At 46.0% G+C, this 288358-nt stretch overlaps 4 protein-coding genes across 5 annotated transcripts; 1 reads left to right on the top strand and 3 right to left on the bottom strand.

Moving 5' to 3' along the window:
* Positions 1-1139: 1139 nt before the first annotated feature.
* Positions 1140-147752, bottom strand: LOC141222891 (gastrula zinc finger protein XlCGF66.1-like). Of its 2 annotated transcripts, XM_073666725.1 has the most exons (7): positions 147668-147752; positions 3980-4177; positions 2402-2547; positions 2093-2272; positions 1886-2009; positions 1704-1801; positions 1140-1505 (listed from the first exon to the last, which is right to left on the bottom strand). In XM_073666725.1, the coding sequence occupies exons 3-7, from the start codon at positions 2477-2479 to the stop codon at positions 1407-1409; spliced, it is 579 nt and encodes a 192-aa protein (XP_073522826.1). In that variant the 5' UTR covers positions 2480-2547; positions 3980-4177; positions 147668-147752; the 3' UTR covers positions 1140-1406. The 2 variants fall into 2 exon arrangements, with proteins under 2 accessions (XP_073522826.1, XP_073522825.1); XM_073666724.1 differs by lacking the exon at positions 147668-147752 and having other exon boundaries at positions 3980-5692.
* On the top strand, positions 87621-91884 carry LOC141222899 (uncharacterized). The gene is made up of 6 exons (XM_073666733.1): positions 87621-88078; positions 88208-88387; positions 88471-88594; positions 88678-88775; positions 88960-89050; positions 91382-91884. The coding sequence occupies exons 1-6, from the start codon at positions 88001-88003 to the stop codon at positions 91798-91800; spliced, it is 990 nt and encodes a 329-aa protein (XP_073522834.1). The 5' UTR covers positions 87621-88000; the 3' UTR covers positions 91801-91884.
* LOC141222890 (uncharacterized) lies at positions 119900-128234 on the bottom strand. The gene is made up of 6 exons (XM_073666723.1): positions 128028-128234; positions 127719-127898; positions 127511-127634; positions 127330-127427; positions 127041-127131; positions 119900-121374 (listed from the first exon to the last, which is right to left on the bottom strand). The coding sequence occupies exons 1-6, from the start codon at positions 128103-128105 to the stop codon at positions 120020-120022; spliced, it is 1926 nt and encodes a 641-aa protein (XP_073522824.1). The 5' UTR covers positions 128106-128234; the 3' UTR covers positions 119900-120019.
* A 26886-nt stretch (positions 147753-174638) lies between the features above and the next one.
* Positions 174639-260548, bottom strand: LOC141222893 (uncharacterized). The gene is made up of 5 exons (XM_073666726.1): positions 260536-260548; positions 242661-242740; positions 242287-242559; positions 232342-232432; positions 174639-176107 (listed from the first exon to the last, which is right to left on the bottom strand). The coding sequence occupies exons 1-5, from the start codon at positions 260546-260548 to the stop codon at positions 175074-175076; spliced, it is 1491 nt and encodes a 496-aa protein (XP_073522827.1). The 3' UTR covers positions 174639-175073.
* Positions 260549-288358: the final 27810 nt, after the last annotated feature.

The following is a 288358-nucleotide window of genomic DNA, read 5'->3' on the forward strand; positions in this document are numbered from 1 at the left end:
GATAGATTGGCCACCATCATGCCAAAGCTAATATCACGCACACAGTCAGGTTTCATCAAGGGTAGACCGGCCACGATAAACATTAGAAAAGTACTATTGACACTTGACAAGATAAATTTTAACCCAAGGACGAGAGAAACACCAGCTTTACCTGCAATAGATGCTGAAAAAGCTTTTGACAATGTAAGATGGGATTGGATGTATATAGTGTTGAGAGGAATGTCTTTTGTAGGCCCCTTCTATGAATATATACGCACCATATACTCATCTCCGAAGGCACGGGTATACAGTACAGACCAAAAGTTTGGACACACCTTCTCTAAATTTAAACATTTTTCTGTATTTTCATGACTATGAAAATTGTACATTCACACTGAAGGCATCAAAACTATGAATTAACACATGTGGAATTATATACATAACAAAAAAGTGTGAAACAACTGAAAATATGTCTTATATTCTAGGTTCTTCAAAGTAGCCACCTTTTGCTTTGATGACTGCTTTGCACACTCTTGGCATTCTCTTGATGAGCTTCAAGAGGTAGTCACCGGAAATGGTTTTCACTTCACAGGTGTGCTCTGTCAGGTTTAATAAGTGAAATTTCTTACCTTATAAATGTGCTTGGGACCATCAGATGTGTTGTGCAGAAGTCTGGTAGATACACAGCTGATAGTCCTACTGAATTGACTGTTAGAATTTGTATTATGGCAAGAAAAAAGCAGCTAAGTAAAGAAAAACGAGTGGCCATCATTACTTTAAAAAACAAAGGTCAGTCAGTCTGAAAAATTTGGAAAACTTTGAAAGTGTCCCCAAGTGCAGTTGCAAAAACCATCAAGCGCTACAAAGAGACTGGCTCACATGAGGACCGCCCCAGGAAAGGAAGACCAAGAGTCACCTCTGCTTCTGAGGATAAGTTTATCCAAGTCACCAGCCTTGGAAATCGCAGGTTAACAGCAGCTCAGATTAGAGACCAGGTCAATGCCACACAGCGTTCTAGCAGCCGACACATCTCTTCAACAACTGTTAAGAGGAGACTTTGTGCAGCAGGCCTTCATGGTAAAATAGCTGCTAGGAAACCACTGCTAAGGACAAGCAACAAGCAGAAGAGACTTGTTTGGGCTAAAGAACACAAGGAATGGACATTAGACCAGTGGAAATCTGTGCTTTGGTCTAATGAGTCCAAATTTGAGATCCCAGGGGGAGGTGGATCTTCCTGGTTGCAAGTTCTATAGAAAAGGGTTTTCAATACCCAAAGTCATTTCAACAGTTTTGGGTGGAGGAGAATGTTGTGATCTAGAGGCAAAATGGAGATCACACGATTGTGATAAGGTCGGACTACACTACTGATAAAGCAACCACAGCCGGTGACTGAGAAGAATCAATGACTTCTCTGTATTTAGTGGTCACTACTCACCTGGCCAGCCATATGTAGGAATCTCCTCTTTACACCACTCAACACCCCTCACATATGTCTCTGTAGTATTAATATGGGTCAGATCTTCACCCTGAAACAAATATCGTAAAAGTCACAGACAGATGGAGAAGTCCCATCTATGATCAGCTCTAATCCTGCCATCTCCACCGTTCTCATTACACAAGTATAAAACATATAATACTGGTGGATAAAACAAGACTGAGCACAAGACCTTCACAGCCGTCTACACATCATAGGGGAAATCTCATGACACCTTCTCTCCATCTACCTGATGATCCTGAGGAGCATTGGGATCTTCTTGTTTACAGTCCTGTCGAAGAAGAGGACGGGGACATCTCTCTGGTGTTGTCCTCTTACTGGATAGAACTGGAGGAAAGAAAATTCATGGACTGAATTCGTTCTTTACATACAGATAATTATAGGCCGTGTGTATTTAGTCCTGTCTATTACCTGGTGATGTGAGGGGCTGGGGAACCTCCATCATGACGTCCTTGTACAGATCTTTGTGTCCTTCTAAATACTCCCACTCCTCCATGGAGAAATAGACAGCGACATCCTGACACCTTATAAGAACCTGACACATACAATGATACCATCATCCCCCCGATCCCTTCATAGCGTTACTGTATAATGTCCCAGCATTCCCAGCAGTGTCACCTCTCCAGTCAGCAGCTCAATCATCTTGTAGGCGAGTTCTAGGATCTTCTGGTCACTGATGTCCTCATGTATCAGGGGGTGAGGTGGAGGCCCTGTGATTGGGCTCAGGGGTCTTCCCCGTCCCTCAGACACAGGGGCCTGACAGCGCTCACTAGAGGTCTTCTTCACTACTGTGTAATCCTGGTTATGGAGAGACACATTAATACATCTCACTCTAGACATTTCCAGAGTCCTCACCTCTCCAGTTCTGTCCATCTGTTATTCCCATAGATAAGAATGATGTAATGTAACGTCATCAGAATCTCTCACCTCTCCAGTAAGCCGGAAGAGGATCTCTAGGGTGAGGTGTAACATCCTCTCCACCATCTTGTCTCTGTCCATTTCCATCCTTGATGGATAAAATCAGGAAAATTCTCTTATATAGAAGATCTTCACTGATCTGATATTGTAGAGACCTGAATGAGAAGATGAGCCGATGTAACATCATAAAAATCCTGTGTAATTGTAACATCCCTGGTGGCGTGCTTGCATAGTGCACCACCTCCCACTATGCAAGACCGCAATCTTACCCATCAGTCCAGCCTGCAAACCTTGCTCCAGTTCATGCTGTGTGCTTGTCCCTTGTCTGACTGCTTAGGGCGGCGGCCCGGTTGCTTCCTGATTCTTATAGCTGCTGTGGGCGCGCTCCTAATGCATCCCCAGCCTATTGCTGTGAGTCACTGGATATTTAAACCCCCTCCACCCTGAAGGTGGTGCCTGAGCAACACTAACAATCAGTGTGCTCCTTCGCCTCTGAGTTGCCAGGTCCTGTTCTCATCTTGTCTGTTTCCGCCATCCTGGGGGCTGTATTCCCAGGCCTGTTACCTGTGACTTCGTTCCAGTGTCAGTTCCTGTCTGAACTATCTCCTAGCCTGTTGTCTGTTTATTTCTATATCCGTACCTTCCCTTTTTCTGCAGTGTCTGAACCTGCACCTAGCTCCAACTCGTTGTCTCTCTACTTCTGTTTGTGACTTTAGAGTCCACTCGCTACTTCGTTGTAAGTACCTTGTGTGTATCTGGTTCTGCTTGTCCCTTTTCCCTTCCTCCATATCTACCTCCTGTGTTCTAACCGTCTTCCTGTATTTTCCTGTCTGTTCCATGTGAACAGAGCCCAGTCCTCTCTGCCTGCACCTTCAGCCCTGTCCTGCTCTGCTTGTCCACCGCTCCTGCGGTTTCGCTCTGCTCCCCCTTGTCCACCGCTCCGGTGGTTCTTCTCTGCTCTGCTTGTCCACCGCTCCGGCGGTTTCGCTCTGCTCTACCTTGTCCAGCGCACCTGCGGTTTCGCTCTGTCTGCTTGCTCACCGCACCAGCGGTTTCTCTCTGCTCTGCCTTGTCCACCGCTCCGGCGGTTTTGCTCTGCTCTACCTTGTCCACCGCACCTGCGGTTTCGCTCTGTCTGCTTGCTCACCGCACTAGTGGTTTCTTTCAGCTCTGCCTGGTCCACCACTCCGGCGGTTTCGCTCTGCTCTGCTTGCTCACCGAACCAGCGGTTCCTCTCTGCTCTGCTTTGTCCACCGCTCCGGCGGTTTCGCTCTGCTCTGCCTTGTCCTCCGCTCCGGCGGTTTCGCTTTACTCTGCTTGTCTACCGCATCTGCGGCTCTGTTCCTGTATCCCAGTCTGTACTGGACCCTATCCAGCCTGCGCTCCAACCTGCTAGTGCCTCCCTATCTGCACGCCAGCCGTGCCTGCCAGTACCTCCCTGTCGGCATACCAGCCGTGCTTACCAGTACCCACCTGTCTGCATACCAACTGTGCCTGCCAATACCCACCTGTCTGTATGCCAGCCTAACCTGCCTGTTCCTGCATTCCCCAGTTCCTGCATTCCAACAGCGATGTCCGGGGTCTGACCTGGAGTAGCACCTGGTCCTTCTGCTCGGTTCCTCCCTGGTGCACGGAGTCGACTGAGCTGCCATGCGACCTTGGTCGGATCGGGTTGATACTTAGTTACGCCCCTCCAGGCACTCCTCGGTTCATGGTACAGTGGGATCACTAATCAAGCACACCCCAGTCAGTCCGGGCGTGTGCATAACAGTAATAATACAATTACTGGAGATAATAAGGGGAAACATATGAGGAGATTTATTATTTTACAGTATTTAGTTTTCTTCTTTACATCTAGTAATAAAACCTATATACACTGCTCAAAAAAATAAAGGGAACACTCAAATAACACATCCTAGATCTGAATGAATGAAATATTCTCATTGAATACTTTGTTCTGTACAAAGTTGAATGTGCTGACAACAAAATCACACATAAATCATTAATGGAAATCAAATGTATTAACCAATGGAGGCCTGGATTTGGAGTCACCCCCAAAATTAAAGTGGAAAAACACACTACAGGCTGATCCAAGGTTAATGTAATGTCCTTAAAACAAGTCAAAATGAGGCTCAGTATTGTGTGTGGCCTCCACGTGCCTGTATGACCTCCCTACAATGCCTGGGCATGCTCCTGATGAGGTTGCGGATGGTCTCCTGTGGGATCTCCTCCCAGACCTGGACTAAAGCATCCGCCAACTCCTGGACAGTCTGTGCTGCAACGTGACGTTGGTGGATGGAACGAGACATGATGTCCCAGATGTGCTCAATCGGATTCAGGTCTAGGGAAAGGGCGGGCCAGTCCATAGCTTCAATGCCTTCATCTTGCAGGAACTGCTGACACACTCCAGCCACATGAGATCTGCCATTGTCCTGCATTAGGAGGAACCCAGGGCCAAGCGCACCAGCATATGGTCTCACAAGGGGTGTGAGGATCTCATCTCTGTACCTAATGGCAGTCAGGCTACCTCTGGCGAGCACATGGAGGGCTGTGCGGCCCTCCAAAGAAATGCCACCCCACACCATTACTGACCCACTGCCAAACCGTTCATGCTGAAGGATGTTGCAGGCTGCAGATCGCTCTCCACGGCGTCTCCAGACTCTGTCACATGTGCTCAGTGTGAACCTGCTTTCATGTGTGAAAAGCACAGGGCGCCAGTGGCGACTTTGCCAATCCTGGTGATCTGTGGCAAATGCCAAGCGTCCTGCATTGTGTTTGGCTGTGAGCACAACCCCCATATATGGACGACGGGCCCTCATTCCACCCTCATGGAGTTGGTTTCTAACCGTTTGTGCAGACACATGCACATTTGTGGCCTGCTGGAGGTCATTTTGCAGGGCTCTGGCAGTGCTCCTCCTGTTCCTCCTTGCACAAAGGAGGAGGTAACAGTTCTGCTGCTGGGTTGTTGCCCTCCTATGGCTCCCTCCACGTCTCCTGGTGTACTGGCCTGTCTCCTGGTAGCGCCTCCAGCCTCTGGACACTACGTTAACAGACACAGCAAACCTTCTATATAATTCTATGTAAATATATATTTATTTTTTATTTTAAATTCTTTTTTTTTTACAGGTACCATGGTACCTGGGTCTGGAGGTGAGAGTCTCCTCTTCTCCAGCCCCGGGTACCATCCACACATTGAACCGCATTAACATCCGCATGTATACATGTATACATACGGATGTTAAGCATTTCAATGCAAGTCAATGGCGGCAATTACGCTGCGTGTCCGCAAAAATAATGGACATGCTGCGTATTTTTCTGCAATGATAACCCGCATCGGAAATTTCCGCAGCATGTGCACAGCACATGCGGATTCTCATTGGGGACCATGGGGCATGTATTATCAAGCGTTTTCGCTGCGGAAATTCCGCGGCAAAAACGCTTGAAAAACGCATAGTGGGCACGCAGCCTTACAGCTGCTGGCAATGATTGAAGGAGGTCCCCCCTGCCAGCCTAACAGTGAGTAAATACAAATGGGGGGGCCTTTAGTCAGGGATGATAGAGGGGAAGGGGTTAAGTTACTTAAGGATGAATGGGGGCCATATTCCCTCATCGCCCCTTTCACAACTGACTGACTGCACGGTGCACCCCATTCCCTTATCCCCTCTGACTGAGGCTTTTCCCTCCATATCACCCCTGGCTGCACCCCCTCCCTGTATCACACCTGACTGCACCCCCTAACTGATCCTCATCCCCCGTATTACCCCTGACCTGAGCCCCCTCTCCCCTTATCACCCCTGACCTGAGCCCCCTCTCCTCGTATCACCCTGACTGCACCTTCTCTCCCTGTATCACCCCTGACCTGAGCCCCCTCTCCCTGTATCACCCCTGACTGCACCTCCTCTCCCTGTATCATCCCTGACCTGAGCCCCCTCTCCCTGTATCACCTCTGACTGCGACCCCTTTCCTGTATCAACCCATGTGAGCTCTCTCCCTTTATCACCTCAGACAGACTTAGCCCCCTCTCCCTGTATCACCCCTGACTGACTTAGCCCCTTCTCCCTGTATCACCCATGACTGACTTAGTCCCCTCTCCCTGTATCACCCCTGACTTACTAAAAGTCTTACTAAAAGTTACTAGCAAAGTGAGGCCCTTGATAAGAAGTTATGGCCTTAAATGTGGCAGAGAGATTTAAGTAAGGGAAAGCTCTTTTTTTATATCAGTAATAACGCCATACATAAGTGATTTAGGGCCCCCACCACTATTAGTGGATACATTCACATTATGCATTTGCTGCAGAATTTCTACAATGGAAAACCCATAGCAAATTAACAGCGGTAATATCCACACAGATATAGTGCAGATATTGTTGTCTTTACTGCTGGTTCACCTTTACCACTGAGGCTATGTTCCCACGTTCAGGATTCTCTGCGGTTTTGAAACTGTGTGTTTATGCAGTGTCAAAACTGCAGTGGCCAGATGTTAAAGCATAGTGGATGGGATTTCTAGAAATCCCATGTCCACTATGTGTGCATCTCAGGCTGCGGATCACCCGCGGATTCTGACAAGTGGCACGTCTTTCAGATCCACAGCATGTCAATTTCTCTTGCGGGTCCACATGTGGACTTTCCCAATAGACTAACATCTATTAGGAAAGTCCACAGGAGAAAAAAAAAATGGCGCTGCTCATTAGCATAATGAGGGCGGAAGTGCTGCGACTCTACTGCAGTGTCGGGGCCGCAGCGGCTTCACTCTGTGGGAATGTAGCCTGACTTGATCCTTTTGTATTGCAAAGGATGAAGTCGGTGGTGAATATCCGCAGCATCGGTTAATTCACGCTCTGGATTTTCTCAGCGTATGGATGAGATGTCATAAAATCCCATCCACTACGCTGGTGCTATAAAACATTGGTTTAGCTGTTATTACACATCAGGGGACATTTATCATTGAGTTTGCACCAAAATGTGGGCGCCATCTCTTTCTATAACAATAAGAAGTGTACTATCTTATATTATACCCTGATATTAGCGTGTTACCACACAATTGGAGGTCTTATATTTATTTCTATGTAGCTACGTAGTGGGCCCCAAGAATGATTTTCTCTGGTGGGCCCAATGTACTCCAGTCCGACGCTGTGTGAGCCTATAGTAACTCCACTAATATCAGGAATTTTATGTAATTCTACAGCTAAATGTTCCATCATCAATGTGTATAGCAGAGGTGATAAGGGACACGCTTGTCTCGTCCCCTTTTTAATAGAAAATGTGTCAGATAGAAGGCCGGTTACCCTATCACTTTAGGGTCAGTGAAGGATAGAATTTTAGATAACAAGAAAGAGCTCAACTCAATCTGTGGCAATATGCTCTTCAAGAAAGTCCAGTGCATTCTGTTGAACGCCTTTTCAGTGTTGACAAAAACAAGGCACATTGGGATCCCCTGGTTTTTTTTTGCATGTGAAATTAACAATGTTTTATCCGTATTATCACGAGCCTCTCTACCTTTAATGCAGCCAACCTGATCGCTGCTAACAATTGAGGGTAGGTAGTGGGAGAGCCATGGTGCAATTATTTTAGAGAATATTTTGACATCTACATTAATGAATGATATTGGATGAATATTAGGGCAGGCATTTGGTTCTTTTCCAGGCTTTGAGAAAAACCATTATATGACTCTTAACTGATTGGGGGCAAAGGAGGGGAGTCTTCTGAGATATTATTGAGCTCTTCGGCTAAAATGGTAATAACATGGGTACAAATATCTTATAAAATCTATTATTGAATCCATCTGGCCCAGGGCTCTTCCCGATAGGGAATGATTTATTGGCCTCTCCTATCTCTTGTTCAGTGAAAGCTTTGTCTAGTAAATCCTGCTCAGGGGTCTGTCTGGAAGGAAAAGCAGTGTCCATATTTTGTTTCAAGAATATTAGGTGGCATGTCGTGGTATTGTCCATGAATATTATACAGCGAGCTATAACAGCAACAAAATGCTTCAGCTATGTCAATGGGGTTATGAATTTCTGGCACAGGTGTCCTTTTATTTTGTATACATATGTCCTTTACATGCATGGATGTAACCTCCTTCCCAGTCGGAGACCACATTTATTTATGAATTTGTCCATACTTGTTGCTTGTGCTCTGAGGGCAGACAAGAATTATACACTCAGACACTGGCTGTGTGTTATTTCTCCAATGCATCGTATTTATTTCATTTGAACAAAAATGGCAGATTTAGAGATAATATATCTTAATCCAAATTAGCTCTTCTTGAAAGGGCTACCACGGCAACACACACACCAACATACATACAGAGTGGAAATTAAGTATTTGATACTCTGCGGATTTTGCAAGCTTTCCCACCTACAAAGAATGGAGAGGTCTGTAATTTTTATCGCAGGTAGACTTCAACTGTGAGAGGCAGAATCTTGAAAAAAAATCCAGAAAATCACATTGTATGGTTATTACATAATTAATTTGCATTTTATTGCATGAAATAAGAATTTGATAGAAAAGAAAAACCGAAATTAATATTTGGTACAGAAACCTTTGTTGACAATTAGAGTGGTTAGACGTTTCCTGTAGTTCTTGGCCAGCTTTGCACACACTGCAGCAGGGATTTTGGCCCACTCCTCCATACAGATCTGCTCCAGATCTTTCTGGTTTCGGGGCTGTCGATGCACAACATTTTCAGTTGCCTCCAAAGATTTTCTATTGGGTTCAGGTCTCGAGACTGGCTAGGCCAGTCCAGGACTTTGAAATGCTTCTTACGGAGCCACTCCTTAGTTGCCCTGTCTGTGTGTTTAAGGTCATTGTCATGCTGGAAGACCCAGCTATGACCCATCTTCAATACTCTTACTGAGGGAATTAGGTTGTTGGGCAAAATCTCGAGATACATGACCCCATCCTCCCTTTAATAAGGTGCAGTCTTCCTATCCTCTTTGCAGAAAAGCACCCGCAAAGTATGATGTTTCCCCCCACCATGCTTCACAGTTGCGACGGTATTCTTGGGGTTGTACTCATCCTTCTTCTTCCAAACACGGCGAGGGGAGTTGATTCCAAAAAGTTCTATTTTGGTCTCATCTGATACACATGACCTTCTCCCATGCCTCCTCTGGATCATCCAGATGGTCACTGCCGAACTTCAAACAGGCCTGGACATGTGCTGGTGTGAGCAGGGGAACCTTGGGTGCCCTGCAGGATTTTAATCCATGGCATCATGGTGTGTTACTAACGGTAATGTTTGTTACTGTGTTCCCAGCTCTCTTCAGATGACTGACCAGGTCCTACCATGTAGTTCTGGACGAATTCCAGACCTTTCTCAGAATCATCCTTACTGCACGAGGCGAAATGTAGCATGGAGCCTCAGGCTGAGGAAGATTGACAGTCATCTTGTATTTGTTCCATTTTCTGATAATAAATAATCTACATGCTAAAAAAATATGTTTGTTTCGCCGTGGCTGCATGTCTCATGGCTGTTAGACACCTACAACACATACAGGGATTGCCTAACAAACAGGCAATCCCTGCATATGTTTTGGATGTCTAACAGCCACGAGACATGAAGTCATGGTAATGCGAACATGTTTTTAGAGTACGCCAAAGATACTCAGTTAGCACCAAAGCATGCTTGGATAACCCCTTATCCGAGCACGTTCGCGCATCACTAATAATTGTGCCAACAATTGTTGCCCTCTCACCAAGCTGCTCGCAAATTGTCCTGTAGCCCATCTCAGCCTTGTGTAGGTCTACAATTTTGTCCCTGGTGTCCTTACACAGCTCTTTGGTCTTGGCCATGGGGGAGAGGTTGGAGTCTGATTTATTGAGTGTGTGGACAGGTGTCTTTTATACATGTAACAAAGGAGCAATTAATATAGGTAAGAAGAGAAGAGTAGGAGGGCTTCTTAAGGAAAAATTAACAGGTCTGTGAGAGCCAGAATTCTTGCAGGTTGGTACATGATCAATTACTTATTTCATGCAATAAAATGTAATTTAATTATTTAAAAATCATACAATGTGATATTCTGTTTTTTATTTTTAGATTCTTCCACAGTTGATGTGTACCTACAATAAATATTAGAGACCTCTCCATTCTTTGTAGGTGGGAAAACTGGCAAAATAGTCAGTATGTCAAATACTTATTTTCCACATTGTATATACAGTATATGTACACTTTGGGTCACTTCCATCTACAATAGCCCATAGTATATTCCTAAATGGTCAAATTTGACCACTAATACATAATTAGAGACACAAAAGGATCACCACACTTGTTAATTACTAAATAGTATATGTGGGAAATAACTGATAACACAATTCTGATATAGAAGCTCAGATTAGTGATGAGCGAGCATACTCGCAAGTACTCGGTACTCGCCCGAGCATCTCAGTACTCGAGATGCTTGGAGCTCGCTGAGTACTTGCGAGATGCTCGGGCGGATGCTCGGGTCCCCTCCCTGCATGTTTGGCTCTCTTTACAGAGCCAATGAACATGCAGGGATAGCTTATCACTCACTGTAATGCCGCAGCCATGTTGGTTGTGGCATTACAGTGATTGGCTGGCCGCACAGCGTCATCAGGTCTATATCAGACCTGGCGCCGCTGTACTCGTCAGTCTACTCCGCAATCAGGCAGAGTAGGGAGAGGTACTGCTGAGCTAGGGAGAGATTCGCTTGTTTATTAGGTAGTGTAGGTAGAACAGATCCAAACATATACATCTCAACAAACAGTCGTGAGGACTAATCCATCTTCAGAGATATCAGGCAGGCAGTGTACATAGGCAGGCAGGCAGTGTATATAGCAGACTGCAGTGCATATAGCACAAGAGGCTCCATTCCAATTCTGCCTTCTGCTGCTGTTAGATATTTCTAGACAAAGGCCCAGGTCTCAGGGGCCAGGAATAATTTTTTTTTGGATCTTAATCCTCATTATTTGCTTAAAAAGCAATCCAGAGAACACAGTTTTTCTGCGACATTTGCTTGTTGGCACTGCAGAATACAGCCAGGTCCTTTCAATAATACAGTGCTAAAAATCCAGCTATTTAAAACTGTATTTTCTCCGTCACACGGATCATATATACGTTTTCAGAAAATACTACCATTTCTGGCCTCCATTAAAAATTTGTTTCAGTGTGTCAGCGAAGTGTTTGACACCGGTTTGCTGTTTAAAATAGTTACCTACAGGCCAGGTATTTAAAACTGTGGTTTCTCCGTCACATAGATCACATATAACTTCGCTCCAAATTCAGCCATTTGTAGTGAGTGTGGAAGATATTGGCCTCCATTTAAAATGGGCAAGGCGCGTGGCAAGGGACGGGGAACTGGGCGTAATGGTGATGGTGCATGCAGAGGCCGAGGCCGTGGGCAAGCTGAAATTGTGCCACAACAAACACCCATATCTTCTCGCCTGACCTTCCTTACCAATGCCTAGGGGACCGCAGCACACCACTATTGAACCCAGAGCAGTGTCAAAAGGTTGTTGGTTGAATAGCAGATAATGCCGAGTGCCTGGAGACAACAGATCCCACACTTGGACACTCCGAAGAGCTGTTCACTTTTCCATTTATAGATTCGGGTCTCTTGCCCAGTCCACTTGAGAGGGGCAAGAGGAGATCACATGTAGCGATGCCCAAATATTTGAGCAGCCACGGTCACACGAAGGTGACAAGTGTCACAAGAGGTGGACGATGAGGAGACACAATTGCCAGAAATTCAAAAGGAGGACCAGGGTGCGGAAGTGGAAGAGCGAGGACAGCAGGACACAGGGGGAGGGAGGCAGAGCATGCCAACAGGCAGGAAGAAGTAGTGTGGTGGCCGCAGACAGAAGGCTGGCAAACGTTCACCGTAACACCAACACGAAGGAAGTTGCCAGTACAACTGTTAGGTCTTCCCGAGTCTGGTTGTTTTTTAAAGACTCTGCCGATAACCACACAAAGGCCATTTGCACCACCTACCAGGCCAGCATCAGCATCAGGGATGGCAAAACTACCAGCCTGACCACCACCACCATGATCAGGCACATGGCAGCAAAGCACCCGACTTTGTGGGCCGAACTCCAGGGTCCAGGAAGAGTGTTTGCGGGTGGCACCACCGCTTCTTCCACTGTTGTGCATGCAAGCCAATCACCTGTCCATGGTGCATGCGAAGATGCCTCCTGCCCTGCACCTGTAATTGCACACTCTCAAGTAGCAGGGTCAGGAAGCATGTCCACATCCTTGTACCAGCGCAGCGTTCAGTTGTGCATACCCCAGTCCTTAAAACGCAAGAGCAAATACGCAGCCAACGCCCCACAGGCCACTCTACTAAATTCCCACATTTCGTGACTGTTTGCGTTCGAAATGTTGCCTTTTAGGCTCATGGAGACAGAAGCATTCAGCAATCTGATGGCAGTGGCCGTCCCTAGGTCCCCAGCCGCCACTATTTCTCCCGGCGTGCTGTCCCCGCATTACACAAGCACGTGTCCCAAAACATTAGCCGTGCCCTCAATAATGCAGTTACCGTGAAAGTCCTCCTAACCAGGGACACATGGACAAGTGCTCGTGGGCAGGGAACGGTACATCTTGCTGACGGCACACTGGGTTAACATAGTGGAAGCCGGGACCCAGTCGGACCTTGGGATGGAACACGTCCTCCCGACGCCTAAGATTGCGGGCTTTAGGTCAATCAGGGTTGCCCCCACAGTCTACAGCTCCTGCATCTCAGCCTCCATTTCCGAAATGACCACATCAGTCACAAGCTGGAAGCACTGCCTCGGCCAAGCGGCAACAGGCTGTGCTGAAGCTAATATGCTTAGGTGACAAACAATGCTGAGTTGTGGACCGCTCTGAAAGAGCAGGCAGATCTTTGGCTCACACCGCTGAACCTACAGCCAGGCATAGTCGTGTGTGACAATGGCCGGAACCTAGTGGCGGCTCTGAGGCAAGGCAAACTCACACACGTACCATGCCTGGCCCATGTGCTTAACCTCGTGGTTCAGCGGTTTCTCAAATCATACCCGGAGCTCCCGGATCAGTTTTTAAAATACGCCGCCGGTGTGCCCATTTTAGAAAGTCACCTACAGCTTCCGCAGCCCTTGCCGTGTTTCAGCAGCGTTTGCAGCTTCCGGCTCACAGACTGGTGTGTGATGTCCCCACAGTGCAGATGCTGGGAAGGATTTGTGAGCAGAAGAGGGCAGTTGTTGAGAACCAGCATCAACAAGGCCGTCTATATTTAGTTCAGACTCCACACATAAGACCTCAGGAGTGGACATGGATGTCAGACATATGTACCATCCTCCAAAACTTTGATGACTCCAACAAGATGGTGAGCGGTGATGAAGCCATAATTAGCATCACCATCCTGCTTCTCTGTCTTCTGAAACGCTCTCTGCTCACAATCAAAGAGGATGCATTGCAAGTGGAGAACAATGAGATGGAGCAAGGAACCATACATGGTGATTACACACAGCCCAGCCTCATCTCATCCCAACGTGGATTGGGTGACAATGAGGAAGAGGAGTAGGAGGAGGAAGAACAGGTGCTAGTTTCCTGCGCTATAGACGGTACTACCTGCACAACTGTAATACCATCTGTTCAGCGTGGATGGCCTGAGGACAGAGAGGAGGAGGAGGTGGAGAGCATGGTCAGTCGTCCTCTTGGTGAGGACACGGAAGTCTTGCCTGTTAGCAGTCTGGCACGCATGGCTGAGTTTATGTTACGTTGCCTTTCCCATGACCCTCGCGTTCTCAAAATTTTGTGTGACAGTCATTACTGGTTGGTGACACTTCCAGACCCACGCTACAAGGAGAACTTTATATCTCTTATTCCTGAGGCGGACAGGTCTACAAAAATGTGGCAGTACCAGAAGGCCCTTGTTGCAGAACTATTAAAAAAATTCCCATCTGAAAACGATGACGGCAGAGGTCACAGTTCGTTGGACAACCAAGGACTACAGGTGAGAGAGACACAACTCCAATCCAGCAGAGGCAGGGGAACACTGTAAAAGTTCTGGGAAAATTTTCTCAGCCCATCCCATCGCACAGGCCCTGAGGCGCGGGGTACTTTCACAAGGGGTGCAAAGTTTGGGAAGATGCTGAGGGAGTACCTTGCCGACCGTACCAACGTCCTCTGTGATTCCTCTGTGCCTTATTATTATTGGGCATCCAAGCTGCATATGTGAAATGAAATGGCTCTCTTCGTCTTGGAGCTACAGTGGTGGCCAAAAGTATTGGCACCCCTTCAATTCTGTCAGATAATACTCAGTTTCTTCCTGAAAATGATTGCAATCACAAATTCTTTGGTCTTATTATCTTCATTTAATTTGCTTGCAAGGAAAAAACACAAAAGAGAATGAAGCAAAAATCAAATCATTGATCATTTCACACAAAACTCCAAAAATGGGCCAGACAAAAGTATTGGCACCCTCAGCCTAATACTTGGTTGCACAACCTTTAGCCAAAATAACTGCGAACAACCGCTTCCGGTAACCATCAATGAGTTTCTTACAATGCTCTGCTGGAATTGTAGACCATTCTTCTTTGGCAAACTGCTCCAGGTCCCTGATATTTGAAGGGTGCCTTCTCCAAACTGCCATTTTGAGATCTCTCCACAGGTGTTCTATGGGATTCAGGTCTGGACTCATTGCTGGCCACCTTAGAAGTCTCCAGTGCTTTCTCTCAAACCATTTTATAGTGCTTTTGGAAGTGTGTTTTGGGTCATTGTCCTGCTGGAAGACCCATGACCTCTGAGGGAGACCCAGCTTTCTCACACTGGGCCCTACATGCTGCAAAATATGTTGGTAGTCTTCAGAATTCATAATGCCATGCACACGGTCAAGCAGTCCAGTGCCAGAGGCAGCTAAGCAACCACAAAACATCAGGGAACCTCCGCCATTTTTGACTGTTAGGGACCGTGTTCTTTTCTTTGAATGCCTCTTATTTTTTCCTGTACACTCTATGTTGATTCTTTTTGCCAAAAAGCTCTACTTTTGTCTCATATGACCAGAGAAAATTCTTCCAAAACATTTTAGGCTTTCTCAGGTAAGTTTTGGCAAACTCCAGCCTGGCTTTTTTTATGTCTCGGGGTAAGAAGTGGGGTCTTCCTGGGTATCCTACCATACAGTCCCTTTTCATTCAGATGCCGACGGATAGTACGGGTTGACACTGTTGTACCCTCGGACTGCAGGGCAGCTTGAACTTGTTTGGATGTTAGTCGAGGTTCTTTATCCACCATCCGCACAATCTTGCGTTGAAATCTCTAGTCAATTTTTCTTTTCCGTCCACATCTAGGGAGGTTAGCCACAGTGCCATGGGCTTTAAACTTCTTGATGACACTGCACACGGAAGACACAGGAACATTCAGGTCTTTGGAGCCTTGAGATTGCTCATGCTTCCTCACAATTTGGTTTCTCAAGTCCTCAGACAGTACTTTGGTCTTCTTTCTTTTCTCCATGCTCAATGTGGTACACACAAGGACACAGGACAGAGGTTGAGTCAACTTTAATCCATGTTAACTGGCTGCAAGTGTGATTTAGTTATTGCCAACACCTGTTAGGTGCCACAGGTAAGTTACAGGTGCTGTTAATTACATGAATTAGAGAAGCATCACATGATTTTTCAAACAGTGCCAATACTTTTGTCCACCCCTTTTTTAGGTTTGGTGTGGAATTGTATCCAATTTGGCTTTAGGACAATTCTTTTTGTGTTTTTTCATTGAAGACAAATTAAATGAAGATAATAATACCAAAGAATGTGATTGCAATCATTTTCAGGAAGAAGCTGAGTATTATCTGACAGAATTGCAGGGGTGCCAATACTTTTGGCCACCACTGTAGCATTTTATCTGAGAGGGTTTTTAGTGCCTCTGGTGGAATTATAACTGATAAGCGCATCCGCCTGACAACTGAAAATGCTGACAGGCTGACTCTTATAAAAATGAACAAGGGCTGGATTGGGCCAGACTTCTCAACACCACCGAATGATAGCAGCGTAACATAAACTCAAATCCAGTGTCTTTTTTGGGAGATGCATTCCTATGCACCTCTTCACACCCACACATGGGTATACGCTTCCTGATTTGGGCTATTTGCTCTTGTCCTCCTCCTTATCCTCATCCTCCACCAACATATTACCAGGGTGAGCGTGGTCCGTTATGCAACACCCACATAATTTTGTTTGAAGGGTGTTTATGATGCCCGTAAAAAAATTTTTTTATACAGTATGTTCATGTAAACCCCCCAGGGATAAATGTTTGTCAGCCCATACACTTAGTACATGGGCATTACAAGTATAGGAGACCTGCTCCTTTCTAATGGGAACATTTTTTTATGAGGCCCTCCTCCACATCTCTTCCAAAGGGCATTGGAGTGCCTCCAAATTTTTGGCAACCCTTGCATTCACTGCATAGGCAAACGCAATGGAAGACCCACTTCCTAATAATGGGATCATTGTTTTCAGGAGGCCCTCTGACCTCCACATCTCTTCCAAGGGGCATTGGAGTGCCTCCAAATTTTTGGCAACCCTTGCATTCACTGCATGGGCAAACACAAGGGAAGACTCACTTTCTAATAATGGGAGCATTGTTTTCAGGAGGTCCTCTGACCTCCATGTCTCTTCCAAGGGGCATTGAAGTGCCTCCAAATTTTTGTCAACCCTTGCATTCACTGCATAGGCAAACACAATGGAAGACCCACTTCCTAATAATGGGAACATTGTTTTCAGGAGGCCCTCTGACCTCCACGTTTCTTCCAAGGGGCATTGGAGTGCCTCCAAATTTTTGGAAACCATTGCATTCACTGCATAGGCAAACACAATGGGAGACCAACTTTCTAATAATGGGAGCATTGTTTTCAGGAGGCCCTCCTCTAAGTCTCTTCAAAGGGGTATTGGGGTGCGTCCAAATTTTCAAAGGGATATTGGGGTGCGTCCAAATTTTGGGCAGCCCTGCCACTCACTGCATATGCAATAACAGTATAGGAGACCCACTCTTTAATAATGGGAACAACAAAGCATAGCCGGCTAATGGTTCTCTAAGAATAGTGAGGGCCGATTGCTGGCCCTTTAAGAATAGTAAAGGTCGCCTGATGGCCCTATAAAAATAGGCTTTGTGACTTTCAGAGTCCCTCCTTCATAAATGAAACAGGATGTGTCTGATCATGTCTCACACACCACATGGCCAGATAAGGTTGTAAAATGTTAAAATGACATTTCCTGGTGAAAGCATTTGTCACGATTCAAAAGCACTACGTGTGAAGATAGCCTATAAGGTGGAGGAGTATTTTTGTTTTTGGTTATTTATTTTGCCTTATATACAAGTCATTACCCTGGAAAGGATGTTCATTAACATAAATCCTTTGTTTTTGTATGTTTTATTGTGAGTCCGTAAAAGTGGCGTAATAACTCTGACAACATTGTTGACAGCAGTGACCTGGGTGTCAGAAATGCTTCCAGGGGTCTTCCCATGCCATTTGAGCACTGTTCGCATCGATTTGGGCAATTTTTAGTCCCTCTTGGGGAGACACTGGAAAAAAGCTCGAGTTTCCCATAGACTTACACCGCGTGCAGAATTATTAGGCAAATGAGTATTTTGATCACATGATACTTTTTATACATGTTGTCCTACTCTAAGCTGCATAGGCTTGAGAGCCAACTACCAATTAAGTAAATCTGGTGATGAGCATCTCTGTAATGAGGAGGGGTGTTGACTAATGACATCAACACTCTATATAAGGTGTGCTTAATTATTAGTTAACTTCCTTTCCGTTGGCAAAATGGGTCAGAAGAGAGATTTGACGGGCTCTGAAAAGTCCAAAATTGTGAGATGTCTTGCAGAGGGATGCAGTAGTCTTGAAATTTCCAAACTTTTGAAGCGTGATCAGAGAACAATCAAGCGTTTCATGGCAAATAGCCAACAGGGTCGCAAGAAGCGTGTTGCCAAAAAAGGCGCAAAATAACTGTCCATGAATTGAGGAAAATCAAGCGTGAAGCTGCCAAGATGCCATTCGCCACCAGTTTTGCCATATTTCAGAGCTGCAACGTTACTGGAGTATCAAAAAGCACAAGGTGTGCGATACTCAGGGACATGGCCAAGGTAAGGAAGGCTGAAAAACGACCACCTTTGAACAAGAAACATAAGATAAAACGTCAAGAATGGGTCAAGAAATATCTTAAGACTGATTTTTCAAAGGTTTTATGGACTGATGAAATGAGAGTGACTCTTGATGGGCCAGAGCCTGGATCAATAAAGGGCAGAGAGCTCCACTCCGACTCAGACGCCAGCAAGGTGGAGGTGGGGTACTGGTATGGGCTGGTATCATCAAAGATGAACTTGTGGGACCTTTTAGGGTTGAGGATGGAGTGAAGCTCAACTCCCAGACCTACTGCCAGTTTCTGGAAGACAACTTCTTCAAGCAGTGGTAAGTAAGAAGTCGGTATCGTTCAGGAAAAACATGATTTTCATGCAGGACAATGCTCCATCACATGCATCCAACTACTCCACAGCGTGGCTGGCCAGTAAAGGTCTAAAAGAAGAAAAAATAATGACATGGCTGCCTTGTTCACCTGATCTGAACGCCATAGAGAACCTGTGGTCCATCATAAAATGTGAGACCTACAGGAAGGGAAAACAGTACACCTCTCGGAACAGTGTCTGGGAGGCTGTGGTGACTGCTGCACGCAATGTTGATCGAAAACAGATCAAGCAACTGACAGAATCTATGAAAGGAAGGCTGTTGAGTGTCATCATAAAGAAAGGTTGCTATATTGATCACTAATTTTTTTGGTTTTTGTTTTTGCATGTCAGAAATGTTTATTTCTAAATTTTGTGCACTGATATTGGTTTACCTGGTGAAAATAAACAAGTGAGATGGGATTATATTTGGTTTTTATTAAGTTGCCTAATAATTCTGCACAGTAAGGCTGGGTGCCCACATAGCGTTTTTCAAGCGTTTATGCTGCGGAATTTCCGCAGCATAAATGCTTGTGAAACGCTAGGTAATCCGCACCCCATGGTCCCCAAGGGGATTCCGCATGTTCTATGCACATGCTGCGGATTTTTCCGCAGCGTTTATGCTGCGTACAAAAATCCGCAGCATGTCATTTAATTTTGCGGAAGCGCAGCGGAACTCCCGCCATTGACTTGCATTGAGACACATAGAAAACGCGACTGTACATTTGTACAAGCGGCTTCTATGCGTCTCTATGTGCGGATGGTACCCAGTTCTGGAGGAGAGACGACTCTCATCCAGACCTGGGTACCATTGTACCTGTGAAAAAGGAATAAAATAACAAATAAAGTTTATACTCACCTTTCCGAAGGCTTCTCTCTGAATGCCGGCATCGCTGAAGGACCTGCGGTGACGTCACAGTCATGTGACCGCAGGTCCTTCACCGCTCGCTCTGTCTCGCGATATGCCGGCATCCAGGAAGCAGACAGGAACGAGCGCTGCAGCCACGCCGGGGCCTCGGGGGTGAGTATAGTTTTATTTGTTTTAATTTTTACGGTTCACACTGTATAAATCCATGCTATTTGCATGGATTTATACAGTGTGACCTAGTTGTCAAGCACTTTCCAAGTGATGCTATCGCCTGGAAAGCGCTCGTCAATCTGCATGCGTTTTTTCTGCCAGGGAGATGCAGAAATGCTGCAGAAATTTTCTGCTTCATTTCTACATCGTGGGCACATAGCCTAATAGTTACCTGCATAAACAGATATCCTCCTAAAATAGCTAAATCTAAAAAAAAAACACTCCAACTTCCAAAAATATTAAGCTTGGATATTTATGCGTCTTTTCGGTTGATTGAGAACATAGTTGTTGATCAATAATAAAAATAATCCTCTAAAATACAACTTGCCTAATAATTCTGCACAGTGTACATTGGGCTCGTTGCTCAGGTCGGGCACCTGAGCATTCCAATGTGCTTGACCCGAGCATCGGGCACCCGAGCATTTTAGGGCTCGCCCATCACTAGCTCAGATATCTCGATGAAGTACAACTATATGTGAACCCCATTCACAGGGAACTGAGTAGCAATGGGTAGAGTATAAAATCCAAAAATGTAATCCAGAATGGGGCTGTATTCACACAAAACAGGCATAGGAAATTTTGCTTATTGAGTCCCTTAGGGGCTATTGGATTCAGTATGGAAATCCACTCATTTTCCTTTTTTGAGGATACATCTGTTGTGATCACTACCTCTCAAATTGGGCTTAAACACCTCAATGATACAAAAGAAGGTCTCCGGTTTCACCTCGATGTATACTGTTCAGGTGTCTCGCTAATGAGGTGTCCCAACCATTGCATATATATCGACCAAATGCTCCCCCACTCTCCTTCCAGACTCCCTCTAAGTCGTGCCTACATAATCTAGGGGGCAGGTGCATGTGGCCATATATATAAGTCCTGAAGTTTTACAGTTGCAATAATCCCTTAAAAAAGGTATTACCCATGGAGAAATTCAAGAAAGATTTACATGGTCTCATGCAATTACATGTGCAACATTCTCCACATCTAAAGAAACCGCAGACTCTTCTATCCAGCCAAGTCCACTTGAGTGCAGGTTTTTAGTAGAAACTATTCACTAAACGGCCCCTAATTGTACTGACCCTTTCTGGAAGTTATTGTGGGAGTAGATCACACAGCACCCTCAGGTCTGGGTCGGCCACAAGTATATCCCAGTGTTTTCTGAGGATATTAAAGAAGTGGTCACTCTTATTGTCATAACTTCCTATTACTCGTGTTATCCCATCTTTTTCTTGGTGTCTTGGTTAGGTATGGAGGAGTGTCTGTCTCTCCCGCTTTTCTGCAAACTATCATGAGGAATCCAAAATGTACCAGGAGTACCCTTTTCCCTGAATCTGGTGTTCATGTCTATTGCCTGTATATTAAAATCTGTGACATTAGAACAGTTCCTTCTCAACAATAAAAATTGGCTCTTGGGAATTCCTTTTTTTAGGAGGAGGGAGTGGTGGCTATCCCACTTTCATAGACCATAAATAGACCATTAATGCTTGAAGGTTTATGATATATGAGTGTCCCTAGGGTCCCATCCAGTTTTTTCTTCATTAGTACATCCAGGAAAGGCAAAGGGTTATAATTAACCTCCAATGTAAATCTCAGGCCGACTCTATTGATGAGTTCTCTGACAAATTCAATAAATTGTTCACTCGTCCCTGACCAGATGATAAAAATGTTGTCAATATATCTATACCATACCCCAATATATGGCTGCCATCACTTATGATCATCCCTGAATATTGTGGATTCCTCCCACCAGTCCAGGAATAATTTAGCATACGACGGGGCACAAGGGCTCCCCATCGCAGTACCCCTGAGCTGGTGGAAGTATTTCCTGTCAAAAAGAAAGAAGTTATGAGTAAGAGTCAATTTTAGAAGATCCTCCATGAAGTCATTAAGTCTGCTACACTCTATTGATCACAATTTCAAGAAATGTCTTACTCCTCTGATACCATCCTCATGTGGTATATTACTGTACAAAGCCTTGAAATCTAGTAATATGAATACAAAAAGAATAGTCGGCACTCCGTAATCCTCGTTAGTAGTAGTGGTGCACGTGGAGAGATTACAAGTAAAATGAAGAAAATCCCAGCACTCACATGTATACAATCTGTTCATTTATTCCACATGTAGGAAGGCTACAACAAGACGTTTCAGCCCCTCACAGGCTTTTTTCAATTGTGGATAACAAGGAAAACTTTCACATATATATAAAGGAATTCAAAGGAAATGACATCATAAGGAAGTTTTTACAAAAAAACAACAAAGGAATATACAATAGAATATAACACAAAATACAACATACAGAAGATGATAAAGTATCATAAAAAGCAAAATATAATAAAAAACAAGTAACATCTCCATGTTGATATAAAAAAATGAAAATTAAATGTCACATTTTAAATAATCTAATCCACCTAATCATGATATATAGATGAACAATCCACAGATTGCTATAAATAGTATAATTTTATAGAATATTTTTACACATCATTAATTATATATATTTTCTTTGTATTTCTGTTAATTTTATAATTTTTTTATGTATTTTATAATGCTCACCCTATCTAATTAGTGACCCCAATATATTATCACCAATCATTAAAATGTTACCAACATACAAGTCATGTCATATATAATGTAATATCACAACTGTAACGTCACAAAAAGCAATTATTACATAGAGAGTTCCCTATATAAACATCATATCAAAGAGAGATTTTTGCTGAAGAAATTTTAATTAATTTATTTACTATTATTATTCATCTCATAATGCTCTCAAGATTGAAAAGAAACTAATCTCTATGTGTATATGCTAAATAACTAGATCTTTCTATGTAGAATCAGATCACAATTATATCATCAAATATCGTGCTCATAATCATCCAACTATTAATCCTATTGTGAGGATAAATTAATTCCAGGTGATGGAAAGTCTCAAAAACATGAAATTTCATATCACAAATAATGTATTATTTGTGATATGAAATTTCATGTTTTTGAGACTTTCCATCACCTGGAATTAATTTATCCTCACAATAGGATTAATAGTTGGATGATTATGAGCACGATATTTGATGATATAATTGTGATCTGATTCTACATAGAAAGATCTAGTTATTTAGCATATACACATAGAGATTAGTTTCTTTTCAATCTTGAGAGCATTATGAGATGAATAATAATAGTAAATAAATTAATTAAAATTTCTTCAGCAAAAATCTCTCTTTGATATGATGTTTATATAGGGAACTCTCTATGTAATAATTGCTTTTTGTGACGTTACAGTTGTGATATTACATTATATATGACATGACTTGTATGTTGGTAACATTTTAATGATTGGTGATAATATATTGGGGTCACTAATTAGATAGGGTGAGCATTATAAAATACATAAAAAAATTATAAAATTAACAGAAATACAAAGAAAATATATATAATTAATGATGTGTAAAAATATTCTATAAAATTATACTATTTATAGCAATCTGTGGATTGTTCATCTATATATCATGATTAGGTGGATTAGATTATTTAAAATGTGACATTTAATTTTCATTTTTTTATATCAACATGGAGATGTTACTTGTTTTTTATTATATTTTGCTTTTTATGATACTTTATCATCTTCTGTATGTTGTATTTTGTGTTATATTCTATTGTATATTCCTTTGTTGTTTTTTTGTAAAAACTTCCTTATGATGTCATTTCCTTTGAATTCCTTTATATATATGTGAAAGTTTTCCTTGTTATCCACAATTGAAAAAAGCCTGTGAGGGGCTGAAACGTCTTGTTGTAGCCTTCCTACATGTGGAATAAATGAACAGATTGTATACATGTGAGTGCTGGGATTTTCTTCATTTTACTTGAAATCTAGTAAGGCCTGCTCCCCTACATGGATGTATACATGCTCGAGAGTCTACATGTAGGGGAGCAGGCAAAGGAAAAACCAATTCCAGAAGGATTATTCCAACTGTAAAACCTCAGGTGGTACTGGGGGAACATTACACTGTGTGGGGGCATCATACATACTGCATAAGGGGCATAATGGGGGCATTACACTGTGTGGGGGCATCATACATCCTGTATAAGGGGCATAATGGGGGCATTACACTGTGTGGGGCATCATACATACTGCATAAGGGGCATAATGGGAGCATTACACTGTGTGGGGGCATCATACATACTGCATAAGGGGCATAATGGGGGCATTACACTGTGTGGGGGCATCATACATCCTGCATAAGGGGCATAATGGGGGCATTACACTGTGTGGGGGCATCATACATCCTGCATAAGGGGCATAATGGGGGCATTACACTGTGTGGGGGCATCATACATACTGCATAAGGGGCATAATGGGGGCATTACACTGTGTGGGGGCATCATACATCCTGTATAAGGGACATAATGGGGGCATTACACTGTGTGGGAGCATCATACATACTGCATAAGGGGCATAATGGGGCATTACACTGTGTGGGGGCATCATACATCCTGCATAAGGGGCATAATGGGGGCATTACACTGTGTGGGGGGCATCATACATACTGCATAAGGGGCATAATGGGGCATTACACTGTGGGGGGCATCATACATACATCCTGCATAAGGGGCATAATGGGGGCATTACACTGTGTGGGGGCATCATACATCCTGCATAAGGGGCATAATGGGGGCATTACACTGTGTGGGGGCATCATAAATCATTGCATAAGGGGCATAATAGGGGCATTACACTGTGTGGGGGGATCATACATACATCCTGCATAAGGGGCATAATGGGGGCATTACACTGTGTGGGGGCATCTTACATACTGCATAAGGGGCATAATGGGGGCATTACACTGTGGGGGGCATCATACATACATCCTGCATAAGGGGCATAATGGGGGCATTACACTGTGGGGGCATCATACATATTGCATAAGGGGCATAATGGGGGCATTACACTGTGTGGGGCATCATACATCCTGCATAAGGGGCATAATGGGGGCATTACACTGTGTGGGTGCATCATACATCCTGCATAAGAGGCATAATGGGGGCATTACACTGTGGGGGCACGTGTGTACGAGGTGTACAGAGCAGAGCCGTGTGTGTACGAGGTGTACGGAGCAGAGCCGTGTGTGTACGAGGTGTACGGAGCGGAGCCGCGTGTGTACGAGGTGTATGGAGCAGAGCCGCATGTGTACGAGGTGTACGGAGCAGAGCCGCGTGTGTACGAGGTGTACGGAGCGGAGCCGCGTGTGTACGAGGTGTACGGAGCGGAGCTGCGCATGTGTACGAGGTGTACGGAGCGGAGCCACGCGTGTACGAGGTGTACGGAGCGGAGCCGCGTGTGTACGAGGTGTACGGAGCGGAGCCACGTGTGTACGAGGTGTACGGAGCAGAGCCGCGTGTGTACGAGGTGTACGGAGCGGAGCCGCGTGTGTACGAGGTGTACGGAGCGGAGCTGCGCGTGTACGAGGTGTACGGAGCGGAGCCACGCGTGTACGGAGCAGAGCCGTGTGTGTACGAGGTGTACGGAGCGGAGCAGCGTGTTTACGAGGTGTACGGAGCGGAGCAGAGTATGTACAAGGTGTACGGAGCAGAGCCGCGTGTGTCCGAGGTGTACGGAGCAGAGCCGCGTGTGTACGAGGTGTACGGAGCGGAGCCGTGTATACGAAGCAGAGCTGCGCGTGTACAAGGTGTACGGAGCGGAGCCACATGTGTACGAGGCTTACGGAGCAGAGCCGTGTGTACGAGGAGCACAGAGTGTGTACGCATAGCTCCCAACCGTCCCGTATTCTGCAGGACTGTCCTGTCACTACGGTTCTATTTATACTCACCTCTCTGGTGTTGGGGTGTAGCTCTTCCTCCTTGGGGGCAGGCCACTCACTGGTCAGTGAATAAATTACATTATATTACACTCCCCTCTTCCTTTGCCTGCTGTGGCCTCTGCTGGGACTCAGACCTACATCTCAGTAGTCAGAGGCTTTATCTCTAACCACTGAGCTACAGCTCTCAATGGTGAACAGAGGAGGATTTCGTTAACTTAACTCTAGATTGCAGGCAATGCATTGTAGAGTCAAAAAAGCACAGACAGTACAGAAGCTGAGTATGCATCTCCATGGAAATACATTGTATATAGCAATGTATTTTTATGGTGCCTGTATACTGAGGTGAAGAAAATGATTTTTTGACCCTCTAAACAAAAGTAGAAAATTTGTGAACAATTACAAAAATATATATTTTTCTGGGAGTCCCTGGGTCTTGAATCCACAACCTTAATACATTATAGCCACAGCGGCCCCTGCTGAGCCACCAGCTCTAATGAAATCATTGCGACTCCGCTTGTGAATGAGGGAACAAAAACTAATCCTCAGGTCCCAACGAGAGATGAGCAGGACGCACAGATGACGTTGCGCTGCCCTGAAAGATAAGAGACTCCCGGTCTCCCGTCCACAGGTAGCACTGACCTGGACACTGGACCAGAGACTCAGGAATCCATCCGCTCATCTCTAGTCCCAACTGTCCGGAATACAGTGGACAGTCCTGGATTTGGGTCTACACACTGCAGTCTCGGCCATCTGGCTGAATTTCCCTCGCTGTTAGCGCCCCTCTGACAACTGCTCCTGCCAGCGGAAAAAGATACTAGTAAATGGGTGTCGATTGGGTTGTGGCCAGAGGCGTGGCCAAAATTTTCCTGTTTCTGATCTTCACGAGTTGGGAGGTATGCCTGTACGAGGTGTTCGGAGCGGAGCCGCGTGTGTACGAGGTGTTCGGAGCGGAGCCGTGTATGTACGAGGTGTACGGAGCGGAGCCGCGCGTGTATGAGGTGAACGGAGCAGAGCCGTGTGTGTACGAGGTGTACGGAGCGGAGCCGCGTGTGTACGAGGTGTACGGAGCGGAGCTGCGCGTGTGTACGAGGTGTACGGAGCGGAGCCACGCGTGTACGAGGTGTACGGAGCGGAGCCGCGTGTGTACGAGGTGTACGGAGCGGAGCCACGTGTGTACGAGGTGTACGGAGCAGAGCCGCGTGTGTACGAGGTGTACGGAGCGGAGCCGCGTGTGTACGAGGTGTACGGAGCGGAGCTGCGCGTGTACGAGGTGTACGGAGCGGAGCCACGCGTGTACGGAGCAGAGCCGTGTGTGTACGAGGTGTACGGAGCGGAGCAGCGTGTGTACGAGGTGTTCGGAGCGGAGCCGTGTATGTACGAGGTGTACGGAGCGGAGCCGCGCGTGTATGAGGTGAACGGAGCAGAGCCGTGTGTGTACGAGGTGTACGGAGCGGAGCCGCGTGTGTACGAGGTGTTCGGAGCGGAACCGCGCGTGTACGAGGGGTACGGAGCGGAGCCGCGCGTGTACGAGGTGTACGAAGCAGGGCCGTGTATGTACGAGGTGTACGGAGCGGAGCCGCGCGTGTACGAGGTGTACGAAGCCGTTTGTGTACGAGGTGTACGGAGCGGAGCCGTGTGTGTACGAGGTATACGGAGCGGAGCCGCGTGTGTACGAGGTGTACGGAGCAGAGCCGTGTGTGTACGAGGTGTACGGAGCGGAGCCGTGTGTGTACGAGGTATACGGAGCGGAGCCGCGTGTGTACGAGGTGTACAGAGCAGAGCCGCGTGTGTACGAGGTGTACGGAGCAGAGCAGTGTGTGTACGAGGTGTACGGAGCAGAGCAGGAGGTGTACGGAGTGGAGCCGCGCGTGTACGAGGTGTACGGAGCCGTGTGTGTATGAGGTGTAGGGAGCGGAGCCAGGAAAAAGCCATTACTCCAAAAGAAACATAAAAAAGGCCAGATTAATGTTTGCAAATACACACAGGAACAAAGACCTAAAAGAAGTTGGCAAGTACTTTTTACTATGGCTCAAATGCCCCCCAATATAATTACCCTGTTCAGATAAGGGTTTTTGTAAATATCCTTTGTTGTCCTTCATAGGCCTTGTTGACCTCTCCACTGTTGACCGCTGATGTCACGTCAAGTTCCGGGCTTGACTCAGTTCTGCGCTCCACAGTGAGTGATGGGCTGTGGGCAGGGTTACCCAGTGTGTCACACCCAGCATCTACCGCATGATTTCCCTCTCCTCATTCATTGGGAAAGCGCGCGGTGGATGCTGGGTGTGACGTGTGGTGTAACCCTGCCCACAGCCCAGCATCCACTGCGGGGACCACGTCACTGATATCGCGCCTCACTTGATGTGACATCAGTGGAAGGAAGAGCCGGATGCAACCGGGGGTCACATGATGCCTGTGAGCAAAACCCTTACAAAAACCCTTATCTGAACAGGGTAAATACATTGCGGGATATTTGGGCCACAGTGAAAAGTGCTGGACAACTTTATTTTTTGGAGACATGTTCTGTGGTCTGATCAAACTAAAATAGAATTTTTGGGCATAACGACCTTCGTTACATTTGGAGGAAAAAGGGAGAAGCTTGGAAGCCTAAGAACACCATCCCAACTGTGAAACACGGAGGTGGCAGCATCATGCTGTGGGGTTATTTTGCTGCAGGAGGGACTGGTGCACTTCACAAAATAGATGATAGAATGAGAAAAGAAGAGTATGTGGCAATACTGAAGCAACATCTCAAGACATCAGCCAGGAAGTTAAAGCTTGAGCGTGAATGGGTCTTCCAAATAGACAATGACCCAAAGCCCTGATCTCAATCCTATTGAAAATTTATGGGCAAAGCTGAAAAGGCAGGTGCTAGTAAGGCGACCTACAAACCTGGATCAGTTACACCAGTTTTGTCAGGAGGAATGGGCCCAAATTCCAACCAGCTATTGTGAGAAGCTTGTGGAAGGATATCCCAAACGTTTGACCCAAGTCATTTAGTTTAAGGGCAATGGTACCAAATGCTAATTAGATGTGACTCGCCCCCTGGGCCGTGGGGTACTCGGAACCGGGCCTTCTAGTGTACGGTGCTGATGGGGGTAGTAGTGGCAACCCAGTCCCGTGGCTCAGGGTGGTCAGACCAGTGGCAGTCTTCTATATATTTTGTAATGTCCGACTATGCCACCCGTGGATTGCGGTCAGAGTGAACCGCCGCTGCAGAGCAGACCGCTGAGGCTGGTGTTGTGGGTGCAGCAGGGAATAGTTCAACTCCCCACGGGAGGAGTGTAGCCTCAGGGCAGTGAGCGTAGATGGTGGGGGTTGTGGTGGTGCAGGGCGTCCCTGTACCGTTAGTGCTGGCGAGGTAAGAAACACAAAGACAATGTGTTGCAGTCCAGGGTCTTTTACTCACAGTTCGTATACTCCAAGCCACTTCTGTACAGGTAGTGACCGCCCAAGCCGTGCTGCGTCCACCAGGTGAGGGGCTCGGTCAACCCCCAGGCAATTCAGGAGCATGGCACAGAACTCCCTTCTATCCTTTCTCTGGCCGTGCCCCACCAGTGACCAAACTTCTGTCCAGCTGCCTCCGGCCTTCTCTGGGAGAACTTGGCGCCAGCTTCCCTGGCCCTATGTGGTGCCTTCCTAGTAGGTTTAGCGAGGGGTCGCAGCATTAAATGATCACGACCTCCGATTCTTGGCTGAGGATTATTTGCCTCCACCAACTTGGGATCCGGTACCCTTTCCTTGCCTGACCCGTCACCCGTAATCTCCTGGGTCCTTAGGGTCCCTTCTACCTTCGTGTTTCTGGGCCTTTCTGTTCTGTTCCTTTTCTTTCTCTCCCTCTCGTGCCCTGCCCGTGTCCCTGGGCCTGGCTCTGGAGCAGAGCTCCTGCAGAGCCTCTGCTCCTTGTCTTCTCCTCACAGACTGAACTGAATTCCAAGATGGTGCCCACCTTTTATACCTCCTCCGTATCTGAGCTCAGGTGACCTGCATCCAATGAGCTCCTTCCTATGCCCAGAAACCAGCCCCTATCTGCTCCCACATCACTAGGGTTCCCCCCCTCCCCACTCCAGCCAGGGACATAGTCAGTCGTGCCTGCATACTAATGGGAGCACCGTAGAGCTGTCCCCCGGACATGAGGAGTGTATATGTGTGCAGCTAAATGAGCCCTGGTCCATACTCCATCCTTACCCAGGAGTGGAATACCACACCTCTGGTTGAGGTGCAATAGCCCTGTAGCGGCCGAACCCTCGGGGCGCTACAGATGCACAGGAGAAATCTTGCATGCAATTGTTGGGAAGAGGAGATAAGAGGGGAGTAGGGAAGGAGATCTTGTGAGGATCGGAGGTTGCGTGCAGGTAAGTACCAGGAGGCTAAGTCACAGAGTTTAGGATAGATTGGAGGGGCGCGAGAATGTTGGAAGGGAGGCTACAGAGCAGGAGGTTGCAGTAGTCAAGGCGGGAGATGATGAGGGCATGCACTAGTGTTTTTGCAGAGTGTTTGCTGAGGAATGCGCGGATGCGGGAGATAGTATCATTGGCATGTAGAAAAAATAAAAATATTGTGATACAAATACAGAATAAATATAAAAACGAACGATATACCATGTCGAAGCTGTAAACATAACTGTTATTAATATTGTAGTATTAGATCCTACCTGAGATTCAATCCAAAGGGTACTCGGGTTTCTAACATAAAAATTCAATATGATTCCCTATTTAGCAGTATGTGTCTATGGTCTCTACCCTCTAGCCATTGACTTTGATGGATAGGTCAGATGGGGGGTTGAGCGAGATGGTTGAAAGATGATGAATTTAGTTTTATCCATATTGAGTTTTAGGTATCTAGCAGAGAAGAAAGTTGAAATAGCAGACATCACATACCCTGGTGATTTTGGCCTGATAACATACACAGAATTTGACACAAATGGATTTGAATGGCTACTAAAGGTAACATCCTCACCTGTGACCTTTTTGCTTGTAATCAATGTGTGTGCATAAAAGCTGAGTGGGTATCTGGGATCCAGACAGATTCTTGCATCTTTCATCCAGCCACTGACGTTTCTGGATTGTGAGTCATGGGGAAGGCAAAAGAATTGTGAACAGATCTACGGGAAAAGGTAGTTGAACTGTATTACACAGGAAAGGGATACAAAAAGGTATCCAAGGAATTGATAATGCCAGTCAGCAGCGTTCAAAATGTGATTAACAAATGGAAAATCAGGGGCTCTGTAAAAACCAAATCACGGTCAGGTAGACCAACGAGAATTTCGGTCACAACTGCCGGGAAAATTGTTCTGGATGCAAAGAAAAACCCAGAAATAACATCAGCTGAAATTCAGGAGTCTCTGAAAACTAGCGCTGTGGCTGTTCCAAGATGCACAATCAGGAGGCACTTGAAGAAAAATGGGCTGCATGGTCGAGTTGCCAGGAGAAAGCCATTACTGCGCAAATGCAACAAAGTATCTCGCATACAATATGCCAAACCGCACAGAGACAAGTCTCAAAACTTCTGGAACAAGGTAATTTGGAGTGATGAGACCAAAATTGAACTTTTTGGTCACAACCATAAACGTTACATTTGGAGAGAGGTCAACAAGGCCTATGATGAAAGGAACACCATTCCTACAGTAAAGCACGGAGGTGGATCACATGTTTTGGGGATGTGTGAGCTACAAAGGCACAGGAACCTTGGTAAAAGTTGAAGGAAAGATGAATGCAGCACGTTATCAGCAAATACTGGAGGCAAATTTGCACTCATCAGCCCGGAAGCTGCGCATGGAACGTACTTGGACGTTCCAACATGACAACGACCCAAAACACAAGGCCAAGTCGACCTGTCATTGGCTACAGCAGAACAAATAGAAGGTTCTGGAGTGGCCATCTCAGTCTACTGACCTCAATATCATTGAGGGTTTCTGGGGAGATCTCAAGAGCGCAGTTCGTGCTAGACAGCCCAGGAATTTACAGGAACTGGAGGCTTTTAGCCAAGAAGAATGGGCAGCTTTACCATCTGAGAGAATAAAGAACCTCATCCACAACTACCACAAAAGACTTCATGATGTCATTAATGTTAGAGGGGACAATGCACTGTATTAAGAACTGGGGTATGTGAACTTTTTATCAGAGTCATTTGGATGTTTTTGGTTGTCTTTAAGATTTAAAAAGAGAAAACACAGTAGTTTGACAATAAATGGCTTCACCCAACCAATAACCATGAGTGGAGAAATTTTTTTTTTGTTATTCATATTCTCTGAAACAAGGCCAAGAAAGCAAAAATTCTACAGGGTATGTAAACTTTTGAGCACAACTGTATCTGTGTGAATAAAGTCCTCCTTATCTGTGTGAATAAAGTCCTCTGTATCTGTGTGAATAAAGTCCTCTGTATCTGTGTGAATAAAGTCATCTATATGTGTGTGAATAAAGTCTTCTGTATCTGTGTGAATACAGTCAGACATTGTTGGCAACTTTCCCTGGAGAGATGCTCCCGTTACTTGTTCTCTTTATCAGTGTTTAGCTGGTTGCCTGTACAAGTCCTTCATCCAGAACTACAGGATTCTGCTGCTCTTCCTCCTTCCATGTCACATCCTTCTAGAAGCAGATATGTCAGGTAAGGCCGGAGTCACACTACCGTATAACACATAAAACATCGCACAGCACTCGGCCCAGTGTTATTCTATGAGGCAGCTCAGATCACCGTTTTGTTTCTCAGGCGTATTCGGAGTGCGTGCTGTGATTGCAGGCGTATATCGCGCAAGACTCGCTAATACAAGCAGGGGTGGATTAAGAGTAGTAAGGGCCCCGGGCAGTTTAGAAGGCGCGGCCCCCCCCCCCAGACACCCCCCCCACCAACACACACACACACACCTGATTTATCACGTGACATGTCACATGATTCCCTGTGATAGTTCACGTGAAATTAATTTGGCACAATATTAATTATAATATTTTTTTTTTAGGCTGTGTGCCCACTATGCGTTTCTTAAGTGTTTCTGCAGCGGCAATTCCGCTGCGGAAATGCTTAAAAAACGCTTGGTAAAAGGTCTGCCATGTTCCCCAATGATAATCCCCATGTGCTGTGTACATGCTGCGGAAATTTCCGCTGCGGATTATCATTGCGGAAAAATCCGCAGCATTACCAATTATTTTGCGGAAGCGCTGCGTTCTCGCCGCCATTGACTTGCATTAGAACGCATGGAATCCGCATCACTGCATCTGTAGATGCGTAATCCATGCGTTTCAATGTGCGGATGGTACCCAGGTTTGGAGAAGAGGAGACTCTCCTCCGGACCCGGGTACCATAGAACCTGTAAAAAAAGAATAAAATAAAAAAAAAATATTCTACTTACCTTCTGATGGCCCCCGGTGTCTTTATCCCATGTGTCCTGGCTTGCCGGCAGCTCGCGATGGTCTGAAAAGGACCTGCTGTGACGTCATTTAGTCATGTGACGGGTCATGCGACCGCTGACGTCGGCAGGCCATCAGAAGGTAAGTATATATTTTTTATTTTTTACCATTCTTTTACGGTCACACTATATAAATCCATGCTGATTGCCAGTTGTCAAGCACTTTCCAAGTGATGCTAAAATCGCTTGTCAACCCGCATGCGGAAATGCATGTGAAGAACGCTTCACTTCCGCTTGTCCCTGGCAGGAAAAATGAATGTACAATCCGCATGTAAAATCCGCATGTACAATCCGCATGCGTTTTTTCTGCCAGGGAGATGCAGAAACGCTAAAAAAAATCCGGAACATTTCTGTATCGTGGGCACATAGCCTTACATTAATTGTATGACTCAATATTGAGCACATGTAGCCATCTATACACAGCGGGAGGCCGCACGGTGCCATCTATACACAGCGGGAGGCCGCACGGCGCCCCCCCCAGAGACAGCAGGAGACCGCACGGCGCCATCTATACTCAGCAGGAGGCCGCACGGCGCCCCCCCCAGAGACAGCAGGAGACCGCACGGTGCCACCTATACTCAGCAGGGAGCAGTACGGTGCCATCTATACACAGCGGGAGGCCGCACGGCGCCCCCCCCAGAGACAGCAGGAGACCGCACGGCACCATCTATACTCAGCAGGAGGCCGCACGGCGCCCCCCCAGAGACAGCAGGAGACCGCACGGCGCCATCTATACTCAGCAGGAGGCCGCACGTAGCCATCTATACACAGCAGGGGGCCGCACGGCACCATCTATACACAGCAGGGGGCCGCACGGCGCCATCTATACACAGCAGGGGGCCGTACGGCGCCATCTATACACAGCAGGGGTCCGCACGGCGCCATCTATACACAGCAGGGGGCCGCGCGGCGCCATCTATACACAGCGGGAGGCCGCACGGTGCCATCTATACACAGTGGGAGGCCACACGGCGCCCCCCCCACCCCAGAAACAGCAGGAGGCCGCACGGCGCCATCTATACTCAGCAGGAGGCCGCATGCAGTCGCACACACACACAAACATATACAGATATACATACACGAATAAACACATTTGAAACACATTTGAAACACAAAAATACATATAAACAAACATCACACAATGATATCTGCCTGCACACACACATACATACATATACACACACATACATACATACATATACACACACACACATACATATACACACTGTAATGCAGCAGCTTGCTAGCATTACTGTAAATGGTCCAGGATGTGTTTTACCTAACCATGTACCTTCCCCTTTAACTGACTGGTCACATGACTGTGACATAGCACAGGTCCTGCGTGCACAGAATGTCTGTCTGATCACATGACTGTGACATCAGCAAGGTCCTATCAGTGTGTGTGTGTGTGCACAGGATGCATATATAAACCCTGCTTAATTTGAGACAGGTGTTTGGTGTGAGGCGTGAGGCCTGTGCTCCGTGTGAGTGGGACACCGTTTGTGAGAGGCCTAGTGAGGCCGAGTGAAGCCTGGCAGCCTGAAAGGCAAAGACTGGATCCTGTGCGGATGCTAGTGGCCTTGGAAGGCAGCGGCTTTGGAGTGAAGCCTGGTACCTGGAAGGTCGAGCCTGGATCCTGTGTGGATGTCAGTGGCCTTTGAGGGAGAGCCGGCTTGAGTAAGAGTCCTGAAAGGCAGAGCCTGGATCCTGTGTGGATGTCAGTGGCCTTTGAGGGGACGACGGCTAGAGACCCCTACCTGGGAAGCCACAGTGGTGGCAAGTGTAATGGACTGAGACAGCTAAACCCGGCAAAGGCAATACCCCGTGCTATATGGACATTGTGATATTAACATTGCTATTTTTACCTTGCCGTAAGCTGTAACCTGGAGCAAGTGGGCCTGTGTGCCACTTGGCTCATGAACATTGTGTTAATGTGTGTCGGCGTGCCACGGAGTTGGACCCGGCGAACTGTGGCTTATGAAGTAATAAACTGCAGCATTGTGAGAAAATACGTAAAGACATTGCACGTGTGCATTGATTGACGCAGCGAAGCGAGTAACCCCAGTATGATGACTAGCGCTGCCTTACATATGGTTCGAGGATGCGGGCAACTGCAACCCGGTTGCTAGGGGCAACTGCAGCCCGGTTGCTAGGGGCAACGGCTCAGGACGAGTGTGGATTAAAGCATCTTGCGGCAACTCGGCGGGGTTGCGAAGATTGGCGTCGCACTCAAATCCGGTTTGCTGTAGCTCGGCGGGGCCACGAAGATTTTTTCCGGGGAGAGAGGTGTGTGAATAGTGTCCTGAGGAAATGCAGGAGCAGATAACAATGGCTGTGAAAGGAGCAGCAACTGGGTCTGAAGCTATTGAGCGATTAGAGCGATTAAAGTGCCTGTTAAAACCGGAGCAGGTATTTGAGAAACGTCTACTGGACATGAAACTGGACATGGTGCAGGAACCACAGGAGCTGTGGGCACCATATGGAATGGCGGCAGTGGACCATTCTATGAACTCTCCAGGGGCGCCATCGTTGTCGCAGAGTCCCCGGGGAGGTGGTAAGAGATGTTGTGAACTGAGTCCTAAGACTACTGCTGATTTTTTGTGTAAAAATTACCCTGCCGGTGTGGTTGTTAAAAAGGGGGCGGAGTCTAAAAAAGGGACGGATTTTCACAAGAGTGTGGAGTGTAGAAAACTGAAAATTGTTACTGGTTGTGGGTTGGTACCTCCTAAAAATGACAATGTGACCGTTGATAACGGGGTAACTCCAGTAGAAGGGGGTGACGTCAAAGTGGGAGGTGACCTGTTAGTCCACAACACCATGGGGAGTGACACAGGCCCCGTAGCTGACTGTGACACTATGAAAGTAAAAAGTGAGTTCAGTCAGGAGGGGCTAGACGAGGGGAGAGAGTCCCCCTCTCGTCGTCGACGGCGCAAGGGCCACAAAAAGGTTGCTCCGGTAGTCCTCGCTGAAAATGAAAATAAAGAGAATGTAGTACTGTGTGCCTTTGCTTCAAGTGTGGGTCCTCCTGTAGAGGTAGAAGAGGAGATGACGTTGCCAGTAGCAACCTCCGGTACGGTACTGAGACTGACGGATCAGGATCTGACCGCCCTGAAAGAGAAGGTGGCCAGTCATGACCAAGAGCTGGAGCCTATCAGGCAACAGTGTCAGAGTGACGTGCAGCAGTTATGTGAAAACCTGGAGAACGTGTCCGCAGACCAGCTGAACCTGGAGTCTGAACAGCAGAAAATATACCAGGCTATGAGGAACTGGCAGCGAGACGTGGAGGGAAGCAACGCGGAAATTAACCATTGGAAGGAAATGTTCTACGCAATTAAGGAGGACCGCCACAAAATCAAGGAAGAGGTTTTGCAGTTGAAGCTTGAGAAGGAGGCGCAGCAGGATGGTGTTTCTGGACGTGAACAAATCCTAGAACGACTGCACAAACAGCTCAACCAGGAGCTGTGTGACTCCAAGAAGGAGTGTGGTGAACGCAGTAGTGAACTGCAACAGAGTAAGAGAGATTATGAGGATCTCCTCAAGGTGAAGAAAAAACTAGAGGAGAATAAGGCGGGTGCAGAGCAAGTGCGCCAAGTGGTTGAGACCACTCTGCAAGACACCCGTGAGGAGAATGTTGGTCTCCTGGGAGAGACCCTAGATCTGGAAGCTCAGGTGAAGGAGCTACAGATGTCCTGTGATACTCTCCAGAAGGCGGAGACGTACCTTAAGGAAACAGTCAGCAAGATGGAAGCTGAGCGAGAGAGGATGGAGGAGTCCATCGGAAAAGCCACAGACCAGTGCCAGGAGTTGACCGCTGGTGATGGGAGGTATGAAGCAGATACCCCCTCGAGTGATGTGGGCTCGGAGGGTTCGGTGGATGTCGGAGCCGAGATCAAGCAGCTCAAGGAGTTGCTACAAACCCAGTGGACGCAAGAGAAGCGTGAGAGACTAGCTATTGAGAGCCGAGTGGGCGCATTGGAGACGGTGAGGTCTGAGAAAACTCTGCAGCTGGAAGAGCAGTTGAAGCAGGAAGAGCTTCAGAGACGGGCCGCTGAGAGGCGAGTGGCGGAGCTAGAGGAAGAAGTTTCCGGGCTCAAAAGTCGCCTGACAAAGTATCACTCAGTGAACAAGGCCTTCTTGGAGAAGGAAAAGGGCGAACACGTTGCACCCACTCCCTTATACCATGAGAAGGTGGACCTGAGGAGAGCTAAGAGAGTGTTAACCACAGATAAATATGAGATGGAAGTGGTCAAGACGAAAATTCGTGAATTTGTAGCTGTGAGTCAGCTCAGGAGAAGCATACAGGGTGAAGAAGCTGGAGGTCAGTTGTCCCTGAAACCTGAGCTGGTTGGTCATCTGGAAACCACTGGTGAGACCGAAACGTCTCGGTAAAAGTGCCTCGTAGATGTACCTGAGGATTTGAGGGAAGAATGCACCCGTGAGTCCGTGCATGAGGAGTTTAAGAAGGCCGTGGGAGCCTGTAAGGTGTACTTGACCTCAGAAGCTAAACAGCTGGTGGTCTTGTCCACGACCGTAGTCACAGTGAAGAGGGTGGCTATCCTAAGTGACATGCACTGGCGATGTATTCGCACGAAACGGTTTCTCCGGTTGAAGACGGAACAAGCCGTTAGACAACTGGAGTTGATGAGGAAAGCTCACAGTATGCGTGAAGAGGTCGTCCGGGTGCCGCATGTTTTGGTGAGGAAGCTCATTGGGAGAAATGGTCAAGCCATGCAGATGATGGTCAAGAAGTCTGGTGTGGTGAAAGTAAGCAGTCCACGTGATCGTCAGGACTGGAAACCAGACGAAGACGGCATGGTATCATTCTCCGCTGTAGGTACAGAAGAAAGCCTGGGATATATGCGCATGCTGTTGGAGTACCAAGTGACCTACCTGCGAGAGGTAGAACAGTTGAATCTCGCTAGACTGCGAGTGGATAGACAGCATCATCTGAGTAACAGAAGATGGCAGCCGTCTAGAAATTACGAGACCAGACAGAGAAAGGGCCCCCTAAATAACAGAACAGCTATAGCTGGAGTTAGGAACCTTTCAAGATGTCCTGAGAGTAGTGGGCGTGGGTTTAGAGGTAATGAGACCTCCAGTAACTCAGGTTTGAAAGGCCCATACAAATGACCCAATAGAGGACGGGACATTACGGACTCGAACCGGACCTTAGATACCAGGGCATGTGAGTCACACCGCTGTATGACTGACCGCTGGGAACGGGGGAGGTCTGACAAGATTATGACTGACCGCTGGGAGCGGGGAAGACCTGACAAGGTTACGACTGACCGCTGGGAGCGGGGGAGGTCTGACAAGATTATGACTCACCGCTGGGAGCGGGGAAGACCTGACAAGGTTACGACCCGGAAAGGTGACCTGACGAAGTCAGTGACAGTGACAAATGGTAGGTCCCTAAGGAATGGGCTAATGTCATTGACTAAGGTTCCAGAGGCTGAGTAGCACAATTGTAAAGTACATGGTCTCTATGTGAGCTGGGGGTTATAATGTTATTGTGTATATTATGTGTTCAACCCCACAAGTTTGAACAGAGGGGGGGGGGATATGTAATGCAGCAGCTTGCTAGCATTACTGTAAATGGTCCAGGATGTGTTTTACCTAACCATGTACCTTCCTCTTTAACTGACTGGTCACATGACTGTGACATAGCACAGGTCCTGCGTGCACAGAATGTCTGTCTGATCACATGACTGTGACATCAGCAAGGTCCTATCAGTGTGTGTGTGTGTGCACAGGATGCATATATAAACCCTGCTTAATTTGAGACAGGTGTTCGGTGTGAGGCGTGAGGCCTGTGCTCCTTGTGAGTGGGACACCGTTTGTGAGAGGCCTAGTGAGGCCGAGTGAAGCCTGGCAGACTGAAAGGCAAAGACTGGATCCTGTGCGGATGCTAGTGGCCTTGGAAGGCAGCGGCTTTGGAGTGAAGCCTGGCACCTGGAAGGTCGAGCCTGGATCCTGTGTGGATGTCAGTGGCCGTTGAGGGAGAGCCGGCTTGAGTAAGAGTCCTGAAAGGCAGAGCCTGGATCCTGTGTGGATGTCAGTGGCCTTTGAGGGGACGACGGCTAGAGACCCCTACCTGGGAAGCCACAAAGCCACAGTGGTGGCAAGCGTAATGGACTGAGACAGCTAAACCCGGCAAAGGTAATACCCCGTGCTATATGGACATTGTGATATGAACATTGCTATTTTTACCTTGCTGTAAGCTGTAACCTGGAGCAAGTGGGCCTGTGTGCCACTTGGCTCATGAACATTGTGTTAATGTGTGTCGGCGTGCCACGGAGTTGGACCGGGCGAACTGTGGCTTATGAAGTAATAAACTGCAGCATTGTGAGAAAATACGTAAAGACATTGCACGTGTGCATTGATTGACGCAGCGAAGCGAGTAACCCCAGTATGATGACTAGCGCTGCCTTACAACACACACACATACATACATACATACATAAACACACACACATACATACATACATACATACATATATACACACACACACACACACACATACATACATACACACACACACACACACACACACATATACATACATACATATATATGCACACACACACACACACACACACACCATCCCCAGGCTCGGATCCAGTTCTCCTGGCTCCAGCTCGGCTCCAGTCCTCCTGGCTCCTGCTCCTCTCCGGTGGTAAGTAGCAGTGCAGGCCGGGCGCACACCGTGTGACGTCACAGCTAGGAGACATGGCCGCGCACAGGGCCGTGTTTCCTAGCAGTGACGCGGCCGGGCCAGCACAGGGAAGTTAACTGCTGCAGTGCTGGCCCGGCCGATGAAGAAGTAGCGGCCGCGCGCCGCTGCTGGGGGAGTGGTCTGGCCCGGACACCCCCTCCTGCCACTGCTGCCGGTATGTGCCGCGGCGGTGGCCCGCACATATAATGAGGGCAATCCGGACATAGACACCCCGCCCGGAGCCGCGGGCCCTCTGGAGGCTCGGGGCCCCGGGCGGTCACCCGGATTGCCCTCATTATAATCCGCCTATGAATACAAGCCTATGGGTGCGAGAAACAATCGGACACCACACAGACCATCCATGTGGCATCCGATTTTTATGAACACATTATCATCATTCTGTAGCACAGAACACTGTAAATGGTCCTGTAAATGATTGGAGAATTAGTTGCAGAGAAAAAAAAGCGTTGCATACTGATGATGGGTGACAATCTATCACATTATTGCATTGCAATCGCATTACACATGGATTACCATACGAAGAACACTCGTGCGACTCTCATCAGTGAGGATTGGGACAATTTTGTCTCCGTGTAGTGTGACTCCGGCCTGAAGCTTCTGTTCTCAAGTGGGGTACCACAGGGCTCCATCCTGGGACCTGTACTGTTCAACATCTTTATCAATGATTTAGATGAAGGAATTGAGGGTAAGCTGATTAAATTTGCTGATGACACAAAGCTAGGAGGGATAGCTAATACTAGAGAAGAGAGGGAGAGGATTCAAAAAGACCTAAATAAACTGGAGCAGTGGGCAGCAACCAACAGAATGGTTTTTAACAGGGAAAAATGCAAAGTACTACATCTGGGCAATAAAAATGAAAAAAGCATATACAGAATGGGAGGAATAGAGCTAAACAACAGTACATGTGAAAAAGACTTAGGTATACTAATAGATCATAGACTGAACATGAGTCAACAGTGTGATGCAGCAGCAAAAAAGGCAAATACAATTCTGGGATGTATTAACAGAAGCATACAGTCTAGATCACGTGAAGTCATTATCGGTCTTTACCCCTCTTTGGTCAGACCTCATCTGGAATACTGTGTACAGTTTTGGGCACCACATTTTAAAAAAGACATAGACAAACTGGAGCAAGTTCAGAGAAGAGCGACCAGAATGGTGACCGGTCTGCAAACCATGTCCTATGAGAAACGGTTGCAGGATTTGGGAATGTTTAGCTTGCAAAAAAGAAGACTGAGAGGAGACTTAATAGCTGTCTACAAATATGTCAAGGGCTGTCACATTGTAGAAGGATCATCTTTATTCTCATTTGCACAAGGAAAGACTAGAAGCAATGGGATGAAACTAAATGGGAGGAGACACAGATTAGATATTAGAAAAAACTTTTTGACAGTTAGGGTGATTAATGAGTGGAACAGGCTGCCACGAGAGGTGGTGAGTTCCCCTTCAATGGACGTCTTCAAACAGAGGCTGGACAGACATCTGTCTGAGATGATCTAGTGAATCCTGCTTTGAGCAGGGGGTTGGACCAGATGACCCAGGAGGTCCCTTCCAACTCTACCATTCTATGATTCTATGATTCTGCTCCAATAGTCTCAGAGATTCAGAGATTAACAAGGACACACCCTTCACAATAAGACTTTATGCACACAACACTTGTTTTATTGTGGAAATTTATACCTCAAACTGTGTTTTCCTTTGAACTTTATGTCTATATCTATAGATGTACACTACCGTTCAAAAGTTTGGGGTCACCCAGTCAATTTTGTGTTTTCCATGAAAACTCATACTTTTATTTACCAAATGAGTTGAAAGCTCATCAAGAGAATGCCAAGAGTGTGCAAAGCAGTCATCAAAGCAAAAGGTGGCTACTTTGAAGAACCTAGAATATAAGACATATTTTCAGTTGTTTCACACTTTTTTGTTAAGTATATAATTCCACATGTGTTAATTCATAGTTTTGATGCCTTCAGTGTGAATGTACAATTTTCATAGTCATGAAAATATAGAAAAATCTTTAAATGAGAAGGTGTGTCCAAACTTTTGGTCTGTACTGTATAAGAACAGTTTTTCTCTTCAATGAAGCTTAACAAATCAGCATTATGGTCAAGACTTACAGATGAACATCTTCGTGCAACATTGCGATTGGCCGACACCCATGATTTCAAGCCCAATCTTGACATTCTCGTATCTGGCAAATGCTGCCAACTGAGCAGCCAGATTGAATTCTGCGACACTTGAAGTGGAAAACTGGATTGTTAAAATAAGCATGTGGAGTAAGCCGGCAAATTTCCGTTAAGTTTAAACCTAGCAGTATTATAGTAACGTAATGGAGAATTGTTATAGTAGATCAAATAGATAATTGTTTAACAATAATTTTGTACTGTATTAAATTTGAAAGGAATGCGGCCCGCCAGCTTACAATTTTTTTTAAGTGCGGCCCATTTACTCTATCGAGTTTGAGACCCATGTACTAGTGGAAGTCACGAGTGCAAGGGTTCATGGGCGCCAGTAGTGGAAGACATAGTGCGCGAAACCGAAGAACAAGTAAGCAGACCTGCTGATCAGCACTGCAGTGCTGAGGCCGAGTTATGGCGAAATAGGGAGCGACAGTGTGCCTCACCAGTCCTGGAGTATATTACACAGGAAGGATACTGTGTGCAAAATGCTTCATACTGTAAAGGAAACGTCCAGAACACTTTGTGCCCCCCGATATCCCTTGTATGCCGGGACGTTGCTAGGGTCCTAAAAGATCAGGGGCCAAAGCCCCAAAGTAGGTGTTTCCCCATACAACCTCCCCGCCACTTAAAAGAGGACCTATACATATATAATTACAGTACACCATTGATGCTAACCTAAAATACACAACTGAAAGACCAATATTCCCAAAATTAATTCTACACAATGCAATAATAATCCCGCTACACAATGCCCTCTACCATCAACACTACACAGTGAGTACATAGTATTATGATATGACCATTGCCTCTACATAAAAAGCACCCTGTACAAAGACCATCTGACTTCTCACATTTCCAGCACCGTCCCCATCTATTCCCACCCTGCACAACCTCCCCATGCTGCCTGCTCTTCCCACGTGGAATAGGAACCTCAATACTTCAAAAATTATGTCATTACTATGATTACCCTCCACCAATTAATGCTACAAAGACTGTGTGCCAGATAGAGGGGACCTATAAAAATAATAGCGTCCCATAGAAAGTAGTAAAGACCCCACTGTGCTACCTAGCAAGTAATAATGCCAGATATGCTCTTATGAAAGTTTCAATATCTGAAGTGTTCCCTCCAAGCAACAAATACCGTTGAGTATCCCCTTTAAGTAATAATGCCCCCTTAAATCCACAATCAAACTACACCCAACTACAAAGTTCTTCTTCAAGTCTATGGAAGATGATTTCTGGGAGGTGAAAGAAGAAATTTCTGATGATGCACCCATTTAAAAGAAATAATGTCCTTAGTGCCCCCATAGCACCCTGTATATTGTATGATAGTCCAACAGCTCACTACACACTGTATGATGGTCCCCACAGCTCCCTATGCACTGTATGATGGTCCCCACAGCTCCCTACGCACTGTATGATGGTCCCAACAGCTCCGTATGCACTGCATAATGGTCCCCACAGCTCCGTATGCACTGCATAATGGTCCCCACAGCTCCCTATGCCCTGTATGATGGTACCCACAGTTCCATATGCACTGTATCATGGTCCCCACAGCTCCCTATACCCTGTATGATGGTCCCCACAGCTCCGTATGCACTGCATAATGGTCCCCACAGCTCCCTATGCCCTGTATGATGGTACCCACAGTTCCATATGCACTGTATCATGGTCCCCACAGCTCCCTACGCTCTGTATGATGGTCCCCACAGCTCCCTATACACTGTATGATGGTCCCCACAGCTCCCTATGCACTGTATGATGGTACCCACAGCTCCATATGCACTGGTATCATGGTCCCCACAGCTCCCTATGCTCTGTATGATGGTCCCCACAGCTCCCTATACACTGTATGATGGTCCCCACAGCTCCCTAGACACTGTATGATGGTCCCCACAGCTCCTTAGACACTGTACGATGGTCCCCACAGCTCCCTAGACACTGTACGATGATCCCCACAGCTCCCCCATGCACTGTATGATGGTCCCCACAGCTCCCTATGCATTGCATAATGGTCCCCACAGCTCTCTATGCTCTGTATGAGGGTCCCCACAGCTCCCTATGCTCTGTATGATGGAACCCACAGCTCCCTATGCACTGTATGATGGTCCCCACAGCTATCTAAGCTCTGTATTATGGAACCCACAGCTCCCTATGCACTGTATGATGGTCCCCACAGCTATCTACGCTCTGTATGATGGTCCCCACAGCTCACTATGCACTGTATGATGGTCCCCACAGCTCCTTGCTCCTTAGATACTGTATGATGGTCCTCATACTTCCCTATACACTGTATGATGGTCCCCACAGCTCCCTACACACTGTATGATGGTCCCCACAGCTCCTTAGATACTGTATGAGTGTCCCCACAGCTCCCTAGACACTGTATGATGGTCCCCACAGCTCCCTATGCTCTGTATGATGGTCCCCACAGCTCCCTATGCTCTGTATGATGGTCCCCACAGTGCCCTATGCACTGTATGATGGTCTTCACAGCTCCCTATGCATTGTATGATGGTCTCCACAGCTCCCTATGCATTGTATGATTGTCCTCATAGCTCTCTACGCACTGTATGATGGTCCCCGCAGCTCCTCATGCACTGAATGATGGTCCCCATGGCTCCTTATACACTGTATGATGGTCCCCATGGCTCCTTATGTACTGTATGATGGTCCCCGCAGCTCCCTACGCTCGGTATGATGGTCCCCACATCTCCCTATGCACTGTATGATGGTCCCCACAGCTCCTCAGGCACTGTATGATGGTTTCCACAGCTCCCTATGCATTTTCTGATGGTCCCCACAGCTCTTTACGCATTGTATGATGGTCCCTGCAGCTCCTTATGCACTGTATGATGGTCCTCACGGCTCCTTATACACTGTATGATGGTCCCCACGGCTCCTTATACACTGTATGATGGTCCCCACGGCTCCTTATACACTGTATGATGGTCCCCACGGCTCCTTAAGTACTGTATGATACTCCCCACAGCTCCCTACGCTCTGTATGATGGTCCCTACAACTCCCTATGCACTGCATAATGGTCCCCACAGCTCCATATGCACTGCATAATGGTCCCCACAGCTGCCTACGCACTGCATAATGGTCCCCACAGCTCCCTATGCACTGCATAATGGTCCCCACAGCATCCTATGCACTGCATAATGGTCCCCACAGCTCCCTTTGCCCTGTATAAAGGTCCCCACATCTCCCTATGCACTGCATAATGGTCCCCACGCTCCCTATGCACTGCATAATGGTCCCCAAAGCTCCCTATGCACTGTATGATGGTCTCCACAGCTCCCTATGCATTGTCTGATGGTCCCCACAGCTCCCTATGCACTGTATGATGGTCTCTATAACTCCTTATAACTGGCATGATTGTCCCTACAACTACCTATATCCTGTATAATGGCCCTCACAGCCCCATATATACAGTACTGTATGATGACCCCCGCAGCCCAATATATACTGTATGATGGCCCCCACACCCACTTGTACACTATATTATGGCCCTTACAGCTCCCTTTATACTGTATGATGGCCCCACGGCCCCTTATAAACTGTATTCTGGCACCCACTCCCCATTTTCTATAATATGATGGCCCCACTGCCCCTTATATATAGCATGATGACTCTCATAGCCCCTTATAGTATGATGGCACCCACACCCCTTATATATACAGGTGCATCTCACTAAATTACAATATCATTAAAAAGTTTATTTATTTTAGTTCTTCAATGGTGAAAATGAAACTCATATATTCTATAAAGTCATTACAATCAAAGTGATCGATTTCAAGTGTTTATTTCTGTTAATGTTGATGATTATGGCCAGGGGCGCACATAGAAATCATGAGGCCCCATAGCAGAAGCTCTAATTGGACCCCCCACCAAAAAAATAAAGAAATATTTGTCTGTGTCACAGAAGAGCCGATCTCACAACTTTCCAGCCTTTACTTCGTTTTTCTAATTTTCCTCCTACTGAAGTCCTAGATCCCTCTTTCATTGCCCCCATGAAGTATGATGCCAATAAAAGTGCCCCCCAAACACAGTATGATACCCCATGGTGCATTCCTCCACATTAGCCTCTACATGAACAGTATAATGACCTTATTGTACCCCACTTCAACTCCCAAGGCAAAGTATGGTGACCCTAACACTGTATGATTCCCCCAACTGTGACTCCCACACAGCCCTCCATACAGTATAATGGGCCTACATATAGTATAATGGCCCACACTAGCCCTCCAAACAGTATAATGGGCCTACATACAGTATAATGGCCCACACTAGCCCTCCAAACAGTATAATGGCCCCACACAGCCCTCCAAACAGTATGATGGACCCCACACAAACCTTCACACCGTATAATTGCTTTCATACAGTATAACGGCCCCCCACATAGCCCTCAAAATATCATAATGACCCCACATAGACTTCCATATAGTATAATATGCCACCCATAATCCTCCATATAGTATAATGCACCCTCCAAAATCCTCCATATAGTATAATGCACCCCCCATAATCCTCCATATAGTATAATGCACTCCCCATAGTCCTCCATACAGTATATTTCACACCCCAAAGGGTAAAATGCAGCCCCCATATAGTATAATGCACCCCACACTCCTGCAGTATTATGGGCACCACATACTCACTGATTTTAAAATACCATATGTTTTAAATAAGACGACCCGAGTATAAGCTGAGGCCCCTAATTTTACCACAAAAAAACTGGGAAAACGTATTGAGTTGAGTATAAGCCTAGGGTAGGAAATGCAGCAGCTACTGTAAAATGTCACCATCCTGGTATGTATGGCTCCATCATCACCAATCCTGGTATGTATGGCACCCCTCATCCCTCAATCCTGGTACATATGGTACCCCTCATCCCCCAATCCTGTTATGTGTGGCCCCCTCATCCCCCAATCCTGGTATGTATGGCTCCCTCATCACCAATCCTGGTGTGTATGGCACCCCTCATCCCCCAATCCTGGTACATATGGCACCCCTCATTCCTGAAAACCCCTTTAATCTGACTTTATAGAAAAAGTCTATATCCGGCTACTGTCCTCCCCTCATGAATCACAAAATATGCCAAGTGTGAACAACTTCTGTCCCCAAATGAGGACTTGCAGGCGATCAGTTGATAGTCGGGGATCTGGCAGTGAACACCCTCAGGCCACACCACTGCTATGTAGCACGTGAGCCTCGGGGGAGCGAGGAGGATAGGTGAGTATTGGGGGGTGGGAGGTTGCGGCGGCGGAGGAGCGGGCACACTCAGTAGCGGCTGCTGTAGCTACCACGTGTGCCCGCTGCTAAAGGGACATGAATATTACCTCTTCTCCACTTCCATGGGCGTGGAGAAGAGGGAATATTCATTCTCTTTAGTAGCGGGCACGGAGGAGCGCTGAGCCGTGGCTCCTGCTTACAGTGCCTGCTACTAAAGAGAATGCATATTCACGCTTGTCAATGCTCATAGTTCCGGCGTGGAGAGGAGTGAATATGCCAACAGGTGAACGGCTCAGCGCTCCTCTGTGCCCGCTACTAAAGAGAATGAATATTCCCTCTTCTCCACGCCCATGGAAGTGGAGAAGAGGTAATATTCATGTCCCTTTAGCAGCGGGCACACGTGGTAGCTACAGCAGCCGCTACTGAGTGTGCCTGCTCCTCCGCCGCCGGAACCTCCCACCCCCCAATACTCACCTATCCTCCTCGCTCCCCCGAGGCTCACGGGCCCCATAGCAGTGGTGTGGCCTGCCACCATTGGCGGTACGCCACTCATTATGGCTTATAGCCAATGAAATCACAAAAGTCATTATCTCAGTAAATTAAAATACTTTATAACATCAGCTTGAAAAATGTTTTTAAAATCCGAAATGTTGGCCTACTGAAATGTGTGTTCAGTAAATGCACTCAATACTTGGTCAGGGCTCCTTTTGTATCAATTACTGCATCAATGCGGCGTGGCATGGAGGCGATCAGCCTGTGGCACTGCTGAGGTGTTATGGAAGCCCAGGTGGCTTTGATAGCAGCCTTCAGCTCATCTGCATTGTTGGGTTTGGTGTCTCTTATCTTCCTCTTGACAATACCCCATAGATTCTCTATAATAGATTCTCTATGGGGTTAAGGTCATGTGAGTTTGCTGACCAATCAAGCACAGTGATACTGTTGTGTAAACCAGGTATTGGTACTTTTGGCAGTGTGGACAGGTGCCAAGTCCTGCTGGAGAATGAAATTTCCATCTACAAAAAGCTTGTCAGCAGAGGGAAGCATGAAGTGCTGTAAAATTTCCTGGTAGACAGCTGCGCTGACTTTGGTGTTGATAAAACACAGTGGACCTCCACCAGCAGATGACATGGCTCCCCAAACCATCACTGATTGTGGAGACTTCACACTAGACCTCAAGCAGCTTAGATTGTGGCCTCTCCACTCTTCCTCCAGACTCTGGGACCTTGATTTCCAAAGGAAAATTGGAACTCTGGGACCTTGTGGATGGTGTCAATGACTGCCTTCTTGGCATTTGTCAAGTCAGCAGTTTTCCCCATGATTGTGGAGCCTACTGAAACAGACTATGGGACATTTTTAAACACTTAGGAAGCCGTTGCAGGTGTTTTATGTTAATTATTCTAATTTACTGAGATAATGACTTTTGTGTTTTCATTGGCTGTAAGCCATAATCGTCAACATTAAAAGAAATAAACACTTGAAATAGATCTCTCTGTCTGTAACGACTCTATATAATATAGGAGTTTCACTTTTTGTATTGAAGAACTGAAATAAATTAACTTTTTGATGATATTCTAATTTAGTGAGATGCACCTGCATATGATGACTGTTGCCCCCAGTGGAATATGTGCGGTGTCTATTTTGGGATATTTTAGTATACCCATGATGATACTATAGACAGCCATTATACCTGGAATGGCCCCTTCCTTGCGTGCCTGGCTTTTTTTTGCTTACATGTCTAACAATCACATATGTGTTGTGTCCCTTCCCCCATCATCCTATTCTTCTATTGCTGAATAGATATGATAGATTTTATACTCCCTGGACTCCTTTGATGGTCTTTTACCCTGCGGGGTTTTCTTTCATATATGGACTCACTGTGTGGTGGTGATGGTAGAGGACATTGTGTAGCAGGATCATTTTGGCCTTGTATAGTAGTAATTTTGGTAATATTGGTCTTTGTATAGTGTATTTTAGATTAGTAACAGTGGTATACTGTAAATATATACGTATAAATCCTCTTTTAAGTGGCAGGGAGGTTATATGGGGAAACATGTACTTTGGGGCTGGGGTCCCTGATCTCTTAGGACCCCAGCAACGCTCCTGCACTGGGGAAAAGCAGGGTCTGGAGGCCACTTTAATATCATCATTTTATGGATATGACGCCAAAGAAACTAATGAAGTGCTTTGCAAAGTGCCATAATTAAAAAAATAAAATGGCGCAATTTTACAAGACCCGTAGCGTCTCCATTTTTCGGGATCTGGGACCGGGTTTATTTTTTGCGTACCGAGCTGAAGTTTTTATTGATACCATTTTGGGGTAGATCCGATGTTTTGATCACCCGTTATTGCATTTTATTGCAATGTTGCGGCGACCAAAAAACATAATTCTGGCGTTTAGAATTTTTTTCTCGTTACGCCGTTTACCGATCGGATTAATTCTTTTTTATATTGATAGATCGGGCGATTCTGAGCACGGCAATAGCAAATATGTGTATGCGGGTGGTATTTTTAGAATTTTATTTTGAATGGGAGGAAAGGGGGGTGATTTAAACTTTTATATATTTTTTATTTTTTTTTAATATTTTCAAAAACATTTTTTTTGTACACTTTTTGCTTGCTTCTATAGTCTCATTAGGAGACTAGAAGCAGCAACTGTCCAATCACCTATGCTACATAGAGGGGATGAGCAGGTCAGCTCTATGTAGCAGAAATGCTCCTGTGCTATGAGCGCCGACCACTAGGTGGCGCTCATAGAGTCAGTACATGACAATCACTGGGGTCTGCTGCAGACCCAGAGTTGTCATGCCCACCCATCAGTGACCCGCGATTACGTGACGGGGTCACCGATGGGCGGGGTAAGTGATGCGCTTCCGGCGCAGCGCTGTTAAATGCCGCTGTCAGAGATTGACAGCGGCATTTAACATGTTAACAGCCGCGGGTGGATTGCGATTCCACCCGCGGCTGTTGGGGGCACATGTCAGCTGTATAAATCAGCCGACATGTGCCCGGTTCAGTGGGGGCTCAGCGCCGGAGCCCTCACTGAACCAGGGGTGATAGCCTAGTGCGTACTATTACGCCCCATGCTTTAAAGGGGTTAAATGGAGTATAATATTTGACAGTTCCCAAAAATTTCAGGATGTTTACGGCAGTAATATGGGATCACGTCTGATGACCACGGTTTTAGGCACTGGCCTTGTAGTGTGGTATTGGTCTGCGACCAAGTGTGAATAGATTCAAGAAAACACAGCTGGCAGACTTTAAATGGAGGGTAATATTTGGCACGCTCCACAAAATGTCACGGTTATTAGGTAAGGTGTGTATAGGAAAATGTTATTTAAGGAAATAAAATGTACATTTTATTGGGGATTCCACCGCAGTCAGTGATTTTAGTCCAGTGTTTTCCTGTAACTCACATAGCAGTAGAAGACAAAGACAGAAACACAATACACAAATCCCCTGCAGTAAAATAAACCGCAATAGTGCATGAAAATAACAAAGGGGACTTAGTTAACAGAATTGTGATCAAAATAATGTGAAAGCCATCGGTAAAGTTTTAAATATTAGAGTTAGGACTGTCCCATAACGGTCGCCGTGACGAGGCGGGATGGCTTTCGCATTATTTCAATCAAAATTATGTTAACTAAGTACGCTTTATTATTTTCATGCACTATTGCGATTTATTTATTTACTGCAGGGTGTTTGTGTATTGTATTTCTGTCTTCGTTTTTTTTCTGGCTAGTGGCCATGTGTGAACATGCTCTTACATGCTGCATGCACGACAATTAAAATTCCAGTTCAGGTCTCGAGTGTTTTTCATATAGCAGTAGATTATATGGATTAAAATAAAGGTTCATTTAAATAGCTGTCATGAATTATAACATGGGGCTGTGGGATATTTGCAGTCTGTGACTTTTTTATTAAGTAATTTATTTCCTGAAGTGTAAACTTGATACATAAAACAGCAGTGTCCGTTATGATGACATCACAAAGCACATGACAGCACCGAGAACATGACATCATAGACCTCACATGACATAACTGCTACAGAATGTACAAAGTTCTTCTATTCCTGAGCCATCTTGTGTCACAGCTTGAAGAGGACCAGTCCAGGTAAGTAGCTCATCACTGAACGCTGGGGATCGGGTCACATCGGAAAGGGAGGAGGACTGGCTGCACAGCATTGTGTCACAGCACAAACAGCAGAGTAGGATCAGGAAGAGATCTGCAGTGTGTGCTGTATGGACTGTGTCCTCATCCCCATGATATTTCCAGATGATTATTAGCTGCATTGTTTTCTTTCTTCCTGACCTTCCTCAAGGCTGTTCTGAGATCTGTGGAGTAACTATCATACGTCTGGCAATTATCAAGTGAGTAGACTTTTTGGGATTCAGCAAGAAGGTAGGTGTGCGTGCATGTGACTGTGTGTGTAGGCACAGCATTGAAGGTTTGTGTGACCCCAGATCTAAAGGGAAGTGTGTCTGTGACCCCAGCACTAAAAGGATGTGTGTCTGTGACCCCACCAATAAAGGCATGTGTGTCTGTGACCCCAGCACTAAAAGGATGTGTGTCTGTGATCCCACCAAAAAAGGGATGTGTGTCTCTGACCCCACCAATAAAGGGATGTGTGCCTATGACCCCACCAATAAAGGGGTGGCTGTGTGATGGTTTGTGTGTCCCTGCACTAATGGGGTGTGTGTTTGTGTCCTCAACACTGCAGCACTGAAGGGGTGTGTGCACGTGTGTTTGGCACATGTGTACATGTCCCTGAAATGCAGCACTGAAGGGATGTGTGTGTGGCCCCAGCACTGAAGGTGTGTGTCTGTGTCTGTTTGTGTGACCTCAGCACCAAAGGGATGTGTCTCTGTGACCCCATCAATAAAGGGGTGCATGTGTGATGGTTTGTGTGTCCCTGCACTAATGGGGTGTGTGCTTGTTTTCTCAACACCGCAGCACTAAAGGGGTGTGTGCACGTGTGTTTGGCACATGTGTACATGTCCCTGAAATGCAGCACTGAAGGGATGTGTGTGTGGCCCCAGCACTGAAGGTGTGTGACTGTGTCTGTTTGTGTGACCTCAGCACCAAAGGGATGTGTGTCTGTGACCCCAGCAATAAAGATGTGTGTCTCTATGGCCCCATCAATAACGGGGAGGCTGTGTGATGGTTTGCGTGTCCCTGCACTAATGGGGTGTGTGCTTGTATCCTCAACACTGCAGCACTGAAGGGGTGTGTGCACGTGTGTTTGGCACACGTGTATATTTCCCCTGAAATGCAGCACTGAAGGGCTGTGTGGGTGGCCCCAGCACTGAAGGTGTGTGTCTGTTTGTGTGACCTCAGCACCAAAGGGATGTGTGTCTGTGACCCCAGCAATGAAGGGGTTGTGTCTCTATGGCCCCATTAATAAAGGGGTGGCTGTGTGATGGTTTGTGTGTCCCTGCACTAATGGGGTGTGTGTTTGTGTCCTCAACACTGCAGCACTGAAGGGGTGTGTGCACGTGTGTTTGGCACATGTGTACATGTCCCCTGAAATGCAGCACTGAAGGGCTGTGTGTGTGGCCCAGCACTGAAGGTGTGTGTCTGTTTGTTTGACCTCAGCACTAAAGGGATGTGTGTCTGTGACCCCAGCAATAAAGATGTGTGTCTCTAGGGCCCCATCAATAACGGGGAGGCTGTGTGATGGTTTGCGTGTCCCTGCACTAATGGGGTGTGTGCTTGTTTCCTCAACACTGCAACACTGAAGGGGTGTGTGCACGTGTGTTTGGCACACGTGTACATCTCCCCTGAAATGCAGCACTGAAGGGCTGTGTGTGTGGCTCCAGCACTGAAGGTGTGTGTCTGTGTCTGTTTGTGTGACCTCAGCACCAAAGGGATGTGTGTCTGTGACCCCAGCAATGAAGGGCTGTGTCTCTATGGCCGCATTAATAAAGGGGTGGCTGTGTGATGGTTTGTGTGTCCCTGCACTAATGGGGTGTGTGTTTGTGTCCTCAACACTGCAGCACTGAAGGGGAGTGTGCACGTGTGTTTGGCACACATGTACATGTCTCCAGAAATGCAGCACTGAAGGGCTGTGTGTGTGGCCCCAGCACTGAAGGTGTGTGTCTGTGTCTGTTTGTGTGACCTCAGCACCAAAGGGATGTGTGTCTGTGACCCCAGAAATGAAGGGGTGTCTCTGTGACCCCATCAATAAAGGGGTGCATGTGTGATGGTTTGTGTGTCCCTGCACTAATGGGGTGTGTGTTTGTGTCCTCAACACTGCAACACTGAAGGGGTGTGTGCAAGTGTGTTTGGCACACGTGTACATCTCCCCTGAAATGCAGCACTGAAGGGCTGTGTGTGTGGCTCCAGCACTGAAGGTGTGTGTCTGTGTCTGTTTGTGTGACCTCAGCACCAAAGGGATGTGTGTCTGTGACCCCAGCAATGAAGGGCTGTGTCTCTATGGCCCCATTGATAAAGGGGTGGCTGTGTGATGGTTTGTGTGTCCCTGCACTAATGGGGTGTGTGTTTGTGTCCTCAACACTGCAGCACTGAAGGGGAGTGTGCACGTGTGTTTGGCACACATGTACATGTCTCCAGAAATGTAGCACTGAAGGGCTGTGTGTGTGGCCCCAGCACTGAAGGTGTGTGTCTGTGTCTGTTTGTGTGACCTCAGCACCAAAGGGATGTGTGTCTGTGACCCCAGCAATAAAGATGTGTGTCTCTATGGCCCCATCAATAACGGGGAGGCTGTGTGATGGTTTGCGTGTCCCTGCACTAATGGGGTGTGTGCTTGTTTCCTCAACACTGCAGCACTGAAGGGGTGTGTGCACGTGTCTTTGGCACACGTGTATATTTCCCCTGAAATGCAGCACTGAAGGGCTGTGTGGGTGGCCCCAGCACTGAAGGTGTGTGTCTGTTTGTGTGACCTCAGCACCAAAGGGATGTGTGTCTGTGACCCCAGCAATGAAGGGGTTGTGTCTCTATGGCCCCATCAATAAAGGGGTGGCTGTGTGATGGTTTGTGTGTCCCTGCACTAATGGGGTGTTTGTTTGTGTCCTCAACACTGCAGCACTGAAGGGGTGTGTGCACGTGTGTTTGGCACATGTGTACATGTCCCCTGAAATGCAGCACTGAAGGGCTGTGTGTGTGGCCCAGCACTGAAGGTGTGTGTCTGTGTCTGTTTGTTTGACCTCAGCACTAAAGGGATGTGTGTCTGTGACCCCAGCAATAAAGATGTGCGTCTCTATGGCCCCATCAATAACGGGGAGGCTGTGTGATGGTTTGCGTGTCCCTGCACTAATGGGGTGTGTGGTTGTTTCCTCAACACTGCAACACTGAAGGGGTGTGTGCACGTGTGTTTGGCACACGTGTACATCTCCCCTGAAATGCAGCACTGAAGGGCTGTGTGTGTGGCTCCAGCACTGAAGGTGTGTGTCTGTGTCTGTTTGTGTGACCTCAGCACCAAAGGGATGTGTGTCTGTGACCCCAGCAATGAAGGGCTGAGTCTCTATGGCCCCATTAATAAAGGGGTGGCTGTGTGATGGTTTGTGTGTCCCTGCACTAATGGGGTGCGTGTTTGTGTCCTCAACACTGCAGCACTGAAGGGGAATGTGCACGTGTGTTTGGCACACATGTACATGTCTCCAGAAATGCAGCACTGAAGGGCTGTGTGTGTGGCCCCAGCACTGAAGGTGTGTGTCTGTGTCTGTTTGTGTGACCTCAGCACCAAAGGGATGTGTGTCTGTGACCCCAGAAATGAAGGGGTGTCTCTGTGATCCCATCAATAAAGGGGTGCATATGTGATGGTTTGTGTGTCCCTGCACTAATGGGGTGTGTGTTTGTGTCCTCAACACTGCAACACTGAAGGGGGGTGTGCACGTGTGTTTGGAACACGTGTACATATCCCCTGAAATGCAGCACTGAAGGACTGTGTGTGTGGCCCCAGCACTGAAGGTGTGTGTCTGTTTGTGTGACCTCAGCACCAAAGGGATGTGTGTCTGTGACCCCAGCAATAAAGATGTGTGTCTCTATGGCCCCATCAATAACGGGGTGGCTGTGTGATGGTTTGTGTGTCCCCGCACTAATGGGGTGTGTGCTTGTTTCCTCATCACTGCAACAAGGGGTGTGTGCACATGTGTTTGGCACACGTGTACATGTTACCTGAAATGCAGCACTGAAGGGCTGTGTGTGTGGCCCCAGCACTGAAGGTGTGTGTCTGTGTCTGTTTGTGTGACCTCAACACCAAAGGGATGTGTGTCTGTGACCCCAGAAATGAAGGGGTGTCTCTGTGACCCCATCAATAAAGGGGTGCATGTGTGATGGTTTGTGTGTCCCTGCACTAATGGGGTGTGTGTTTGTGTCCTCAACACTGCAGCACTGAAAGGGAGTGTGCACGTGTGTTTGGCACACATGTACATGTCTCCAGAAATGTAGCACTGAAGGGCTGTGTGTGTGGCCCCAGCACTGATGGTGTTTGTCTGTTTGTGTGACCTCAGCACCAAAGGGATGTGTGTCTGTGACCCCAGCAATAAAGATGTGTGTCTCTATGGCCCCATCAATAACGGGGAGGCTGTGTGATGGTTTGCGTGTCCCTGCACTAATGAGGTGTGTCCTTGTTTCCTCAACAGCGCAGCACTAAAGGGGTGTGTGCACTTGTGTTTGGCACACGTGTACATATCCCCTGAAATGCAGCACTGAAGGACTGTGTGGGTGGCCCCAGCACTGAAGGTGTGTGTCTGTTTGTGTGACCTCCGCACCAAAGGGATGTGTGTCTGTGACCCCAGCAATGGAGGGGTTGTGTCTCTATGGCCCCATCAATAAAGGGATGGCTGTGTGATGGTTTGTGTGTCCCTGCACTAATGGGGTGTGTGTTTGTGTCCTCAGCACTGCAGCACTGAAGGGGTGTGTGCACGTGTGTTTGGCACACATGTATATGTCTCCAGAAATGTAGCACTGAAGGGCTGTGTGTGTGGCCCCAGCACTGAAGGTGTGTGTTTGTGTCTGTTTGTGTGACCTCAGCACCAAAGGGATATGTGTCTGTGACCCCAGAAATGAAGGGGTGTCTCTGTGACCCCATCAATAAAGGGGTGGATGTGTGATGGTTTGTGTGTCCCTGCACTAATGGGGTGTGTGTTTGTGTACTCAACACTGCAGCACTGAAGGGGTGTGTGCACGTGTGTTTGGCACACGTGTACATGTTCCCTGAAATGCAGCACTGAAGGGCTGTGCATGTGGCCCCAGCACTGAAGGTGTGTGTTTGTGTCTGTTTGTGTGACCTCAGCACCAAAGGGATGTGTGTCTGTGACCCCAGCAATAAAGATGTGTGTCTCTATAGCCCCATCAATAACGGGGAGGCTGTGTGATGGTTTGCGTGTCCCTGCACTAAGGAGGTGTGTGCTTGTTTCCTCAACACCGCAGCACTAAAAGGGTGTGTGCACGTTTGTTTGGCACACGTGTACATCTCCCCTGAAATGCAGCACTGAAGGACTGTGTGGGTGGCCCCAGCACTGAAGGTGTGTGTCTGTTTGTGTGACCTCAGCACCAAAGGGATGTGTGTCTGTGACCCCAGCAATGAAGGGGTTGTGTCTCTATGGCCCCATCAATAAAGGGGTGGCTGTGTGATGGTTTGTGTGTCCCTGCACTAATGGGGTGTGTGTTTGTGTCCTCAACACTGCAGCACTGAAGGGGTGTGTGCATGTGTGTTTGGCACACATGTACATGTCTCTAGAAATGCGGCACTTAAGGGCTGTGTGTGTGGCCCCAGCACTGAAAGTGCGTGTCTGTTTGTGTGACCTCAGCACCAAAGGGATGTGTGTCTGTGACCCCAGCAATAAAGATGTGTGTCTCTATGACCCCATCAATAACGGGGTGGCTGTGCGATGGTTTGTGTGTCCCTGCACTAATGGGGTGTGTGCTTGTTTCCTCATCACTGCAACACTGAAGGGGTGTGTGCACGTGTGTTTGGCACACGTGTACATGTTCCCTGAAATTCAGTACTGAAGGGCTGTGTGTGTGGCCCCAGCACTGAAGGTGTGTGTCTGTGTCTGTTTGTGTGACCTCAGCACCAAAGGGATGTGTGTCTGTGACCCCAGCAATGAAGGGGTTGTGTCTCTATGGCCCCATCAATAAAGGGGTGGCTGTGTGATGGTTTGTGTGTCCCTGCACTAATGGGGTGTGTGTTTGTGTCCTCAACACTGCAGCACTGAAGGGGTGTGTGCACGTGTGTTTGGCACACATGTACATGTCTCCAGAAATACAGCACTGAAGGGCTGTGTGTGTGGCCCCAGCACTGAAGGTGTGTGTCTGTGTCTGTTTGTGTGACCTCAGCACCAAAGGGATGTGTGTCTGTGACCCCAGCAATGAAGGGCTGTGTCTCTATGGCCCCATTAATAAAGGGGTGGCTGTGTGATGGTTTGTGTGTCCCTGCACTAATGGGGTGTGTGTTTGTGCCCTCAACACTGCAGCACTGAAGGGGAGTGTGCACGTGTGTTTGGCACACATGTACATGTCTCCAGAAATGTAGCACTGAAGGGCTGTGTGTGTGGCCCCAGCACTGAAGGTGTGTGTCTGTGTCTGTTTGTGTGACCTCAGCACCAAAGGGATGTGTGTCTGTGACCCCAGAAATGAAGGGGTGTCTCTGTGACCCCATCAATAAAGGGGTGGATGTGTGATGGTTTGTGTGTCCCTGCACTAATGGGGTGTGTGCTTGTGTCCTCAACACTGCAGCACTGAAGGGGTGTGTGCACGTGTGTTTGGCACACGTGTATATGTCCCCTGAAATGCAGCACTGAAGGGCTGTGTATGTGGCCCCAGCACTGAAGGTGTGTGTCTGTCTGTTTGTGTGACCTCAGCACCAAAGGGATGTGTGTCTGTGACCCCAGCAATAAAGATGTGTGTCTCTATGGCCCCATCAATAACGGGGAGGCTGTGTGATGGTTTGCGTGTCCCTGCACTAATGAGGTGTGTGCTTGTTTCCTCAACACCGCAGCACTAAAGGGGTGTGTGCACGTGTGTTTGGCACACGTGTACATGTCCCCTGAAATGCAGCACTGAAGGGCTGTGTATGTGGCCCCAGCACTGAAGGTGTGTGTCTGTGTCTGTTTGTGTGACCTCAGCACCAAAGGGATGTGTGTCTGTGACCCCAGCAATAAAGATGTGTGTCTCTATGGCCCCATCAATAACGGGGAGGCTATGTGATGGTTTGCGTATCCCTGCACTAATGAGGTGTGTGCTTGTTTCCTCAACACCGCAGCACTAAAGGGGTGTGTGCACGTGTGTTTGGCACACGTGTACATGTCCCCTGAAATGCAGCACTGAAGGACTGTGTGGGTGGCCCCAGCACTGAAGGTGTGTGTCTGTTTGTGTGACCTCAGCACCAAAGGGATGTGTGTCTGCGACCCCTGCAATGAAGGGGTTGTGTCTCTATGGCCCCATCAATAAAGGGGTGGCTGTGTGATGGTTTGTGTGTCCCTGCACTAATGGGGTGTGTGTTTGTGTCCTCAACACTGCAGCACTGAAGGGGTATGTGCACGTGTGTTTGGCACACATGTACATGTCTCCAGAAATGCAGCACTTAAGGGCTGTGTGTGTGGCCCCAGCACTGAAAGTGTGCGTCTGTGTCTGTTTGTGTGACATCAGCACCAAAGGGATGTGTGTCTGTGACCCCAGCAATAAAGATGTGTGTCTCTATGGCCCCATCAATAACGGGGTGGCTGTGTGATGGTTTATGTGTCCCTGCACTAATGGGGTGTGTGCTTGTTTCCTCATCACTGCAACACTGAAGGGGTGTGTGCACGTGTGTTTGGCACACGTGTACATGTTCCCTGAAATGCAGAACTGAAGGGCTGTGTGTGTGGCCCCAGCACTGAAGGTGTGTGTCTGTGTCTGTTTGTGTGACCTCAGCACCAAAGGGATGTGTGTCTGTGACCCCAGCAATGAAGGGCTGTGTCTCTATAGCCCCATTAATAAAGGGGTGGCTGTGTGATGGTTTGTGTGTCCCTGCACTAATGGGGTGTGTATTGTGTCCTCAACACTGCAGCAACTGAAGGGTTGTGTGCACGTGTGTTTGGCACACATGTACATGTCTCCAGAAATGCAGCACTGAAGGGCTGTGTGTGTGGCCCCAGCACGGAAGGTGTGTGTCTGTTTGTGTGACCTCAGCACCAAAAGGATGTGTGTCTGTGACCCCAGAAATGAAGGGGTGTCTCTGTGACCCCATCAATAAAGGGGTGGATATGTGATGGTTTGTGTGTCCCTGCACTAATGGGGTGTGTGTTTGTGTCCTCAAAACTGCAGCACTGAAGGGGTGTACGCACGTGTGTTTGGCACACGTGTACATGTCCCCTGAAATGCAGCACTGAAGGTGTGTGTTGGTGTCTGTTTGTGTGACCTCAGTACCAAAGGGATGTGTGTCTGTGACCCCAGCACTGAAGGGGTGTGTATCTGTGACCCCTTCAATAAAGGGGTGGCTGTGTGATGGTTTGTGTGTCCCTGGACTAACGGTCTGTGTGTTTATGTACTGAGCACTGCAGCACTGAAGGGGTGTGTGCACGTGTGTTTATTGTATGTGTATAGAGGTGAGTGTGTATTTGTGTCTGTGTGTTTGTGTGTGTATGTATGTGTGTGTTGAAGTGAGTGTGTATGTGTGTGAATGTTCATGTATGTATTAAAGGTAACCCATCACTTCATTTCAGGCCCCTAAACCACCACCATTGTGAAATACCACTGTGTAATGAGTTTATAAAGATGCCCCTGTATAAATCATTCATTTCTACATTGTGTAGAAAACGAGCTTATAATGAACCAACAGTTTATACAAGGACATATTTATTATTCTGTTGGTGCCTTGGTGGTGATTTCATTCCTAGTCCCCTTAAAGGGTTATTTGGAACTTAAGAATTGATGACCTATCTGTAAGATAGCTGATCAGTATGAGATCGGAGGGTCTGACCCCTGGCACCCCCACGATCAGCTGAAATCTGCTCCGGCAGGTGCCAGACACATGATAAGCATACTTGATAGGACGCTGCTTCTGGTCTATAGGACGCACACAATACTGAGCAAGATTTTTTGTTGTTAAAAAGTGCGTCATATAGTCTAGAAAATACAGTTAATGACGGTCACTCTTTAACTAAGAAATGCATCTTAACTTATGAAGGACTATATCCGTCATAATTCAGCTCCCCGCATTTCTTGCAGGCTCACACGCCGAGTCTGCATCTTTCTCGGCAGATGATGGCTGTGTTATTCAGCAATCATATGCCTCTAACAGTCGCAGGTTGAGCAGAGCTCTGCCCACGACAGTTAGCCTATTAAATCTTGATATCAGTGTGTGACAGCGGCATTTAATGTGCGCCAGCAGGGGGTGCACCATTCCATCTCTTCATTGGCGCACCCGTGACTTGATCACTGAAGATCCCTGTGTCTGTCATCACTGGATTCCTGTGACAGCCAGCCTGTTGCTAGTGTTCATAGGAGACCGTGATTTCTGCTATATATAGCAATGCTGTATATAGCACAAGCAATCAGATGATCGCAGGTTCAAGCCCCCTAAAGAGACGAACAAATACAGTGAAAAGTAACAAAAATTTAAAAAGTATAAAAGTTCAAACCATCCCAGTTTTCCCCCCATTAAAAATTAAGAAATATAAAACATTTAAACAATACACATATTTGGTATCGCTGCGTTTGTAAAAGTCAGATCCATCAAAATATAAAATAAATTAATCCATTTAGTAAACGGCGTAACTAGAACATTACATAAAATGCCAGAATTACAGATTTTCAGTCGTTGCAACAAGAAAAAAATATATAATAACAGACAATCAAAACATTGTATATACCCCAAAATGATATCAATATAACCATCAGTTTGTGGTGCAAAAAACGAGCCCTCACGCAGCCCCATTCCCGAAACACGAAAACGCCGCGGCTTTCAGATCTCGGAAAGTGGCGACACAAGCAAATTATTTTTCATCACTTAAATATAAATCCTATAAATCGTCACTTACGTAGAAGAGATGAAGCTTTACTACCTCCTGCTCCAGCTCCAGCACTTCACCGCTGCCGCTGATCTTTAGTCACAGGCTTCAAGGGTGACATCATGACTGCAGCTCTGCAGCCAATCACTTGGCTCAGTGGGCCATGCTGACAGAGCTTCTAAGCTCAGTGATTGGCTGCAGCAATGATGTGTGCTGAAGTTGAGCCATCACCCCTGCAGCCTGTCACAATAGAGCACAGGAAGCGCTGAAGATCCAGAGCTGGAGCAGCAGGAGAAAGTAAAGCTCTGTGTGTTTTCTCTACCACTGGGAACCTCCTATATATTACATAAAAACATTCCTGAAAACCCCTTTAATCTGACTTTATAGAAAAAGTCTCTATCCAGCTACTGTCCTCCCCTCATGAATCACAAAATATGCCAAGTGTGAACAAATCCTGCCCCCAAATGAGGACTTGCAGGCGATCAGTTGATAGTCGGGGGTCCGGCAGTGAACCCCCTCAGCAATCAGCTGTGTTTAGCTGGACGTAGCGGCCTCTCCAGGACACATGTGGTATTACACGGTGCTCTTTCAGAATAATATGTAATACATGATATCTTGAAGTCTTCCAGAAGAAGATATTGGCAGACAGGTAATGACTTATTACCTACCAGCCATTGTCTCCTTTATCACTCGCTAGTTCTTATACACATTTGGATGATGTCACATCTTCGTTGGAAGCCGTATTAGGAACCTCCATCGCAGATTTTATCATACAGGACGAGTTCTCAGCCAACAGCTATTTGGCCATTGTTCACATGACGTAAGCCTATGTTATATACAGCAATATGCAGCAGGATACATGAGATCCAGGGAAATATCCGATCGCCAGAAATGGGGTCAGGAAGGAATTTTTTTCCCCCCTGAATCAGAATTGTTTTGGGGGGGTTTCTTTGCCTTCTTCTGGATCTTTGGGTCCCAATGACCCTCAGGTGGTCCCCAATGACCGCAGCTCGTTTTGTGGTCTCCACGGGGCCAATCTGAGAGTGACTGTGACCATAGTTTAATTTCTTAAAGGACCAGTAATATTTTCATTACAATGTTGCTTATTGCTATTTCAATAAAAAAATTAATTTTATATATATATATTGTTTTGTGTGTTTTTTTCCTGGATTTCACCTTACACAGTGAGAATGATAAGAGTAATCACAAAATATGGGGGCTCCATACACAGAGAGAACTCTGGTACCAAATTCCATGACAATTGTTCTGGGGTTCAGTCTGTGATGGAGCAGTAACATTGTATCCAGGACGTCGTACACACCATGCTACAGAAAGAAGACTGAAGAACGGGACGCAGCCGCAGAATACAGGAGACACAGGGTCTTGTGTAACAGTGAAAAACAGGAAAGATGCTCAACAAGTGGCCGGGGGGCTCCAGGACCAAACCAGGAGGGAGGCCTCAGTCATCAGTGGCCAATATTCCCATGAAGTGGCCACATTTACCAACCGTTCTGCAGCCACTCGTTTACCTTTGTCCAACACCTCCGTCGGTCCTTGCAGTTATTAGGCCACCACTGAAATGCTTTTCTGACTACACACAGACACGTACATAGAAACCGTGCATGCCGCCATCACCGGACACAACCAGAGTCCTGGTCCAGACCAGTGGCCTTTCCAATTCAAGTCTACTTGGGTTTAAACAAGGGTCCTGTCTCTAAGAGAACCATGTGCTTGCCACTTGGAACAGCAGTAATACAGTAACACCAGGTTAATATTCTTCGGGCACAGAGATGCACATACAGTGAACCCTCTTAAAAAGAAGAATTGGACTGACATTCCCTAAGCAATAAGTACCCACACAATTGGAGGGACAGATTGCTAGCCCTTACTGCACCATGGTGTATGCCCAGTGGTGGCCACTCTTACTCTAAGTTGGCTCTTCAGATTGCATGGTGATAAAGAACCTGAGGGCCATATACCTTCAAGAAAAAGATCTCATAAGGACACGTCGCCTTGAATTGTGAAGAACACAATAATGTTTTCCATACAATTCTATTGTGTTCTATTCAGGATATATTAAAAAAAAGTCTGGTCCTTAGAAGTTATAAAATGAGATCAATACAACCTCAGGTGAAGAACAACACATCACAAATTACACCAGGTCATCGAATATTTACCAAAAAATAGACTTAAATGCAGAAACAGGGTGTGAAAAATTAAAGGGGTTGTCCAATGAAAACAAGCTCCCATCTACAGGAACCTTCATCCCCTTTAGATTGGAACGGTGGTCCGCATGCTAAAATGCTGCTCCATTCATTCTATATGAGGCGGCCATGAAGTGCGCCCGACTTTTTTGGACCGATGAGACAGAGTGGCCTTACAGAGAAGGGTCCTTGGATTGGACGCCGAGTTACGGACCCCAAAGCAGCACTGAATATGATGTACTAGTGGAAGTCACGAGTGCAAGGGTTCAAGGGCGCCAGTAGTGGAAGACATAGTGCGAAACCGAAGAACAAGTAAGCAGACCTGCTGATCAGCACTGCAGAGCTGAGGCCGAGTTATGGCGAAATAGGGAGCGACAGTGCGCCTCACCAGTCCTGGAGTATATTACAGAGGAAGGATACTGTGTGGAAAATGCTTCATACTGTAAAGGAAACCTCCAGAACACTTTGTGCCCGATATCCCTTGTATACCGGGACGTTGCTAGGGTCCTAAAAGATCAGGGGCCAAAGCCCCAAAGTAGGTGTTTCCCCATACAACCTCCCCGCCACTTAAAAGACGACCTATACATATATAATTACAGTACACCATTGATGCTAACCTAAAATACACAACTGAAAGACCAATATTCCCAAAATTACTTCTATACAAGGCAATAATAATCCCGCTACACAATGCCCTCTACCATCAACACTACACAGTGAGTACATAGTATTATGATATGACCATTGCCTCTACATAAAAAACACACTGTACAAACACCATCTGACTTCTCACATTTCCAGCACCGTCCCCATCTATTCCCACCCTGCACAACCTCCCCATGCTGCCTGCTCTTCCGACGTGGAATAGAAACCTCAATACTTCAAAAATTATGTCATTACTATGATTACCCTCCACCAATTAATGCTACAAAGACTGTGTGCCAGATAGAGGGGACCTATAAAAATAATAGCGTCCCATAGAAAGTAGTAAAGACCCCACTGTGCTACCTAGCAAGTAATAATGCCAGATATGCTCTTATGAAAGTTTCAATATCTGAAGTGTTCCCTCCAAGCAACAAATACCGTTGAGTATCCCCTTTAAGTAATAATGCCCCCTTAAAGCCACAATCAAACTACACCCAACTACAAAGTTCTTCTTCAAGTCTATGGACGATGATTTCGGGGTGGTGAAAGAAGAAATTTCGGATGATGCACCCATTTAAAAGAAATAATGTCCTGAGTGCCCCCATAGCACCCTGTATATTGTATGATAGTCCCACAGCTCACTACACACTGTATGATGGTCCCCACAGCTCCCTATGCACTGTATGATGGTACCCACAGATCCCTATACACTGCATGATGGTCCCCATAGCTCCCTATACCCTGTATGATGGTCCCCACAGCTCCGTATGCACTGTATGATGGTCCCCACAGCTCCCTATACACTGTATGATAATCCCCATAGCTCCCTATACCCTGTATGATGGTCCCCACAGCTCCGTATGCACTGCATAATGGTCCCCACAGCTCCCTATGCCCTGTATGATGGTACCCACAGTTCCATATGCACTGTATCATGGTCCCCACAGCTGCCTACGCTCTGTATGATGGTCCCCACAGCTGTCTACGCTCTGTATGATGGTTCCCACAGCTCCCTATGCACTGTATGATGGTACCCACAGCTCCATATGCACTGGTATGATGGTCCCCACAGCTTCCTACGCTCTGTATGATGGTCCCCACAGCTCCCTATACACTGTATGATGGTCCCCACAGCTCCCTACACACTGTATGATGGTCCCCACAGCTCCTTAGATACTGTACGATGGTCTCCACAGCTCCCTAGACACTGTATGATGGTCCCCACAGCTTCCTACACACTGTATGATTGTCCCCACAGCTCCTTAGATACTGTATGAGTGTCCCCACAGCTCCCTAGACACTGTATGATGATCCCCACAGCTCCCCCATGCACTGTATGATGGTCCCCACAGCTCCCTATGCATTGCATAATGGTCCCTACAGCTCTCTATGCTCTGAATGATGGTCCCCACAGCTCCCTATGCCCCGTATAATGGAACCCACAGCTCCCTATGCACTGTATGATGGTCCCCACAGCTATCTACGCTCTGCATGATGGAACCCACAGCTCCCTATGCACTGTATGATGGTCCCCACAGCTATCTAAACTCTGTTTGATGGTCCCCACAGCTCATTATGAACTGTATGATGGTCCCCACAGCTCCTTAGATACTGTATGATGGTCCTCATACTTCCCTATACACTGTATGATGGTCCCCACAGCTCCCTACACACTGTATGATGGTCCCCACAGCTCCTTAGATACTGTATGAGGGTCCCCACAGCTCCCTAGACACTGTATGATGGTCCCCACAGCTCCCTATGCTCTGTATCTGTATGATGGTCCCCACAGCTCCCTATGCTCTGTATGATGGTCCCCACAGCTCCCTACGCTCTGCATGGTCCCCACAGTGCCTTATGCACTGTATGATGGTCTTCACAGCTCCCTATGCATTGTATGATGGTCTCCACAGCTCCCTATGCATTGTATGATGGTCCTCATAGCTCTCTACGCACTGTATGATGGTCCCTGCAGCTCCTTATGCACTGAATGATGGTCCCCACGGCTCCTTATACACTGTATGATGGTCCCCATGGCTCCTTATGTACTGTATGATGGTCCCCACAGCTCCCTACGCACTGTATGATGATCCCCATAGCTCCCTATACCCTGTATGATGGTCCCCACAGCTCCCTATGCCCTGTATGATGGTACCCACAGTTCCATATGCACTGTATCATGGTCCCCACAGCTGCCTACGCTCTGTATGATGGTCCCCACAGCTGCCTACGCTCTGTATGATGGTCCCCACAGCTCCCTATGCCCTGTATGATGGTCCCCACAGCTCCATATGCACTGTATCATGGTCCCCACAGCTCCCTATGCACTGTATGATGGTCCCCGCAGCTATCTTCGCTCTGTATCATGGTCCCCACAGCTCCCTATGCACTGTATGATGGTACCCACAGCTCCATATGCACTGGTATGATGGTCCCCACAGCTCCCTACGCTCTGTATGATGGTCCCCACAGCTCCCTATACACTGTATGATGGTCCCCACAGCTCCCTACACACTGTATGATGGTCCCCACAGCTCCTTAGATACTGTACGATGGTCCCCACAGCTCCCTAGACACTGTATGACGGTCCCCACAGCTTCCTAGACACTGTATGATTGTCCCCACAGCTCCCCCATGCACTGTATGATGGTCCCCACAGCTCCATATGCATTGCATAATGGTCCCTACAGCTCTCTATGCTCTGTATGATGGTCCCCACAGCTCCCTATGCACTGTATGATGGTCCCCACAGCTCCCTATGCACTGTATGATGGTCCCCACAGCTATCTACGCTCTGTATGATGGTCCCCACAGCTCCCTATGCACTGTATGATGGTACCCACAGCTCCATATGCACTGGTATCATGGTCCCCACAGCTCCCTACGCTCTGTATGATGGTCCCCACAGCTCCCTATACACTGTATGATGGTCCCCACAGCTCCTTAGATACTGTACGATGGTCCCCACAGCTCCCTAGACACTGTATGATGGTCCCCACAGCCTCCTACACACTGTATGATTGTCCCCACAGCTCCTTAGATACTGTATGAGGGTCCCCACAGCTCCCTAGACACTGTATGATGATCCCCACAGCTCCCCCATGCACTGTATGATGGTCCCCACAGCTCCATATGCATTGCATAATGGTCCCTACAGCTCTCTATGCTCTGTATGATGGTCCCCACAGCTCCCTATGCCCTGTATAATGGAACCCACAGCTCCCTATGCACTGTATGATGGTCCCCACAGCTATCTATGCTCTGCATGATGGAACCCACAGCTCCCTATGCACTGTATGATGGTCCCCACAGCTATCTACGCTCTGTTTGATGGTCCCCACAGCTCACTATGAACTGTATGATGGTCCCCACAGCTCCTTAGATACTGTATGATGGTCCTCATACTTCCCTATACACTGTATGATGGTCCCCACAGCTCCCTACACACTGTATGATGGTCCTCACAGCTCCTTAGATACTGTATGAGGGTCCCCACAGCTCCCTAGACACTGTATGATGGTCCCCACAGCTCCCTATGCTCTGTATGATGGTCCCCACAGCTCCCTATGCTCTGTATGATGGTCCCCACAGCTCCCTACGCTCTGCATGATGGTCCCCACAGTGCCCTATGCACTGTATGATGGTCTTCACAGCTCCCTATGCATTGTATGATGGTCTCCACAGCTCCCTATGCATTGTATGATGGTCCTCATAGCTCTCTACGCACTGTATGATGGTCCCTGCAGCTCCTTATGCACTGAATGATGGTCCCCACGGCTCCTTATACACTGTATGATGGTCCCCATGACTCCTTATGCACTGTATGATGGTCCAAGCAGCTCCCTACACTCGGTATGATGGTCCCCACAACTCCCTATGCACTGCATAATGGTCCCCACAGCTCACTATGCCCTGTATGATGGTCCCCACATCTCCCTATGCACTGTATGATGGTCCCCACAGCTCCTTAGGCACTGTATGATGGTCTCCACAGCTCCCTATGCATTGTCTGATGGTCCCTACAGCTCCCTATGTCCTGTATGATGGTCCCTACATCTCCCTATGCACTGTATGATGGTCCCCACAGCTCCTTAGGCACTGTATGATGGTCTCCACAGCTCCCTATGCATTGTCTGATGGTCCCCACAGCTCTCTACGCACTGTATGATGGTCCCTGCAGCAGCTTATGCACTGTATGATGGTCCCCACGGCTCCTTATACACTGTATGATGGTCCCCACGGCTCCTTTTACACTGTATGATGGTCCCCACAGCTCCTTATGTACTGTATGATAGTCCCCACAGCTCCCTACGCTCTGTATGATGGTCCCCACAGCTCCCTATGCACTGCATAATGGTCCCCACAGCTTCCTATGCACTGCATAATGGTCCCCACAGCTCCCTATGCACTGCATAATGGTCCCCACAGCTCCCTATGCACTGCATAATGGTCCCCACAGCTCCCTATGCACTGCATAATGGTCCCCACAGCTCCCTATGCATTGTCTGATGGTCTCCGCAGCTCCCTATGCACTGTATGATGGTCTCTACAACTCCTTAGAACTGGCATGATGGTCCCTACAACTCTCTATATCCTGTATAATGGCCCTCACAGCCCCATATATACAGTACTATATGATGGCCCCCGCAGCCCAATATATACTGTATGATGGCCCCCACACCCACTTGTACACTATATTATGGCCCCTACAGCTTCCTTTATACTGTATGATGGCCCCACAGCCCCTTATAAACTGTATTCTGGCACCCACTCCCCATTTTATATAATATGATGGCCCCACTGCCCCTTATATATAGCATGATGACTCCCATAGCCCCTTATAGTATGATGCCACCCACACCCCTTATATATACAGGTGCATCTCACTAAATTAGAATATCATCAAAAAGTTTATTTATTTTAGTTCTTCAATGCTGAAAATGAAACTCATATATTATATAAAGTCATTACAATCAAAGTGATCTATTTCAAGTGTTTATTCCTGTTAATGTTGATGATTATGGCCAGGGGAGCACATAGAAATCATGAGACCCCATAGCAGAAGCTCTAATTGGACCCCCCCACCAAAAAAATAAAGAAATATTTGTCTGTGTCACAGAAGAGCCGATCTCACAACTTTCCAGCCTTTACTTCGTTTTTCTAATTTTCCTCCTACTGAAGTCCTAGATCCCTCTTTCATTGCTCCCATGAAGTATGATGCCAATAAAAGTGCCCCCCAAACACAGTATGATACCCCCATGGTGCATTCCTCCACATTAGCCTCTACATGAACAGTATAATGACTTTATTGTACCCCACTTCAACTCCCAAGGCAAAGTATGGTGACCCTAACACAGTATGATTCCCCCAACTGTGACTCCCACACAGCCCTCCATACAGTATAATGGGCCTACATACAGTATAATGGCCCACACTAGCCCTCCAAACAGTATAATGGCCCCACACAGCCCTCCAAACAGTATGATGGACCCCACACAAACCTTCACACCGTATAATTGCTTTCATACAGTATAACGGCCCCCCACATAGCCCTCAAAATATCATAATGGCCCCACATAGACTTCCATATAGTATAATATGCCACCCATAATCCTCCATATAGTATAATGCACCCTCCAAAATCCTCCATATAGTATAATGCACCCCCCATAATCCTCCACATAGTATAATGAACTTCCCATGGTCCTCGATAGAATATAATGCACTCCCCATAGTCCTCCATACAGTATATTTCACACCTCAAAGGGTAAAATGCAGCCCCCATATAGCATAATGCACCACACAGTCCTGCAGTATTATGGGCACCACGTACTCACTGATTTTAAAACACCGTATGTTTTAAATAAGACGACCCGAGTATAAGCCGAGGCCCCTAATTTTACCACAAAAAAACTGGGAAAATGTGTTGAGTTGAGTATAAGCCTAGGGTGGGAAATGCAGCAGCTACTGGAAAATTTCACCATCCTGGTATGTATGGCTCCCTCATCACCAATCCTGGTATGCATAGCCCCCCCCTCATCCTCCAATCCTGGTATGTATGGCACTCCTCATCCCCCAATCCTGGTACATATGGCACCCCTCATCCCCCAATCCTGGTATGTGTGGCCCCCTCACTCCCCAATCCTGGTATGTGTGGCCCCATCACTGCACACACAAAAAATAAACACTTATACTCACCTTCCTTCCTCACCTCTGCTCCAGAGCTCCTGTGTTCTGTCTGCCAGCAGCTCATGCTGGTATCTGAGCAGCGCGCGCTCTCAGTTGCCGAGGTGAGCTGCTGCTGCTGCCGGCATATTCACTCCTCTCCACACCGGGACTATGAGCGTTGACAAGCGTGAATATGCGTTCTCTTTAGTAGCGGGAACTGTAAGCAGGAGCCACAGCTCAGCGCTCCTCCGTGCCCGCTACTAAAGAGAATGAATATTCCCTCTTCTCCACGCCCATGGAAGTGGAGAAGAGGGAATATTCATGTCCCTTTAGCAGCGGGCACACGTGGTAGCTACAGCAGCCGCTACTGCGTGTGCCCGCTCCTCCGCCGCCGCAACCTCCCACCCCCCAATACTCACCTATCCTCCTCGCTCCCACGAGGCTCACGGGCCCCATAGCAGTGGTGTGGCCTGCCACCATTGGCGGTACACCACTGATTATGGCTTACAGCCAATAAAATCACAAAAGTCATTATCTCAGTAAATTAAAATACTTTATAACATCAGCTTGAAAAATGTTTTTAAAATCCGAAATGTTGTCCTACTGAAATGTATGTTCAGTAAATGCCCTCAATACTTGGTCAGGGCTCCTTTTGCATCAATTACTGCATCAATGCGGCAATGTGGCATGGAGGCGATCAGCCTGTGGCACTGCTGAGGTGTTATGGAAGCCCAGGTGGCTTTGATAGCAGCCTTCAGCTCGTCTGCTTTGTTGGGTTTGGTGTCTCTCATCTTCCTCTTGACAATACCCCATAGATTCTCTATAATAGATGCTCTATGGGGTTAAGGTCAGGTAAGTTTGCTGACCAATTAAGCAGAGTGATACTGTTGTTTTTAAACCAGGTATTGGTACTTTTGGCAGTGTGGACAGGTGTCAGCAGAAGGAAGCATGAAGTGCTGTAAAATGTCCTGGTAGACGACTGCGCTGACTTTGGTGTTGATAAAACACAGTGGACCTACACCAGCAGATGACAATCACTGATTGTGGAAACTTCACACTAAACCTCCAACAGCTTGGATTGTGGCCTCTTCACTCTTCCTCCAGACTCTGGGACCTTGATTTCCAAAGGAAAATTGGAACTCTGGGACCTTGTGGATGCTGTCAATGACTGCCTTCTTGGCATTTGTCAAGTCAGCAGTCTTCCCCATGATTGTGGAGCCTACTGAAACAGACTATGGAACATTTTTAAACACTTAGGAAGCCGTTGCAGTTGTTTTTTGTTAATTATTCTAATTTACTGAGAAAATGACTTTTGTGTTTTCACTGGCTGTAAGCCATAATCGTCAACATTAACAGAAATAAACACTTGAAATAGATCTCTCTCTCTGTAATGACTCTATATAATATAGGAGTTTCACTTTTCGTATTGAAGAACTGAAATCAATTAACTTTTTGATGATATTCTAATTTAGTGAGATGCACCTGCATATGATTACTGTTGCCCCCAGTGGAATATATGCGGTGTCTATTTTGGGATATTTTAGTACACCCATGATGATCCTATAGACAGCCATTATACCTGGAATGGCCCCTTCCTTGCGTGCCTTGGTTTTTTTGCTTACATGTCTAACAATCACATATGTGTTGTGTCCCTTCCCCCATCATCCTATTCTTCTATTGCTGAATAAATCTGATAGATTTTATACTCCCTGGACTCCTTTGATGGTCTTTTACCCTGCGGGGTCTTCTTTCATATATGGACTCACTGTGTAGTGGTGATGGTAGAGGACATTGTGTAGCAGGATCATTTTGGCCTTGTATAGTAGTAATTTTGGGAATATTGGTCTTTGTATAGTGTATTTCAGATTAGTAGCAGTGGTATACTGTAATTATATATGTATAAATCCTCTTTTAAGTGGCAGGGAGGTTATATGGGGAAAAATGTACTTTGGGGCTGGGGTCCCTGATCTCTTAGGACCCCAGCAACGCTCCTGCACTGGGGAAAAGCAGGGTCTGGAGGCCACTTTAATATGATCATTTTATGGATATGACATCAAAGAAACTAATGAAGTGCTTTGCAAAGTGACATAATTTTCACAATTCTGAAAATAAATTGTAAGTTTAGTTCCACTATAAGTGATGTTAATTCTGTTATGAGAGCTAACCTTCTGAGACAGTTTATCAATGCGGTGTGTGAATTGTCACATTAAGCTTTGCTACATCTCTACATAGTGAAGTTCAGGATGAAAATGCTGCAGGTCCCATCTCTTCTACAGAACAATCCCATGGAAATAAAGCTGATCATTTTATCAGATGGGATAAATAGAACTTACCTGGTTGGATCCTTTGTTTCTGGTGGTTTCTTTCCCAGGTCTTCATTAAGGCCCTTTACAATAAGCTCCAAAAACTCATCGGACTTTCTGAATCTTTCAAGCGTTTTCTCCATCACAGAAAGGAGGCGCTTATCCTGGCAGAAGAGAATCAGAGATATATTGTTCTACATCTCCCAGATGTTTGGATTTATTTACAGACTAATGATTAATCTCGCATGAAGAATGATAATATTATAACAGATCACAATTTTGGGGTAAAATTATTCAATTTTTTAAAAATATATATATATATAGCAATTATATTATTCTGACAAGAGCAATTTTTTGTTTTTTTCCTCCCCTTTTTCCCAAAAAAATATAACTTTGTTTTTTCATTCACATAGACGGAGGGCTTGTGTTTTGTGGGACTAGTTGTTGTTTGGAATGACAACATTCAATTTAGCACATAAAGTATTGAAAAATGGGGGAAAAATCAAAGTAAGGTTATTATTTTTGTTTGTTTGTTTGTTTTTTTAAGAACATTTAAAAAAAAATGTGGTTTGTGAGACCATTTTCATCTTGCGAAGACCTAATTTTATAAAATGATCCCATTGATGGAGTTGTCGGCTTTTTCTTGTGGAGAGATCAGTAGTTACAAGTTTCTGATTGCATTTTTGGGAGGGAAGTAGAGAGACCCAAAAACCACAACCACAACCCTGGCACTTTACTGTCCTTTACAGCATTGACCCGACGTGTAATAGATTTATATGTAATGAAAGATTGTACTTATGTCAATGCAGCAGAAACAAATATTGTTTTACGCTTTTTCTTTTTTATAGTTGGCCAGAAAACCGCAGAACCTTAAGCAGAAAATGACATGAATGAGACCATCTGCCCGGCTTGTACCGGATCCGGGGGTGTTACGTACAAGGCGAAGGTCCCAGAATAAGGATTTGCTTCATTTTGGTGCAGAGTTTCTAGCAGTTTCTGGTTACTACTGTTACAGGCAGATGCCGTCTGCATAATACAGCCAGCACCGCCTCAAGCCCCTCCATGCATGTGGACCCCGGCACAAACACTCAGGTACATCCTTATATGCTAAGACAGGGCTCGACAAACCCAGGCGCCTGGTCGCCAGTGGCGCCTAGAAAATGTTGTCTGGCGCCTAGAAAATGTTGCCTGGTGCTTGAGGAGTTGAGAAGAAAAAAAAAAATTACTCTCAATCCAATCCCACCTCCTGCACGGAGTCATCCAATCGGAGGAAGCAGGGACAGTATCGCTCAGGCCGCCTTCTCCACTTTGCTCCGCCCCCCTTATGCTCCGGGACTGGACAGGGAGAGTTGGGTTACGGGGGAAGGATCGCTGTGGCCGGGGGCCCGTTCTCATCTCCCGCTACCTGTGTAAGTACATACAAAGGCCGTGCTCCCCGGGGAGACGCCGTGTTTGAGGGGGTCTATATGTACATACAGTGTGTGCCCCACCATCCCCCCTCCCCGGCCGTGTACAATGAGGCCGCAGTCGTGCAGCCGCCGCGCTGCACATTCACTGCCCATGGTATTGTGTGAGGAAATTCTCGTCTGCTGTGAGTGCGGCGATTGGAACCTGATGGCCGGGAGGGGGTAGCGCTGCACGGCTGCACAACCGCCTGCGGCCGCCAGGTGGCGCTCCGCCGAGTGCTGCGCACAAAGCAGCGCGAGGGGCAGCAAGACAAACATCAGCCTCTGTCCATGGTGATCGCCCGCCGCTGACCCCTCCTCTGTGGCCGCTGAAGCACTGCCCGGTGTGTAATGCTGCAGTGTCCCCAAAATCACATGGCCACACACTACATACGTTACCCAGCAACCCCCTCCAATGTGTGTGTTATTAAAAGGTCTTCATTTTACTTGCAATCATCAGCTGCAGTATATACTGGTGTATATACAGCACTGTATATACTGCAGTATATATGTATGTACATTGGTGTACATATGTATATCCACCAGTATATATGTATATCGTGCTGTATATACAGCAGTGTCTCTATGTATATACATCATTGTATATATGTATATACACCTGTGTATATATGTATATACCCCAGTCGCTATATCTATATACTATAAAAAATTCTGGCTCCTAAATTTTTTGGCTGGCTCCTAGATTCTGAACAACTTTGTCGACCCCTGTGCTAAGACATTAATAATTCTACAATTATCACACACAACTTATATACAGAAACCCCCCAACCGTCCCCGATCCAATGGGACTGTCCGGCTGTCGCTGGAGGTTGGGGCTGTGTCCTGACGAGCTGTGTTCTGTCAGGACAGTCTGTGTAGTACAAGAATGTCTCATGCCGTGCTGCTGTGATCGCTCCTGGAGAGGGGCAGCATCCGCTCCGCACGCCACGTACACGCCCGCCTCCGCTCCGCACGCCACGTACACGCCCGGCTCTGCTCCGTACACCTCGTACACACGCAGCTCCGCTCCGTACACCTCGTACACACCCGGCTCCGCTCCGCACGCCTCGTACGCGCCCGGCTCGGCTCCGCACGCCTCGTACGCGCGCGGCTCCGCTCCGTACGCCTCGCACGCGCGCGGCTCCGCTCCGTACGCCTCGCACGCGTGCGGCTCCGCTCCGTACACCTCGCACCCGCGCGGCTCCGCTCCGTACACCTCGCACGCGCGCGGCTCCGCTCCGTACACCTCGTACGCGCGCGGCTCCGTACACCTCGTACGCGCGCGGCTCCGCTCCGTACGCCTCGTACACGCGCGGCTCCGCTCCGTACGCCTCGTACACGCGCGGCTCCGCTCCGTACGCCTCGTACACGCGCGGCTCCGCTCCGTACGCCTCGTACACGCGCGGCTCCGCTCCGTACGCCTCGTACACACGCGACTCCGCTCCGTACGCCTCGTACACGCGCGACTCCGCTCCGTACACCTCGTACACGCGCGGCTCCGCTCCGTACGCCTCGTACACGTGCGGCCCGCTCCGTACACCTCGTACACACGCGGCTCCGCTCCGTACACCTCGTACACACGCGGCTCTGCTCCGTACACCTCGTACACACTCGGCTCTGCTACATCCACACTTATGGAGGATGTATGATGCCCCCACACAGTGTAATGCCCCCATTATGCCGTATGTATGATGCCCCCACACAGTGTAATGCCCCCATTATGCCCCTTATGGAGGATGTATGATGCCCCCACACAGTGTAATGCCCCCATTATGCCCCTTATGCAGGATGTATGATGCCCTCACACAGTGTAATGCCCCCATTATGCCCCTTATACAGTATGTATGATGCCCCACACAGTGTAATGCCCCCATTATGCCCCTTATGCAGGATGTATGATGCCCCCACACAGTTTAATGCCCCCATTATGCCCCTTATGCAGGATGTATGATGCCCCCACACAGTATAATGCCCCCATTATGCCCCTTATACAGTGTGTATGATGCTCCACACAGTGTAATTCCCCCAATATGCCCCTTATGCATTGTGTATGATGCCCCCACACAGTGTAATGCCCCCATTATGCCCCTTTTACAGTATGTATGATGCCTCCACACAGTGTAATGCCACCATTATGCCCCTTATGCAGGATGTATGGTGCCCCCACACAGTGTAATGCCCCTTATGCAGGATGTACGATGCCCCCACACAGTGTAATGTACCCACAGTACCGCCTGAGGTCATACAGTTAGAATAAGTCCTGAGGTTTTACAGTTGGAATAATCCCTCTAGAATTGGTTTTACCTTTGCCTGCTCCCCTATATGTATACCCTCGAGCATGTATATGACGCGCCCCCTGGGTCGTGGGGTACTCGGTGCCCGGCCGGTCGTTGCTAGGGGAGATGTCACAGTGGCGGTGACCCGGTCCATGACCCAGGGCGGTCAATAAAAAGGTGATAATTTACAGGGGATTTATAGTTTTTATATAAATGTTCATGACGCCACCTGTGGTATGCGGCTAAAGGGAGCCGCCGCTGCGGAGCAGGTCCTCTGGAGCTGTTGTTAATGCAGCAGAGTTGATTTAGCTCTCCACAGGTAGACCTTAGCTCCAGGGCTGTGCTGAGATGTTATAGATGTTGCAATTGTGGTGCGGTGTAGTGCAGGGGGTGATGGCGCAGCAATTATTTCTCAGAGACAGCGGGGTGCAGTCTTCAGGGTTTACTCACAGTTGTTAAGTTCCTCAGGTTACACTTTCCGGATTACAACCACCCACGTCGTGCTGATTTCACCGGACAGGGGTTCAGCAATCCCTCAGGTATTTCAAGAGTGCCTGACAGGACCCCGTTCTATATGTCCTTCTCAGCCGTCTTCCTGCGCTGGTGTGTGACCCACTACTCGGTAGCGTCAGCCCTCCCTGGGAAAAGGTGTACTCGGACAGCGGGCCAGTGTTTGTAGGGGTGGATGCAGTCGCGGCCTTGGCCCTGTCCGTGCCCAGGGTGCACACATTAAAAATATGGGCTTTAGTGGAAGAGTGGTTATTTGTCGACTACGCCACCTGTGGTTTCTGGTGAGGACCACCAGCGCTGCAGCAGTCCTCTAAGGCCGGTGTTTTGGCTGCCAGGATGTTATAGCTCCCCGCAGGTGGAGCTAGGCCTCAGGGCAGGGTAGAAGAAGTGCAGTGCAGAGGAATGGTGGTCGCGGTGCCGCGCAGAAATGAGAGAGAAGAGGCGGTGTATTAAGTCATCCAGGTTTTTACTCACGGTAGACTTGTTTTCAGCCACAAAGCTTCTCTTTGTTCCTCACGGCATACTGCGGCCACCAGGATGGGGTTCAGCACACTCCGGGTAGCTCGGCTGCACCAGACAAAACCCCTGCACCGGAATGTTCCTCTCTCCTACCGTACTAGAACCGCCTCGTGCCCCATTAAAGTCCCGTACAGGTACTGCAATGTCCGTTGAAGGTGACTTCTAGCACCCGGACCGCCTAAGTCCTTTATTGGTGACTGGAGTGTAAACATGGCTCAAGGCTGGGGTCCCTCTGGATAGACACAGATTAAAGGAATACAGGTGGTGACTCCCCTCCGTCCGTATTCCCCCTGGGATCCACTTCAGCCTCCGGACTTTTCTGACAGAGACATGGAGTACAAAGTCAGATAATCGGGGACTGGTACCCCCTTTTGCGGCGGGAGTCTCTCTGACCCAGTCAGAACAAGGGTAGCCGGTGGCGACTCCGCTCCGTCAGCACCCGTTGAGATCCTTTCGCCTGTGGAGCTCTTCTCCTCTGCTCCCCTCCTAGGCCCTCTTACTTGGACAGAGCTTGCTGTGACTCAATTCTGCCCAAGTCCCCTATCTCAAGGCCTGAGACCGGGCATCGCAGCCTCCTGAGGCATCTGCAGCTTGTACTGTCTGGCTCCTCCAGGGAACTGCGACCAAAGACCCTGTATTAAAGATGGGCTCCATATTTATATGGATCCATTGGTGTAACCGTAAAGTGCTTCCTCCATCCTCACTCACTAAGATTCCCCCTACTTTTGGTTCCCCCCATACTCCTCCATTCAGGACCGGGGCAGCACATTGTGCTCTAAACCCCCTTCAGAATGGGAGTGTGTAGTGTGGATGTGTGGTGGGGTCCGGTGTGGTGCTCCATCCTTACCTCGGAGAGGAAGTACCACACCTCTTTCCATGAGGTGCAGTACACCTGTGGTGACTGAACCCTCAGGGGTGCCACACTGGCGCTCACCCTCCTTGCCCTGAGCCTCGCCAAACAATGTCCCAAGCCGGTATCCTCGGATCTTTCTGGGCAACCTGGAGTTCCCTGGATCCTATGTGGTTACCTTTTTGGCGACTTGAGTGCGGATGTGGCAACTGCACCCTGAAAGTACAGAAGCCTCCGGTTTCTAGTTGAACTTTGTAATTGTCACTAGTTAGGGGCCGGTCCCCTCTGCGGCTCGATCCCTCCACCGCCTGGCAGATTCGGGCGTACGGGTGGCCTCCAGCACTGCCCGTACCCCTGGGATCCCTTCCTCGTTCCTGGAGCCTTCCTCCTGCTCCTCTCCTCCTCAGTCTGTCCTGGGCCTCTCTCTAGGCCCTCCTCCTGAGCCGAGCACTTGCAGAGCTCCTGCTCCCAACTCTTCCTCTCAGACTGCTCTGACTGACTGACCTGTCCTTTCAAGATGGCTTCACTCTATATACTGTCCTAACAAGTGCTCATCTGAACTTCTTCCTCCACCCACACCCACACCCACTACATGGTTCCCCCTATTTTGGTCCCCCCCACTCCAGCCAGGGACAGGGCTCAGCAGGAAGCACGAGGCATCTTGCCCCTCCTGCTGGTCTGGAGTAGTGTAGTGTTGGATGCAAGTGTTTGGGTCCTGGGCAGCACTCTATCCTTACCTGAGAGTGAGATACCACACCTCTGGGTGAGATGCAGTACCTCTGTGGCGACTGAACTCGCAGGGGCGCCACATATACATGCATGTAGGGGAGCAGGCCTTTCTAGATATCGAGGCTTTGTACACTAATATACCGCATGAGGATGGTATCAGAGGAGTAAGACATTTATTGAAATCGAGATCAATGGAGTGTAGCAGACATAATGACTTCATGGAGAATCTTCTAAAATTCACTCTTACTCATTACGTATTGCTTTTTGACAGGAAGTACTTCCACCAGCTCAGGGGTACTGCTAACCTATTCCTGGGCTGGTGGGAGGAATCCACAATATTCAGGGATGATCATAAGTGATGACATCCATATATTGGGGTATGATACAAATATATTGACTACATTTTTATCATCTGGTCAGGGACGAGTGAACAATGTTTTGAATTTGTCAGGGAACTCAATATCCATAGAGTGGGCCTGAGATTTATATCAGAGTTTAATTATTACCAGTTGCCGTTCTTGGATGTACTAATCAAGAAAGATTGGGATGGGACCCTAAGAACACACATCTACCATAAACCTACAAGCACTAATAAACTATTGAAGTGGGATAACCACCAACCCATCTCCATAAAAAGAGGAATACCCAAGGGCCAATTTTTATGGTTGAGAGGGTACTGCTCTAATGTCACAGATTTTAATATACAGGCAATAGACCTGAACATCAGATTCAGGGAAAAAGGGTACTCATGGAACATTTTGGATTTCACATCGTTTGCAGAAAAATGGGAGAGCCAAACGCTACTCCATACCAATCCATGAGACTAAGAAAAATATTGGACTACACGAGTAAGAAAAACTTATGACAGAGTGACTGTATCTTTCATATCCTCAGAAAACACTGGGATATACTTGTGACTATCCCGGACCTGAGGGTGCTGTGGGATCTATTCCTACAATAACTTTCAGAAAGGGTCGGTCCATTAGGGACCATTTAGTGCATAATTTCTATAAAAAAACCTGCACCCAAGGGGACTTGGCTAGATAGAGGAATCTGCTGTTTCTTTAGATTTGAAGGACATTGTACATGTAATTGGATGAGACCATGTAAATGTTTCTTGAGCTCCTCCATGGTTGAAATCTTTTTTCCAGTGGGATTATTCGAATTGTAAAACCTCAGGACTAGTATATATGGTCACATGCACCTGCCCCCTAGATTATGTAGGCAAGATCAAGAGGGAGTCTAGGAGGAGGGTGGGGGGCATTTGGGTGATATATGCCATGGTTGGGAAACCCCATTAGCGAGAGACATGAACAGTGTACATTGCGGTGAAACCGGAGACATCTCCTTTTGTATCATTGTGGTTGTTAAACCCAATGTGAGAGGAGGAGATCACAATAGATGTATCCTCAAAAAAGAAAGTGAGTGGATTGTTAGGGGCCAGTGAATCCAGTCTAAGGGACTCAATGAGCAAATTTCCTATGCCTGTTTAGTGTGAATACAGACCCATTCTGGATTATATTTTTGGATTGTATACTCTACCCATTGCTACTTGGTTCCCTGTGAATGGGGTTTACATATTGTTGTACTTCATCGAGATATCTGAGCTTCTATATCTGAATTATTACTTATCAATTATATTCCACTTATACTATTTCATAATTAACAAGTGTGGTGATCCTTGTGTATCTCTAATTGTGCAATAGAGGGGAAATTTGACCATTTAGGAATATACTGTGGGCCATCATCCCATATTTTTTGTAGTGATAAAGTAGACCTACATGCTTATTGCATGATGGGAGAATGTGCAATACTTGTTTTTAGTCTCCCATGACGCTGATCTCAGAGATAGAAAAATCCTATGTTGGTGGAATGCAATCTAAAACCATTATGCGCTCTGGTGTGGAACGCATGCTTCCGAGACTGTGATGCACTCCGGCATGGAACGCACATGTCCGGGCACCTTTGTGCTTTCTGCTCGCCCCTCTCCGTTGTTTTGTGCTGAATTGTGGGGAGTACTTGAGAATTTATTTTTGTTCCATCTGTCTTTAGTTGATCCCACTGATGCATCAGATAAGTCCTCAGAGAATTTTAATTAGAGGAACCCATGGACACATTAGGATTTGTGAAGCTGACCTCCGCTCTCCTCTGTTTCCTTTGAATTTATTGTGTGACCTGTATTTCAGAACAGTAGCTCTTGGTTTGTTTCATTTCCATGTGTAAATTGAATTTGACTCGTAGTCTTTGATATCTCTTTCAAACTTAGTTTTTTTGATGTCTGAGATCCTTCCTCCAGACTTTGTAAATTCTTTTGCATATTTTGAGTTTTGTATCCAATAAGGCTTCTACACTTGGCGGAATACTTTCAACTAGTTATTTTCAAGAAACAAATATCAAACGCAATGTGACTTGGTTATCCTATAAGTTTTTTTTTTAAATGTGGACATTCATCCTGTAAAGCATGCAACTATGTTTATAAAACCGACACATTTGAAGAAAACCTAATGGGACAGCAATTTGCAATACACAATTTCATCAATTGTAACACTATAGGGGTCATCTATTTAATAGAGTGTATAGAGAGTTAACTACAATATGTGGGATGCACGTCAGGTCCGCAAAAACCTATATTAGCAGACAATTATCCGACACCATCAATCCCACAACATTAAACGTGTCTGTGGTTTCAAGACACTTTTCACAAAAACATAACGCGGATGCTCGGGTTCAACATATTGCGGATCGGATAGACAGATTGCTGGGTGGAGCTGGGGAAAACCCACTGTTCATGGTACACATTGGTACTAATGACAAAGTTAGAGGGAGGTGGAAGGTCCTTAAAAATGAGTACAGGGAAGCTGAAGACCAGGACCTCAAAGGTGGTGTTTTCACAAATACTGCCGGTGCCACCTGCGTCTTTCTCCACCTGCGTCACTAGAAAGACGTCGGGAGCTTAGGGAGATAAATCAGTGGCTTAGAAATTAGTGCAGGAAGGAAGGGTTTGGGCTCATGGAGAACTGTGCCGATTTCGCTATTGGCTACAGGCTCTACGGTAGGGATGGGTTGCATCTCAATAGGGGAAGGTACAGCTTTGCTGGGGGAAAAAATGGTCAGACGGATGGGGGAGCTTTTAAACTAAGATCTGGGGGGAGGGTAGTCATGCTTATAAGGGGGTTAGATAGACTAGACAGAGTGGGAGAGTAGGGGGGGCTGGGATAAGCAAGGAAAGTAAGGAGTTGAGTAGGAGTAGGAAATTTGCTAATTGTATTAAATGTCTGCTAGCAAATGCAAGAAGTCTTGCAAACAAAATGGCTGAACTGGAGACTCTTATGTCGGTCAGAGAATACGATGTGGTGGGTATTACAGAAACCTGGCTGGATGAAAGCCATGACTGGGTGACAAATATAGAGGGATACACTACATTTAGAAAGGACAGGAAAGAGAAAAAAGGTGGAGGGATGTGTATTTTCGTAAGATCCAACTTAAAATCTGTGCTCAATGACAACATTGGTGGGAGCTGCGACAATGTAGAGTCAATTTGGGTGAATGTACATGGGGATGGCAATAATGGAAAGCTGCTAAGAGGAGTTTGTTACAAGCCTCCTAATATAGCTGAACTTCTAGAGGACGAAATGTTGGAACAAATTAAAAATGCAGCAAATAATAATAGGGTCCTTATTATGGGGGATTTTAACTATCCAGATTTTCATTTGGACATAGAATCTTTTATTCTAAAAGCTGCAAATTCTTATCCACAGTTCAGAACAATTACCTCTCTCAGTTGGTAGATGAACCAACCAGGGGAGGTAATCTGCTGGATCTGGTGCTGTCAAATAGACCAGATACAATTTCAGATCTAGAGGTCCGGGAGCATTTGGGAAACAGCGACCATAATATGATAAGTTTCAATGTAATATTTAATAAAACATTTCAAAACGAAAATGCTAAAACCTGGAACTTTAGGAAAGCTGATTTCAACAAATTAAGGGAAGAGCTTAATTGTGTAGACTGGGACCATATCATGGTAACTGGGAATACCAAATGTAAATGGGTCATGTTTAAGGAAATACTACTAGATTCCTGTAGAAAATTTATACCCTGGAATAAAAAGGAACCAGGAATAAAAAGAAACCATTATGGATAAATAAGACAAAAACAAAGGGCATTCAAAATCTTGAAGGCCGAGAATACTGAAATAGCATTTCAGTAGTATAAAGACCTAAATAAGAAATGTAAAAAAGAAATCAACCTAGCAAAATTATCTACAGAGAAATAAATTGACAGAGACATTAAATTCCCAAAAATGTTATGCATACATCAATGCCAAAAAGAGTAAATCAGATGGTATTGGCCCCTTAAAAGACAATAATAACAAGATAATTATAGAGGACAAAGAAAAGGCTGAGATATTAAGCAGACACTTTTCATACGTGTTCACCAACAAACAGTCTGTTTCAGGGTTCTTTCAAGAGGGCAAAAATCAAAGTTCACCTCCTAATATAACTAGTTTAACACAAAAAGAAGTACGCCTGCGTCTGAGCAAATTAAACATTGTCAAATCCCCTGGACCAGATGGTATTCATCCACGGATACTGAGGGAATTGAGCTCAGTAATTGACAAACCGCTGCATCTCGTATTCTTAGACACTCTTGTAACAGGGGTAGTGCCACAGGATTGGAGGATAGCAAATGTACCGATATTTAAGAAAGGTAAGAAGGTGGATCCAGGTAACTACCGTCCGGTAAGTCTGACATCAGTAGTGTGCATAGTTTTTGAGGGCATCATAAGAGATGACCTGCAGAGATATATTGCAGAGAATAATATAATAAATGATAATCAGCACAGATTCATGAAAAATAGGTTGTGTCTAACCAACATGTTGGGGTTCTATGAGGGGATAAGTGCAAATCTAGATGTTGCTAATGTGGCTGATGTGATTTACCTGGACTTTGCAAAGGCATTTGATACTGTACCACATAGCAGCCTTATACTGAAGCTACAGAAGCAATGACTTGGGGAAACTATATGTAGATGGGTAAGGAATTGGCTAAATGATAGGAAACAAAGAGTCGTCATAAATGGTACATTCTCTAAATAGGACATAGTCAGCAGTGGGGTGCTACAGGGATCTGTGCTAGGACCAATTCTTTTTAACCTCTTTATTAATGACCTTGGGAATGGAATTGTAAGTAAAGTGACAGTTTTTGCTGACGATACCAAACTATGTAGGATATTAAAATCTGATCTTGACATTACGATATTGCAGAACGATCTGGATAAGATGACTGAATGGGCAAACACTTGGCAGATTAAGTTTAATGTAGATAAATGTAGAGTAATGCACATAAGATGGAGTAATCCTATTGCTGCATATACATTAAGTGGGAGTATACTCAGGACTACAGAACAGGAGAAGGATTTTGGTATTCTGGTTACAAGTAAGCTGAGCAGCAGTACTCAATGTCAAGCAGCAGCCGCAAAAGCAAACAAGATTTTAGGGTGTATAAAAAGAGAAATAAAATCCTACAATCCCAACGTATTGTTACCCCTTTATAAATCACTGGTGAGGCCACATCTGGAATATGGGATCCAGTTTTGGGCTCCACATTTTAAAAAGGATATTCAGAAGTTAGAGTCAGTTCAAAGGCAGCAACTAGATTATTATATAGAATGGTAGACCTCTCATATGATGAGCGGTTGAAAAAGTTGAGCTTGTTTAGCTTAGAAAAACGACGCCTCAGAGGGGATCTCATCTACATGTATAGATATATGTGTGGTCAATACAAAGGTCTAGCACATGACTTATTCCTTCCAAAGACTATACTAAGGACCAGGGGGCAATCATTACGGGTGAAAGAAAGGTGATTCCGGCACCTAAACAGGAAATGGTTCTTTGCAGTAAGAGCAGTTGGGCTGTGGAATGCCCTACTACAGTAGGTAGTAATGGCAGACACTATATCAGCTTTCAAAAAAGGGCTGAATGATTTCCTTGACACAGGTAACATTGTGGGTTACAGTTAAATTATACAAAATGTTACACCTATAGTAGTACATTTGATCCAGGGTTCTTGTACTGATCGCTTTTTCTCGGGGTCAAGAAGGATGCAAATTGTCTGAATGTGTCCTGGGGTTTTTGCCTTCTTCTGGATCAACAGATTTAAGTACAGGGATTTTAGTAATACCATATGAGTAATACAAAAAATAAAACTAATTAAAAAATTATAAACTGGTTCATTTGTAACTGTAATAGTGCAGTAATAATAAAAATGGTAATACATTTGTGAGGCCTGGTTCCAGTAAGTTAGTTTAGTGTTAGCGTAGGGAGTACAATTGGGGGAGAAAGGTTGAACTTGATGGACCTAGGTCTTTATTCAACCTACGTTACTATGTTACTATGTATAAAGCGGATATCATATCCTTCAGATTTTAGGAATAGAAAAGGCTTATAAACCATTAAAAGGCAGAGATATGAAAAGAAAAATGTTAAATAGAGAGTCACATTGGATTTTTAAATTACAAACTAGAGCCCCACAGGGAATGAACATCAGACAGGATTTAATATTACAGTGCAATTAATTGTATTTGATTTTATTGAATATCTCATGCATGAGTTGTATTTGTGTATTATTGTGACGCTGAGTCACTTTTCACAGCCAAGCTGTGAGACGGAATAGCCGAGGAGTCCGGAGTTAAAAGCCAGGAGGGTACGTCATAAACAGAAGGAAGAGGCAAAGGCTTAGTCAGGTAACGTTACGTTGGTCAGAATACCAGGAGGATAGCGGATCAGAGCAGAAGGGGTTAAACAGACGGATGGTCAGAACAAGGTCCAAGGTCAGGCAACAGAATATCAATACACAGAACACTTAGGCACAGAGAAACAAACCTCACACTAGCTGAATGTACGTCTGGCAGAGGTCAGGGAGAAACAGCTAGATATGTAGCCTGGCAGTCACCTGGAATGATGAACACCTGGAGATAGCCAGTGCCTCCCAGTCTCAGATTGGACAGCCAAGCTGTCAATCAACACACTGACTGCTTCAGCACGCCCCTGTACCAGATTGGACCACCGAGCTGTCAAAGTACCGACCGCTCCAGCATGCCCCTGTACAAGATTGGACAGCTGAGCTGTCAGTAACTGCATCCCAGACACAGTGAGGGGTGGAACTGTGACAATTATCTTTTCCTTCCATACAGTACAGGGTCAAATTGTCTGAGAAGTGCTCAGTAATCAATGGACACCCAGGAAAGGGAAGGATATAAAAGTATCACAGAGACTCACATGTTGTAAATCAGGAATAAGCATTGGTTTGGTATGTGGGCACTTGGTGGTATGCCATCACAACTGTTTTTATGAATTTACAATAAATGAGAGGTTTTAACAATATAGACAATGCTGGAGAATTCATCCCTCCTCCTTTCTCTACTTGAAATGTCCCTGACCAGGGCGGCTCCAGTGATCTTTAGACAAAGTGCATTGAATAAACAGTGAGCTGACCTCCCTCTCCATTTTCCCATTACATGCATGTTTTCCCTATAGTGACAAATATTTATTTTTGCTAAAACTGTGATATTTTCACTTAAACTTTTTTTTAAACCTTTTTTATAAACTTTTTTAAACAACTTTCATTAGTGCGATCATACAACATACAAACCTTTGATTGCTCAGGTGATGCACTGTACTACTGTAGTGCCGTGTATTATCACTGCCTGTCAGTGCAATAGTAACGACCCCATACACATGAGATAAGTATTGGTTGAATGGTCATTTGGCAGATGGCTATCTCTCCCGACTCCCCCATACACACAAATATTCCAGCTTTCCTGTGGTCTGTATGACTGACTGCATCTGTAGGGAGGCCCCCAAATACATTATATAGTCGACCAAAACCCCCCAAATCAGTGCTTTCATGCAACTTTAGTCTAATATTTAAGGGTGGCGTTAAAAGGTAACTTATTGGACGCTGCCTCTGGCCCGGCCTAATAGACTTTTGTACATTGCAGGCCCAGAAACCATTATTAAGTATTGTAGGAACTATACCATTGAGCACTTGGGGAAGAAGGGGCATTGGGCCAAACTCTGTCACACCTTCTTAGATGCCATGTTAGCTTTTTGCAGGAGCAAGTGGTTAAGCTGCCAGAGATTTTGTTGCAGCCGCACCTGTCTCATCCTTGCTGTGTACATCTATGTTCTGGTGCCCAAAAGAGTTCATATAAAAACAAAAACAAATGTTTAACTTGTTAAAAAATAATATGTGTCTTCTGCTTTTTGCATGTTTTTTTCTTTTTACAAGAATTGTTGGTGACCATTTTCTTTTGAAACATTTTAATATCTGCTTTTTTTCTGGGGTTTTTCTTGTAATATAGGAAAGCCTAAGGCCAGAAATAAACCCCATAATACACTGTACACGTAGACTTTGGTATCAAATAATTGCTGTCCGCGGTGTTTGTGCAATCAAAACAGCTTTTATAAAAGCCTCAAACTTCTGTGTGTTAATCAGACATGAGCGGTAACTTCAAACAGAGGCTGGACAGACATCTGTCTGAGATGATCTAGTGAATCCTGCTTTGAGCAGGGGGTTGGACCAGATGACCCAGGAGGTCCCTTCCAACTCTACCATTCTATGATTCTATGATTCTATGATAGAAGATTACAGTCCGGGGAAGACGGGAAACATTCATACAGACAGCCGGTGTTGATGTGTTTAGTGATGGTTTGTGACTAAATATGTTTTTAGAACCGTAGTAGAAGATGTTGCCTCATCATGTAGTTATTTCTCATTTCACGTGAAATTAATATCTCCTGCAGTACTGCTAATGCCAGTGTCGGAAAATGAGACGAGAATTAGTGGTATGGAAGATAAGTCTATGAGAAACGTATTCAGCTGCAGACTCCGAGGAAGAAATTGCTTGTTGTCTGTGGCCTAAAATATAAAGGTTTTATTACTAGATGTAAAGAAAAAACTAAATACTGTAAAATCATAAATCTTATATGTTTCCCCTCATTATGTCCAATAGTTGTATTATACCAACAGGATTTTTATGATGTTCCATCGGCTCATCATCTCCTCATTCAGGTCTCTACAACACCGGATCCTCTCAGTGGAGATCTTCTATATAAGAAAATTTTCCTGATTTATCCATCAAAGATGGATATGGACAGGGACAAGATGGCGGAGAGGATATTACACCTCACCCTAGAGATCCTCTTCCGGCTTACTGGAGAGGTGAGAGATTCTGATGACATCACATTTAATCATTCTTATCTATGGGAATAACAGATGAACTGAACTGGAGAGGTGAGGACTCTGGAAATGTCTGTTGTGAGATTTATTAATGTGTCTTTCCATAACCAGGATTACACAGTAGTGAAGAAGACCTCTAGTGAGTGCTGTCAGGACCCTGTGTCTGAGGGATGGGGAAAACCCCTGAGACTAATCACGGGGCCTCCACCTCACCCCTTGATACATGAGGACATCAATGACCAGAAGATCCTAGAACTCACCTACAAGATGATTGAGCTTCTGATTGGAGAGGTGACATTACTGGGAATGTGGGGACATTATACAGTAACGCTATGAAGGGATTGTGGAGATGACGGTATCAATGTATGTGTCAGGTTCCTATACGGTGTCAGGATGTCGCCGTCTATTTCTCCATGGAGGAGTGGGAGTATTTAGAAGGACACAAAGATCTGTACAGGGACGTCATGATGAAGATTCCCCAGCCCCTCACATCACCAGGTAATAGACAGGACTAAATACACGCAGCTTACAATTATCTGTATGAAAATAATTAATTCAGTCCCTGTATGTGTTTCCTCCAGATCTATCCAGTAAGAGGACAACACCAGAGAGATATCCCCGTCCTCTTCTTCCACAGGCCTGTAAACAAGAAGATCCCAATGTTCCTCAGGATCATCAGGTAGATGGAGAGAAGGTGTCATGAGATCTCCCCTACAATGTGTAGACGGCTGTAAAGGTCTTGTGTTCAGTCTTGTTTTATCCACAAATATTTATATTTGTGTAATGAGAACGGTGGAGATGACGGGATTAGAGCTGATCATAGATGTGACTTCTCCATCTTACTTCTATAATATTTGTTCCAGAGTGAAGATCAGACCCATATTAATACTACAGAGACATATGTGATGGGTGATGAGCAGTGTAAAGAGGAGATTCCTACATATGACTACCCAGGTGAGTCGTAACCACTAAATGCAGTGAACTCACAGATTCTTCTCAGTCACCGGCTGTGGCTGCTTTATCGGTGGTGTAGTCCGGCCGTATCACAATCGTGGATCACCATTTTGCCGCTCGACCACAACATTCTCCTCCATCCGAAAATGTTCAAATTACTTTGTGAAATTGTGAAAGACCTTTTCTATAGAACTTACAACCTGGAGGATCCACCTACTCCCTAGGATTAGAAGACACTGTCCGTTACCTGCCCAGATCTGTAAACTACAAAGCCAAATGACAGCGTATGTAGAATGTGCTGACAAGTTAGAAAATCACTTGAAGAAAAATATTATGATGGGCCTGTAAGAGAAAGCGGAGGGTAATGATGCTGTTGGCTTCCTAGATCCCTGATATCTTATTGGATGAATCTACCTTCTCGCCCTTCTGTGCTGCTGAATGTGCTCATATGGTCCTTACAAGACACTGTACAATAACAGCAGAGTTTCCCTTTATCTTGACTTTTCAATTTCTTTTCAACAAAACTAACTTCAAACAGGATTGCGATAAGCTACACTAAAAACATTACACCTGTGCCATGATATATCTCTAAGCTGTGCGTGGCTGATGGCTGTAATATACATTTATTCACGCCTGCAGGAGATGTGTTGGCTCGAGCCCTGGTTTCATGGATTCACTCCACGTCATAAATTCCATTATGTTTTCAATTCTAAGGAATTCAGATTACTGCACAATCTCTCCTGAAATGGGGGCGCTAATACTTTCTCTACTCTGCTGGTCAGAATTCATAGTAGCTCCAATGGTCCACCATAAATGAGTGCAACTCCGGTTTAGTGTTGGATTTCTCCCTTCATACATACGTTGTTGTTGTTGGGGATGTTACATGTTTTTATATTCTTTTTTTTTTTTTTTTACCAGTTCATTCAGTATGATAGCTTCATTGTAGTGGGATCGGCCTTCCTCACTTATGTGACTCTATAACTCCCTGGTAGCCTTTCAAAAAGATCTCCATTGCCTCTTCCAAATGCCCAAGCTCTAAATTTAAGACGCCTCAGCTCTGCACTATTATAAAAAGTTCACTTTAAATGTCTAATATTTCTTCTTGAAACTAATCTGCCAGAAAATATTGTCCCTTAAGATAGTTTAGATTGCCAAGAGCCACCGAGCCCCATACTCTAATTACTCCCATCACCAGCGCCGCCTGCAGAATGAGTAAGGCATCTCCTGGTGACAGAAGCAGATTCACAGGATCAGATCCCAGAGGAGATGGGACAAACCATTTGCAGAAGCTCTAATATGACAAAATGTCAGAAAACCAGAGCAGTAGAAATCCCCATAAAGTGACTTCATTTTGGAAATTACAACTCTCAGTGAATTAATCTATAGGAGTATTGATTATTTTGACTACACAGGCATTTTCTGAAAATTAGCCCTGGATGTTGGAGAGTAAAAATTGCATATTGGCCATTTTATTACCCAACACATAGTGCTCAGATTGTGCTCCAGGAGACACAAACACCTTAAATTAAGTGGGTTCTTCTCATTATAGTAATGTCATATACATAGATGCTAAATGTGTTTTGGGCGCACTGCAAGGCTCAGACGTGAGGGGGAGATCTGACTTTGGAAAAGAAGATATTGCTGGATTGGTTTATGGAAGCCATGTTGATTCTCAAGAGCCTTTGAGCCACTAATAATGTGGAAACCTCTGTTTTTCCACTGACAGATGATGGACCTGAGTGGGGGCTTGTTTTTGTGTGGGATGAGTAGAAGTTTTTATTGGTATCATTTTTGCCTACATAACATTTTTTGATGGCCTCTTATTCCATATTTTGGAGGCAGAATGAACAAACAGTTGGACACCACGCTCCACTGGTTCATCCTATGAGGTTTTCTATTAGACTGTGAACTGTCATTCTGTCAATAACTTGCCATTTCTACAGACATTTTAAGCACAATTAACACGAATCCCATAGAAAAATAAATAAAGATTGCATACCACTTCTAAATCAATCTAAACAAACACATCCCTGGGCTACATGCTAGTCCAGGGAAATGAAGATATATATGCTCAAGTTTAAAAATCAATTTTATTAGACACAAATCTAAAAAATAGAGGAATATTTAAAATATTTTAAATATTCCTCTATTTTTTAGATTTGTGTCTAATAAAATTGATTTTTAAACTTGAGCATATATTTCTTGATTTTCCTGGATTAGCATGTAGCCCAGGGATGTGTTTGTTTAGACATTTTAAGTAGAAATGTTCAAAACCATAAATTTCAAGGACATTTTATTCAAAATTAATAATTGTTTTTTTTTTCTTGGCAGATGACTGTACCAGAAGATCAGAGAGACAGGAGATTTTTAAATCTGACGATCTTGAGATCCCACAGGATACAATTGAAGTGAATGCCATTACTCCAGATATACCATCATCCCTTCACAGCAAACATCAATCATCTGATCCTATGAAACACATCCTATCTTCTGATTCATTACCAACTACTAAGGAAAATGAAAATAAAATAAGCATTAAAAAACGAACTGCTCCTAAAGCAAAGAAATCATTTTTATGTTCAGAAAATGGAAATAGTTTTACCCTCGAAAAGTCTATTCTTAAACCTCAAAAAATACAAACAGCGGACAATAGATTTTTTTGTTCCAAATGTGGAAAATATTTTAACCAGAAATCAGTTTTTGTTGATCACCAGAGAACCCACACAGAGGAGAAGCCTTTTTCATGTTGAGAATGTGGGAAATGTTTTAATCGTAAAAAGTTTCTTCATAGACACAAGAGAACTCACACAGGGGAGAAGCCCTTTTCCTGTTTAGAATGTGGGAAATTGTTATGCACACGCCCGGGCTATGCGGCGTGTGCGTGTGATTGGTAGTGATTCCACTGGACCGTGCCGGAGAGTGAATGCCTGGAGGGGCGTGACTAAGTATTCACCCGATCCGACCAGGGTCGCACGACGGCATACGACGCCAGTGCACCAAGGAGGAACCGAGCAGAGGGACCAGGTGCTACTCCAGGACAGACCCCGGACACGGCTGTTGACCCACACAGGGAAATACAGGAACAGGCTGGTAGGCTGGCACACAGACTGGAGGGTATAGGCAGGCACGACTGGTATGCAGGCAGGCGGGTATGCAGGCAGGGGGGTAAAGGCAAGCACAGCTAGAGTGCAGACAGGGAGGCACTAGCAGTTAGGAACACAGGCGGGATAGGACCCAGTACACACCGGGACTCAGGAACAATACAGGCAGAGGGTTACAGGCAAGCACAGCTAGAGTGCAGACAAGGCTGAGCAGGGAGGACAGGGCTCTGTTCACACGGAACAGACAGGAAGGGAAAGACAGAGCCAGATACTCACACAGTACTTGCAGAGACAACAAGCAGGAGTTAGGTACGAGTTCAGACTCTGCAGAAAAAGGAAGGGAACGGACATAGAGGCAAAACAGGTAAAGGACAGGAGAGAGTTCAGACTGGAACTGAGTGTACGGAGGAGACCGACACTGCAGAGGGATACAGGAGCGGGTCTGGGAATACGGACCCCAGAGAGGCGGAACGAACAGGCAAGGAGCGTGTTCAGACAGGACAGACCAGACACAGGAGCGGGTCTAGGAAATCGGCCACTAGAAGGCGGAACGAACAGGCAAGGAGCGTGTTCAGACAGGACAGACCAGACACAGGAGCGGGTCTAGGAAATCGGCCACTAAAAGGCGGAAGGAACAGGCTAGGAGCGAGTACAGACAGGTCAGACAAGATACAGGAACGGGTCTAGGTAATCGGCCCCTAGAAGGCAGGAGGAACAGGCTAGGAGCGTGTTCAGACAGGACAGACAAGAGAACACAGAAAGGACTCAGTTCAGACACGGGAGCTGATACCGCAAAGCAGGAGACATACAGGACTCAGTTCAGACACGGGAACTGATACAAAAAGCAGGAGACAAGAGACGGGACCTGGCACCTTCAGAGTGCAAGCACACACTGAAGGAAACACTATGCTCAGGCAGGGATAGAAGGGAGCTGCTGAGCTATATACCAAGTGACAGACAGCAATAGGCTGAGGACGCACAAGGGGTGTGACCCACAGCAGGTACAAAAGGCAGGAAGTGATCGGGCGCCGCCCTTAAGCAGCAGAAACAGACACAAACAGACAGCATGGAGGGAAGCCAGAGAGACATTCTGGACAGGAGATCAAGTGCGCCCTCTTGCACAGTGGGAGATGGACCACCATGCAAGGACGCCGCCAGGTATGTTACAGTACCTCCCCCCTTACGCCCCCTCTTCTTCAGGCCTGCCAGAATCTTCCACAGGGAATTCGAGGGCCAGTCGTTCACTGGGTTGGAGGGGGACAGAGACTTAAGGGTAATCTCTGCTTCGAGGTACATCTTGTCAAGCTCACAGGAAGAAATAGACGGGTTATCACGTACATAATGAGGAAAAGTCACTGTCTCTTTGTTATCTGGTGGTATCCCGGAGGATTCAGGAAACAACTGGAGGTCCTCCGCCGGGTCAGAAGAGTGCAGAGGCTCAGAGAAAACAACTGCTTCAGAGTACACTAGGTCGGACTCACTGGAGGAAGCAGGCGAGGTATCGGGTACCGAGTATAGGAAAGTCTCTGTCCATTCACCACCAGGTGGCACCCCGAAGGGTTCTGGAGACAGCTGGCGGTCCTCCGCCTGGTCAGAGGGGTGTAGAGACTCACGGGTAACCTCTGCTTCAGAGTACACTAGGTCGGACTCACTGGAGGAAGCAGGCGAGGTATCGGGTACCGAGTATAGGAAAGTCTCTGTCCATTCACCACCAGGTGGCACCCCGAAGGGTTCTGGAGACAGCTGGCGGTCCTCCGCCTGGTCAGAGGGGTGTAGAGACTCACGGGTAACCTCTGCTTCAGAGTACACTAGGTCGGACTCACTGGACGAAGCAAGCGAGGTATCAGATCCAGGATATAGGAAAGTCTCTGTCCATTCACCACCAGGTGGCACCCCAAAGGATTCTGAACACAACTGGAGGTCCTCCGCCTGGTCGGAGGGGTGTAGAGACTCAGGAGTAACCTCTGCTTCGGAGTACACTAAGTTGGACTCACTGGACGAAGCGAGCGAGGTATCAGGTACAGAGTATAGGAGAGTCTCTGTCCTTTCGCTACCAGGTAGCACCCCGAAGGGTTCAGGAGACAACTGGAGATCCTCCGCCTGGTCGGAGGGGTGTAGAGACTCGGAGGTAACTACCACTTTGGGGTACCCATTGTCAGGCTCACAGGACGAAGCGGACAAAGTATTGAGTACCGGGTGTAGAGAAGTCTCTCTCCATTTGTCATCGAGTGGTATCCCGGAGGGTTCAGGAGGCAACAGGGGATCCTCCGCCAGGTAGTAGAGGTGCACAGACTCTGAGGTAACCACAGCTTTGGAGCATCCTTGGACATGCACACCGGTTAAAGAGAAAGAAGCATCTGATGCCGGGTGCAGGAAGTTCTCCTGTGTGGAGTCTGGATGGGCAGAAGTCTCTTCGGCCAGGAGAACTGGTGCACTACCCACGCACATTACCCATTGGGGTTTCTCCGGGATACAGGGAGATGAAGCTTCAGTAGGGACTCCAAGGCTGGGGTCAGGAGGTCTCAGGGAGGACAGACCCTGGCGTGACGGCTTGCCTCTAAGTCTAGCACGTCTGGACTGCCTCTTGAGGTTGAGAGAAGTATTCCGGAAAGCGTAGTCACCCTGTGAGGATTCTGGGTGGGCAGTAGTCTCATTGGGCTGGAGGACTATTGCGCTACCCACACACATTACCCGTCGGGGCTGCTCCGGGATATTGGGAAGTGAAGCTTCAGCAGGGGCTTCAGAGTTAGGGTCCTCGAAGACCATACGAAAGGCCACCAGGAAGGCCTGCAGGTCAAGGATGACAGGATCCCATGCTTCCCATAGGGGGGTGACCCATTTCAAGGCATCACCCGCTAGGTAGTCAATCATAAAGGCCACTTTAGCCCAATCGGAAGGAAAATAGAGAGGGTAGGCCTTAAAGTGTAGCATGCATTGCTCCACAAATGCACGACACTGTCTTGGATCCCCATAGTAACGTGGCGGATCCGCAGGAACGAGAGCTGATAGATCCATCTGGACGGGTGCGTAATTCGCCTGGAACTCAGCTAAAGGGGGAAAAAAAATTTATTTATTTTATTTTAATGCATGTATTCGCTGGAAAAACTTCTCAAAGAGCGAAGGCCGTGGGGCTCAACGGGAACCATGGCCTGAGCATGCTGTTATGCACACGCCCGGGCTAAGCGGCGTGTGCGTGTGATTGGTAGTGATTCCACTGGACCGTGCCGGAGAGTGAATGCCTGGAGGGGCGTGACTAAGTATTCACCCGATCCGACCAGGGTCGCACGACGGCATACGACGCCAGTGCACCAAGGAGGAACCGAGCAGAGGGACCAGGTGCTACTCCAGGACAGACCCCGGACACGGCTGTTGACCCACACAGGGAAATACAGGAACAGGCTGGTAGGCTGGCACACAGACTGGAGGGTATAGGCAGGCACGACTGGTATGCAGGCAGGCGGGTATGCAGGCAGGGGGGTAAAGGCAAGCACAGCTAGAGTGCAGACAGGGAGGCACTAGCAGGTAGGAACACAGGCGGGATAGGACCCAGTACACACCGGGACTCAGGAACAATACAGGCAGAGGGTTACAGGCAAGCACAGCTAGAGTGCAGACAAGGCTGAGCAGGGAGGACAGGGCTCTGTTCACACGGAACAGACAGGAAGGGAAAGACAGAGCCAGATACTCACACAGTACTTGCAGAGACAACAAGCAGGAGTTAGGTACGAGTTCAGACTCTGCAGAAAAAGGAAGGGAACGGACATAGAGGCAAAACAGGTAAAGGACAGGAGAGAGTTCAGACTGGAACTGAGTGTACGGAGGAGACCGACACTGCAGAGGGATACAGGAGCGGGTCTGGGAATACGGCCCCCAGAGAGGCGGAACGAACAGGCAAGGAGCGTGTTCAGACAGGACAGACCAGACACAGGAGCGGGTCTAGGAAATCGGCCACTAGAAGGCGGAACGAACAGGCAAGGAGCGTGTTCAGACAGGACAGACCAGACACAGGAGCGGGTCTAGGAAATTGGCCACTAAAAGGCGGAAGGAACAGGCTAGGAGCGAGTACAGACAGGTCAGACAAGATACAGGAACGGGTCTAGGTAATCGGCCCCTAGAAGGCAGGAGGAACAGGCTAGGAGCGTGTTCAGACAGGACAGACAAGAGAACACAGAAAGGACTCAGTTCAGACACGGGAGCTGATACCGCAAAGCAGGAGACATACAGGACTCAGTTCAGACACGGGAACTGATACAAAAAGCAGGAGACAAGAGACGGGACCTGGCACCTTCAGAGTGCAAGCACACACTGAAGGAAACACTATGCTCAGGCAGGGATAGAAGGGAGCTGCTGAGCTATATACCAAGTGACAGACAGCAATAGGCTGAGGACGCACAAGGGGTGTGACCCACAGCAGGTACAAAAGGCAGGAAGTGATCGGGCGCCGCCCTTAAGCAGCAGAAACAGACACAAACAGACAGCATGGAGGGAAGCCAGAGAGACATTCTGGACAGGAGATCAAGTGCGCCCTCTTGCACAGTGGGAGATGGACCACCATGCAAGGACGCCGCCAGGTATGTTACAGAAATATTTTAACCGGAAAGACCATCTTGATAACCACCAGAGAACCCACACAGGGGAGAAGCCCTTTTCCTGTTCAGAATGTGGGAAATGTTTTAACCGGAAAGAGCATCTTGATAACCACCAGAGAACCCACACAGGCGAGAAGCCCTTTTCCTGTTCAGAATGTGGGAAATGTTTTAATCGTAAAATGATTCTTGATAGACACAAGAGCACCCACATAGGGGAGAAGCCGTTTTCCTGTTCAGAATGTGGGAAATGTTTTAACAAGAAATCAGGTTTGCTTAAGCACCAGAGAACCCACACAGGGGAGAAGCCTTTTTTTTGTTCAGAATGTGGGAAATATTTTAACCATAAATCAGTTTTGGTTACGCACCAGAGAACCCACACAGGGGAGAAGCCCTTTTCATGTTCAGAATGTGGGAAATGTTTTAACCTTAAATCAGCTTTGGTTACGCACCAGAGAACCCACACAGGGGAGAAGCCCTTTTCATGTTCAGAATGTGGGAAATGTTTTACCCATAAATCGGATTTGGTTAAGCACCAGAGAACCCACACAGGGGAGAAGCCTTTTTCATGTTCAGATTGTGGGAAATGTTTTAACCAGAAATCCAATTTGATTAGGCACCAGAGAACCCACACAGGGTAGAAGCCTTTTTTCTAATCTTTTTTTTAATCCAATACATTTTTATTGAGATTTATTCATTAGTTGTTTTTTTTTGTTTTTTATAAAACAAGAAACCAGTACATACAATAATAAAATAACATACCATAGGGATGACATACATGCATCTCTCCTATATATCCTTTCAGCTTGCCCATTACCGCCTGATAACTTGCAGTTCTAATACTGCTCTCCATTGATCCTCAGAAATTGGACCTATATCTCCATCCATTTTTGTCTAGCTGGAGAAGGAAATTTTGTTAAATAATTATCAAGAAGGACTCAGTAAATATCAGAAATACGACCCTTAGGATTTCCCTTCTCTAATACCAACTTAACAAAAGTATTATTTTCTACCCAAAAGGGAGTCCATCTTGATTGTGCATTAAATGAATGCCGAAACTGTAGATATTTATACAATTGTTTGTCAACCCAAATCCCCCCTTTAATTGATCAAAGGACTTAAGTATTCCTTCACACAATATGTTTTATATCGTATATATTCCTTTATCCTCCCAACTCCAAAATCCCTCTAATTTACAGAACTCAGCATATTTATTATTAAACCATATAGGTGTAGATTCATTGCAGTCTCCTATTTCCATTATATCTTTACCCCTATCCCAGACCTTGTAGAGTAGAGCAAGTGTAGGGTATATTGATTTCTTGTGTGCGAGGTCATTCAGTTCCACTATATGAATAGGAATATTCCACCGTGTTCCTGAGGTAATTAACCCCTTAATACTATTTGGGTTTGCAGCGCTATGCCACCCACCCAAATGTGACAATTGCGCTGCAATATAATATATTAGTGCATTAGGAATCGCCAATCCACCAGATTCCTTGTCACTTTGTAGATATTCACATTTTATCCTAGCCGATTTCTTTTTCATATAAGAGAATGAAACTTGCTATGAATTTTCTGAAAATGGGCATTATGCAGAATGTATAAGAGTTGGGGCATCAATGTCATTTTTAATAAGTTCCCTCTTCCTACAGCTGATAATGGTAATCTCCACCACGCATCGATTTTCTTTTTATACTTTTCCAGAAGAAGATATAGAATCAGTGCAATGTAATCCGGAGATCTTTTTGTTATACTTATACTCGGTATTAGAATTTCTCAACCGTTCGTATTCGTGTAGGTTCTAATATGCTCGAATTAGGGATATCATCAAATGGTAGAATAACCGACTTATCCCAATTAATGGACAGGCCTGACCATTCACCAAACTCTCCAATAATGTTCAGAATAGGATCAGTAGACTTCTGGATATCACCTACAGTAGAAACCAGAAGTTTCCATACACTATGTAAAAAGACACATTTGCAGGTTTTTCTCAATATCGGACATGAAATCAGAATAAACCTTTCCCGTTTTAGGTAAATTAGGATTACCATCATTTATAATATTTGCCAAATGCCAGAATAATGAGAGAGAGAGACTGTTTTAAGGAATTTTTATAACTTACTGCAAAATCAAAAGTGTACATACATTTCATTAGTATTTGGTACCATTACCCTTAAACTGAATGACTTGGGTCAATCGTTTGGGATATCCTTCCACAAGCTTCTCACAATAGTTGGTCGGAATTTGGGCCGATTCCTCCTGACAAAACTGCTGTATCTAACCCAGGTTTATAGGTCACCTTGCTCGCACCGGCCTTTTCAGCTTTGCTCCTAAATCTTCAATAGGATTGAGATCAGGGCTTTGTGATGGCCACTCCAAAACATTGACTTTGTTATCCTTCAGCCACTTTGTTATCATTTTGGCAGTATGCTTTCGGTCATTGTCCATTTGGAAGACCCATTTCCGCCCAAGCTTTAACTTCCTGACTGATGTCTTCAGATGCTGCTTCATTATTGCCACATAATCTTCTTTTCTCATGATGCCATCTATTTTGTGAAGTGCACCAGTCCCTCCTGCAGCAAAACAGACCCACAACATGATGCTGACACCCCTGTGTTTCACAGTTGGGATTGTGTTCTTAGGCATCCAAGCTTCTTCCTTTTTCTTCCAAACGCAACAATGGTCATTATGCCCCAAAATTTCAATTTTAGTTTCATCAGACCACAGGACATGTCCCCAAAAATTAAGGTCTGTGTTCCTGTGTGCATTTGCAAACATTAATCTGCCTTCTTTGTTTCTTCTGGAGTAATGGCTTCTTCCTGGCAGAGTGGCCTTTCAGCCCATGTTGATACAGTACACGTTTCATGGTGGATATTGACACAATCTTACCAGCTTCCGCCATCATCCGCTGCTGTTATACAGCTGTGACATATGAAGGGATTGCCTAACAAACAGGCAATCCCTGCATATGTCACAGCTGTGTAACAGCCGCGACACATGCAGACGCGGTTGCTTCAACTGAAATGCCGAGCACGCCAAAACTATTCAGCGAATACCCGAGCGTGCTCGTTTAAAGGGTTAAACAAGCATGCTCACTCATCACTAATGTCAGATTTTGAGAAAAGTATGCATATGTGTCTTTTTATATAGTGTATGTAAACTTCTGGTTTCAACTGTATATATATCAGTAAATCGTCAGCATAGAGTGAACTCATTCATCTAAGTTACCATATTTAAAGCCTACAATATCCGGGCTAGCACTCAACATATAGGCCAAAGGTTCAATGGCTATCGCGAGCAGGAGTGGAGACAGGGGGCATCCCTGCTGTGTGCCCCTCCCCATCACGATTGAAGCAGATAAGAGACCGTTAGTTCTTATTTTAGTCTGAGGTCCTGAGTACAAAACCTGTATGTATGATAGGAATTTGGGACCCACCCCAAACCTTTTCAGAACCTTCTACAGGTATTTCCATTCTACGCCATCGAATGCTTTAGCTGCATAGAGAAAGAAAGAAAGAATAGCTTTATGTCCTATTATTACATCTGATTTATGAATATTCAAAAGAGGCCTTTCTAAATTCATTGCTGTGGACCAGTTTTGCATAAAGCCTGATTGATCCTGATGAATAATCTCTGTAATAATGTGAAATAATCTATTTGCCAGGGCCTTTGCAATAATTTTAGTGTCTACAGATAGAAGAGAAATGGGACGATATGACAGCAGGTCTTTCCCTGGGTTCAAAAGGATAACTACAATTGCATCATTCATAGATTTTGGCATGTGACCCAATTCTAATGCTTCATTAAAAGTATCTCATAGTTTAGGGATTAGGAGATCCTTACATTTTTTAAAAAATTCACATAACAGTCCATCAGAGCCGGGGGCCTTTTCATTACCAAGGGACTGTAATGCATCCTCAAGTTCAGACATTGTCAGTGGGTTTTCTAGGTAGGATCTACTTTCCTCTTTAAACTTAGGTAATTTTATATCCTCAAGAAACAATCCAAGTTCGACTGCATTTCCTCTAAATCTTGATTCATAAATATTAGAATAGTAAGTATGAAAGGCATTTAGCACATTGTTTCCTGATGTGGTGTCTCGATTTTCCGTGACATAAGATGGACCCTCCTGTGATTTATCTACGGTAGAGAGAAGATGCCTCACACTTTCCCTCTGTTCAAAATATTTTTGCTTTGTAAAGAACTGCTTGTTTTCCGCCTTAGAGATAAGATGATCATGAAATAATCCAAACAAACACAAGAAAAAATCAATCTAAATGGGTCTTGCTGTTGATTCTTGAGCTTTCAGCCATACCTTGTGAAATAGACCAATCCTTCCTTGCTAATTTGTTCTTATTCTCCTCCTCCTTCCTTTCCCTGATCTACATGCTATTGATTATTAATCTTTGTCTAACCATTTCACACCTTTAGGGTATGTGCACACGATGCAGAAATGAAGCAGAAAATTTCTGCATCATTTCTGCATCTCCCTGGCAGAAAAAACGCATGCAGATTGTGCATGCGTTTTTCCTGCAGAATACATGCGGATCCACATGCAGATTCACATGCGTTTCCGCATGCAGATTGACAAGCGCTTTCCAGGCGATTTTAGCATCACCTGGAAAGTGCTTGACAACTAGGTCACACTATATAAATCCATGCAAACAGCATGGATTTATATAGTGTGACCCGAGAGAGTGTATATACTTACCTCCGATGGCCCGCGCTGTCCTGCTTTACAAAGTTCCCGGCTGCCGGCAACTTTGAATTGAAAGACCTGCCGACGTCAGCGTCACGTGACCCGTCACATGACTCTGACGTCAGCGCAGGTCCTACAACTCACTGCAAGTGCCGGGAACCAAGCGGGAGCGGAGCGCGGGCCGACAGAAGGTAAGAATACATTTATTTTTTATTTTATTCTTTTTTTACAGCTTTTTTAATGGTACCTGGGTGTGGAGGAGAGTCTCCTCTCCTCCACACTCGGGTACCATCCGCATATTAGAACGCGCCAATAGCGCAAGTACAGATGCTGTCTTGCGGAATTGGCGCGTTCTAATGCAAGTCAATGGCGGCGAAATCGCCGCGTTTCCGCAAAATTAATTGACATGCTGCGGATTTTTGACCGCAGCGTTCACGCTGCGGAAAAATCCGCATCATGAGCACAGCACATGCGGATTTCCATTGGGGAACATTGCTTCCCTTCTACCATGCGTTTTTCATGCGTTTACGCGGCGTTTACGCAACTGCAAAAACGCCGCGGAAACGCATGAAATACGCATCGTGTGAACTCAGCCTTATGCAAGTTGGTTTCTCATTATGTTGTAATATCTATTACTTTTCCCAGTAGCTTCGTATGTATCAGACAATATTTGCAGAATCATCTGTTGGGTCTTGTAGTTTTCCTAGGGACCCTCTCAATCTCTGTGTGACACCAAACAGAATTAACGAACGACGTTACAATATGTGATTTCTTCTTGATTACAGTGTTTTCCAATAAAAGTTTTTCCATTTAACAAAGTATTTGCTCGTGAGTTTCTTATTTTTTTCTGCTTCTATTCTTTCTAGATATAATAGATTTGTTAATTGTGAGATGAAATCCTGTAAAGTCGGAGTTGAAGGTTCCAACCAGCAGCCTAGTAACATACGCTTTGCCAATAGAACCAAAACATAGAATAATGGAGGGATCTTAAACGAAAACCTTCCTTCTTTCGTTTTATCTCTAGGCCAGTAGTGAAACAATATCATCATAAGAGGGAGTTGTGTTTTAAAGTTCCACATTTCTTTAACCCCTTAAGGACCTTGGGATTTTCCGTTTTTGTATTTTCATTTTTTGCTCCCCTTGTTCCCAGAGGTATAGCTTTTTTATTTTTTGGTCAATATGGCAATGTGAGGGCTTATTTTTTGTGGGACAAGTTGTACTTTTGAACAGCATCACTGGTTTTATCATATTGTGTACTGGGAAATGGGAAAAAAACTCCAAATGCGGTGAATTTGTAAAAAAAATGCAATTCTACAGTTGTTTTTTTTACCACGTTCACTGAATGCTAAAACTGAGCTGCCATTATTATTCTCCAGGTCATTACGAGTTCTTGGACAGCAAACATGTGTAGGTTCTTTAAGTGGTGAAAAAAATGCCATTTTCCGAGACCCGTAGCGTCTCCAATTTTCGGGATCTGGAGCCAGGTGAGGGCTTATTTTTTGCGAGCTGAGCTGACATTTTTATTGATACTATTTTGGGGTAGATCCTATATTTTAATCGCCCATTATTGCATTTTATTGCAATGTTGCAACGACCAAAAAAATGTAATTCTGGCATTTAGAATTTTTTTCTCGTTACGCCATTTACCGATCGGATTAATTCTTTTTTATGTTGATAGATCGGGCAATTCTGAATGCGGCAATATCAAATATGTGTTTGTTTGTTGTTTTTTTTATTTTGAATGGGGTGGAAGGAGGGTGATTTTAAACTTTTATATTTGTTTTATTTTTTTATATTTTTAAAAACATTTTTTACACTTTTTGCTTGCTTCAATAGTCTCCATGGGAGATTCGAAGCAGCAGTTGTCCGATTGCCTCTGCTGCATACAGGTGGTGAGCAGATCGCCTGTATGCAGCAGAAATGCTCACTTGTTATGAGCGCCGACCACTGGGCGGCGCTCATAGTAATAAGGACATGACAACCACAGGGGTCTGCTACAGACCCCGGGTTGTCATGCCAACCCATCGGTGACCCGAGATCATGTGACAGGGTCACCGATGGGCGGGGCTAATGCCGTGCTTCCGGCGCGCCAATGTTAAATGCCGCTGTCAGAGATTGACAGCAGCATTTAACTGGTTAACAGCTGCGGGTGGATCGCAATTCCCCCATTGGCTGTTGCGGACACATGTGAGCTGTATAAATCAGCTGACATGTGCCCGGTTCAGTGCGGGTTCAGCGCCGGAGCCCACGCTGAACTGGGGGTGATGACCTGGGGCGTACTAATACGTTCCAGGTCATAAAGGGGTTAATGCAATCTAGAATAGCCCCCCAGAAGATGCGTAGTCTTGAACACAGCCAAAGCCCATGTAATAAGTCCGTAGAATTCTATCAGGTTTAAGGGGCGTTTTGGGGAGATCAAAGGCGGATCTGACTTTATGAATGATCTTAAATTGGGTTTCCCTCCACATCTCATTAGTTATTGCTTTACAGTTTTTTCTCCAACTTTCTCTTATCTTAACTCCAATGTCTTGATCATTAAATTTTCTCCCAGTGTTTGAAAGATAATTCAGTATTTACTCCCAACATCACATCCCTCATTACAGAAAGATAGATGATGACGTCCTCGTGGCCCTCACTAAGCAATCAAAGCCATTAGTAGTAATTTCTAGGGAGGTGTCTTTCAGGTGACTCATGATAGAGCGTCTAATTTGTTCCAATTGTAATGTCTGATTAGGGCTTAGATGACATTTCTCAATCAACTCATCTTGATTTTTGATGTTGATTCCTTGTTTATTTCAAAAATTCTATCAGATCCTCTTTTAAAGAATTACCCACCAACATTAGCCAATATGGATTCAATCGTCACGGGCATTTCATTGCCCCCTCTATGCCACCTGTTCTCAATTGCACACATATCGGAGAATGGTCTGAGATTCCCCCGGGTAAATATTTCACTTAATGAATTAACGGATTCAGAGATTCTGGTCCAATTGCCAAGTCAATCCTTGACAAGGAATGGTGTGACATTGAGTAGCATGAATATTGTCTAATTGAGGGATTTCTCTGTCTCCAAATATCCACATACCCAATTTCTGAAAATAATCTAGCCATCCCTGTAGAGGAGGCTGGGTCAGGTATGTTACCCATATGTAGTCTATCCCAATGCTGGTGGAAATAATTATTGAAATCTCCCATCAAAAAACTGAAGTCTTAGGAGGCCCCAATGTAAAGTATAATACGTTTTTAATAATTTTATCTTTATATGGAGGGAGTTTATATAAAGCTACCAAAATTATTTTAATTCTGTATATAGACTAATATACCAATATACCGTCCCTTAGTATCCAATGCCGTTTTAAGGCATTTAAATGGGATTGATTTATGAATCAAAACAGATACCGCTCTGGCATGAGAAGAAAATACTGAATGAAAAGCATAGCCTATCCACGACCTATTATTTGTTTTGTTTCATGAGTCAAATGTGTTTCCAACAAACAGACAATAGCTGGTTGGTATTGATGTAGCCAAGTATATACAGCCACCTCTTAGGTGTCTCCCATGCCCCGAACCTTCCACGCTATAATATTTACAAGCTTAGCCATATGTGCGCAGGTAAACAGAATAACCAGTAGACCGTTTTGAGCTGTTCCTCCACCCTCCCTTCTTTTTTGCATGCACCCCTTTTAACACATAGCATAATTAACCTCTAACATTGCAATACAACCAATCAAACATTACAGACATTTCTTCCCGGAGGGGAGATTGGGAGCCTTTATAAGTCCAAAGCCTGACCTAAAAAAAAAAAGCTCTTCTTCAAAACCTTTTCAGAGATTCCCGCTGTCCATATCAAATGGCATCAAGATTTAAAAGCCAACAAAGCAAAGTGTTGATGTTTATGGAGGTCCGGATTTATCCACTTTCAATGTAGCTTCGCTGATGTCCAGTCATTCTGTAGTTTCCCAGGGAGATTCATGGATGAGCACCTTTCCTGAGACTACAATCCTCAGGTGTGCCGGATACATCACAGAATATGGGAGTAGTAAGTCTCGCAACCTTTTCTTTACAGGTGTAAATTGTGCTTTGCGTTTCTGCACTTCAGCAGAGATGTCAGGAAAGATGGCCACCTTGGTCTTGGATAAGTTAGGACAGTTACATGATTGTATCACTATAATGCAGTAACTTCAATACAAAGGGTGGTGGCGGAGCTCCTGGTGGAGGGGGTCTGAAAGGCACCCTATGAGCACACTCTATTGCCAAGTAAGGAGACAGAACCTCTCTTCCAAACACATCCCTGAACCAGGTCTCCATAAATTCAACCGGATTTTTGCCTTCAGCTCTTTCTGCGACTCCTATAAGGAGTAGATTGTTTCTACAGGGTCTTTTCTCCAAGTCAACTGTTTTATTAAGTAGGGTAATCAGATTTTGCTTGTATGTTTTCATATCCTTTTACATAGGAGACAATTGATCCTCAATATTACTAATTCTGCCCTCTGTTTCTTTAATTCTTTCAAACGCCCTTTGAATGTCTCTCCTTATAGATGACATATCTTCCTTCATAAATCCCATATGGGTGGTAATGCTGGTCAGGGACTTGTTGGACATATTGACCACAGATGGCACATCCCTCATGGTGGGTTTCTGGTCTGTGGTATGCTCTAAGTTTACTGCCGGCACCAAGTAAATTCCTTACTTTATACCCAGGAAAGTTGGTGCTGAATTTTTTTGCTGCGTCATCTGCTCTTTATCAGGAACACACGCTTCTCCCTGCTCCTCCTGTTCCTCCCCCGGGTGACCTTTAGGAGAATCCTCTATGGCCACCTCTGTCACCCGGGCAAAGCGTCTCAGACGAGATGCAGCCTCCAACATCTTATCTCCCTGTTGGGCTGGCTGTCCTCCTTGCCAGTGTGGCTCTTTTGACGGGTCATTCTCCTCAGGGGACGCCGAAATCAACTCCTCACAGGTCCCGGAGTGTGTTAGGTGGTAGGATCATTGGTATAAATCTGTTTTCTGTCGGTGCAGGCTGGGATTACAGGATTATGAGCGGGAGCTCAGTCCATGTATCTGCTCACATCAAGCCTCAGGCCACGCCCCCTGCCTTGTTTTTTAATAATTTTTTTACTGTGTTCACTGAAGGGGTTAACTAGTGGGACCGTTTTATAGGTCGGGTCATTCTGGACGCGACCATACCAAATGTGTGTACTTTTTTTATATTTATTTTTTCATAAAAAATATTTATCGGTACAATATAGTTGTATGTACAGTATATACAGTACAGACCAAAAGTTTGGACACACCTTCTCATTTAAAGATTTTTCTGTATTTTCATGACTTTGAAAATTGTACATTCACACTGAAGGCATCAAAACTATGAATTAACACATGTGGAATTATATACTTAACAAAAAAGTGTGAAACAACTGAAAATATGTCTTATATTCTAGGTTCTTCAAAGTAGCCACCTTTTTCTTTGATGACTGCTTTGCACACTCTTTGCATTCTCTTGATGAGCTTCAAGAGGTAGTCACCGGAAATGGTTTTCACTTCACAGTGTGCCCTGTCAGGTTTAATAAGTGGGATTTCTTGCCTTATAAATGGGGTTGGGACCATCAGTTGTGTTGTGCAGAAGTCTGGTGGATACACAGCTGATAGTCCTCCTGAATAGACTGTTAGAATTTGTATTATGGCAAGAAAAAAGCAGCTAAGTAAAGAAAAACGAGTGGCTATCATTACTTTAAGAAATGAAGGTCAGTCAATGCGAAAAATTGGGAAAACTTTGAAAGTGTCCCCAAGTGCAGTTGCAAAAACCATAAATCGCTACAAAGAAACTGGCTCACTTGAGGACCGCCCCAGGAAAAGAGGACCAAGAGTCACCTCTGCTTCTGAGGATAAGATTATCCGAGTCACCAGCCTCAGAAATCGCATGTTAACAGCAGCTCAGATTAGAGACCAGGTCAATGTCACACAGAGTTCTAGCAGCAGACACATCTCTTCAACAACTGTTAAGAGGAGACTTTGTGCAGCAGGCCTTCATGGTAAAATAGCTGCTAGGAAACCACTGCTAAGAACAGGCAACAAGCAGAAGAGACTTGTTTAGGCTAAAGAACACAAGGAATGGACATTAGACCAGTGGAAATCTGTGCTTTGGTCTGATGAGTCTAAATTTGAGATCTTTGGTTTCAACCACCATGTCTTTGTGCGACGCAGAAAAGGTGAACGGATGGACTCTACATGCCTGGTTTCCACCGTGAAGCATGGAGGAGCAGGTGTGATGGTGTGGGGGTGCTTTGCTGGTGACACTGTTGGGGATTTATTCAAAATTGAAGGCATACTGAACCAGCATGGCTACCACAGCATTTTGCAGCGGCATGCTATTCCATCTGGTTTGCATTTAGCTGGACCATCATTTATTTTTCAACAGAACTATGACCCCAAACACACCTCCAGGCTGTGTAAGGGCTATTTGACCAAGAAGGAGAGTGATGGGGTGCTACGCCAAATGACCTGGCCTCCACAGTCACCAGACCTGAACCCAATTGAGATGGTTTGGGGTGAGCTGGACCTCAGAGTGAAGGCAAAAGGGCCAACAAGTGCTAAGCATCTCTGGGGAACTCCTTCAAGATTGTTGGAAGACCATTTCCGGTGACTACCTCTTGAAGCTCAACAAGAGAATGCCAAGAGTGTGCAAAGCAGTCATCAAAGCAAAAGGTGGCTACTTTGAAGAACCTAGAATATAAGACATATTTTCAGTTGTTTCACATTTTTTTGTTAACTATATAATTCCACATGTGTTAATTCATAGTTTTGATGCCTTCAGTGTGAATGTACAATTTTCATAGTCATGAAAATACAGAAAAATCTTTAAATGAGAAGGTGTGTCCAAACTTTTGGTCTGTACTGTATATGCATGTATTTTTTATTACTATTATTTTGTAATTTTTTTAAAAAAGTTTTTACTATTTTTTTTCTGTACTTTTTTTTTTACTTAGTCCCACTATGTGATGTTCACTTTCACAGCTGTGATTACAGTTATAAAGCATAGCAGCAATGTAAGAGCTTCGCTATGCTTTATAACTGTTCGTGCTGCACTGACACAAGTTAGGTAGATCATGCACTGCACATGACCTAAATAACTTGTTAGCTCTGGTCACCCGGATGTCATCATGATGACATCGAGTCACCATGGCTATGATCGGCCCCTGAGGTAACTAGTTTCTGATGACATATGGGACATCACCGCTTTCAGGAGAAATTGTGCAATAAATTATGGGGTTCAGTTTCATCTATTAACCCTTGTGTACCTGACAAATTTGCAGCAAATACAAAAATTGCATTTTTACCACTAAAATGTCATTTCCACAACCCAATGTTAAAAAATTCTGTAAGGCACCTATGGGTTCATAATACTCACTACACTCCTAGATTGATTTCATAGGCAGTGAAGTTTCCAAAATGGTGTCACATGGGGAGGGGGAACGGTTCTGCCACCTCAGGGTGGCTTTTAGACATCTGCGTTTTAAAAGCCAAAATCCAAAGCAGAAACACAGAACATGACGTCATGGAAGACGTTTCTGCTTTGGGTTTTGGCTTTTAGGTTTTGGGTTTTAGCTTTTAGCTATTGCTCCACACTCGGTACCCTGGACCACTTAGAGCAGAAGTATAAGGCATATTACCTATCTTGTCTGATTGTCTACAAGTTTTGACCTGGCCCTCATGTTGAACACGACCTCTAACATCTAACCAGCATCTTCTGGGCACTTCTCTCCACAGCCGGTCATTAAGCCCCTTTCTTATATATAACGCTGTCTGCCATTGATCTGGTGTTGTGTCCATTGTTTCCCCTCCCCCCTTCCCCCTCTTTGGAACACGCCGTACCTTACATTACACATCCTTCATTAGTCATTGACTCTATTTAAATCTTTACAAGAGGGATTCATTCCCTGATCCCATCAGTTGACTCGCCGCCTGTGTAGGACCACTTTATATCTATAATCCTCTTATGCTATACAGTTAAGCTCATCTATATGTTATTATTTTTAGGCTACCCCAGGATCATTGACATGCTGCACTAGGTCTATTGCTTTATACGCTTGGCCTCACTCTACTTGTACATATTTGCTCCTTTGTGGTTCAGGATACTTGTGTGTGTAAATATATATATAGTGTGGGCACCCGCTTCTGCAGTGCCACCATGTAACCAATTGCTTGTGAAATAAAGGTTTTTGACTGAGCTCATGATTGGTGTTTCTGCTTTGGGTTTCTGATTATTGTTCTCAAACACTAGTGTACAACCACATATGGGGTACTGCCACATTTGGGAGAAATTGCTTAACAAATTGTGGGGTCCAGTTTCTCCCATTATCCCTTGTGTAAATTATAAATTTGGTGCTAAAACAGTATTTTAGTGGAAAAAATATATTTTTTGTTCTCACACCTAAATGTTATGAAGTTTTGTGAATCACTTGTAGGTTAGAAATGCTCAGTACACCCCTAGATGAATTCATTGGGAGGTTTCTTCTGTTTTTCTATGCCAGGGGCTCTCCAAATGCGACATGGCATTCATCTATTCCAGACAAATAGCTCTCTTTCCTTTCCTAGCCCTGCCATATGCCCAAACAGTAGTTTTTGACCACATATGGGGTATCATCGCGTTCAGTAGAAATTGCATTACAAATTATGGTGTCCGTTTTCTCCTGTTATCCATTGTGAAAATTACAAATTTGGAACTAAAACAACATTGAAAAAATTAAAATGAAAATTTTCAATATGTCGACCTAATGTTATCTGTGTGGTACCTGTGGGTTCAAAATGCTCACTATACCCCTGTAAAAAAATGTTTGAGGTGTGTAGTTTCCAAAATGGGGTCACTTGTGCGGGATTTCTGCTGTTTGGGCACCTCAGGGTCCCTGCAAATGCGACACAGTGCCCACAATTTATTTTACCCAAATTTGTGTTCCAAAATTCAAATAGTGCTCCTTCCCTTCCGAACCCGGCCATTTGTCCAAACAGAGGTTTTTGCCCACATAAACTGTGTAACAAATCAAATTTTGGTGTCCATTTTGTCGTGCTATCCCTTGTAAAGTAAAAAATTGGGGCTAAAGTAACATTTCAGAGGCAAGATTTAAATTAATATTTTTTTAATTCCACTTTGCATTAATTCCTGTGTAGCACCTGAAGGGTTAAAAAATTTCTTGACAGCGATTTTGAAATATTTGAGGGATGTCGTTCTTAAAATGGCATCACTTTTGGGGAGTTTACGGTATATAGGCCCCTTAAAGTTCTTTGAAATCTGAATAGGTCCTTAAAAAAAAAGGTTTTGAAAATTTCTTGCAAAAATGAGAAATTGCTGCTAAAGTTTTAACCTTTCTAACATTCTACCAAAATAAAGTGACATTTGAAAAATTATGTAGATGTAAAGTAGACATGTGGGAAATGTTATTTATTAATTATTTTGTACAGCAGAACTAACTGGTTTAAGGATATAAAAATTGAAAGTTTGGAAATTTTCCCCAAACTTCCGATATTTTCACAAATAAGCGCAAAAATATATGGACCCAAATTTACCATTAACATAAAGTAAAATGTGTCATGGAAAACCATCTCAGAATCACTGGGATCCGTTGAAGCGTTCCAGAGTTATCATATGAAGTGACACTGGTCAGATTTCAAAAATTTCACCTGGTTAGGAAGGTGAAAATGGGCTCTGTCACTAAGGGGATAAATGTTTTTAGATTTATGTGAATATTCACAAGTTTTCTGTATGGTGCGAAATATATTCTACTACTACCTTGTTTAACAGTAAGATTAATATCAAGAAAATTATTTATTTTTTTTTAATGAGAAAAATTAGTGAACCTTCAATTGAAAGGATTGTTATTAATGTAGTGACCAAAGTTCTCTATTTCCTCTCGTGTACCCTACCAGAATATCAAAATGTCGTCAATAAAACAGACGTACCATATGATACTTGATTGAAAATTACAGTCTCCATATAAAAATTGTTCATCCCATTTGTACATGGCTATATTAGCCTGGGAAGGTGAAAATTTGTCTCCGATGCCAACTGCTTGTCTCTGTAAAAAATCCCTAATGTTCATGAATAGATGACTGGGATCATTGTCATCCCAGTCATCTATATATTCTATTTTTGGGTATATATTTTTTGTGTTTTTAATTTTAGGTACCAGCTGACGATTAATCTCCAATTAGCCCATGACATGGGTCACATTCAAAGAGTGCATAGACATATCATATATAGGGAGCTAGAAGTATCATGTTCAGACCATGAATAAGGCTTATTGCCAAAACGCAAAGGTCCGTCCCGATACCTATTTTATCTTGCTGACCAGCCAGTTACTGCTTCTGGATGTTTTTAATGGTGAAATACAAGTAAAGCTTTATATATACTTACCTGGAATGATGTGTCACTGCTGGATTCCTCCTCTCTTGTACATATGTATCTTCAATATGTTTTGGTAAACAGCTAAAATGCCAAAACTTGTGTCACTGTCCAAATATTTAGCGGACCCAAGTATCTAAAGGTGCCATTGATATGAAATTTTCAGCAGATGTCAGTAACAACCAATGCAATCCAAACAGGCAAAGAAATCAAACCATAGATGTCCGTAAATTAAGTTATGAGAAATGACACAGGGAAAGAGTATTGAAGTTGCCGTCTGCAATTTTTTTAATACTTCATACAAAAGTCTTTGTTGGTGATGACAGCTTCAATACACCTTCTGTATGGAGAAACTAGTCTCATGCATTGCTCAGGTGTGATTTTGGCCCATTCTTCCACACAAGCACTATTCACATCCTGAAGGTCCCTTGAGCTATTTCTATGAACTCTGAGTTTTATTTACTTCCATAAATTTTCTATTGGATTCAGGTCAGGTGATTGGCTGGGTCATTCTAGCAGCTTTATTTTTATCTGAAACCAATTGAGAGTTTCCTTGGCTGTGTGTTTGGAATCATTGTATTGCTGAAATGTAAACCCTTAGGCTATGTTCACACACATGTTTTTTTCTGCTGTTATCTTTTCTTTGGCAGGAAAACAGCTGTTTAAAAAACGCAGGTTTTGTTGCGGTTTTGCTGCATTTTTTTGACCACCCATTACTTCCTATGGGTGAAAAAACGCAGCAAAAACGCTGGTGCGTTTTCTGCTGCAAAAACACTGAATGAGGTGACATGCTCTATTTTCCAAAAAACACAACCAAGTCACAAAATACACAGCAAAAAAAATAAAAATGTGTGAGCAGAGAATTCTGGTTTCTCATAGAATTTGCTGGTATTGCAAACCGCAGCTGAAAATTTGCATAAAAATCAGTAGCAAAATACATTGCAAAAGCCAGCGTGTGTGAATATAGCCTTATTTCAGCTTCATCATCCTGGTAGATGGCAGCAGACTTTTATTAAGAATGTCTCAGTACATTTGTCCATTCATCCTTTTGTGACGACACAGCTTTTTTTCTTAATTATGCCAGACATACTTTCTGATGGCCAAGAGCAATATACCTTTATTTTTATGTTGACTTTTTTTAAACTGTGTTCTTCTTTGGTTGCTCAACACAGACTATTGTTGAACAAGTAACAATACGGAGAAAAACAAGAGAACACTCACCGGTCTAAAAAATCCTCCTTTATTTCATCCATTAAAAATCCATAGCAGGGGAGTCGGTGGTACACGTTGTACTTTAATGTATACTGTATATACAGTACAGACCAAAAGTTTGGACACACCTTCTCATTTAAAGATTTTTCTGTATTTTCATGACTTTGAAAATTGTACATTCACACTGAAGGCATCAAAACTATGAATTAACACATGTGGAATTATATACTTAACAAAAAAGTGTGAAACAACTGAAAATATGTCTTATATTCTAGGTTCTTCAAAGTAGCCACCTTTTGCTTTGATGACTGCTTTGCACACTCCTGGCATTCTCTTGATGAGCTTCAAGAGGTAGTATGAGACCTGTCAGTGAGTCATGTCTGACTCACTGACTGTACCTGTGAGAGCCAGCTTATTGCTGGATCCCATAGGCCACCGTACCATGGGATCATCACATGATCTCAAGGTACCATGGTAACCATCGGGACCCACGATTCTCATCGCGGGGGTCCGATGGTTATTAAGGGGGGTATTTTATCATAAAGGGCCCTCAAAGTCACTTCAAATGTGAGGTGGTCATTAAATAAATGGTTTTCTAAATCTTGTTGGAAAAAGGGGAAATCGCTGGTCAACTTTAAACCCTTATAACTTCCTAACAAAAAAAATTTGGGTTCCAAAATTGTGCTAATGTAAATTAGACATGTGGGAAATGTTATTTATTAACTATTGATTTAAGGGCATGAAAATTCAAAGTTTGAAAATTGCAAAATTTTCAACATTTTTGCCAAATTTCCGATTTTTTTCACAAATATACGCAAGTCATATCGAAGAAATTTTACAATTATCATGAAGTACAATATGTCATGAAAAAACAATCTCAGAATCAGTGGGATCGTTGAAGCGTTCCAGAGTAATTACCTCATGAAGTGACAGTGGTCAGAATTGTAAAAATTGGCCCGGTCATTAATGTGCAAACTATCTTCGGGGGTAAAGGGGTTAAGGGAAAGTTGAGTGCAAGGAAAAAGTGTGGTAGGAAAAGGTGCACAAGCAACCGGGATAACCACAGCCTTGAAAGGATTGTTAAGAAAAGGCCATTCAAAAATTTGGGGGAGATTCACAAGGAGTGGACTGCTGCTGGAGTAGTTGCTTCAAGAACCACCACACACAGACGTATCCAGGATATGGGCTACAAGTGTCGCATTCCTTGTGTCAAGCCACTCATGACCAATAGACAATGCCAGAAGCGTCTTACCTGGGCCAAGTAGAAAAAGACCCAGACTGTTACTCAGTGGTCCAAGGTGTTGTTTTCAGATGAAAGTAAATTTTGCATTTAATTTGGAAATCAAGTTCCCAGAGTCTGGAGGAAGAGTGGAGAGGCCACAATCCAAGCTGCTGGAGGTCTAGTGTGAAGTTTCCACAATCAGTGATGGTTTGAGGAGCCATGCCATCTGCTGGTGTAGGTCCACTGTGTTTTATCAAGACTAGTGATGAGCGAGTATGTTCTGTTAATCATTTCGCCGAGCATGCTCAGGCAAACACCGAGTATCTTCAGAGTGCTCTGTGTTATGTTTGAATCACTACTGTGTGCATGTTTTGCAACTGTTTGACAGCTTTAATAAATGTGAGGAATGTATGTTTCTTAGGCATTCCTCACATGTATTAAAGCTGTCAAACAGTTGCAAATAAGGCACACGAGAGTGATTCAAACATAACACAGAGCACTCTGAAAATACTCTGTGTTCGCCTGAGCATGCTTGTAAATCTCGAATAACGAGCATGCTCGCTCATCAATAATCAAGACCAAAGTCAGCACAGCCGTCTATCAGGAAATTTTAGAGCACTTCATGATTCCCTCTGCCGACAAGCTTTTTGGAGATGGAATTTTCATTCTCCGGGAGGACTTGGCACCTGTCCACACTGCCAAAAGTACCAATACCTGGTTTACACACAACAGTATCACTGTGCTTGATTGGCCAGCAAACTCGCCTGATCTTAACCCCATAGAAAATCAATGGGGTATTGTCAAGAAGATGAGAGACACCAGACCCAACAATGCAGACGAGCTGAAGGCTGCTATCAAAGCCACCTGGGCTTCCATAACACCTCAGCAGTGCCACAGGCTGATCGCCTCCATGCCACGCCGCATTGATGCAGTAATTGATGCAAAAGGAGCCCGACCAAGTATTGAGTGCATTTACTGAACATACATTTCAGTAGGACAACATTTCGGATTTTAAAATCATTTTTTCAAGCTGTTGTTATAACGTATTTTAATTCAGTGAGATAATGACTTTAGTGTTTTCATTGGCTGTAAGCCATAATCATCAACATTAATAGAAATAAACACTTGAAATAGATCACTCTGTGTGTAATGACTCTATACAATATATGTTTCACTTTTTGTATTGAATAACTGAAATAAATTAACTTTTTGATGAGATTCTAATTTTGTGAGAAGCACCTGTATATATACAGGAAAGTCCAAGGTCACTGGAGGACACTTCTGCTGTAATTTACACCACTTTTGTGTTGTCAATGCTGATGATTTTGTTTTCTGCTCCATCATTGTCACGACCCTCCCGGCAAATTTATACCCAAACTCTTAATTTGGAGTTGATTTTTCAGGACCTCACTCTAGCAACTCCATTTTAGTCTCCTCACTAGTGAGCAGTCTACAGTGGAGGCTAAAATGATAAAAAGTCCTCACGTATCTGAAGCTGAACCCATGCAAGTTAACCGCCTATTAAAACGTGAAAGTGCTTAGAGAAAAGAACGGAGACTTTGGGAAAATCTGTGTTTTTATTGTGGCAACACTGACCACTTTCTCGTCAATTGTCCTTCTCGACTACATAAAGCAGTGGCAGTGGATCTCAACTTTTCCGAAGAAGAATCAGTCTTGTCTGAACCAGCGCCTCCAGTGAATGTGGTCATCCATTCAATTTCTTCTATTGCACCCAACAGTAAAAAAGAAAACAAGGACTCTCATTGCTTTATTTTTATCAAGTTTCAAGTTGATTCTCAAATGATTTCCACATCTGCCATGGATGATTCAGGAGCAAAAGGCAATTTTATGGACATCTTTCGCAAATGAACATGGGGTAAAAATTCAAAACAGACTTTCATCTATTATCATGGAAACTGTTGACAGATCTACACAAAATTCGGAACCAGTGAATCAAGAGACTGAACCCTTAGAGATGTTATGGAACCTAATCACCATGAGGTTTTATCCTTCCTACTAATCTCATCTCCACATTTTCCAATAATCCTGGGGTTTCCATGGCTACAGACTCAAAATCCCACTATCAATTTGGAAACCAAAGAAATGTCTTTTCCATCTACTGTACCCTTCCCACAGGCTTCACCAAATGAAGAGTTTGTAGAGGATTCTTGTGCCGATACAGTGTAATACTTTAATTAGCCAGATGATTAGATGTGGTAATCCAAAAGAAATACATTATTGGGTTTTATTAGAGATTGCTGGCTGTTTTATTAATGTTCTGCTTGCTCTTCAGTTTATGTACACTAATTTAGCTTGTAAAGTGTTCAGCATTCCACTAATTTCATTACTATCTAAGCAGCCTCTAACCATTTTTCAAAAGTCGTCTAGGCCTATTGTGTAAGTGTTGAAAGAAGATCCGGCAGAGCCTTCACCACAGGGAATCTCACATGTAGACCCAGGTGATGCGGTCGACCGGAGAAAGATACCTCCACTAATGCACACTTAGCTTTGGAGGGGGTGGGTGAAAGGAGTTCTGCCCATTCAAGAGACTTGAGCCCAGAGAAGCAGAAGGGAGCATGTGTTTCTGTAGCTGTGGGACTTGGGACAGAGAATCAAGGAACATCAGAAAGATGAAAGGAGAATGAGAGACATCCTTCAGGACAGCAGATGGATTGCACGGCATCCAAAGAGACACCGATTTGTATTTCACATGATTCTAGTCAGATATGGATTTGCTCCATTTAACCATCAGAGATACCATAGATACTTTTGGGGAGACCAGGAGAGGACAAAGAAGTCACCTGGTCCCATGGATGTTGTTTGGGCGTTGCTAGGGTGAACCCACCAGTCACCTAGAACCCATGGAGACATTTAGAGTTGCCAGGAGGGACCCACCGGTCGCCTGGCCCCATGGAAACACTCGGAGAGGCCAGGTTGGGACCCTCAGGTCTCCTGGCCTTGTACCTTGATGGACTGCTAGCTTCCTAAGCTTACTGCTACCTCCTCTCTGTGGGGGCCCACCAGAAGCGGGGGGCCACTGGTTGAGGTAGTCGGCCCTGGAAGTCTCCAAAGGTGCAGTTGTTCTATCCTAGGCAGTCGAAGAAGGAAGGGTGAGACTGTGTAATGTTCCGTCTTGGGTATATGATGGGATTGTTCTGTGTGTTTGTCAGTTTGTGGGTCAATAAAGTATTGCCACGCTGTTTTACCCTCACCCTGTGCTGTCTGAGTAGCGTTACGCCCACGGAAGACCCCGGGTCTTCACAATCCTGATTAATCTTCTAAACTACCATCTGTGTATAAAGAATTTGATGATGTATGTGACAAGTAGTATTGTGTCTAGGTGTTAGCTTAGTTTCCAGTCTCCAAGCTCCTGAACATTCTTTCCTAGATTGTTCTCACCCATCTACGGATTGTTCCTACAACTCCTTTTGCTAACTACAAGAACTTCTGCTACTGCTTGCTCTTCTGCTCGTGCTCCTTTGGCCACTGGTTTCCAGAAGTACTGTGCCGATATCGTAACACACCGTCCAATCAACCTTACTGCATTTGGTGGTATCTGAGCAGAAAATATCGGCCATTGGAAACCAAGCATGCCTGAAACTTCACACAGCCTCCACCATGTGTTACAGAAGATGTGCTGTGTTTGGATCATGAGCCGTTTCAAGCCTTCTCCAAACTTTATTCTTCCCATCTTTTTTATACAGGTTGATATTAGTTTCATCTCTCCAAAGAATGCTTTGCACCTTGTGGTGAACCCTCTGTATTTGCTCTTATGAAGTCTGCTCTTTTATGGTGGGCCTAAACACTGAAACACCTTTTTCCTGGAAAGTTTTCTTCACGTAGGTTCATATTGTGAAGGGGCTTTTCTTCATCATTTAAAGGATTCTGCAATCATCCTCCACGGTTGCCTTCAGTGGGCGTGCACACCTTTTTGAGTCCCCAAGCTCAGAAGTGAACTTTTTTTTTGCAAAATATACCATGCTGTTAATTTAGCAACTCCTAATATTTCTGATCATTTGTAGATTTGATCTTTTCTCTTCCATTGAGAGCTCATTTCTGTGTTATGAGTTCACAGCAACAGCTTCCAAATACGAAGCCACACCTGGAATCAGCACAAGACCTTTTACCTTTAATTGATGATGGATTAATGGGGGAAGAGCCCATACAGCCAGTGAAAGAGCTTTTGAAATAATTGTCTAATTACCTTTGGTCCCTTGAAAAAGATGCAGCCCCATATTAAAGAGCTGTAATTCCTAAACCCTATATCCAATTATGATGTGAACACCCTCAAATTAAAGCGGAGAGTTGGAACTTTAAGGCCAGACTGATTATATAATTGTATCCTAAATATGTTTTGGAAAACAACTAAAATGCCCAAACTTGTATCACTGTCCAAATATTTTCTGGACCCAACAATTTAAAGAAATCAAACCAAAGATGGCCAAAAATTAAGCTATTTGTAATAATGAGAAATGACACAGGGAATAAGTATTTAACTCACTTACTTAAGTTTATTTAATACTTCACACAAAAGCCTTTGTTGGCGATGACAGCTTCAAGATACCTCCTGTATGGAGAAACTAGTCACATGCATTGCCCAGGTGTGATTTTGGCCCATTATTCCACACTAACACTCTTAAAATTCTGAAGGTCCCTTGGGGAATCTTCATCATCCTGGTAGTTGGCCCTAAATGCCCCAAAGTTTCTGAGGTTCTAATCCCCAGAGAGCCAATGGGATTGTATATGCTGTTAACTGTTGTTGATCCAATAAAGTCTTATCTGAGTGTGGTCCCCTACCCTGCATGGTCTGAGAAGTGTTAGACCAACGGGAAAGGAGTACGGCAATCAATAGGATGAACTCTGGCCCATGTGGTCTTTGTAACACTGCTGCATGGACAGTGCATGCACACTCAGCTCAGCTACATACGCACATTTACATACACACAGCTCTGCTACATATGCATATTTATATACACAGAGCTCTGATTCACATTTACATACACACAATACGTACATACAATATGTTAATAACATATATAGTTTCTAACCGTCTGAGTTATTTTTGATGATCAACAAAATACGATTTTCCAGAAATTCATTTCTCACACTCTAGGTATGATAATGTCTTCTCTCTGTATCGGATTTTTGATCTTTAAATGGGGCTGTCCACTACTTAGACAACCCCTTCTCATTTCTCATGTTTGGTCCTGTTAATATAAAAACAATTATACAAACCTCCCATGTCTGTGGCGTTCTAGCGGTGTCAGCACTTGCATTTCCAGGGATTATATGACGTTGTTACGTCATGTAAGCCCTGTGCCCAATCAGCCATGGCATGACTGTCTCCACCTTTTAACACATCGAACAATAAGAGAAACTCAGAAAGAAGCTGTAGCCCTGGCTTCCTGTTGATGTTCAATCTGTCCGAAGGCGGGGACAGTGAAGCTGGCGCTGACTGGGCGTAGGGCTCGCGTGATGTAACAACCTCACAATAGCCCCGGGTACACAAGTGCAGACACGGCTGGAACAGCGACAACATAGAGGGTGAGTATGAGTGTTTTTATTTTAATGAGGCCAAACATGAGGAATGACAAGTGGTTGCCCTAGTATTGGACAGCCTTATTAGGAAGATACAATTTTCAGTTAAAACTTTTCAAACATTCTGAACATGAAAACCGCTTATCCCCTGTATGAATTCTCTGGGGCTTATTCAAATCTGATTTCTGGTTAAAACATTTCCCACATTCTCAACAGGAAAAAGGCCTCACTTCTGTGTGGGTTCTCTGGTGCTTAATCAAAGCTGATTTCTGGTTAAAACATTTCCCACATTCTGAACATGAAAAAGGCTTCTCCCCTGTGTGGGTTCTCTGGTGGTAATCAAGATTGTGTTTCCGGTTAAAACATTTCCCACATTCTGAACATGAAAAAGGCTTCTCCCCTGTGTGGGTTCTCTGGTGGTTATCAAGATTCTGTTTCCGGATAAAACATTTCCCACATTCTGAACATGAAAAAGGCTTCTCCCCTGTGTGGGTTCTCTGGTGGTTATCAAGATTCTGTTTCCGGATAAAACATTTCCCACATTCTGAACATGAAAAAGACTTCTCCCCTGTGTGGGTTTTCTGGTGGCTACGAAGATGTGATTTCCAGCTAAAACATTTCCCACATTCTGAGCATGAAAAAGGCTTCTCCCCTGTGTGGGTTCTTTGGTGTATAACAACATCTGATTTCCATTTAAAACATTTCCCACATTCTGAACATGAAAAAGGCTTCTCCCCTGTGTGGGTTCTCTGGTGGTTATCAAGATTCTGTTTCCGTTTAAAACATTTCCCACATTCTGAACATGAAAAAGGCTTCTCCCCTGTGTGAGTTCTCTGGTGGTTATCAAGATGCTGTTTCCAGCTGAAACATTTCCCACATTCTGAACATGAAAAAGGCTTCTCCCCTGTGTGGGTTCTCTGATGGCTATCAAGATACGCTTTTAGGTTAAAACATTTCCCACATTCTAAACATGAAAAAGACTTCTTCCCTGTGTGCGTTACTTGGTGCAAAACAAGACTACATTTATGTCTAAAATATTTCCCACATTCTGAACAGGAAAAAGACTTCTCCCCTGTGTGTGTTCTCTGGTGACTAAGAAGAGATGATTTCTTCATAAAACATTTCCCACATTCTGAACATGAAAATGGCTTCTCCCCTGTGTGAGTTCTCTGGTGACGAACAAGCTTCGATTTCTGGTTAAAACATTTCCCACACTTGGAACAATAAAATATATTTTCTGCTGTGTGAATGTCTTGATTCTTAAGAAAAAACTTTTGGAGAGGAAAACTATTCCCATAATCTGAACGTGAAAATGGATTATTTGCTTTAGGAGCAGTTTGATTTTTAATGCTTATTTTGTGACTTTGATTTTCCTTAGTATTCGGTAATGAATCAGAAGACAGGATCTGTTTCAAAGGATCAGATGACAGATCTTTGCTGTGAAGGGTTGATGGTATATCTGGAGTAATGGCATTCACTTCAATTGTACCCTGTGGGATCTCAAGATCATCGGATTTAAAAATTGAAGATATCAGCTGTCCCTCTGATCTCCTGGTACAGTCATCTGCCAAGAAAAAAACAATTATTATGTTTGAATAAAATATCCCTGAATGTAATATTTTTGAACATTTCTACTTAAACTGTCGGTAACAATGGAAAGTTACGTAGAAAAATTTTATTATTCACCAAGACAATGACAGTTCACAGTCTAATAGAAAACCTCATAGCATGAACCAGTGGAGCGTGGTGTTCAACTGTTTGTTCATTCTGCCTGTCAAATATGGAATAAAAAGCCACCAAACAATGTTATGTAGGCGAAAATAATACCAATAAAAACTTCTACTCATCCTGCAAAAAAACAAGTCCCCACTCAGGTCCATTATCTGTCAGTGGAAAAACAGAGGTTTCCACATTATTAGTGGCTCAAAGGCTCTTAAAAAGAAACATGGCTTCCATAAACCAATCCAGCAATATCCGCTCTCCCAAAAACAAATGCCCCCCTTGCTTCTGACCCTTGCAGTGCGCCGAAACCACATTTAGCATCCATGAATTTGGCATTACTATAGTGAGAAGAACCCAGTAAATTTATTGTGTGCCTCCTGGAGCACAATATGGGCACTATGTGTTGGGTAATAAAATGGCCAATGTGCAATTTTCACTCTCCAAAATTCAGTGCGTGCTAATTTCCGGAAAGTGTCTGTGGAGTCACTAGTCCTATAGATTAATTCATTGAGGGTTATAATTTCCAAAATGGAGTCACTTTATGGGGATTTCTAATGTTCTGGTTTTCTGCCATTTTGTCATATTAGGGCTTCTGCAAATGGTGTATCCCGTCTCCTCTGGGATCTTCTCCTGCGATGTCTGCTTCTGTCACCAGGAACTGCCTCATTCATTCTGCGGGTTGCGCTGGTGATGGAGATGTCGGAACCAGAAGCTCTGGGCGGTGCAGGCTCTGTCCAGCCATTAAGATTAGGGTGCTTGGGACCTGTAGTACCATCCAGTCTGGCAGTATGAGTGTGTGCAATCTAGCTGAAGTCACACTACTAAAGCTCGGAGCATATTGCCAGAAGCTGCCTGATACAGCCTTGTTCTCCTCTGGTTCAGTCCTCTGTACTCAGCGCCTGGCTTGTGTGTTTGTTTCCGGATGTGGCCTTGGCCCATTTACTGACTATTAGTGATGAGCGAGCATGCTTGTCACTACTCGTTACTTACCTGAGCATCACAATGCTCGAAATGCTCAGTACTCAGCGAGTATTTTTTTTTCTTAAATTTTCGGGAGCGAGCTCGAGTCCCGGCCTCACATGTTTGGCACTTTTTAGGCAGCCAATTAACATGTAGGGATTGCCTGCCAGTCACTGTAATGCCGTAGCCATGTTGGTAGTGACATTATAGTGAATGGCTGGCCACATAGCATCATCAGGTCTATATAAGACCAGGGACCCTGCCCTCATCACAGTCTACCCCGGAAATAGGCAGAGTAGGGAGAGCTGCGGCTGAGCGATGCAGAGAATTCTAGCTTTTAGACAGGAATTCCACACCAGTTGTATTTATTTCATCTGAACCAACAGCCCTTGTAATGGCTCATTCTGATGTATATTAATACTGCTGTTAGCAGGTTAGGCAGAGTTTGTGGAGAGATAGTGCACTACAGGTTAGGCTTCATTGCATGTTCTTTCTGGTGCTGTAACTCATATCAATAGCCCTAGTTCTCAGGGATAATAATATTCCTTTTTGCTCTTAATCCTGCTAATTTTTGTGAAAAGCAATATACTACACTATTTTTACTGCTCCATTTGTTTGTTAACAGTATACAGCCACACTTAGTTGATTTGACTAGCATTGCTATGTAGTGCAAGCATAGAAAAAGTCCATCTGTGGTGGTCAGATTTTACTGCGTAATGATCCTGAAATTTTTTGGAATCTGCAAAATATTATACTCCATTTAAAATGTGCCAGTTGTGTGTTGAAAACATACATCCTGACTTGGCCGCTAACCAATAGCATATTGCTATTGCAGTAAAACTTGCTCATCTGAAGTGGTCAGATTTTTACTGCGTTAATAATCGTGAAATTTTGTTGAAGTTGCCAAATATTATACTGCATTTAAAATGAGCAAGGCGCGTAGTAAGGGACGGGGAAGTGGATGTGATGCTGATGGTGCACGCAGAGGCTAAGGCTGTGGGCAAGGTGAAACTGTGCCTGCTGCAGTAGCACAACAAACATCCACATCATGTCGACCTAGCGTCCTGTCTACAAACCCCCACTTTGTAGGGGGTTGCAGAACAACACTCTTGAAGCCAGACCAGTGTGAAAAGGTTGTTGGGTTGATAGCAGACAATGCTTCCAGTCAGTTTCCAGCACCACCCTGTCTTCCACACGGTCCAGTCTCAGTAGTCTTGAGTCTGGACCACATAATCCCGCACCCGGCAACCCCGCCAATCAGCTGCTATTGGTGCCAGTGGCTTCCGTCGGCCGGAAGCGCTTACTTGCAGAGCTTGGCCGTCTAGCTTTAGTGGCCGCCGCAGGGTACTCAAACAATAGTAAGGGCCGCCTGATGGCGCTTTATAAATAGTGAGGCCTGAAAAAAAAATGGGACTTACAGAGTCTCTCTTTCATAAATGAAACAGATGTATCTGATCATGTCTTACACACCACATGGCCAGATAAGGTAGTAAAATGTTAAAATTACATTTACCGGTGAATGCATTTTCCACCGTTGAAGGCAATGTGAACGTGCAAAAACACTAAGTGTGAACATAGCCCAAGGTGTGGAGGAATATTTTTTCTGTTATTTATTTTGCATTATATAGAAGTCATTATCCTGGAAAGAATGTTTCTTAAAAATTGTTGTTTCCAGGAAAATCCATTTTATCTTCGCTTTTGTATTTTTTATTGTCAGCCCGTAAAAGTGGCATACTACTCTGGTAACATTGTTCACAGCAGCGACCTGGGATTCAGAGATGATTCCAGGGGTCTTCCCCATGCTGTTTCCATGCCATTTCAGCACTATTTTCATAGATCTGAACAATTTTTAGACTCCCTCCAGCCCTACGGAGGATATGGGGGGGGGGGTTGGGGAGGGAACCGCCGGAAAATTGCTCGAGTAACAAATAACCGAGCATCACTTCTGACTACTCTTTTGTCTTCTGATTTTGTATTTTCTCTGCCCTCCTTGTTCTGACCCGGCTACCTGACTATTCTTCATATCTCACTCCACAGAACAACAGGTCACACCAAGGCCCAAGCCTAGGTGTCTCTGTGTAAGTCCAGATTCATGTAGATGGGTTAAAGAAGTTAAAGGTTGATGGGGAAAACTGTGACTATAGACAATAACACATCACATTTTCTACTGAAAAGATTAGGCTGAACAGTCTTAGGCTCTGTGCCCACGATGCGTTTTTTCTGCAGTGGCAAAAACGCTGCAGAAACGCTTAAAAAACGCATGGTAGAAGACCTGCCATGTTGCCCAATGATAATCCGCATGTGCTGTGCACAAGCTGCGGAAATTTCCGCTGCGGGTTATCATTACGGAAAAAAACGCAGCACTACCAATTATTTTGCGGATGCGCTGCGTTTTCGCCGCCATTGACTTGCATTGGAAAACATGGAATCCGCATCACTGCATCTGTACATGCGGAATCCAAGCGTTTCAATGTGCGGATGGTACCCAGGTGTGGAGGAGAGGAGACTCTCCTCCACACCCGGGTAACATAGAACCTGTGAAAAAAAGAATAAAATAAAAAATAAATATTATACTTACCTTCTGACGGCCCCCGGTCTCCTTGTCTTCGCTTGCTGGCAGGTCCTTCAGTGTAGTGTACCGCAAGCTGCCGGCATGCCAGGACAGAATGAAGCAAGACTCCAGGGGCCATCAGATGGTAAGTATAGATTTATTTTTCTATTTTTTGACATTCTTTGGGGTCGTTTGCATGGATTTATATAGTGTGACCAAGTTGGCAAGCACTTTCCAAGTGATGCTAAAATCGCTTGGAAAACGCTTGTCAACCCGCATGCGGAAATGCATGTGAAGAACGCTTCACATCCGCTTGTCACTGGCAGGAAAAACGCATGTACAATCCGCATGCATTTTTTCTGCCAGGGAGATGCAGAAATGCTCAGGAAAAAACCCAGAGCATTTCTGCATCGTGGGCACCTAGCCTTAATCAGTAAAAAAAAATGAGAAGAGTAACTAGTGGAGAAACCTCCCTGGAGTAAATAGATTACCAGCAGCCACAAACTCTAAATTATCGTAAAATCCAATATTTTCTGTCAGATGAGCTTCAAGAAGAAATATTAGACATTTAAAGAGAACTTTTTATAATAGTGCAGAGCTGAGGTGTCTTAAATTTGAATATCTGGCATTTGGAAAAGGCAATGGAGACCTCTTTTTAAAGAGACCAAGGAGTTACTGAGTAACATAAGTGAGGCCGACCGATCCCACCACAAATCATACAAAATGAAAATCTGTAAACCAATAGACATAGAATAAAAAAATGTTACATCCCCAACAACAATATATGTATGAGGGGGGAGCTCCAACACTAAACTGGAGTTGCACTCATTTATGGTGGACCATTGGAGCTACTGAGTCCTGACAAGGAGAGTAGAGAAAGTATTAGTGCCCCCATTTCAGGAGAGATTGTGCAGTAATCTGAATTCCTTAGGATTGAAAACATAATGGAATTTATGACGTGGAGTGAATCCATGAAACCAGGGCTGGAGCCAACACATCTCCTGCAGGCGTGAATAAATGTATATTACAGCCATCAGCCACGCACAGCTTAGAGAGATATCATGGCACAGGTGTAATGTTTTCTGTATAGTTTATCACAATCCTGTTTGAAGTTAGTTGGTTTTAAAAGAAATTGAAAAGTCAGGATAAAGGGAAACTCTGCTGTTATTGTACAGAAATTCACACTTGGCCTCACTGCACATTTAATGTTGTCGATCATAAAAGTGAAGTTTGGCCAGAAAGACGGGACGTGGTCATGTAGGGACCATATGAGCACATTCAGCAGCACAGAAGGGAGAGAAGGTAGATTCATCCAATAAGTTATCAGGGTTCTAGGAAGCCAACAGCATCATTACCCTCCGCTTTCCCTAAGAGGTCCATTATAATATTTTTCTTCAAGTGATTTTCGAACTTCTCAGCACATTCTACATAATGTGACAAAGTCACTGGTAAAGTACTGGAGGAGAGATGTGTAGCACTGAGATTGTTAGCTCCAGTAATTAAACATAGGAAAAAGGTTCCAGCACACGAGGGGGTAAATCAGCCATCTTTAGTGATAGAATGATTGAACACCTGTAGAGAGGGAGGAGGTCATAGGATAAAATTCGCAGCCTTTAGAGTATTTGTGGGGTGGGCCTGGAGATAACAGCCGTACTTTAAATAGAAACTGTTCCTGTGTCTGCCTCTTTAAGAAGCTGAGTGAGTCGATCACAATACGCTGACATTTGGCTTTGTAGTTTACAGATCTGGGCAGGCAAGGGTCAACGTCTCCTAATCACAGTGGGTACGTGGATCCTCCAGGTTGTAAGTTCTATAGAAAAGGGCTTTTAATGCCCAAAGTCATTTGGACAGTTTTGGGTGTTAAAATATGTTGTGGTCTAGAGGGAAATGGTGATCACACGATTGTGATACAGCCGGTCTACATCACCCATAAAGCAGCCACAGCCGGTGACTGAGAAGAATCTGTGACTTATCAGCATTTAGTGGTTACTACTCACCTGGATAGTCATATGTAGGAATCTCCTCTTTACACCGCTCATCACCCTTCACATATGTCTCTGTAGTATCAATATGGGTCAGATATTCACCCTGAAACAAATATTGTAAAAGTCACAGACAGATGGAGAGGTCACATCTATGATCAGCTCTAATCCTGCCATCTCCACCGTTCTCATTACACAAGTATAAAACATATAATACTGGTGGATAAAACAAGACTGAGCACAAGACCTTCACATCCATCTACAAATCACAGGGGAGATCTCATGACACCTTCACTCCATCTACCTGATGATCCTGAGGAACATTGGGGTCTTCTTGTTTACAGTCTTGTGGAAGAAGAGGACGGGGACATCTCTCTGGTGTTGTCCTCTTACTGGATAGATCTGGAGGAAACACATACAGGGACTGAATTCATTCTTTACATACAGATAATTATAGGCCGTGTGTATTTAGTCCTGTCTATTACCTGGTGATGTGAGGGGCTGGGGAACCTCCATCATGACGTCCTTGTACAGATCTTTGTGTCCTTCTAAATACTCCCACTCCTCCATGGAGAAATAGACAGCGACATCCTGACACCTTATAGGAACCTGACACATACAATGATATCGTCATCCCCCCCAATCCCTTCATAGCGTTACTGTATAATGTCCCAGCATTCCCAGCAGTGTCACCTCTCCAGTCAGCAGCTCAATCATCTTGTAGATGAGTTCTAGGATCTTCTGGTCATCGATGTCCTCATGTATCAGGGGGTGAGGTGGAGGCCTCGTGATTGGGCACAGAGGTCTTCCCCATCCCTCAGACACAGGGTCCTGACGGCACTCACTAGAGGTCTTCTTCACTACTGTGTAATCCTGGTTATGGAGAGACACATTAATAAATCTCCCTCCAGACATTTCCAGAGTCCTCACCTCTCCAGTCCTGTCCATCTGTTATTCCCATAGATAAGAATGATGTAATGTGACGTCATCAGAATCTCTCACCTCTCCAGTAAGCCGGAAGAGGATCTCTAGGGTGAGGTGTAATAACCTCTCAGCCATCTTGTCTCTGTCCATATCCATCTTTGATGGGTAATTCTGAAAAATTCTCTTATATAGAAGATCTTCACCGACAGCATCTGATATTGTAGAGACCCGAATGAGAAGAAGATGAGCCGATGTAACATCATAAAAATCCTGTGTAATAATACAATTACTGGAGACAATAAGGGGAAATATATCAGGAGATAGAAGGTGTAGGTGTTGTATTCTCTAGTCTTGTATGGACTGGAACATAAGTTGAATTGCTGACTCAGACATCTCCTCCATGCTCCCAATCACTGGCTGTGTTACTCACTGCGTCAGCAGCTGATTGGCTGTAATAATCACAAGTTCGTTGGGGCTGACCAGGAAATACAGAGATTGGCGGGGACCCTAACAGCAATGGTATTTTTATTATTTTACAACATTCAGTTATTTTCATTGACTTCTACTAATAAAACCTATATATTTTAGGCCACAGACAACAAGCAGTTTCTTCCTCGGAGTCTGCAGCTGAATACGTTTCTCATAGACTCATTTTCCATAAAGCTAATTCTCGTCTCATTTACTGACACTGGAATATATTATACTGTGTGTGGGGGGGATGGCGGTACTGTGGGAACATTACACTGTGTGGGGGCATCATATATACTGCATAAGGGCAAACAAAAAACCGAAGAAAGATGATCTAGAGGCCGTATTGTAAAACTACAATAATCTTTATTAGTATCAATAATCAATTTTTTTTTTTTTTTTGGAAGTGCATTGAGGTGAAGGGTGCATTGCTGGAAAAGGAAAAAAAAAAAAAAAAAAAACTCTCTAAATCTCTTAGTTTGCGAGTGTGAACGAGCTGCGTGTGTCCGGAGCGTAAGTGCGAACGAAAGTAAGTGTGTGACTTGTTTTTCAGTGACTTTGTATTCAGGGAGTTTGGAAGGGAGGACTTAGGACTGAATTGCTGACTGTATTTCATTTTTCTTTACTTTACTTTTTACTTAATTAATCCACCTGACCTACTTAGCTGATTCCCCCGTTCATACTTGATACTTAATTGATCCCCCGTCCATACTTAACTGATCCCCCGCCGATATCTAATTGATACACTTGCACATCCCTAATTGATCCCCGTCCATACACCTATATATAAATAATTGTGTTTTGTACTTGTATATATATACTGACTGTATCCCCATATTTAGAATGACGTCCATGTTGGCCGGAGCCGTGCAGTGTACATCTTGCGCAATGTATGCATTCCGTGAGCAACCGCTCGAGGATCCATACTGCTGCGAGAGATGTGAGCATATCGTGCACTTGGAAGCCCAAATTCTGGATCTAAGTGCTCAGATAGCGATACTGAGGAGCATCGACAACATGGAACGGAGTTTGCTGCTCACCGAGCAGACACTCAATGGGTCAATACTGGGGGTGGAGCATAGAGGGGAAGTGCAGGCTGAACAGGCAGGGAGCTGGATAACAGTTAGGAGGGATAGAGGGAAGAAGTATAGGAAGGCTGGTTCAGAACCGGCATTATTGGAGCACGACAGATCCTCTGACCGCCGGGGGAGTGTATGCTCCAGTAATGAGGGGGAGGGGGGAAGTGTAGGGCAGGCAAGACAGGTTCTGGTAGTGGGTGACTCTATTATTAGGGGGACAGATAGGGCAATCTGTCACAAAGACCGGAATCGCCGAACGGTGTGCTGCCTCCCTGGCGCTCGAGTCCGGCACATCGCGGATCGGGTTGACAGGTTACTGGGTGGGGCTGGCGAAGAAGTGAGTGGTAGATGGAGGGTCCTTAAAAATGATTTCAGGGACCTAGGTAGGAAGCTTAGGGCAAGGACCTCCAAGGTAGTTTTCTCAGAAATACTACCAATCCCGCGAGCCACACAGGAGCGCCAACGGGAAGTTAGGGAGGTGAATAAGTGGCTAAAGAGTTGGTGTAAGGCAGAAGGGTTTGGGTTCATGGAGAACTGGGTTGACTTCGCGGTCGGCTACAGGCTCTACCGTAGGGACGGGCTGCACCTCAATGGGGAGGGTGCAGCAGTGCTGGGGAAGAAGATGGCTAATAGGTTGGAAGAGTTTTTAAACTAGAGACGGGGGAGGGGGGGAAACAAGGAAATAGGTGGGATGTGAGGCAAGCAAGGGGGAAGGGGAGAAGTGAATATAATGAGGGTGGAGAGGGGGGTGGGGATAGTACAGTTAGATCGTTAGAGAAGAATAGGATGCTAAATAACCCCAAAGTTTTATCTTGCATGCTGACCAACGCAAGAAGCCTGACCAATAAGGCGGATGAGCTGCGGGCGCTTATATCGGAGGAGAGGTATGACATCGTAGGCATAACAGAGACTTGGCTAGACGATAGCTACGACTGGGCGGTAAATTTATTAGATTATAGTTTATTTAGAAGGGACCGGAAACAGGGGAAAGGCGGAGGAGTCTGCTTATATGTAAAGTCATGTCTAAAACCCAGACTAAGGGAAGATATAGGAGAGGGAGAAGAGGGGGTCGAGTCCATGTGGGTAGAGATAGAGGGGGCAAAAAATAATAATAAAATATTACTGGGGGTTTGCTATAAGCCACCAAATATAACAGAGGAGAATGAGAATCTGCTATTAGGACAAATAGACAAAGTAGCAAATCATAATGAAGTGATTGTAATGGGGGATTTCAACTACCCGGATATTGACTGGGAAACAGAAACCTGTAGATCTCAGAAAGGAAAAAGGTTCTTGACAAATATTAAGGATAATTATCTCTCCCAACTAGTGCAGGAACCAACGAGAGAGAAGGCCGTGTTGGACTTAATATTGACTAATAGGCCTGATAGAATAACTGAGGTACAGATAGGGGGGCACCTAGGTAATAGCGATCATAATATTATCGACTTCAAAATGCCCTTCAGTAGGGTTATCAATAAGGGAACAACAAAAACATTAAACTTTAGGAGGGCGAAGTTTGATCAGCTGATAGAAAACATTCAACTTATTGACTGGGACAAAGTACTTAATCAAAGGAATACGAATAGTAAATGGGAAACCTTCAAAAGAATTCTGAATACTCAGTGCGAGAGGTATATACCGTATGGGAATAAAAGGGCCAGAAATAAGAGGAAACCAATATGGTTGAACAAGAACGCAAAAGGGGCGTTAAATAGCAAAAAAGAGGCATTCAAGAGATTAAAACAGGAAAACAGTAAGGAGGCACTAATGTGTTACAAGGAAAAAACGAGAACCTGTAAAAAACAAATAAAAATAGCGAAGGAGGAAACAGAGAAACGTATTGCTAGGGAAAGTAGATCAAATCCCAAACTGTTCTTTACGTATATAAATAGTAAAAGGATTAAATCGGATAATATTGGACCAATAAAAAGTGAAGAAGGCAAAATCATAGAGAAAGATGAGGATAAAGCTAATCTATTAAATAATTTTTTTTCGACAACTTTCACAAAGGAAATAGAACTAACAGGAGAAATGAGAAGTGACAAGCTTAATCCTCCACTAAGTATGACTAATCTAACCCAAGTTGAGGTACAGAAACTCCTCAGTAACATTAAAATAAACAAATCACCAGGACCTGATGGCATACACCCACGGGTACTAAGGGAACTAAGTAATGTGATAGACAGACCGTTATATCTTATATTTAAGGACTCTGTTGAGACTGGGTCTGTACCACTTGATTGGCGACAGGCGAATGTAGTGCCAATATTCAAAAAGGGAGCGAAAAGTGACGCCGGAAACTATCGCCCGGTGAGTCTGACGTCCGTTGTGGGCAAAATTTTTGAAAGCTTCATTAAAGAGGCAATTATGGAGCATCTTGATGCTAATAATCTTTTAATCCCGAACCAACATGGATTCATGAGGAATCGCTCCTGCCAAACAAACCTGATTGACTTCTACGAGGAGGTTAGCTCTCGATTAGATCAGGGGGAACCAGTGGATGTCGTGTATCTCGACTTCTCAAAAGCGTTCGATAGCGTGCCACATAATAGGTTGGTATACAAAATGAGAATGATGGGGCTGGGGGAAAATGTCTGCAAGTGGGTAGCTAACTGGCTAAAGGATAGAAGGCAGAGGGTGGTTATAAATGGAATAAACTCAGATTGGGTAAGCGTCACTAGTGGGGTACCACAGGGGTCTGTACTAGGCCCAATGTTATTTAATATCTTTATTAACGACATAGTCAACGGGATAAATAGTAAAATATCAATATTTGCAGATGACACAAAGTTATGTAAAACAATTAATACAAAAGAGGACAGTGCAGACCTACAGAGGGATTTGGATAAGCTGGGTAGGTGGAGCATTAAATGGCAAATGAGGTTTAACGAGGAGAAATGTAAGGTCATACATATGGGAAGGAAAAATGGAAGTCACCAGTACTCACTGAATGGGAAATCATTGGGGAATTCAGAGATGGAGAAGGACTTGGGCATCTTGATTGATAGCAAACTAAATTGGAGTGCCCAAAGTCAGGCCGCTGCTGTAAGGGCAAACAGGGTAATGGGATGTATCAGAAGAGGTATAGCTGCAAAGGATGAGAACATTGTTCTTCCACTGTACAAAGCACTGGTCAGACCCCACTTGGAATACTGTGCTCAGTTATGGGCCCCAATATATAGAAAGGATATAAATGAGCTTGAAAAGGTACAAAGGAGGGCAACAAAATTAATAAAGGGAATGGAGGGACTGCAATACCCAGAGAGGTTGGCAAAACTAGGACTATTCAGCCTGGAAAAGAGAAGGTTGAGGGGGGACATAATAAATGTGTACAAATATGTTAGGGGACAGTATAGAGATCTTGCCCAGGATTTGTTCAAAAGGAGGGATATTACGGTAACAAGAGGGCATTCACTAAGACTGGAAGAGAAAAGGTTTCAGCACCAGCATAGGAAGGGGTTCTGTAGCGCCGGCGTCCCTGCCCTCTGCTAGGCAGGGACGCTGTTCCCCTCACCCCTCTGCTCCGAGCCCGGCGTCCTCTCCTCCCGCTCTGCTGGCAGCGCGCGCTCCTTCCTGGCCACTGTGCTTAGGGCGCACGCGCGCTCCCTCCCTCTTAAAGGGGCCGCGCGCGCCGTCCTAAGGAGTCCCCGGCCAATGGCCGGAGGACTTCACCATATATAAGGCACCTCCTCCAAAATGGAGGTGCCCGAGCAATGTTGTTGCACTGCTCACTACTCTGCTTCAGCCCTCAGGTCCCGTTGCCAGTTACCTGCCAGTTACCTGCCAGTTTGCTGTCTGTTTCCTGCCTGACATTCCTCCTACCTACTTGCTAGCCTGAGGTCCGACGGTCTGCCTTCCTACTCCTGTCAGTCTGTCTATGGACCAGCTTGCCCGCTCACCTGGGAGCGCACATCTGCTGCCTGCCTGCTAGCCTACCTGGAGGCTCTGCCGTCACGTGCTGTGACCACCTGCCATTCCAGAGACTCCTGCCCGCTCACCTGGGAGCGCACATCTGCTACCTGCCTGCTAGCCTACCTGGAGGCTCCGCCGTTACGTGCTGTGACCACCTGCCATTCCAGAGACTCCTGCCCGCTCACCTGGGAGCGCTCATCTGCTGCCTGTCTGTTGGCCTACCTGGAGGCTCCGCCGTCACGTGCTGTGACCACCTGCCATTCCAGAGACTCCTGCCCGCTCACCTGGGAGCGCTCATCTGCTGCCTGTCTGTTGGCCTACCTGGAGGCTCCGCCGTCACATGCTGTGACCACCCGTTTATCCAGAGACTCTCGCTTGCTCACCTGGGAGCACACATCTACCATCTGCCTGCTAGCCTACCTGGAGGCTCAGCCATCACAGGTCGTACCTACCCTTTACCCAGAGAGACTGCCCCGGTCACTTGCCGTGACCTCCTGCCCGTTCATCCAGAGACTGCCCCGGTCACTTGCCGTGACCTCCTGCCCGTTCATCCAGAGACTACCCCGGTCACTTGCCGTGACCTCCAGCCCGTTCACCCAGAGACTGTCCCGGTCACCTGCTGTGACTGCCTGCCCGTCTTCCCTGGTCGCCACCCGCTCCCTTACAAGGACCGCCCCCTTGTATAGTAGCTCAGAGGTTCCGCCTCCCAGACCCGTTACAGTTTGCTCGGGCCAGGGAACCCGGTGGCACCCAAGCTCCCTCACTCTCGGACCTGTGTCATGAACTGTCCCGTCAGAGGTCCCAACAGGAGTCCATCCTGGGTCACCTGCGGAATGTCAATTCTCGCCTGGACACTCTGACTGCTCCACCAGCAACCACCGCCAGTGCCATGACTCGCAATCCGGCAGCTCCGCTGCCCACCAATACTATGGTATCCTACCCCGGACCCCGGCTTTCTGCACCTCCTCGCTTCGGAGGCGACTCCGCTCAGGCTCGGGGCTTTATAAATCAGTGCACCCTGCACTTTGAACTCCTGTCCCACCAGTTTAACTCCGACCGGGCCAAAATTGCCTTCATCATGTCCCATCTCACCGGGGAGGCCCTGGCCTGGCTAAATCCTCTATGGGAGAGAGGAGACCCCCTGGTGTCCGACTTGCCTGCCTTTCTCACGGCTTTCCGGAAAGTCTTCGACGAACCCGGACGGAAGACCTCATCTGCATCATCTCTGCTACGCCTCCGTCAGGGAAGTCTCACCGTGGGCCAATATGCCATACGGTTCTGTACCCTTGCCTCGGAGCTGGCCTGGGATAACGACGCTCTGGTATCTGTCTTCTGGGAGGGTCTGTCCGGCCGTATTAAAGATGAACTCGCCGGTCGAGACATTCCTACCACTCTCGATGACCTAATAACTCTTGCCACCCGGATTGACCTACGGTTCCAGGAGCGTGCCAAAGAAGTCACCCGTGAGAGGAGGTTTCCACGTCTAGCTCCTACTTTTCAGAAACCCGTCACTCCCTCCGTTTCTCCCCAGGTACACTCTCCTGAGCCTATGGTCGACCAGACCAAGATGGTCAAAACCCGTCTGGACTTACGCCGTGCCGAGGGGAGCTGCTTCTACTGTGGCAGTAAGGAGCACCGGATCCGTACCTGCCCGGAGAGGTCGGGAAACGCCTGTGTCTAGGTTCGCTCAGAGAGGTCGACCTAGACAAGAATAAATCCTCTGTAGCGCTGGCGTCCCTGCCCTCTGCTAGGCAGGGACGCTGCTCCCCTCACCGCTCTGCTCCGTGCCCGGCGTCCTCTCTCCGCTCTGCTGTCAGCGCGCGCTCCTTCCCGGCGTCCTCCTCCCGCTCTGCTCTCAGCGCGCGCTCCTTCCCGGCCCCTGTGCTTAGGGCGCGCGCGCGCGCGCTCCCCTCCTCTTAAAGGGGCCGCGCGCGCCGTCCTAAGGAGTCCCCGGCCAATGGCCGGAGGACTTCATCATATATAAGGCACCTCCTCCAAAATGGAGGTGCCCGAGCAATGTTGTTTGCACCTGTGTCTCACCTGTGCTTCAGCCCTCAGGTCCCGTTGCCAGTTACCTGCCAGTTACCTGCCAGTTACCTGCCAGTTTCCTGCCAGTTTCCTGCTAGTTACCTGCCTGATTCCTGCCTGAATACTTGTTACCTGCCTGCCTGCCTGAGGTCCGACGGTCTGCCTTACAACTCCGGTCAGTCTGTCTAAGGACCAACTTGTCCGCTCACCTGGGAGCGCACATCAGCTACCTGCCTGCTTGCCTGAGGTCCGACGGTCTGCCTTACAACTCCGGTCAGTCTGTCTATGGACCAGCTTGCCCGCTCACCTGGGAGCGCTTCTCCGCTACCTGCCTGCTTGCCAGCCCGGAGGCTCCGTTGTCACGTGCTGTGACCACCAGCTATCTCAGAGACTCTTGCCCGCTCACCTGGGAGCGCATCTCCGTTACCTGCCTGCTTGCCAGCCCGGAGGTCCCGTTGTCACGTGCGGTGACCACCAGCTATTCCAGAGACTCTTGCCCGCTCACCTGGGAGCGCTTCTCCGTTACCTACCTGCCTGCCAGCCCGGAGGTTCTGCCGTCACGTGCCGTGACCACCTGCTATTCCAGAGACTCTCGCTTGCTCACCTGGGAGCACACATCTACCATCTGCCTGCTAGCCTACCCGGAGGCTCCGCCATCACAGGTCGTACCTACCCCTTACCCAGAGACTGCCCTGATCACTTGCCGTAACTCCCTGTCCGTTCACCCAGAGACTGCCACCCGCTCCCTTACAAGGGCCGCCCCCTTGTATAGTAGCTCAGAGGTTCCGCCTCCCGGACCCGTTACAGTTTGCTCGGGCCATGGAACCCGGTGGCACCCAAGCTCCCTCGCTCTCGGACCTCTGTCTTGAACTGTCCCGTCAGAGGTCCCAACAGGAGGCCATCCTGGGTCACCTGCGGAATGTTAATACTCGCCTGAACACTCTGTCTGATCCACCAACAACCTCCGCCAGTGCCATATCTTGCAATCCGGCAGCTCCGCTGCCCACTAATACTATGGTATCCTACCCCGGCTCTCTGCACCTCCTCGCTTCGGAGGCGACCCCGTCCAGGCTCGGGGCTTCATAAATCAGTGCACCCTGCACTTTGAACTTTTGTCCCATCAGTTTAATTCCGACCGGGCCAAAATTGCCTTTATCATGTCCCATCTCACCGGGGAGGCCCTGGCCTGGCTAAATCCTCTATGGGAGAGAGGAGACCCCCTGGTGTCCAACTTGCCTGCTTTTCTCTCGGCTTTCCGGAAAGTCTTCGACGAACCCGGACGGAAGACCTCATCCGCATCCTCTCTGCTACGCCTCCGTCAGGAGGGTCTCACCGTGGGCCAATATGCCATACGGTTCCGCACCCTTGCCTCGGAGCTGGCCTGGGATAACGACGCTCTGGTATCCGTCTTCTGGGAGGGTCTGTCCGGTCGTATTAAAGATGAACTTGCTGGTCGGGACATTCCTACCTCTCTCGATGATCTAATAACCCTTGCCACCCGGATTGACCTACGGTTCCAGGAGCGTGCCAAAGAGGTCACCCGTGAGAGAAGGATTCCACGTTTAGCTCCTACTTTCCAGAAACCCGTCATTCCCTCCATCTCTCCCCAGGTACACTCTCCTGAGCCTATGCAGGTCGACCAGACCAAGATGGTCAAAACCCGTCAGGACTCACGCCGTGCCGAGGGGAGCTGCTTCTACTGTGGCAGTAAGGAGCACCGGATCCGTGCCTGCCCGGAGAGGTCGGGAAACGCCTGTGTCTAGGTTCGCTCAGAGAGGTCCACCTAGACAAGAATAAATCCTCTCCATCCCTGCTGTTGTCAGTTTCGATCATCTACGGGGAGAACCGTTATTTCGAACTAGCCCAACTTGACTCTGGAGCAGCCGGGAACCTTATTTCACAGTCCCTGGTTGAGAAATACCGCATCCCCACCAAACCTCTGGCTGTACCCTTGTCTGTCGCTGCCGTGGATGGGGGCCTCTTACCTCGCCCCATTCAACTCATCACCGAATCCATTACCCTGCAGGTGGGAATGCTGCATTCTGAAAGTATCTCCTTTCATGTTCTGCCTGGACTCTCTCACGCCCTCTTGCTAGGTCTGCCCTGGCTCCAGAGACATGCACCCGTGCTAGACTGGCAAACCGGAGAGGTCCTTCGCTGGGGACAAGACTGTCATAAAACCTGCCTGGTGCCCGTCCATCCCGTCCGTCCCTCTCCTACTCCAGCTAATCTACCTGGACTTCCGATTCCTTATTGGTCTTATGCAGATGTCTTTAATAAAAAGGAGGCAGAGACATTACCACCACATAGACCATACGACTGTCCCATCGATCTGCTACCCGGTACTACTCCTCCCCGTGGGCGTATCTATCCTTTATCCGCTGCTGAGACCCGGTCAATGTCCGAATATATTGAGGAGAATCTGGCCAGAGGATTCATCCGGAAATCTACCTCCCCGGCGGGAGCAGGCTTCTTTTTCGTCAAAAAGAAGGACGGCTCTCTCCGTCCCTGTATAGACTATAGAGGCCTAAACCTGATCACGGTGAAGAATAAGTACCCCCTTCCGCTCATTCCAGAATTATTTGATCGCCTGAGGGGGGCTAGGATCTTCACCAAACTGGACCTTCGTGGGGCGTACAACCTGGTTCGTATTCGTCAGGGGGATGAATGGAAGACGGCATTCAACACCCGGGACGGCCACTATGAATACCTGGTAATGCCCTTTGGTCTCTGTAACGCTCCTGCCGTCTTTCAAGAGTTGGTCAATGACATCTTCCGGGACCTTCTCTACTCCTGCGTAGTGGTGTACCTGGACGACATCTTGGTCTTCTCTCCGGATCTCCAGACTCACCGGAGGGACGTTCGTCAGGTCCTGCTCAGGCTAAGGCAGAACCATCTCTACGCTAAATTTGAGAAGTGCCTCTTTGAGCAGACCTCGCTTCCGTTTCTGGGCTACATTATCTCTCAGACCGGCCTACAAATGGATCCTGAGAAACTGTCTGCCATCGAGAAATGGCCCCGACCGGAGGGGTTGAAGGCCATTCAGCGATTCCTGGGCTTCGCCAACTACTACCGCCTCTTCATACCACACTTCTCTTCCCGGACGGCCCCAATTTCTGCGCTCACCCGTAAAGGTACTAATCCCAAAGAGTGGCCACCCGAAGCAGAGGAGGCCTTTCTTTCCCTTAAACAGGCCTTCTCTTCCGCCCCGGTGCTGCATCGCCCAGATGGCAACAAACAGTTCTTCCTGGAAGTTGACGCCTCCTCCTCTGGAGCCGGAGCGGTACTTACTCAAAAATCATCTTCCGGGAGGATGGTAACTTGTGGCTTCTTCTCTAAACTCTTCTCCTCCTCTGAGCGCAACTATTCCATAGGAGACCGAGAGTTATTGGCCATCAAACTGGCATTGGAGGAGTGGCGTTACCTGCTCGAGGGGGCTCTTCACCCAGTAATAATTTACACTGACCACAAGAACTTGGCTTACCTCCAGCATGCCCAGAGACTTAACCCGCGCCAAGCCCGGTGGTCCTTGTTTTTTGCTCGTTTTGATTTTGTCCTTCATTTTCGCCCGGCTGACAAAAACGTCAAGGCGGACGCCTTGTCTCGGTCCTTTCTGGTGTCTGATCTCGAGGAGGATCCGAAACATATCATCGATCCCGCCAGAGTAATGCAGGTGGCTCCCGTGAGTCTAAATCGTCTTCCTCCTGGTAAGACGTTCGTACCAGTACCTGATCGGGAGAAGATCCTACACTGGGGTCATTCGTCTAAACTAGCTGGCCACGCCGGTCAGAAAAAGACCCTCCAGCTTATTACCCGGCACTACTGGTGGCCTAACCTGCACAAGGATGTAATAGACTTTGTTTCTGCCTGTGTGTCCTGCGCCCGCAACAAAGTTCCGAGACACCTGCCGGCCGGCCGCCTCCTACCTCTGCCAGTACCTGCTGCCCCCTGGCAGCATATAGCGATGGACTTCATTACTGATCTACCCGTCTCTGCCGGTTGTACGGTCATTTGGGTGGTCGCTGACCGCTTCTCCAAGATGGCTCACTTCATTCCACTGCCAGGTCTTCCGTCTGCACCCGAGCTGGCTAAAGACTTTATCCGCCACATCTTCCGTCTTCATGGCCTGCCCCGTCACATCGTGTCGGATCGTGGGGTACAGTTCACTTCCCGTTTCTGGAGAGCCACTTGTAAATTGCTGGACGTCACCCTGGACTTCTCCTCCGCTTACCACCCACAGTCTAATGGTCAAGTGGAGCGGATCAATCAGAACCTGACCAGTTACCTTCGGCACTTCGTTAATGCCCACCATTCTGACTGGGTGGATCTCCTGCCATGGGCCGAATTCTCGTACAACAATCACGAGAGCGAGTCTTCCTCCAAATCCCCGTTTTTTGTAGTCTACGGTCAGCATCCTCGGATCCCGTTTCCCGTCTCCACCTCGGCGGACAATCCGGCTGCGGAATCTCTTGTTAACAAATTTTCCTCCATATGGGAGAGTACCCGGTCCGCACTCCTTCTGTCATCCGAGCGTATGAAAAGACACGCTGACAAAAAACGTCTGGACCCTCCTCAATTCCGCCCTGGGGATAAAGTCTGGCTCTCGTCCAAATATGTCCGGCTCAAGATCCCTTCCTATAAGTTAGGGCCTCGGTTCATCGGCCCACTGGAGGTCATCAGTCAGATCAACCCGGTGGCCTATAAATTGAAACTCCCGGCCAACTTACGGATCCCTAACTCCTTCCATGTGTCTCTCCTCAAACCTGTGGTGCTTAACTCTTTTTCCAAGTCTACAGGTACGCCTCCTGCTCCGGTTTCTGCTGAGGACGAGTTTGAGGTAGAGAACATTCTTGCCACCAAAAGGGTAAGAGGAAAGACCTTTTTTCTGGTAGATTGGAAGGGGTTTGGTCCTGAGGAGAGAACGTGGGAGCCCCGGGAGAACATCCATGCCCCTCTCATCCTAGCTAAATTTCTGTCTGGCCTAAAAAAGGGGGGGCCTAAAGGGGGGGGTACTGTAGCGCTGGCGTCCCTGCCCTCTGCTAGGCAGGGACGCTGCTCCCCTCACCGCTCTGCTCCGTGCCCGGCGTCCTCTCTCCGCTCTGCTGTCAGCGCGCGCTCCTTCCCGGCGTCCTCCTCCCGCTCTGCTCTCAGCGCGCGCTCCTTCCCGGCCCCCGTGCTTAGGGCGCGCGCGCGCGCTCCCCTCCTCTTAAAGGGGCCGCGCGCGCCGTCCTAAGGAGTCCCCGGCCAATGGCCGGAGGACTTCATCATATATAAGGCACCTCCTCCAAAATGGAGGTGCCCGAGCAATGTTGTTTGCACCTGTGTCTCACCTGTGCTTCAGCCCTCAGGTCCCGTTGCCAGTTACCTGCCAGTTTCCTGCCAGTTTCCTGCTAGTTACCTGCCTGATTCCTGCCTGAATACTTGTTACCTGCCTGCCTGCCTGAGGTCCGACGGTCTGCCTTACAACTCCGGTCAGTCTGTCTAAGGACCAACTTGTCCGCTCACCTGGGAGCGCACATCAGCTACCTGCCTGCTTGCCTGAGGTCCGACGGTCTGCCTTACAACTCCGGTCAGTCTGTCTATGGACCAGCTTGCCCGCTCACCTGGGAGCGCTTCTCCGCTACCTGCCTGCTTGCCAGCCCGGAGGCTCCGTTGTCACGTGCTGTGACCACCAGCTATCTCAGAGACTCTTGCCCGCTCACCTGGGAGCGCATCTCCGTTACCTGCCTGCTTGCCAGCCCGGAGGTCCCGTTGTCACGTGCGGTGACCACCAGCTATTCCAGAGACTCTTGCCCGCTCACCTGGGAGCGCTTCTCCGTTACCTACCTGCCTGCCAGCCCGGAGGTTCCGCCGTCACGTGCCGTGACCACCTGCTATTCCAGAGACTCTCGCTTGCTCACCTGGGAGCACACATCTACCATCTGCCTGCTAGCCTACCCGGAGGCTCCGCCATCACAGGTCGTACCTACCCCTTACCCAGAGACTGCCCTGATCACTTGCCGTAACTCCCTGTCCGTTCACCCAGAGACTGCCACCCGCTCCCTTACAAGGGCCGCCCCCTTGTATAGTAGCTCAGAGGTTCCGCCTCCCGGACCCGTTACATCCTCTCCATCTCTGCTGCTGTCAGTCTCAATTATCTGCGGGGAGAATCGTTATTTCGAACTAGCCCAACTTGACTCTGGAGCGGCCGGGAATCTTATTTCACAGGCCCTGGTAGAAAAATACCGCATTCCCACCAAACCTCTGGCTATACCATTATCTGTCGCTGCTGTGGATGGGGGCCTCTTACCACGTCCCATCCAACTCATCACCGAATCCATAACTCTGCAGGTGGGAATGCTGCATTCTGAGAGCATCTCTTTTCACGTTCTGCCTGGACTCTCTCACGCCCTCTTGCTAGGCCTACCTTGGCTCCAGAGTCATGCACCCGTGCTTGACTGGCAGACCGGAGAAGTCCTTCGCTGGGGACAGGACTGTCATAAGACTTGTTTGGTTCCTGTTCATCCCGCCCGTCCTTCTCCTACCCCAACTAATCTACCTGGACTTCCGATTCCCTATTGGTCATTTGCTGATGTCTTTAATAAAAAGGAGGCAGAGACATTACCCCCTCATAGACCATACGACTGTCCTATCGACCTGTTACCCGGTACTACGCCTCCCCGTGGGCGTATTTACCCATTGTCCGCTGCTGAGACCCGGTCGATGTCCGAATATATTGAGGAGAATTTGGCCAGGGGATTCATCCGGAAATCTACCTCCCCGGCGGGAGCGGGCTTCTTTTTCGTAAAAAAGAAGGACGGCTCTCTCCGTCCCTGTATAGACTATAGAGGCCTTAACCAGATCACGGTGAAGAATAAGTACCCCCTTCCGCTCATTCCAGAATTATTTGATCGTCTGAGAGGGGCTAGAATCTTCACCAAACTGGACCTCCGTGGGGCGTACAACCTGGTCCGTATCCGTCAAGGGGATGAATGGAAGACTGCATTCAACACCCGGGACGGCCACTATGAATATCTGGTAATGCCCTTTGGTCTCTGTAACGCTCCTGCCGTCTTTCAAGAGTTGGTCAATGACATCTTCCGGGACCTTCTCTACTCCTGCGTAGTGGTGTACCTGGACGACATCTTGGTCTTCTCTTCGGATCTCCAGACTCACCGGAGAGACGTTCGTCAGGTCCTGCTCAGGCTCAGGCAGAATCACCTCTTCGCTAAATATGAGAAGTGCCTCTTTGAGCAGACCTCGCTTCCGTTTTTGGGCTACATTATTTCTCAGACCGGCCTACGAATGGATCCAGAGAAACTGTCTGCCATCGAGAAATGGCCCCGACCGGAGGGGTTGAAGGCCATTCAGCGGTTCCTGGGCTTCGCCAACTACTACCGCCTCTTCATACCGCACTTCTCTTCCCGGACTGCCCCAATTTCCGAACTCACCCGTAAGGGCACTAATCCCAGAGAGTGGCCGCCCGAAGCAGAGGAGGCCTTTCTTTCCTTAAAACAGGCCTTCTCTTCCGCCCCGGTGCTGCATCGCCCAGATGGCAACAAGCAGTTCTTCCTGGAGGTTGACGCCTCCTCCTCTGGAGCAGGAGCGGTACTTACCCAAAAATCATCTTCCGGGAGAATGGTAACTTGTGGCTTCTTCTCCAAACTCTTCTCCTCTTCTGAGCGCAACTATTCCATAGGAGATCGAGAGTTCTTGGACATCAAGCTGGCATTGGAGGAGTGGCGTTACCTGCTCGAAGGGGCTCTTCACCCGGTAATAATTTACACTGACCACAAGAACTTGGCTTACCTCCAGCATGCCCAGAGACTTAACCCGCGCCAAGCTCGGTGGTCCTTGTTTTTTGCTCGCTTTGATTTTATTCTTCATTTTCGCCCGGCTGACAAAAACATCAAGGCGGACGCCTTGTCCCGATCCTTTCTGGTGTCTGATCTCGAGGAAGAACCGAAACACATCATCGATCCCGCCAGAGTAATGCAGGTGGCTCCCGTGAATCTAAATCGTCTCCCTTGCGGTAAGACGTTCGTATCAGTACCTGATTGGGAGAAGATCCTACACTGGGGTCACTCGTCTAAACTAGCTGGCCACGCCGGTCAGAAAAAGACCCTCCAACTTATTACTCGGCACTACTGGTGGCCTACCCTGCACAAGGACGTAATAGACTTTGTTTCTGCCTGTGTGTCCTGCGCCCGCAACAAGGTTCCGAGACATCTGCCAGCCGGTCGCCTCCTTCCGCTCCCAGTACCTGCTGCCCCCTGGCAGCATATAGCAATGGACTTTATAACTGATCTCCCCGTCTCTGCTGGTTGTACGGTCATTTGGGTGGTCGCTGACCGCTTTTCCAAGATGGCTCATTTCGTTCCCCTGCCAGGCCTCCCGTCTGCACCCGAGCTGGCTAAAGACTTTATCCGCCACATCTTCCGTCTTCATGGACTGCCCCTCCACATAGTGTCGGATCGTGGGGTACAGTTCACCTCACGCTTCTGGAGAGCCACTTGTAAACTGCTAGACGTCACCCTGGACTTCTCCTCCGCTTACCACCCACAGTCTAATGGTCAAGTGGAGCGGATCAATCAGAACCTGACCAATTACCTCCGGCACTTCGTTAATGCCCACCATTCAGACTGGGTGGATCTCCTGCCATGGGCCGAATTTTCTTACAACAATCACGAGAGCGAATCTTCCTCCAAATCCCCGTTTTTTGTTGTCTTCGGTCAGCATCCTCGGATCCCATTTCCCGTCTCCACCTCGGTGGACAATCCGGCTGCGGAATCTCTTGTTAACAAATTTTCCTCCATATGGGAGAGTACCCGGTCCGCACTCCTTCTGTCATCCGAGCGCATGAAAAGACATGCTGACAAAAAACGTCTGGATCCTCCTCAATTCCGTCCAGGGGATAAGGTCTGGCTCTCGTCCAAGTATGTCCGGCTCAAGATTCTTTCCTATAAGTTAGGGCCTCGGTTCATCGGTCCTCTGGAGGTCATCAGTCAGATCAACCCGGTGGCCTATAAATTGAAACTCCCGGCCAACTTGCGGATCCCTAACTCCTTCCATGTATCTCTCCTCAAACCTGTGGTACTTAACTCTTTTTCCAAGTCTACAGGTACGCCTCCTGCTCCGGTTTCCGCTGAAAACGAATTTGAGGTAGAGAACATTCTGGCCACCAAAAGGGTAAGAGGGAAGACCTTTTTTCTAGTAGATTGGAAGGGGTTTGGTCCTGAAGAGAGAACGTGGGAGCCCCGGGAGAACATCCATGCCCCTCTTATCCTTGATCAATTTCTCTCTGGCCTAAAAAAGGGGGGGCCTAAAGGGGGGGGTACTGTAGCGCCGGCGTCCCTGCCCTCTGCTAGGCAGGGACGCTGCTCCCTCACCCCTCTGCTCCGAGCCCGGCGTCCTCCTCCCGCTCTGCTGGCAGCGCGCGCTTCTTCCCGGCCATTGTGCTTAGGGCGCACGCGCGCGCGCTTCCTCCCTCTTAAAGGGGCTGCGCGCGCCGTCCTCAGGAGTCCCCGGCCAATGGCCGGAGGACTTCACCATATATAAGGCACCTCCTCCAAAATGGAGGTGCCCGAGCAATGTTGTTGCACTGTTCACTACTCTGCTTCAGCCCTCAGGTCCCGTTGCCAGTTACCTGCCAGAAACCTGCCAGTTTGCTGTCTGTTTCCTGCCTGACATTCCTCCTACCTGCTTGCTAGCCTGAGGTCCGACGGTCTGCCTTCCTACTCCTGTCAGTCTGTCTATGGACCAGCTTGCCCGCTCACCTGGGAGCGCACATCTGCTACCTGCCTGCTAGCCTACCTGGAGGCTCCGCCGTCACGTGCTGTGACCACCTGCCATTCCAGAGACTCCTGCCCGCTCACCTGGGAGCGCACATCTGCTACCTGCCTGCTAGCCTACCTGGAGGCTCCGCCGTTACGTGCTGTGACCACCTGCCATTCCAGAGACTCCTGCCCGCTCACCTGGGAGCGCTCATCTGCTGCCTGTCTGTTGGCCTACCTGGAGGCTCCGCCGTCACGTGCTGTGACCACCTGCCATTCCAGAGACTCCTGCCCGCTCACCTGGGAGCGCTCATCTGCTGCCTGTCTGTTGGCCTACCTGGAGGCTCCGCCGTCACATGCTGTGACCACCCGTTTATCCAGAGACTCTCGCTTGCTCACCTGGGAGCACACATCTACCATCTGCCTGCTAGCCTACCTGGAGGCTCAGCCATCACAGGTCATACCTACCCTTTACCCAGAGACTGCCCCGGTCACTTGCCGTGACCTCCTGCCCGTTCATCCAGAGACTGCCCCGGTCACTTGCCGTGACCTCCTGCCCGTTCATCCAGAGACTACCCCGGTCACTTGCCGTGACCTCCAGCCCGTTCACCCAGAGACTGTCCCGGTCACCTGCTGTGACTGCCTGCCCGTCTTCCCTGGTCGCCACCCGCTCCCTTACAAGGACCGCCCCCTTGTATAGTAGCTCAGAGGTTCCGCCTCCCAGACCCGTTACAGGTTCTTTACGGTAAGAGCAGTGAGAATATGGAATTCACCGAGTGAGGAGACGGTAATGTCAGATTCACTACACCAGTTCAAGCGGGGACTGGATGCATTTCTAGATACCAGGCAGATTTCAGCGTATACTTAAAAATAAAATAAAATAGTAGGTTGATACAGGGATTTATTCTGACTGCTGGTTTCAGAGTCGGGAGGGAATTTTTCCTCAGGTGAAGATTGGCTAAATCACTTGAGGTTTTTGCCCTCCTCTGGATCAACTTTAGCAATTACAGAACTAACAGGTCGAACTTGATGGGCGCAAGTCTTTATTCGGCTTTACAAACTATGTTACTATGTTACTATGGAAGTGAACAGAGCACAGTGCAAATGGCTATGCACAAAGACGCCAGTAGGGAAGATAGAGAAAGAAGATTCATTGCTAGTCGGACTGAGAGCTGGGTGGTATCACCGGCTGCGGTCGTAATATCCATCATCCGAAGGAGCATATGCTGTGACTGCCGATATACCTGCGGGAGATACAAAAAGCTGTGGGCCAACCAAAAGTTGGGGGACAGTGGGTATCACCTGGTACGGGGCAGTGGAACTACTGATCCCAGGTTGGAAACTCGAGGACTAAGAGAATTGCCTGTTGGACATTTATCTGGAATTGCTGTTCACAGTGGCCGGAATGAATAAAACTAATTGCATCGATAACCTGCCTAGGTGATTATTAAAATCTACAACCGCACATCTTTACAGATACTAATAAAGAATATTGTAGTTTTACAATACGGCCTCTACATCGTCTTTCTTCGGTTTTTGTTTATGTTTATGGCGATTGGCCGTGATATTTAGTCCTAATAAATGGTAGGAGTTTATTATTGTATTATTGTGATTGATATATGATATATATTGCTCTCCCTGCTATTGTTCCTATGAATTTCATCTACTATACTGCATAAGGGGCATAATGGGGGCATTACACCGCGTGGGGACATCATACATACTGCATAAGGGGCATAATGGGGGCATTACACTGTGTGGGGGCATCATACACACTGTATAAGGGGCATAATGGGGGCATTACACTGTGTGGGGGCATCATACATCCTGCATAAGGGGCATAATGGGGGCACTACACTGTGTGGGGGCATCATACATCCTGCATATGGGGCATAATGGGGGCACTACACTGTGTGGGGGATCATACATCCTGCATAAGGGGCATAATGGGGGCATTACACTGTGGGGGGGCATCATACATCCTGCATAAGGGGCATAATGGGGGCACTACACTGTGTGGGGGATCATACATCCTGCATAAGGGGCATAATGGGGGCATTACACTGTGTGGGGGGATCATACATCCTGCATAAGGGGCATAATGGGGGCATTACACTGTGTGGGGGATCATACATACTGCATAAGGGGCATAATGGGGGCATTACACTGTGTGGGGGCATCATACATCCTGCATAAGGGGCATAATGGGGGCATTACACTGTGGGGGGCATCATACATCCTGTATAAGGGGCATAATGGGGGCATTACACTGTGGGGCCAGTAAAGGGGTCCTGTACTATGAGAACAATACGTTTCCTCCCTTCCTGTCTCCATAGTTGGGTCGTATGTATCTATTACAGGAAACAGAACAAAAGCCTTATGATTCTTATAAAGGGGCAACACAAGACCCCAAAAGAGTCTCCGTGCTGAAGGGGTTAATGCCCCCTGCGCCCAGTAATGGGGGGTCTCCACATACCTCCACCTGCAGAGCCGCCACCACATATATGGCTGCTCTGTGCGCACAGGAGCTGTGATGAGGTCACAGGAGGGGAGGAGTCAGGGGTCACATGATCAGGGGCCTCAGTGGATGCAGGACTCTGCTGTGCTGGTTGTCATGGTGCTGGATGAGCTGAAGTTTATGTGTGGGGTCAGGAGGGGTTTACAGTGTGGATGTAGCAGAGCCGTGTGTGTACGAGGTGTACGGAGCAGAGCCGCGTGTGTACGAGGTGTACGGAGCAGAGCCGCGTGTGTACGAGGTGTACGGAGCAGAGCCGCGTGTGTACGAGGTGTACGGAGCAGAGCCGCGTGTGTACGAGGTGTACGGAGCAGAGCCGTGTGTGTACGAGGTGTACGGAGCGGAGCCGCGTGTGTACGAGGTGTACGGAGCAGAGCCGCGTGTGTACGAGGTGTACGGAGCAGAGCCGCGTGTGTACGAGGTGTACGGAGCAGAGCCGCGTGTGTACGAGGTGTACGGAGCGGAGCCGCGTGTGTACGAGGTGTACGGAGCAGAGCCGCGTGTGTACGAGGTGTACGGAGCGGAGCCGCGTGTGTACGAGGTGTACGGAGCAGAGCCGCGTGTGTACGAGGTGTACGGAGCAGAGCCGCGCGTGTACGAGGTGTACGGAGCAGAGCCGCGCGTGTACGAGGTGTACGGAGCAGAGCCGCGTGTGTACGAGGTGTACGGAGCAGAGCCGCGCGTGTACGAGGTGTACGGAGCAGAGCCGCGTGTGTACGAGGTGTACGGAGCGGAGCCGCGTGTGTACGAGGTGTACGGAGCGGAGCCGCGTGTGTACGAGGTGTACGGAGCGGAGCCGCGTGTGTACGAGGTGTACGGAGCGGAGCCGCGCGTGTACGAGGTGTACGGAGCAGAGCCGCGTGTGTACGAGGTGTACGGAGCAGAGCCGCGTGTGTACGAGGTGTACGGAGCAGAGCCGCGTGTGTACGAGGTGTACGGAGCAGAGCCGTGTGTGTACGAGGTGTACGGAGCGGAGCCGCGTGTGTACGAGGTGTACGGAGCGGAGCCGCGTGTGTACGAGGTGTACGAGGCGGAGTCGCGCGTGTAAGAGGTGTACGGAGCGGAGCCGCGTGTGTACGAGGTGTATGGAGCAGAGCTGCGTGTGTACGAGGTGTATGGAGCAGAGCCGCGTGTGTACGAGGTGTATGGAGCAGAGCCGCGTGTGTACGAGGTGTATGGAGCGGAGCCGCGTGTGTACGAGGTGTACGGAGCGGAGCCGCGTGTGTACGAGGTGTACGTAGCAGAGCCGCGCGTGTACGAGGTGTACGAGGCGGAGCCGCGCGTGTACGAGGTGTACGGAGCGGAGCCGCGCGTGTACGAGGTGTACGGAGCGGAGCCGCGCGTGTACGAGGTGTACGGAGCAGAGCCGCGCGTGTACGAGGTGTACGGAGCGGAGCCGCGTGTGTACGAGGTGTATGGAGCGGAGCCGCGTGTATACGAGGTGTACGGAGCGGAGCCGCGTGTGTACGAGGTGTATGGAGCGGAGCTGCGTGTATACGAGGTGTACGGAGCGGAGCCGTGTGTGCGAGGTGTACGGAGCCGTGTGTGTACGGAGCGGAGCCGCGTGTGTACGAGGTGTACGGAGCGGAGCCGCGTGTGTACGAGGTGTACGGAGCGGAGCCGCGTGTGTGTACGAGGTGTACGGAGCGGAGCCGCGCGTGTGTACGAGGTGTACGGAGAGGAGCCGCGCGTGTACGAGGTGTACGGAGCGGAGCCGCGCGTGTACGAGGTGTACGGAGAGGAGCCGCGCGTGTACGAGGCGTACGGAGCGGAGCCGCGCGTGTACGAGGCGTACGGAGCAGAGCCGCGCGTGTACGAGGCGTACGGAGCAGAGCCGCGCGTGTACGAGGCGTACGGAGCGGAGCCATGCGTGTACGAGGTGTACTGAGCAGAGCCGTGTGTCTACGGAGCCGTGTGTACGCTGTATACTCCCAGGTTCGGTCAGAGACACCGCGGCTCTTTATCAGACTGTAGAAGAACTGACTCTGGACACTCTGTAAAACTGCGCTCGGACGTCTCCTGTTTCTCGCACAGATATTGATAACATAAGATGGAGTCAGACGAACCCTCCTACAAAACCTGATAACAAAGTCATTACTACAGGACTGGATGAGAAAGGGATTTATTCTACAAGAAACGCTGGGGCCACAAATGAGAGAATCCGGGCCCCGTGGCTGGATACTCCGGGCCCCCAGCGTGTTAGGAGCAGACGGGGTCTTTGTCCCTGGAGCTTCTCTGCTCGGTATAATGAGACTCTGATCTTGTTCTTATAAAGAGGGTTGGAGTAAAATAGAAGCTGCCTGAATATGAGGACCTTGTCTGATCTCTATGTCCTTGTGTACAGAGCTATGGAGATAGCGCTATTCTCTGTATAATAGATGTGATGTCTCTGGAGCCCTAATATTCCTGTACAGGGGTCTCTGTAGAGATAATCTTACCCCAGCATTATGGATTGGGAGAAGGAAAAAATGGATTGGGGACATTTTACTGAAATTTCCCTTTAAAAAATGTAATAAAAAATGTTTGTAGGAGGTAAAGAGCCGAGGCTGAAGATGCTTTATCTCCAGAAGTCTACAAAAGAAGAAGGATTGGCAACGCCAAATGTCCTTGTCTATTTTCGAATTGGGAGTTAGGAAAAGGGGCAGGAGAACATTTTGGGATTTGTTTTGGGGGGTGGGGGCAAGAAATGCAATATTTGTCCATTAGTGTAAATATATGAATACAGGTAGATCCAGAAATATTTGGACAGTGAATCTTCGTGATTTCAGCTCTGCAGGCCACTAATCTGGATTTAAAATGAAACAGTGATGAGCGAGCACTAAAATGCTTGTTGCTCGGGTCGAGCAAATTGGAATGCTTTGGTGCTGGACCCGAGCAACGAGCCCAATGTAAGTCTATGGGAAACTTGAGCATTTTTCAGGCGGCTCCCCCCGGCGGTCTGCAGGTGGCCTAAAAATTGCCCAAATCGATGGAAACAGTGCTCAAATGACATGGGGAAGACCCCTGGAAGCATTTCTGACTCCCAGGTCACTGCTGTCAACAACGTTGTCAGAGTATTACGCCACTTTTACGGATTCACAATTATACAAAAACAAAATGGATTTTTCTGGGAAATATATTAAGGAACATCCTTTCCAGGGTAATGACTTGTATATAAGGCAAAATAAATAACCAAAAACAAAAATACTTCTCCACATCTTGGGCTATGTTCACACATAGCGTTTTTGATGCGTTTTTGCACTTTTGCATTGCTTTCAACTGTGAAAAATACATTCACCGGTAAATGACATTTTAACATTTTACAACCTTATCTGGCCATGTGGTGTGTGAGACATGATCAGACACATCCATGCAGTGCTGAAAAGACATGGGAACAGCATGGGGAAGACCCCTCGAAGCATCTCTGAGTCCCAGGTCATTGCCTAATGATCCTATATTACTGTGGTAATAATACAGACATTTTTGGCAACATGACAAATATTAAACTCCATTTAAAATGGGCAAGGCGCGTAACAAGGGAGGGGGAAGTGGACATGCACGCCGAGGCCGTGGGCAACATGAAACTGTGCCTGCTGAGGGAGCACAACAGGCACCCACATCATGTCAAACTACCTTCCTGTCCCAATTGCTATGGGTCGCGTAATACCACTCTTGAAGCCAGAGCAGTGTGAAAAGGTTGTTGGTTGGTGTTAGAAAAACTAACACTTCCTTACTTTAGGTAAGGGTACGGTGAGAATAGAGAAGAAAACAATCTTGAATTGTGTGGATAAAACAAAAGCTTATTTAATGTTCATTCAAAAGTGATTACAAAAATGAAGAAAAATATTTCATAGCACAAAAAAAGAAGTATTAGGTTAGAAGAGAGAAAGGAAACAATTATAGGTTCTTACGTATCTAGAATAGAAGCATGATCCGTGTTGGAGATACTCGAGGAATGAGTGATCTCCCCCATTCATTTCTGGCTCTGCTTATATACCATCTTGCCTCATAGACATACATTGGAGAATATTTTTACAGTTTCATAACCCAATATGGCGACTTGCTGGTATATTAGTAGCTTCTACCATATTAGAACAAAACTAGTAACTTGTGACATATGCATTTTAGCTACGTGCACATCACCTCTTGTTGGTATATTTTAAACATATGGTTAGTGACCTTTAAGGATCATTAGTTATCTCCAAATAACCCATATAGACAAGAGTCCTATAGGTTTGACAGGTGCTTCTACCAAGGTACCAGAATAACTGCACATTCTTTCTCTGTATTTGAATCTAAGCATGGTTAGAGCCTAAGCATGTTAAAGCTTATGTATATATATTTTTCTATCATAAGAAATTAATATTTTACAGTCCCCCCGATTATGATTTAAAAATTATCATAATCAATCCTAAACTCATTCTCTCACCATTCGTATCACATTCATTCTTTATTCTGAAAACCTTGTATCAACATCTGTATTGAATGTCATCTGAGTTCCCAAAAACTTCTAAATTAAAAATTAAAATCAAAAAGTTATATTTTTTTATTTTAACATTTTCTCTTAAAATATCATTAATTTCTGTCTTTATCTTTTTTTGTATATTTTCTTAATTTTACACATAATAAAAATCTGATAAAAAATACACAGCAAGACCAAAATAAATATGATTATGATTGGGTTTGTTAATACATTTTCTGCTGGCATTTTTTCTGAAGACTGTGACCAACTAGTTACCGATCTTCCTAGATTTCTCCACCAAGATGAGCCTGACATACTTGTCCATTCATGTTCAACATAATTTAAGTTACCTTGTTCATGTCTGAATACAATTTCAGCTTCTTTTAGTTGTTTTGTTAACAAACCTTTGTCTTTCTTTATCTCATTTGTCCACATATCCCAAGGGAAATTATATATTTGAGACAAATTGAACTGTATTGGAAGGATTTTCAGATTTCTTGTCCCTATTGACGTAATATTAATACTTTCTTCCTTCTTGTAGATAGTTTTCACATTTCCCCCCATACAATATAAACCTATTGTCAGATTTTCAGCATGTACACAAGATGAGAAGAATGCAGAAACAACATATTTTTTGGACATAACTTGGAAACAAATTTTGTTTGAGCTTATTGGAGTCACCAAGTCATGTATCGTGTGCACATTCTCAACTCTGGCATGACATGAGGTATGATTATGGAAACATGAGTTATAAATGACTTTATCCTGTCCAGGTAGGAACATTACCTTAGAAACGAAATGTAAGCATGAAGAAATGTCTAATTGTCCAGTGTTTGTACCATCAAATGCAAAATCTGTGTCCTGTAATAGATAATACAGCAATTATGTATTACTAACAGGAATTCCCAGTAATAGGAACCATGGGTTCTTCTCTTCCCGATATTGGGATTAGCGATGTTACTATACAAATGTTCTGTTCACATCCTAACCACTTATTTACCCACAAATCTGTGTGATTTATTGCAAAATTATATTCTGTATGAAAAATTCTCATTATTCCTAAAGGTGTAATTTCACTTTGCAATGCCTGTGCAATCATTTTCAGATTGGTGGAATATTCAATCTGAATTTCTAGACATGCTCCGGCCACTTGGGATTCCTGCTCACTTTCTATTAGAGCTAAAGTAGCATCTTGTAGATGTGACACTGAAGATCCCAGCACAGCAGCAGTGTTCAAAACCATCTTTTCAAGGAGTTGATTCAAACTTTTCTGAATTTTTACCCCTTTACCTCCGATATACCCAATATTTTCCAAATCTGATTTAAGTGTATGTATGTCCATAATGTTAATTTAACTTCCCACTGTTCCTAATTCCCCCAAAATACCTTCTAATATCCCCCTCTTACTTCTAACCTGTGTTGAAGTTCTTCTCCCAAAACATTGTTGTATTCCCATTTCCATGTTGATGAGATGTGATTGACACTGGGGATATCTGGATGATATTTTCCAACTAGACATGCTAAAAGTCCAGACCATAGTCATCAACACTCCATCCCTTAATAGAGGTTTAGATTGGAATTGATTGATTTGGAAAGGAGTTGATGGTTGAAACCTTGTCTGTGTACATACATTATCTAATCCTGACCAAACATTTACATCTTTACATTGTTTGTAATTATTTTTAGTTAAAACACAAATTGATAAAGTCCAGAATCTTTAAGAGATGGATTATCTAGAGAAAAAAAAAATTCTTATCCAACCATCTCACATTCCCATATTGACTTCTGGGTATAACATTTGTTGGACCATTTGAAAAACTTCCCAAAAATAATTGGTTTCTGGTCCATGTTAACAAACACTCGGGACGTAACTCTAACCTTGTGTTGCATTTCAATTCAAGAGGAGACATATTTTCTTGACTATGTACTGCTTGTGGTGCGACCCTTACTTCTGGAGCGATAGTACTTGTTACTGTAAAAACTACAGATACCTGTACTTGTACTGGTTCTCTGGAAGTTCCATGTTTTTACCCAATCTTCATCTCCTTCTGTAATAGAAAGTAATGAAGGATCAAAAATTTTCCCAAAACGTTGTGTCTTTAACACAATCTCGGTTTCGGATGTTCTAACTGTCCCTTTTGCGAGCATATCATTAGTAATATCACTCGACCACACAGCTTTCTCTTCACCTCTTATCTCTATATTCCAGTATAACACATCTGTAGGATTACATTCCCATGTGCCTGTCTTATTATTATGTATATAATCTCCTTGTAACTGTGTAAACTTACTCTTAGGTCCTATGGCAGCATGTAATATTATGGCAGTGTTGTGTATGAAGTGTAGCTCAATGCAGCATTTTACACCATAACCCATGCAAATGTTTCCAGTAATATCTACTAAATCATCTGGTATGTCTTCCTCTATTAGATTTTGTATACTTGATCCTTTTGGTTTCCTTGAGTGTAAAGTTCCTTTGATATGTCCATCCACTTCACTAGTATTTGTTCCATGATATAAAATGTCTTCTGCATAGACCACAATTAAAATAGTACAAAGTAGCAGAAATGTGGTTCCCATCAGATAGTAGCTTTCCTGAGAAACTTTCTTTTCTTGAAGGATTGATGTTGAATCCCTTCCATCAAGGACATGGTATTCTGCATTCCAGCTCTTTTTGGAATCCATTTCTTCCTAAAAGAAATGCAGTATCATTATTTTGCAATATAAAATTTGCATTGATCAACATGTACCCACAATTTTTGTTGTCTGCGGGTAGTTTTAACCACGTTGGATGCTGGTTGCACTAGGATCTTAACTCGTCCCATGGTATCGATTATTTTAAAGGGACCTTCCCAGTTACTTTCCCAAGGTCCACTCTTCCTGAAAGTTTTAATCATGACTAGAGCCCCTTTTTTGAATTTGGATTCATATGGTGGCTTCATCCTCTGCATTCTTGATGCAGGATGTAGAAGAATGGTTTTCAAGTTTTCCTACAACAATTGCCACCATTTGGACCTTGGAACAGCATCTTTTTGAGGTGTGGACAAAAATGGTTCATGTGGGAAAAACAATGGCATTTTTCTTCCTGTCATTAGTTCAAAAGGAGTAAACTGAGTTGTGGAGAAAGTTGTTCCTCCAACACTCAACAGTACAAAAGGTACTACATCCACCCAAGTATTACCTTTGTCCAATAACATTTTGGCAATTCTGGATTTTATTATCCTATTCATCCTTTCCACAATACCAGCAGACTGTCGATGGTAAGGTACATGAAACTATTGTACCCCTAGAATAGTACAAACTGCTCACATGATTCTTCCTGTGAAGTGACTTCCTCGATCAGAGATAATTATTCTGGGGATCCCCCAAGTACAAAAGACACGATTAACTAATGCTCTAGCTGTAGACAAAGCATCATCTTTCCTGACAGGTAAAAATTCAACCCATTTAGAAAAAACATCTACTACAATCAATGCATACCTGAGACCATTTTTACCTGATGGTAATGGACCAATGTAGTCTATTTGTAACGTAGACCAAGGACCATCTGCAGGTGCGGTTCTCAGTAGTGGCGGTTTCTGTCATTTTGGTCTTGGATTAATTTGGGCACAAATGAAGCATGATTGAACAATATTGCGTACAGTCTCTTCCATCTTTTCCCAGTAAAATCTCTCTTTGAGAATGCCTAACAATCTCTGTTAGCCCAAATGACCCAAGCTGTCATGATTATATCTCGTGAACTCATCCTGTAGATGTTTTGGTACAACAGGACGCAAGTCCCCATTTAAGTCATGACACAAAACCCGGGAAGCAACAAGAGTTGTATCTTTTTCTTGTTCTTCCGCAAAAGAAGGGATATGCGTGTCTGTTCTTTGAACTGCTGAAACCTCAAGAGGTTTAGGCTCAAACACTTCTCCTGTCAGGGCTGCCTTTTTTGGCTAATGTATCTGCGGTTGCATTTCCAACAGATAATTCATCATCAGAATTTTTATGGGCAGGAACTTTGACAATTGCAAAACTATTAGGGGTTTTTGAAGCTATCTCAAAAATTGTTTTCAGTGTGTCACTATGTACAAGAGTCTTGTAAGGCTGTGTGCCCACAATGCATTTTTTAAGAGTTTCTGCAGCGGCAATTCCGCTGCAGAAACGCTTAAAAAACGCTTGGTAGAAGGCCTGCCATGCTCCCCAATGCTGTGCACATGCTGCGGAAATTTCCGCTGCGGATTATCATTGCAGAAAAAAATGCAGCACTACCAATTATTTTGCGGAAGCGCTGCGTTTTCGCCACCATTGACTTGCATTGGAACGCATGGAATATGCATCCCTGGATCTGTAGATGCGCATTCCATGCGTTTCAATGTGCGGATGGTACCCGGGTCTGGAGAGGAGGAGACTATCCTCCGGACCTGGGTACCATAGAAACTGTGAAAAAAAGAATAAAATAAAAAATAAATATTATATTTACCTTCTTATGGCCTCCGGTGTGCTTGTCTTGGCTTGCCGGCAGATCGCGGTAGAGTCAAGGACCTGCGCTGACGTCATTTAGTCATGTGATGGGTCACGCAACGCTGACGTCGGCAGGTCCTTCAGTGTACCGCGAGCTGCCGGCAAGCCGAGACACATTGAATAAAGACTCCAGGGGCCATCGGAAGGTAAGTATGATATTTATTTTTTACCATTCTTTCAGTCACACTATATAAATCCATGCCATTTGCATGGATTTATATAGTGTGACCAAGTTGTCAAGTACTTTCCAAGTGATGCTAAAATCGCTTGGAAAGTGCTTGACAACCCACATGTGGAAATGCATGTGAAGAACGCTTCACATCAGCATGTCCCTGGCAGGAAAAACGCATGTACAATGTGCATGTACAATCCGCATGCGTTTTTTTGCCAGGGAGATGCAGAAACGCTCAGGAAAAAATCCGGAGCATTTCCGCATCGTGGGCACATAGCCTTAGAAGAATCTACAGCATCTCTTTTTCAAAACTGACAGGTAATCTGTCAGTGATCTCACAACATAGGAGCTATCACTGTAGATTACAATGGGACACTGATCATCAGCCTCATTCAGCTGTAGCACCATTCTTACCGCTTCTAGCTCTGCCCTCTGAGCTGAAAAATGACTCGGTAACTTGTGCTTTACCACCTGTCCTCTTTTGGGATAAAAAATGTCATATCCTGTATAAGAGTGCCCATCTGAATAGAATCTGGAACCATCTACAAAGACTGCTTCATCTGTTACCTCTGCCTACCGTCTGAAAAATGATGGAATAGGATCCTGAAAAGACTGGAGACAATCATGAGTTTGCCCTTCATATTGCATCAACTGAGGAAGAACATATTTGACCTTATAATCTACCTCAATTTGATTGGGAGACAATGACAGTAACCAATGAGCAAATCTCTGATGTGGGATATCTGGGATATTTTTCTCAAAGAGAAGTTTTAGTGTAGAATGAGGAGTTTGTAGAATGATTTTTTTAAAACCAACGCGTTCAGTTGCTTTCACTGCAAAGAAGACACCTACCAAATAGCCTAAAATTCTCCACTCTTCTGCCTGCAATTGTAACAGAACAGCAGACACCGATGTCTCTGATGGGTGAACTTGCAAAACAAATGGAGCTGAAGAATCTACTATGGACAAAGCAGGTGCATTCTGTAAATTAATTTTCAATTGTTCAAATGAGGTTTGTTGTTCAACATCCCAAGGACCAAAATAATCAGTATTTTCACCTTTCAAAAGATCGTACAAAGGCCTGGCCTTTTCAGCAAAATTTTCAATGAGATTCCTGGAATAGTTTACAAGACCCCAAAAATGTCGCAATGCCTTGTGTGTGGTTGGGATTGGGAGAGAAGCGATCGCCTCTATTCTTTCCTGCAATGGCTGTCTTTTTCCTGGACTCAACAACACTCCCAGAAACCTGACCTCGGTCTGCATCAATTTGACCTTTTTAGTGTTAAATTTCAACCCTGCATCATACAACAGTTCAAACAATTCTGTCAAAAGAGAAACATGTGACTCCTTATCCTCAGTAGACAACAGAATATCACCACATATTGCAGTATGCAATCAGGCCTAGAAAATCTGGATAATACCTTTACCTACGCCTGATGAAAAACACTAGGTGACAAATGTGCTCCTTGCGGTAACCTGCAAAACAGATATTGCTCATCCAAGAAAGTAAATGCAAACTTGTACTGACAGCTCTTTTCAAGAGGTATACTGAAAAATCATTACTGATGTCTAGTACAGAGAAATATTTTGCCTTTGCATTTAGCCTTGCCATCATGTCATGAGTATCTGCAACAATGGGAGCAACATTGGGAGTATGTTTATTAAACATCCGCAAATCCAATATCATTCGATATGTACCATCAGATTTCTATACACACCATAAAGGATTGTTACTTACAGAGTTAGCCTTAGGTATGACACCTTGAGCTAGCGATTCCTGTATGATCTTAGACATAGAACCAATTTAATCTGGAGGCAATTTATACTGACGCTGTGGAGGAGGATCACATCCTTCTACATTCACAATTACATCCTTCATTGTACCCAACCTCATAACTGAACTGAGCCCAAAGAGAAGGGAAGCATTGCACAATTTCAGTCAGTACTTCATCACCACCAGTTTCAGGCCATAAATGATCTGATGACACAACATCATTCAAGCAAATACTTCCAACATGGCTAAATTCACTAGGGTCAATGACTACAGGTTCCAGATCACTTGATTCCCTAGATCAATTACCCATTCGAATTTCTGCATAAAATTTGTGCCAAGTATATTCTCAGAATCACAACAATACCAAATGTCAATTCCTGTTTTGAAAGAACCTGGTATTTCCAACATAACATTGAGAACGAGCTTTGCGTTTGTTTTTCCTTTTCCGCTGAATCCGATAATATTACAACTTGGAGATTCTGGTTTTACCATCAAATCAAGGTTAGTAACACTTAATTGTGCCCCCGTATCAATAAGAAACACAGCACTCTGTTCTGCCAAAATCACATTGAGAAATGGTCTTCCACAGTCATCCAATGTAACTTGAGTCACAAATTCCAATGGATGGGGTGTGGGAGCATTCTTTGCTAGTCAGAGAGATGGAGGAGATGGGAGCAGACCAGTGTCCCTGCAATTTGACTTTCACGGTCATTTCTCTGATCTGTCTGATTAATGGAGCATATGGTGACTGTGTTTGTGTACTGTCAGTGTGAGGGTATGTGAGAGAATTGAATGGAGGGGCGGAAGGTTTGTTGGATGATTTTGGAATAAGTCAGTTTTCCCTTGCAAGCTTACCTGTTCCCGGTGTACCTGCCTCTGATTTTGCTCTCAAAAATTTCCTGCCTTGCCACTTTAAGTGTCCAAGTATACCACAAAAATAACAATTAATATTGCTCCTCTGTGTGATATTTTTACCTCTATGTTCAGTGTAATCTCTGTTCCTAGATGTTAATGTGGGTTTAGGTTTTGGTTGAGTTTTTTCTGATGTCAGTTATCTATCTTTTTCCTCATGAACTACAGCTATTTTTGCCTTGACCTGGTTCTGCTTCATGGATCTCCTAATTTTGTCAATAAAAGATGTTGCCTCCTGCAATGATGTCTGAACACTAGCCAATTGCACTGATACAGGATCTAGGTACTTTAATTTTGTTACATACAATTTGATCATCGATGTTGGTTCCTCATTAGGCCCCACAATAGGCATCACCATTCTATAGACCTGTTCAAATTTGACCAAAAAAGCAAATGGGTCATCATGGATACTCGCACTCAAATGACGCAAAATGTCAAGAGAGGGCGAGTCTCCTGTGGTAAATAATAGCAATTGTCTAAGTCTGTCTTCTTTTGTACTATGTGTCAGTTCATTATCCTCATTTAGTCTGGGCGTGATCTGTAATCTTTTTGCCATATGTGAGGGTAACCAAACTCTGAATGTCTTGTTTTTTTGTTCATCATTAAGATTGAATTTATCTTTATTAGATTCAAAAATATCTGCATTATAAAAAGCATCCATCTTATCATTGTACTTTGGAAAGTCTTTTACAATTTTCATTAATTGATCATGTATTTTAAGATTGATTTGTGCTGCTTTGTCATGTAATTTTTTCCTTTGTAATTCATTTCCCTGTAAACTTTCTACTGAAATATCTGGATTTTGTGTGTCTGGTACAAATGATGTGGAGGTATTATCTTCACTTTTACTATTGGATCTTGTACTTACAGAAACCTTTTTTATGTCTTGGTGTAGTTTGGACAATAACTCTGTCCAAGGATCAATTTGATCCAATTATTCAATATGTTCTGCCAAAATCAAACAATTAGGACAATCAGAGTAATCCCCGTCAGCGTCTTGTGTCTCAGTATGACTGGTCTCCTGTGTGTCCACCTGTTTGTCAGTATGACTGATGTCCTGTGTGATAATCCATGCTTTCCGTGTGTCAGTTTCTTCAAAGACTAAATTATTGTACACACGGACCATATGCATCACATTTTGAAGCCTTCTCTGTAACTATTTTACAGAGAGAAACCTTTTATCAGTACTAAGATTCTCTGCTTCACATTGGCTATACAAACTAGACCATAAATGTGCATCTGTATGACTATGAAGAAACAAACTGTATGTTAGTTTTCTTAGAATAGTCATGAATAAAATCCATTTCTCACCTATGGAATGGCTTTTCCTCTCCTGGATTGATCCAACCGTTGATGGATGGTCCTTTGTGGCTTTTCTGTGTTCCGCAGACCTCCATGTGGTTGTATGCTTTGGAGACCAACTCCTCACCGTCCTGTAGATTCCATTTGATCCCTGTGAATATGTGGAATTCCTGAGACTTGGACAACAGGTTTGTTTTTTTTTTTGCCTGATCCTGTTCTGTCCACTTCTATGGAAGCAGTGGTGTAATGTCTGACCCTGCTCTGTTCACTTCTTTGGGAGCAGTGGTGTAATGTCTGACCCCGCTCTGTTCACTTCTATGGAAGCAGTGGTGTAATGTCTGACCCCGCTCCATCCACTTCTATGGGAGGAGTGGTGTCATGTGTGACCCCGCTCAGTCCACTTCTATGGTTGCAGTGGTGTCATGTGTGACCCCGCTCAGTCCACTTCTATGGTTGCAGTGGTGTCATGTGTGACTGTGCTCAGTCCACTTCTATAGGAGCAGTGGTGTAATGTGTGACTCCACTTCGTCCACTTCTATGGGAGCAGTGGTGTAAGGTGTGACCCCTCTTGTCCACTTCTATGGGAGCAGTGGTGTAAGGTGTGACCCCTCTCGTCCACTTCTATGGGAGCAGTGGTGTAAGGTGTGGCCCTGCTCCATACATTAGAAACTGTGTATGTAATTCCATCCTGTATGATACACTCTGCTGAGCTCAATATCTAATCCCATAATGTGATACACTACACTTAGTCCTGTATCTAATCGCGCATGTGATACAGTCCACATATCCAACCCCAGTTTATGATACAGCGAGCAGCACCATCAGGATCAGCTCTGCCGGTCGTCCTCAGTGACACTGTACTTGTCAGTATCACTGGCGGTCACTAACAAAATTTGCGATACTCTCCAGACCAGTGTATCTAATCCCGTCATCGTGTGCATTACGCCCTGGACTGGACTGATGTATCTAATCCCGTCATCGTGTGCGATACACCCTGGACTGATGTATCTAATCCCGTCATCGTGTGCGATACGCCCCGGACTGGTGTATCTAATCCCATCATGTGATACACTACACTGAGCCCTGAATCTAGATATGTGTAGTGTATCATGTGCTGTGAATAATCCCAGTGTGTGTAACACGCCGTGTATTGTTATGGTAAATATTTATACTTTGTTTTGATTATTATTTTAGACAATTAAATCTACCTATAAGACTGGACTGGAAGAGAAAAGGTTTCAGCACCAGCATAGGAAGGGGTTCTTTACGGTAAGAGCAGTGAGAATATGGAATTCACTGAGTGAGGAGACGGTAATGTTGGATTCACTACACCAGTTCAAGCGGGGACTGGATGCTTTTCTAGATACCAGGCAGATTTCTGCATATACTTAAAAATAGAATAAAATAGTAGGTTGATACAGGGATTTATTCTGACTGCTGGTTTCAGAGTCGGGAGGGAATTTTTCCTCAGGTGAAGATTGGCTAAATCATTTGGGGTTTTTGCCCTCCTCTGGATCAACTTTAGCAACTACAGAACTTACAGGTCGAACTTGATGGACGCAAGTCTTTATTCGGCTTTACAAACTATGTACTATGTATATATATTTTTGATAATTTAATATTAGCCTTATAAGTGTTACTCATAAAAGCGATAACACGGCATTGTATGAAATATAGAGCTGTCTTCGTGTTAAGCTTTCCTTGTTTTTAAAAGTCTAGTAAATTAGACAGAGCTGCTTTCAAGCACGACTGTTATTTCCAATTAAAATACTTTCTTTCTTAGGTAATGTTAGCCACCCATTTCTTCTTGGGGTGTAATAAAGTACCTGTTGCTTGGGTTCTGAGGGCAGACAAGAATTATACACTCAGACACTGGCTGTATGTTATTTTCTTTCTCAATCTCAATTATCTCAATCCAGATTCTTGGAAGGGCTACCAAGACAGTATCTAACCCCAGCGTATGATACAGAGAGCAGCACTAACAGAAGTGGCGCTGCCGGCCGTCCTCGGTGACACTGTACTTGTCAATATCACTGGCAGTCACCAACAAAATGGCTCCACACTGTGATCCTAAACTTCATCCTCTCTTATCCTGTTACAAACACCCAGAAGGGGAGGAGAGGAGCGACATCACACACAGGAGAGCAGACCCAGCCCACATTTACTGCAGTCGTAATGTGAGCTAGTTGTACACAAGGTTTTCATGGAAAATTTCAGCAGCTGCTCCCCCTAGTCTTTAAAAGTGGAAATACCAAACCTTGTTAAATTATTTTTCATATTTTACTTCATTAAAAACAAATAATATTATTTAAAAAAAGAAAATCAAAACATTAATACTTTACATTTTTTTAATTGTTTACATTTTTTTATGGCACCTTCCCTTTAATCATCTAATTGCTGTAGTTACTATTGACAGCAGCATCTAAGGAGTTAAACGGCCATGGTCGGTTCCAACACTGATTGTGGCCAATGCAGCAAGTTGTCAGCTATAGTGTACAGCTGGATTGTCACCTGTTGGAGGACGCTATTCTCTTATATATCAGGTCAGTAAAGACGTATTGGTGGTCATTAAGGGGTTAATTATGTTATATGTTTTTGTACAATTTGTCAATAACATATATAGTTTCTCCCCATCGGAGTTATTTTTGATGGTCAACAAAATTGATTTTTCAGTAATTAATTTTTCACACTCTTGGTATGAGAATGACTTCTCCCGCTGTGGGATTTTTGACGTTTAAAGGGGTTGTCCAAGTAGTGGACAAACATTCCACATGTTTGACCCTGTTAAAATAAAAACAATTATTGACAGAAATATTTCACTTTTTACCAAGTGAGATAGGAGATCATCCTGAAGTCCGCAGTAAAAATCTGTTTATTTTGTTTAGGAGACAAGTGAGATACTCAGCAGGCTGTCTGACGCTAATTCATTCCGATCAAGCTTATACAGGCAATGCAAAATATACACAATCAGATATGACAGGCAGCTAACACTAATACTTGCTGCCGACTATAGATAATATTCTAAGCATACTGTGCTTCAAAAGATACGGTTACGGCTTCTACACATACAGTGGTGTGAAAATGTTTCCCCTTCCTGATTTCCTATTCTTTTGCATGTTTGTCACTTAAATGTTTCAGATCACCAAACAAATTTAAATATTAGACAAAGATAACACAAGTAACCACAAAATGCAGTTTTTAAATGAAGCTCTTTATTATTTAGGGAAAAAAAATCCAAACTTATAGGGCCCTGTGTGTAAAAGTGATTGCCCCCTAAACCTAATAACTAGTTGGGCCACCCTTCGCAGCAACAACTGCAATCAAGCATTTGCAGTTTGGCAATGAGTCTTTTAACACGCTCTGGGGGAATTTTGGCCACTCATCTTTGCTAAATTTTTGTAATTCAGCCACATTGGAGGGTTTCCGAGCATGAACCGCCTATTTAAGGTCATGCCACAGCATCTAAATCAGATTAAAGTCAGGACTTTGACTAGGCCACTCCAAAGTCTTAATTTTGTTTTTCTTAAGCCATTCAGAGGTAGGTGGATTTGCTGGTGTGTTTTGGATCATTGTCCTGATGCATAACCCAAATGCGCTTCAGCTTGAGGTCACAAACAGATGGCCGGACATTCTCCTTCAGGATTTTTTGGTAGACTGCCGAATTAATGGTTCCATTTACCACAGCAAGTCTTCCAGGTCCTGAAGCAGCAAAACAGCCCCAGACCATCACACTACCACCACATTTTACTGTGGGTATGATGTTCCTTTTCTGAAATGCTGTGTTACTACTATGCCAGATGTAATGGGACATTCACCTTTCAAAAAGTTCAACTTTTGTCTCGTCAGTCCACAGTGTATTCTCCCAAAAGTCTTTGGAGATCATCAAGATGTTTTCAGACAAAACTGAGAAGAGCATTTATGTTCTTATTGCTTAGCAATTGTTTTAGTCTTGGAACTCTGCCATGCAGGCTATTTTTGCCCAGTCTCTTTCTTATGGCGGAGTCTTGAACACTGACCTTAACTGAGACAAGTGAGGCCTGCAATTCTTTGGAAGTTGTTGTGGGGTCTTTTGTGATCTCTTGGATGAGTGGCCGCTGCGCTCTTAGGGTAATTTTGGTCGGCCAGCCACTCCTGGGAAGGTTGACCACTGTTCTATGCTTTTGCTATTTGTGGATAATGGCTCTCACTGTGGTTCGCTGAAGTCCTAAAGCTTTAGAAATGGCTTTATAACCTTTTCCAGATTGATCGATCTCAATTACTTTTTTCTCATTTGTTCTTGAATTTATTTGGATCGCGGCATGATGTCTAGCTTTTGAGGATCTTTTGGTCTACCTTACTTTGTCAAGCAATTCCTATTAAAGTATTTTCTTGATTGAGAACAGGTGTGGCAGCAATCAGGCCTGATTGTGGCTAGGGAAATTTAACTCAGATTCCCAAAGATGTGATAAACCACAGTTAATTTAAGTTTTAAGTGGTGTGTGTGTGTGTGTGTGTGTGTGTGTGGGGGGGGGGGGTGTCACTTTTTCACACAGGGTCCTGGAGCTTTGGATTTCTTTTTCTCTTAATAATAAAATACCTTCATTTAAAAACTGCTTTTTGTGTTTACTTGTGTTATCTTTGTCTAATATTTAAATCTGATGATCTGAAACATTTAGGTGTGACAAATAAGCAAAAGAATAAGAAATCAGGACGGGGCAAACACTTTGTTTTACACCACTGTATCTCAGAATGTTAGATGCTTCTGACCGCAAAGAGCACGACTGAAAAGTAGACTTGTTATGATCTTTTGATAAACCTATATTTCTAGAACTAAGGATTCAAATCTCTATTAATGAACACACTGAATATATACATAATGGATAAACAATATACTTATTACAAAAATTATTATAAGAACTATACAAACCCCCCATACTTGTGCCGTTCCATCGGCGTCAGCACTTGTGTTCCCGGGGCTCAGGTCAGGTTGTTTCGCCATGTGAGCCCTGAGCCCAATCAGCGCTGGTGTCACATTTAACGAGGCCAAACATGAGGAATGACAAAGCATTGTCCAAGTAGAGGACAACCCCTTTAAGAATCGAGAGCAGAAGAAAATCCAGCTTCAATGATCCTCTAAAAACATTGCTTTATTGAGTAAATATAAAAAATCTGAGATAACAGCATGGATGTTACGACCTCTAGAGGGGGAAATATTTTCTAGCAGACACGTTTCAGACAGTAAGGTCTTTAGTCATTGAAGCTGGATTTTTTTCTGCTCTCGATTTGTATTCCTGCTGCATGGCTGGTTTCCTGAGCGTTGGATTCCTCAATGGTTGAGCTGAATTATTTTGTTTTTTTTCTTAGTAACCCCTTTAAGAAGATACAATTTTCGATTAAAACATTTCCAAAATTCTGAACATGAAAAGGGGCTTTTCCCGTGTGGTTTCTCTGATGTTTATTAAGGCTGAGTTCACACGATGCGTATTTCATGCGTTTCCGCGGCGTTTTTGCAGTTGCGTTAACGCCGCGGAAACGCATGAAAAATGCATGGTAGAAGGGAAGCAATGTTCCCCAATGGAAATCCGCATGTGCTGTGCCCATGATGCGGATTTTTCCGCAGCGTTAACGCTGCGGTCAAAAATCCGCAGCATGTCAATTAATTTTGCGGAAACGCGGCGATTTCGCCGCCATTGACTTGCATTAGAACGCGCCAATTCCGCAAGACTGCATCTGTACTTGCGTAATTGGTGCGTTCTAATGTGCGGATGGTACCCGGGTGTAGAGGAGAGGAGAGTCTCATCCACACCCAGGTACCATTAAAAAAGCTGTAAAAGAAGAATAAAATAAAAAATAAATGTATTCTTACCATCTGTCGGCCCGCGCAGCGCTCCCGCTTGGTTCCCGGCACTTGCAGTGAGTTGTAGGACCTGCGGTGACGTCAGAGTCATGTGACGGGTCACGTGACGCTGACGTCGGCAGGTCTTTCAATTCAAAGTTGCCGGCGAGGGAGAACAGATTGAGCAGGACAGCGCGGGCCATCGGAGGTAAGTATATACACTCTCTCGGTTCACACTGTATAAATCCATGCTGTTTGCATGGATTTATATAGTGTGACCTAGTTATCAAGCACTTTCCAGGTGATGCTAACATCGCCTGGAAAGCGCTTGTCAATCTGCATGCGGAAACGCATGTGAATCTGCATGTGGATCCGCATGTATTCTGCAGGAAAAATGCATGTGTGACACCCCAGGGGTCTGGTTGCCACAGTGATAGAGATATTACGTCTGAGAGCAGGTGGGAGGTCCTTTGGTCAGGGATCCTGTGCATGCCACACCTCCTGCCCAGTCTTGGGAGGGGAAGGACTTCCCCTATATAAACCCGGGGCTGAGGCAGAGTGAGTGAGAAAGAAGACAGAACAAGAGTAGAGAAGAGAAGCAGCATAGCAAGAAACATCAGGAGCTCTGTGGGGAGCAGTGTTACAACGAGTCAGGGGCTGGCAGCTACAGAGCTCGCCCTGACTGAGAAGATTTCTAACCGGACCCGGAGTCCGAGGCTGTGGGGACTAACTCCTACCCAGCAGCAGAAACCGTCCGGCAGAGGATTTCAGGTCCTCTGGCCCAGAAGCCCGAAGGCACGGTCACACGCGTGGGACCAGCACCGCCATCGTGGAGCGGAAGCCATTAGAAGGCCCCGAGTCACCGGCCATAAGGGTGAGCACCACACGGTACACTCAGGGACGTGGGCTACTTATTCCCGCCTCTAGCAAGGTAGCCAGAAGAGTACAGTTAGTTGGGAAGGCCTACAACTCCGCCTGGCCAGGGGAAATCCCATCTGCTCAAGGACTGACCAGGCCCCTATCACTAGCAAGTACTCCGGGAGGGTCTATCTTTGTCACCAGTAAAGACCCTGAACTACACCGCACCGTCTCTGAGTGGTTCCTGCTACCCCCATCATCCACGTCGGCTGCCCTGAGGCCATACCCCTCCCGTTGGGGGTTATACCATCCACGCTGCACCATCCTTCCACCGGCCTCAGCGGTCTGCCCCGCAGCGGCAGCTCCATAGCTGCATTCAACGGGTGGCGTAGTCACCAACCATCTACTGCTAGTACATCGCCGCTCAGTTTGACTCCCTGGGCACGGACCGGGTCGCCGCCACGAGACTACAACCCTCAAGAGATCCGGCTCCGGGTAAGCTCCCGCGTGCGCAACGCAGCGCGACACAGGCCCAGGGGCGCGTCAACTTTGGCGTAGTCGGCAGGATTTCGTGCCCGCAACCACCGGGTACTGCGTGCCTGAAAATCAAAGACTGTTCAAACTTACCAGTGGTGAAGATTCCCGCTATCCGTGGAGGTTTCCCGCCATCCGGCGCCATCTTCTACCTTCTTCCCGCCATCCGCGAAGTTTTCCCGCCATCCGGCGCCATCTTCGACCTTCTTCCCGCCATCCGTGGAGTTTTCCCGCCATTGGACGCCATCTTGAGGACGCCGCACGGGAAGAAGAGGGGCGTGGACTCCGAAAGCGCGCGAGAACTGAAGCCCCGCCTCACGTCCGGACGTTGCGTAAGGTCCTGGAAGGAGCCCAGCAGACGCCGACGTCACCGGAGCGCGACGGAAGGTCCTCAACCCTGACGATCCACTGCGGAGCCGCGGCCTACGGAACAGGATCATCGCAAGGTAGGCCACGGTCCACTAGGGGGGAGGAAGATGTCGGATACGGAGGAGAGCTTCACTGCCTCAACCCCCGCCAGCGCCACCGCTGCTGCAGTTATGCCCTTCACCATGCCCTATATCCCGGGAGCAGCTTGGCTACCCCAGTACTCAGGGGAGTCACATACCCTGCATGACTTTAGAGAAAAGCTGGATAGCCTCTTCCAGGTGTACCCCCTCACAGAAGAGCAAAAAGTGAGCATCCTGGTGGCCCAACTAACCGGGGCAGCCAAAAGGGAAGTAAAATCCTGGCCACCTGGGAGGAAGACTGTCGCAGGGATACTAACCCGGCTGAAGGACACCTTTGATACCCGCACCTCAGCCGAGATTAAGCTTAGATTCTACGGGTGCAAGCAGCGAGCGCATGAGAGTATAAGGGACTATGCACTAAACCTACAAGAGGCCCTGAGGGCCATAAAGCAGACCGACCCTGATGGGGTGGGAAACGAGGACAGGCTGTTGACTGAACAATTTATAGAGGGTTTATATTGCAATGCCCACCGAACCCAGTTGCGGGCAATGGCCTTACAAGATCCCCATCTGGACTTTGCACAGTTCAAGGACAGAGCCATCCGGGTGCTCCGAGAACCGGCACCGGGTGGCGTTGTGACCCACAGGCGCCCAGCTATCACTTACCACCAGGAGGCGGCGCCCTTGTCGGCAGGGCCTGTGGGAGCTGATGCGCAGGCTTTGGACAATGACCCGGCTCCAGACCTACGCCATCAGGTCCAAGAGCTAGCTAAGAGCGTTGCTGCGCTAACCCGAACTGTGCAGTCTTTACAGGTTTCCACCCCAGGGAAGATCCAGCTGGCATCCGGACCGGAGGACATCCCGTGGCGTCGACCAAGGAGGACCCCACCGGCCAGAGGAAGACCCAGTGACCGATACAGCGAGGACGGACGACCCATCTGCCGCCGCTGCAATCAACCCGGACATATGGAAAGGTACTGTTCTTTAAACGGGCACAACCTGGGGTAGAGGGCCAACCCCCAGGAAAAAGATCACCAGGCCCATCGAACTGGCGCGACAGATATGTGGGAGGACGTCCAGTCTTGCCTGTGGTACTGGATGGCATTCCCATGAGTGCCCTACTGGACACCGGGTCACAGGTCACCACCATCCCGTACGTGCTCTTTAAGCAGTACTGGAATGACTCGGATATTACCCGCTACCCTGACGACGACTTGAGTATCATCGCCAGCAATGGCCAGCCCGTGCCACAAATCGGATTTAAAGAGGTGACCATCAAAATCGGTAGAGTCGAACTGGCAGCACAGGGACTGATCATTGTAGACATTGACAAACATGAGAGCCACCCAAAAATAACTCTAGGAACTAATGTAATTGAGAATTGTCTTGCAGAAGTGATTTTCCTTCTACAGCAGGTTGCCAAGAACGCCAGCTCCGGCGAGCAGCGAGTGCTCCAGAAAGAGATCCGGGCACTGATGCGACGGCAACAGGTGGAACTCTCCGGCGGTGAGATTGGTAGCGTAAGAATGTGTGACCCTTTCCCTATTGCCATGCCCCCAAAAAGTGAAATGATGATTTGGTGCCGGGCAGCTATTGGTCCGAGAGGTAGAGATTACCAGGCAATGGTAGAACCAGTTTACTCAGACAGTAGGCCCACCATTTTGACAGCACGGGGGGTGGTCAATGTACGCCATGGGAGGGTGCCCGTTCGCATAATCAATATCGGGGAGAGGGAAGTGTACCTGCCCCGGTATGCCACGCTAGCAAAATTATATACCATCAACCAAAACTCTATACAGTCTGTGGAACCCTTGCCTCCATCTCACCCGGAGGAAGGTAACGGCTCTAAGAAAGTAATGGAGGATTGGTGTCAGCAACTACACTTGGGAACTGACTCCACTCCCTCCCACCAGAAACAGGGAGTCTACCGGGTGGTTCAAGAGTATGAGAGAGTGTTTAGTAAACACCCGTTAGACTTCGGGCGAGTCAAGGGGGTAGAACACCGCATCCCCACGGGAGATCATCCTCCCATAAAAGAGAGGTATCGACCCGTACCCCCTGCACATTACCAACACGCCAAGGGGATGCTTAGAGACATGAAGGAGGCTGGGGTAATCCGGGATAGCTGTAGCCCCTGGGCAGCCCCGCTAGTTTTAGTCAAAAAGAAAGACAACACCATGAGGATGTGTGTAGATTACCGGAAAATCAACCGTATCACACACAAGGATGCGTACCCCTTACCAAGGATAGAGGAGTCATTGGCTGCTTTAAGGTCTGCTAACTTCTTCTCTACCTTGGATCTCACTAGCGGGTACTGGCAGGTTCCTGTAGCAGAGGCGGACCGGGAGAAGACCGCATTCACCACCCCGATGGGACTTAGCGAGTTCACCTGCATGCCGTTCGGACTCTGCAACGCCCCAGGAACCTTCCAACGATTAATGGAGTGCTGTCTGGGCCACAGAAACTTCGAGATGGTCCTGTTGTACCTGGACGATGTCATTGTATACTCCAAAACTTATGAGGACCACCTGAAACACCTGGCGGAGGTGTTCGAAGCTCTGGCGAGTTACGGCCTAAAGGTGAAACCCTCCAAGTGTCACCTCCTGAAACCAAAGGTGCAGTACCTGGGACACGTGGTGAGCGCTGACGGAGTGGCTCCCGACCCCGATAAGATCACCGCAATTAAGGGATGGCCAAGCCCCTCCAGCGTAAAAGAAGTGCGGCAGTTCCTCGGGTTGGTAGGCTACTACCGAAGGTTTATTCCCGGTTTCACCAAAAAGGCAGCGCCTATGCAGGACCTCCTGATAGGCCAGTCCCGGAAGGCCAAGAACCAGAAGCCGCCCTTCAAATGGGAAGAGCTAGAAGAAGAGTCCTTCCGCCAGCTGAAGATGGCCCTCACGGGGGATGAAATCTTGGCGTACCCGGATTATAGCCAGCCCTTCATCCTCTACACCGACGCCAGTAACATCGGGCTAGGAGCCGTACTGTCCCAGATCCAGCAGGGGAAAGAACGAGTAATCGCCTACGCCAGCCGAAAACTGCGACCCACTGAAAGGAACCCCGAGAATTATAGCTCATTCAAGCTAGAGTTCCTGGCCGTGGTATGGGCAGTCACTGAGCGCTTTAAGCATTACCTTGCTTCTTCCCGGTTCACCGTGTACACGGATAACAACCCGTTGACACACCTGGACACGGCAAGACTCGGTGCCCTGGAGCAGAGGTGGATGGCCCGTCTGTCCAACTACGAGTTCATAATCAAATACCGGGCAGGGCGCTCCAATACTAACGCGGACGCCCTGTCCAGGATGCCCAACCTGCCGGACGAAGGAGAAGATCCGGAGGGACTGGAAGAGATTGAACTCCCTGCGTTCCACCGTCATGGGACTATCCAGTATTCCCACCGGGTAAGGAGTAAGCAGGCTGCTACGTTGAACCCCTTACCTCACTACAACTGGGCGGAAACGCAAGACAGCGACCCTGCCGTCCGACTGGTGAAGGAGATGCTGACTCGGCTGGAGGCTCGCCTTGAACCAGACGCTCCGGAGGAAGCCAAACAACTATGGGCAGAGAAGAGTCGACTGTTCCTTTACAAAGGGAAGTTGTGCCGCAGAATGGTTAACTCCCGGACGCATGAATTACTCTGGCAAGTAGTGGTGCCACGAAGAGACGCAGCCATGGTGATGGAGGCATACCACGACGGAGCTGGACACTTCGGGTGGAAGAAGCTGGAGTTCCTGCTGCGCGAGCGGTTCCACTGGGTAGGCATGAGGGGAACCATTGAGAAGTGGTGCAGAGACTGTGGCCCGTGCAACCTGAGAAGGAAGGACCGCGCCAGCCAGAAGACTCCCCTGCAGTCCATCGTCACCCGGCAACCGTTGGAACTGGTAGCCTTGGATCATGTAAAACTGACCCCAAGCAGAAGTGGCTACGTCTACGCGTTAACCATCGTGGATCATTACTCCCGGTTTCTGGTTGTCGTCCCCGTCAAGGACTTAATGGCTCAAACAGCAGCTAGAGCCTTCCAGCAGCACTTTTGCCGTCCACACGGGTACCCGGACCAAGTACTGACGGACCAGGGACCTGCCTTTGAAGCGGAGGTCTTCCAGGAATTCTGCAATCTGTATGGCTGCCGGAAGATAAGGACGACACCCTACCATCCGCAGACTAATGGACTTTGTGAAAAAATGAACCAGGTGGTAATGGATCTTCTAAAAATGTTGCCCCTGGAAGAACGCAGTCTGTGGCCTGAAAAGTTGCCCGATCTGGTGGACCTATACAACCACATCCCGGTAGGTTCCACCAACTGTACCCCGGCTTACCTAATGAGGGCAAGACCTGGTAAGTTACCTGTTGACCTGGAAATGGGAGTCCTGACACCCGAGGACACTTCACCAGAAACAGACTGGGACACAGAGAGGCAGCAGCAGTACCGGAGAGTACAGGAGAGCGTGGAGCGAAGTCTCTGTCAGGCTAGGGAAAGACAAGAGAAAACTTATAACCAGTATGCTCCCGCTGTTCCCCTGGTACCCGGAGAGCAGGTCTTGAAGAGGAAGAGACGGCTCCACAAGTTGGACGACCAGTGGGAGAAGGCCCCTTACACCGTACTGCCCTCAAGCCACGAAAACCCGAAGGTCTGTACCATCAGTAAAGACGGAGGGGAAACCACAGCCATTGTATCCCGGGACCACCTGAAGAAGTGTCCCGAACAACTGAGAAACCCTGAAGAGGAACAAGAAGACCATCGACCCGTAGAGGAAAGGGAAGATATGGTTAGTACCGTGCTCGGGGACTTCCCTCGGTCTTGGACTCAAGTCAATGGTGCAGTTGTGGTACCCGTACTCACCTTCCTCCAACCATCATCCCAAGAACCTACGGAGCAACCGGTAGAGCTGGAAGAACAGCTGGTCCAGGAGGCAGAAGACTCTACACAAGCAGACCCGGAAAGTCAACCCTCTGCTTATAGTGAGCCTGCCATACCCCTAGTGAGCCAGAGGGCCCATAGACAGCTGCCCAGTTTACCCTTGACAGCTCCTACACCCTGTAGTTCAGGGCCAGACAGTCAGCTCCGTAGGTCCACTAGGGCCACTAGAGGCCAGCTACCCGCACGTTGGAGGATCTAAATGTTTAAGCTATCTTATAATGTTTACTTGTTTATAGTTGCTTGTGTATAATTTTGTGTTTCTAGTTCTTTTTAGGAGTCCTTGGTGGATTTACCGGGAATCCTTGTACATAGTTGGAGCGTAACCCAGGATGGACTAAAGACTGTTAAGGACTCGGGGCAGGACAGGCCCCTACCTGGTTACGTCTCCCTGTTTTGGTGAAATGGACACCTTGCTTTTCAAAACTGCACCCGGTTGCGGACACGCCGTAACCATCTTATGTGTTTTTCTTGTTGTATTGTTATTGCTATACCTTGTTATGTTTTTCTAAAAAAATATGTTTAGTCCCGGAGTACTAAATTTCACTAGGGGGGAATGTGACACCCCAGGGGTCTGGTTGCCACAGTGATAGAGATATTACGTCTGAGAGCAGGTGGGAGGTCCTTTGGTCAGGGATCCTGTGCATGCTACACCTCCTGCCCAGTCTTGGGAGGGGAAGGACTTCCCCTATATAAACCCGGGGCTGAGGCAGAGTGAGTGAGAAAGAAGACAGAACAAGAGTAGAGAAGAGAAGCAGCATAGCAAGAAACATCAGGAGCTCTGTGGGGAGCAGTGTTACAACGAGTCAGGGGCTGGCAGCTACAGAGCTCGCCCTGACTGAGAAGATTTCTAACCGGACCCGGAGTCCGAGGCTGTGGGGACTAACTCCTACCCAGCAGCAGAAACCGTCCGGCAGAGGATTTCAGGTCCTCTGGCCCAGAAGCCCGAAGGCACGGTCACACGCGTGGGACCAGCACCGCCATCGTGGAGCGGAAGCCATTAGAAGGCCCCGAGTCACCGGCCATAAGGGTGAGCACCACACGGTACACTCAGGGACGTGGGCTACTTATTCCCGCCTCTAGCAAGGTAGCCAGAAGAGTACAGTTAGTTGGGAAGGCCTACAACTCCGCCTGGCCAGGGGAAATCCCATCTGCTCAAGGACTGACCAGGCCCCTATCACTAGCAAGTACTCCGGGAGGGTCTATCTTTGTCACCAGTAAAGACCCTGAACTACACCGCACCGTCTCTGAGTGGTTCCTGCTACCCCCATCATCCACGTCGGCTGCCCTGAGGCCATACCCCTCCCGTTGGGGGTTATACCATCCACGCTGCACCATCCTTCCACCGGCCTCAGCGGTCTGCCCCGCAGCGGCAGCTCCATAGCTGCATTCAACGGGTGGCGTAGTCACCAACCATCTACTGCTAGTACATCGCCGCTCAGTTTGACTCCCTGGGCACGGACCGGGTCACCGCCACGAGACTACAACCCTCAAGAGATCCGGCTCCGGGTAAGCTCCCGCGTGCGCAACGCAGCGCGACACAGGCCCAGGGGCGCGTCACATGCACAATCTGCATGCGTTTTTTCTGCCAGGGAGATGCAGAAATGATGCAGAAATTTTCTGCTTCATTTCTGCATCGTGTGCACATACCCTAAGAATTGATTTCCATGTAAAACATCACCCACATTAAGAACATGAAAAAGGCTTCTCCTCTGTGTGAATTCTTTGGTGACTAAGAAGTGATGATTTCTTCACAAAACATTTCCCACATTCTGAACAGGAAAAAGGTTTCTCCCCTGTGTGGGTTCTCTGATGTCTGATAAAACTAGTCATGTGTGTAAAACATTTTCCACATTCTGAGCATGAGAAAGGCTTCTTCCCTGTGTGGATTCTCTGATGATTAACCATAACCGATTTATAGTTAAAACATTTCCCACATTCTGAACAGGAAAAAGGTTTCTCCCCTGTGTGGGTTCTCTGATGATTATAAAGCCCCGATTTCCGGTTAAAACATTTTCCACATTCTGAACAGGAAAAATGTTTCTCCCCTGTGTGAGTTCTCTGGTGATTAACCAAAACCAATTTATGGTTAAAACATTTCCCACATTCTGAACAGGAAAAAGGCTTCTCCCCTGTGTGAGTTCTCTGGTGATTAATCAAAACTGATTTATGGTTAAAACATTTCCCACATTCTGAACATGAATAAGGCATCTCCCCTGTGTGGATTCTCTGATGTATAACAAGCTCTGATTTGTAGTTAAAACCATTCCCACATTCTAAACAGGAAAAAGGCTTCTCCCCTGTGTGAGTTCTCTGGTGATTAATCAAAACTGATTTATGGTTAAAACATTTCCCACATTCTAAACAGGAAAATGTCTTCTCCCCTGTGTGATTTCTCTGCCTCGCAAGATCTGATCTGCGAATTTTTTCTTGTTTAAGAAGAGTATTTTTATATTCTGAACGTGAAAATGGCTTCTTTGCTTTAGGAGCAGTTCGTTTTTTAATGCTTATTTTGTAACTTTGATTTTCCTTAGTAGTCGCTAATGAATCAGAAGACAGGACCTGTTTCAAAGGATTAGATGATTGATCTTTGCTGTGAAGGGATGATGGTATATCTGGAGTAATGGCATTCACTTCAATTGCATCTTGTTGGATCTCAATCTCATGTGATTTAAAAATTGAAGATGTCAGTTGTCCTTCTGATCTCCTGGTACAGTCATCTGCCAAGAATAAAATTAAGTATTATTTTTGAATAAATATATTCTTACATTTTTTTAACATTTTTACTTAAAGTGTCTGTAAAAATGGCAAGCTACGTAAAAAAAAAAAAAAAAGAATTATTCACCAAGTCAATTACAGTTCACAGTCTAAAAGACTGTGCCCAAACCACATTTAGCATTCATGTATTTGGCATCACTATAGTGAGAAGAACCCACTTAATTTATCTGGGCACTGTGTGTTGGGTAATAAAATGGCATTTTTGCAATTTTCACTCTCCAACATCCACTGCGTGCTAATTTAGGGAAAGTGCCTGTGGAGTCAAAATAGTCACTACTCCTATAGATTAATTCCCTGAAGGTTATAATTTCCAAGATGGAGTCACTTTATGGGGATTTCTACTGCTCTGGTTTTCTTTCATTTTGTCATATCAAGGTTTCTGCAAATGGTGGGTCCCATTTTCTCTGGGATCTGCTCCTGCAATGTCTGCTTCTGTCACCAGGAGCCTTATTCATCCTGCAGGCGGCGCTGGTGATGGAGGAGACGTCGGAACCAGAAGCTCTGGCGGCGCAGGCTCTGTCTAGCCATTAAGATTAGGGTTGCTGGGACCTGTAGTACCATCCAGTCTGGTAGTATGGGTGTGTGTGCTGTCCAGCTGGAGTAATCTGCTCCCTCCTTCAGAGAATTGGAAAGCACCGCACCCTACTAAAGCTGGAAGCATATTGCTGGAAGCTGCCAGATCCAGCCTTGTCCTCCTCTGGTTCAGTCCTCTGTGCTCAGCTCTCGGCTTGTGTATTTGTTTCTGTTGTGACCTCGGCCCGTTTACTGACTACTCGTTTCTTCTGATTTTGTATTTTCTCTGCCCTCCTGGTTCTGACCCGAATACCAGACTATTCTTCCCATCTCACACCACAGAACAGCTGGTAACACAGTGGCCCAAGCCTACGGGCCTCTGTGTAAGTCCAGATCCATGTAGAGGGGTTAAAGAGAATCTGCCACCCCCTGGGAGTTTGAGACCTATAGTATGGGCATACAGGTTATAGAAAACTAGATCTATACATGCCTGTATGGCCCATAGTAGAGGTCTGCTTGCAGCGAAATGGAGTTTTATAAAATCCGTTATCACATGCTTGGCGTCCCCCGGATGCCAAGAAGTCCCCGCCTATCTGCTTATTTAGCATGTTCCCCACCTCCCCTGCACATCACAGGGACCTGTGACGTGCACTGGTTTAACTCATTTCCCACGCATGCGCAATGCGACGCTCACATCAGGAGCGCTTTGTTTCCTCCCGGTCCGTTTGTCTCTGCACTGCTCCGCAGTCGCAACGCTCATGTGCAGGGGGACATGCTACATAAGCAGATAGGTGGGGATTTCTGGGCTAACTAAAGAGATAGGCGGGGATTTCTTGGTGTCCGGGGGACGCTAAGCATGTGAAGACAGATTTTATAAAACTCAATTTCACTGCAAGCAGACCTCTACTATGGGCCATACAGGTATGTATAGATTTACTTTTCTATAACCTGTATGCCCATATTAGAGGTCTCACATCTCCCAGGGGATGAGAGATTTCCTTTAAAGAAGTTAAAGGGGTGATGGGCAAAACTGTGACTATAGACCATAACACATCTACTGAAGAAATCAAGCTGAACAGGCTTCTTTATAAAAAAAAAAGAGTAAATAGTGGTGAAACCTCTCGGGGGTAATTAGAGCATGGGGTTCTTGGCAATCTAAATTATCGCTAAGTGCCAATATTTTCAGATCAGATGAGTTTCAAGAAGAAATATTAGACATTTTAAATGAACTTTTTCTATTAGTGCAGAGCTGAGGTGTCTTAAATTTAGACCTCGGGCATTGGGAAGAGGTAATGGAGACCTTTTTTGAAAGACTACCAGGGAGTTACAGATTCACATAAGTGAGGCCGGCCGATCCCACCACAATCAAACTATCATACAGAATGAACCTGGAAAAAAAGACATAAAAAATATGTTACATCGCCAACAAGAACATATGTATGAGGGGAGAACTCCAACATTAAAGCGGACTTACACTTATTTATGGTGGACCATTGGAGCTACAACCTGATCAGAAGAGTGGAGAAGTATTAGTGCCCCCATTTCAGGAGAGATTGCGCAGTAATCTGAATTCCTTAGGATTGAAAACATAATGGAATTTATGACGTGAAGTGAATCCAACATACCAGGGCTCGAGTCATACCAACACATTCATGCAGGTGTAAATATTACAGCTATCAGCCTCGCACAGCTTAGAGATACAGGTGCTTCTCAATAAATTAGAATATCATCAAAAAGTTAATTTATTTCAGTTCTTAAAAAAAGTGAAACTCATATTATATAGTCATTACAAACAGAGTGATCTATTTCACGTGTTATTTCTGTTAATGTTGATGATTATGGCTCACAGCCAATGAAAACACAAAAGTCATTATCTCAGTAAATTAGAATAATTAACAAAAAACACCTCCAAAGGCTTCCTATGCGTTTAAAAAGGTCCCTTAGTCTGTTTCAGTAGGCTCTACAATCATGAGGAAGACTGCTGACTTGACAGATGTTTAGAATTCAGTCATTGACACACTCCTCAAGGAGGGTAAGCCACAAAAGGTCATTGCTAAAGAAGCTGGCTGTTCACAGAGTGCTGTATCCAAGCATATTAATGGAAAGTTGAGTGGAAGGAAAAAGTGTGGTAGAAAAAGGTGCACAAGCGACCGGGTTAACTGCGGCCTTGAAAGGATTGTTAAGAAAAGGCCATTCAAAAATTTGGGGGGAGATTCACAAGAAGTGGACTGCTGCTGGAGTCATTGCTTCAAGAGCCACCACACACAGACGTATCCAGGACATGTGTTACAAGTGTCGCATTCCTTGTGTAAAGCCAGTCATAACCAACAGACAATGCCAGAAGCGTCTTACCTGGGCCAAGGAGAAGAAGACCTGGACTGATGCTCAGTGGTCCAAGGTGTTGTTTTCAGATGAAAGTCAATTTTGCATTTCATTTGGAAATCAAGGTCCCAGAGTCTGGAGGAAGAATGGAGAGGCACACAATCCAAGCTGCTTGAGGTCTAGTGTGAAGTTTCCACAATCCGTGATGGTTTGGAGAGCCATGTCATCTGCTGGTGTAGGTCCACTGTGTTTTATCAACACCAAAGTCAGCGCAGCCGTCTACCAGGACATTTTACAGCACTTTATGATTCCCTCTGCCGACAAGTTTTTTGGAGATGGAAATTTCATTCTGCAGCAGGACTTGGCCCCTGTCCACACTGCCAAAAGTACCAATACCTGGTTTAAAAACAACAGTATCAATGTGCTTGATTGGCCAGCAACTCGCCTGACCTTAACCCAATAGAGAATCTATGGGGTATTGTCAAGAGGAGGATGAGAGACACCAGACCCAACAATGCAGACGAGGTGAAGGCTGCTATCAAAGCAACCTGGGCTTCCATAACACCGCAGCAGCCACAGGCTGATCGCCTCCATGCCACGCCGCATTGATGCAGTAATTGATGCAAAAGGAGCCCCGACCAAGTATTGAGTGCATTTACTAAACATACATTTCGGTAGGACATCATTTCGGATTTTAAAATCATTTTTCAAGCTGTTATAAAGTATTCTTATTTACTGAGATAATGACTTTCGTGTTTTCATTGGCTATAAGCCATAATCATCAACATTAACAGAAATAAACACTTGAAATATATCACTCTGTTTGTAATGACTCTATATAATATATGAGTTTCACTTTTTTGAAGAACTGAAATAAATTAACTTTTTGATGATATTCTAATTTATTGAGAAGCACCTGTATATCACACACAGGTGTAATGTTTTTTGCATAGTTAATCGCGATCCTGTATGAAGTCAGTCGGTTTTAAAAGAAATTGAAAAATCAGGACAAAAGGGAAACTCTGTTGTTATTGTACAGAAATTCACGCTTGGCCCTCACTGCACATTTAATGTTATCAATCATAAAAGTGAAGTTTGGTCATTAAAACTGGACCTGGTCTCGTAGGGACCATATGAGGACATTCAGCAGCACAGAAGGGAGAGAAGGTAGATTCATCCAATAACATATCAGGGATCTAGGAAGCCAACAGCATCATTACCCTCCGCTTTCTCTTACAGGCCCATCATAATATTTTCTTCAAGTGATTTTCTAAACTGTCTGTACATTCTACGTACGTTGTCATCTGGTTTTCTAGTTTACAGATCTGAGGAGGTAATGGTCAGCGTCTTCTAATCACAGGGAGTAGGTGGATCCTCCAAGTCATAAGTTCTATAGAAAAGGGTTTTCAATGGCCAAAATCATTTGAACAGTTTTGGGTGGAGGAGAATGTTGTGGTCTAGAGGCAAAATGGTGATCATACGATTGTGATACGGCCGGACTACACCACCGATAAAGCAGCCACAGCCGGTGACTGAGAAGAATCTGTGACTTCTCTGCATTTAGTGGTCACTACTCACCTGGGTAGTCATATGTAGGAATCTCCTCTTTACACCGCTCATCACCCCTCACATATGTCTCTGTAGTATTAATATGGGTCAGATCTTCACCCTGAAACAAATATTGTAAAAGTCATAGACAGATGGAGAGATCACATCTATGATCAGCTCTAATCCTGTCATCTCCACCGTTCTCATTACACAAGTATAAAACATATAATACTGGTGGATAAAACAAGACTGAACACAAGACCTTCACAGCTGTCTACACATCATAGGTGAGATCTCATGACACCTTCTCTCCATCTACCTGATGATCCTGAGGAACATTGGGGTCTTCTTGTTTACAGTCCTGTGGAAGAAGAGGACGGGGACATCTGTCTCGTGTTGTCCTCTTACTGGATAGATCTGGAAGAAACACATACAGGGACTGAATTCATTCTTTACATACAGATAATTATAGGCCGTGTGTATTTAGTCCTATCTATTACCTGGTGATGTGAGGGGCTGGGGAACCTCCATCATAACGTCCTTGTACAGATCTTTGTGTCCTTCTAAATACTCCCACTCTTCCATGGAGAAATAGATGGCGACATCCTGACACCTTATAGGAACCTGACACATACAATGATACCATCATCCCCCCGATCCCTCCATAGCGTTACTGTATAATGTCCCAGCATTCCCAGCAGTGTCACCTCTCCAGTCAGCAGCTCAATCATCTTGTAGGCGAGTTCTAGGATCTTCTGGTCATTGATGTCCTCATTTATCAGGGGGTGAGGTGGAGGCCCCGTGATTAATCTCTGGTTATGGAGAGACACATTAATAAATCTCACTACAGACATTTCCAGAGTCCTCACCTCTCCAGTTCTGTCCATCTGTTATTCCCATAGATAAGAATGAGTAATAAATATGGCGCTGTGCCTTATTACATACCATCCTCTCTGGCTATGAATGGTGCCATCCCTTATTACGTAGCACCCTCTTTAGCTATGTATGGTGCCATCCCTTATTACATAACATCCTTTCTAGCTATGTATGATGCTGCCCGTTTTTATGTAGCATCCTCTCTAGCTATCTAGGGCGCCGTCCCTTATTAGGTAGAACTCTCTCTAGATGTGTATGGTGCCTTCCCTTATTACGTAGCACCCTCTCTAGCTATGAATGGCGCCATCCCTTATTACGTAGCACCCTCTCTAGGTATGTTTGGCACTGTCTCTTATTACGTAGCATCTTCTCTAGCTATGTATGGTGCCTTCCTTTATTACGTAACATCCTCTCTAGGTATGTATGGTGCTGTCCCTTACTACGTAGCATCCTCTCTAGCTATGTAGGGCGCCTTCCCTTATTACGTAGCATCATCTCTAGTTATGTACGGCGCCATCCCTTATTATGTAGCATCCTCTCTACTTATGTTTGGCGCTGTCACTTATTACGTAGCACCCTCTCTAGTTATGTATGGCGCCATCCCTTATTATGTAGCATCCTCTCTACGTATGTTTGGCGCTGTCACTTATTACTTAAAATCCTTTTTAGCTATGTATGGCGCCATCCCTTATTACGTAGCATCCTCTCTAGGTATGTATGGCGCTGTCACTTATTACGTAGCACCCTCTCTAGCTATGTATGGTGCCTTCCCTTATTACATAGCATCCTCTCTAGCAATGTATGGTGCCGTCCCTTATTACGTAACATCCTCTCTAACTATGTATGGCGCCGTCCCTTATTACATAGTACCCTCTCTAGCTATGTATGGCGCCTTCCCTTATAACGTAGCACCCTCTCTAGCTATGTATGGCGCTGTCACTTATTACGTAGCATCTTTTCTAGGTATGTATGGTGCTGATACATATTACGTAGCATTCACTCTATGTATGGCGCCGTCCCTTATTACATAGTACCCTCTCTAGCTATGTATGGTGCCTTCTTTTATTACATAGCACCCTCTCTAGCTATGTATGGCGCCTTCTCTTATTACGCAGCACCCTCTCTAGGTATGTATGGCGCTGTCACTTATTATGTAGCACCCTCTCTAGCTATGGATGGTGCCGTCCCTTATGACGTAGCATCCTCTCTAGGTATGTATGGCACTGTCCCTTATTACGTAGTATCCTCTCTAAGTATGTATGGCACTGTCCCTTATTACGTAGCAACCTCTCTAGCTATGTATGGCGTCGTCCCTTATTACGTAACATCCTTTCTAGCTATGTATAGTGCTGTCCCTTATTACGTAGCATCCTCTCTAGCTATGTAGGGCGCCTTCCCTTATTACGTAGCACCCTCTCTAGCTATTTGTGGCGCCTTCCCTTATTACGTAGTACCCTCTCTAGCTATGCATGGCGCTGTCACTTATTACGTAGCATCCTCTCTAGGTATGTATGGCACTGTCCCTTATTATGTAGCACCCTCTCTAGCTATGTATGGCTCCGTTCTTTATTATATAGCGTCCTGTTATGTTTAGAACCTGATATGTAAAGGACAAGAAAGTGCACCATGTAATATTATGTTACATATACAGGTGCTTGTCACAAAATTAGAATATCATCAAAGACTTAATTTATTTCAGTTCTTCAATACAAAAAGTGAAACTCATATATTATATAGAGTCATTACAAACAGAGTGATCTATTTCAAGTGTTTATTTCTGTTAATGTTGATGGTTATGGCTTACAGTCAATGAAAACACAAAAGTCATTATCTCAGTAAATTAGAATACTTTATAACAGCTTGAAAAATGTTTTTAAAATCCGAAATGTTGGCCTACTGAAATGTATGTTCAGTAAATGCACTTGTGGCACCCCAGGGGTCTGGTTACCACAGTAATAGAGATATTATGTCTGAGAGCAAGTGGGAGGTTTCTCTGGTCAGGAGCCCTAAACATGCAACACGGCCCACCCAGACCTGGGAGGGGAGCAATCTGCCCTTATAAAACTGGGTCTGGGGCGGGATTAGAGTAGTCAGAGCCTGGAGAGGGAAAGTGAGAACAGGAGCTCTGTAGGAGGAGAAGCAGAAGACCAGGGGCTGTGAGCAGAGATATAGCTCGCCCTGGCTGAAGTTACTAAAACCGGACCCAGGAGTCCGAGGCTGTGGGGACTGATATATAACCAGCAGCAGAAACCAGCCGGCAGGGGATTCCAGGTCCTCTGGCCATAGAAGCTCGGAGGCTCAGTCACAAAGAAGGGACCAGCACCGCCATCCAGGAGCGGAGGCTAACAGAAGGCCCCAAGTCACCAGCCATACGGGTGAGCACCATACGGTACACTCAGGGACGTGGGCTACTTGTAACCGCTGACAGCAAGGTAGCCAGGAAGAGTGCAGATAAACGGGGAGGCCTACAACTCCACCTGGCCAGGGGAACTCCTGCTTGCTCGCAGACTGACCAGGCCCCTTATGCTAGCCAGTACTCCCGGGAGGGTCTGCCTTGTACCATCAGTAAAGACCCTGAACCGCACCACACGTCTCTGTGATTCCTTGCCGCACCAGCACCATTAGCACTGGGACCCTCACACCATCACTCCCATCATCTCTCACATTAGCTGCCCTGAGGCAATACTTCTCCCGAGGGGAGTTATCCCATACTCGGCTGCGCAAACAACATCAGCCTCAGCGGTCTGCAGCGCAGCGGCGGTCCAATCCACGGGTGGCGTAGTCGGACAATTAGAATACAAATAGACTGCCACTGGTTTGACCACCCTGGGTACGGACCGGGTCACCGCCACACGGAGACTACAACCCCCAGCATTCTACAACAGGCCCGGTTCCGGGTTCCCCTGCACAGCACAGGCCCAGGGGGCGCGTCAACTTTGGCGTAGTCGGCAGGATTTCGTGCCCACAACCACCGGGTACTGCGTGCCTGAAAAAGACTTTTGAACTTACCTGTGGTGAAGTTTCCCGCCGTCCGGAGTCGTTTCCCGCCATCCGGAGCCGATTCCCGCCATCAGACGCCATCTTGGACCGTTTCCCGCCGTCTTCTGCCTTCTTCCCGCCATCTGCAGCTGCTTCCCGCCTTCGGACGCCATCTTCGGGACGCCGCACAGGAAGAAGAGGGGCGTGGACGCCGAAAGCGCGCGAGATCTGAAGCTCCGCCCCACGCTCCGCCCCACACAGTGACGCTGCGCAAGGTCCTGGAAGGGAGGAAGAGCGACGCTGACGTCATCGGAGCGCGACGCCAGGTCCTCGACCCCGACGATCGACTGCGGAGCCGCGGCCTATGGAAGAAGAGCATCGCAAGGTAGGCCACGTTCCACTAGGGGGGAGGAGGATGCCGGACACCGAGGGGAGCTCCACTGCCACAGCCACCGCCAGCACAACCACTGCAGCAGTCATGCCATTCACCATGCCCTATATCCCGGGGGCAACCTGGCTACCCCAGTACTCAGGGGAGTCACATACCCTAAATGACTTTAGAGAAAGACTGGATAGCCTCTTCCAGGTGTACCCCCTCACAGAAGAGCAAAAAGTGAGCATCCTGGTGGCCCAATTAATCGGGGCAGCCCAAAGGGAGGTAAAGTCCTGGCCACCTGGGAGGAAGAGGACTGTCAGAGAGATACTAGCCCGGCTGAAAGACACGTTTGACACCCGCACCTCAGCTGAGATAAAACTAAGATTTTATGGGTGCAAACAGCGGGCACATGAGAGTATAAGAGACTATGCTTTAAACCTACAAGAGGCCCTGAGAGCCATTAAGCAGGCAGACCCTGACAGCGTGGGAAATGAAGATAAGCTGTTGACTGAACAATTTATTGAGGGTCTACTGTGCAATGCCCACCGAACCCAGTTGCGGGCAATGGCCTTACAGGACCCTGACCTGGACTTTGCACAGTTCAAGGACAGAGCCATCCGGGTGCTCCGAGAACCAGCACCAGGTGGCGCTGTGACCCACAGGCGCCCTGCTATCACTTACCACCAGGAGACGGCGCCCTTGTCTGCAGGGCCTGTGGGAGCTGATGCGCAGGCTTTAGACAGTGACCCGGCTACAGACCTGCACCATCAGGTCCAAGAGCTGACTAAGAGCTTTGCCCCGCTAACCAGAACTGTGCAGTCTTTACAGGTCTCTTCTCCAGGAAAGATCCAGCTGGCATCCGGACCGGAGGATGTCCCGTGGCGCCGACTGAGGAGGACCCCACCGGCCAGAGGAAGACCCAGCGACAGATACAACGAGGACGGACGACCCATCTGCCGCCGCTGCAATCAACCCGGACATGTGGCAAGGTACTTCATTTAAACGGGCACAACCTGGGGTAGAGGGCCAACCCCCAGGCACAAGACCATCAGGCCCATCAAACTGGCGTGATAAATACGTAGGGGGACGTCCAATCTTGCCTGTGGTACTGGATGACATTCCTATGAGTGCCCTACTAGACACTGGGTCACAGGTGACCACCATCCCGTACGTGCTCTTTAAGCAGTACTGGAATGACTCGGACATAACCCGCTACCCAGATGACGACCTGAGTATCATCGCCAGCAATGGTCAGCCCGTGCCACAGGTGGGATTCAAAGAGGTGACCATTAAGATCGGTAAAGTCGAACTGGCGGCACAAGGACTGATTATAGTGGACATAGACCGTCATGAGAGTCACCCTAGAATAACCTTGGGAACTAATGTGATTGAAAATTGTCTTGCAGAGGTGATTCTCATTTTACAGTAGGTTGCCAAGAACGCCAGTTCCGGCCAGCAGCGTGTGCTCCAAAAAGAGATCCGGGCACTGATGAAGCGGCAACAGGTGGAACTATCTGGTGGTGAGATAGGTAGCGTGAGAATGTGTGACCCGTTCCCTATTGCCATGCCCCCAAAAAGTGAGATGATGATTTGGTGCCGGGCAGCTATTGGTCTAAGAGGTAGAGACTACCAAGCAATGATAGAACCCGTCTACTCAGACAGTAGGCCCACGATTCTGACAGCACGGGGGGTGGTCGATGTACGCCATGGGAGGGTGCCCGTTCGCATCATAAATATCGGGGAGAGAGAAGTACACCTGCCCCAGTATGCCACGCTAGCCAAATTGTTCACCATCAACCAGAACTCTGTACAGGCCGTGGAACCCTTGCCTCCATCTCGACTAGAGATGAGCGTTGTTCTACTCGAACTGTTCGCCAATCTCAAATTCGAGCTGTTTTGGGCGGTGTTCGAGCCGGTCGGCGAACACGAACAATTTGAGAAAAATTCGGCTGTTCGAGGTTATGTTCGATAACTGTTCGTGCACCAAAATCATAACTGGATTTTTTCTCAGTAATGATGAAAATTAATGTTAATGCGCAATTTGAGTGTACAGCGGGGCGGGGGGAGGGGCAGGGGATGGATCTCTGCAGGAACAATGAAGATCTCCATTTTTTTTTCTCTTTCCCGCATTTGCAGTGGGGAGGTGCAATCTGTCAGCCTATCAGCAGCGCACACACGGAGCGAAGTGCTTTTTTTCACACAAGCAAGGGCATGTGTGATTGGCAGTGTATGTCACATGTCCTTGCCCTATAAGACCAAGCCATTTTCCCCGTCGCCACCATTTTCTCACTGCTGCAGCTGCGTGTTAGACGGCACCGCTGTTGCTGTGTGCGCTATACCTTGTTAATTTCAATCCAATTTTCGCACAAATATACAGATAGCTTGGGAGTAGGGAATAGTTGTGATTGCAGTCCTTTTAAGGACTAGGTTACAGCATTTCCTACGACTTTTATCAGGCAGGTCTGTGCTCTTAAATAGATAGATTGTGGGAGTAAAGACTAATTGTAATTGGAGTCCTTTTCAGGACTAGGTTACATCAGTTCCTATCAGTTTTTGCCAGGCAGGTCTGTGCCAGTGCTGTGCAAGTTTTTTTCACAGCATTTGGCTGAATCTAGCAAAGCTAATCCTTTTTGGCCTATTGCAGAGTGTGTTAGTCAGTGGAGTAGCCTATCTGTGTTGCAAGATATACCACCTGTGTATAGAATACCAATTTTTTTACTGCACCTAGTGAAGTAAAATCTTTTGGGCATAGCATCATTCTATTAGTCCATCTATACTGACCTCCATCAGGTTGCAAACTGAATATAATTTTTTTTCTGCATCTAGCTCTGAAAAAATATTTGGGCTTCTAGCGGTGTGTGGGACTTGGTCTATTAGTCCATCTATACTGACCTCCATCAGGTTGCAAATTAAAAATAATTTTTTTCTGCATCTAGCTCTGAAAAAATATTTGGGCTTCTAGCAGTGTGTGGGACTTGGTCTATTAGTCCATCTATACTGACCTCCATCAGGTTGCAAATTAAAAATATTTTTTTTCTTCATTTATCTCTGAAAAAATATTTGGGCTTCTAGCAGCGTGTGGGACTTGGTCTATTAGTCCATCTATACTGACCTCCATCAGGTTGCAAATTAAAAATAATTTTTTTCTGCATCTAGCTCTGAAAAAATATTTGGGCTTCTAGCAGTGTGTGGGACTTGGTCTATTAGTCCATCTATACTGACCTCCATCAGGTTGCAAATTGAATAAAAAAATTTTCTGCATCTAGCTCTGAAAAAATATTTGGGCTTCTAGCGGTGTGTGGGACTTGGTCTATTAGTCCATCTATACTGACCTCCATCAGGTTGCAAATTAAAAATAATTTTTTTCTGCATCTAGCTCTGAAAAAATATTTGGGCTTCTAGCAGTGTGTGGGACTTGGTCTATTAGTCCATCTATACTGACCTCCATCAGGTTGCAAATTGAATAAAAAAATTTTCTTCTTCATTTAGCTCTGAAAAAATATTTGGGCTTCTAGCAGTGTGTGGGACTTGTTCTATTAGTCCTTCTATACTGACGTCCAGCAGGTTGCAAATTGAATATAATTTTTTTCTGCATCTAGCTCTGAAAAAATATTTGGGCTTCTAGCGGTGTGTGGGACTTGGTCTATTAGTCCATCTATACTGACCTCCATCAGGTTGCAAATTAAAAATAATTTTTTTCTGCATCTAGCTCTGAAAAAATATTTGGGCTTCTAGCAGTGTGTGGGACTTGGTCTATTAGTCCATCCATACTGACCTCCATCAGGTTGCAAATTGAATAAAAAAAATTTCTGCATCTAACCCAGCCAATAGTTTTGGCCTAATACCACAGTTTGGCCACTCAGCTCTGCTCGGTTACCATCCATTGTTTTTTTGTGCAAACAACTCCAGAGTTGTGAATTAGTTAACCACCAAAATGAGTGGAAAAAGGCCTGCTGCTGGTGGAAAGGGGAATAGGCGTGTTGGGAAGGGGAAAAAAGGTTGTGTCCGTGGGGTAGGTGCAGAAGAAAGACCATCTTCCAGCCAAACTAAAATGTCTACTTCTTTTAGCGGACAATGTGATAAGATCCCTTTCTTACGGCCACGCCAATCGCTACAAATTCCAGATGAGGCACAAAAACAGCAGGTGCTTCAACGGATATCAAGTGCTCCTTTAAGTGGGCTCTCCTCCACATCAACTTCAACATCACAAATACTCCAGTCCTCAAAGGTGTCACCCAAATCGCACTTGCTTCCTCACAGCTCCCAAATCTCCAGCTGCCCGTCTGAGTATGAGGTAGAACAGATGGTTGAGTCTGCAGAGCTGTTTACTCATACTATAGCCTGGGAATCAGAGGTCGACTCCAGCGCTTCTGTGAATCCAGACGAGGAAATGATCTGCACTGATGCCCAGAATCTTTATGAGTCGGATCCAGGACCAGACGCAGAAGGTTCTGACCATAATGTAGACCCTCATTCCCAAACTGTAACTCCTGTTGGTGGAGACAATGAGGAAGACGATGATAAGACTCAAATACCTGATTGGAGCGACAACTTTAGTTTTTTGTCAGGGCAGGAACAGGTTGGCTCTGAGGACGACGGGTGTGATAACGCACAGGGTGATGATGATGAGGTCGGAGATCCCACTTACTGTCAACCCACAGTCAGCCAAGAGATGAGGTCAGCAGAGGAGGTGGAGGAAGATGCTAGTGACGACGAGGTCAGGTTGCGCCTTCCTGGACAGAGACGTAGTACTGGAAGCACGTCAACAACTGCATCCTCAAACACAACTCTGCCTCTCACCACAAGTCGTGGTGGCTCTTCAGGTCGCATGGGTGCTAAGCCTTGCATAGCCTGGGCATTTTTTCAGATCGATAAAGATGACCCAACTCGTGTTATCTGTAACATTTGTCAGCAAAAGCTAAGTAGAGGCCAAAAAATACATAGTTTGAGTACTTCATGCATGAACCGGCACATGGACATGAAGCATAAGTTGCAGTGGAAAGCTCAGTGTGCTGCAATGCGGTCTAGCCGGCCGGGCCAACCACCGTCTGCCATATCTTGTGCATCCGCGGCCTCTTCATCCTCTGTGACTGGGGGGACAGCAGTCACACCTGTTTTGGGGCGCAGACCTGCCACCTCTTTACCCGCAACAGTCAGCGTGATTGGCAGGTCATCATTTTCTTTGGAGGTGGTAACACCAGCTGGTCTTGAGCGCTGTCCGACATCGATAGCACCACCTTTGGATCAAGGCAACCTAACATGTCCGCCTGCATCTTCCTCACAGACCGGCAGTTTGCCGGGGACACCCTTATCAACCCCGTCTAAGCACAATAGCCAGCCCTCGGTCCCTCAGATGTGGACAAGTAAAAGACCATTTCCTCCTAGCCATGAGAAAGCTAAGAGGTTGAATTTCACCATCTGCAAGCTCTTGGCTACAGAAATGCTGCCTTTCCGCCTGGTGGACACAGAGGATTTTCGAGACCTTATGTCCGTCGCAGTGCCCCAGTACCAGATGCCCAGTCGGCACTACTTCTCAAAGAAAGGTGTGCCTGCGCTCCACCAGCATGTCGCACACAACATCACCGCTTCTTTGAGAAACTCTGTGTGTGACAGGGTGCATTTCACCACAGACACTTGGACGAGTAGGCATGGACAGGGGCGTTACATGTCGCTGACTGGGCACTGGGTAACTATGGTGACAGCAGGACAAGGGGCTGCTGTCCAAGTCTTGCCGTCCCCACGAGTTGTGCGTCAATCCTCTTTATGTCATTTTTCCTCCACTGCTTCTGCCTCCTCAACCTCCTCTCGGTCTTCCACCTGCACCCAAAGCCTGTCTGGTCATGCCACAAGCTTTCTAACTGCGCAGAAGGGATCCTGCACACCTCCTTACTATGCTGGCAGTAGGGCTCAACGTCATCAGGCGGTTTTTACATTGAAATGTCTGGGAAATGTGAGTCACACAGCTGAGGAGTTGTGGTCAGCTCTGGAGAACCAATTTCATGAATGGTTGTCTCCACTGGACCTGAAACCAGGGAAGGCCGTGTGCGACAATGCTGCAAACCTGGGTGCGGCCCTTCGCCGGGGCAATGTCACACACGTGCCTTGTATGGCTCACGTGTTGAACCTGGTTGTCCAGCAATTTTTAGCCCACTATCCCAGACTAGATGGCCTTCTGCAGAGGGCACGGTCGCTGTGTGCTCACTTCCGCCGTTCGCATCCCGCAGCTCAGCGACTTACATCTCTACAGAAGTCGTTGGGCCTGCCACTTCACCGTCTAAAATGCGATGTGCCTACCCGGTGGAATTCAACTCTGCACATGTTGCAGCGACTGTGGCAGCACCGACAAGCCCTGGTGCAATACATTCTGACGTATAGCCTGGGCCAACGAGATTCAGAGGTGGGGCAAATCACGCTGGAGGAGTGGTCTCAGATCAGGGACCTATGCACCCTTCTGCACAGTTTTGAAATGGCGACGAAGATGTTTAGTGCTGACGATGCCATTATCAGCATGACTATTCCGGTGATTTACATGCTGGAGCACATGTTAAACAGAATTCGGAGTCAGGTGGTGGTGACGCGCCCCCTGGGACATATTCCTTTTTGAGGGGAATACCCGGCACCGGATCAGATGGGGGGTTGTAGTCTCCGAGCGGCTGTGACCCGGTCCCGTGCCCAGGGCGTCAAGCTCAGTGTGATGTGGCAGTTCTACAGATGTTACTAAAGTTCTTTTGTGTCGACTACGCCACCCGTTGTGATGCGGTCACTGTGGCCGCCGCTGCAGCAGGGTCCGCTGAGGCTGATGGTGGGTGCGCAGCTTGATGAGATAACCCCCAACGGGAGGGGTATAGCCTCAGGGGGGACAGGTGCAGAGGATGGGGGTTGTGGTGGTGCAGTGCAGACGGCAATGAAGACAGAGTCGGGTAGTGCAGTTAAGGGTGTTTACTTACTGCAGATGTTGTACTGGTCACTCCAGCTGCGAGTGACCACCCGAGCCGTGCTGCGTCCACCAGGTCCTGGATCCAGCCAACCCCCAAACAAGTCCGGAGCGTGGCCCTGAGCTCTCCCTCTGTCCTTTCTTCAGCCGTCCCCACCAGTGATCCACCTAGGTCCAGCTCCCTCGGGCCTTCTGTTGGGACACCCTTGGCCCTGGGTTCCCTGACCCTTCATGTGGTGTGCCTTCGGGGTGGATGTGATGGGTGACCGTGGCAGACGCTGCCCACGGTCTCCGGTCTCTGGCTGGGGTGTGCTTTCTGCCCCCACCAGTTTGGGTTCCGGTACCCTTTTGCTGACTCCTCACCCGGTGCTCTAATTTGGGTTCTTGGGTCCCTTCAGTCTTCCCCCTCTGGGTCTTTCTCTGCTCCACTCTCTCTCCAGGGCTGCTGTTTCCTTCTCTCTGCTGATTTGTTCTCTGCATCAGACAGGCTCCTCTCCAACTGACTTGTTCTCTACAACTGACCCTGATTCTAGTTGGTGCCCACCTTATATATCCCTCTATGTGTGAGCTCAGGTGACCAGCACCCAATGAGCTCCTAACACTACCCAGACTGCTCCCCCTATCTGCCCCTACACTACATGGGATGTACCACCCCCCTCCCACTCCAGCCAGGAACAGACTCGGTCGTACCTGCACATTTCTAAGTGGGAGTACCGTCGGCCTGTTCCTCGGAAATGGGATGTGTGTAGTGCATGCAGCTGACTGAGCTCAGATCCACACTCCATCCTTACCCGGGAGTGGAATATCACACCTCTGGGTTGAGGTGCAATACTCCTGTAGCAGCCGAATCCTCAGGGTGCTACAGTGGCACAAGAGGAGGTGGAGGAAGTAGAGGAGGAGGAGTTGTATGCGGAAGGGCTAACATCTGCAAGGTCCAGACGGTCGGCAGCACCAAGGCGGCAGGCATGTGAGGGTGGGGGAGATGATTTTACCAGGGCGCATGGTAGCAGCCAAACTAGTGAGGAAGGTGCAGGAGCCCAGGAAGAAGTGGAGGACGAACTGATGGAAAACTCATCAGATGAGGGAGACCTTGATCACATTTCTGTTGTGCGAGGTTGGGGGGAGAGGACAGAGGAAGGAAGCATGATTGTTACCTCGCCACCAACACAACAGGGACTTGGTGCTCCTGGATGCGCAACACACATGAGTGCCTTCTTGCTGCACTACCTGCAACATGACCCTCGAATTGTGAGAATTAGAAATAATCCTGACTACTGGGTTGCCACACTGTTAGATCCCCGGTACAAAAGTAAATTTGCAGAAATTATTCCTGCCATAGAAAGGGATGCACGCATGCAGGAGTATCAGCAGAGACTGTTGCAGAATCTTACATGTGCTTTTCCACAAAACACCAGTGGTGCACGTAGTGAATCTCACAGTTCCAACTTGCCAACCGTGGTCTGTATGGAATTGTTCAATAAAGGGCCCAAAATTAAGATAACATAGATGGGAGAGGTCTCTATGAATAGGAATTCCTAAGTATTTGATACCCTGTGAGGGCCAGGCAAAGGGAAAGTTGGACTGGATGGAATCCTATATGGATTTAGGGAGGGAGACATCGAGGGCCTCAGACTTCGCTGCATTGATTTTAAAATTTTACCATGTAACAAAGTGATCTATTTCAGCCATAACAGCAGGGATGGATATATGTGATTGAGTGATACATACTAGGACATCATCAGCAAATAGAGAGCACTTGTACTCGGTGCCTCCCACCTCAATCCACCTAATATTGGGGTTATGGCGAATTGATGAGAGCAGGTGCTCCGTCACTAGGATGTATAAGAGAGGGGACAGAGGACATCCCTGCCTTGTCCCATTGGTGATTGTGAAAGGTGATGAAAATGTTCTGACGCACCCCCTGGGCCTTGGGACACCCGGAGCCGGACCCTTTTTGGTGGATGCTGGTGGTTGTAGTCTTCGTGGCGGCGATCCGGTTCCGTGGCTCAGGGCGGTCAAACCAGTGGCGGAACTATTTATGTGGTTTTGATGTTTAAATGTCCGACTACGCCACCCGTGGATTGCGGTCAGAGTGAACCGCCGCTACAGGGCAGACCGCTAAGGCTGGTGTTGTGGGTGCAGCAGAGCGTAGCATAACTCCCCACGGGAGGAGTATAGCCTCAGGGCAGTGTATGCGGAGGATGGGGGTGATGGTGCAGGGCAGCAGCAGTAACGACACGGAGTCAGTGATGCAGTTCAGGGCCTTTACTCACAGTTCTTATTATCCAGACCACGTCTGCAGGTAACGGCTGCCCACGTCGTACTGTGCTCACCAGGTGAGGGGCTCAGACAACTCCCAGATAACTTTGGAGCGCTTCACAGGACCCCCTTTGTGTGTCCTTTGTCTGGCCTTTCTTACCAACACTTCTGTCCGGCTGCCTCGGGCCTCCTCTTGGTAAACTTGGCGCCAGTTTCCCTGACCCTATGTGGTGCCTTCCTAGCGGGTGGAGCAAGGGGCTGCGCCACATAAAATGTCAGAGCCTCCGGTTTCTAGCTGAGGGTCGTTTCCTGCCTCCACTAGTTCGGGGACCGGTCTCCCCCTTTGGCCTGACCCCTCCACGCAGGTGGATTCGGGCGTGCGGTGGCGACTCGCCCGTCCGCACCCCTGGGATCCCTTCATTCCTCGTTCCTGGAGCCTTCTCCGCTCCTCTTCCTTCCTTCTCCCTCTTGCAGGCCTGGGCCTCTGTTACTAGGCCCGCCTCCGGAGCAGAGCTCATGCAGAGCCCCTGCTCCCTGCCACTTCTGCTCAGACTTCTCTGCACTGAACTAAGATGGTGCCCACCTTTTATACTCCCTTCTCAATGCACCCAGGAACTGCTTCCTCCCTGCTCCTGCACTGCAGGGTTCCCCTTCCTCAGTGTTCCCTCCCCCCACTCCAGCCAGGGACAGGGACTGTCGTGCCCATCTCAGGGGCATATTGGTCGCCCTGCCCCACGGCAATGTGGTGTAATGCATGCAGGTGTCGGGTCCTGATCCACACTCCATCCTTATCTGAGAGTGAGATATCACACCTCTGGGTGAGGTGCAATACGTCTGTAGCAACCGAGCCCTCGGTGCTACAGTTCCATTTATCTTCAGCCTAGGTGACGTATTGTGATACAGGGCCGTGATTTTGGCTATAAAAGGGTCCCCTAGACCCCTACCCCAAGCTTTTTAAGAGAATCATATATGGCGTGCCAGGAGACTCTATGGAATGCTTTCTCAGCATCCAACGAGAGTATCTACTTACAAATTTTTAACTGCATCTAGCCCAGGAAATACTTTGTGCCTAGTAGCAGTGTCTGCTAGTCAGCGGATTATCCCGGCTGTTAAGCAAGCTACACCACCTGTAGTTTGGACACTTAATTTTTTCAAAGGAAATGCTTCGGGACCACGGGATACTTAGTGAAGAGCATCAGGAGGCACCCCAAGGCATAGGGGCTGGGACTGGCACTAGGATGCCTTGCGGTGGACAGCCGAGCTCGATCCTTATAAAAGCTTTTTAACTGCAGCAGCTTTAGTGGACGCTACTGGAGCTGGAATTACGCGGCTGCTGGCATGAGACTTGCCCTCCAATAGATCCTTGTAAATGGATTTAAAGTGTATTCATTCAAATTAGAGGGACAATTTAAATTAAAAAGCTTAGAGCTGCCTCCACCACAGGGGGGCTCTCTCGACCCACCAGCGGACAGGCACCAGTATTGGGAGAGGGGGGCTGGCCGTCAGGGTTCACCGCGGCTCTGGCACAAACCCGGCGACACGGAGGTGGCACGGGCAGGAGCGGACTGGCCGTCTCGGCTTCTCACTTTTTGGATTTTAGAAGGGCATGACATGCCTATATCTGTGTCTCCCCCTCCTTTTACTCCTCCACCTCTTTTCTTTTCGCATGACTATATGTACTTGTCACTTTTCCATGTGTTAGTTGTGTCTTCTGAGCAGTTTGTCAGCTTTTGGACACCTTTGAAGGTGTTTTCTATGTGTTTCTATGTGTTTTTGTTTGCCTGCCATTGGTTTTAACGGTGTTCGAAGGTGTTCGACGAACAGTTCGACGAACAGTTCGGCGAACACATGGGTGTTCGACGAACCGAACCGAACTCGAACACTACGGGGGTGGCTCAACACTAATCTCGACCAGAGGAAGGTAACGGCTCTAAGAAACCAATGGAGGACTGGTGTCAGCAACTACATTTGGGTACTGACTCCACTCCCTCACACCAAAAACAGGGAGTCTATCGGGTGGTTCAAGAGTACGAGAGAGTGTTTAGTAAACACCCACTGGACTTCGGGCGAGTAAAGGGGGTAGAACATCACATCCCCACGGGAGACCATCCTCCCATAAAGGAGAGATACCGACCCGTACCCCCTGCACACTACCAACACGCCAAGGGGATGCTTAGAGACATGAAGGAGGCTGGGGTAATCAGGGACAGCTGTAGCCCCTGGGCAGCTCCACTAGTCTTAGTGAAAAAGAAAGACAACACCATGAGAATGTGTGTAGACTACAGGAAGGTCAACCGTATCACACACAAAGATGCATACCCGTTACCAAGGATAGAAGAGTCCTTAGCTGCATTAAAATCTGCTAACTTCTTCTCTACTTTAGATCTCACTAGCGGGTACTGGCAGGTTCCTGTAGCAGAGGCGGACCGGGAGAAGACCGCATTCACCACCCCGATGCGTCTCAGCGAATTTAACTGTATGCCGTTCGGGCTCTGCAACGCACCAGGAACCTGCCAACGGTTGATGGAATGCTGTCTGGGACACCGGAACTTCGAGACGGTCCTGTTATACCTGGACGATGTCATTGTCTATTCCAAGACCTACGAGGACCACCTGAAACACCTGGCAGAAGTGTTTGAAGCTCTGGCAAACTACGGCCTAAAAGTGAAACCCTCCAAGTGTCACCTCCTGAAACCAAAGGTGCAGTACCTGGGACACGTGGTGAGTGCTGACGGAGTGGCTCCCGACCCTGATAAGATCACCGTGATTAAGGCCTGGCCAAGACCCTCCAGCACAAAGGAAGTGCGGCAGTTCCTCGGGTTGGTAGGCTACTACCGAAGATTCATTCCCGGTTTCACCAAAATGGCAGCCCCTATGCAGGACCTCCTGATAGGTCAATCTCGGAAAGCCAAAAACCAGAAGCCGCCCTTCAGGTGGGAAAAGTTGGAAGAGGAGTCCTTCTGCCAGCTGAAGATGGCCCTCACGGGGGATGAAATCCTGGCATATCCAGACTACAGCCAGCCCTTTATCCTCCACACGGACGCAAGCAACATCGGGCTAGGAGCTGTACTGTCCCAGATCCAGCAAGGGAAAGAACGGGTAATCGCTTACGCCAGCCGAAAGCTACGGCCCACTGAGAGGAACCCTGAGAATTATAGCTCATTCAAGCTGGAGTTCCTGGCAGTAGTGTGGGCAGTGACCGAACATTTCAAGCATTACCTTGCCTCCTCCAAATTCACCGTGTACACGGATAACAACCCGTTGACACACCTGGACACTGCAAGGCTCGGTGCCCTGGAACAGAGATGGATGGCCCGCCTGTCCAACTTTGAATTCACCATCAAATACCGGGCGGGGCGCTCAAATGCCAACGCAGATGCCCTGTCTAGGATGCCGAACTTACCGGACGTAGGGGAAGATCCAGAAGATCTGGAAGAAGTTGAGCTCCCTGCGTTCCACCGTCATGGGATTACCCTGTATTCCCACCGTGTGAAGGACAGGCGCTCCGTGACATTTAATCCCTTGCCCCACTACAACTGGGCGGAGACGCAAGACAGTGATCCCGCAGTCCATTTGGTGAAGGAAATGCTGACCCAGGCCGATGCCAGTCTTGACCCAGACGCTCCGGAGGAGACCAAGCAACTGTGGAAGGAGAAAAGTAAGCTGTTCCTCTACAGGGAGAAGCTGTGCCGGAGAATGGTTAACTCTCGAACACATGAGTTGACCTGGCAGGTAGTGGTCCCAAGACGAGACGCGGCTATGGTTCTGGAGGCATACCACAACGGAGCAGGACACTTTGGATGGAAGAAGCTGGAGTTCTTGTTGCGTGAACGGTTCTACTGGGTAGGCATGAGAGGAGCCATTGAGAGGTGGTGCAGAGACTGTGGCCCATGCAACCTAAGAAGAAAGGACCGTGCCAGCCAGAAGACTCCCCTGCAGCCCATCATCACCAGACAGCTACTGGAAATGGTAGCCCTGGACCATGTGAAACTGGCTCCAAGCAGATCTGGGTATGTCTACACCCTCACAATCGTAGATCATTACTCCCGGTTCCTGGTGGTGGTCCCGGTCAAGGACTTAATGGCTCAAACAGCAGCTAGAGCCTTCCAGCAGCACTTCTGCCGTCCATACGGGTACCCGGACCAAGTGCTGACAGACCAAGGACCAGCCTTTGAAGCGGAGGTCTTCCAGGAGTTCTGTAGCCTGTATGGCTGCAAGAAGATAAGAACAACACCCTATCACCCGCAGACCAACGGACTATGTGAGAAGATGAACCAGGTGGTGATAGATCTGCTAAAAACATTGCCCCTGGAAGAACGCAGTCTGTGGCCTGAGAAACTGCCCGATCTGGTGGACCTGTATAACCACATCCCTGTAGGTTCCACCAACTGTACCCCGGCTTACCTAATGAGAGCAAGACCTGGTAAGCTGCCTATTGACCTGGATATGGGAGTCCTGACGCCTGAGGACACCTCGCCAGAGGCAGACTGGGACACAGAACGGCAGCAGCAGTATCGGAAAGTACAGGAGAGCGTCGAGCGAAGTCTGTCTCAAGCTAGAGAAAGGCAAAAGAAGGCTTATAACCAGTATGCTCCCGCTGTTCCCCTGGTACCTGGAGAGCGGGTCTTGAAGAGGAAGAGGCGGCTCCACAAGTTGGACGACCAGTGGGAGAAGGACCCGTACTGCCATCAAGCCATGAGAACCCAAAAATCTGCGTAATCAGTAAGGATGGAGGAGAAACCACAGCCATTGTCTCCAGAGACCACCTGAAGAAGTGTCCCGAGCAGCTGCAAAGCCCTGAAGAAGATCAAGAAAACCCTCAACCCGCAGAGGAAATGGAAGAAATGATCAGTACCGTACTCGGAGACACAAGTAAACGGCGCTGTCGTGGTACCCGTCCTCACCTTTCTCCAGCCAGCCCCGCAAGTGCCTACAGAGGAACCGGTAGAGCTGGAAGAGCAGCCGGCCCAAGAGGCAGAAGAGTTCACACCAGCAGTACAGGAGGATCAACCCTCTGCTAGTAGTGAGCCTGCCGTGCCCCTAGTGAGCCAAAGAGTGCGCAGACAGCTGCCCAGCTTACCTACAACCTCCCCTACACCCTGTAGTGCAAAACCAGTTAGTGAGCTCCGTAGGTCCACTAGAGTCACTAGAGGTCAGATGCCCGCTTGCTGGAGAATCTAAACTAATGCACTGTGAATTTATCTGTTAACTGTTTATGGTTTATGTTTGTTGCCTGTTACTAATTATGTTTCTCAGTTACCCTGCAGATTTATTTGGACTAACAGGTTATGGACACTGGATAACCGGAACAATGCTTGTAGATAGTTGCACCTTGGTGCCTCTTGCGAAGATGGTCGCAGAAGAGAAAACCTGTCTGGCGTGGCCTCCTTGCGGCCCAAAGTAGTTAGTCTACCCTTGCAGCCACGCCCAAGGCCAACGCAAGGGGTTTGCTTTGGACAGGTCCCCTACTTCGCTTAAAGTTCCACCTTGGGTGACATGGACACCCCCTTGTTTTACAAACTTCACCTTGGGTGATATGGACACCCGGTTACGGACACGCCGTGACCTTTAAAGAACTAAAGCTTCTTGTAAATATGTTGTCTTGTTATTGTTATACCTTGTATTTATGTTTCTTTAAAAATGTGTTTAGTCCCGGAGTGCTAAAATTTACTAGGGGGGAATGTGGCACCCCAGGGGTCTGGTTACCACAGTAATAGAGATATTATGTCTGAGAGCAAGTGGGAGGTTTCTCTGGTCAGGAGCCCTAAACATGCAACACGGCCCACCCAGACCTGGGAGGGGAGCAATCTGCCCTTATAAAACTGGGTCTGGGGCGGGATTAGAGTAGTCAGAGCCTGGAGAGGGAAAGTGAGAACAGGAGCTCTGTAGGAGGAGAAGCAGAAGACCAGGGGCTGTGAGCAGAGATATAGCTCGCCCTGGCTGAAGTTACTAAAACCGGACACAGGAGTCCGAGGCTGTGGGGACTGATATATACCCAGCAGCAGAAACCAGCCGGCAGGGGATTCCAGGTCCTCTGGCCATAGAAGCCCGGAGGCTCAGTCACAAAGAAGGGACCAGCACCGCCATCCAGGAGCGGAGGCTAACAGAAGGCCCCAAGTCACAAGCCATACGGGTGAGCACCACACGGTACACTCAGGGACGTGGGCTACTTGTAACCGCTGACAGCAAGGTAGCCAGGAAGAGTGCAGATAAACGGGGAGGCCTACAACTCCACCTGGCCAGGGGAACTCCTGCTTGCTCGCAGACTGACCAGGCCCCTTATGCTAGCCAGTACTCCCGGGAGGGTCTGCCTTATACCATCAGTAAAGACCCTGAACCGCACCACACGTCTCTGTGATTCCTTGCCGCACCAGCACCATTAGCACTGGGACCCTCACACCATCACTCCCATCATCTCTCACATTAGCTGCCCTGAGGCAATACTTCTCCCGTGGGGAGTTATCCCATACTCGGCTGCGCAAACAACATCAGCCTCAGCGGTCTGCAGCGCAGCGGCGGTCCCCACTGACCGCAATCCACGGGTGGCGTAGTCGGACAATTACAATACAAATAGACTGCCACTGGTTTGGTTTGACCACCCTGGGCACAGACCGGGTCACCGCCACACGGAGACTACAACCCCCAGCATCCTACAACAGGCCCGGTTCCGGGTTCCCCTGCACAGCACAGGCGCAGGGGGCGCGTCACACTCAATATTTGGTCGGGGCTCCTTTTGCATCAATTACTGCATCAATGCGGCGTGGCATGGAGGCGATCAGCCTGTGGCACTGCTGAGGTGTTATGGAAGCCCAGGTTGCGTTGATAGCAGCCTTCAGCTCGTCTGCATTGTTGGGTCTGGTGTCTCTCATCTTCCTCTTGACAATACCCCATAGATTCTCTATAATAGATTCTCTATGGGGTTAAGGTCAGGCGAGTTTGCTGGCCAATCAAGCACAGTGATACTGTTGTTCTTAAACCAGGTATTGGTACTTTTGGCAGTGTGAACAGGTGCCAAGTCCTGCTGGAGAATGACATTTCCTTCTCCAAAAAGCTTGTCGGCAGAGGGAAGCATGAAATGCTCTAAAATTTCCTGGTAGACGGCTGCGCTAACTTTGGTCTTGATAAAACACAGTGGACCTACACCAGCAGATGACATGGCTCCCAAACCATCACTGATTGTGGAAACTTCACACTAGACCTCAAGCAGCTTGGATTGTGGCCTCTCCACTCTCCCTCCAGACTCTGGGACCTTGATTTCCTAATGAAATGCAAAATTTACTTTCATCTGAAAACAACACCTTGGACCACTGAGCATCAGTCCAGGTCCTTTACTCCTTGGCCCAGGTAAGACGCTTCTGACGTTGTCTATTGGTCATGAGTGGCTTGACACAAGGAATGCGACACTTGTAGCCCATGTCCTGGATACGTCTGTGTGTGGTGGCTCTTGAAGCAATGACTCCAGCAGCAGTCCACTCCTTGTGAATCTCCCCCAAATTTTTGAATGGCCTTTTCTTAGCAATCCTTTCAAAGATGCAGTTATCCCTGTTGCTCGTGCACCTTTTTCTACCACACTTTTTCCTTCCACTCAAATTTCCGTTAATATGCTTGGATACAGCACTCTGTGAACAGCCAGCATCTTTAGCATTGACCTGTCAACTGGCACAGAATAAAAATGAATTATTGTTATATACAGTCATGGCCAAAAGTTTTGAGAATGACACCAAAATTATATTTCCACATGATCTGCTGGCCTCTGGTTTTTATTAGTGTTTGTCTGATGTTTATATCACATACAGAAATATAATTGCAATCATATTATGAGTACCAATAGGTTATATTGACAGTTAGAATGAGTTAATGCAGCAAGTCAATATTTGCAGTGTTGCCCCTTCTTCTTCAAGACCTCTGTAATTCTCCCTGGCATGCTCTCAATCAACTTTTGGACCAAATCCTGACTGATAGCAGTCCATTCTTGCATAATCAATGCTTGCATTTTGCCAGAATTTGTTGGTTTTTGTTTGTCCACCCGTCTCTTGATGATTGACCACAAGTTCTCAATGGGATTAAGATCTGGGGAGTTTCCAGGCCATGGACCCAAAATCTCTATGTTTTGTTCCATGAGCCATTTAGTTATCACCTTTGCTTTATGGCAAGGTGCTCCATCATGCTGGAAAAGGCATTGTTGGGCGCCAAACTGCTCTTGGACGGTTGGGAGAAGTTGCTCTTGGAGGACATTCTGGTACCATTCTTTATTCATGGCTGTGTTTTTAGGCAAGACTGTGAGTGAGCCGATTCCCTTGGCTGAGAAGCAACCCCACACATGAATGGTTTCAGGATGCTTTACAGTTGGCATGAGACAAGACTGGTGGTAGCGCTCACCTCTTCTTCTCCGAATAAGCTGTTTTCCAGATGTCCCAAACAATCGAAAAGGGGATTCATCAGAGAAAATGACTTTGCCCCAGTCCTCAGCAGTCCACTCCCTGTACCTTTTGCAGAATATCAGTCGGTCCCTGATGTTTTTTCTCTAGAGAAGTGGCTTCTTTGCTGCCCTCCTTGAAACCAGCCCTTGCTCAAAGAGTCTCCGCCTCACAGTGCATGCAGAAGCACTCACACCAGCCTGCTGCCATTCCTGAGCAAGCTCGACACTGCTGGTAGTCCGATCCCGTAGCTGAAACAGTTTTAAGATACGGTCCTGGCGCTTGCTGGTCTTTCATGGGTGCCCTGGAGCCTTTTTGACAACAATGGAAGCTCTCTCCTTGAAGTTCTTGGTGATGCGATAGATTGTTGACTGAGGTGCAATCTTTGTAGCTGCGATACTCTTCCCTGTTAGGCCATTTTTGTGCAGTGCAATGATGGCTGCATGTGTTTCTTTAGAGATAACCATGGTTAACTGAAGAGAAACAATGATACCAAGAACCAGCCTCCTTTTAAAGTGTCCAGTGATGTCATTCTTACTTAATCATGACTGATTGATCGCCAGCCCTGTCCTCATCAACACCCACACCTGTGTTAATGGATCAATCACTAAAACGATGTTAGCTGCTCCTTTTAAGGCAGGACTGCAATGATGTTGAAATGTGTTTTGGGGGTTAAAGTTCATTTTCTGGGCAAAGATTGACTTTGCAAGTACAGTAATTGCTGTTAAGCTGATCACTCTTTGACATTCAGGAGTATATGCAAATTGCCATTACAAAAAATGAAGCAGTAAACTTTGGAAAAATTACTATTTGTCTCATTCTCAATACTTTTGGCCATGACTGTACATACTGACACATGAGGAGATTGATATTACTGCACTGTATACATATGCACTATGCTTTCCTGATGTATAGTGATTAATCACTGATTATGGGGTGTAACCTATATATACCTTGCTTATGCACAGTGAATATTCATGGCTTGAGAAAGGCTCACAGTGTGAAGAGCCGAAACGTCGCACATACATACAGGGCCGCCATCAGGGCATTACTGCCCTTACTGCTGTATGGGGCCCCGTGAGCAGCAGTACAGAGGGGGGGCCCCCCTCTTGTGCTTCTGCTCACGGGACCCCATGCTGTAACAGAGTGCCGAGCGCCGGGGCGCCGCAAGGGAGCACACACCTCGGCGCTAAGTGCCTTACCGGAGCTGCGTGGCTGCATATTTCTCCTGACTGAATAGAGGGTGGGGATGAGGAGAGCACGGACTTGACAATGAATTGGGGTAGAGGGTGCATATAAATATAATGAATCGGGGGAGCAGGAGGTACAGAGTAGGGGGCGTTGAGGATGCAGGAGTGTGACTGGTAATAAATTGGGGTTCTAATTAATTTATATATTTATTAGTTGGGGAAAGTGGCTATTTACAGTTAGTGGGGGGCACAGGGGTGGATTACAATTTATATTTGGAATGGTGGGTTGCATAATAACTAATTATATATTAATGGTGAGTGCACGTCTGTATTCAGCTGTGTAATGTAGAAGTTGGGGAATGTGCTCTAGATAACTGTGTGTTATTTTATGCAGAGACGAGTCCTGGCTGGAAGAAGTGATGGCGGTCTGTGCTGTAAGAAGGAGAAAAGCGAAGATGAAGGACTTCACCTAGAGACATCACCGGTGAGTCAGTGTATTACATGTACACTGACACTATACACTGTATACCATGTACAGGGCTCCTGTGTATAATGTCACTGGTGATCACTATATTACCTGTACACTTACATTATACATTGTACCATGTACAGAGCTCCCGTGTATAATGGCACTTATGGTAATATTGTGTTTTTTTTTATTAATGATCAGTATTGTAGTATTGGGTCACTATGTGGTGGTAATATGTGGTCCAGTCGTGGTGTGACGGTATTTGTTTCTGGTATGTGGTATTATTTGATCACTATGTGGTGGTTATATGTGGTGTGGTCATGGTGTGGTGGTATTTGTTCCTTGTATGTGGTATTATTTGGGCACTATGAGGTGGTAATATGTGGTCTGGTCATGGTGTGACGGTATTTGTTTCTGGTATGTGGTATTATTTGATCACTATGTGGTGGTTATATGTGGTGTGGTCATGGTGTGGTGGTATTTGTCTCTTGTATGTGGTATTTTTGGTCATTTTAAAAAATGTATATGACACATTCCCTTAAAGAAAAATAAATAAAAATATACCTAAAAAGAGTATTGGATATTTAATTTTTTTTAAAATTGGTTAGAGTAGAGTAGGGCCCGGCCAGAAGAGTCTACCTTATCGTGGTAAAAATCTTTTGGCCAAAACAAAAGCTGATGGCTATGTGTGTGATCTCGTGTTCACTGGGAACTGGTAATGTGTGATTGGTGAGGACGTCTTTTGGCCAAAACAAAAGCTGATGGCTATGTATGTGATCTGGTGTTCACTGGGAACTGGTAATGTGTGGAGTGGAGTTTTTCCAAGAGTTGGCGGTTGGACTGTAGAAGGTTCGAGGGATAGAGGTGGAGCTGGGGTGGAACCCGGGCAGAGTCTCAAGGGGGCCCGAAAATTTTGCCAGTATGGGGCCCTGAAATTCCTGGTGGCAGCCCTGCATACATGGGTGAGTAATGATCAGTTTTCTTCACTATTTCACGTCTGGAGTGCTGCCATTTTATTGCCGTATATCGCTATAAATAAATATGTATCTATAACAATCTTTATTCATATGGTTACGTTTTTTATATGTAAAACAATAACTGCATACATGCTTCATATATTATACAAACTCGACCAATTGATCAGCAGGATCTATTGGAAAACTTGCAACCTTCTTCGGCTGGTATTCAGACTCCTCATCTTGAATGTATGTGGCACATAATACAAGGGCACACTATTTCTTGACCGGCTGAATATCTTTGCATGACCCTGATCCGATTCCTATGGAGTCCTGTGACTCTTTTTATTCAGCTATACATTACACTATTATTTATTGATGCTGGTTACTCAGTGATTTTGGTCATAGTGCAGATTGTGCAGCATAATCATTGTAAAATGCTGCTACATGACATGGCAGCAGAAATAAAGTGAGTAGGGTCACATTACGTCCACCCTACATAATGCAGCAAGCAGATAAAAAAAATCAGAACTTGTCACATCACCGCAGGGGTCGTAATGTAACCCTACTCACCTGCATCACGCTAACATGTAACAGCGGCATAGACCGAAGTTTGGCAGCTTGACCTATGTTGTGACCAAACATTGTGTAGCCCCAGCATAGGCTAGACTGTGTGTGTAGGCTAACGTCACTGCCATGCAACGTCTATGCCTGTCAGCTGCTGGCTTCTGATTGGCCGGTGATGTGTATTGCGGTGCAGGAACTCAACGTGTCTCTGCACTGTAACACACTTCAGCTGATTGTGCGTCCAGGTGCACATCCAATTGAAGTGGGCACTGGCGTCTGCATAGGTCCAGTAGAAGATTCTGCCACCGTAAACATTACCCCTTGGTAATGTAGGGGACATGTGATGACTATCAACATTGTGGATAGGGCGTAAGGTGTAGTGATCGGTGGTGGCACTGCTAAGTGAAATTAAAGAGGAACAAAAGGTCAAAAATCTATTTATTGTGGTGTTTATAAAATTACAAAAATATAATTGGTTGGACAACCTTTTGGTTTGTTGCCAGGTGCTAAAAAGGTTAAATCTTGCTGCCAGGTGGAAAAAAAGGGTTAAATCTTGCTGCCAGGTGGTAAAAGGGTTAAAGCTTGCTGCCAGGTGGTAAACGGGTTAAATCTTGCTGTCAGGTGGAAATAAGGGGTTAAATCTTGCTGCCAGGTGGAAAAAATAGGATTAAATCTTGCTGCCAGGTGGTAAATGGGTTAAATCTTGCTGCCAGGTACAAAAAAGGGTTAAATCTTGCTTGCCAGGTGGTAAACGGGTTAAATCTTGCTGCCAGGTGGTAAAAGGGTTAAATCTTGCTGCCAGGTGGAAAAAAAGGGTTAAATCTTGCTTGCCAGGTGATAAACGGGTTAAATCTTGCTGCCAGGTAGAAAAAAAGGGTTAGATCTTGCTGCCAGGTGGTAAACGGCTTAAATCTTGCTGCCAGGTAGTAAACGGGTTAAATCTTGCTGCCAGGTGGTAAAAGGGTTAAATCTTGCTTGCCAGGTGATAAACGGGTTAAATCTTGCTGCCAGGTGGTAAAAGGGTTAAATCTTGCTTGCCAGGTGGTAAACGGGTTAAATCTTGCTGCCAAGTGGTAAACGGCTTAAATCTTGCTGCCAGGTAGAAAACAGGGTTAAATCTTGCTGCCAGGTGGTAAACGGCTTAAATCTTGCTGCCAGGTAGTAAACGAGTTAAATCTTGCTGCCAGGTAGTAAAAGGGTTAAATCTTGCTGCCAGGTGGTAAAATGGTTAAATCTTGCTTGCCAGGTGGTAAACGGGATAAATCTTGCTGCCAGGTGGTAAACGGCTTAAATCTTGCTGCCAGGTAGAAAAAGGGTTAAATCTTGCTTGCCAGGTGGTAAACGGGTTAAATCTTGCTGCCAAGTGGTAAACGGCTTAAATCTTGCTGCCAGGTAGAAAACAGGGTTAAATCTTGCTTTCCAGGTGGTAAACGAGTTAAATCTTGTTGCCAGGTGGTAAACGGCTTAAATCTTGCTGCCAGGTAGTAAACGAGTTAAATCTTGCTGCCCGGTAGTAAAAGGGTTAAATCTTGCTGCCAGGTGGTAAAATGGTTAAATCTTGCTTGCCAGGTGGTAAACGGGATAAATCTTGCTGCCAGGTGGTAAACGGCTTAAATCTTGCTGCCAGGTAGAAAAAGGGTTAAATCTTGCTGCCCGGTGGTAAACGGGTTAAATCTTGCTGCCAGGTAGTAAACGGGTTAAATCTTGCTGCCATTTGGTAAAAGGGTTAAATCTTGCTGCCAGGTAGTAAATGGCTTAAATCTTGCTGCCAGGTAGTAAACAGGTTAAATCTTGCTTGCCAGTTGGTAAACGGCTTAAATCTTGCTGCCAGGTGCTAAAAGCATTAAATCTTGTCTTGCTGCCAGGTTGTAAAAGGGTTAAATCTTGCTGCCAGGTGGAAAAAAGGGGTTAAATCTTGCTGCCAGGTGGAAAAAAAAAAGGGTTAAAACTTACTGTCGCGTGGAAAAAAAAAGGGTTACATCTTGTTGCCAGGTGGATAAAAGGGGAAAAATCTTGCTGCCAGGTGGTAAAAGGGTTAAATCTTGCTGCCAGGTGAAAAAAAGGGGTTAAATCTTGCTGCCAGGTGGTAAAAGGGGTTAAATCTTGCTGCCAGGTGGAAAAAAGTGGTTAAATCTTGCTTGCCAGGTGGTAAAAGCATTAAATCTTGTCTTGCTGCCAGGTTCTAAAATGGTTAAATCTTGCTGCCAGGTGGAAAAACGGGGTTAAATCTTGCTACCAGGTGGGAAAAAAAGGGTTAAATCTTACTGTCGCGTGGGGGGGAAAAAGGGTTAAATCTTGCTGCCTCGTGAAAAAAAGAGGTTAAATCTTGCTGCCAGGTGGAAAAAAAGGGGTTAAATATTGCTGCCAGGTGGAAAAAAGAGGTTAAATCTTGCTGCCTTGTGGAAAAAAAAGGATTAAATCTTGCTGCCAGGTAGTAAACGGGTTAAATCTTGCTGCCAGGTAGTAAACGGGTTAAATCTTGCTGCCAGGTGGTAAGCGGGTTAAATCTTGCTGCCAGGTGGTAAAAGGGTTAAATCTTGCTGCCAGGTAGTAAACGGGTTAAATCTTGCTGCCAGGTGGTAAAAGGGTTAAATCTTGCTTGCCAGGTGGTAAATGGCTTAAATCTTGCTGCCAGGTGGTAAACGGGTTAAATCTTGCTGCCAGGTGGTAAACGGGTTAAATCTTGCTGCCAGGTGCTAAAAGCATTAAATCTTGTCTTGCTGCCAGGTTGTAAAAGGGTTAAATCTTGCTGCCAGGTGGAAAAAAGGGGTTAAATCTTGCTGCCAGGTGGAAAAAAAAAAGGGTTAAAACTTACTGTCGCGTGGGAAAAAAAAGGGTTAAATCTTGTTGCCAGGTGGATAAAAGGGGAAAAATCTTGCTGCCAGGTGGTAAAAGGGTTAAATCTTGCTGCCAGGTGAAAAAAAGGGGTTAAATCTTGCTGCCAGGTGGTAAAAGGGGTTAAATCTTGCTGCCAGGTGGAAAAAAGTGGTTAAATCTTGCTTGCCAGGTGGTAAAAGCATTAAATCTTGTCTTGCTGCCAGGTTCTAAAATGGTTAAATCTTGCTGCCAGGTGGAAAAACGGGGTTAAATCTTGCTACCAGGTGGGAAAAAAAGGGTTAAATCTTACTGTCGCGTGGGGGGGAAAAAGGGTTAAATCTTGCTGCCTCGTGAAAAAAAGAGGTTAAATCTTGCTGCCAGGTGGAAAAAAAGGGGTTAAATATTGCTGCCAGGTGGAAAAAAGAGGTTAAATCTTGCTGCCTTGTGGAAAAAAAAGGATTAAATCTTGCTGCCAGGTAGTAAACGGGTTAAATCTTGCTGCCAGGTAGTAAACGGGTTAAATCTTGCTGCCAGGTGGTAAGCGGGTTAAATCTTGCTGCCAGGTGGTAAAAGGGTTAAATCTTGCTGCCAGGTAGTAAACGGGTTAAATCTTGCTGCCAGGTGGTAAAAGGGTTAAATCTTGCTTGCCAGGTGGTAAATGGCTTAAATCTTGCTGCCAGGTGGTAAACGGGTTAAATCTTGCTGCCAGGTGGTAAACGGGTTAAATCTTGCTGCCAGGTAGTAAACGGGTTAAATCTTGCTGCCAGGTGGTAAGCGGGTTTAATCTTGCTGCCAGGTGGTAAACAGCTTAAATCTTGCTGCCAGGTAGTAAACGGGTTAAATCTTGCTGCCAGGTGGTAAAAGGGTTAAATCTTGCTGCCTGGGAGTAAAAGGGTTAAATCTTGCTGCCAGGTGGTAAAAGGGTTAAATCTTCTGCCAATTGGTAAACGGGTTAAATCTTGCTGCTAGGTAGAAAAAAGGGTTAATTCTTGCTGCCAGGTAGTAAAAGGGTTAAATCTTGCTGCCAGGTGGTAAAAGGGTTAAATCTTGCTGCCAGGTTGTAAACGGGTTAAATCTTGCTGCCAGTTTGTAGAAGGGTTAAATAAATCTTGTCTTGCTGCCAGGTTCTAAAATGGTTAAATCTTGCTGCCAGGTGGAAAAAAGGGGTTAAATCTTGCTACCAGGTGGGAAAAAAAGGGTTAAATCTTACTGTTGCGTGGGGGAAAAAAGGGTTAAATCTTGCTGCCTCGTGAAAAAAAGAGGTTAAATCTTGCTGCCAGGTGGAAAAAAAGGGGTTAAATATTGCTGCCAGGTGGAAAAAAGAGGTTAAATCTTGCTGCCTGGTGGAAAAAAAAGAATTAAATCTTGCTGCCAGGTAGTAAACGGGTTAAATCTTGCTGCCAGGTAGTAAACGGGTTAAATCTTGCTGCCAGGTGGTAAGTGGGTTAAATCTTGCTGCCAGGTGGTAAAAGGGTTAAATCTTGCTGCCAGGTAGTAAACGGGTTAAATCTTGCTGCCAGGTGGTAAAAGGGTTAAATCTTGCTTGCCAGGTGGTAAATGGCTTAAATCTTGCTGCCAGGTGGTAAACGGGTTAAATCTTGCTGCCAGGTGGTAAACGGGTTAAATCTTGCTGCCAGGTAGTAAACGGGTTAAATCTTGCTGCCAGGTGGTAAGCGGGTTAAATCTTGCTGCCAGGTGGTAAACAGCTTAAATCTTGCTGCCAGGTAGTAAACGGGTTAAATCTTGCTGTCAGGTGGTAAAAGGGTTAAATCTTGCTGCCAGGTGGTAAACGGGTTAAATCTTGCTGCCATGTAGTAAACGGCTTAAATCTTGCTGACAGGTAGAAAAAAGGGTTAAATCTTGCTGCCAGGTGGTAAAAGGGTTAAATCTTGCTGCCTGGTAGTAAAAGGGTTACATCATGCTGCCAGGTGGTAAAAGGGTTAAATCTTGCTGCCATGTGGTAAACGGGTTAAATCTTGCTGCCAGGTGGTAAACGGGTTAAATCTTGCTGCCAGGTAGTAAACGGGTTAAATCTTGCTGCCAGGTGGTAAGCGGGTTAAATCTTGCTGCCAGGTGGTAAACAGCTTAAATCTTGCTGCCAGGTAGTAAACGGGTTAAATCTTGCTGTCAGGTGGTAAAAGGGTTAAATCTTGCTGCCAGGTGGTAAACGGGTTAAATCTTGCTGCCATGTAGTAAACGGCTTAAATCTTGCTGACAGGTAGAAAAAAGGGTTAAATCTTGCTGCCAGGTGGTAAAAGGGTTAAATCTTGCTGCCTGGTAGTAAAAGGGTTACATCATGCTGCCAGGTGGTAAAAGGGTTAAATCTTGCTGCCATGTGGTAAACGGGTTAAATCTTGCTGCCAGGTGGTAAAAGGGTTAAATCTTGCTTGCCAGGTGGTAAACGGGTTAAATCTTGCTGCCAGGTGGTAAACGGGTTAAATCTTGCTGCCAGGTAGAAAAAAGGGTTAAATCTTGCTGCCAGTTGGTAAACGGTTAAATCTTGCTGCCAGGTAGTAAACGGGTTAAATCTTGCTGCCACGTGGTAAAACGGTTAAATCTTGCTGCCATGTAGTAAACTGGTTAAATCTTGCTGCCAGGTGGTAAAAGGATTAAATCTTGCCTGCCAGGTGGTAAACAGGTTAAATCTTGCTGCCAGGTGGTAAAAAGGTTAAATCTTGCTGCCAGGTTGTAAACGGGTTAAATCTTGCTGCCAGGTGGAAAAAAGGGGTTAAATCTTGCTGCCAGGTGGAAAAAAAAGGATTAAATCTTGCTACCAGGTGGAAAAAGGGTTAAATCTTGCTGCCAGGTGCTAAAAGCATTAAATCTTGTCTTGCTGCCTGGTTGTAAAAGGGTTAAATCTTGCTGCCAGGTGGAAAAAAGGGGTTAAATCTTGCTGCCAGGTGGAAAAAAGGGTTAAATCTTGCTGCCAGGTGGTAAAAGGGTTAAATCTTGCTGCCAGGTGGAAAAAGGGGTTAAATCTTGCTGCCAGGTAGAAAACAGGGTTAAATCTTGCTTTCCAGGTGGTAAACGAGTTAAATCTTGCTGTCAAGTGGTAAACAGCTTAAATCTTGCTGCCAGGTAGTAAACGAGTTAAATCTTGCTGCCAGGTAGTAAAAGGGTTAAATCTTGCTGCCAGGTGGTAAAATGGTTAAATCTTGCTTGCCAGGTGGTAAACGGGTTAAATCTTGCTGCCAGGTGGTAAACGGCTTAAATCTTGCTGCCAGGTAGAAAAAAGGGTTAAATCTTGCTGCCAGGTGGTAAAAGGGTTAAATCTTGCTTGCCAGGTGGTAAACGGGTTAAATCTTGCTGCCAAGTGGTAAACGGCTTAAATCTTGCTGCCAGGTAGTAAACGAGTTAAATCTTGCTGCCAGGTAGTAAAAGGGTTAAATCTTGCTGCCAGGTGGTAAAATGGTTAAATCTTGCTTGCCAGGTGGTAAACGGGATAAATCTTGCTGCCAGGTGGTAAACGGCTTAAATCTTGCTACCAGGTAGAAAAAGGGTTAAATCTTGCTGCCAGGTAGTAAACGGGTTAAATCTTGCTGCCATTTGGTAAAAGGGTTAAATCTTGCTGCCAGGTAGTAAACGGCTTAAATCTTGGTGCCAGGTAGTAAACAGGTTAAATCTTGCTTGCCAGTTGGTAAACGGCTTATATCTTGCTGCCAGGTGCGAAAAGCATTAAATCTTGTCTTGCTGCCAGGTTGTAAAAGGGTTAAATCTTTCTGCCAGGTGGAAAAAAGGGGTTAAATCTTGCTGCCAGGTGGAAAAAAAAAGGGTTAAAACTTACTGTCGCTTGGAAAAAAAAAGGGTTACATCGTGCTGCCAGGTGGATAAAAGGGGAAAAATCTTGCTGCCAGGTGGTAAAAGGGTTAAATCTTGCTGCCAGGTGGTAAAAAGGGTTAAATCTTGCTGCCAGGTGGAAAAAAGGTGTTAAATCTTGCTTGCCAGGTGGTAAAAGCAATAAATCTTGTCTTGCTGCCAGGTTCTAAAATGGTTAAATCTTGCTGCCAGGTGGAAAAAAGGGGTTAAATCTTGCTGCCAGGTGGAAAAAAAAGGATTAAATCTTGCTACCAGGTGGGAAAAAAAGGGTTAAATCTTACTGTCGCGTGGGTAAAAAAAAGGGTTAAATCTTGCTGCCACGTGAAAAAAAGAGGTTAAATCTTGCTGCCAGGTGGAAAAAAAGGGGTTAAATATTGCTGCCAGGTGGTAAAAGAGGTTAACTCTTGCTGCCAGGTGGAAAAAAGAGGTTAAATCTTGCTGCCTGGTGGAAAAAAAAGGATTAAATCTTGCTGCCAGGTAGTAAACGGGTTAAATCTTGCTGCCAAGTAGTAAACGGGTTAAATCTTGCTGCCAGGTGGTAAGCGGGTTAAATCTTGCTGCCAGGTGGTAAACAGCTTAAATCTTGCTGCCTGGTAGTAAAAGGGTTAAATCATGCTGCCAGGTGGTAAAAGGATTAAATCTTGCTGTCATGTGGTAAACGGGTTAAATCTTGCTGCCAGGTGGTAAACGACTTAAATCTTGCTGCCACATAGAAAAAAGGGTTAAATCTTGCTGCCAGTTGGTAAACGGTTAAATCTTGCTGCCAGGTAGTAAACGGGTTAAATCTTGCTGCCAGGTGGTAAAAGGGTTAAATCTTGCTGCCATGTAGTAAACTGGTTAAATCTTGCTGCCAGGTGGTAAAAGGATTAAATCTTGCTTGCCAGGTGGTAAACGGGTTAAATCTTGCTGCCAGGTGGTAAAAAGGTTAAATCTTGCTGCCAGGTTGTAAACTGGTTAAATCTTGCTACTAGGTTTGAAAAGGGTTAAATTTTGCTGCCAGGTGCTAAAAGCATTAAATCTTGTCTTGCTGCCAGGTTGTAAAAGGGTTAAATCTTGCTGCCAGGTGGAAAAAAGGGGTTAAATCTTACTGCCAGGTGGAAAAAAAAGGGTTAAATCTTTCTGTCGTGTGGAAAAAAAAAGGGTTACATTTTGCTGCCAGGTGGAAAAAAGGGCATAAATCTTGCTGCCAGGTGGAAAAAGGGGTTAAATCTTGCTGCCAGGTGGTTAAAGGGTTAAATCTTGCTGCCAGGGGGTAAAAGGGTTAAATCTTGCTGCCAGGTGGAAAAAAGGGGTTAAATCTTGCTTGCCAGGTGGTAAACGGCTTAAATCTTGCTGCCAGGTAGTAAACGAGTTAAATCTTGCTGCCAGGTAGTAAACGGGTTAAATCTTGCTGCCAGGTGGTAAAAGGGTTAAATCTTGCTGCCAGGTGCTAAAAGCATTAAATCTTGTCTTGCTGCCAGGTTGTAAAAGGGTTAAATCTTGCTGCCAGGTGGAAAAAAGGGGTTAAATCTTGCTGCCAGGTGAAAAAAAAAGGATTAAATCTTGCTACCAGGTGGGAAAAAAAGGGTTACACCTTGCTGCCAGGTGGAAAAAAGTTGATAAATCTTGCTGCCAGGTGGTAAAAGGGTTAAATCTTGCTGCCACATGAAAAAAAGAGGTTAAATCTTGCTGCCAGATGGAAAAAAGGGGTTAAATATTGCTGCCAGGTGGTAAAAGGGTTAAATCTTGCTGCTAGGTGTTAAACGGGTTAAATCTTGCTGCCAGGTGGTAAACGGGTTAAATCTTGCTGCCAGGTGGTAAACAGCTTAAATCTTGCTGCCAGGTGGTAAACGGCTTAAATCTTGCTGCCAGGTAGTAAAAAGGGTTAAATCTTGCTGCCAGGTGGTAAAAGGGTTAAATCTTGCTGCCTGGGAGTAAAAGGGTTAAATCTTGCTGCCAGGTGGTAAAAGGGTTAAATCTTGCTGCCAATTGGTAAACGGGTTAATTCTTGCTGCTAGGTAGAAAAAAGGGTTAATTCTTGCTGCCAGGTAGTAAAAGGGTTAAATCTTGCTGCCAGGTGGTAAAAGGGTTAAATCTTGCTGCCAGGTTGTAAACGGGTTAAATCTTGCTGCCAGTTTGTAGAAGGGTTAAATATTGCTGCCAGGTAGTAAACAGGTTAAATCTTGCTGCAAGGTGGTAAACGGGTTAAATCTTGCTGCCAGGTGGTAAACAGCTTAAATCTTGCTGCCAGGTGGTAAACGGCTTAAATCTTGCTGCCAGGTAGTAAAAAGGGTTAAATCTTGCTGCCAGGTGGTAAAAGGGTTAAATCTTGCTGCCTTGGAGTAAAAGGGTTAAATCTTGCTGCCAGGTGGTAAAAGGGTTAAATCTTGCTGCCAATTGGTAAACGGGTTAATTCTTGCTGCTAGGTAGAAAAAAGGGTTAATTCTTGCTGCCAGGTAGTAAAAGGGTTAAATCTTGCTGCCAGGTGGTAAAAGGGTTAAATCTTGCTGCCAGGTTGTAAACGGGTTAAATCTTGCTGCCAGTTTGTAGAAGGGTTAAATATTGCTGCCAGGTAGTAAACAGGTTAAATCTTGCTGCAAGGTGGTAAAAGGGTGGTAAATTGTACGCTCTGCGAAACCATTATATACTGTGGGGCTGTATTATACTCTAGGGGGCTGCAATGTACTCTAGGGGGCTGCAATGTACTCTATGGGGCTGCATTGAACTCTATGGGGCTGCATTGTACTCTATGGGGCTGCATTGTACTCTATGGGGCAGTATTATACTCTATGGGGTGGCAATAAACTCTATGGGGTGGATATATACTATATGAGGTGGAATTGTACTCTATGGGTCTGCATTGTACACTATGCAGCGACATTATACTCTGTGGGGCAGCATTATACTCTGTGGGGCGGTATTATACATGTATGGAGCTGCATTATAGTCTATAGGGTGGCATTGTACTCTCTGGGGCAGCATTATACTCTGTGGCTGTGTTTTACTCTAAGGGATGGCCTGCATTACACTCTATGGGGTAGCTGCATTATACTCTATGAGGGGGGCTGCATTATACTCTATGGGGGGCTGCATTATGCTCTATGGGGGGCTGCATTATGCTCTATGTGGCGGCATTATACTCTATGGGGCAGCATTGTATGATATACGGCGGCATTATACTGTATGGGGCGGCATTGTACTCTCTGGGGCAGCATTGTTTTCTATGGGGCTGCATTGTACTCTATGGGGCGGAATTATACTCTGTGGGGCTGGATTATACACTATGGGGCTGCATTATACTTTATGGTGGGATGGCAATATACTGTATGGGGCGGCATTGTACTCTATGGGACGGCATTGTACTCTATGAAGCTGCATTGTATTCTATGCGGCGGCATTATACTTTATGGGGCAGCATTATACTCTGTGGAGCTGCATTATACTCTATGGGGCTGTATTGTACTCTATGGGGCGGTATTGTACTCTATGGGGCGATATTGTACTCTATGGGGCAGCATTATACCCTATGGGGCTGTATTATACCCTGTGGGGCTGCATTGTACTCTATGGGGCTGCATTGTACTCTATGGGGCGGCATTATACTCTATGGGGCGGCATTGTACTCTATGGTGGAATGACATTATACAGTATGGGGCTGTATTATACTCTATGGGGCCGCAGTTTACTCTAGGGGGCTGCATTGTACCCTGTGGGGCGGCATTGTACGCTATTGTGGGGCGGCATTATACTGTATGGGGCTGTATTGTTCTCTATGGGGCTGCACAGTACTCTATGGCGAGGCACTGTAATCTATGGGATGGCCTGCATTATACTCTTTGAGGAGCTGCATTTTGCTCTATGAGGGGGGCTGCATTATACTCTTTGGGGCTGCATTGTACTCTATGGGGCAGAATTGTACTCTGTGGGGCTGGATTATACACTGTGGGGCTGCATTATACTTTATGGTGGGATGGCAATATACTGTATGGGGCTGCATTGTACTCTATGGGGTGGCATTGTTTTCTATGAGGCGGCATTATACTCTTTGGGGCGGCATTATACTCTGTGGGACGGCATTGTACTCTATGGGGCGGCATTGTACTCTATGGGTCTGCATTGTACACTATGCGGCGGCATTATACTCTATGGGGCAGCATTATACTCTATGGTGCAGCATTATACTCTGTGGGGCTGGATTATACACTATGGGGCTGCATTATACTTTATGGTGGGATGGCAATATACTGTATGGGGCTGCATTGTACTCTATGGGGTGGCATTGTACTCTATGGGACAGCATTGTATTCTATGGGACAGATGTATACTCTGTGGGGCGGCATTGTACTCTATGGGTCTGCATTGTACACTATGCGGCAGCATTATACTCTATGGGGCAGCATTATACTCTATGGGGCAGCATTATACTCTATAGGGCAGCATTATACTCTGTGGGGCGGTATTGTACTCTATGGGGCGGTATTGTACTCTATGGGGCTGCATTATACTCTATGGGGTGGCATTATACTCTATGGGGCTGCATTGTATTCTATGGGGCTGCATTGTACTCTATGGTGGGGCGGCATTATACTGTATGGGGCTGTATTATGCTCTATATGGCGGAATTGTACTCTATGGGGCTGCATTGTACTCTATGGGGCTGCACTGTACTCTATGTGGATGCACTGTAATCTATGGGATGGCCTGCATTATACTCTATGGGGTAGCTGCATTTTGCTCTATGAGGGGGGGCTGCATTATTCTCTTTGGGGTGGCTACATTATACTCTATGGGGTAGAATTATACACTATGGGGCGGCATTATACTCTATGGGGTGGCATTGTACTTTATAAGTCTGCATTGTATGCTATGCGGAAGCATCATACGCTATGCGGCAGCATTGTACGCTACGCGGCAGCATTGTATTCTGTGGGGCAGCATTGTACTCTGTGGGGCAGCATTGTACTCTTTGGGGCAGCATAGTAGTCTGTGAGGCGGCATTGTACTCTATGGGTCTGCATTGTACACTATGCGGCGGCATTATACTCTATGGGGCAGCATTATACTCTATGGTGCAGCATTATACTCTGTGGGGCTGGATTATACACTATGGGGCTGCATTATACTTTATGGTGGGATGGCAATATACTGTATGGGGCTGCATTGTACTCTATGGGGTGGCATTGTACTCTGTGGGGCAGCATTGTACTCTGTGGGGCAGCATTGTACTCTTTGGGGCAGCATAGTAGTCTGTGGGGCTGCATTGTACTCTATGGGATGGGCTGCATTATACTCTATCGGGTAGTGGTATTATACTCTATGAGGGCGGCATTGTACCCTATGGGGCAGCATTGTACCCTATGGGGCAGCATTGTACCCTATGGGGCGGCATTATACTCTATGGGGCGGCATTATACTCTATGGGGTGGAATTATACTCTGTAGGGCGGCATTGTACTCTATGGGGCTGCATTGTACTCTATGGCATTCTATGGGGTAACATTATATTGTATGGGGCGGCATTGTACCCTATGGGGCAGCATTGTACCCTATGGGGCGGCATTGTACCCTATGGGGCGGCATTGTACTCTATGGGGTGGCCTGCATTATACTCTATGGGGTGCCTGCATTATACTCTATGGGGTGGCCTGCATTATACTCTATGTGGCGGCATCATACTCTATTGGGCAGCGTTATACTCTGTGGCTGCATTATATTCTATGGGGCTGCATTGTACTCTATGGAGCAGCATTATACTCTATGGGGCAGCAGTGTACTCTATGGGGTGCCATTGTACTCTATGGGTCTGCATTTTATGCTATGCAGCGGCATTATACTCTATGGGGCGTCATTATAATCTATGGGGCAGCATTGTACTCTATGTGGCAGCATTGTACTCTATGGGGCTGCATTGTACTCTATGGGGCTGCATTGTACCCTATGGGGCTGCATTGTACCCTATGGGGCTGCATTGTACTCTATGGGGCTGCAATATACTTTATGGTGGGGCAGCATTATACTGTATCGGGCTGTATTATACTCTATGGGGCAGTATTGTATTCACTGGGGCAGCATTCTACTCTATGGGGCTACATTATGCTTTCAGGTGGGGTGGCATTGTACTCTATGGGCCTGCATTATACTCTATGGGGTAGCTGCATTATGCTCTGAGGGGGTTTGAATTATACTCTTTGGAGTGGCTGAATTATACTCTATGGGGTGGCTGCTTTATACTTTATGGGGCAGAATTGTACTCTATAGGTCTGCATTGTATGCTATGCTATGTGGCGGTATCATACTCTATTGGGCAGCATTATACTCTATGTGGCTGCATTATACTTTATGGTGGGGTAGCATTGTACCGTATGAGGCTGTATTATATTCTATGGGGCTGAATTGTACCCTATGAGGCTGCATTATGCTCAATGGGGTGGCATTATACTCTATGGTGGGGCAGTATTGTACTCTATGGGGCGGCATTGTACTCTATGGGGCGGCATTGTACTCTATGGGGCGGCATTGTACTCTATGGGGCGGCATTGTACTCTATCGGGCGGCTTTGTACTCTATGGGGCGACATTGTACTCTATGGGGCGACATTGTACTCTATGGGGCGGCATTGTACTCTAGGGGGCGGCATTGTACTCTTTGGGATGGCATTATACTCTATGGGGTGGCATTATACTTTTTGGAGCGCCATTATACTGTATGGGGCTGTATTATATTGTATGAGACTGTATTATACTGTATGGGGCGGCATTGAACTCTATGGGGCGGCACTGAACTCTATGGGGCGGCATTGTACCCTGTGGGGCGGAATTGTACCCTGTGGGGCGGCATTGTACTCTGTGGGGCGGCATTGTACTCTGTGGGGCAGCAGTGTACTCTGTGGGGCGGCAGTGTACTCTGTGGGGCAGCAGTGTACTCTAATGGGCTGCAGTGTACTCTATTGGGCTGCAGTGTACTCTATTGGGCTGCAGTGTTCTATATATGTACTGCATATATATGGGGCTGCATTATACTGTATGGAGGACTATGTGGAATGCATTATAGTATATGAAGGACTATGGGATGCATTATACTGTATTGAGGGCTATGGGTTGTGCATTATACTGTATGGAGGACTATGGGATGCATTATACTATATTGAGGACTATGGGGAGTGTATTATACTATATGGAGGACTATGGGATGCATTATACTATATTGAGGACTATGGGGAGTGTATTATACTATATGGAGGACTATGAGGAGGGGTGCATTATACTGTATGGAGGACTATGGGCTGTGTATTATACTATATGGAGGACTATGGGATGCATTATACTATATTGAGGACTATGGGGAGTGTATTATACTATATGGAGGACTATGGGTTGTGCATTACACTATATGGAGGACTATGGGGAGTGTATATTACTATATGGAGGACTATGGGGAGTGTATTTTACTATATGGAGGACTATGGGGAGTGTATTTTACTATATGGAGGACTATGGGGAGTGTATTTTACTATATGGAGGACTATGGGGAGTGTATTTTACTATATGGAGGACTATGGGGAGTGTATTATACTATATGGAGGACTATGGGGAGTGCATTATACTGTATAGAGGACTATGGGGAGTGTATTATACTATATGGAGGACTATGGGATGTATTATACTATGCGGAGGACTATGGAGTGTATTATACTATGCGGAGGACTATGGGGAGTGCATTATACTATGTGGAGGACTATGGGGAGTGTATTATACTATATGGAGGACTATGGGGAGTGCATTATACTGTATAGAGGACTATGGGGAGTGTATTATACTATATGGAGGACTATGGGGAGTGCATTATGCTGTATGGAGAACTATGGGCTATGGGATGTATTATACTATGCGGAGGACTATGGGATGTATTATACTATATAGTTGACTATGGGGTGCATTATACTATGTGGAGTACTATGGGGAGCGCATTATACTTTGCGGAGAACTATGGAGATGTATTATACTATGCGGAGGACTATGGAGTGTATTATACTATACGGAGGACTATGGAGTGTATTATACTATGCGGAGGACTATGGGGAGTGTATTATACCATGTGGAGTACTATGGGGAGTGCATTATACTATGTGGAGTACTATGGGCTGTGCATTATACTATATGGAGGACTATGGGCTGTGCATTACACTAAACAATCAAAATGCTGCCTATTCATTCAGTGACTGGATTGTTTATGCCGCTACAAAAATCATTGTTCTCTGCAGCACATCGCTCAGAGAAAAGTTCAGATATGCTGCTGATAACATGATACTGTATGGGGACAGATTGATCTATCAGTGATTGTGTCCATCGTTCTTCCTCAGTCGGTGTAAAGAGGCCGGGAAACAATGGTTGAACGACTTCAATATTGTTGATCGCGCTCGTTTAACGGCCTGAACTCAGCGCATGTGAATACAACTGAAATGTTTCTGTGTGATGCTGCAATATGTGAACATTGGGGGCCCCACTTTAAACTTTTGCCCAGAGCCCACTTTGTCTAAAACCGGCCCTGTGCGCACCACACCACTGTACAGTGAGAGGAAGGACTTTTACCTGTGATTTACACTTGCATCTGAAAACACAAACAATAGTTTAGAATTAGATTTACTGAAGTATTTAATAAAAGTCACTCAGTTGGGCGACTCATTTTTAGGCCATATTCACACGTGATTTTTTTTCTCATCTGCACAAAACCAAACAATCTAATTTTCATTAGTGTGCGGCTTCCGATTTTCATCTTTTTTTATTTTGGTCCATGTGTCCATTTTTACCATCAGTATGTCATCCATTTATCTTTGTATGAAAAAATAAAAAAGCTAATGGAAATTTCCCAAGTTTTTCCTAATAGTCAGTCAATGGGTGAGTGTGATCTACAATTCACCCCAAACCTGACAGGTTACTAGCTCCATAGAATATAAGGGCCAGTGAAAAAAACTTTTCTCTCTCCTGTGACGTTCTGCCTGTGGTTGGGCGTCATAGAAGACAGTGATTTTTACTATATACCGGAATACTGCTGTATGTGGCATAAGAGATCAGACAATCGCAGATTCAAGTCCCCTAAGAGGACTAACAAACAGAGAAAGAAGTGAAGAAAAAGGTGTTTAAAAAAGTAAGAAAAAAGTTCAAATCACACCCCCTCTTCTCCAGTTAACATTAAAGAAAGAAAAAAAATAAAAAATACACATATTTGGTATCAACGTGTTCAGAAAAGTCCAATCTATGAAAATATAAAATTAATTGACCCAATCTGTAAAAACTGTAAAGCTAAGAAGAAATCAAAATGGCAAAATTGCAGGTTTTTGATTGCTACAATTCCACAAAAAATGCATTAAGAAGCGATCAAAGCGTTGAAACTACCCCAAAATAGTATCAATAAAAACATCAGGTCACCATGCAAAACACAAGTCCTCACACAGCTCCATCGACCACAAATTAAAATGTTACGGGTATTCAAAAATGCAGACTCAAGCTAATTTTTGCTAATTTTTTTTCACCACTTAAATGAAAAAATACAAGTTTGGTATCGTGGTAATCGTCCTGGCCTGACTGGTCCGGGCATTTGCCGTGCGTAAAGAACGGACATCAGAAAACAGAAATTCATTATTATATGTACTTATAGAGACAGCAGTACAATCACTGTTCTGAATTACATGACTTTTCTTATTTAGGACTTACCGGTACATAAATTGAGCTTCGATTTTTGCTCGATATTTTTCAAATCTAAATAACTGCAAAATCCTGAATTGAAGAAATAGAGAGGTTTCCTTATGAATAGCCTGATCTTAAAAACCAATTGTATCAATAGTAAATATTGCCATAACGAGCTAATTAATAAATATAAGGCTTTCTCATTAAAAATGTATGGGAAATGAGAATTGGGGAGTAGATGAAGCTTGTCCTAAGAAATCAGAAACGTATATAGACAGAAAATGGGAAATAATACGGACAGACCAGTAGAAGAAACACTTACTCACTCTGAACGCCTACTATAAACTCTCAGAGGAGTTCCGGGTGAGCGGTTGCTTATATATTCCTCATGATGTCATAATATCCAGGCAGAGGTGACGATGGTGAAGATCTTGTGATGTCACAACATTCTAGAATGTGCTTAGGACAAGCCCTGCAGCCAATGCTATTCAATATAATCATGTGTAATAAAGTCTATGGAGGGTTTATAATTGATTTTGCTAAATATTAATATTAACATATTAATTACAATTAATATTAATATAAAATAATTAGAACACTTAATATTGAACAGAATTAAGTATGCTTATTTCCCCCTATATACCTTGTATATATAAATATTTCCCCTTCTATATAACATATGAGCCCCCTATATACCGTAAGAGGCCACACACAGCCCCTATAAACCTTAAGAGCCCCACATAGGCTCCCTATATATAGCATGAGCCCCACATAGCCTTCCTATATACACCATGAGCCCCACATAGCCTCCACATATACAGCATGAGCCCCACATAGCTTCCCCATATACAGCATGAGCTCCACATAACCTCTATATACAGCATGAGTCCCACATAGCTTCCCCATATACAGCTTGAGCTCCACATAGCCTCCTATTTACAGCATGAGGCCCACATAGCCTGTCTATATACAGTATAAGCCCCCACATAGCCTCCCCATGTCCAGCATGAGCCCCACATAGCCTCTCCATGTCCAGCATGATGCCCACATAGCCTCCACATATACAGCATGAGCCCCACATAACCTCTATATACAGCATGAGCCCCACATAGCCTCCACATATACAGCATGAGCCCCACATAGCCTCTCTATACAGCATGAGTCCCACATAGCTTCCCCATATACAGCATGAGCTCCACATAGCCTCCACATATACAGCATGAGCCCCACATAGCCTCCACATATACAGCATGAGCTCCACATAACCTCTATATACAGCATGAGTCCCACATAGCTTCCCCATATACAGCTTGAGCTCCACATAGCCTCCTATTTACAGCATGAGGCCCACATAGCCTGTCTATATACAGTATAAGCCCCCACATAGCCTCCCCATGTCCAGCATGAGCCCCACATAGCCTCTCCATGTCCAGCATGATGCCCACATAGCCTCCACATATACAGCATGAGCCCCACATAACCTCTATATACAGCATGAGCCCCACATAGCCTCCACATATACAGCATGAGCCCCACATAGCCTCTCTATACAGCATGAGTCCCACATAGCTTCCCCATATACAGCATGAGCTCCACATAGCCTCCACATATACAGCATGAGCCCCACATAGCCTCCACATATACAGCATGAGCCCCACATATCCTCCACATATACAGCATGAGCCCCACATAGCCTCTCCATGTCCAGCATGAAAAATTGTTGTCTATTTCTTGCGACTGAACATATGGGCTTCTTATTACGGTAGGGGCATATTGTTGTCCTCTCCTTGCCCCGAATTATCAGCACTGCTGCACTTTATTTGTCTAGAACGGCTTTTTGAGCTAATACTTTTACATCCTATCAACGTAATCACTTATTGGTACATTTGACTTAGTTGTCCATATCAGTGCACTATATTTATTTTTGCATTTCCCTTGTTTTTGCTTTTTTGCTTGACTGATGTATTATATACTGCTTGGAGGAGGGAGCGTCAGCAGACGCATCCACCTCCATCATTCTGTGCATGTGGTCGGCCAGGCAGTACGGGTGCTGATGGACGGAGGTGGGCAGTAACACGACTGCCGGTATCCTTCAATCTTTGATGACTTTTTTATGTATGTGTATGTCTGTTTAAGGGTAAAAAGGTTTAAGGGAGAGCCGACGTGGAGAGGGGACACCAAATCCATTCGCTAGGGTGTCAACCTCCACTGCTAAGAAGGCCACGAGTCCAATAGGGAATTCTAGGAATAGCCTGGGTTGTGTCTTTATGTATATTGATAAGGGTACTTTTAGATTTATCTATTAGGGTATGTGCACACGATGCAGAAATGCTCAGGATTTTTTCCTGAGCGTTTCTGCATCTCTCTGGCAGGAAAAAACGCATGCGGATTGTACATGTGGATTGTACATGCGGATTGTACATGCGGTTTCCTGCCAGGGACATGCGGAAATGAAGCGGTCTTCACTTTCATTTCCGCATGCGGGTTGACAAGCGCTTCCCAGGCGATTTTAGCATCACTTGGAAAGTGCTTGTCAACTTCACACTATATAAATCCATGCAATCGGCATGGATTTATATAGTGTGTGAATGTCAAAAAATAAAAAATAAATCTATACTTTACCCTCTGATGGCCCCCGGTGTCCTGCTTCATCGGTCCCGGCTGCCGGCAGTGAAGACTGTAGGACCTTCCGACGTCAGCGTCACGTGACCCGTCACATGACTCTGACGTCAGCGAAGGTCCTTCATTCAACCGCGAAGTGCGCGGGAAGCCGGCAGGACGCAGCGCGGGCCGTCAGAAGGTGAGAATATATATATTTTTTATTTTATTCTTTTTTTTTTTAATGGTACCTGGGTCTGGATGAGAGTCCTCTCATCCACACCCGGGTACCATCCGCACATTAGACCGCATGAAAAGCGCATCAACATATACAGTGATGCGGATTCCATGCGGTCTAATGCAAGTCAATGGCGGCAAAAGAGCAGCGTTTCCGCAAAATTAATTGACATGCTGCGAATTTTTGACCGCAGCGTTTACGCTGCGGAAAAATCCGCATCATGGGCACAGCACATGCGGATTTCCATTGGGGAACATTGCTGCCCTTCTACCATGCGTTTTTCATGCGTTTCCGTGGCGTTTACGCAACTGCAAAAACGCCGCAGAAACGCATGAAAAACGCATCGTGTGAACTCAGCCTTAAAAGTTATTTTAAGTTTGTTTGTTTTTTTGGCTTTGGTTACTGTTTGACTTTACACCCCACCTTCTTTATCTTTCTTTTGGCATATAGTTTTGTCCAACATGAAGCTCCAATAGCCTCCCCATGTCCAGCATGAGACCCCCATAGCCTCCCCATGTCCAGCACGAGAGCCCCATAGCCTTTTCATCTCAAGCCAAACATCCCATACACACACAGTGGCGTACCGCCAATGGAGGCAGGCCATCACTGGTATGGGGACGTGAACCGGGGAGGGGGGCGCACCACACTGGGCCTTCCCCGCACCGGGCCCCACCTCCGCCCATCAGCACCCGTACTTCCTGGCCGACCACCCACACAGAATGATGGGGGTGGAAGCGTCAACTGACACTCCCTCCTCCATCATCATTGCTCGCGCTGATGGCTGGAGGGGGGGGCCCAGTGCAAGCAATGATGATGGAGGAGGGAGGGTCAGCAGTCACTTCCACCCCATAATTCTTCCTCGTCGTCTGACGTCTTAGAGCAGCGGTTGCGATGACGCCAACACATTGCGCCCGTTGCTCTGAGATGCCCGGCGCTTCACAATGCACGCTGAGGAGACTGGAGCACTGGGTGGAACCAGGAGAGGTGAGTACTGTATTAATTTTTTTAAAATCAGGGACCAGTGGCCATAATACAGTATGGGGGGTGCATTATATTGTGTGGAGGACCATGGGGAGTGCATTATACTGTGTGGAGGACCATGGGGGTGCATTATACTGTATGCAGGATCATGGTGGGCGCATTATATTGTGTGGGGGACCATGGGGGTGCATTAAACTATATGGAGGTCTATGGGGGTACATTATTCTTGTATAGAGGACCATGGGGGGTGCATTATATTGTGTGGAGGACCATGGGGAGTGCATTATACTGTGTGGAGGACCATGGGGGTGCATTATACTGTATGCAGGATCATGGTGGGCGCATTATATTGTGTGGGGGACCATGGGGGTGCATTAAACTATATGGAGGTCTATGGGGGTACATTATTCTTGTATAGAGGACCATGGGGGGTGCATTATATTGTGTGGAGGACCATGGGGAGTGCATTATACTTGTATAGAGGACCATGGGGGGTGCATTATATTGTGTGGAGGACCATGGGGAGTGCATTATACTTGTATAGAGGACCATGGGGGGTGCATTATATTGTTTGGAGGACCATGGGGAGTGCATTATACTGGGTGGAGGATCATGGTGGGCGCATTATATTGTGTGGGGGACCATGGGGGTGCATTATACTGTATAGAGGATCTTGGGGGGCACATTATACTGGTATAGGGGACCATAAGGGGGTGCATTATATTGTGAGGAGGACCATGGAGAGGTAGGTTTTTTTGGGTGGGGCGGCTCAATTAGAACTTCTGTTATTGGGGCACATGATTTCTATGTACAGTTATATGAAAAAGTTTGGGCACCCCTATTAATCTTAAGCTTATTGTTTTATAAAAATTGGTGTTTTTGCAACAGCTATTTCAGTTTGATATATGTAATAACTGTTGGACACAGTAATGTTTCTGCCTTGAAATGAGGTTTATTGTACTAACAGAAAATGTTCAATCTGCATTCAAACAAAATTTGACAGGTGCATAAGTTTGGGCACCTCACCAGAAAAGTGACATTAATATTTAGTAGATCCTCCTTTTGCAAAAATAAGAGCCTCTAGTCGCTTCCTGTAGCTTTTAATGAGTTCCTGGATCCTGGATGAAGGTATTTTTGACCATTCCTCTTTACAAAACAATTCCAGTTCAGTTAAGTTTGATGGTCGTCGAGCATGGACAGCCCTCTTCAAATGATCCCACAGATGTTCAATGATATTCAGGTCTGGGGACTGGGATGGCCATTCCAGAACATTGTAATTGTTCCTCTGCATGAATACCTGAGTAGATTTGGAGCGGTGTTTTGGATCATTGTCTTGCTGAAAGATCCATCCCCTGCGTAACTTCAACTTTGTCACTGATTCTTGAACATTATTGTCAAGAATCTGCTGATTCTGAGTGGAATCCATGCGTCCCTCAACTTTAACAAGATTCCTGGTGCCGGCATTTGCCACACAGCCCCAAAGCATGATGGAACCTCCACCAAATTTTACTGTGGGTAGCAAGTGTTTTTCTTGGAATGCTGTGTTCTTTTGCCGCCATGCATAACGCCTTTTTGTATGACCAAACAACTCAATCTTGGTTTCATCAGTCCACAGGACCTTCTTCCAAAAAGAAATTGGCTTCTCCAAATGTGCTTTTGCATACCTCAGCCGACTCTGTTTGTGGCGTGCTTGCCGAAACGGCTTCTTTCGCATCACTCTCCCATACAGCTTCTCCTTGTGCAAAGTGCGTTGTATAGTTGACCGATGCACAGTGACACCATCTGCAGCAAGTTGATGCTGCAGCTCTCGGGAGGTGGTCTGAGGATCGTCCTTGACTGATCTCACCAGTAGTGTTGAGCGATACCTTCCGATATCAGGAAATATTGGATCGGATTGGATCGGGCCGATTCCCAAAAAGTATTGGACATCGCTGATTCCGATACCGGAAACCAATGCAAGTCAATGGGACACAAATATCGGAATGAAAATAAGCCCTTTCTTTCCTTGTAGGTTAATTCTACATGAAGGAAAACAACTAACAATAATGTAGAATGTATCGGGGGAGGTGGTTGCCCAAATCGATGGGAACAGTGCACAGTGAAACATGAAAAGCCGGCAATTCAGCAGCGGCATACACCGGTACCCGACAATTTATAACAGAAAGAATAGAGCTTCACACATAGATTAGATAGATAGAAACATGTCAGTCACATATATATGAAGTACAGTGACAGTGTTGCTTACTGTACTTGTCATTTAGTGTAAAGGATTTATTAAAAAAAATATTAGTGTTTTCATGCACCGTCTCTTTAAAAAAGCCGGCCGGCAATTCAGCAGCGGTACCCGACAATTTAGAATAGAAAGAATAGAGAATCACACATAGATTAGATAGATAGAAACATGTCAGTCACATATATATGAAGTACAGTGACAGTGTTGATTACTGTACTTGTCATTTAGTGTTAAAATAAAGGATTTATTAAAAAAAAAATTGGCGTGGGGTTCCTCCTAATTTTAGTCTCTAGCGGAGGTTAAGCAGACGGCTGGGGCAGATGTTTGAAGCCTGGGAAGGGGGTAATACCCACGGAGCTTCCCAGGCTACTAATATCAGCCCCCAGCTGAATACTTAGCCTTTACTAGCTATTAAAATGGGGGACCCCCCCAAAAAAATGGCGTGGGGTCCCCCCTATTTTAATAGCTAGCAAAGGCTAGGCAGACAGCTGGGGGCTGATATTAATAGCCCAGGAAGGGTGCCATGAATATTGGCCCCCTCCCAGGCTAGAAACACCAGCCGTCAGCCGCCCCAGAAATGGCGCATCCATAGGATGCGCCAATTCTGGCACTTAGCCTCGCTCTTCCCACTGCCCTGGTGCGGTGGCAGTGCGGTAATAGGGGGTTAGTAATGGGGGTGTCTTATAGACGCCTCTCCATTACAAACCTGGGCTTGATGTCAGCTGACATTATAAGCTGACATCAACCCCAGCCCTATTACCCCACTGCCACCGCTACAGGGCAAATACATACACTATAAAAAATCCATCGTAATGTAGGACCGACACGGTCCGTTCTGTGAGAATCACAATAGCTCAGTGGCCATGTGCACTATCATTAAGTGACCCACCTACCCATACTAGAGTCCAAGTAAATGTACGAGCATAGAAGTTAAAGTTGTCCAGGGAAATAATACTGGTCTATGGTAAACAGTTCATTGAATAGTCACCAAATAGTTAGGCATCAAACTATCCACAAGAGATAGATGTATGGACAATTAATTCATACCTGGACACAGGACCATATGGTGTGGGAGCACACAGAAGGGCCACACGTCCACCCCAACGCGCTGCCTTCTTCATGTGGCGTAAAGCATCTCAGGAGGTGTGTCTCTTTAAATGATAGCCCAGCCAATGGGTGAAGATGGGAGGACCATGGGTGACGCATGTAGCGTCGCGGTTGCCGGGTCGACCCGTGACGTCAGTGTCAAGCGGCGGATCACGCGGAAGTCACGTGGGCCCATGTGACTCCGCAGGTCCTTGCAGGTAGACGCCGAAGACCACGGGGCGCTGTGCCAGCCCGCGAAGTGCATGCGTACAGGTCCTATCAGCCCCAAACACTATCCCAGTGCTCAAAGAATGCAATGCATAACCACATAAACGGCATACCCCCCCAATGTTACATGTCACCTTTACCACAACTCATACAATGCGGTCTGAAGGTCAGTTTAGCAATACATTTAGATCTGGATAGTAATACATTATCATATACAACGCAATATATCAGATATGTTATAATTAATAGAAAAGTTTCATACATTAACCAACCCAATGACAACATGTACATACTTTATAATGTCTTCATTCACATAAATATAGATAGTTAACATATCAGTGTACAGACAATAGCTCACATATAATAAAATTGACATACATCACAACCACTACAGTCCTCACACCTAAACCATCCACACATGTAAAGCAGTCACTATGGGGTCCAAAATATATATATAGGCTTGCACTACATCCCACAAGAATGTAAGTGTCCCTATAGGGGAACGTGTGTGCACCCACCAATATAGACAAAATATCATGGACAGGAGGTGTCCACGCTGGGCACTACAAAACCCCAAATGAGTCCGTACATGACCCGACCTGGACACCCCCTGCACTACATAAGACACATGGTCAAACTGCAATGGATAAGCTCTCATACAATGGGTACAAAAAAATCACAGTATCAACGGGTCAGGAAACCAATCGATGCACAGTAAGGCACTTGTCATTCCTGGATCAAGTGAATTTTCCTCTCCACCCATGGTCGAATATAAAGGGCATCAGAAGAGATGTAACTAGGCCACATCCATCCCAAGAAGATTTAGCAACAAATATAGATGGATACACGCTGTGAAAAATAAAATCAAAATTAAGAACAATTTAAAAACAATATAGATGTATGTTGCAGGCAAAGAGCGATCAGAGAAAAGGGAGAAAATTGAGGTTCTCGTTCAATCCATTTGGATGTACCGTACCTAAATTCCAAATCCATCGTGACTCTAATTGAGCTAAACGCTGACTACGTTTTCCTCCACGAATTCTATACTTAAGTGAATCAATCCCTCTAATATTTAATAGGGAACTATCACAGCCATGACATAGCTTGAAGTGTCTTGGTATTGTCCTGAGTGTGGAAGTGTCCACACAGTCGGTGGCTGCCAAAATACCCAACACATTTTCCCTTACTCTCACTTTCAGTTGGTGCGTAGTTAGGCCAATATAAATTAGTCCACAAGGACAAGTGGCATAATAGATGACATAGCGTGAGGTACAGGTGATGCGGCTCCTGATTCCATATATCTTAGTGCCAGCTGCATTAGTGAAAGTATTCACTCTTTCCACATTAGGGCAGGCAACACATCGACCGCAAGGAAAACTTCCACACACAGGACTTGAGGCACCCAAAATTGTAGTCACGGATTCAGTCTGGTAATGACTATGTATTAATTGGTCCCGTAGATTTTTGGAGCGACGTACAGTGATAGATGGACGATCAGGAAGAATTTTTGACAGCGTGGGATCTGTCAATAAAATTGGCCACGCCTTGGTCAAGCATTCCCTCATACGTCCAAACTGCCCATGGTAATTTGTTATAAATCTCACTTTGTCCTCCATCTTGGGGCTCTTTTTTTATATAATAATTCATGTTGACTAGAGTATTTGGCACGATGATATGCTCTTTTTACAATGCGTTTGCTGTAGCCCCTCTCGTAGAATCTATTTTTCAGGTCTTCTGACTGTCTAACAAATTCTATGTCATCAGAGCAAATCCTAAGCAAACGTAGGAATTGGCCTGTTGGTACAGCCTGAATCATATGAGGGGGATGAGAGGATGTCGCATGGAGTAGCATATTTGTGGAAGTGTCTTTCCTATAGATACTAGTCTGTAAGAAATTATTTCGATCCCTGGTAAGGGTCACATCTAAGAAATTAATTACATTTCTATCTCACGTATATGTGATAAAAATGTTCATATCATTCTTATTGAAGGATTCCATGAACTCAAATAAAGCTTCAACAGTGCCCTGCCAGATCAGCAGGATGTCATCAATGTACCGCGTCCACAGAGGGACGCAGTCCATTGATGCCCGCCGATCCAGCAGGGAGAGGTCCCTCTCCCACAGCCCCAGGAAAAGATTAGCATAAGCCGGGGAAAATGCTGCCCCGATGGCAGTACCCTGGAGCCCAGTATTGCTAAACTGACCTTCAGATCGCATTGTATGAGTTGTGGTAAAGGTGATATGTAACATTGGGGGGTATGCCGTTTATGTGGTTATGCATTGCATTCTTTGAGCACTGGGATAGTGTTTGGGGCCGATAGGACCTGTACGCATGCGCTTCGCGGGCTGGCACAGCGCCCCGTGGTCTTTGGTGTCCACCTGCAAGGACCTGTGGAGTCACATGGGTCCACGTGACTTCCGCGTGATCCGCCGCATGACACCGACGTCACGGGTCGACCCGGCAACCGCGACGCTACATGCGTCACCCATGGTCCTCCCATCGTCACCCATTGGCTGGGCTATCATTTAAAGAGACACACCTCCTGAGATGGTTTACGCCCCCTGAAGAAGGCAGCGCCGAAACGCACGTTGGGGTGGACGCGTGGCCCTTCTGTGAGCTCTCACACCATAAGGTCCTGTGTCCAGGTATGAATTAATTGTCCATACATCTATCTCTTGTGGATAGTTTGATGCCTAACTATTTGGTGACTATTCAATGAACTGTTTACCATAGACCAGTATTATTTTCCTGGACAACTTTAACTGCTATGCTCGTATATTTACTTGGACTCTAGTATGGGTAGGTGGGTCACTTAATGATAGTGCACATGGCCACTGAGCTGTTGTGATTCTCACAGAACGGACCGCGTCGTTCCTACATTACGATGGATTTTTTATAGTGTATGTATTTACACAATTTCTGTCAAGCATGTGTATTGCATTTTGCATTTTATATTTATACAATAAAATTTGTTTTTTATATTGAGAAACATTCTTTTGGGTGATCTTGATCGCTTTGTTCTTCTATGAGTCTACACGACCGATAAAGCAGCCACAGCCGGTGACTGGGAAGACTCTGTGACTTCTCTGCATTTAGTGGTCACTACTCACCTGGTCGGTTATATGTAGGAATCTCCTCTTTACACCGCTCATCACCCCTCACATATGTCTCTGTAGTATTAATATGGGTCAGATCTTCACCCTGAAACAAATATTATAAGAATCACAGACAGATGGAGAAGTCCCATCTATGATCAGCTCTAATCCTGCCATCTCCACCGTTCTCATTACACAAGTATAAAACATATAATACTGGTGGATAAAACAAGACTGAGCACAAGACCTTCACAGCCATCTACACATCACAGGAGAGATCTCATGACACCTTATCTCCATCTACCTGATGATCCTGAGGAACATTGGGATCTTCTTGTTTACAGTCCTGTGGAAGAAGAGGATGGGGACATCTCTCTGGTGTTGTCCTCTTACTGGATAGATCTGGAGGAAACACATACAGGGACTGAATTCATTCTTTACATACAGATAATTATAGGCCGTGTGTATTTAGTCCTGTCTATTACCTGATGATGTCAGGGGCTGGGGAACCTCCATGACGTCCTTGTACAGATCTTTGTGTCCTTCTAAATACTCCCACTCTTCCATGGAGAAATAGACAGCGACATCCTGACACCTTATAGGAACCTGACACATACAATGATACCGTCATCCCCCGATCCTTTCATAGCGTTACTGTATAATGTCCCAGCAGTGTCACCTCTCCAGTCAGCAGCTCAATCATCTTGCAGGTAAGTTCTAGGATCTTCTGGTCATTGATGTCCTCATGTATCAGGGGGTGAGATGGAGGCCCCGTGATTGGGCTCAGAGGTCTCTCCCTTCCCTCAGACACAGGGTCCTGACAGCGCCCACTAGAGGTCTTCTTCACTACTGTGTAATCCTGGTTATGGAGAGACACATTGATAAATCGCACTACAGACATTTCCAGAGTCCTCACCTCTCCAGTTCTGTCCATCTGTTATTCCCATATATAAGAATGATGTAATGTGACGTCATCAGAATCTCTCACCTCTCCAGTAAGCCGGAAGAGGATCTCTAGGGTGAGGTGTAATATCCTCTCCGCCATCTTGTCTCTGTCCATATCCATATTTGATGGGTAAATAAGGAAAATTCTCTTATATAGAAGATCTTCACTGAGAGGATCTGATATGGTAGAGACCTGAATGAGAAGATGATGAGCCAATGTAACATCATAAAAATCCTGTGTAATAATACAATTACTGGAGACAATGAGGGAAACATATGAGGAGATTTATTATTTTACAGTATTTAGTTTTCTTCTTTACATCTCGTCTCTTTTATGGACACTGGATTAGCAATACTGCAGGAGATATTCATTACACGACATGAGAAGTAATTACTTCATGATGAGGACGACATCTTCATCGTCTACTACGGCTCTAGAAACATAGTTAGCCAGAGTCCGTCACTGACTACATCACCACCGGTCGTCTATATGAATGTTTCCCGTCTTCACCGGACTGAAATCTTCTATCACTTTAGATCTGATGTCTGATTCACACACAGAAGTTTGAGGCATTTATAAAGCTTATTTGTTTGCACAAACACCGAGGGCAGAAATGATTTGATACCAAAGTCTCCATGTACAGTGTTTTATGGGGTTTATTTCTGGCCTTAGGCTTTCCTATATTACAAGAGAAACACCAGAAAAAAGTAGATATTATTGGCATCAACAATTCTTGTAAAAAGAAAAGAACATGCAAAAACCAAAGAACACATTTTGTTATTTTTTAACACGTTAAACATTTGTTGTAAAAAAAATGAACTCTTTTGGGCACCAGAACATAGATTTTCACTGCAGGGATGGCACAGGTGCGGCAGCAACAAAAACCCTGGTAGTTTAACCACTTGCTGCTGTCAAATGCAAACATGGCATCTAATAAGGTTTGACAGAATTCAACTAAATGCCTCTCCTCCCCCAAGTACTCGATTGTATGGGGCTACTTAGTTACTATGATACTTAAATGCCTAATAATGGTGTCTGGGCCTGCAATGTATGAAAGTCTACTATGCCGGACCAGAGACAGCTTCCAATAAGTTACCTTTTATCGCCCCCTATTCACATTAGACTAAAGTTGCATGAAAGCACTGATTTCGGGGGGGTTGGTCGACTATATCATTTATTTGGGGGCCTTCCGACCTATGATGTCAGGGCAGAGAAGGATTTGGCATCGTGAATTTCAGAGACTAATCCGTTTGCTCTTCCTGTAGAGGAGTCTGCAGCCGACTCTATTATACAGACCATAGGAAATTTGAACATTTGTGTGTATAGGGGAGTTATGAGAGATAGCCGTCTGCCAAATGACCATTCAGCAAACACTTATCTCATGTGTATGGGGTCGTTAATATTACACTGACAGGCAGTTGTTATAGCAGAAGATGAGGCGCCTCAAGTCAAAAGCCCCATCTATGCTATATAAGTCTGAAAGTTACTTTAGGTCAAAAGAAAAACACCAGCTATGAATGTTCCTTCTTGAATCAATAATGCGTCCTTGCCAGTCATCAGAATGTATCTGATTTAATGTGTCTAATTCAATGTGTCCGATTGAATGTTTCAACACAAGCACGAGAATAGAAGTTAGTCTTTGTGTGCTAAAATTATATAATCAAACCATATATGGTAAATCCGTTTCCTGCCTTCCGGGTGGATATAAAACCTATGCTTTGTAATAAAGTTTAGAGCTTGTTTGACACACATCCTGTCCTGTGTCTCACTCTCCGATATCGTAATCCAAAGGATAGAAGACTCAGAATGCAGTGACCACAGCTGGCGCCTCGAACAGGGACCTTGAGTTAATCTACCCAAGGGTGCTCGACCGGTCCGAGACGTGGGACGAGTGAAGCTCTCTGTTGGTGATATATACAGCGCTGAGGTAAGAATAACTGTTATATTCTACCTAATTATATCACTGCATAGAAGAGACTCCCTCACCCCCGAGCGGTCGGCTCCCAGGTAATTCAACAGATTGTTGTCTGGCTCAGGTCCCTTTGAACCAGTAGAATCTCCCTCAGATAAATTGACAGTCCTGCCTTCTATCCTTTGGAGAATTTAAGAATGAAAGTATGGATCCAATGATTGTGTTGTGGATGTGTCCCGGGATTGATGTTTTTGGTCTGTTTTTCTGGCTGGCGTATAAGTCCTAGAGAGGCTAGTAGTGGAATGGTTCAGAAACCTTTATGGCCCATTGTCTATAGACGGAGTGAGCCGTCTTTCTTTTTGACGAAGAAGAAGCCTGCTCCCTTGACGGAGGCGTAGCAGAGATGAGGCGGATGAGGTCTTCCGTCCTGGTTCGTCGAAGAATTTCCGGAAAGCCGTGAGAAAGGCTGGCAGGTTGGACACCAGGGAATCTCCTCTCTCCCATAGAGGATTTAGCCAAGCCAGCGCCTCCCCCGTGAGATGGGACATGATGAAGGCTACTTTGGCTCGGTCGGTGGAAAACTGGTGTGCCAAAAGTTCGAAGTGCAGAGTGCACTGGTTAGTGAAGCCCCGTGCCTGACCGGGATCTCCGCCAAAACGAGGCGGGGCGGAGAGACGGGGACCGGGAAGGGATGCTATGGTATTGATGGGCAGCGGCGGTGCCGGGGTAGTAAGTGTGCGAGTGGAAGCAGCTCCCGATGAGACAGTCAGTGTGTCCAGGCGAGAGTTAACACTACGCAGGTGACTCTGGATGGACTCCTGTTGGGACCTCTGACGGGAAAGTTCATGACATAGGTCCGAGAGCGAGGGAGCTTGGGTGCCACCGGGTTCCATGGCCCGAGCAAACTGTAACGGGTCTGGGAGGTGGAACCTCTGAGCTACTATACAAAGGGCAGTCCTTGTAAGGAAGCGGGTGGCTCCCAGGGAAGGCGGGTAGGTAGACACTGCAAGTGACAAGGACAGTCTCAGGGTAGAAGGGCAGGGCGGTCACAGCAAGTGACGGGGACAGTCTCCTGACAGGTGGGTGGTCACGGCAAGTGACGGGGACAGTCTCTTGACAGGCGGGTGGTCACGGCAAGTGACAACAGGGTAAGAGTCTCTGGGCAGGCAGGGGGTCACGGCAAGTGACGGCAGAGCCTCCAGGTAGGCTAGCAGGCAGGTAGCAGGTGAGCGCTCCCAGGTGAGCGAGTAAGAGTCTGTGGACAGGCAGGTGGTCACAGCAAGTGACGGATAAGCCTCCAGGTAGGCTAGCAGGCAGGTAGCAGGTGAGCGCTCCCAGGTGAGCGAGTAAGAGTCTCTGGACAGGCAGGTGGTCACGGCAAGTGACTGCTAAGCCTCCAGGTAGGCTAGCAGGCAGGTAGCAGGAGAGCGCTCCCAGGTGAGCGGGTGAGAGTTTCTGGACAGGCAGGTGGTCACAGCAAGTGACGGCTAAGCCTCCAGGTAGGCTAGCAGGCGGGTAGCAGGTGAGCGCTCCCAGGTGAGCGGGTAAGAGTCTCTGGACAGGCAGGCAGGTATCTGGCAGGTAGTTCCTGGTCCGCAGGCGGACTGATCCATAGACAGACTGGCAGGTGCTGGTAGGCAGACTGTCGGACCACAGGATTGCAAGCAGGTAGACAGAAATCAGGCAGATATCAGGCAGGTATCAGGCAACGGGAACTGAGGGCTGAAGCAGAGTTGAAAGGCTTTGCAACAACAGAGCTCGGGCACCTCCATTTTGGAGGAGGTGCCTTATATATGGTGAGGTCCTCCGGCCATTGGCCGGGGACTACTTAGGACTGTGCGCACGGCCCCTTTAAGAGAGAGGGAGCGCGCGCGCGCCCTAAGCACGTTGACCAGGAAGCAGCGTGTGCTGCCAGCAGAGCGGGAGGAAGACGCCGGGCACGGAGCGGAGAGGTGAGGGGAACGGCGTCCCTGCCTAGCAGGAGGCAGGGACGCCGACGCTACAGTCGTCACGTGATTGTAGCAGCCGTCACGTGATTGTGGCAGCCGTCATGTGATTGTGGCAGCCGTCACGTGATTGTGGCAGCCGTCACGTGCTGGTATAACACGCTGCAATTAGAAATGGGAATTGGCACAGGAGTCACAATATAAAGTCAGTGCTGGTAGTAACACAAGAATCCAACAAGCCGAGCGTCCACACGTCGTCCAACAGCCCAACATGGATGATGAGAAGCTGCGGGACGTCACATAATCCGCGATATTCAGGCAGAGAACACAAACCGCAATGTGCTGCCACCGACATCTTCATCAGCTCAGGAGGAGGCGACTGTGTAAGAACATCACCGTTTTGTTTTCCCCCCTGAATATCGTGGATTATTAGATGACTGATGTTCTGCTACTTTTTCTTTTTGAAGTTGTCTACACACATAATGGCTGCAGAGGACTGAGAGAAAGTCCACAGGGAACAAAACAGAAGTCGGGAACAGAAGGGGAGACGAGGGCTGAGCCACTTACACAGACAGAAAGATGAGGAGGACATGTTATTACTCCAGGATCAGCTCCATTCATTCCCTATGTGGCATCCAAGCGCTGAGCTCGGCTTTTTCCAGAGCCCCATAGAGAATGAATGGAGCTGCAGTTGTTCCCTGACTTTCCGTTCCTTCCCGATCAGACGATGGTTCGCAGTGGTCAGACCCCACGATCAGTAAGTGATCACTGAGCCTGTGGATAAGTGATAACTAAAGTTGACAAATCCCCAGGCCCGGATGGGATACACCCGCGAGTACTGCAGGAATTAAGTAACGTCATAGATAGACCATTATTTTTAATCTTTAAAGATTCCATAATAACAGAGTCTGTACCACAGGACTGGCGTATAGCAAATGTGGTGCCAATATTCAAAAAGGGGACAAAAACCGAACTTGGAAATTATAGGCCGGTAAGCTTAACCTCTACTGTGGGTAAAATCCTGGAGGGTTTCCTAAGAGATGCTATAATAGAGTATCTGAAGAAGAATAACCTCATGACTCTCTATACAAGTCATTAGTGCGACCACACTTAGAATACTGTGTTCAGTTCTGGTCTCCGGTGTATAAGAAAGACATAGCTGAACTAGAGCGGGTGCAGAGAAGAGCGACCAAGGTTATTAGAGGACTGGGGGGTCTGCAATACCAAGACAGGTTATTACACTTGGGGTTATTTACTGTGGAAAAACGAAGGCTTAGGGGTGATCTTATTACTATGTACAAGTATATGAGGGGACAGTACAAAGACCTTTCTACTGATCTTTTTACTCTGAGGCCAGAGACGGGGACAAGGGGGCATCTTCTACGTCTGGAGGAAAGAAGGTTTAATCATAATCACAGACGGGGATTCTTTACTGTAAGAGCAGTGAGACTATGGAGCTCTCTGCCGCATGATGTTGTAATGAGTGATTCACTGTTAAAATTTAAGAAGGGCATGGATTCCTTTCTTGAAAAGTATAATATTACAGGTTACAAAAACTAGATTCCATGATAGGGCGTTGATCCAGGGAACTAGTCTGATTGTCGTATGGAGTCAGGAAGGAATTGTTTTCCCCAATGTGGAGCTTAGTATTTGCCACAGGGTTTTTTTTTGCCTTTGTCTGGATCAACATGTTAGGCTATCGGTTGAACTAGATGGACTTAGTCTTCCTTCAACCTTAAAAACTATGTTACTATGTATGTAACTTGTTATCTTCAGACATCCCCTCTAAGCAATGGCGCACGCCAGCAGTGAAGGCGGGAGGAGGCGCTGGGTACAGGGAAGACTTTACCTCTGGGGGCCACATATAGGGCATGTGAGGGGTGGACACTTCCCGTATTCACCATTACTGAGCCCCCGCTCTGTACCGCTCTTATCTGAGTGCAGGAGACACAGCAGTCACTAATCAGCCACTCTCCGGCACTTGCAGCCGTCCGAGCTCTGCTGTGCCAGTTAGGGGTGAAGTTCGGGTCCTAGGAGGCAGCGACTATGCAGCCTGCAAAGCAGATCACAGCCCGGGTACCGCGTCTCCGGATAAATCTCCACCTTGTGAGCTGCTTGTGCAGCAGCCCCATGCAAGTCGCTCCGCTCTCCTCAGCCAGCTCCTGCTGAAGACTGAGCTCCTCTGCCCAATCTAGGAGCCCAATAGCCCTGATCACACCAGTGGTAGCCCAGTGCTGCTGGGGGGGGGGGGGGGCAGGGCTAGATCCGATTTACAGATAGCAAACTAATCAGCCCTAGATATTTCTAATAGCTGCAGAGCAGGCGACATAACTCTGACCGGTGTCCTCATAGACCTCTCCTCAGCCGGGGTCTAATAAGAGCAGTAAGATGGCCGTCATGGGGTCCATTGTTACATCTCGGCTGCCATAGAAACTCATCGGCACCATGATCGCGCCTCCCTCTCCGGTCTTATGTGCCTAAATGCTGTGAAAGCCACTGACTGTGTCATATAAGGGGTTAAGCTGCCAGGATCAGGGTTGGCTCCACTGCTGGCGCCTGAGGCAGGAGCGAGACTGTGTTATACCGCCACACGACTGACGCAGATCTTGTAAGAGCCCTGACTGCACCTGCCTGATGATAATGTGTCCTATAACGCGGGTCCTGGTACCAGACTGCCCTTTACATATTAATCATTAGCTGGGAACCAGTTACTTACAGGTTCTAGTTTCTGATGTGTTTCCAGGACCTGTAGTTATCAACATTTTACCCTTAAGGCCCAGTTATAATATTACTGCAACACTCTCACTACATATGAGCGTCCTGTACCTGTATACCTGCCCTGTGTGCGGCGCAAAAGTATATAACAAAATGTGTGTACACAAATACCTATCTCCTGAATGGTATTACTGCTAGATCTCCTGTACATAGAAATATGAGGTTCTTAGCGCACACTTTGAGCAAATTGTGCGAGCCCATCTGCCAACGTCAAGGCGACCTCTTCAGATGGGTCCCTACACTAACACTACACTAACTTACTAACTGGGACCACCATTTTTAATGTTTATTATTACTGTACTAATGCAATCAATTGTACCTGTTATAATTCATTTTTTTAATTAGTTTTATAATTTTTTATTACTCTTGTGTTTATGATAATGGTATTACTAAAATCCCTATACTTAGTGTTGATCCAGAAGAGGGCAAAAACCCCAGGACACCTTCAGCCAATTTGTGTCACAGGGGAAAAATTCCTTCTTGACCCCGAGAAAAGGCGGTCAGTCCTAGGACCCTGGATCAAATCTAATAATGTTATTACTAGTTATTAATAATTCTTATTAATATTACACAACTAATTGTACTGCTACTGTAGTTATTAGTATTTTAATTTAGGTTTGTGTACTTTTTATAGATTATATATTATTTATGTCCTGCTATCTTATTACTTTGCTATTCTAACTTTTCTATAACTACTTAAAATAATCAAAACAACACTATAATTATTTTTATATTCTTACTATTATTAACATCCTGCTATCTTATTACAGTATTATTCTACTTTCCTATCACTACTAATACTACCCTATACCTAGAGTGTTGATCCAGAAGAAGGCAAAAACCCCTGGACACCTTCAGCCAATTTGTGTCACAGGGGAAAAATTCCTTCTTGACCCCGAGAAAAGGCGATCAGTCCTAGGACCCTGGATCACACTGCTATTCTACCTACTACTATTACTACTGTTATTTTATTACTATTTTATTTATTTCTTACTATTATCACTAGTATTATTACTCTTATTACACTAATACTGATACACTACCACTATATTACACTATCCTGCTGTTATTTGGTGGTCTGATACTTACCAGCCGGTATTGCCGTATGTGATGTTATCGGCAGAGAGGTTCCAGCAGGATGGTCCACATGATGTTCCTCTTTCCTCTTGTGGCACCCCAGGGGTCTGGTTTCCACAGTAACAGCAATGTTATGTCTGAGAGCAGGTGGGAGGTCTCTTGGTCAGGAATCCTATGCATGCCACACCTCCTGCCCAGTCCTGGGAGGGGAAGAACTTCCCCTATATAAACCTAGGGTTGAGGCAGGGTTAGAGAGTTGAGAGGGAGAGTTCAGCCAGGAGGGCTGACAGGGAGCTGTGGCTCCGGCTGGGCCCAGCTCCTGGGCCATGCCAGAAGTAGAGACAGAGAAGAGAAGCAGCTATTTGAAGAAACATCAGGAGCTCTGTGGGAGCAGTGTTACAAGGAGTCAGGGGCTGGCAGCTGCAGAGCTCGCCCTGACTGAGAAGATTTCTTACCGGACCCAGAGTCCGAGGCTGTGGGGACTAACTCCTACCCAGCAGCAGAATCCGTCAGGCAGGGGATTCCAGGTCCTCTGGCCAAGAAACCCGAAGGCACGGTCACACGCATGGGACCAGCACCGCCGTAGTGGAGCGGAAGCTACTAGAAGGGCCCGAGTCACCGGCCATACGGGTGAGCACCACACGGTACACTCAGGGACGTGGGCTACTTATACCCGCCTCTAGCAAGGTAGCCAGAAGAGTACAGTTAGTTTGGGAGGCCTACAACTCCGCCTGGCCAGGGGAGATCCCATCTGCTCAAGGACTGACCAGGCCCCAATCGCTAGCCAGTACTCCGGGAGGGTCTATCTTTGTCACCAGTAAAGACCCTGAACTACACCGTACCGTCTCCGAGTGGTTCCTGCTACCCCCATCATCCACGTCGGCTGCCCTGAGGCCATACCCCTCCCGTTGGGGGTTATACTATCACGCTGCACAATCCTACCACCGGCCTCAGCGGTCTGCCCTGCAGCAGCAGCTCCTTAGCTGTACTCAACGGGTGGCGTAGTCGTCCAACATCTACCGCTGATACAGCGCCACTTAGTCTGACTCCCTGGGCACGGACCGGATCACCGCCACGAGACTACAACCCTCAAAAGATCCGGCTCCGGGCAAGCTCCCGCGTGCGCGATGCCGCGCGACGAAGGCCCAGGGGTGCGTCACTCTCAAATACCGGTTGATGTACTGGCGGAAGTTGGTCTGGTTCTCTTTCTTCCTTCTTGTTGTTGGGATCGGTTGTTTTCTTTTCTGGCCTTTGGCCGTCACTTCCCCCCTAGGGATCTTGATGTGGAGTTTCATCTTCTTTGCTTTCTCTTCTTTCTCTTCTTCCTCTTCTTCCTCTTCATCCAGGTAGGCGCACAGTTCTTTTAGTGTCTTCTGTCTTAAATCCATGATGTCCAGCTTTATCTTCTTTGCTGCTTTCTCCTCTTCTTCCTTCTCTTCTTCCTCGTCTTCCTCTTCATCCAGGTACTTGCGCCGTTCTTTTAGTTCCTTGCACCTTTCTTCCCTCTTCCTTTTCTCCCTGGCTTTATACTCTTCGATGCATCTTCTTTGGGCAATGGGGTTGGTCGGCATAAGGCGCTGGAAGAGAAGAGATGAAGTTAGGAGGCTACAAGGAAGATCCGAATACACAGCTACCTTATAGAAGAGGCCGTAGCGTTGCCCTGAGTCGTCTCACTGACCTCCTTCTTGTAGAGGGGAGAAGGGAGAAACTTCACACAATATGCCAGTCTCCTCAGCTGTTCCTCAGGACTGATGTAATCTGCAGAAAACACAACCAGATATTAGGAGCAATCCTCACCGTACAAAGAGGACGTATGTATGTTAAGACTGTCAGAAGGAGCTCACTGATGGATTCTCAGTTAACTAGTTCTGCAGCCAGCAATAGACAGTACAGCACAGAGGGTACAGGAGGCAAACTGTGCACAATTTTCAATAAAACTCAGAAAAACATTTACCACCAAGTATATGCATTAAAGGAAAGAAAATGTCCCCACAGATGAGTCTGTTTAATGAAAGCCCCAGAAAGCCATGTAACAAGAGTATAGAGAACGGTGAGTGAGTGATGGATACTACCTGCTCCAACGCTGGCAGAATACTCCATCCCCATGGTGTCCGCTGATATCTTCTCTTGTAGAAATGTCTCCACAATCTATAAAACCTCAGGAGGCGTCAGCAGAGGGTTTGGGGATTGGTGATATTTCTTTGGTCTTAGAAACATTGGCTATAAATAATTCGGGGGCTCTGCTGGGGAAAGGGCAAATTGGGAAATGTGTAGGATATTTACTGTTCTGTATCTGAGCTTCATTAAAGGGGAATTATCAGATGGAACAAGTCATCCCCTTATCCCTGGGCTCGGTGACGACTGATAGATCAGTGGGGTCCGACCGCGGGAAACTCCAGCAATCACCAAAAAAGGGCAGTGACCCCCATTAGAAGTGATGGCTGGATCCTTCCAGATGGGAGATGTGATGAGTGTGGCGCCCCCCACTGGTGTCTCAGCGTATCATGTGTTGGGGAATAATGACTTCTCCTCTGGTAAATGGGCTGATTCCTGTCAGTTGTGGTGCTGAGTGCGTGTGATGGGATGTGGCTCCGTCCATTATATTATATCACGTCTTATACCTATAATCTCTCGCTGATCGCAGGTGTCTGTCTTCACACTCAGATCAGATGGAACAAACTGACCACATAGGAGGTTTTTTTTTTTCAAATTCAAACCGAGCAATCCTATTGGCTGAGTATGACTGTCGTTACCATGGTGACAGAATTTTAAAGGGACAGAACATTAATAATGTATAATAGTGTATTTTACTACATATTTCACATAATAGTGGCTGATATATGGACCTGTACAGATAATATGTGGGCGCACACTTCTATAACTCCTCATATTTTTCATACAGCAATTTGGTGGTGCTGCAGAGATATTTTGGGCGTAATATAACTTGTGCTGGCAATTGATCATCTATAAAGTAGTCTGGTAATGTATGTAATGGTCCTAAGATTGTGGCTTTATGTTCAATACAAATCTAAATATTAATCAGACGTCACTGCTATTTGAAGGGTTTTTGTCCCTTTCCCTATGTCAGAGTAGTGTCACATATAGCTCGGATACGCTGCAGCCTTCAGAACAATGAGGTCCGTTGTGGCTTTTCCCTGCACATTCGGCCATTATATAAGTGACGGCAGCTGCGTTGTGTCCCTGCACGGCTGATAGCGTCGCTGTGCAGGGATTCAGTATGGTGGAGCTGCGGCTCTTTTCTTTTATGGGTCGATACAAGTCTTGTTCAGACATATAAATATGCCTTGATTACATTGTAGAAAAGAAGGGTGACATTACAGGAGTTCCATACATTCTCAGTGTAAGATCAGTGGGGTCGGACCCCCGGCACCAGGGAGTATACAGAAGGAGCTTGTGAATGTCTTACTTTAGTGGTCTTGTAAGCTCCTCATCCCACACTTTTCCTGTATAGGACATATAGCTTTTCTGTATACATAACTCTTATGTAAAAACAACATCCTCCATGCACATTTCTGTAGGTTGCCTGATGGTTCAGGTGTATTTACATCATTTTTTTCTACTGCCCGACCTAACAGCGTTAGCTTGCTCTTTTAGCAATCCAATTGTATAGTTTCACATTGGGGGCGATTGTGTCAGCAGCAGGTTTCATTGTGGGGTTATATAATGGGCACTATTTTTATAGGCTTATTTGGATATTAATGCCTTTGTGAATAGATACTTTGCTGCTACCTTGCTCTTTATTATATTGTGGTGGGCAGTCTGTAGTCATATATTGAGATTTTCTGTGACTAGTTGGGCATATATATGTGAGGATTAACCATATCAGTACCTTGCAATGGTTTTGTTATTCATTGGCGCAATTGTTGCTTTTTAGTGTTTTTTTTAACATGTCTTGTATGTTTAGTCTTTAATAAAATTCTATATTTTTGCTATTCCTTGGTGATCCCTGTCATTGCCTCCTTTCTTTCTCCTTGTTTCTTTGCATCTCTATTATGTAGCTGCAGGGTTAGGGGCGGCCGGTTCCTTGCAGGAATAGTTCTCAGGACGGGTGCGGTTTCTGCTGTAATAACTCATTCATGTGACCCATCAGTCATCACCCGATCAGCCGGGCAATGCTCAGCACAGGCCGCCGTCATCCCACTTCTCTACATCTATTATATAGACACTCCACAACTGCTCCTTCTCTTCACAATTCAGAAAGATTTTTTTTTTTTTTTTTTTATTTCCGCAGCCATGCAGTGACGCTAGGTAGGTGCAGAGCTAAAGGGAAACCCACCTCAGAAGAAAATTCTAGGGTCCTGATCACTAGAGATGAGAGCTTAAAGGGAATCTGTCACTAGGTTTTTGCCATATATTCCGAGAGCAGCATGATGTAGAGACAGAGACCCTGATTCCAGCGATGTGTCACTTTCTGGGCTGCTTGCTGGTGTTTTGATAAAATCTTTGTTTTATCAGTAGGAGGTTGTGACTAGAAGACTAGTAAACCCGCAACCAGGTATCCCTCATTTTTCAGGAGTGGTCCAAATTAAATAAAAAAGCGGTCTATAGGGCGCTAAAAGAATGAACACTAGAAGTGAAAAAAAATTTAGGACTAAAAAATAAATTTAATGAGCCCTTTCCACAAAGCGTTTCGATAGTGAACTATCTTCCTCAGGTGGTACATGGCGCGCTTTTTCTCCCTTTCTCTTTTCTCATTTTTCACAAGGTCTGTATAGCAGCCTTCTGCCTATGCACAGTGTACACAGAAAGCTGCCAATCAGTGGTGCAGCCGGTTATACGGAGCTCAGCATTCAGAGCACTGCTAGATCTGCAGTAGATAAAACTAAAATTTATCAAAACTGCAGCGAAATAAGGGACACATTTCTGGAATCAGGTTTCTGCCCTTACATCATGCAGATAGGATAGCAAAACCTGGTGGCAGATTCCATTTTAGAGCCATCGGATATTACCTTGTGACCTCTCAAAGGGGAACTTGATGTCTAGGATGGTTATTATTTTATGTCATGTGTCTCTTGATGCGGGATAACTTGTATGTAATGTGTTGTATGTTAGGTCTATGCACAGTACAAGTCCTTCAGTATAGGGTTACCTGAGAAGCGTACCCAGCATGAAGCAGGACTTGTATTATGTTTTGTCAGGGATGATTAATGTCTGAGTGCTTTATGCTGCGCTCTGCAGTCATCTCTCTGCCATCCTCCGTACACCCATCGCCGTCCTGTTCTCACACTTCTTTATTTGGCTTTTTTCTTGTGGTCGTAATATGGAGCATGTTGTATCCATAAAGCGGTCAGATTTGCCGGACCTCATGCTGTTCTGCCGAATCAGACCTAGATCATTATTGGGGGCTGGGGCACCTCCAATTCAAGACAGTAGACAAATCGTGTCTTGTGAGACTGCACGCTCCAGCACCCACAATACTGGAGCATCGGTTAGGTTTACACATATCCACCTGTTGTGTTTTCTTTTGGGACACAGCAGTTTGTAGAATTGTCATCATTAATGTTTTCTTTTTTTTATCTTTCCAGTATTACTGAAATTCAGAAAGATGTGGAGTACAGACTGCCAATCACCTTTAAGAACTTCACCATCAGCATCAATATATAAGTGACACCGGGTGCTATTGTCTTAGCTGAGAGATTACGTTGCATTTGTTGGGGTTATTAAATGTGAACCTAATGGGAATTAAAGGGATTGTCCTCTACTTTGATATTGATAACATCAGCATTGGGTATCAATATCAAATCAATGGGGTTCTGACAGCCCCCCAGAGAGGGAGCCGCATGCTCCTATTCACTTGTGAAGATGGCCCCCACTGATTCCATATTAATGACCTATCCAATGGGTAAGTGATCAATATCAAGGTAGTGGGCAACCCCTTAAAGAAAGCAGACCATATTAGGTACTTCTAGAATATCGTTGTCCCATGCTGTTGATAGACCCCACCGCGTGTAATCGGTACCCTACAATGACTTGTCATCCATAGTCATGTCTTGTAGCACTGGAGCCATTAAATGATGTTGCTTGGCGGCTCATGACGTCACTATAGATGATGTGTATTAATGCAAGTTGTTTAATTGCTACTAATAAGAAATCACTTTAAATCAATATGGAGGCTTATAGGGTCCTCTCAGCTTCCTTTTACATATGGAAGTAGTGGTAGAACAGTATCGTCGATTGTCCCTCCCCAGAAAAATGATCCTTTTTTTTTTTTGCAGAGCTCCGATGTGCCAGTCAAAAGGAAATGGAGTGTCTGCAGATTGGTGTGGGAGTGCAGAGGGGCGTGTCCGTGCACTTGAAAGGAGCTGTCTAAGTGCAGGGATACGCCCCAGTGCACTTCCAGACGGATTTGCAGATGTTTTCCACACTAGATTTGTCATGATGGACTCATCAGATCTCTTATAACACCATTACGATCATATGTCAAGGTGCTGACGTCCCTTTATGCCTTACGCTACGTGCCACCTAAATGGATTTTCCATTGAGATGAGATGAGGGTGTTGGGTATTTTCCCCGGACCTGTCACGTTTCTGTAGGCTGCAGTCATGTATCCCGCGTCTTGCTCTAATACTTTGTTTTTATTGCAGTTTACTTCCGCCACAATTTCCTCAAGACAAACCTCTCATCACAGTCTTTCCACCGATAAGACATCACCTGGTGGACAAGCAAGGCCCCAATGTCTCCTGTCCTTTACTACATAATGTAAGGAGACTTGGGAGATTGTGAGCACTGGACTTAGGAATGTTGTAATTTAACCTTTCAATGACTGAGGTGTTTTTTTTTATAAAGTGGATCTGTGTGGTCTCCTGACACATCTGTTTTAGTAATCTTATAAACCCTATAAAATCACAAATGTGCAGAATTTGTGTTTCAGACCACTGTGCAGTGCCTTTGAAGGCTATGTTCACACATTGCGTTTTTTTCAGCGTTTTTTTAATGCAAATTTTCAGCTGTGTTTTACAGTACAAGCAAAGTCTATGAGATTTCAGAAATCTCATGTTCACACCCTGGTTTTTGTATGATCAGTATTTTGTGATTTGCATTGTTTTTTGCTGAATAGAGCACGTCACTTCTTTCAGTGTATTTCACCCATTGAAAGTAATGTGCAGTGAAAAAACGCCTAGTGTGAACATAGCCTTACATCTAATTGACAATGGGGTGTTACCTTACTCCTTGTCCATGTCTAATCAGTTTGGACAGTAGGCATAATCACTACGACCAGGGGCCTGGCAGTGGCCAGTTGTCAATGTATCCACACATTTCCAGAAGATTGGCACAACGCAGAGGACCTGGGAAGAAGCGATGCCACGGTATTGTTACTTCATAGGGAATACACCTCTTTATTTTGGTAGATGAGGTCTTTGTCAAACACATCTTCAGCAAAGGAGAACGAAATGAAAGGATTAATGTATGTGTTAATGACCCGGTTCTGCGTGTGCTCTACGTAAAATGTGGCTGCAGATGGCTGTGCTGCATCGACACGTGAGGTTTGGGAGCCACCTTACATCTAATGGGTGGGGGTCTTACACTGAGGTCCCCACTTCAGACATTTCTGATATTTCCAGTGAATTTTCCAAGGAAGTTTCAGATGAAAATACCATAAGAAAATGTGGTCAACCTTGTTTTAGTTTTTTTTTTTTTAATATATAAGATTTTTAGTTATAGTCTTTGTTATGTTCACATAGAAGACCGGTGGGTTTTTTCTTTTTTAGTAACAAAGTATATACAGTGGGGAAAATAAGTATTGGATACACTGACGATTTTCCAAGTTTTCCCACCTACAAAGAATGGAGAGGGCTGTAATTTTTATCGTAGGTACACTTCACCTGTGAGAGACAGAATCTAAAAATAAAAAACAGAAAATAACATTTTATCATTTTTACATACTTATTTCATGCAATTATGCAAATTAATTATTTGATACAATAGAAAAACAGATCTTAATATTTGGTACAGAAACCTTTGTTTGCAATTACAGAGGTCAGACGTTTCCTGTAGTTCTTGACCAAGTTTGCAGACACTGCAGCAGGAATTTTGGACCACTCCTCCATACAGATCTTCTCCAGATCTTTCAAGTTTCGGGACTGTTGCTGGGTGCAGTTGTCCTGTCCCCTTTGCAGAAAAGCACCCCCAAAGTATAAGGTCTCCCCCAGCATGCTTCTCAGTTGGGACGGTGTTCTTGGGGTTGTACTCATCCTTCTTCTTTCTCCAAACACGGCAAGTGGAGTTGATACCAAAAAGTCCTATTTTGGTCTCATCTGACCACATGACCCTCTCCCATGCCTCCTCTGGATCACCCAGATGGTCATTGGCGAACTTCAAACGGGCCTGGACATGTGCTGGCGTGAGCAGGGGACCTTGCGTGCCCTGCAGGAGTTTAATCCATGACGGCATAGTGTGTTACTAATGGTAATGTTTGAGACTGTAGTGTCGGCTCTCTTCAGGTCTTTCTCAGAATCATCCTTATCCCACGGGTCGAGATCTTGCATGGAGCCCCAGACCGAGGAAGATTGACAGTCATCTTGGGTTTCTTCCGTTTTCTAATAATTGTGCCAACAGTTGTTGCCTTCTCAGCAAGCTGCTTGCATATTGTCCTGTAGCCAATCCCAGCCTGGAGCTGGTCTACAATTTTGTCCCTGGTGTCCTTAGATAGCTCTTTGGTCTTAACCATGGTGGATAGTTTGGAGTGTGATTGATTGAGTGTGTGGACAGGTGTCTTTTATACAGGTAACGAGTTCAAACAGGTACAATAAATACAGGTGAAGAGTGCAGAGTAGGAGGGTTTCTGAAAGAAAAACTAACAGGTCTGTGAGAGCCAGATTTCTTGCTGGTTGGTAGGTGATCAAGACCTCCAGGCTGTGTAAGGGCTATTTGACCAAGAAGGCGAGTGATGGGGTGCTACGCCAGATGACCTGGCCTCCACAGTCACCAGACCTGAACCCAATCGAGATGGTTTGGGGTGAGCTGGACCGTCGAGTGAAGGCAAAAGGGCCAACAAGTGCTAAGCATCTCCGGGAACTCCTTCAAGATTGTTGGAAGACCATTTCTGGTGACTACCTCTTGAAGCTCATCAAGAGAATGCCAAGAGTGTGCAAAGCAGCCATCAAAGCAAAAGGTGGCTACTTTGAAGAACCTAGAATATAAGACATATTTTCAGTTGTTTCACACTTTTTTGTTAAGTATATAATTCCACATGTGTTAATTCATAGTTTTGATGCCTTCAGTGTGAATGTACAATTTTCTTAGTCATGAAAATACAGATAAATCTTTAAATGAGAAGGTGTGTCCACCTTTTGGTCTGTACTGTATATATACACTGCTCAAAAAAATAAAGGGAACACTTAAACAACAGAATATAGCTCCAAGTAGATCAAACTGTCCACTTAGGAAACGACACTGATTGACAATCAATTTCACATGCTGTTGTGCAAATGGAATAGACAATAGATGGAAATTATTGGCAATTATCAAGACACCCTCAAAAGAGTGATTCTGCAGGTGGGGACCACAGACCACATCTCAGTACCAATGCTTTCTGGCAGATGTTTTGGTCACTTTTGAATGTTGGTTATGCTTTCACACTCGTGGTAGCATGAGATGGACTCTACAACCCACAGAAGTTGCTCAGGTAGTGCAGCTCATCCAGGATGGCACATCAGTGCGAGCTGTGGCAAGAAGGTTTGCTGTGTCTGTCAGCGTAGTGTCCAGAGGCTGGAGGTGCTACCAGGAGACAGGCCAGTAAACCAGGAGACAAGGAGGGGGCCGTAGGAGGGCAGCAACCCAGCAGCAGTACCGCTACCTCCGCCTTTGTGCAAGGAGGAACAGGGGGAGCAATGACAGAGCCCTGCAAAATGACCTCCAGCAGGCCACAAATGTTCATGTGTCTGCACAAACGGTTAGAAACCGACTCCATGAGGGTGGTATGAAGGCACGACGTCCACAGGTGGGGGTTGTGATCACATCCCAACATTGTGCAGGACGCTTGGCATTTGCCACAGAACACCAGGATTGGCAAAGTCGCCACTGGCGCCCTGTGCTCTTCACAGATGAAAGCAGGTTCACACTGAGCACATGTGACAGACATGACAGAGTCTGGAGACGCAGTGGAGAGCGATCTGCTGCCTGCAACATCCTTCAGCATGACCGGTTTAGCAGTGGGTCAGTAATGGTGTGGAGTGGCATTTCTTTGGAGGGCCGCACAGCCCTCCATGTGCTCGCCAGAGGTAGCCTGACTGCCATTAGGTACCGAGATGAGATCCTCAGACTCCTTGTGAGACCATATGCTGGTGCAGTTGGCCCTGGGTTCCTCCTAATGCAGGACAATGCCAGACCTCATGTGGCTGGAGTGTGTCAGCAGTTCCTGCAAGATGAAGGCATTGAAGCTATGGACTGTCCCGCCCGTTCCCCAGACCTGAATCCGATTGAGCACATCTGGGACATCATGTCTCGCTCCATCCACCAACGTCACGTTGCACCACAGACTGTCCAGGAGTTGGCGGATGCTTTAGTCCAGGTCTGGGAGGAGATCGCACAGGAGACCATCCGCAACCTCATCAGGAGCATGCCCAGGCGTTGTAGGGAGGTCATACAGGCACGTGGAGGACGCACACAATACTGAACCTCATTTTGACTTGTTTTAAGGACATTACATCAAAGTTGGATCAGCCTGTAGTGTGTTTTTCCACTTTAATTTTGGGGGTGGCTCCAAATCCAGGCCTCCATTAGTTAATAAATTTGATTTCCATTGATGATTTTTATGTGATTTTGTTGTCAGCACATTCAGCTTTGTACAGAACAAAGTATTCAATGAGAATATTTCATTCATTCAGATCTAGGATGTGTTATTTGAGTGTTCCCTTTATTTTTTTGAGCAGTGTATGTATATGTGTGTGTATATATATAATTTTTTTTAATTTTTTTCAATACATATTTCACTTTGGAGCTGACATAAGTCATGGACATGGGCTCTGTATCATGATATGTCTCCAATTTAGCAAATCTAGATCATGAAAGTAACTCTGTGACCTGCCATGTTGTCACCCTGAGTAATATGCTATAGGTATCATTACTGAGTCATATAGTGATGAAGTGATTGACAGTTGCTCCTGCTTTCTATCGAGCGTCTCTCCTGCTCTCTCTCTCGAGCGTCTCTCCTGCTCTCTCTCTCGAGCATCTATCCTGCTCTCTCTTTCGAGCGTCTCTCCTGCTCTCTCTCTCTAGCTTCTCTCCTGCTCTTTCTCTCGAGCGTCTCTCCTGCTCTCTCTCTCTCGAGCGTATCTCCTGCTCTCTCTCTCGAGCGTCTCTCCTGCTCTCTCTCTCAAGCGTCTCTCCTACTCTCTCTCTCGAGCGTCTCTCCTGCTCTCTCTCTCGAGCTTCTCTCCTGCTCTCTCTCTCGAGCGTCTCTCTCTCTCTAGCGTCTCTCCTGCTCTCTCTCTCTCGAGCGTCTCTCCTGCTCTCTTCTCGAGCGTCTCTCCTGCTCTCTCTCTCGAGCGTCTCTCATGCTCTCTCTCGAGCGTCTCTCCTGCTCTCTCTCTCGAGCGTCTCTCCTGCTCTCTCTCTCTCGAGCGTCTCTCCTGCTCTCTCTCTCGAGCGTCTCTCTCTCTCTCGAGCGTCTCTCCTGCTCTCTCTCTCTTGAGCGTCTCTCCTGCTCTCTCTCTCGAGCGTCTCTCTCTCTCTAGCGTCTCTCCTGCTCTCTCTCTCTCGAGCGTCTCTCCTGCTCTCTCTCTCTCGAGCGTCTCTCCTGCTCTCTCTCTAGCGTCTCTCCTGCTCTCTCTCTCGATCGTCTCTCCTGCTCTCTCTCAAGCATCTCTCCTGCTCTCTCTCTCGAGCGTCTCTCCTGCTCTCTCTCGAGCGTCTCTCCTGCTCTCTCTCTCGAGCGTCTCTCCTGCTCTCTCTCTCTCGAGCGTCTCTCCTGCTCTCTCTCTCTCGAGCGTCTCTCCTGCTCTCTCTCGAGCGTCTCTCCTGCTCTCTCTCTCGAGCATCTCTCCTGCTCTCTCTCTCTTGAGCGTCTCTCCTGCTCTCTCTCTCTCGAGCGTCTCTCCTGCTCTCTCTCGAGCGTCTCTCCTGCTCTCTCTCTCTCGAGCGTCTCTCCTGCTCTCTCTCTCTCGAGCGTCTCTCCTGCTCTCTCTCTCTCGAGCGTCTCTCCTCCTCTCTCTCGAGCGTCTCTTCTGCTCTCTCTCTCGAGCGTCTCTCCTGCTCTCTCTCTCAAGCGTCTCTCCTGATCTTGAGCGTCTCTCCTGCTCTCTCTCTCTCGAGCGTCTCTCCTGCTCTCTCTCTCTCTCGAGCGTCTCTCCTGCTCTCTCTCGAATGTCTCTCCTGCTCTCTCTCTCGAGCGTCTCTCCTGCTCTCTCTCTCTCAAGCGTCTCTCCTGCTCTCTCTCTCTCGAGCGTCTCTCCGGCTCTCTCTCTCTCGAGCTTCTCTCCTGCTCTCTCTCTCGAGCGTCTCTCCTGCTCTCTCTCTCTCGAGCGTCTCTCCTGCTCTCTCTCTCTCGAGCGTCTCTCCTGATCTTGAGCGTCTCTCCTGCTCTCTCTCTCTCGAGCGTCTCTCCGGCTCTCTCTCTCTCGAGCTTCTCTCCTGCTCTCTCTCTCGAGCGTCTCTCCTGCTCTCTCTCTCTCGAGCGTCTCTCCTGCTCTCTCTCGAGCGTCTCTCCTGATCTTGAGCGTCTCTCCTGCTCTCTCTCTCTCGAGCTTCTCTCCTGCTCTCTCTCTCGAGCGTCTCTCCTGCTCTCTCTCTCTCGAGCGTCTCTCCTGCTCTCTCTCTCTCGAGCGTCTCTCCTGATCTTGAGCGTCTCTCCTGCTCTCTCTCTCTCGAGCGTCTTTCTAGCGTCTCTCCTGCTCTCTCTCTCGAGCGTCTCTCCTGCTCTCTCTCTCTCTCGAGCGTCTCTCCTGCTCTCTCTCTCGAGCGTCTCTCCTGCTCTCTCTCTCTCGAGCGTCTTTCTAGCGTCTCTCCTGCTCTCTCTCTCTCGAGCGTCTTTCTAGCGTCTCTCCTGCTCTCTCTCGAGCGTCTCTCCTGCTCTCTCTCTCGAGCGTCTCTCCTGCTCTCTCTCTCGAGCGTCTCTCCTGCTCTCTCTCTCTCGAGCGTCTCTCCTGCTCTCTCTCGAGCGTCTCTCCTGATCTTGAGCGTCTCTCTTGCTCTCTCTCTCTCTCGAGCGTCTCTCCTGCTCTCTCTCTCTCGAGCGTCTTTCTAGCGTCTCTCCTGCTCTCTCCAGCCCTTGTCTGCTTGATCGCTGATACTGCCATACTTTGTGGTCTGTATACACTGTGTTCCAAATTATTATGCAAATAATATTTTCTCAGATTTTCCCAAATTACCTATATGAATTGCAGTCATTGTAATTTTCCAGTCAAATAACTATTAGAGTACAATGGAAAGGTTTTTGTACAAACTGCCTATGATAACAGGATATTTTAAAAAAAACAAAAAAAAACTCAAACTGCACTCAAAATGCATGTTCCAAATTATTATGCACAGCAGAGTTTTCAACCTTTTCATTTTAATAAAGAACAAAAAAATGGTCATTTTTGAAATTATAAGCATTAGCAGGTTATTACAAACTGAAATCAAACAGTTTTCAACTCAAAACTTTATTCTAGGTGATGTTACATTTTCACATAGGACCGCTTGTTCGAAAGGAGCTTCTGAACTCTCTCGTCCATTGAATTTGTCAGGTTTTGGATGTTTTCTGCTTCAATTGTTTTGCATGAGGACAGAATACCCTCCCAGAGCTGTTGCTTAGATGTGAGCTGCCTCCCGCCATCATAGACACTCCTTTTGATGATGCTCCAGAGGTTCTCAATGGGGTTGAGGTCAGGGGAGCATGGGGGCCACACCATAAGTTTGTCCCCTTTTATGCCCATAGCAGCCAGAGATGCAGATGTGTTATGCGCAGCATGAGACGGGGCATTATCATGTATGAAAATGATCTTGCTGCGGAATGCACGGTTCTTCTTCTTGAACCATGGAAGGAAGTGCTGTTTGAGAAACTCAACATACATTATGGAGTTCATCTTTACCCCTTCAGGGATCCTAAAAGGGCCGACAATCCCTCTCCCCATGATTCCAGCCCAAAACATTACTCCACCTCCTCCTTGTTAGCGCCGTAGCCGTGTTTGCATGGGGTGTCCATCAACCAGCCATCCTCTACTCCTTCCATCTGGACCATCGAGATCATTTCATGCAGGAGACGAATGCCAAGAGTGTTCAAAGCAGTCATCAAAGCAAAAGGTGGCTACTTTGAAGAACCTAGAATATAAGACATATTTTCAGTTGTTTCACACGTTTTTGTTAAGTATATAATTCCACATGTGTTAATTCATAGTTTGATGCCTTCAGTGTGAATGTACAATTTTCAAAGTCATGAAGATACAGAAAAATCTTTAAATGAGAAGGTGTGTCCAAACTTTTGGTCTGTACTGTATATATATATATATATATATATATATATATATATATATATATATGTGTGTCTCATAAAATTAGAATATCATCAAAAAGTTTATTCATTTCAGTTCTTCAATACAAAAAGTGAAACTCATATATTATATAGAGTCATTACAAACAGAGTGATCTATTTCATGTGGTTGTTTCTGCTAATGTTGATGATTATGACTTACAGCCAATGAAAAGACAACAGTCATTGTCTCAGTAAATTAGAATAATTAAGAAAAAAACACCTGCAAAGGCTTCCTACGTGTTTAAAAAGGCCCCTTAATCTGTTTCAGTAGGCTCCACAGTCATGGGGAAGACTGCTGACTTGACAGATGTCCAGAAGGCAGTCATTGACACACTCCACAAGGTCCCAAAGTTCCAATTTTAATTTGGGAATCAAGGTCCCAGAGTCTGGAGGAAGAGTGCAGAGGCCACAATCCAAGCTGCTTGAGGTCTAGTGTGAAGTTTCCACAATCAGTGATGGCTTGGAGAGCCATGTCATCTGCTGGTGTAGGTCCACTGTGTTTTATCAAGACCAAAGTCAGCACAGCTGTCTACCAGGAAATTTTAGAGCACTTCATGCTTCCCTCTGACGACAAGCTTTTTGGAGATGGAAATGTCATTCTCCAGCAGGACTTGGCACCTGTTCACACTGCCAAAAGTACCAATACCTGGTTTAAAGACAACAGCATCACTGTGCTTGATTGGCCAGCAAACTCGCCTGACCATAACCTCATAGAGAATCTATGGGGTATTGTCAAGAGGAAGATGAGAGACCCCAGACCCAACAATGCAGAGGAGCTGAAGGCTGCTATCAAAGCAACCTGGGCTTCCATAACACCTCAGCAGTGCCACAGGCTGATCCCTCCATGCCACGCCGCATTGATGCAGTAATTGATGCAAAAGGAGCCCCGACCAAGTATTAAGTGCATTTACTGAACATACATTTCAGTAGCCCAACATTTCGGATTTTAAAATATTTTTTTAAGCTGTTATAAAATATTCTAATTTACTGAGATAATGACTTTTGTGTTTTCATTGGCTGTAAGCCATAATCATCAACATTAACAGAAATAAACACTTGAAATAGATCACTGTGTTTGTAATGACTGTATATAATATGAGTTTCACTTTTTGTATTGAAGAACTGAAATAAATTAACTTTTTGATGATATTCTAATTTTGTGAGAAGCACCTGTATATCTACACTGACCACAAAAAGTTAGGGATATGTGGCTTTCTGGTGAAATGTATGGAAAATGTAAAAAGTTCCCTCTACAGTAATATATTATAATACAAGTAGTGCGTTTAAGTAGGAGCATGTAACGGTGATTTCCTCATCTCAAACCATTTATTGAAACAAATGCCAACAACAGTGGTGGGTATACCCCAACAAAAAATGTCAATGTCTCAATAACTTGTCATGTGGCCTTGAGCAGCATCAATTACAGCTCGACAATGAATTCTCCTGCTGTTCACAAGTGGAGTTATTGTCTGCTGAGGCATGGCGTCCCACTCTTCTTGGAGGGTGCAGGGCTGTGGAGTCTGAGTCGGTGTCTATTTTGGTGGAGTCGGTATAAAATGGACCCACTCCGACTCCTAAAATATAGAATAAATTGGGTACAGCAGTACAATACAGGATGTGCTGTAAATGTTTCCATAAGAATTAGTGAAAGTTATGAAATGTCCTATAAATGTCTGTTCTGTTCCTGATCTAAGGATCTCGGCTTTTAGTTCAGATGAATCTGTGCTGCACTTTATGTACACGCTCAGTAGTGACCAGGGCTGTGGAGTCAGAGTCGGGAGTCGGAAGTTTGGCTTACTGACACCACAGCCCTGGAAAGGGCGGTTCTCAGGTCATTGAGGTTCTGGGGTACAGAGTTACGAGCCTCTACACAGCGACTCAGCTGATCCCATAGGTTTTCTATGGGATTCAGGTCTGGAGAAAATGCAGGCCACTCCATTTGAGGTTCCCCTGTCTCCAGCAGCCATTCCCTAATGATGCAACCTCAATGAGCTGGAGCCTTGTGATCCATGAAGATGAAATTAGGCCTGTGTTGTGAATGCAGAGGGACAATGACAGGATTAATGTTGTTATTCAAGTAGTAGGGGCTGTTTAATACCAATTCTAATTGAACCCCAAATTTTATTGGGCGATACATGGATCAAACACCTGATGTGAATTTTGCCATTAAGCTCCTTGTTAGAGAACAGCAAGTTGTGCAAAAAGTACTGAAACATTGAACAGTTGGACATGTGCATTCAAAAGTTTAGAGAAGGTCACATTAAGTTCACCTGAAAAGGTTAGAGGGCATTTTAGATTCATCCTGAAATTTCACCCAAAAGCCAAATATTCCTAACTTTTTGTGGGTAGTGTATATACACACACATACATATACATGGTGGTAAAAATAGTATTTGATACACTGCCGATTTTGCAAGTTTTCCCACCTACATAGAATGGAGAGGTCTGTAATTTTTATCGTATATCCACTTCAACTGTGAGATACAGAATCTAAAAATAAAAACCAGAAAACCACATTGTTTGATTTTCAAATCATTAAATTGCATTTTATTGCATGGAATTAGTATTTGATTTCCTACCAACCAGCAAGAATTCTGGCTCTTACAGACCTGTTAGTGTTTCTTTAAGAAGCCCTCCTACTCTGCACTCATTACCTTTTATTAATTGCACCATATAAACCTGTATAAAAGACACCTGTCCACATGCTCAATCAATCACACTCCAACCTCTCCACCATGGCCAAGATCAAAGAGCTGTCTAAGGACACCAGGGACAAAATTGTAGACCTGCACAAGGCTGGCATGGGCTACAAGGCAGTAGACAAGGAGCTTGGTGAGAAGTCAACAACTGTTGGCACAATTATTAGAAAATGGAAGAAACACAAGATGACTGTCAATTCTCCTCGGTGTAAGGCTCCATGCAAGATCTCGCCTTGTGGGGTAAGCATGATTCTGAGAAAGGTCAGGAATCAGCCCATCACTACACAGGAAGACCTGGTCAATAACCTGAAGAGAGCTGGGACCACAGTCTCAAACAACAGCACATGTCCAGGCCCATTTCAAGTTTGCAAATGACCATCTGGCATGGGAGAAGGTCTTGTGGCCAGATGAGACCAAAATAGAACTTTTTGGTATCAACTCCACTCGCCGTGAGAAAGAAGGAGGATGAGTACAACCCCGAGAACACTGTCCCAACCGTGAAGCATGGTGAGGAAAATTTCATACTTTGGGGGTGCTTTTCTGCAAAGGGGACAGGATGACTGCACCATATTGAAAGGAGGATGGATGGGGTCATGTATCGCGAGATTTTGTCCAACAACTTCTATCCCTCAGTAAAAGCATTGAAGATGGGATGTGCCTGGGTCTTCCACCATGACAATGACCCGAAACACATAGCCAAGGAAACTAAGGAGTGTCTCTGTTAGAAGCATTTCAAGGTCCTGGAGTAGCCTAACCAGTCTCCAGACCTGAACCCAGTAGAAAATCTTTAGAGGGAGCTGAAACTCCAATGTTGCCCAGCGACAGCCCTGAAACCTGAAAGATCTGGAGAAGATCTGTATGGAGGAGTGGGCCAAAGTCCCTGCTGCGGTGTGTGCAAACTTGGTCAAGAACTACAGGAAACTTCTGACCTCTGTAATTGCAAACAAAGGTTTCTGTACCAAATATTACGTTCTGTTTTTCTATTGTATCACATACTTATTTCAATCAATAAAATGCTAATTAATTATGTAAAAATCATACAATGTTATTTTCTGGATTCTTCTTCTGTCTCTCACAGTTGAAGTATACCTACGATAAAAAAAAAAAAAATACAGACCTCTCCATTCTTTGTAGGTGGGAAAACTTGCAAAATCGGCAGTGTATCAAATACTTATTTTCCCCACTGGATATACACAGCGGGTGAAATACTCACACTTCACCAATTTTCTAAGTAACTATGTTGCTAAAGGTGCTATAGGCATGAAATTCTCCCCAGATATCAGTAACAGACCATCCAATCCACATAGGCAAAGAAATCAAACAATAGATGTCCATAAATTAAGTTATGTGTAATAATGAGAAATTACACGGGGAAAAAGTATTGACTATGCTTACTGAAATGTATTTAATACTTCGTACACAAGCCTTTGTTGGTGATGACAGCTTCAAGATTCATCCTGTATGGAGAAACTAGTCGCATGCATTGCTCAGGTGTGATTTTGTCCCATTCTTCCACACAAACACGCTACAAATCCTGAAGATCCCTTGGGCTCCTTCTATGAACTCTGAGCTTCAGTTCCTTCTATAAATATTCTGTTGGATTCAGGTCAGGTGATTGGGTGGGCCAGTTTAGCAGCTTTAATTATCTCTCTCTGAAAACAATTGAGCGTTTCCTTGGCTGTGTGTTTGGGATCATTGTCTTGCTGAAATGTCCACCCTTATTTCATCATCATCCTGGCAGATTGCAGCCGATTTTTATCAAGAATGTCTCGTACATTTATCCATTCCTCCTTCCTTCATTAATATGAAGATTGCCGTATGCTGAAAAGCAGCCCAACACCATGATGTTCCCACCTCCAAACTTCACTGTTAGTATGGTGTTTTGGGGGTGATATGCAGTGTCTTTTGGCCTCCAAACATGGTGTGTATTATGACATCCAAAGAGTTCAATTTTGGTCTCATCTGACCAGACTATATTCTCCCAGTATTTCACAGGCTTGTCTAAATATTGTTGAGCAAACGTTAAACACGCGTCAACATGCTTTTTGTTCAGCAATGGAGTCTTGCGTGCTAAGCGTGCATACAGACCATGGAGGTTGAGTGCATCACTTATAGTTTTCTTTGAAACAATTGCTGATTCTTGATCTTTCTGTAACTCTCCACAGGTGGTCCTTGGTCATGGACAACTCTTTTGATAATTAATTTCACTCCTCTGTTTGAAATCTTGCGGGGCCGGTTTATTATGAAATTATGTTCTTTACATTTCTGGATTATGGCCCCAGCAGTGCTCACTGGAGCCTTCAGTAATTTAGAAATTCTTCTGTAACCAATACCGTCAGTATGTTTTGCAACAATTAGGTTGCGGAGGTCTTGAGACCGCTCACTGGTTTTACCCATCATGAGATGTTTCTTGTGTGGCATCTTGCTAACGAGACACCTTTTTATAGGCCATCAGTTGAACCACCTAATATTATTTTTCACTAAGTGGCAGGATGGGTTTCTAATTACTGATAGATTTCAGCTGGTGTCATGACTTTCCATGGCTTTTTGCCTCTCTCTCTCTTCATGTGTTCAGTACCTTTTTCCTGTGTCATTTCTCATTATTACACATAATTCATGGACATCTATGATTTGATTTCTTTGCCTGTGTGGACTGGATGGGTTGTTACCGACATCTGGTGAGAATTTCATGTCAATAGCACCTTTAGTAATATATTTACTTAGACAATTGGTGACATGTTCAATACTTATTTCATCCACTGTATGTGTATATTAATATAGAATTTTTTTTTATTTTTTAATCCAGAAAAGAATCTTCAAATTGAGCCAATTCTGGAGTCAAAGCGACAAGCATTATTAGATAAGGTAAGCCACTGTGGATGGGGCTGACATGGCAGGCGCAGTCTTTACGGCAGGTTTGGTTCATTTGTGGATTGTGCTAAGGAATTCTGACGATCTCACCCTTGCTATATTGAAGTTGGTGAAATTCACATTGATAATCTGCTGTATTTTCACCCCATAATGACATGCCGGGATTTGGAACATCTTTGGCGTTCTCATTTTTCTATATGGGCAATCTTTACAGTTTGCGGATGAGATTTGTAAAGTCTCATCCACTTACCTTATAAACCTGCTCTGATCTGGCCGTAAAAGCTGCAGCAAATGCGGCCCGCGTGAATTCATCCTCATTTCCTTGTGTTTTTCTTCTCTTCCAGTATGAGCTTCTGACTCAAATGAAAACCAGCAAAGACAGCATGAGCTGAGCGAGGTAATGTGGCGGATACGGGGCTAGAGAAGATGGCGCCTGCGGGACAGTGATATCACCTCTTGTGAATGGTGGATTCTATTCTATATTGATTGTTACCTTTCATTATTATCCTGTCTGTGATGATCATGAGACTGATGCAAAGCCTTGTGAACAGAATAAGAAGTTTGAGTCTAGTATTAGGATTAATGGCCAGTTTGCATTTTTTTTTTATCTAGATTGTGTTATGGAAAATCGAAAAAAAACTCAGTAGTTAAAAATAACATGTAAAGAGAAGCTGTCAGCTTTCTCATGCCTCCCGAAGCGCCACCATGTATGTATTGATCTTTTTGTACCCTGTGTAAAGAGCCCATTAATAGCGGCTTACTGATTTCTAACATTTTTATAACTGCGGCCGTGATAATAAGTAGGTGAATATTTGTGGGGGCATTGCAACGCGCCCCACCACTAGTCACCCTCTAATTAGCAAATTGCCACCACAATTAGAAAATAGATTTTCGCCAAATGCAGAAATCAGAAAGCCACTAAAAGGGGTTTGTTAGGACGGGTATAAAGTGAGAAATAAATACATGGTGACGGTTTGTGATCTCGGGGGAGCTGACAGGTTACCTTTAACATAAAGTCCTGGTCATTTTCTGATGACACATTCCCTTTAATTGCAGAGCTGTGCTGTCAGTAGATCTCTTTGATAAGTTAAAGGGTAATAAAAGCCCTTTATGTGTCCTGTGGAAACTGGACTTCTAATCTGCAGAAAGCCGCTGAAGCCACAAATGACATTATTGTTCAGTAGAACAAAGGGAACGTTCTGAAAGGTTTACAGTGCGGGGGGATATGGACGGCGTGCACTGTAAGGGGGCCATGCAAGAATTGGCTGAATATTGAAATATTAGTATATGTATGATGTCGCTACTAGTGATGAGCGAGCGTGCTCATTTAACCCTTTAAACGAGCACGCTCGGGTACTCGCCAAGTAGTTTCGGCGTGCTGTGCATATCGGTTGCAGCCGCAGCAGCTGCATGTGTCGCGGCTGTTACACAGCTGTGACACATGCAGAGACTGGCTAACAAACAGGCAATCCCTGCATTTGTCACAGCTGTGTAACAGCCGCGATACATGCAGCCGCCCCGGCTGCAACGGAAATGCTGAACACGACAAAACTACTCAGCGAGTACCCGAGTGTGCTCGTTTAAAGGGTTAAACGAGCACGCTCGCTCATCACTAGTCGCTACATGTTCCCAGATTGCCACTATAGTCCTATACAATGTTTTCAGCATCATCTCGCCCAGTTTTCCATATAATACACATTTTTATATCAGCTGATCTTTTCTACTAGACAGACGATAGGTCCAATTGTCCAGACTTGTATTTAATCCTGATGATTAGTACTGTGAGGTTATAGCATGTGAATGGTACATGACCAGATGCTTTCACAGCAGCCAACCAGAGCTTGGCTTTCATTTTTTAGGAACAGTTTGAGGAATGAAAGCTGCATTATGATTGGCTGCAATGGACGATCTGTAAATGAGCCCCATTTGCTGGGGAAACCTACTGCCGCTAGTAAAATAGGTGAGTCCCTGTGCCATATGGGATGAGGTGTAACGTCCTGCTCCTTCCCCCCTCGCAGAGCTGCGGTCTCAGCGCACTACAGGCCAGGTTAAAAGTCGCTGCCCACCAAGCTGAAGAGGAGGCTGACAATTTTGCCCAAAATTTCCTTGAGGGAAAAACAGAAATAGATGATTTTTTAACTCTGTTCATGGAAAAGAGAAGAGTAAGTGCTGTGGTATTGGTTTAATAGTGGTGCAGCTTATACTGGGGAATTGCATGAATAGCAGTTCCCTAAGATATGTCTGTATACAGGGAATTGCTGCCATTAATGCTTCAGTATCTGGGCTGGTCAGCCTTGGATCCATAGAGCGAATGTTATCTGCGGTCTGGATCTGGTGGAGCAGCGGACACGGCTTGTACCGATGAGCGGGAAGCCATGGCCTCCACATTGTATGTCCTCCTAGAGAGGAAAGAAGAGGTTAATCCAGCTCCCCTGCTGATTGTGCATACTCCCCCCAGCAGGGCAAAATGGCTACAAGAGGGGTGCACCCAGCACCAGGCCGAAGAAAATCATTGTAAAAACCATTTATTGAAAAAAATGTTACAAAGAATTCATCTAATAAAAAAAGCATTTCTCCGAGGCATGCACGACTGCCGCGCTTCACACCATGTGTTCTCCTAGTATGTTCTAGCTCTCCAGCGCTAGGTGGGGGGGAAATAATGAAGGTATAGGGTATCCGGTGCCTCTCCACATCAGCACAATGGTGATGTCAGAAGCCTCGGGGTTAATGCGGCTGAGAAAGTTCCTCCACCCAAGAGAGGAGGCGATGGATCACGTAGTAGAAAACATAGAGGCTTCATGGCTCCTCACATTAAAGATCAGAGAACCAGATGGCATGCATGCTGGAACTGATTTAATGGATATTAACGAAATAAATCATTGATTGGAGAAACAAATGTCTATATATTCAGTTCAGAGAACTAATGATCTGTCTACATCATATCCTATACCTTCATTATTTAACCACGACCTAGCGCTGGAGAACTGCGCCATACTAGGATTAAGAGCGCAGAGTCTGAAGTGCGTCAGTTTTAATAACTTTTCAATAAATGGTTGTTTTTACAATGATTTTCTTCCGATCTGGTGCTGGATACAGCCCTCTTGTATTGTATGTCCTCCTGTGTTATCTCAGTATGACTGGCAGTCACTGATGCACCTATAGTGCACCTATACAACGACTGCACGAAGAAGCCTAGGAAAGACAAAGATAGTGACTGACACTGGCTCCATGGCCCAAGGTGGCATTGTAATTGCTCTCTAGATCATATTGTGCATCTGTGCAGAGCCGAGTCCTGTCATGTTTCACTTATGTCTCTAGAAGCCATTCACATCACTGACGATTTGTCTCCTATCTCTCAGTGCTGCCACAGTAGAGAAGCTGCAACAGTCCATATCCCTGCACAGCCAGGACCATGCACCGCTATAGGTACGATAATATACCGCCATGTTGTCTGCATGTTCATATACACCATCCATACTATGCACCACTATAGGTATGATAATATACCGCCATGTTGTCTGCATGTACATATACACCATCCATACTATGCACCGCTATAGGTACGATAATATACCGCCATGTTGTCTGCATGTTCATATACACCATCCATACTATGCACCACTATAGGTATGATAATATACCGCCATGTTGTCTGCATGTTCATATATACCATCCATACTATGCACCGCTATAGGTACGATAATATACCGCCATCTTGTCTGCATGTTTATATACACCATCCATACTATGCACCGCTATAGGTACGATAATATACCGCCATGTTGTCTGCATGTTCATATATACCATCCATACTATGCACCGCTATAGGTACGATAATATACCGCCATGTTGTCTGCATGTTCATATACACCATCCATACCATGCACCGCTATAGGTACGATAATATACCGCCATGTTGTCTGCATGTTCATATATACCATCCATACTATGCACCGCTATAGGTACGATAATATACCGCCATGTTGTCTGCATGTTCATATACACCATCCATACTATGCACCGCTATAGGTACGATAATATACCGCCATGTTGTCTGCATGTTTATATACACCATCCATACTATGCACCACTATAGGTACGATAATATACCGCCATGTTGTCTGCATGTTCATATACACCATCCATACTATGCACCGCTATAGGTACGATAATATACCGCCATGTTGTTTGCATGTTCATATACACCATCCATACCATGCACCGCTATAGGTACGATAATATACCGCCATGTTGTCTGCATGTTCATATACACCATCCATACTATGCACCGCTATAGGTACGATAATATACCGCCATGTTGTCTGCATGTTCATATACACCATCCATACTATGCACCGCTATAGGTACGATAATATACCGCCATGTTGTCTGCATGTTCATATACACCATCCATACTATTGACTCGCCCCCTGGGCCGTGGGGCACTCGGATCCGGGCAATAGGGGGAACGATGGGAGTAGTAGTGGCAACCCGGTTCCGTGGCTCAGGGTGGTCAGGCCAGTGGTAGTCCGTTATGTACTGATGTTTATGTCCGACTACGCCACCCGTGGATTGCGGTTATTAGGAACCGCCGCTGCATGCAGACCGCTGGGGCTGATGAGGTGTGCAGCTAGGGTAGTGTGACTCCCCACGGGAAGAGTGCGGCCCCAGGGCAGTATAGTGGATGGTGGGAGTGATGGTAGTGAGAGTCCCAGTGCTGATAGTGCTGGAGGAACAAGGAGCACACAGACAGCAGGTTGCAGTCCAGGGTCTTTACTAAACAGGTAAACTGACCCACAAACAGTCCCAGCTAGGAGGGGACCTGGATGTCTGTGAGCAACGGGGAAATTGGCCCTGGTCAGGGTGAGGGTGTAGGCCTACCGTGCTTTCTGCGCTCCTTCTGGCTATCTCCTCCCGATAGGGTAACAGCCCACGTTTCCGAGCTTTCCGTGTATTCTCGCCTGTATGGCCTGTGACATGGGTTCCTTTCTGCTCCCAGCCTTGTACGGCTTTACTGGTCCCTTCGGTTGTGGCAGGGCCTCCAGGCTTCTTAGGCCAAGGAATATACAGTCCCTTGCGGACTGGTTCTCTGCTGGGGGATGTGGAATCCTTCCAGCCTCAGACACCAAAGTCTGGTAAAATTAAGTCTTTTCTCTGCCAAGACAGGCTCTCTTCGCCTCTTGTCTCTGGCTTGTGGCTCTCCTCCTGCCACACTTCCTCTTAGGTGCAATACAACTGTCCCTCTCTGCTCTGGGACCTGAATCCTCGGATAGGTCGTCCAGTTCTCCCTAACCCTGCCCCCAGCACCAGCTTTTATAGGGGCAGGCTGCTCCCCCTACTGGCCTGAGACAGGAGGCATTGCATGCTAATGTTCCCCTGACTAGAGAACCTCCCCCTTGCTCTCAGACACAGCTTTAATTACACTTGTGGCATCCAAGCCAGGGTGACACATTCCCCACTAGTGAAATTTAGTACTCCGGGACTAAACAATAAACAAAGACAATATGAAAACATTAATATACAAGCGACGCACAGATTGAGTTCTTAAGGTCACAGTGTGGCCTGTGACCGGGTGTCCATATCACCAATACAATGGGGAGCCTTAACCAGGTGGGGGTCTGTCCTACCCCAAGTCCTTCACAGTCTTAGTTCATTCCTTGGTTAGGCTCCGAACGCAGTCTATACAAGGTCCCGGTTATAAAAAGTCCATAACCTTTGAGTCCTTACGGTAGCTGCAAGAAACTGAAACACAGAATTACCAAACATGCAGGTAACTTTGCAAACAATTCAACATTTGGCAACAGGGTCATTTACAATCTTAGTACATCCTATATTCTCCAGCGAGCGGGTATCTGCCCCTTTGTGCTCCTGGTTGACCTACGTAGCCCACTGTCTGGTGGTGGACCAACCTGGCTTTCCCCACTAGCGTTAGGGGTACAGCTACCAGCTGGGTGTACAGGTAAGGCAGGCAGCTGTCTGCGGGTCCTTTGGCTTGCCGCAGGCATGGCAGGCTCACTGTCAGCAGAGGGTTGACTCTCCTGGGCTGCTGGAACAGGCTCTTCTGCCTCTGGAACCGCTTGCTCCTCTTCACCTTCCGGCTCTGGTGTTGGTTGTTGCTGTGCCGGTTGCAGGAAATGCAGGACGGGTACCACTATGGCATCATTTATGCGAGTCCAGGACTGAGGGAACTCTCCGAGAACGGTGCTGATCATTTCTGCCTTGTCCTCTGCGGGTTCAAGGTCACTCTGATCCTCTTCTGCACTACGTAGTTGCTCGGGGCACCTTTTGAGGTGGTCTCTGGAGACGACACTAGTGGTTTCTCCTCCGTCCTTGGTGATTACGCACACCTTTGGGTTGTCGTGGTCAGACTTCAGTACGGTGTAGGGTTCCCTTTCCCACTGGTCGTCCAACTTATGTAGCCTTCTTTTTCGCTTTAGGACTTGCTCACCAGGTTCTAGGGGACTAGCAGGGGCGTGTTGATTAAAGAGTCTTTCTTGCTTCTCTCTCACCTGGGCCAGGCTCTTCTCCACACTCTCCTGTACCTTCTTGTACTGCAGTTGCCTTTCCGTATCCCAGTCCGCATCCAGGGAGGTGTCCTCAGGTATTAGGACTCCCATCTCCAGGTCTACGGGCAGCTTACCTGGTCTAGCTCACATCAGGTAAGCCGGGGTGCAGTTTGTAGCGTTCACCGGGATATTGTTGTACATGTCTACCAGGTCCGGCAATTTTTCTGGCCACAGGCTGCGTTCCTCCAGGGGCAACGTCTTCAGGAGATCAATGACTATATTGTTCATCTTCTCACACATCCCGTTGGTTTGGGGGTGGTAAGGCGTTGTCCGAATCTTCTTACAGCCATAGAGGTTGCAGAACTCCTGGAAGATTTCAGCCTCGAACGCTGGACCCTGGTCTGTCAGGACCTGTTCCGGATACCCGTGTGGACGACAGAAGTATTGCTGGAAGGCTCTGGCCGCTGTTTGGGCTGTCAAGTCCTTTACCGGGACCACCACTAGAAAACGGGAATAGTGGTCCACGATTGTCAGGGCATAGATGTATCCTGACCGGCTGGGAGCCAATTTGACATGGTCCAGAGCTACCAGCTCAAGAGGCTGCGTGGTGACGATGGGCCTCAAGGGTGTCTTCTGGCTGGCACGGTCCTTCCTCCTCAGGTGACAAGGGCCACAGTCTCTGCACCATTTTTCTACAGCTCCTCTCATGCCGACCCAAAAGAACCTTCCTCTTAGTAGAAACTCCAGTTTCTTCCAACCGAAGTGTCCCGCTCTGTCATGGTAAGCCCCCAGGACCATAGCTGCATCCCGCCTTGGGACCACGACTTGCCAGGTCAGTTCGTGCGTCCGGTGGTTGACAATCCTTCTGCACAACTTGCCTTCGTAGAGGAACAGCTTGCTCTTCTCCTTCCATAGCTGCTTGGCTTCCTCTGGGGCATCTGGATCTAGGCGGGCGTCTTCCTGGGTCAGCAGATCTTTCACCAGGCGGACTGCAGGGTCACTATCTTGGGTTTCGGCCCAGCTGTGGTGAGGTAGGGGATTCATCATCACAGTTGTTAGATCCTCCTCCTTCACGCAGTGAGAGTGTTGAGCGGCTCCATACCGGTGAAACGCGGGGAGTTCTACCTCTTCCAGCTCTTCTGGGTCTTCGTCACCTTCAGGTAAGTGAGGCATCCTTGATAGGGCGTCAGCGTTGGCATTGGTTTTGCCGGCCCGGTACTTGATCACGAAGTCATAGTTGGAGAGACGGGCCATCCACCGCTGTTCTAGGGCACCCAGTCTTGCATTGTCCAGGTGTGTCAACGGGTTGTTGTCCGTGTACACGGTGAACTTTGCGGAGGCCAGGTAATGCTTGAAGCGTTCCGTCACGGCCCACACCACCGCCAAGAATTCTAGCTTGAAGGAGCTGTAATTCTCCGGGTTCCTCTCGGTGGGCCTCAGCTTCCGGCTGGCGTATGCGATCACCCGTTCTCTGCCCTGTTGGTTTTGGGACAGTACGGCTCCCAGTCCCACATTACTGGCATCTGTGTGGAGAATGAAAGGCTGGCCGTAATCAGGGTAGGCCAGGATCTCATCCCCTGTGAGGGCCATCTTTAGCTGGCGGAAGGACTCCTCTTCCGGTTTATCCCACTTGAAGGGTGGCTTTTTACTTCGGGACTTAGACTGTCCGATCAGGAGGTCCTGCATAGGAGCTGCCATCTTAGTGAACCCGGGGATGAACCTTCGGTAGTAGCCTACCAACCCGAGAAACTGTCTTACCTCTTTGATGTTCGAGGGGCTTGGCCAGCTCTTGATTGCCGTGACTTTGTCAGGGTCGGGGGCTACTCCTTCCGCACTTACCACGTGCCCTAGGTACTGGACCTTTGGTTTCAGCAGGTGGCACTTCGATGGTTTCACCTTCAGGCCATAGCCTGCCAGGGCTTCGAACACCTCGGCCAGGTGCTTTAGATGGTCCTCGTAGGTCTTCGAATAAACGATCACGTCGTCCAGGTAAAGGAGGACCGTCTCGAAGTTTCGGTGCCCTAGACAGCATTCCATCAGCCGCTGGAAGGTCCCTGGTGCGTTGCAGAGCCCGAAAGGCATACAGTTGAACTCACTCAGTCCCATCGGGGTGGTGAAGGCGGTCTTCTCCTTGTCAGCCTCTGCCACAGGAACCTGCCAGTACCCGCTAGTAAGGTCCAAAGTAGAAAAGAAGTTAGCTGATTTTAGTGCGGCTAAAGACTCTTCTATTCTAGGCAGCGGATATGCGTCTTTGTGGGTGATACGGTTGATTTGTCTATAGTCCACGCACATTCTCATGGTGCCGTCTTTCTTTTTGACCAGAACCAAGGGGGCTGCCCAGGGGCTACAGCTGTCTCTAATGACCCCAGCTTCTTTCATCTCTCTTAGCATGCCCTTGGCGTTCTGATAATGTGCAGGGGGTACAGGTCGGTGTCTTTCTTTTATCGGTGGGTGGCTATCCCTTTTACTCTGCCGAAGTCTAGCGGGTGCTTACTAAAGACTCTCTCGTACTCCTGTACCACCCGGTAGACTCCTTGTTTTTGGTGCAGGGGAGTGGAGTCAGCACCCACGTGGAGTTTCTGGCACCAGTCCTCCTTTTGTTTCTGGGAGCCATTACCCTCCGCCTGAGGAGATGGAGGCAAGGGTTCCACGGCCCTGATAGCTTGGTGTTCGACAACAAACAGTTTGGCGAGTGTAGCGTACCTGGGTAAGTGTACTTCCCTCTCCCCAATGTTGAGGATGCGGACGGGCACCCTCCCATGACGGACATCAACCACCCCCCGGGCTGTCAAAATGGTGGGCCTGCTGTCTGAGTACACGGGTTCTACCATGGCTTGGTAGTCTCTACCTCTCAACCCGATTGCAGTCCGACACCAGATCATCATTTCACTTTTGGGAGGCATGGAAATGGGGAATAGATCACTGAGTCTTACGCTACCGATCTCACCACCAGACAGTTCTACCTGCTGCCGTCTCATCAGGGCTTTTATCTCCTTGTTGAGGACTCTCTGTTGGCTGGAACTAGCATTCACCGCCACCTGTTGTAGAATTACAATTACCTCTGAAAGACAATTTTCAATTATGTTAGTACCCACAGTTATTTTAGGGTGACTTTCATGACGGTCAATGTCCACAATAATCACTCCCTGTGCCGGCAGTTCAACTTTACCAATTTTAATGGTCATCTCCTTGAACCCCATCTGCGGCACGGGTAAGCCATTACTGGCGATGATGCTCAAGTTACTGTCTGGATACCGTGTGATATCAGCATCAGTCCAATACTGCTTAAAAAGTACATAAGGGATTGTGGTTACTTGCGACCCAGTATCCAGCAAGGCGCTAATGGGGATACCGTCCAGCACCACGGGTAAAACCGGGCGCCCCCCAACGTACTTATCACGCCAATTATAAGGGCCTGGTGATCTTATGCCTGGGGGTCGGCCTTCTGCCCCAGGTTGGACCCGTTTAAATTACAGTACCTGGAAATGTGTCCGGGCTGGTTGCAACGACGGCAAATGGGCTGTCCATCCTCTGCGTAGCGGTCTGTGAGCCTCCCTCGGAACGACGGGATCCTCCTCTGTCGACGCCACGGGACATCCTCCGGACTTGAAGCCAGCTCGATGGGTCTTGACGGGTCCACTTGCAACGCCTGGACGGTCCTGGTCAACGCCGCGACGCTCCTGGACTTGGTGGTGCAGGCCTTTCGACGGGGCTTGGTTCAGGGCCTGTGCATCAGCCTCCACGGAGTCCATAGAGGAGGGCGCCGCCTCCTGGTGGTAGGTGATAGCAGGGCGCCGGGGGTTTATAGCGCCACTGGTTGCAGATTCACGGAGCACCCTTATGGCCCTGTCCTTAAATTGGGCAAAGGTCAGGTCGGGGTTCTGAAAGAACATGAGGCGCAGTTGGGCCCTGTGGGCGCTAGACAGCAGACCCTCTATGAATTGTTCTGTTAGCAGCTTATCGGTTTCCTGCACACTGCCAGGGTCAGTTTGTTGAATAGCCCTCAAGGCTTCCTGCAGATTTAGGGCATAATCTCTGATGCTGTCCTGTGCCCGCTGCTTACATCCATAGAACCTCATTTTAATCTCAGCGGAGGTACGTGTATCAAAGGTACCCCGCAGCCGGGCCAGAATACCCTTCACAGTCCTTTTCTCCTCAGTGGGCCATGATTTTACCTCCCTCTGGGCTGCGCCAGTTAACTGCCCTGTCAATATGCTGACCTTCTGCTCCTCTGTCAGGGGGTAAACCTGGAACAAACTGTACAGCCTTTCTTTAAAGTCAGTTAGGGCATGGGGCTCCCCTGAGTATTTGGGCAGCCAGGCCGCTCCAGGGATGTAGGGCAGGGAAAAGGGCATCACCGCTGCTGCAGCTGCGTTGGTGGTAGTGGGCGCCTCTGTGTCCGACATCTTCCTCCCCCCTAGTTAAGCGTGGCCTACCTTCCGACGATCCTCTTCTGTAGGCCGCGGCTCCGCTGCTGCTGCTATGGACGAGGACCTGGCGTCGCGTCCTGATGACGTCAGCGTCGCTCTCTCTCCCTTCCAGGACCTTGCGCAGCGTCGGTGCGTGGGGCGGAGCTTCGGATCTCGCGCGGTTTTGACGTCCACGCCCCTCTTCTTCCCACGCGGCGTCCTGAAGATGGCGTCCGATGGCGGGAAGCAGCTGCGGATGGCGGGAAGGCGGCAGAAGACGGCGGGAAACGGTCCAAGATGGCGTCTGATGGAAGGAATCGGCTCCAGATGGCGGGAAACGACTCCACAGGTAAGTTACAAAAGTCTTTTTCAGGCACGCAGTACCCGGTGGTTGCGGGCACGAAATCCTGCCGACTACGCCAAAGCTGACTCGCCCCCTGGGCCGTGGGGCACTCGGATCCGGGCAATAGGGGGAACGATGGGAGTAGTAGTGGCAACCCGGTTCCGTGGCTCAGGGTGGTCAGGCCAGTGGTAGTCCGTTATGTACTGATGTTTATGTCCGACTACGCCACCCGTGGATTTGCGGTTATTAGGAACCGCCGCTGCATGCAGACCGCTGGGGCTGATGAGGTGTGCAGCTAGGGTAGTGTGACTCCCCACGGGAAGAGTGCGGCCCCAGGGCAGTATAGTGGATGGTGGGAGTGATGGTAGTGAGAGTCCCAGTGCTGAAAGTGCTGGAGGAACAAGGAGCACACAGACAACAGGTTGCAGTCCAGGGTCTTTACTAAACAGGTAAACTGACCCACAAACAGTCCCAGCTAGGAGGGGACCTGGATGTCTGAGAGCAACGGGGAAATTGGCCCTGGTCAGGGTGAGGGTGTAGGCCTACCGTGCTTTCTGCGCTCCTTCTGGCTATCTCCTCCTGATAGGGTAACAGCCCACTTTTCCGAGCTTTCCGTGTATTCTCGCCTGTATGGCCTGCGACGTGGGTTCCTTTCTGCTCCCAGCCTTGTACGGCTTTACTGGTCCCTTCGGTTGTGGCAGGGCCTCCAGGCTTCTTAGGCCAAGGAATATACAGTCCCTTGCGGACTGGTTCTCTGCTGGGGGATGTGGAATCCTTCCAGCCTCAGACACCAAAGTCTGGTAAAATTAAGTCTTTTCTCTGCCAAGACAGGCTCTCTTCGCCTCTTGTCTCTGGCTTGTGGCTCTCCTCCTGCCACACTTCCTCTTAGGTGCAATACAACTGTCCCTCTCTGCTCTAGGACCTGAATCCTCGGATAGGTCGTCCAGTTCTCCCTAACCCTGCCCCCAGCACCAGCTTTTATAGGGGCAGGCTGCTCCCCCTACTGGCCTGAGACAGGAGGCATTGCATGCTAATGTTCCCCTGACTAGAGAACCTCCCCCTTGCTCTCAGACACAGCTTTAATTACACTTGTGGCATCCAGGCCAGGGTGACACACTATGCACCGCTATAGGTACGATAATATACCGCCATGTTGTCTGCATGTTCATATACACCATCCATACTATGCACCGCTATAGGTACGATAATATACCGCCATGTTGTCTGCATGTTCATATACACCATCCATACCATACCATGCACCACTATAGGTACGATAATATACCGCCATGTTGTCTGCATGTTCATATACAACATCCATACTATGCACCGCTATAGGTACGATAATATACCGCCATGTTGTCTGCATGTTCATATACACCATCCATACCATGCACCGCTATAGGTACGATAATATACCGCCATGTTGTCTGCATGTTCATATACACCATCCATACCATACACCGCTATAGGTACGATAATATACCGCCATGTTGTCTGCATGTTCATATACACCATCCATACTATGCACCGCTATAGGTATAATAATATACCGCCATGTTGTCTGCATGTTCATATACACCATCCATACCATGCACCGCTATAGGTATAATAATATACCGCATGTTGTCTGCATGTTCATATACACCATCCATACCATGCACCCGCTATAGGTACGATAATATACCGCCATGTTGTCTGCATGTTCATATACACCATCCATACTATGCACCGCTATAGGTACGATAATATACCGCCATGTTGTCTGCATGTTCATATACACCATCCATACCATACACCGCTATAGGTACGATAATATACCGCCATGTTGTCTGCATGTTCATATACACCATCCATACTATGCACCGCTATAGGTATAATAATATACCGCCATGTTGTCTGCATGTTCATATACACCATCCATACTATGCACCGCTATAGGTACGATAATATACCGCCATGTTGTCTGCATGTTTATATACACCATCCATACTATGCACCGCTATAGGTACGATAATATACCGCCATGTTGTCTGCATGTTCATATACACCATCCATACTATGCACCGCTATAGGTACGATAATATACCGCCATGTTGTCTGCATGTTCATATACACCATCCATACCATACCATGCACCACTATAGGTACGATAATATACCGCCATGTTGTCTGCATGTTCATATACAACATCCATACTATGCACCGCTATAGGTACGATAATATACCGCCATGTTGTCTGCATGTTCATATACACCATCCATACCATGCACCGCTATAGGTACGATAATATACCGCCATGTTGTCTGCATGTTCATATACACCATCCATACCATACACCGCTATAGGTACGATAATATACCGCCATGTTGTCTGCATGTTCATATACACCATCCATACTATGCACCGCTATAGGTATAATAATATACCGCCATGTTGTCTGCATGTTCATATACACCATCCATACCATGCACCGCTATAGGTATAATAATATACCGCATGTTGTCTGCATGTTCATATACACCATCCATACCATGCACCCGCTATAGGTACGATAATATACCGCCATGTTGTCTGCATGTTCATATACACCATCCATACTATGCACCGCTATAGGTACGATAATATACCGCCATGTTGTCTGCATGTTCATATACACCATCCATACCATACACCGCTATAGGTACGATAATATACCGCCATGTTGTCTGCATGTTCATATACACCATCCATACTATGCACCGCTATAGGTATAATAATATACCGCCATGTTGTCTGCATGTTCATATACACCATCCATACTATGCACCGCTATAGGTACGATAATATACCGCCATGTTGTCTGCATGTTTATATACACCATCCATACTATGCACCGCTATAGGTACGATAATATACCGCCATGTTGTCTGCATGTTCATATACACCATCCATACTATGCACCGCTATAGGTACGATAATATACCGCCATGTTGTCTGCATGTTCATATACACCATCCATACTATGCACCGCTATAGGTATAATAATATACCGCCATGTTGTCTGCATGTTCATATACACCATCCATACTATGCACCGCTATAGGTACAATAATATACCGCCATGTTGTCTGCATGTTTATATACACCATCCATACTATGCACCACTATAGGTATGATAATATACTGCCATGTTCTCTGCATGTTCATATACACCATCCATACTATGCACCGCTATAGGTACGATAATATACCGCCATGTTGTCTGCATGTTCATATACACCATCCATACTATGCACCGCTATAGGTATAATAATATACCGCCATGTTGTCTGCATGTTCATATACACCATCCATACTATGCACCGCTATAGGTATAATATACCGCCATGTTCTCTGCATGTTTATATACACCATCTATACCATGCACCGCTATAGGTACGATAATATACCGCCATCTTGTCTGCATGTTTATATACACCATCCATACCATGCACCGCTATAGGTACGATAATATACCGCCATCTTGTCTGCATGTTTATATACACCATCCATACCATACCATGCACCGCTATAGGTACGATAATATACCGCCATCTTGTCTGCATGTTTATATACACCATCCATACCATACCATGCACCGCTATAGGTACGATAATATAACGGCATCTTGTCTGCATGTTTATATACACCATCCATACTATGCACCGCTATAGGTACGATAATATACCGCCATCTTGTCTGCATGTTTATATACACCATCCATACTATGCACCGCTATAGGTACGATAATATACCGCCATCTTGTCTGCATGTTTATATACACCATCCATACTATGCACCGCTATAGGTATAATATACCGCCATGTTCTCTGCATGTTTATATACACCATCTATACCATGCACCGCTATAGGTACGATAATATACCGCCATCTTGTCTGCATGTTTATATACACCATCCATACCATGCACCGCTATAGGTACGATAATATACCGCCATCTTGTCTGCATGTTTATATACACCATCCATACCATACCATGCACCGCTATAGGTATGATAATATACCGCCATCTTGTCTGCATGTTTATATACACCATCCATACCATACCATGCACCGCTATAGGTACGATAATATAACGGCATCTTGTCTGCATGTTTATATACACCATCCATACTATGCACCGCTATAGGTACGATAATATACCGCCATCTTGTCTGCATGTTTATATACACCATCCATACTATGCACCGCTATAGGTACGATAATATACCGCCATCTTGTCTGCATGTTTATATACACCATCCATACTATGCACCACTATAGGTACGATAATATACCGCCATCTTGTCTGCATGTTTATATACACCATCCATACCATACCATGCACCGCTATAGGTATAATAATATACCGCCATCTTGTCTGCATGTTTATATACACCATCCATAAGATATCATGCACCGCTATAGGTATGATAATAAACCGCCATCTTGTCTGCATGTTTATATACACCATCCATACCATACCATGCACCGCTATAGGTACGATAATATACTGCCATCTTGTCTGCATGTTTATATACACCATCCATATCATGCACCGCTATAGGTATGATAATATACCGCCATCTTGTCTGCATGTTCATATACACCATCCATACCATGCACCGCTATAGGTACGATAATATACCGCCATCTTGTCTGCATGTTTATATACACCATCCATACCATGCACCGCTATAGGTACGATAATATACCGCCATCTTGTCTGCATGTTTATATACACCATCCATACCATGCACCGCTATAGGTACGATAATATACCGCCATGTTGTCTGCATGTTTATATACACCATCCATACCATGCACCACTATAGGTACGATAATATACCGCCATCTTGTCTGCATGTTTATATACACCATCTATACCATACCATGCACCGCTATAGGTACGATAATATACCGCCATGTTGTCTGCATGTTTATATACACCATCCATACCATGCTCCGCTATAGGTATGATAATATACTGCCATCTTGTTTGCATGTTTATATACACCATCCATACCATGCACCGCTATAGGTATGATAATATACCGCCATCTTGTCTGCATGTTTATATACACCATCCATACCATGCACCGCTATAGGTATGATAATATACCGCCATCTTGTCTGCATGTTTATATACACCATCCATACCATGCACCGCTATAGGTACGATAATATACCGCCATCTTGTCTGCATGTTTATATACACCATCCATACCATGCACCGCTATAGGTATGATAATATACCGCCATCTTGTCTGCATGTTTATATACACCATCCATACCATGCACCGCTATAGGTACGATAATATACCGCCATCTTGTCTGCATGTTTATATACACCATCCATACTATGCACCGCTATAGGTATAATAATATACCGCCATCTTGTCTGCATGTTTATATACACCATCCATACTATGCACCGCTATAGGTACGATAATATACCGCCATCTTGTCTGCATGTTTATATACACCATCCATACTATGCACCGCTATAGGTACGATAATATACCGCCATCTTGTCTGCATGTTTATATACACCATCCATACTATGCACCACTATAGGTACGATAATATACCGCCATCTTGTCTGCATGTTTATATACACCATCCATACCATACCATGCACCGCTATAGGTATAATAATATACCGCCATCTTGTCTGCATGTTTATATACACCATCCATACCATATCATGCACCGCTATAGGTATGATAATATACCGCCATCTTGTCTGCATGTTTATATACACCATCCATACCATGCACCGCTATAGGTATAATAATATACCGCCATCTTGTCTGCATGTTTATATACACCATCCATACTATGCACCGCTATAGGTACGATAATATACCGCCATGTTGTCTGCATGTTCATATACACCATCCATACCATGCACCGCTATAGGTATAATAATATACCGCATGTTGTCTGCATGTTCATATACACCATCCATACCATGCACCCGCTATAGGTACGATAATATACCGCCATGTTGTCTGCATGTTCATATACACCATCCATACTATGCACCGCTATAGGTACGATAATATACCGCCATGTTGTCTGCATGTTCATATACACCATCCATACCATACACCGCTATAGGTACGATAATATACCGCCATGTTGTCTGCATGTTCATATACACCATCCATACCATGCACCCGCTATAGGTACGATAATATACCGCCATGTTGTCTGCATGTTCATATACACCATCCATACTATGCACCGCTATAGGTATAATAATATACCGCCATGTTGTCTGCATGTTCATATACACCATCCATACCATGCACCGCTATAGGTATAATAATATACCGCATGTTGTCTGCATGTTCATATACACCATCCATACCATGCACCCGCTATAGGTACGATAATATACCGCCATGTTGTCTGCATGTTCATATACACCATCCATACTATGCACCGCTATAGGTACGATAATATACCGCCATGTTGTCTGCATGTTTATATACACCATCCATACTATGCACCGCTATAGGTACGATAATATACCGCCATGTTGTCTGCATGTTCATATACACCATCCATACTATGCACCGCTATAGGTATAATAATATACCGCCATGTTGTCTGCATGTTCATATACACCATCCATACTATGCACCGCTATAGGTACGATAATATACCGCCATGTTGTCTGCATGTTCATATACACCATCCATACCATACACCGCTATAGGTACGATAATATACTGCCATGTTCTCTGCATGTTCATATACACCATCCATACTATGCACCGCTATAGGTACGATAATATACCGCCATGTTGTCTGCATGTTCATATACACCATCCATACTATGCACCGCTATAGGTATAATAATATACCGCCATGTTGTCTGCATGTTCATATACACCATCCATACTATGCACCGCTATAGGTATAATATACCGCCATGTTCTCTGCATGTTTATATACACCATCCATACTATGCACCGCTATAGGTATAATAATATACCGCCATCTTGTCTGCATGTTTATATACACCATCCATACTATGCACCGCTATAGGTACGATAATATACCGCCATCTTGTCTGCATGTTCATATACACCATCTATACCATGCACCGCTATAGGTACGATAATATACCGCCATCTTGTCTGCATGTTTATATACACCATCCATACCATGCTCCGCTATAGGTATGATAATATACCGCCATGTTGTCTGCATGTTTATATACACCATCCATACCATACCATGCACCGCTATAGGTACGATAATATACCGCCATGTTGTCTGCATGTTTATGTACACCATCCATACCATACCATGCACCGCTATAGGTACGATAATATACCGCCATCTTGTCTGCATGTTTATATACACCATCCATACCATGCACCGCTATAGGTACGATAATATACCGCCATCTTGTCTGCATGTTTATATACACCATCCATACCATACCATGCACCGCTATAGGTACGATAATATACCGCCATCTTGTCTGCATGTTTATATACACCATCCATACCATACCATGCACCGCTATAGGTACGATAATATACCGCCATCTTGTCTGCATGTTTATATACACCATCCATACTATGCACCGCTATAGGTACGATAATATACCGCCATCTTGTCTGCATGTTTATATACACCATCCATACTATGCACCGCTATAGGTACGATAATATACCGCCATCTTGTCTGCATGTTTATATACACCATCCATACTATGCACCACTATAGGTACGATAATATACCGCCATCTTGTCTGCATGTTTATATACACCATCCATACCATACCATGCACCGCTATAGGTATAATAATATACCGCCATCTTGTCTGCATGTTTATATACACCATCCATACCATATCATGCACCGCTATAGGTATGATAATATACCGCCATCTTGTCTGCATGTTTATATACACCATCCATACCATATCATGCACCGCTATAGGTATGATAATATACCGCCATCTTGTCTGCATGTTTATATACACCATCCATACCATACCATGCACCGCTATAGGTACGATAATATACTGCCATCTTGTCTGCATGTTTATATACACCATCCATATCATGCACCGCTATAGGTATGATAATATACCGCCATCTTGTCTGCATGTTCATATACACCATCCATACCATGCACCGCTATAGGTACGATAATATACCGCCATCTTGTCTGCATGTTTATATACACCATCCATACCATGCACCGCTATAGGTACGATAATATACCGTCATCTTGTCTGCATGTTTATATACACCATCCATACCATGCACCGCTATAGGTACGATAATATACCGCCATGTTGTCTGCATGTTTATATACACCATCCATACCATGCACCACTATAGGTACGATAATATACCGCCATCTTGTCTGCATGTTTATATACACCATCTATACCATACCATGCACCGCTATAGGTACGATAATATACCGCCATGTTGTCTGCATGTTTATATACACCATACATACTATGCACCGCTATAGGTACGATAATATACCGCCATCTTGTCTGCATGTTTATATACACCATCCATACCATGCACCGCTATAGGTATGATAATATACCGCCATCTTGTCTGCATGTTTATATACACCATCCATACCATGCACCGCTATAGGTATAATAATATACCGCCATCTTGTCTGCATGTTTATATACACCATCCATACTATGCACCGCTATAGGTACGATAATATACCGCCATCTTGTCTGCATGTTTATATACACCATCCATACTATGCACCGCTATAGGTACGATAATATACCGCCATCTTGTGTGCATGTTTATATACACCATCCATACTATGCACCACTATAGGTACGATAATATACCGCCATCTTGTCTGCATGTTTATATACACCATCCATACCATACCATGCACCGCTATAGGTATAATAATATACCGCCATCTTGTCTGCATGTTTATATACACCATCCATACCATGCACCGCTATAGGTATGATAATATACCGCCATCTTGTCTGCATGTTTATATACACCATCCATACCATATCATGCACCGCTATAGGTATGATAATATACCGCCATCTTGTCTGCATGTTTATATACACCATCCATACCATGCACCGCTATAGGTATGATAATATACCGCCATCTTGTCTGCATGTTCATATACACCATCCATACCATGCACCGCTATAGGTACGATAATATACCGCCATCTTGTCTGCATGTTTATATACACCATCCATACCATGCACCGCTATAGGTATGATAATATACCGCCATCTTGTCTGCATGTTTATATACAGCATCCATACCATACTATGCACCGCTATAGGTATGATAATATACCGCCATCTTGTCTGCATGTTTATATACACCATCCATACCATGCACCGCTATAGGTATGATAATATACCGCCATCTTGTCTGCATGTTTATATACACCATCCATACCATACTATGCACCGCTATAGGTACGATAATATACCGCCATCTTGTCTGCATGTTTATATACACCATCCATACCATACCATGCACCGCTATAGGTATGATAATATACCGCCATGTTGTCTGCATGTTTATATACACCATCCATACCATGCACCGCTATAGGTACGATAATATACCGCCATCTTGTCTGCATGTTTATATACACCATCCATACCATGCACCGCTATAGGTACGATAATATACCGCCATGTTGTCTGCATGTTTATATACACCATCCATACCATACCATGCACCGCTATAGGTATGATAATATACCGCCATGTTGTCTGCATGTTTATATACACCATCCATACTATGCACCACTATAGGTACGATAATATACCACCATGTTGTCTGCATGTTTATATACACCATCCATACCATGCACCGCTATAGGTACGATAATATACCGCCATGTTGTCTGCATGTTTATATACACCATCCATACCATGCACCGCTATAGGTATGATAATATACCGCCATCTTGTCTGCATGTTTATATACACCATCCATACCATACCATGCACCGCTATAGGTATGATAATATACCGCCATCTTGTCTGCATGTTTATATACACCATCCATACTATGCACCGCTATAGGTACGATAATATACCGCCATCTTGTCTGCATGTTTATATACACCATCCATACCATGCACCGCTATAGGTATGATAATATACCGCCATCTTGTCTGCATGTTTATATACACCATCCATACCATGCACCGCTATAGGTATGATAATATACCGCCATCTTGTCTGCATGTTTATATACACCATCCATACCATGCACCGCTATAGGTACGATAATATACCTCCATGTTGTCTGCATGTTTATATACACCATCCATACTATGCTCCGCTATAATTACATTAATGTATTTGGTGAAATATAAAGTAGGTTGTATTGAGCTGTGATGCAACTCCCATTTTAAGTCCCTTTTTATAAGTAAAGGTATCAATCCCTCTATAATAATAAACTTTGGGCTCAATCCATGTTTTCATTTGCACATTTTTGTGTGGTTTTCTGTGTTTTTCACTGTTTTTCATTTCTGTCTTATACGGTTTTAATTTGCCCCTTTTGTAAAGTCTATTTTATGTCTTCTCCTGGGTTTATTTAAAATGTTACAAAGTCTTTACAGAAATGTAAAAAAAAGGAGCATGGAGCGCACCTCCAAAAACTCATCCATTTGATGTAATGATCAGACTGTATGAAGCCCACTGCCACGTCACGGCAAACCTCATAGAGGGTCCTAACATTTCCTGCCTGAACGGGAGCGGAGCCGTGCGCCACCCACCGCCGCAGCGACAATGCACCAGCAGGGCGGGCGGCCCGGTGCCTCACAGCACCCATGCTGCCAGACCGAGTCCCCATGACTCCAGGCCGCGCCGCCCCACAAGCACAAGACCACAGCAACAATGGCCGACACACTGCACCAACACCACATGAAAGGAGCAAAAACCACTCACCTTCCTCAAGCTCTCAAGTGACAGCAAAAATAGCCTAGACCCTTCTGCAGAAATGTACTAGGCCCCCACCCCAAATTATTCTATAGACGGCTGTCATTTTTACTCCGTTTTTTTGCGACATTGCAGTCGAACATATGAGACTTGTGCTAAATCCACCCAAATTCATGAAACCACACGCACAATTTATAAGAATCAGGCGCAAAAATATGTAGGAATACTAAAAGACATCAAAAGAAAAGGGACTTAAAAACACATTACAAATCGGGCCCTTTTTTCCCCCCTTTTTTGGCTCTGATCCCCATACAACCAGCGAGGTTCAGGTACATGGACATGGTGTTTTCTACAAAGTGATGTGAATGCTCAGTAACTTCACAGAGGTAACATGGAATACTTGTATACTCGCACATCTAGTGTATTCTACAGAAGAAAACCACATGCAGGACACCAGAAAGAAAAGGGCAGAAAACTTATTTTTTAAGGTTTATTTTTTATTAACATAACCCAGATTTTCCAGCTTTAGGCTCTAGTAAAGCATTGGATCAGACATTCTGGATGGATCTACACCCCTTACCAATCACTCCATAGAACTTGATGGACATGTCTTTTTCTCAATCATACTAAGGCTGTGAGTACAAGGAGTCTTTTTGACGCTTTCAAAGCAGAAACTGAACCTCCAAGTTTTTGAGAAGTTTTACATTTTTGAGGTGAGTTTCCACTCCGTTTCTGCCCCAAAGACTCCTCAAAAACTCAGTGTGAACAAACCCCAACTATGTCCTGTAATTTCTGAAAGGTTTTAAAGACTTACTAATATGACAAACTGCCGGATACATGCAATAAACCTGCTAAGGGGCCAATCACAATGGGCCAGTAAAACTGCTAGCCGCACAGGCCCTGCGCAGACATTCGGCAGAGACAAGTGGTCTCATGCCATACCTCCATCTCACTTAAAGAAGCCCCCCCATGAGGATTCTTTATACTAAAGCTGCTTATATGTGTATGTAGTGTGGTGTGTGTTACTATACTGATCTACTGCCACATTCTTCAGGAGAAGGAGGTAGATGACTATATTAATACACTCACACTACACTACACTACACTACACTACACTACACACACACACACACACACACACATACACTACACTACACTACACTACACTACATACACTCACACACACACACACACATACACACACATACACTACACTACACTACACTACACTACACTACACACACACACATACACACACACACATACACACACATACACTACACTACACTACACTACACTACACTACACTACACTACACTACACTCACACTACACTACACTACACTACACTACATTACACTACACTACACTACACTACACTACACTACACTACACTACACTACACTACACTACATTACACTACACTACACTACACTACACTACACTGCACTGCACTACACTACACTACACTACACTACACTACACTACACTGCACTACACTACACTACACTGCACTGCACTACACCTACACTACATTACACTACACTACACTACACTACACTACATTACACTACACTACACTACACCTACACTACATTACACTACACTACACTACACTACACTACACTACACTATACTACATTACACTACACTACACTACACTACACTACATTACACTGCACTACACTGCACTACACTACACTACACTACACTACACTACACTACATTACACTACACTACACTCACACTACACTACACTCACACTACACTACACTACACTACATTACACTACACTACACTACACTACACTCACACTACACTACACTACACTACACTACACTACACTACTCTCACACTACACTACACTACATTACACTACACTACACTACACTACATTACACTACATTACACTACACTACACTACACTACATTACACTACACTACACTACACTACACTACACTGCACTACACTACACTACACTACACTACACTACACTACACTACACTACACTCACACTACACTACACTACACTACACTACACTACACTCACACTACACTACACTACACTACACTACACTACTCTCACACTACACTACACTACATTACACTACACTACACTACACTACATTACACTACATTACACTACACTACACTACACTACATTACACTACACTACACTACACTACACTACACTGCACTACACTACACTACACTACACTACACTACACTACATTACACTACACTATACTACATTACACTACACTACACTACAGTACACTACACTACATTACACTACACTACAATACACTACACTACACTGCACTGCACTACACTACACTACACTACACTACACTACACTACACTACACTCACACTACACTACACTACACTACACTACACTACACTTACACTACACTACACTGCACTGCACTACACTACACTACACTACACTACACTACACTACACTACACTACATTACACTACACTACACTCACACTACACTCACACTACACTACACTCACACTACACTACACTACACTACACTGCACTACACTACATTACACTACACTACACTACTCTCACACTACACTACACTACACTACACTACATTACACTACACTACACTACACTACACTACACTACACTGCACTACACTACACTGCACTACACTACACTACACTACATTACACTACACTACACTACACTACACTACACTCACACTACACTACACTACACTACTCTCACACTACACTACATTACACTACACTACACTACACTACACTACATTACACTACACTACACTACACTACACTACACTACACTACACTACACTACACTACACTGCACTGCACTACACTACACTACACTACATTACACTACACTACACTACACTCACACTACACTACACTACACTACATTACACTACACTATACTACATTACACTACACTACACTACACTACAGTACACTACACTACATTACACTACACTACACTACACTACACTACACTGCACTACACTACACTACACTACACTACACTACACTACATTACACTACACTACACTACACTACACTACACTACACTACACTACACTACACTTACACTACACTACACTACACTACACTACACTACACTACACTACACTACACTACACTCACACTACACTACACTACACTCACACTACACTACACTACACTGCACTACACTACATTACACTACACTACACTACTCTCACACTACACTACACTACATTACACTACACTACACTACATTACACTACACTACACTACACTACACTACACTACACTGCACTGCACTACACTACACTACACTACACTACACTACACTACACTACACCTACACTACATTACACTACACTACACTACACTACACTACACTACACTACACTACACTACACTACACTCACACTACACTACATTACACTACACTACACTCACACTACACTACATTACACTACACTACACTACACTACACTACACTACACTACATTACACTACACTACACTACACTACACTACACTACATTACACTACACTACACTACACTACACTACACTACACTACACTACACTACTCTACATTACACTGCACTGCACTACACTACACTACACTACACTTACACTACACTGCACTGCACTACACTACACTACACTACACTACACTACATTACACTACACTACACTCACACTACACTACACTCACACTACACTACACTACACTACATTACACTACACTACACTCACACTACACTACACTACACTACACTGCACTACACTACACTACACTACACTACACTACACTACATTACACTACACTATACTACATTACACTACACTACACTACACTACAGTACACTACACTACATTACACTACACTACACTACACTACACTGCACTACACTACACTACACTACACTACACTACACTACACTACACTACACTTACACTACACTACACTACACTACACTACACTACACTACACTACACTACACTACACTACACTGCACTGCACTACACTACACTACACTACACTACACTACACTACACTGCACTACACTACACTACACTGCACTGCACTACACCTACACTACATTACACTACACTACACTACACTACACTACATTACACTACACTACACTACACCTACACTACATTACACTACACTACACTACACTACACTACACTACACTATACTACATTACACTACACTACACTACACTACACTACATTACACTACACTACACTACACTACACTACACTACACTACACTACACTACACTACACTACATTACACTACACTACACTACACTACACTACACTGCACTGCACTACACTACACTACACTACACTACACTACACTACACTGCACTACACTACACTACACTGCACTGCACTACACCTACACTACATTACACTACACTACACTACACTACACTACATTACACTACACTACACTACACCTACACTACATTACACTACACTACACTACACTACACTACACTACACTATACTACATTACACTACACTACACTACACTACACTACATTACACTGCACTACACTGCACTACACTACACTACACTACACTACACTACACTACATTACACTACACTACACTCACACTACACTACACTCACACTACACTACACTACACTACATTACACTACACTACACTACACTACACTCACACTACACTACACTACACTACACTACACTACACTACTCTCACACTACACTACACTACATTACACTACACTACACTACACTACATTACACTACATTACACTACACTACACTACACTACATTACACTACACTACACTACACTACACTACACTGCACTACACTACACTACACTACACTACACTACACTACACTACACTACACTCACACTACACTACACTACACTACACTACACTACACTCACACTACACTACACTACACTACACTACACTACTCTCACACTACACTACACTACATTACACTACACTACACTACACTACATTACACTACATTACACTACACTACACTACACTACATTACACTACACTACACTACACTACACTACACTGCACTACACTACACTACACTACA

The sequence above is a fragment of the Phyllobates terribilis genome, unplaced genomic scaffold (assembly GCF_046119375.1).
Source record: "Phyllobates terribilis strain yellow unplaced genomic scaffold, ASM4611937v1 Scaffold_364__1_contigs__length_1914224, whole genome shotgun sequence".
Classification (NCBI taxonomy): domain Eukaryota; kingdom Metazoa; phylum Chordata; class Amphibia; order Anura; family Dendrobatidae; genus Phyllobates; species Phyllobates terribilis.

What these genes read in the sequence shown, in the direction of transcription:
- LOC141222891 (XM_073666725.1), bottom strand. Translation starts at nt 2,479, where the DNA reads ATGGAAATGGACAGAGACAAGATGGTGGAGAGGATGTTACACCTCACC. An exon ending in TTGAGCTGCTGACTGGAGAG is followed by an intron (nt 2,010 to 2,092) that starts GTGACACTGCTG and finishes TGTATGTGTCAG; the next exon opens with GTTCTTATAAGGTGTCAGGA. An exon ending in ATGCTCCTCAGGATCATCAG is followed by an intron (nt 1,506 to 1,703) that starts GTAGATGGAGAG and finishes TATTTGTTTCAG; the next exon opens with GGTGAAGATCTGACCCATAT.
- LOC141222899 (XM_073666733.1), top strand. Translation starts at nt 88,001, where the DNA reads ATGGATATGGACAGGGACAAGATGGCGGAGAGGATATTACACCTCACC. An exon ending in TTGAGCTTCTGATTGGAGAG is followed by an intron (nt 88,388 to 88,470) that starts GTGACATTACTG and finishes TGTATGTGTCAG; the next exon opens with GTTCCTATACGGTGTCAGGA. An exon ending in CCAGCCCCTCACATCACCAG is followed by an intron (nt 88,595 to 88,677) that starts GTAATAGACAGG and finishes TGTTTCCTCCAG; the next exon opens with ATCTATCCAGTAAGAGGACA.
- LOC141222890 (XM_073666723.1), bottom strand. Translation starts at nt 128,105, where the DNA reads ATGGATATGGACAGAGACAAGATGGCTGAGAGGTTATTACACCTCACC. An exon ending in CCAGCCCCTCACATCACCAG is followed by an intron (nt 127,428 to 127,510) that starts GTAATAGACAGG and finishes TGTTTCCTCCAG; the next exon opens with ATCTATCCAGTAAGAGGACA. An exon ending in TCCTACATATGACTATCCAG is followed by an intron (nt 121,375 to 127,040) that starts GTGAGTAGTAAC and finishes TTTTCTTGGCAG; the next exon opens with ATGACTGTACCAGGAGATCA.
- LOC141222893 (XM_073666726.1), bottom strand. An exon ending in CTCCCCTCTACAAGAAGGAG is followed by an intron (nt 242,560 to 242,660) that starts GTCAGTGAGACG and finishes CTTCTCTTCCAG; the next exon opens with CGCCTTATGCCGACCAACCC. An exon ending in AAGAAGAGAAAGAAGAGAAA is followed by an intron (nt 232,433 to 242,286) that starts GCAAAGAAGATG and finishes TATTTGTTTCAG; the next exon opens with GGTGAAGATCTGACCCATAT.